At 44.5% G+C, this 232,881-nt stretch overlaps 3 protein-coding genes across 9 annotated transcripts; 1 reads left to right on the top strand and 2 right to left on the bottom strand.

The window, feature by feature from the left end:
• The first annotated feature begins 12,860 nt into the window (after positions 1–12,860).
• MPPE1 (metallophosphoesterase 1) lies at positions 12,861–34,173 on the top strand. Of its 6 annotated transcripts, none has more exons than XM_075529994.1 (12): positions 12,861–13,016; positions 14,158–14,233; positions 17,250–17,374; positions 22,983–23,375; positions 27,434–27,542; positions 28,799–28,902; positions 29,684–29,758; positions 30,619–30,727; positions 30,881–30,949; positions 31,043–31,165; positions 32,332–32,472; positions 32,820–34,173. In XM_075529994.1, exons 4-12 carry the CDS (start codon positions 23,095–23,097, stop codon positions 33,000–33,002), a joined length of 1,194 nt encoding a protein of 397 aa, XP_075386109.1. In that variant the 5' UTR covers positions 12,861–13,016; positions 14,158–14,233; positions 17,250–17,374; positions 22,983–23,094; the 3' UTR covers positions 33,003–34,173. The 6 variants fall into 6 exon arrangements, with proteins under 6 accessions (XP_075386109.1, XP_075386112.1, XP_075386114.1 ...); XM_075529997.1 differs by having other exon boundaries at positions 14,158–14,245; XM_075529995.1 differs by lacking the exon at positions 12,861–13,016 and adding an exon at positions 13,155–13,374.
• A 1,188-nt stretch (positions 34,174–35,361) lies between these two features.
• GNAL (G protein subunit alpha L) lies at positions 35,362–228,853 on the bottom strand. 2 transcript variants are annotated; one of them, XM_075529432.1, is made up of 12 exons: positions 228,535–228,853; positions 173,579–173,651; positions 172,856–172,910; positions 172,596–172,715; positions 96,496–96,593; positions 59,361–59,415; positions 57,304–57,377; positions 54,934–54,992; positions 54,483–54,603; positions 49,576–49,706; positions 46,844–46,911; positions 35,362–35,508 (listed from the first exon to the last, which is right to left on the bottom strand). In XM_075529432.1, exons 1-12 carry the CDS (start codon positions 228,851–228,853, stop codon positions 35,362–35,364), a joined length of 1,320 nt encoding a protein of 439 aa, XP_075385547.1. The 2 variants fall into 2 exon arrangements, with proteins under 2 accessions (XP_075385547.1, XP_075385548.1); XM_075529433.1 differs by lacking the exon at positions 228,535–228,853 and adding an exon at positions 173,928–174,069.
• On the bottom strand, positions 68,288–69,994 carry CHMP1B (charged multivesicular body protein 1B). The gene has a single exon (XM_075529993.1). The coding sequence runs from the start codon at positions 69,860–69,862 to the stop codon at positions 69,263–69,265; it is 600 nt and encodes a 199-aa protein (XP_075386108.1). The 5' UTR covers positions 69,863–69,994; the 3' UTR covers positions 68,288–69,262.
• Positions 228,854–232,881: the final 4,028 nt, after the last annotated feature.

Raw genomic sequence — 232,881 nt, 5'->3', positions numbered from 1 at the left:
ACCACCACCACCAGAAAGCCAATTAGTAGCTGGCGTGTTGGAAACTGCCCGTGAGACACACACACCACCACCACCACCACCAGAAAGCCAATTAGTAGCTGGTGTGTTGGAAACTGCCCCCCAAACACACACACCACCACCACTACCACCACCCCTTTTGGTTAGCAGCCAGATTCTTAACCACATTGCCACACCAAATACCAGAATCTATTACGTCCCATAGAGGCCTTACAGGACAGGGTGGAGCAATGCACTGTAGGACTGCCACAACTCTTCATCTTCCTAGGAGCCACAGCCGCGTCTTTCCTCCTGCAGAAGCGGCTAGTGGGTTTGAACTGCCAACCTTTGGGCCACTCTACCACGAGAGAATGCTGGCACCACATAAACATAGATACAGGAACTTCTGAGAGTGACTTTGAGGAGTTCCATAAGTTTACTCCTCCCTCCCCCGTCCCCTCTAAAAGAGGCCGGCGCACACTACAGAGAGACACTGCCAAGCCTGGGAGAACAGAACAGTGGCAGTGTCCACAAGAGGCGCTTCTACACAGTGAAGCTTTTGATGCTGTTAGACCTTCAGTTACAGCCCTGCTGGCACTTTATGATGGAATAGCCTGTGGAAAAAGGAAGGAACTTGAATGAACATAGACCCAGAGGCAGTTGAAGCCCAGCAAGACCAGGATGGCAAGACTGTCCCTCAGGAGAGACTAGGCCCTGATCTCTACATGTTTTGAAATCAGGAAAAGTGTGCACTAGAGTTGGGCCTTTTCGCCATACTTACTCAATCTGTACGCGGGGCAAATAATCCTGGAAGTTATAGGAAGACGAAAACAGCATCAGCATGGCAAGAGGCTCAGTACCAACCTGGAATACACAGATGACACGATCTTGCTTACTGAAAGCCAAGAGGAGTTGAAGCGCTTTCTGAGGAAGATTGTTAAAAATACAGCTTTCAGTATGGGTTACACTTCAGTATAAAGAAAAGCAGATATTCTCACCACTTAACCAATAAGCACTATTATGATAAACAGAGGAATGAGTGAACTTGTCAATGATTTGATTTGATTTGATTTGATTTGGACCCACAATCAACATTCATGGAAGCAATTAAACAACATCAAGCAATTAAACAACATCTTGGATTGGGGAAAATTTCCTACAAAAGGTCTCTTTAAAATGTTAAAGAGCAAGGATGTCTCTTATGGGACTCAGGTGCACCTGCCCAAGCCATGGTATTTTCCATTTCCTCCTGTGCATGTGAAAGCTGCACAATGAATATGGAAAACTAGGAGGACATTTGATTCTGGCACTGGCGAAGAATATAAAAATTTGAATTATAGCATTGGCAAAGGAATATAGAAAGTACCAGAGGCTGCCGGAAGACCAAACAAATCTACTTTACTTCTTGCAAGTAAAGCCAGAATGCTCCTTAGCCGCAAGGATGGACAGACTGTGAGAATTTGGACATGATATTAGGAGTGACTAGTACTTGGAAAAAGACATCATTCTTAGTGAATTAGTGGGTCAGGAAAAAAGAAGACAACTTTTGAGATGAATTGACACAGTGACTGCATCATTTAAGGGGCTTAGTGGACTTCAAGCAACAACAGTCATGAGGATGGTGCAGGAGAACAACTCCTACCTAACAACAACTCCAGATCACTGTTACTGCAAAATTGTACTGTTGTTAGGTGCCTTTGATTCGGTTGCAACCCTTAGCAACCGTATGCACAACAGAAGGAAGCACTGTACTCTCCTGCAACATACTTACAAATTGTTCATATGTCTAAGCCCATATTGCAACCATGGTGACATCCATCTTGCCGTAGGGCTTCCTCTTTTTTACCCGCACTGCTACTTTACCAAATATGATGTCCTCCGGGACTGGTTTCTCCTAACAACATGTCAAAAGCATGTAAGATGAAGTCTTGCCCTCCCTACCTCTAAGGAGCACTCTGGCTGCACTTCTTCCAAGATAGATTGGTTTGATTTTTCAATGTTCTTCTCCAGCACTACAATTCAAATTGGGTCAGGGCACATTAGTACTCAAAGTAACATCCTTGCTTTGAAACACACTGAAAAGTTCTTACACAGCAGATTTACCTCATGCAGCATGTCTTTTGATCTCTTGACTGCTGCTTCGGTGAGCATTGATTGTACATCCATGCAATACCTTCAGCCTTTTCTCCATTTATCATGATGTTACCTATTGGTCCAATTTTGAGGATCTGGGTCTTCTTTACATTGAGTTGTAATCTTTACTAAAGGCTGCAGTCCTTGATCTTCATCAGCAAGTGCTTCAAGGCCTCTTCACTTTCAGCAAAGTTGTATCATCTGAGTATCACAGGTTGTTGATAAGCCTTCCTGCAATCCTGATGCAGCATTCTTCTTCATATATAATCCAGCTTCTATGAATATTTGCCCAGCATACAGATTGAATAAGTATTATGAAAGGACACAATCCTTACACACACTTTTCCTGATTTTAAACCCTGCGCCTAGATGAGTGGGTGCCTGTAGTGCTTCATCAACTTGCTGAAACATTTCAGTGGGTGTTCCTGCAGCCTGGTTTTGCCTAGTGCATTCAGGGCAACTTGAACTTCTTGCTTCAGCACCATTGGTTCTTGCTTATATGCTACTTCCTGCAATGCGGCACTGTCGACTAGTTTGCAGGACTTTGGATATAACAGTATGTACGTCTGCAGTAGCTTCCACTGCCCCCATGACTCTGATGGTGTTTGCCTTCCCCTCGATCCTAGTTAACACGGGTCGACACTGGAGCCAATAATTGACCGTCCCTTCCCCTTCCATCTCCAGTGACCATGGAAGACTATTCTGCTTAGTGTGAAAACCCTTTTCTAGTGCCCTCCCCTCCCTTTTCCTTCAGTAGCGCTCACAGACAGTATTTGCCCTTTGGAGGTTGGCTGACACCCTCCAGGTTGGCAGATTGATTGCTAGTCTTTGACGGTGTTCCCCAGCAGGTCACTAGGCGCTCTAGTGGTGTCCAGTTACAAGTTGGGCTCGCCTCAAGGCCCCCAAACCCAAGCCCCCGCTGCTCCACGGGAGAGGCATGGGACTTTCTACGCCTGTAAAGAGTTACAGGCTGAGAAACTCACAGGGCAGTTCTACCCTGTCACTATGAGTCAGCATAAATTCATGAATTTTATTTTGGTGATCCGTGCCTTGGTTTTACTGGGTTACTCATATTTTTCTTTAGATTTTAGAGATTAGTTCTTATCCATTGTATGATTGTCAAAAAAAATTTTTCTACTCCTTGATTTCCCTGTTTACTCTTTTGATTAAGTCTTTTGAGGCACATAAGTGACTTACTTTTAATAGCTCCATGTTAACTATTTTGTAATATACTGTGTGTGTGTCCTTTTTTATAGCCCATGGTGAGTACATGCTTGTTATATGGCCATGAAGTTTATTTTTATTTTCTCATCAATGATCTGGATAGCACTGAGATTTGCATTTAGGTCTTGGATCCAGCTTGAGTTCATTTTTGGACAGCGGTTGAGGCATGGGTCCTGTTTCATCCTTCTCAAGATACGAACCTCACTATGCCAGTAGCATTTATTGAAGAGACACTCTCATGTAATATTTGTGGAGCTTCGTTGAACACCAATTGTTTGCAGGTGAGTGAATTTATTTATGGGTTCTTTATTCTGTGTGGTGGCCTATGCATCACAGTAACAGGCTGCTTTAGCTCCTGTGCTAGCTAATCAGTTTTGAGGTTCGGAGTGAGAGGCATCTGTCTTTGTTCTTTTCTTAAGAAGTTCTCTCCTTATCCTGGGTGTCTTCGTTCACCATATGAAGTTATTGATTATTACACTCATTTACACACCTGATCTCTTTTGGATATAGGCGCAATATATCCTTAATAAAACACTAGCAAACAAAATCCAGAAGCACATTCTAAGTCATACACGATGATCAAGTGGTTGTTATTTCAGTAATGCAGTGATAATCAGAAAATCAAACAACAGGATAAACTACATCACTTAAAAAATGAAAATAATTACATGATCATCTCATGGATGCAGAAAAAGCATTTAATAAAATATACTCGTTCCTGAGGAAAACACTAATAAAGATTCAAAGAGAAGGTAAATTCTTTAATATAATTCATCCTGAATATGAAGCAACAGTCAACATATTTCACAAAGAAAGATGCAGGCTTCTCCTTGAAATGAGGAACAAGATAAGACATTCTCACAACTTTAATTCAGTATTGTAATAGAAGTTCTAGAGCCATAAGACAAGAAAAATAAATAGGGGCGGGGAAGGAAAATAAATAAAAGATATCCAGATTGTTAAAGATGTAACAATATCTCTATTCACAGATTGTTTCTATATACTTAAAACCAAAGAGTCCACAAGAAAACTTCTAGAGCTAAAAGAGAAATTTAATAAACTTGTAGGATACAAGGTTAATAAATAAAAATCATTTAAATCCATACACCAGCCATGAAAACTCTAGAAGAGAAATTAGGGGGTGGAGATCCCTTTTACAATAGCATCTAAGAGAACAAAATACCTAGGAATAATTTTAACTGGGACTACAAAGGACTTATGTAATGAAAATATTAAAGATGCTTAAAAAGAGATTAAAGTAGACAAATAAATGGAAAGATGTTCCATGTTTATGAAATGGAAGACAGAATGATTAATATTTCAATATGACCTAAGGAAATCAATAGCTTCATTGCAATCTGGATTTTTAAAAAATCCCAATAGCTTTCTTTATAGAAACAGAAAAGCCAATTTTCAATTATACATGGAATGGCAAGAGGCCCCAAATAGCAAAAGCAGTGTTTGAAATACAAGGACAAACTAAGAGTACTAGCGTACTATACATGCTGTACAGCCACCAGCACCGACATGACAATAGACAGAAAGATGAACGGTGTTGACTAGAGAGTCCAGAAATATACTCACATATATTTGGTCAGCCAGTTTTGGATCAGGGTGCTAAGTCTGTTTGACGAAGAAAGAAGACTCTCTGAAATAAGTGGGGCTGGGAAACATGGATTTCCACATGCAGAAAAATGAATAGGGATCCATTCTTCAAGCCAAAAATATAAACTATTTAGCATGTATAAGATAAGATTATAAAATTCTGAAAAGAGTATCATCAATGCTGAAAGACCTATATTTTAAAAATAGATTATGTAATAAAATAAAAAAGGCACACATGGCTAAAGACAAAACACACTAGTGGCACCTAATAAAAAAATGAAATATTTTTGTCTACCAAAAGACTTTTGCAAGCTCCCTGCACTAGGCACACCTCCAAGGCAGACACAGGCAGCGCACCAGCGCCATCATAGATCCAGCCAAACCTACCCAAACCAGTCTTCTCCTGTGCCACTGCACAGAGCCAATCCTCCCTACATGACTCAGCAGTCTACACACCACCAATAGCTTCACCATGATGCCTTGAAATAGCAGGCAACCACTGTACACACACACCAAGAAACAAACAACCAAAATCAACCAAACCCAACGGAGTACTCTGAAAAAGAGGCTCTGGAATGACCAAAGTGGAATTCAGAAGAATGGTTTTTCGGTGCCTTTAAGAGATGAAGGAAATACTCATGAGAACAACAGAAGGAATTGAAAACCTAGACACTCTCTACCAGAAGATAAACAATAAGATAGCAGAATGAGACAATGTAAAAAAAGATCTCGGTAGCTACATCAGCTTGGGTTCTCTAGAGAAGCAAAACCAGTGATACTTGTGTGTGTTGTCCGTAGAAAGAGATTTACACCAAGAAATGACTTACACAATTGAAGAAATAGCTATGTCCAGTTTAGTTCAAGTCAGAATTCTCCTGACTCATGGAAGCGATGAACAGGAAGCAGATGACAAAGCAGAGACAAGAGAGCACAGGCTGATGGAAGCAGAAGGTTCCCACATGGATTAAGCCACATGGATTAAGCCCTGGGGATGTAAACAGCATTGCCTTCAGTCAGAGTGCATTATAAAGTGGATTAATGATGATGTGATTAGGTTAAATTTTAACACCTTATCATTTTTCTCCTTTCTTTAACCATTAAAAATTTGTTCAAGGTTTTCTTATGGTTTTCTTTAGGATTAATATTTTTCTGTGTTTTATTTTCTCCTTGGTGGTGGTGGCTGTGGGGGGAGTTGTGTGTTTTTCTGTTATACAAAATCCAGAATAGGTAAATCTATAGAGACAGTACCTGGATTCAAATATCTTAGGGCTATGGCAGGGAACGTTGGGGGAGGGGGAATGAGAAGCTAATAATAATGGGCACAGAATGAAGAAGATGTTCTAAAATTGTTTGTGGTAATGATTGCACAATTCTTTTTTAATACGTTTAAACCATTCAATTGTATGTGTGAATAATTATGCTACTTAAGCTGTAAAATAGGACTAACAAAAGGATGAAAAAAAGAAGTTATTGACTGAAAGAATGTCTTCACAAACCAGCATATGTAACCAGAATTTAATAGTCACATTATAAAAAAGACTCTGCTAATAACAAAAAAAAACAACCACCCATATAACACACTTATAAAGTGGCAATGAATTGAATAGACATTTCATTAGAAGACAGTCAAAGAGCCACAAAACTCAGAGAAAGATGCTCTGTGTCATTCATTACCCATCAGAAAAATCAAAACTACAATGAGCTACCATCCACTCTCAAAGTATAGTTAAAAGTGAAAAAGAAAACCAAAAATAAATGTTGGAGACAATGTGGGGAAATTGGAACCCTTGCCCTTTTACCATGCTTATTCAATCTATATAATAAACAGATCATCTGAGAAGCCAAACTATTTTAAGAATAAAATATTGGAAATGCATGCAAGGTTATTAAAAGCTTGCATTATGCAGATGACACAACTTTACTTGCTAAAAGGTAAGAGGAATTGAAGCACTTACTGATTAAGAGAAAATAATACATATGGAAATCAATTTGGCGATATCTAAAACAGATGGAAATCAAGCTACCAGATGACCCAGCAATCCCCCGACTGGACATATACCCAGAAGAGGCAGGAAACAAACCATGGCCAGACATCTGTGCTCCAGTGTTCATCATGGCACAGTTCACAATTGCAAGGAATTGGAAACAACCTAAATTTCCATCAACTGATGAGTGGATTAAAGAGCTGTGGTACATACATACAATAAATAGAGTACTATTCATCGTTAAAAAGCAGTGATGAACGTATGAAGCACATCGCTGCATGGGCAGAACTGGAAAAAATCATGCTAAGCGAAGTAAGCCAAGAACATAAGGACGAGTACAAGATGAGTCCACTGAGGAAAGCGTAAAAGAAAATGGGGCATAGGGGAAAAGGTACTATATACATACATTTCTGGGATGAGGTCCAGTAACTATAGCAGGAGCCAAACCCAATCCAGGGATACATACGGCAGCGGAAGAAAGAAAGAAAGAAAGAAAGAAAGAAAGAAAGAAAGAAAGAAAGAAAGAAAGAAAGAAAGAAAGGAAGGAAGGAAGGAAGGAAGGAAGGAAGGAAGGAAGGAAGGAAGGAAGGAAGGAAGGAAGGAAGGAAGGAAGGAAAGGAAGAGCCATGAGTTGGGGGAAGCAGAGCACTAATCCCCCCAAGGGGAGGGTATTGTTTATATCTCCACAAGAGAGGGAGAAACCAGGCTTCAACCTGATGCGCCAAGACATGAATACAACATACTGATATGTACCAGGAAGCCAATAGAGAGATCTGTGTGGCCGGCCCCAATCCCAAATATGTACCCTCCCAACCCACCCCCATCCCCTAGAAGAATGCACTTCAGAGGACAGCACTGAAGCTACAGCTTGGGGAGAGGGACATGTCTGATTAGAGCATACAGAAGAAATGAAGAGGGATGGAAGGGGGTGGGGGGGAACATCCTGACACACCAAGTCCCCAAAACAGTATTCCTGCTAAGAGCAGATGATGCACAGAGAGGACCATAGGGCTGGCCCCACCACGAGACACAACATCCCTTACTGAACCATAGCGCTACAGGGACAACACTGGAACACAGTGTGAGAATTGTGCCCAATCTAACCCCAATCACACTGGGGTGACACACTAAGGGTAACAGAGCAGCAAGGAGAGCAAAGTGATGAAATCCCCGGGGAATCAGAAAAATAGACTTTGGAGACAGTGTGGCACCCCATGAGACTCGACTGGAAAATACTCAAAAGGACAACAAACAGACCTTGAGCTATTGAAAGGCTTTTCTATTTTTGTCAGTGGCTTTCTTTTGGTTGTTATTTTATTTTTGTTTTGTTGTTGTTGTTACTTCTATTGGTTTTGACTTTGCTATTTTGTTTGGCTTTGCCTGTTTTTTTGCCCTTATTAATGTCTCTGCATGTCTATCAAGATAAGATAGGCAGGATAAACAATTCAGAGATGAAAAGAATGGGACTGATGGTTCTGGGGAGTGGGAGGTATACGGGAGAAGTGGAGGTAGGAGAAAAGAAAGGGGCAGGGGGGGGGCGGGAAACCAACCCAGGGACAAGGGAACAACAAGCGAACTAAAATCAATGGAGAGAAGGGCGTAGGATGCCTAATAGGGCTTAATCAAGGGCAATGTAACTGAGAGGGTTTACTAAACCCGAATGAAGGCTGAACATGATGGTGGGACAAGAGAAAAGTAAAAAGAAATAGAGGCAAAGGACATTTATAGAGGTCGAAATACAGGTATGTACACATGTAAACATATTATATATAAGGAGATGGAATAGATCTATGTACTTATAACTAAAAGTTAAGAATTAAGGTTGCAGATGGACATTGGGCCTCCACTCAAGTACTCCCTCAACACAAGAACAATTTGTTCTAATAATCTGGCACTCTGTGATGCTCACCTTCCCAACACGATTGCTGAAGACAATATGTGTGCATAAGCAAATGTGGTTAAGAAAGCTGATGGTGTCCGGCTATCAAAAGATATAGCATCTGGGGTCTTAAAGGCTTAAAGATAAACAAGTGACCATGTAGCTGAGAAGCAACAAAACCTACATGGAAGAAGTACATCAGCCTGTGTGATCATGAGATGTCGATAGGATCAGGAGACAGGCATCTAAGACCCAGAAAAAAAAATCATACCCAATATGAATGGGGGGAGGGTGCTTGGAGTGGAGACCTAAATCTCATGTGTAGACAATTGGATATCCACTCACAGAAGTGTCACAGAGAAGAGATGAGCCAGTTAGGGTGCAGTATAGCACCAACAAAACACAGAACGTTCCTCTAGTTCTTTGATGCTTCCTCCCCTCCCCCCCACTATCATGACCTCAATTCTACCATACAAATTGGATTAGACCAGAATTTGAACACTGCTACAGATAAGAGCAACACAGGAAGACCAGGATAGATAAACCACTCAGGGCCAACAATGCGAATAGAGATACCAGGAGGATAAGGGGAAGTTGGGGAGATAAAGGGGGAATTGATCAAAAGGATCAACATATAACCCCCTCCCAGGGTGATGAACAACAGAAAAGTGGGTAACAGGTGACAGAGGACAATGTAAGATAAGAAAATAATAATCTATAGCTTATCAAGGGTTCAGAGGGAGTGCTGGCAGGGGAAGGAGAGGGCATAATGAGCTAATCTCAAAGGCTCAAGTAGAAAGAAAATGCTTTGGAAATGATGATGGCAGCATATGTATGGGATGTGCTTGACACAGTGGATGAATGTATGGATTGTGATAAGAGATGTAAGAGCCCAATAAAAGTATTTAATAAGAGAGAGGGAGAGAGAGAGAGAGAATAATATAGCTATCAGGGGGAATTACAATTCAAAGTAAAGAAAATTTTAAAACCTTACAACTGAGTCAAAAGATAACATAATGGTAAATGGAGAAAAGGTAGAAGTTTCAAGGATTTCACTTTACTTGGGCCCGCAATCAATTCTTATGGAAACTGTAGTCAAGAAATCAAACGATGTATTTCATTGAGCAAATCTGGTAAGGCCTACCGTATTTAAAACGTAGATGCGCAAAGATGTCCCTTTGAGAATTACGGTGTACCTGGCCCAAGCTTTGGTGTTCTCAATTGTTTCATATGCGTGTGACTGCTGGACAATGAATAAGAAAGACCAGAGCAAATGAACACATCCTGGAAACGGAGTTGGTGAAGAACATTGACTTTACTCGAACTACCAGAAGAGAAAACAATCTGTCTTTGAAGTACAACCAGGATTCTCAAACGTGAGGATGTCAAGACTTATCTCACATCTTGAGCAAATTATTCGGGGTGAACATTCTCTGGAAAGGGGAAACATGCTTGGTAAACTAGAGGGTGGCAAACAAGAAGACTCCCAATGAGACTGACACAGTGGCTGCAACAATGGGCCCAATGGTCACGACCACGCCCAATGGATGGCCCAGATTGGGCAGCGTTTCATGCTGGTGTCCATAGGGACACTGTGAAGTAGAGCAGACACAAGAGCAACCATGGTGGGTGGGACAGCAACAGTACAAAGTGTGTACGGCCTGAGTGCAAAAGGGTGATGGTCTCTCAGAAACGTTCAGCTAGAACTACCATTTGACCTCGTTATTTCACCCCTAGCTATATCCTCCTGTGGTAATTACATAATCTGGTGTCAATTTGGCATTTGAGAGGATTAAGAGTGAAAGGGTGGAGTCTAGTCTGTCAATTGGGTCATAGCCAATAAGGCCTCAATGTGGGCCTGACCTTCTCCTGAGGATTCTGGGAACTCCTGGATTTCTTCCTTGGAGGTGGAAGATACACTTTTTTGCTCTGCTCACTTCCTTCCATCCCTGAGGAGAAGCCAAAAGGACCTACCCTAATGCAGCCCTGGGTGCTGGAGCAGCCGTGTGGAGACACCTGCCGGTGCTGAGATGCTTCTACTGCCACTGACTTCCCACCCACTGGCCTGTGATCTTCCTGCATTCGGCATCATTGCATGTGTTTCCTGATTCTGAAGAGGACTTTATAGATTGGTATCAGATATATGGGCTAATATTGGATTTATCGACTTGGACTGGACTGGGTTGGGATGCTTTATTACTGTACAATTACCCTTTATATAAAGCTCTCTCTTATGCACATATATGGGTCCATGAATTTGTTTCTCTAGTCTACCCGGACCAAGGCAACCCCCAAATAAAGACTTCAAAACAGAGACTTGTATATCAATATTCACTGTACCACAATTCGCAATAGCCAAAAGGTGAAAACAACGTAAATGTCTATCGGATGACTGGATGAACAACATGTGGTACAAACATACAATGGCATATTACTCCACTGACAGGAGAAATGAATGCTTAATGTATACTTCCACATGGATAAACCTTAAGACATTATGTGAAACAAAATAAGTCAATCACCAAAGGAACCAATAATGTATGACCTTACTTATGTAAAAATATAAGTAAAGCTAAATGTTCAGAGACAAAAGTTGATTGGTGGTTACAGAAGTGGGAGCGAGGGGGAAAGAGAGACTAACAGTGATGAAGATATTGCATTGCTTTAAGGGTAGGGCCCACAGCTATCGTAGTAATTGCTGCCAATCAGTGATACACTTGTTAATTTGAATGGACAAATGGTGTGTGATAGATAAATTCACAACGACAGGAGAAGGATGGATGTGAAAGAGGAGGAGGATGGGCAATCCAGGTAAGCAGGAAGTGAAAGGGGGCAAGAGAGAGAAGTTCTCTCTCTTTAAAAAAAGGCAAAAATAAAATAAAATAAAAAGGTACAGGTTGCACTCTGCCCCTACCTCCACACAGGAACCAGCAAGTTGACATAAAACGCAAGCATCCCAACCTCAAGTAAACATGAACATTCCATGATGTCTTCTTAGAACCAAACAACAGCTTGGCTTCATTAGTAAAGAGTATCTGACTGGAGCAAAGTGCTCTTTTAAAAAAACTACCAATTGGGGATCAAATTGATAAAAAAAACCCTTACCTGCCCAAACCCCAAAGAAACAAACAACAAAAAGAGCCCACTCCACTGCTATCTTACAGGGTTTCTAATCATTTTAGTAGGGGCTCGTACAGCTTTTACCACAATCCATCCATCCACCGTATCAAGCATATCTGTACATATGTTGCCATCATCGTTTTCAAAACATTTTCTTTCTACTTGAGCGCTTGGCATCAGTTCTTCTTCTTCTTCTTTATTTATTTATTTATTATGGGAGCAGACGATGGCATCTTTCTCCATCAGAGTCCCTGGCGGATTTGAAACACTGACACCCTGGTGGCACAGGGGTACCACGTAGGGCTGTGACCCAGAGGACCGCAGTGGGAAGCCACTACATAGCTGCCGGAGAGTTAGAGCCTCGGAACCCACAGGGGCCCTGCTACCCTGTTCTATCGCTCACTAGGAGTCAGCATCGCCCCCATCTACTGTGCACCCACATTAGGGCTGGAAAGATTAGATAGGAACCTTAGTGGGCAGTGAATTTATGATAGCTAAACTCCCTGCCAGTACAGACCGATCCCACTCATAGCAACCATGCAGGAAAGGGCAGAACTGGCCCTGTGAGGCTCTCTCCGATTAAAAGAAAGGTGCTCATCTTTCTTCTGGTTCGCGGCCCAACACGGAACCCAATATATCACCAGAAACCCCACTGCCATCAAGTAGATTCCCAGGGATCTCAGAGTCAGTACACTTGCTATCCCAGCCTTCCCTCCAGGTGGGTTTGAACCAATGACCTCTGCGGCTAGGAGTCAACGATTCACTCACTGTGCCACCCGGTTTCCCTGATTTAGGAATGGAAGTTGAGAGCGGTTACACCCGTGAGGATTCAAGATTTGAGGGTGACAAATTGCACCAGAAGGAGCTGAGAAATGCAAGTGGGCTGAGCCTCACTTTATAGTGTTTGACAGGACGCCTCCTCTCCAAGGGCGGAGGCCAGAGCTCCGCGCCGGGGCGCCCGAGACGCGCGGGCACCGGGGGCGGATGGGCGCCGGGCGGAGCTTGCGGCCGCGCGGCGCAGGCTCCTGAAGTCTCGGGGATGCACTGGAGCGGCGCCCGGGTCCGGGAGCAAGGTCCGAGGGGCGAGTCGCGGGCGGGGATCCGGCCGGGATCTGCGGGGAGTCTAGTCTTTGAGGACGCTGCAGGCCCGCGCGGCGAGCGGGGCGGGGCGGGCGCTGCGGAAGCAGGAAGGGGGGGTGTGACCCGGCCTACTGCAGCCCCGCCGCCGCCAAGTCGCCTCGGACGCCTCCCCTGCCCCCCTCCGCAGAGCCAGCTGTCCTGGGGGGCGCCCAGCGGCGCCGGCGCTGCAGGGCCCGGCCTTCCCGCGGCCCCGCACCGGGCGCACTGCAGAGGCTGGTGGCTTTGAACCTGGGCTTTGGGTTACCGCAGCGCAGCGGGGCTCCTCGGCGAGGGCAGGGTCGCAGCACTCACGTACGTTCGCTTTGCCTTTGTGCTTCTTGTGCCCACTCCTTTGCTGGGGTTGAGGGCTCCAGGCAAACCCGTTTCTTAAAGTTCATTTCAGTTATAACTGCAAAATGGAACCTCATTGCCCTATTCACAACTCAGTATTCCATTTGTTCAAAAACCGTTGAACGATTAAATTGTGAAAAAACAAACCAAATTCCACAATATTATAGGAATTAGATTTTGCTGTGAAATCATGAGTACTTAAAAGCACGTGTATTAAATTGCAGCTACTCCATAATTTACTCATGTAGATTGGGAGGAAATACTTTTTAAGATGGAAAATATCACTTGCAAATAGCTGTTGATGAGATTGTGGAAATATCTTTAACATTATAGACAAGCAAAAGAAAGAACTACAAGTCAATGCATATTAAACATTACTTCTGTTTCATGTTAATTTTAAAAATGATATTTAATGATAGCTTTAAAGTTAAAATACAAAAATAAAACAGTACAGTCTTTTGTTCCCAAATATGAATGATAGCTGTTTTATGTGTTGGAGAATACAGAACAATTTTGTAAATATATTATCAATATAAGTATTTTATGTTATAACTTAAAAGACCTACTCTTGAATAATAGCACAATGCCAGTCACTTTCTTAATGGTTGTTTATCTTCAATGTCAGTCTTCCACATACTGCAGGTAGCAGCCCCAGAACTTTCCATGAAGTGGTGCATTATCTACCCGACTAATAGTTAAACAATTGAAAGAGCATGAAGTCACCCGTTTTCTGTTTTATTTCAGATGAACATACTGTGAATCGGGGGATCAGATGCTGACGTGGACTCTGGTATCGGTTCCACACGCCAACAATGGGAAGGTCAGGAGGCAAGTCAGTGAGAGTCCTTTTTCTGGAGGAAGCTCAGAGCCTAGAGCAGAAGGAAATACAGTTTATCCTATGAGGGATACACGTAGATAAGCGAGAACTTCAAAAGGGTTGCGGGAAAATGGAATTAAAGATACAAATACATAAATTTGATTTCTCAACATATACTCCATCAAATTCAAGGTGCTTGTAAGCCCCATTTAGTCCACCCCTGAAAAACTGAGGGTGCTGGGAATTTGACCATGTAAACCCCATCACTTTCACAGTATCAACTGAAGAAAATTGGGTCGCCTTAAGACTTTTTTAAGATTAGGAATCAAAACAGAAGGTATACGTTTAGGAAGCCATGTCCTAGAACGTGCCTCAACTGCTGTTTTGACCTAGTGTCGACCAAAAATGTGAGTGGAAAGCTTAGAGCGATGGACACACTGCCTTCAGAAGTACAGAGGCCTAGATGGAGGATTGTGAAGAAACATCTGATAGTTTGTTTTACAAACGTGTCTGTGATTTTGTAGCCATACTCTTTGATTTACCTTTGTAGAAAAGGAAACAAATGTTTCATGAAGTAATCCTTGTCTTTGTGGAGTACTGATATTGGGCGTGTGTGTGTGCGTGTGTGTGTGTGTGTGTGTGTGTGTGTGTGTGTGTGTGTTTCTGGTGAAGGTTGCTGCAGCAGTTAGGTTCCCAGTCAACAATTTCTACGCAAGTTGTTGAGTGAGATTGGCTATATTATTTACAACGCACCAACGGTCTTATTTCCATCATGGTTCTGTTTCCATTCATCTAGTTTCCCTGCTTTCTGACAGTCTCATCTTTGTTCTAAATTAATTGTTATAGAAGATCTCCTCTTAGTGATTTTTAAAAGTAGCACAGTACCTATGGGTGATATTGTTTCACTTCTTGGGTGAATTTGCTATTTAGTTACGAAGTGAGCACAGGGATTAGCTTCAGTGCAGGTTTGCAGAGCAGTTCCTCACCAGTGATCTCAGGGAATCCTACAGTCTGTCTTAAAAGTTTGTTTTTTTTTAGAAATCTGAGGTTCTGTGTCACATTTTTCTCTCATTCTATCAGGTTTCATTTATTGGGACCCTGCTGGGGAAAGTTGGTTGGTAACAGAGCATCATCTATGTCTGGTCACAAGGTAGTAGATGAAGCTGTGGTTTATGTAGAGCAGTGGTTCTCAACCTCCCTAATGCCGGGACTCTATAATATAGCTCCTCATGTTGCGGTGACCCCAACCATAAAATTATTTTCATTGCTACTTCATCACTGTCATTTTGCTACTGTTATGAAAGGGTCATTCGGCCCCCAAAAGCGGTGGCGACCCACAGTTTGAGAACCGCTGAGTAGAGTGTTTGTCCTGTAGACTAGTATCTTCTATGAGTCTTAAATCTTTTTCTTTCTCTTTTGTTCCAGATGGGTAGAGACCTACAGTTGTATCTTAGATGGTTGTTCACAAACTTTTAAGACCCCAAATTACCATCGTTTCCTGTTTGACTATGTACATTTAAGGGACATCACTCGCCTTTGTTAAACTTCATGCACTTCACTATCATTTAATGTTATGTTACCTTTCCTATCACGAAAAGGAACAAATGTCTATTATCTAGAGAGGGAATCCCCATCTCCCCTCACCTTCCCAGTCCCAGAAATCACTCGTGAACATTATTAGCTTCTGCATATTCTATTCTGTTTGATTTTTGAACTTCTGATCACATGCACCATTTCATGAGTCAAATTATGAGCCTCTTCTACCTGGTTTAGATATTCTGGGAAAGGAATTTCCTAAGTGGTTTCATTTAGAGTCACTGTCTAGGAAACATAGCTTTCCTGTAGTAGAAATGAGAACACATGGCCAGCCTATTTGTTGTCCTCGGTGTCTTCGTAGGCTGTCCCATCAGCAAGTACCCTTATCTTTTAGCTAAGTCGAGAGGAGTCCTGTCAGCCGGTGGCTCGCTTTGATCCCAGGCATGTGTTGAGATGTCTGCCTTGTTCTCCTGTGACCGTGTTATCTGACAACCTGAAAACTCACACACTGTAACTTGGGGAGCCCAAACTAGACATTTTCAGAACTTGTACAATTTTAATAATTAGTCTCGTTTACCTTAAACCTGCAAATACAAATAAAACTCCCCCTACAGGCAGAATTACTATTTTTTCACAGCAAGGCACACACAGAATAGATTCTGTTTCTATTTGACTTTACAGTTCGGTGTTTCAAGGTGGAGAATCGTTGTCCTGTTTACTGTTCAAGAGGGCAGGACAGTCCGGCTTCACGGAGGCCTGGAGGAGGACCCCCTCCACTCCCATGGAAGCCCAGACCCTCCTGTCATTCGTTCAGGGAATGGCACACGTTTTAGCCGTGTTGGAGCCTGGACTCAGGATAGGAGCCTAGCCTTTCCTTATTCCGGCTCTCTGGCTGTGGATGTTTTCGGTGCTGGACTGTTTATTAGGGCTGAGGTACGTGAGACATGTGCTTTGAGTGAGGAAAGGGAGTGGTGACTTCAACACTGTGATCTGGAAAGTATAAGTAAGTGAACGAGTGGAGAAAACGGGGTGTCAGCCCCAGACGACCATAGCTTTCAGCTGTCCTCCTGGGACTGCTGCTGTCCCGTGTCTGTTCTCCCGAGTCTGCTGATCAACGATTGCTGAGTGAGCCTGTTGGGAGTCATTGGCTACTGAAGTTTACCTGTATTTCCATGAATTCTTTCTGTTAATCCCACCACACCATGGCAGTTGGCTCTATGGCCCATTTTACTAGTGAGGTTCAGAAAGAGTCCGTGTGCTACCCAAGGTCAAAGAGCATGGGTTCTTTCGAATGCAGATGGTGGGTGTCACTGCTGGTATGTCTCCCCATCACATAGGAGGAAGTATTTGAAGCAGAAATGTGGCTAATTCCTTAAAGCTCTTAGGGTGGCTCTTCCTATACAGACATTAGGAGCCCCCCTCCCCACACCCCCCCCATGCCTTGCCTATACCACTAGCACATCTGCATTTCTCCCTCTGGCAGATGGCTGCGCAGCCCGTTGGGCTCCTTCGGCACTTCCAGAATGTGAGCAGTGTGCTCTGCCTCCGGGCTGACTGAGCTTTAATCCAGAGGGGAAGGAGCAACTTTCTTGACACTGTTTCCATCAGGTAGGAGGGTCGCCTTGTTACCTTGTGCCCTGCTTTGTATGCCTTTAGTGGGGTCTCAGAGCTCCTGTCCACCCCGCCCCGCCCCAGGGGCAGGGTGGGCCTCTGAGCATAAATCCTGCAGTCAGCTTGAAGACGACCTCTTCATCAAGGAGAAAGGGGACAGACACTCTTTGGGCACAGTACTGAAAGCAATAGTGTGGATTGGGGTTTAATGCATAACACAAGTTTGGAGTAGAGGAGGAAAGGGTTTTTCCAAGATGGGAATGAAAAGCATTCTGTTTCGGGATTTAGAGTCAGGAGGTGTCCAAATATGATTTTCATTCTGCTGAACGAAATGTGCTTTGTGAAGCTCACGGTTTATCAGCGAGATGATTCGAGACATGCGGGGGCTGACTCAAACTGTGGGACAGCACGAGCTACTTTCTGACCCTGTTCTTCAGCCCCTTCCCTCTTCCCTCCTGTCTGTCTTTTCTTTGGCCACTTCTCTCCCCCTCTTCCTGTTATTCCCAGTCTTCTCCAGCAGAATGGCTCTGTTTGGGATCCTTTTTTGTTTCTTTGTGGACCTGTGTGGAACGGGGCTGGATGCCCGCAGGATAAACTGGTTTATCCACCCCCAGTTCATGGCGTACTCCGCAGTTTTGTGTCTGGAGAAGCTTCTGGTCAGGGGCTCTGAAGGATCACCGGGAGGTTCGGATGAGGGAGAGCCTGTGCCGCCTTACGCACTCTCCGTGCAAATACACGCGCAGTCTCGGCCGTGCATCTCTTTTGTTCCTGGTGGCCAGGGCTGTTGTGAGGACCACACTTTTGTGTCGCCTTCTGTTCCTAGCAGCCCTGGTGCTGGTGTGGTTACACATCAAAACCACCAGCCACTCCCAGGTGGAAAGAGGAGGTTTTCTATCGTGCAAAGAGCTGCCATCTTGGGAACCCACAGGCAGTTCTACCTTGTCTTGGAGGGTCTCCCTGTGTCAGAATTGACTTGGTGGCAGTGACTCGAGTTTGGTTCGGGTTCTCTTCCCATTGTGGGCGGTACTGGGGCTCCCTGTGTCCCCGCCTCCTCACCCTGTCGTGTTTCTTGCCCTTCTTAGTCATAACTGCCCAAGCAAGATTCTCGGTGGTGAAAAAAAAATAGTGGATGCAGCAAAACAGTGATCAAGTTGCAATTCTGGTTATTTCATCTCTTGTGAAACCTGGAGCCCATAAAACAGCAAGGGTTGGTATGCTCCAGGAATCTCAGCCCTGCCCTAGAAGAAGATTCCTCACGAGCTAGGCCTTTACCATCTGAGGAGAAATTAAAGATTTAGAAGCATCAATTGTTTTGTTAGTTTCCAAACAAACCAACCAAAAAAAACAAACAGAAAACTCAAAATGCGTTTGAGTGAATTCTGACTCATGGTGTCCCTATAGAACAGAACAAAGTTCTCTCCACCCTCCACCCCTCCCCCCTGCCCCCACCCAGTGGATTTCCAAAGTGGAAATCTTTAAAGGAGTACAAAGCCTCATCTTTTCCCCACTTGTTAGTTAGTATGTTGGCCGTAAGGAACTCGTAGTCTGTTTGAAAGGAATCAGACCTTAAAATGGTTATTTCTGCTGTGTTTGAATGAATACAGAGGAGACGCGATAGTTTTACAGAATATTTTCTTTCTTCTCGAGGGTTCTCTCTCTGTGGTGAGCATCTCCCAAGTAGGGCGTCCATAACCCTAGCCACACCGGTGAGGTGAGAGGGTCACCTAATATTTGCTTATATCAGTAAAGTGGAGGACAGCCCAAAGCAGCGTAACTTCATCCTTGCTTGTGCCAGCTGGAGCCCGAGAGTGTGCCTAGGACCTTGTGGTCCTAGGACAGGCCTGCTGTTGCCCTGAGTTTATCATTATTCATAGCACCATTCAGTCTCACACCTGCCTCAGTTGGCAGATAAAGTAACATGATGATTCTAGTTTAGGAGTCAACCACGGAGAAGACAGAGGTCCCAGGGAAGTATGTAAAGCAGAGAAGATGAGAAGGTATGTGGTCACTGATGACCCGTGTCTGGTTGATAAAGACCTTGTGGATTTTCTGAGTAGAATTCCACAGAGCCATTGACTCTAGAGAATGTTCACGGCAGCCTTTGACTTCACCATCCGAGAGCACATATTTAGACCCTACCATGTACGGGTTGTTCACTCTTTACTCGAGCGCTTAGCACAAATAATCACTGTCAGGTGAGGAAAGAGGAAGGCTGAGGATTTGAGACTCAGCTGACAGCAGCCATCCATTTCGGTCGCAGGATTTCCTCTTCTGCAGAGTCACACGGTGACTTGCTAGCAGGGCATACAGATTGCTAGTGGTTCATCTGTATGATCATAGAGCAGTGTCCCTGTTGATCAGTTTCTGGAGGGATGTTGAATGCTGGGGTTCCCTTGTAAACATTTTGGAATGACTCTCAATACACCTTTGCCTTTATCTGTTTCTCTTCTTGTGGGTAGGTTTTCAAAACAATTCCCTATATGTTTAAAGACCACCACTGTGCAATAAGCTAGGGAATTTCACCTGGGTTGGGGGCCTCTTAATTTCTGTATGCAAATATGTCCAGTTATGAGGACTGAATTTCACAGAGAATGGAATCTAAGATAGAAATGAGGGTTCCCTATCTGCCAGCCATTTGAATGTTCCCAGACTCATCTTAGAAGTTCACCTCCTCAGAAAAGGATCTTTACAGTTTGGCTCTCTTACTGGAGGAAAGAGAGCCTCCAATTCAAATACACTTCATAGCGACCCTTTCATTAATTCGTACACGGGACAAAGCCAAAGCCACTTAGCGAAGGAAGACCATAGCAGGCGGCAGTGTAGTGTCCCAAGGATTCCCAGTCACATGGATAAATAGAAGTTGTAAGCAAAGGAAACTGCCACCAACTCATGATTGTCAGCAGATCCAAGGTGGGGCTGCAGGAGCTGGACAGGGACCATGATTGAGGTACATAACTATTGCAGGTTAGAAAAGTTTGTGGGATTGGTTCTGAGCCCGTCTGTGATAACTCCCGTGCCCCATTTACCATTGGGGCCCACAAACTTTTTAGAGGGTGATGTTACCCTCCATTGAGCTGTTGAGATACATGGCTGAAAACACAAACTGCCTGAGGGCAGAGCTTTCTATATTGCTGAAGACATTCAGGGAAAAGGAGGGACAAAACAGACAAAAGCCCTGGGCGGGGCTTGGGTGTGGAGACTGAAATTCTGTTGCTTTGTCAGTGTGAATGTGCATGAGTCTGCGCCCTGGGGTGGGTGGGGGTGAGGTCACATGAAGGACCCCTGAGGAGGAGGTAGGGGGAGAGAACTAGAAACGGATTGTATTGTCCTAGAACAGAAAGAAGTGCAAGAACCAAATAAAATAAAGGAAGAAATGAAACTGCCCTGTGGGTGGGGAATTCCTGCTCCATTGGTAGCAGTATTGCAGGAAAGGTGGGATGGTGGGGGTGGTGAGGCATCAGAGAACTAGGAAAGAAAGGAGGGGGAGGGTGGGGCAGGGCGGGAATGGAGAAAAATGAAGCTTAGGAACATACTGTCTGCACTCAGCTGTCCAGGAGATCTGAGATCCATCAGAGCCTCCAGCTGCTTTCTCAAAGGGCTAAGAGGGGCCTCTAGGGTGGAAAGGGGTAGGCTGCCCTACTTTAAGAAAAGTGGGTGTACTTAAAGCTTTTCTGGTGAGTTGCTCACTGCCAGGAAGTGCAGGACACCTCTGCTAGCGGAGCCTCTCCCACAGTTGCTTGTTATCTGGGGACTGTATCCCCGAGACTCCTCTCAAGGCATCTTGAGTGCATGTTTGGTAAATCTCAGACTGAAGACCTATTGCTGGTCTGAAAGAACTCAATGGTAGCTGAATCCACGTGGAGACTCAAAATGGCTTTCCGGCACCCACTTTAATTGGTAACCTTCCACAAACCTTGTGCTCAGAATTCAAGCTTGAATTCAGATCAGTTACAATGGTCAATGTCTTCATGCCCCCTGTCAAGCACCTAGACAACTTTTAGGAGCTTCTTTGACATTCAAGCTCTTCATCAAGATGGGCTCTTGACCAATTAAGGGCACATGAAGCCAAATGCCCCATCTCATCATCTGTCTTAGGCTGTCCCTTGTTAGATGCCATCAAGAGGGCTCCGACCCATAGTGACGGTATGTATGCACAACAGAAGGACACACTGCCCAGCCCTGTGCCTGAGCCCATTGATGCAGCCACCTCCTGAAGGCCGTCCTGTTTACTGGCTCTCCACTTTACCAAACTTGATGTCCTTCTCCAGGGACTGGTCTCTCCTGATAATATGTCCCATGTATCTAAGACAGAAGTCGTTCCATCCTTGCCTCTAAGGAGCATCCTGGCCTCACTTCTTCCAGTACAGATCAGTCTGTCCTTTTAGCAGTCCATGGTACTTTCAATATTCTTCTCTGGCACTATAATTTAATGGTGTCCATTTTTCTACAGTCTTCCTCATTCAGTGTTCTATTGCATGCATATGGTGCAGTGGAGAATACCATGGCTTGGGTCAGCCTCACCTTAGTCCTCAAAATAGCATCCTTGCTCTTCAAAACTCTTTAAGAAGTCTGTGCGGCAGACTTACCTCATGCTATATGTCTTTGGGGCTCTTGACTGCTTCTTCCATGAGCATTGATTGCGGGTCCAAGCAAGACAATTGTTTTGTTCTTTAGATATGAACAAACACGTGCTTTCTTTTCTAGGATAAAGGATTCACCTGAGACCCGGGTTGAATCCATAGCACCTAACTGTATAGAGAGATACAATCCAGAGCTTTGAGGCTGATTTGCAAGCAAAACACCGTTCTTTTTGCTGACGCAGATCTATAGCATCAGAATTCAGCATTCAGCTAGTGCCCAAGATTTCAGAGCCCAGGCCTCGGAAGAGCTTGGATCTCTAAAACACCTTGCCCATGAAAATACAGTTGTTTTGTAGAAAAGCAGAGTTTAAAAAAAGAGTGCATGTTTGCACAAAGGCAGGAAGTGAGTGAGGTGGATGGGCACAGGGGCTACAACAATAGGCTCAAGCAGAACAATTGGGATAATGGTGCAGGATGAGGCAGTGTTTTGTTCTGCTGTACATCTGGAAGTGTAGTGGTTACATGTTGGGCTGCAATCCCCATGGTCGGCAGTTCGAAACCAGCAGCAGTTCGGAGGGAAAAAGACTGGGCTTTCTACTTTCGTATAGTTACAGTCTCAGAAACCTACAGGGAGTTGGTCTGAGTCAGCACAGGCAGGAGTTACATAGGGTTGTTATGAGTTGGAAAATGACTTGGCCCCCCAAAACATGATATATTGATTTCTAAGGTCATTTGGGGGTGGGCTGAATCAAACTACACATATATAATATTTATGGAAGTATTTCCATTTAACAGTTATCAGACCATTAGCAAAGCCTTATATTAGTGGGAAGATTTTTTTTCTGGCATATGGAAGTATAGAGACCTCTTCATTAACAGTGGTTTTCCTTCCCAGTAATAGGGCACATTATTGGTTTAAAAATTAGAGGATGTCAATAAGATATGGTAATCATCCATTTTAAATAAGATACCAATGATGCTATCATTATGAAGACATATGCCTCAGTTCTTCCTTTTTCTTTTAGATCTTCAGCTAAGACTGGAGCCGCCCTTTACCCAAGATTCCACCTTTTCTCCTGGTGACTCCTTGATGAATTAATTGGACTCTTGATTGCTGGCAACTCCTGGACAGAAGTAATGGCAGTCATCAGACTGGAGTTTGGAAGGCTGAATCTTCATCTGTTAAAGAGGAGAAGTTCTTTGCTGTTGAAAATCACAGCTTTTGTCTTTGCTGTGTTCCTTTTTTGCGAATTTTTAATTTATTACTTAGTGATCTTCCAGTGTAACTGGCCTGAGATGAAAACCCCAGCCCATGAGAAGGATCAAGGGACTCCTGAGCCCATGCTGAAGGCCATGTTCTTGGCAGATACCCATTTGCTTGGAGAAGTGAGAGGTCACTGGCTGGACAAGTTACGAAGGTAGGAACTTAAACCAGGAATGCACCCTCAGGTCAATTTGGTGGCTTCAAGCACTCAATTAGTATTCTTATTTTTAATTTAAGTTTTATTGGCATATAATTAATAAATCATACAATGCAACAATTCAATCATCTTAAGGAGAGTTGTACAATCGTCACCACAATCAATTTTAGGATGTTTTTCTTCCTTCTTATACTCATTGCTATTAGCTCTATATCTCCCTGCAACTTAACCTGCTGTACCCTCAGGGAACCATGAATGCAGTTACTGTCTGTGTAAGTCTGGGTACATTAGAGAAACAAATCCACAGAGACTCATTTGTATAAACGTTTTATATAAAGGGTAAGTGTACATTAAGAAAGCATCCCAACCCAGTGCTGGCCAAGCCCATAAGTCCAACATTAGCCCATATGTCCGACACCAATCTCCAAAGTCCTCCTCAATCTCACAAAGTACATACAATGATGCCTACTTCAGGAGGAAAGCTGAATCAGCGAGTGTGTAAGCATCTCAATGCTGGCAGGTGTCTCCACGCGACAGCGTCTTCACCCAGGGCTACATCAGGTTAGGTCCATGTGGCTTCTCCTCAGGGATGTCTCACAGGAAGTGAGCCTTGCCAGCTGAAGCAGGGAACTGGCTAAGGCAGCTGCACCCTGGTTCGACCATCATAGAGCAAGAGACCCGAGAACTAGAAAGGCGAGGCTCACCGAGCCATTTATCGCTCTACCCTTCAGTCAATCCCACATGTATGTGTTTATCGGCCAGGTTGGAATAACAAACCTTAACTGTCTCACTGTCTCTATAGATTTACCTATCCTGAATTTCATATACAGAATCACATTAAACAAATGAGCAAAACTAACAACAATAACAAAGTAAAAACAGAAGCACCTCAATTGGAAAGAAAGTGGAAAATATGAAAAACTAGGTACTCAATTATTTTCTTCTCAGAAGCTATTTGGAGCATTTGATTTTTCCATGTGCTTATAATTTATACTGCTTAGCGTTGTGACTCTGGAGTAGCTCCTAGGGCCCTCTGTGCTTGTGCCTTCTAGCTTGTAACTGGGTTTGTACCACCAGCCCGCCACACAGCTTTCTGTGGGATGAGTGCCCAGCTAAGTGATGTTCAGAGAAGATAGACGCCTCTCCCCTTGGCAGGGCTGATAGTCCTTCTCAGTGTCATTAGGTTGTAGATAGTGTCTCTGCCCACTTGGTTTTGCCTTCTGGGATGGGGAGAGCAGAACAGACAGTGGCTTTCGCATTGGGGAAGAAGACGGTCCTGCTTTTCCTAGCATGTGGTTGCAGTCAAGTTTCTCCATGCCATAGCGACCTGGCTGATAGAGTAGACTGCCTCTTAGGGCCTCCTAGGCTGTGATTTTTTTTTTTGTAAATCATTTTATTGGGGGCTGGTACAACTCTTATCACAATCCATATGTGCATGCACTATGTCAAGCACATTTGTACATTTGTTGCCATCGTCATCCTCAAAATATTTTCTTTGTCTTGAGCCCTTGGTATCAGCTCCTCATTCCCCCCCCCTTCCCTCCGCCATCCTCTCTCCCTCACAAATCCTTAATAATTTATAAATTATTATTATTTTTTTGGACTGATGTTTCCCTTCACCCACTTTTCTGTTGTCTATCCGCCAGGGAGGGGGTTATATGTAGATCATTGTGATCACTTCCCCCTTTCTCCTCCACCTTCTCCTTCCCCTCCTGGTATCACTACTCTCATTATTGGTCCTGAGGGGCCATCTGTCCTGGATTCCGTGTTTCCAGCTCTTATCTGTGCATCCTCTGTCTAGCTGGATTTATAAAGTAGAATTGGGATCATGATAGTGTATAGCGGTGGGTGGGGGAAGTGGGGAGGAAACATGAAAGAACTAGAGGAAAGTTGTATGCTTCATCGGTGCTATACTGCACTCTGACTGTCTCATCTTCTCCCCACAACCCTTCTGTAAGGGGATGTCCAGTTGCTTACAGATGGGCTTTGTGTCTCCACTCCGCACTCCCCCTCATTCACAATTATATGACTTTTTTGTTCTTTGATGCCTGATAACTGATCCTATTGACACCTCATGATCACACAGGCTAGTGTGCTTCCATGTGGGCTTTGTTGCTTCTCAGCTAGATGGCCGCTTGTTTATCTTCAAGCCTAAGACCCAAGATGCTATATCTTTTGATAGCTGGGCACCATCAACTTTCTTCACATTTGCTTATGTACCTGCTTTGTCTTCAGCAACCTTGTCTGGAAGGTGAGCATCATGGAATGCCAGTTTAATAGAACAAAGTGTTCTTCCTTTGAGGGAGTACTTGAGTAGAGGCCCAATGTCCACCTGCTACCTTAATACTAAGCCTATAAATATATGCACATAGATATATTTCCCCATCATCATAAATAATTTACATATGTGCATACCTATATTTAGACCTCTAAAAAGGTCCTTTGCCTCCTACTTCTTTCCTCTATTTCCTTTTACTTTACTCTTGTCCCACTATCATGCTCAGCCTTCATTTGGGCTTCAGTAATTTCTCTCAGTTACATTACCCTTGATCAGGCCCTACCAGGCCTACTACACCCTCCTCCCCATCGATTTTACATTACGTGTTGTTCCCTTATCCCTGGGTTTGCTAACACCCACTTCCTTTCCCTGCCTCCTCCTTTCCCATGCCCCCCCCCCCAGAACAGCTGGTTTCATTGTTTTCTCCTCCAGATTGTTTATCCTGCCTATCTTATCTACATAGACCTGCAGAGATAATAATATGCACAAAAAACAAGATATAGCAAAACAAAGCAACAAAAGAAAACAAAAAATCATGGACAAAAAAAGAAAGAAAAGCATGTAAATAGTTCAAGTTCTGTTTGTTGACTTTCAGGAGTGTTTTCTGGTTGAGTGTGAGGAGTGCCACACCCTGGCCAGTCTACTTTGGGTATTCCCTGGAGGCTCTTTGCTCTGTCCCCTTGCTGCTGTGGTGCACACCTAGGCTGTGATTTTATGAGAGCAGGTCTCCAGGTCTTTCACATTGAAGAGCTGCTGGGTGGGCTGATCTGTTGGTTAACAGACTTATATGCTTCAGGATTTAACATTCCCCTTTGCAGGGGATAAGCAGCCAGGGATGTGCCTTAAAAGGAGGACAATCAGGACCTTGAAAAGGACATGGATCTGGATCAGGCTGGCTTGGGATGGGGGCCAGTGGCATCTTGCACACCTTCTGTTCATGGGTGCTATGCGAGGTACTGTTCTAATATTGTCCGTTGTCCTTGATCTTAAGCCCTCCGTGAATGTAGAGAAGAAGAGCAGTTTCTCAAGGTCCTACAGCTGGCTGTGGCTTTAAGCCTTTGCCAGGCAGTTTCTAGATTCCAAATTCTTTTCATTTGCCGTCCCCTTGGGCTGATGCTATACTAGTGTGTGAAGAATAGAGGATTTACTCTTTGGGTATTGGCTTTCCCCCCCCCATTCTTCAATTCCCCCAACTCTGAATCAAGGAGGCTGCATTTTATAAGTGGACCTTCAGCCAGATTGCCTTCTCCTCTGTGCGAAAGGGAGTCAGTCTTCATTGGGAGTTTTGGGAGATTCCATTATCCTGCTCAGATCACTAGAGGCTTCCTGGTACCCGAGGACTTCAGGGGATTAAAAGGAGGAAGATAAGGGTAGGGGAGGAATGGAGGAAGGACCTCCAACTCCTTTGGGGCCTTTATCCCCACATTTAATCAGGCAATCAGACTCAGACTCCTTGGCCCTCCCAAACAAAAAAGGTGTCGCGGAAAGAGGATGGATTTTTCCCATGGCTCCTCAGACAAATGTAGGAGTCCCTGGTAGTACAAATAATTAGACCGTTGACTGCTAGCTGGAAGGTTTGAACCCACTCCGAAGCGCTCAGAAGAAAGAACCTGGCAGTCTGCTTCTTAAAGCTCACAGGCTTGGGAACCCCATGGAGCACGCCCCGACTCTGTCCATGTGGGTTGCTGGGAGGTGACGTGGTTTGGTTGTGAGCTTGAAGACGCTTAGCGATTCCACCCCAGAAACCAACTGAAACTTATTTTCTATTTGCCACAAGGGAATGGCAAATGGAGAGGGCCTTCCAGACGGCTCTGTGGTTGTTGCAGCCTGAAGTGGTCTTTATTCTGGGGGATATCTTCGATGAAGGAAAGTGGAGCTCCTCCCAGGTATGACCCTGCAGTACCAGCGTAACAGCCTTGCTTTGCGGCCCAGCATAGGCACTTTGGAGAATCCACAAGACAGCATTAGCTCATGCTGGAAGTTTTACTTCTTACTCGTACTCTAAGAGGATGGCATCCACTTTTAAGGCTTTTAGGACCTGTGCGTAATGCTGCTCTTGAATGAGGTTGGGTAACCTTCTCTGTGTGTGAGAGAAATACATTGACCAGCCAGGTATCTCTGGAATCATGGAATGCACTTTCCGGTGAGGCTCCTGGGGATGGGAAAAACAAGCATGATGATTGCAGTTTGTTAAAAGTTAAGCTATAAGTTAATATGAGGTGAAGAAAATCACATAGGTTATCTATATATATGTATAACCTGTGATTATATAGATCTAGATATAAAACACACACACACACACATATAACACACACATACATATCTATAGGTTGTAAAATGAGGTTAGATAATTATTTTGTGCTTGTAAAATAAGGGCTTTTCTGACTATGTTATTATTAGTGTAAATACTATTGGTTAAAACTGAAATATTTGAGAATTCATTGAAGGACTGTGTACTCAGAATATTTTCCTAGGTTGAATTATATCTAAATATCTTAGGCTACATTTATTACTGCCCAGAACAGAGGTTCATTGCCAGTCCCCGGATGTCCATCTAATAGTTATTTTTAGGCTTATGAAAACAATTTTATGTCCATCATTCTCAAACTTTTATAGTGACAGACACTGTCAGAGGCATCTTGAAATAGCGGTTGAATTTTCTTAACTGGCTATCCCTTTCCCCTCCCGTATCTCCCTGGTTCTCGTCCCCACAGTTGGCAAGCAGGGGACCGTGGCACTGAAGGGACGGCCTCGTCTTCGTTTTAGTCTTGCCACAGGTGGACTCCACTTGGCCTGTCCAAAGAGGCTGCTCTTTGGGAATGTCCAAATTCTCTCCTGGGCCCACCTGTGCTCTTCAGGAGGCTCTTGAGATAGTTGTATGAAAAATATTTGGGGGGATTACCAGTTAATATTTGAAGATTCAGGAGATACCATTTCATTAAAATTTGGCATCAAATTAAAGAAGGTATTGTGTTGTCTTAGGGAAAAAAACCATTAGAGTTAAAAATGGTAGGTTCTAATTAGTTGTATGCGCATCTGATTTAACATAGACTAATTAGCTTCTAGCCATCACAGTACGGGTGTTTGGGGCCAAAGGGAGCAGGTTTCCTGGCTCTCAGCAGCGACTCTCTTTTCTCCAAAGGCCTGGGCCAATGACGTCCAGCGGTTTCAGAGGATGTTCCGGCACCCCCAGGACGTGCAGCTGAAGGTGGTCGCTGGAAACCATGATATTGGCTTCCACTATGAGTACGTAGTTCCCTGAAACATTGTACTGTGATCCCGCTGCTGTTGAGTCAATGTGGACTCACAGGAGATGTTGCTATCACAGGGCAGCGTAGAACTGCCCCCCCCCCCCCCCCCGGCGTTTCCAATGGATGCAGGTCGCTGCCTTTGTCTCCTTTGAAGTGCTGACCTTTTAGTTAGTGGCCAAGTGCTTGCCTGCTGTACCACTGGGGCTCCCAGTGCATCCCGAGGGCTCTCGTTAACCATTATTTCAGACATGGCCCAAATTCAGGTGAATGTCTATCTGAGGCTCTATTTTGGCCATACTTCGCCTCAAACGGTGCACATTTTGGAATGCGAGCTCTAAAGGGCAAGGATTTGGTCTCGGTGCTAATATTTGCGTAAAGAATATTGGCCAGGGGAGATAATAACTTGAAGCTTCCATTTCATACCAGTTGTTTTGCTTGGGCGTCAGACTAGAACAAGACCATTTAGCTAACAGTTACATGGTGATGATGAAAGGCCAGCCTGGCTTATGTACTTCACGGTCATAGATTCACTCACACAATCCTTATTACAATCCTGTTATACTCTCTGTGGCACTAGTGGGGAAACTGAGGCCCAGGAGGACTAAGTAACTGGCCTTCATTTTCAGGCTTAGTCGGGAGTAGAGCTAGGAATCAAGTCCTCTGAACTAATAAAGGTGTCGATGTGAGTGTCCTGCAAGTGATTTTCCTTGTTCCTAACACTGAGACGTCCTAAAATTCTTGTTCTGAAAGTGGCTTCTCTTTACAATGACATGTAGGATGGACATAGACAAAATACAGCGTTTTGAGGACGTTTTCACCCCTGAAAGGCTGTTTTCTTGGAGAGGAATTAAGTGAGTATTTGCAAAGTCGTCCAGCGACTTTCTGCCATTGGGAATTCCGTTTTGTTACAGTGGCCACCATCCCGGGCCAGACCCTTCCTCATCTTGGCGTGGCTGACCCTGTCTGGCTGTCCTGGCCTTGGGATCGCCCCAGCAGGTTGTACAGATGGGACACCCCGAGTACCCTGATGCTCAGTCACAACCCATGTGGCTTTCTGTCAAATAACTGAGGCGTTTTAACCTTGCCACTTGTGACTGCTCAGGGGCCGTGCATGCTGTCTGCAAAGCTGTGCAGTCGCCCAAGAGTTGTAAAGGGTAGCCACCATTCACGGTCGGTCCCCTAGTTTGGGATTGGCCACACGCAGGTCTCACACTCCCCACTTCCTCGCTGGTGGGTTGGAGGGCCTCCCGGAACCCTCCCTGCAGCTCGCGACACACACGAATAATGACAGCTGACTGTCGCTGAGCTCTTTCCAGTGGCATGCCATATCCTAGGTGCTCCTGCAGTTTCTTTTTTCCCGTAGAACGTGGCTATGCACAGCGATTATGTCCGTATCCCTATTTGTACAGGTGAGGGACACAGGCGGTGAGCTGTGTGCCCAAGGATGCGTGGTCCTGAGGGTTAAGAATCTGAGCGTAGGTGCAGCGTGACTTTGGAGCACTCTGCCAGCTGGGGTTTCTCCCAAATGTAGGTTTCAAAATCCTATCACCGTGACGCCTCTTGCTGCAAATCCGTCTGAACACCTTGTCCTTAAAGACAATTAGCGGAGATTTATAGCTGTTCTGGGGCTAGGTTTCATTTTCTGGGGAGACTGGGACAAGGGAAACAGGCCACACACAGTGCAGTAGCCACGGCCTTGTGTCTTGCTCAGTTTCGTGATGGTGAACAGCGTCGCTCTGGAGGGGGATGGCTGCAGCATTTGCTCTGAAGCAGAAGCTGAACTCATTGAAATTTCCAACACACTGAATTGCTCCCGAGAGGTAGGAAGCCCCGTAACCAGCCCAGTGCTGCCCGTTCTGGTCGGTCCCGAGGACCCAAAGCACGCGTTTCGCTTGCTCCTCGCCCAGGACACAGAGCCCCTAACTGGAGTACCTGTTGGACTGAGGGGTAACTGACCGCCTTCTCCTCACTAGCTGGTGCCCCCATCCAGCCAGTGTGCAGCCAGGCAGTCACTCCCAGCCTCGGCCCCAGTGCTCCTGCAGGTAAGGGGCTGGGGGTGGGGGGGCGGGGGCTCTGTATACTGGACAAAACAGCCGGGGGGTTCAGGTCAGTGATCCCTGCCTCTCTTTAAACAGCATTATCCACTTTACCGCAGAAGTGATGCAAACTGCGTCGGGGAAGATGCTGCTTCTCCAAAGGACAAGAACATCCCATTCAAAGAGAAGTACGATGTACTCTCTCAGGAGGCTTCACGCAAGGTTTGCCAGCATATTCTGATGCTACCTAATCAACCAGCAATTTAAGAAGAACAGAGTAGAATTTTAATATAAAAAGATCACATTTTAATCAAGAGAGTTATCACCTGGAAGATAGAAGGCAAGACTTTGGGAATATCTGCTTTCCCTTTCATATGTCAAGTCAATAATATGCTCAGCTATCCTTTCTTCAGAGTCTCCCCACCACCACCCAGTTTAAAGATATTTGGAAATATGATTGGCAGAGATAGAAATTTCTAGAGGCTTGTGCAGTTTAGTGCCCGGCTGTCGCCCATGGGGGAAGTAGCAAGTTCCCAACCATGTGGTTTGTTAGGTCCAGAGCTAAAGCTTGCACACGCGCACACACGCACACACGCGCACACATACACACACGTGTGCACACTAGCAGTGGCACCAGCCGCTGTGGCAGAGTTAAGCCACAGCTGTATTAAAGCTCACAGTCACTTCAAAAGAAATGAAGCGGCTCCCTCTGGCAGGTTGAGAAAGACACCTTAGGCACAGATAAGATACCCTTCGCTCTGGAGCGAAGCGGGTCGCCCCTCTCAGGATGAGAAGGGATGGCATCTGTGGGAATGTTTCTAGTTTTCCAATGGCACATTAAAAGGGGCGGGGGTGACCGCTTACAGATGGTCAAGCAATGTTCTAATTCAGGTACTTGGTCCAGCCTTGGGTCTTGTACATCATTTCTTTCAAATGTATCTGGGCTGTGGCTCTGGACCAACTTGTCTGAGGAACTGTACTTGAGTATGGTCCCGGACAGGGTTTCCACTAAGACCTGGCTTCAAGGTGAAGTCTTTACTAAGCCAGAGTCCTTTGCTCACCACTTGTCTCACTGGGTCCTTTGATCATGCGTGTAGCGGGCAGGGCAGGGCAGGGGCTCCACTCCTCTCCGTGTCAGGGCTGAACTTCTTCATGGACACAGGAGCCCCAGGGCTGTAGGGGTTGTGCGTTGGGCTGATATAGATTATGCATATCTATATATCCATCTTATATATATAAGATTTTATTTACAGGTATTAGAAATCTAACCAAATTATTTTAAAGAACGAAAATTGAACTAGTCTATAACAGAACCAGGGAGTGATGGCAAACCCCGGAGGCCCTGGGGCAGTGCCGTCCCCTGAGCAGCTCCTCCCGTGTCCCCGCAGTTACTGTGGTGGCTGCAGCCCCGCCTGGTGCTGAGCGGCCACACGCACAGCGGCTGTGAAGTGACCCATGCTGGGGGCGTGCCTGAGGTCAGCGTCCCCTCGTTCAGTTGGAGGAACAGAAACAATCCCAGTTTCATTCTGGTAACATTTATTTTGTCTGAAAGCTTTTATAAATAACTGTCAACACTAGTAATCAACCACTCAATTGCTGCGAATCTTTAAAAGTATACAAAAGCCATACATAAAGTACACCCTTACGTATATTCAGAGACATTGCTACCTTGCAAAAACACCGCTTTAGGAATACAGAGAACACGATTCCGAGGGTGGCTAACCGCAGAGGGAGGGAAGGGAGGAGGAATTTTTGAGCGGGGTGTTTTTCAGGAAGGGTCCAGTGCCCTTGGATGTTAAACCGGTGTCAGTATGTCTGTGTGGTCCTGTCCTACCTGTGCTCTACCGGCATCCTGACTTTCTTCTCTCTGTTCCAGGGCAGCATCTCGTCCTCGGAGTATTCTCTCTCCAAGTGCTACCTGCCCCAGGAAGACACAGTCCTGGTCACCTACTGTGGAGCATCGGTGCTCCTCCTGGTCCTCATCCTGGCTCACTTCAAACTAATAACCTTGCCTTTCCTCTCTGGCCGGAGCCTTCTTGGGAAGCACAAGGCAGTGTAAAACGCAGGAGCCTTTTGTTTTTCATAATATCAAAGCCAAAGAGAGTGAATGTGGGGGGCAGTTCTCTTGTTAGAATCAAGTAGCGGATGCATCCAAAATGTAGGCCATCTTTGTGCACATCACAGGGATTCTACACCACGGATGTGCACCACTGTAGAATAAATAAATTGATTTAACTTGTCTCATGCTATAAAAATGGAACACGTAATCTACAACAAACCTGTTGTGGTGTTTTATCAAATATGTGTATAATCAAAGACTATTTGTAGAGTATGTAAATGTTATGGTGTTATTATTTGCATGCACTGCACAGTCCTGATGCCCCTCCCCGAAGGGCGGGGGGGGGGGGCGAGTCTTCAGCACCAATCCACGTGGGGATGGTGTGTCTACAGGAATGTTAGGTTTATTCTGTTCTCCTAGGAAGTGGCTCAAACTGCTGTAGTTTATAAGCTGTACACTTAAAAGGTACAGGTGCTATAAGCAGGAACACACTGCTTTTCATAGACATTTGTCCATGCTAAGTCAGGGGAATCAGATTTCTAAGTAGGTGTGAATTTTCTCTCCAGCAGACCAGTTTGTTAAATCTGAATCAAGGGCCTGGAATGAACAAAAGAAATGTGAATCGGAGTAGAAAATGGCCCCTGACATGTAAAAATAAACCCATCTTGTAATTCTAGAGCAGATAAAATGTACTTTTGGTCTAGGTCTGGTTTTTCTTTCACTAAACTTTTAAATGAAAAATTAGTGGGACACTCTAGATTACTAATGGGCATAGCAATATGCAACTTCTGTGTGGGGGGACGGGACGCTCTCCACATGGGAAGGGTAAGGGAAGCGAGCATAATGCCCTCCTTTGTCGTCTCGGTTGCACTGAGAGCTTCATGAACCAGGAAGGAATGAGGGGAGTGGTGACATCAAAACAGAGACAAAACGAAACTAAAGAGTATGTCACTTGTCCTTTCTCTGGATCATACTATTGAAAATAAGAATCTGGACATGATTACAGGCTTACACCTGAGTAAACTCCTTCGAGATTATAGATCTACACAGGCTACGAAGCCTCCCCTGTGAGGTGAGTCGTGCTCGCTCGATCTCCTAACCAGCTAACTAGTGAGACTACATTTGTACAACTTTTTCAAGTGGGACAAATAAACCATGTATTTTTACTTTATATTTCCCAGAAATATTTTCTAATATTTCCTCTTTAAAAGACAGATGATAACGCCATCCTTTAATTCCCTTAAGCAGACACAAATGTTGGTCCCATCTGGCGTCGAGGTGGCGGTTTGGGTGTACAGGACAACCTGTAGTTGCGTGAAGCGGTCGGAAGACGCCTGTTCTTGGGGCACAAGTGTAAACGTCTGTAAATAACAAAATAGTAGCCGGAGAAATCAAAGCAAACTTCTTGGCTTCCTGGAAAACAGATCAAATTACCACCAGTACTCTGATGGCAGGGTTTGAAGCTGAGGCTCAGGGAAGCAGAGGCCAGTGGTTACATACAGCTTCACCTGTATGGGAAAGTGCGGGTCTTAATGAGGGTGAGTTATATATATATTTTACATGTACCAACATGATAAACCATCCTATGTCCTACAGATGCCGTTCATTCCTCTTTTCAAAGCAAGCAGTATTGTTGACATGAAGCTGTTTATCACAATCCAAACATTTACAGCTGTGACCCATAATCAAGGCACAAAGATCTACACGGAGTTTTCTCTAGTAGCTATACAAAAGAATATCACATCTTCTGGTCTGTACAGTATGAGAACCTGGCAACAAAGCAACAATGAAAGACTGGAAGAAGACCCTTGTCCTAGAAAAGTCAATGTGTAGATTCATTTTTAGACAGGATACATTTTGTAGCAATAATGCGGGTAGGTTTTACAGGAGTGCTTGAGGCTGGCGAGGATTCTAAGAGTGAATGGAAAGTTTCCCTTGACTTTGTCTCAGGGTCTATTCTAAGACCAGATGGACAGCTTAACTGGCTCCTCAGGCACACTCTACTGGAAACAGTGCTGTCTCCCCATCTCACGTTCCTGATGAATCCGCAAGTGAAGGAAGGGGTTACTATTGGGAGTCCCAACCCATTTTCCTCGAAGAAGAGAATGTTTGCCATGATACAAATTGATGGAGCTTGAAGATAGTTTGAAAACAAAAGCTACAAAACCCAACCTGAGGGGAACAGAGAGGTAGCCAGAGACTTGGTGGTCGCTGGGTCATACATACGACAGGTCAGACAGGATGAAGCTAGGTGTGTTCTACTTCTACCTGGCATGGGCTAACAGACAAGACACAGTCCTGGAACCATCTCTCGCCAAGAGTGGAGAGAGGAGAGCCAGGTGGAGAAGTACGGGCGTCTTCACAGGAGCTCATACTGCTTGAGGTGCATCCGCTGGATGATGTCCCGGCAGTCGTTGAACACCCGGCGGATGTTCTCCGTGTCCACAGCACAGGTGAAGTGCGGGTAGCAGTAGTGCTTGCCATCACCGGTGGCTGTGCTGATCCTCTGGAAAAAAAAAAAGAGTCTGCATAGGGTCTCGTCGTAATACCACGCTCGCCTGACTCGTGTTTGCAGCAGAATTTAGGCAATGTCTTCCTGATTAGACATACGACGTGTCTAAATAGGGAGCATTGTGCAGGGAGCCCAAAGAACCTTAAGCTTATCTTCAACCCACAAGGAGCAGGGAGTTGATTCCGATCCAACATGACTGTGTCGCTGGGGGCTCTGAAAAACCCTCTCCCAACAAAACTTTTGAAAAAGCTGAGGAGACTCAAGAACCTGATTAAAAAAGAAACACAAAACAACCTGATTTCTGTATATGAAATCCAGGCCAGGTAAATCTGCAGAGACAGTAACAAATGGATTAACAGTTTAAGAGTCACGGCAGGGGAGGTTGGGAGGAAATAGGGAGCTAATTATAATGGGTTCAAGGAAGAAGAAAGTGTTCTAAAATCGATTATGGTGACTGCACAACTCTTTAATAGATTTAAACTACTGAATGATACGGTATGTTTATTATATGCCAATAAAACTTAACCAAAAACCTCTTGGGTTCTGGACCTCCCATGAGGTACAGAAGCCTACCAATCACACCCCGATATTTCAGAGGAATCACCACAAAGTACCCGCTCCTCAAAAGCCAAAGATTGTGTGTCCCGCTGGTGGAACAGCTATGGGGCTGCTCCACCCCTCAGTACTCCGACCATCAGCAGAGAGGAGAGGAAAAGGTGAGCTGATGAATTGTCTCCACGCCCACTCCTAGCTAAGCCCTCAGCTGACGCCAGTACTTCTCCATCAACATACCTGGGAGAGGGGAGGTGTGACTGAACGTGGCTGGGAAAAGTCAAAGGTTCCCGTACTGGAGGGTCGAGAGGGTCATAGCCCACCCAGTGCATTCTGGGCAGATAGACTATGTAGCTGGAGGCTGACTCTCAGCATCTGGTTGTAACTCTTGGGGCTGTACTGTGGGACCACTTTCCCTGAATACCAGGGGAATTCAGCAGCCCAAGGGAGTGCAGAACTAAGATGAGCCGGTGTCAGGGGATAATGAGAACAGGAACGTTTGAACATCGTCGCTCTGTGGCTCCAGGGTTCTTAGTGGTAATGCCTGCCTGCTTGCCAGCCCACACCCAAGGAGACCCTCAACACTGCTCTGATGTACAGTCGGTGAGCACAGCTTGCACTGGTGAGAAGGATATTCTACTCCATGTTGGTTTATGTTGACCACTGGCCTATACTCTTTGAGCACTCCGGAGGCTATCTGAAAACCAGGATCCTGACAAAGGTGGAAGTGAAATGTTTCTGCCATCAGCCCCTGCTTTAAATAGGCGAGTGCCAAACAACCCGACCACCTTTGACTCTTTGGTATCCACAACAGGTGCTATGGGACTGCTGTCGGGGGAACTAATCACAACGATCAACGTACACTACCCCCAACTCCACTGGGGGATGAACAACAGAACCGTGGGTAAAGGGAGACAGAAGATGGTGTAAAATATGAAAATTAAAATAATTTGTATTATTTTAAGGGTGCGAGAGGGAGGGAGAAAAGAGGAGCTGATAGCAAGGGTTCATGTAGAAAGAAAATATTTTGAAATGATGATGGCAACATATGTACAAATGTGCTTGATACAGTTGATGTATGATTGCTATAAGAGTGGAAAGAGCCCCCAATAATGATTTATTAAAAATAAATATATAAATAAAGAAAAACCCAAAACCCCAACAACCTATCTCAGAGGCAGCAACCTCTGTGCAGAGGCTCAAAGAAGTAAATGGCTAAATGGAGTGGTGTGGATGCAAATGTGGACGTGGAAGGAGCTCTTGGAAGAAGGGACAGCTTCAGATCTTCCCATAAGGGAGTGTAGAGGAATGATCTTCAGCTGCTTTTACCAAATCAGAAACAAACAGAAGAGAGAAGAATTCAGGGAAACACTATGAAATAAGTGCACACATCCAAAAGGGAGAAAGAATTAAACCCCTTAACACATTAACTACACAATTAGTACAAGACCAGCAAACAAACTCTCAGGGACTAGAAAAAAAAAAGTAAAAACAAAAAAACATGACAAGAAGCTGCTTCTTTGAAAGGATTAACAAAATCGATAAACCACTGGCAAACCTAAGGAATGGAAACCAGAAGAAAAAGCAATTATAAAAGGGAGATGAAATGGGCAACATGACAACAGAACCGCCACAACCAGCAAGATAACCATATGTGATAGGTTACTTATTGTACCAAATGGGCCAATGAACACATGTGGGAATACGTGGGATTACATGCAGGGCAGGGTGATAAATGGCTCGGTGAGCCTTGCCTTTTTGGTCTCTTGCTCTTTGATGATCAGACCAGTGTGCGCCTGCCTTAGTTGGTTCTCTGCTTTAACTTGTGAGCTACACAACTTGTGGGACACCCAACCCGTGGACTGTGTTGCTGTGATTTGAGGTTCCTTCAAAACTTGCTTCACCATGCTACTGGTGTATACATCGCTTGAGCTGGGGACTGTTGGGCCCTGGCATCTAGCTGACTGATGGTGACCTGCCTTGCTGTTTGCTGTCTGTGGCTGGATTCCTGAATTACTCTACAGAGGACTCAGCTGTCTGCTTCCATGACTTGCACCCGGAAAAATATTATGAAAAATTATATTTCAACAAGTTTGAAAACCTCGAAGAAATGATGAATTCTAGAAACACATCGCCTATATAAATTAACACAAACAAAGAAAATGTCAATAGATTTCTAACACAAGAAGAAATAGATCTGGTGATTAAAAAAAATTCTAACATCAAAAAGTCTGGGGTCAGATGGTTTTACTGGAGAATTCTACCAATCATTTAGAGAAGATTTAGCATCAATAGCTACATAAACTATTTCAGAATATAGAGGATAATATACTGCCGAATTAATTTTATGAAGTAAGTATAAGCCTGATACCTAAGCCATGGAAAGACATCATCAGAATTGAAAATTATATACCAATATCCCTATGAATACAGAGGCCACATTTTCCAACAGAATTCTAGCTCATAGAATTCAAGACAACATTACCCAAAAAAACCACATCTTAATCAAGTGGGGTTAACACCAGATATGCAGGATGGTCCAATATTAGAAAAACACCGTATATACTCATGTATACGCTAACTTTTCCAGCACATTTCAAAGGCAATTTTTGTGGTAATATTAGGTGCCTCGGCTGGTACTTGGGTTGGCTTATACTCAAGTATATATGGTAATCAATGGAATCCACCACATAAATAAAGCAAAGGAAAAGAACCCCATAGTTATGTCAATTGATACAGAAAAGTCATTTTTGATAAACAATGATAGGAATGAAAAGGAAATTCCTAAAAATAATAAACAGGTGCTTGGTTATATTTCTGGACTCTCTTGTTCTAATCCATAGGCTGACATTTCTATTATTTACCAATACCAAGCTGTTTTCATTAGTGTGGTTATACAACAGGTTTTCAAATCAGGGAGTGAAAAGCTCCTACTTTGGGCTGTTGTTCTTAACAGTGTTTTGTTTATCCTGAGTTCTTTTCTTTCCATATAAAGCAGATTAATTTGCATATATGCAAAACCAAAGGCTAGCATCTCACTTAAGGGAGAAAAATGGAAAGACATTTTACCTTCTAACAGAAACCAGCAAGTCTTACCCTGTATCGCTACTCTTATTTAGTATAGTCCAGGAAGTCTTAACCATAGCTAAATGATGTCAAAATGAGACTAGAGATATCCAAATTGGCAACATTCTCTTTATTTGTAGATGGCATATAAAATCATATATAAAGAGAACCCCAAAGATTCAACGTAAAAATGGCTGGAACTAGCTGGAAAAATTTGCAATGGAGCAGGTTTTAAGATCAACATATAAATATCAGCTGGATTCTTGTCCATTAAAGAGGGACCCTGAGAAGGAAATAAAAAGAACAATGTCCTCTAGAATAACTCTCTCAAAAGTAAACGATGCAGGAGTAAGTCTAACTAGAGAAGCAAAAGATTTATACAAACTATAAAGCAGTTCTGCAAGAAACCAAAAGAGACGAACACAAGTAGAAGAAAGCCCCATGCTTAAGCCTAGGAAGACAATATAGGGAAAATGTAAATATTACCAAAAGCATGCCGTAAAATTCTGATCTAAATCCTTGAATGATTCTTCAAAGAAATAGAAAAACTCATCACCAGCTTTGGGCTTTCAATTACATATATTGTGTTTTTCTCTGTATATGTTATATTCCACAAATAATAGGGAAGAAAAGCCTCCTGATTCCTTACCCATCTGACCTAAACACTGGTCTGAGTGGTTGTAAAAAGAAGAAAATGAAATTGAAATGGACTTAAATACTTTCATGATACAGGTGCTGGTTTCAAACAAACAACAAACAAACCAAAAATAAAGGGCTACTGATAATCTTTGGGTCTCCACTCTGCCCTCCCCCTCATTCCCACTGATAAGCTTTTTGTTTGTTTTGTTTTGGGCCTGATACCTGATCCCATTGACACCTCATGGTCACAGAGGCTGGTGTGCTTCTGAGCTAGATGGCCGCTTTTTTACCTTAAAGTCTTTAAGACCCCCAGATGATAAATATTTTGATAGCCGGGCACCATCACCTTTCTTCACATTTGCTTACACACCCATCTTGTCTTCAGCAATCGTGTCATGGAAGGTGAGCATCACAGAGTACCATGTTAGTAGAACAAAGTGTTTGTGCATTGAGGGAATACTTGGGTGGAGGCCCAATGTTCATCTACTATCATAATGCTTTATAAATAGATATATGTACATAGTTCTATTCCCCTGTCATTGTATACAAATGTATATATGTATACACATGCCTGTATTTAGACCTCTCTAACTGTCCTTTGTCTCCCAGTTCTTTCCTCTATTTCCTTTTTTTTTTTAACAATTTATTGGGGCTCATACAATTCTTATCACAGTTCATACATATACATACATCAATTGTATAAAGCACAGCTGTACAGTCTTTGCCCTAATCATTTTTTCCCCTCTTTTCTTTTTTTATATTTTATTAGGGACTCATACAACTCTTATCACAATCCATACATATACATACATCAATTGTATAAAGCACATCCATACATTCCCTGCTCCAATCATTCTCAAGGCATTTGCTCTCCACTTAAGCCCCTTGCATCAGGTCCTCTTTTTTTTTCCCCTCCCTCCCCTTTCCCCCCTCCCTCATGTGCCCTTGGTAATTTATACATCGTTATTTTGTCATATCTTGACCTATCCGGAGTCTCCCTTCCCCCCTTCTCTGCTGTCCCTCTCCCAGGGAAGAGGTCACATGTGGATCCTTGTAATCAGTTCCCCCTTTCCAACCCACTCACCCTCCACTCTCCCAGCATTGTCCCTCACACCCTTGGTCCTGAAGGTATCATCCACCCTGGATTCCCTGTACCTCCAGCCCTCATATGTACCAGTGTACAGCCTCTGTCCTATCCAGCCCTGCAAGGTAGAATTCGGATCATGGTAGTTGGGGGGACCTCTATTTCCTTTTACTTTCCTCCCATCCCACTATCATATTCGGCCTTCATTCGGGTTTTGGTAATTCCTCTTGGCTACACTGCCATTGATCAAGCCCTCCCAAGCATCCATATATACTGGTATAGGTAAGAGCTCGAAACACAGGGACTCCAGACCAGATAAACCTCTCAGGACCAGCAAGGGGAGCAGTGATACTAGGAGGGTAAGGGTGTGCGGGGGGGTAGGGGTAAGGGGGAACTGATCACAATGATCAATGTATGGCCCCCATCCCAGGGGATGGACAGCAGAAAAGTGGGTGGAATGAGGCAGCAATTGGTATAAGACATGAAAAAAAGAAGAAGAAGAATTTATAAATTATCAAGGGGTATGTGGGAGAGAAGGTCGGGAAAGGAGGGTGAAAAATTGAGAACTGATGCCAGGGGCTCAAATAGAAAGAAATGTTTTGGAAAAGATGATAACAACATATGTACAGATGTGTCTGACAAAATGGATATATGTATGGATTGTGAGAAGAGCTGTAAGAGCACCCAATAAAATAAAATTTAAATTAAAAATGTTTTGAGGTCACCTAGTAATAAAGACAATCGCTCTTTCAAAAAAAAAAAGGAAGAAGCAGCTTGGAGTTCAATTGAAGAGACAAGAAATGCATTTTACAGACTACCACTAGAATTCTGGTAAGATTTTCCAGAAATGAGGTCTCCACACCAGCTCTGTCCAAAAGAACGTCCCATGAGAATATAAACGTGATTTGCCTGTCCTATGTGTTCAACACTGTTACTAGTTGATGTCACTGAGAATCTGAATTTTTAATTTTACTTAATTTACATAGAAATAGCCACATGTGCACCATATGGGAAAGCGCATTAGTGGGCACAGTCAGGAGCAGAGTTTCCTCAGAGGTGTCCTTGTGTTTAGCAGTTCCATGTGATGGGTGTCTCGGGAGTTATGGGCACTCTGTTTTCAAATAGCTCTGGGAACAATGGATTAGATGCCCTCAGTCATGACTCCTCAGGACACCTGGAGTGGCAGGTGTGCAGTGTGAAGCTAAGTACCTGCTGGTGCCTCCTGCTGTGGACTTCTTCCTTCTGCCTCCCCCTTCTTCTCCTGAACAGTGCCACTTCTGTCTGCTTGGGTGGGTAGGTTTTCCCAGCAAAACATCCTTTCAGACATGCTTTGAAGAAATGCTGAGACTTCTGAAGGCTTCCATGAACAGCATGTTAGATTATAAAATTTCTCATAGAGAGACAGACTGAGTTTAGGGAATAGTGGAGCTCTGGAGCAAGTTCAATGTTCTCTTCTTGCAATCTCATGACACAAATACAGGTAGGCTTATTTTTATTTTTTTAACCCTGAAGAACCAGGTGAGGCACTTGACTCACACACATTAAGTACTTAGTGAGTGAACGAATGAGTGAGTGAGTTAGTGAGTGAGTGAATGAATGAAAACAGGCCTTCTTCTGTAATAATCTGTCTGGTCAGCCTGGAGCAACAGAATTTTTTTTTGTTTTACATTTTATTAGGGACTCATACAACTCTTACCACAATCCATACATATATATACATCAAAGCAACAGAAATTTAAGGGAGAGATTCATCACCAAGTTTGTCACAACTTGCAGATCTTGGTCTTTAATCACACCTGACTTCCCACTTTATTTTTTCAATGGCAGAAATAAACTTTTGTGAAAAGACTAAGCTGTCCCAGATTCCCTGAGACCCTCTAGTTAGTAGAAGATAGCGTTCAAGTTACAGCACAAGGAATTCGCTTGCAAAATTCTTGGGAGCCGTAATGAAGAGATATTGCTCAACCCAGGTGGGGACGGAGCATGATAGTGGGACAGAAGGAAAATCAAGGGGAATGGAGGAAAGAGCTGAGAGGCAAAGGGCATTTATAGAGGTCTAGATAAAGACATGTACATATGCAAATATATTTATATATTGAGGATGGGGAAATAGATCAATGTGCCTATATTTATAGGTTTAGTATTAAGGTATCAGAAGGACTTTGGGCCTCCACTCAAGTACTCCCTCAATGCAAGCATACTTTCTTTTATTAAATTGGCATTCTATGATGCTCACCTTCCCGACACAACCGCTGAAGACAAAGTGGGTGAATAAGCAAATATGGTGAAGAAAGCTGATGGAGCCCAGCTACCAAAAGATATAGCATCTGGGGTCTTAAACGCTTGAGGGTAAACAAGCAGCTATCTAGCTCAGAAGCAACAAAGCCCGCATGTAACAACACACAAGTCTATGTGATCATGAGGTGCTGAAGGGATCAGTTATCAGGCATCAAAGAAGAAAAAATTATATCATTGGGTGCACACCTCCATGATACGATTGCTGAGGACAAATGGGTGCATAAGCAAATGTGGCAAAGAAAGCTGATGGTGTCTGGCTATCAAAAGGTAAAGCATCTGGTGTCTTAAAGGCTTGAAGGTAAACAAGCAGCCATCTAGCTCAGAAGCAACAAAGCCCACATGGAAGAAGAACACCAGCCTGTGCGATCATGAGGTGTCGAAGGGATCAGGTATAAGGCGTCATCAAAACAAAAAAATCTTACCATAGTGAATGAGGGGGGAATGCAGAGTGGAGACCCAAAGCCCATCTGTCGGCCACTGAAGATCCCCTTGCAGAGGGGTCTAGGGGAGGAGATGAGCTAGTCAAGGTGCGATGTAGCACTGATGAAAAAACACAACTTTCCACTAGTTCCTAAATGCTTCCTGCTCCCCCACCCTACCCCACCCCCACCCCACTATCCTGATCTGAATTCTACCTTGCAAGTCTGGCTAGACCAGAGGATGTACACTGGTGCAGACAGGAGCTGGAGGCACAGGTAATCCAAGGCGGATGATCCCTTCAGGACCAGTGGTGTGAGTGGCAATACTGGAGGGTGGAGGAAGGGTGGGTTGGAAAGGGGACACTGAATGCAAGGATCTACATGTGACCTCCTCCCTATGAGACAGAAAACAGAAAAGTGGGTGAAGGGAGATGTCGGACAGGGCAAGATATGACAAAATAATAATTTATAAATTATCAAGGGCTCATGAGGGAGGGGGGAACAGGAAGGGAGGGGAAAAATGAAGACCTGATGCCCAGGGCATCAGTGGAGAGCAAATGTCTTGAGAATGATGAGGGCAATGAACGTACAGATGTGCTTTACACAATTGATGTATGTATCGATTGTGATCAGAGTTGTATGAGCCCCTAATAAAACGATTAAAAAAATTATTGAGAGACAGCTGGGAATAGGAAGCCCTGTGACGCGTGGTGAGAACTGACAAAGCAATGTTTTCACATCACTACCTTTCTACCTTACAAATCCAGCTGGACCGGAGGATGTACACTGGTGTAGACAGGAACTGGAAACACAGGGAATCCAGGGGGGATGATCCCTTCAGGACCAGTGCTGAGAGTGGGGATACCGGGACGGTGGGGTAAAAAGGGAAAACCGATTACAAGGATCTATATATAACCTCCTCTCTTGGGGGGAGGACAGTGGAGAAGTGGGTGAAGGGAGATGTCAGACAGCATAAGATATGACAAAATAATAATGATTTATAAATTATCAAGGGTTCATGGGGGAGGGGGAGCGGGGAGGGAGGGGAGAATGAGGAGCAGATACCAAGGGTTCAAGTAGAAAGCAAATGTTTGGAGAATGAGAGAAACAAATGCACGAAAGTGCTTGACACAATGGATGCATGTATGGATTGTGATAAGAGTTGTACAAGCCCCCAATAAAATCATTTAATTATTTAAAAAAAAGAAGCTTCCGGATGCTCCCCTTCCGGCTGCAACTGCTTCCCAGTTTGTGGGACATGACTGGGGTCAGTGGTTGGCAGGCTCTGAACTTTGCCTCAGAAATGGTTCATGCCCTCCCTTGAAGTGGGGAGGTGACCTTGTCTGGGACAATCCCTCTCTGGTGGTCAGGGCCTGACCTAGAACCTGGCTGTGGCACCCATGGAAGGATGCCCACCATGGAGAGCGAGACAAGTGGCCCTTTCTCAGAGTGGGCTTCTCACCACACCCTTCCCCCGCAGCACCGGCCTCCCTTCCTCAAGGGAAGCTGTCCTTCATTTAGGGCCTTTATCCCTTCCACTCGAGCCAGCCCCATCTGGGTTACCAAAGCTATTGTTTTACCCAAGACCCGTCCCTGCGCAGACAAAGCACTGATCAAGCAATTCTGCCACATCCTGGCTGCCTCTAAATCCAGCCACCTTCTCAGAACACGTCACGACCCCAAGCAAGTCCCATCACCCAGAATTCCAGTGGATGCCACTTCTCAGATTCTCCGGTTCCACAAAAGCCACATTTATATACTGTTGTCAAGAAGAAAAAGGTTTCTAGGGCATGGCCATTCATTTCTGGAAGTATGTATGGCTCACATCCTACCCTCTTATCTGAATGCCCATCAGTTTTACACCTGGTTAACTTCGCAGTGCTCATTAAAACAATTCTAGGAAAGGCTGTTCTAATGAGATCAGAGAAGTCAACCAGCAGTGTCAATGTCAGGCATTTAGATGTCAGATAAGAATCGGAGCTACACTGCAGATCCTAGAACAAATAAACGGTCCTGTCTCCCAGTCAAGTCCTGGGGAGAAACCGTCCTCTACTAACCTACAGGGTGGCCCTTCCACATTTCTCTGGAGCCACGTGGGACACAGCCTGGCAATCAGGTTCCATGTAGATCACAGAGAAGGAAACCGCACAAAGCAGTTCACCCTGCAACAATAGAGCCACCTCAGGGGCAGCAGGGTTGTGTTTAAATTGTGTGTTTCCTCTGACCAGCTGCTCCTTCAGAAGGGGATACACTGCAGAGCAAACTCCCTCACTGGAGAGAGTGTGGCTGGCGCAGCCGTAGGGAAAGGTGCTTGGAGCTCTCACATCCAGAAACCGGTCTCACTACCCAACAGAGAAACGCCCAGCCTTACCCAACCACAGCCCCCCTTTCCAGTACAACCGGACACTTCCCGGGGAACACACGTTCCTCAGTCAGAACTCACGCAGAGGAAAATCTGCAAGAGACTTGCTAGCTTATCGCTGCTACATGTTAACTCACAGGCGGCGAGAGAAGCAGCCCAGAGGGTAGGCTGGGTCTGGAGACCATCACACTGCAGGAGTCTCTGTTGGAGCCAGGGCCCCTCTGGGCTGGACTCAGAGTTCCTGTTTGGCCAGCCAGCCAGCCAGCCAACAGAGGTTCGGTGGCCAGTGCCGACCGCAGCTTGGGTCTGACGGTGGACATGCTCCTGAGGGTGTATCCTGGCCTTCATCTCAACTCACGGCCAGCCACATGCTCTAGGTGAGTTTGTAAAAGATACGCAAGCACATATGTTTACAGAAATATATCTGCCTAAAGGGAGCAAAGGTGGCAATGTCTGAATAACTGCCTAACTTGAGTAATAAAAAGCCTATGGGAGTTTTATGTACTGTTGTTTTGTCTTTGATGTCAACCTGAAATTATTTCACTGGAACGGAGCAACTGTCTTGAGTCTGAGCCTGTCCACTTTGAAGCAGACTTGTAAGAGTTTCTGCCTGGAGCGAGTGTGGCCGGAAGGTGCAGGGCTCATCCGGCAGGCTGCTGAGAAAACACAGGTGGGCCAGGTCTATTTTGTTGATGGGCCCCACCTGCCGCCTGGCAGTTGTGAGGCACCTGGGGTGAGAAACCTAACCCCTTTGGAGGTGTTTGCTAAGTGGTGGGGTGAAGGTGACACTGCCTTCTCTGGTCTCTGAGAACTTTGGGGGAAGCCCCAATGGGATCCAGTAGCGCTGAGAAACGTGGAGATTGCAAAGAGCTTAGGTTCTGGAAGTCCAAAGCTAACCGAAGCCCTTACCAAAAACAGATCCCGGATGAAGAACTTGGCTCGTGTCACTTTGGGATCCTCTCCTGCGTCTGGTGTTGCTGCAGAAACGAGAAGCGGGCATTTATTTACGCAATGCGAAACAGAGCCACACCTTGCCGGAAAACAGAAAAGGAATTAAAATGGTTGGATTGCTGGATGTAATCCGTAGTGTTAAAATATTTATGTAAGGGATGGTGCGGCAAAAAAAAAATCCTACATCAAAAATGTTAGTTTAATTTTCCCTTCTCACACCCCCCACCCCACCCCCAATCCTTGTTTCTAATATGATGACAATGATTTGGGAGGAATGACTTCCACCCAAAGAACAAGGCAATCTCTTGTTGGAAAGGATATACACCGAGGGCCAGCGCCCTCTTCACCTCTCAGTCTCGCTGGCGTCGTTTCCTCGTGCTCCCTGGAGGCAGCTCCGCTCTGAGTCTGCTCATCTGAGCTGCATTCGCCAACCAATGCCATCAGCTTTTCCTTAGAAAGATATGCCCTTCCAGGTTGTCACAGAGTGCCCACAGTGAACACCGCTGGAGTGGAGCCAGTTCTGACGCCCGGCCCTTCTAGAGACCTTTCTCATCCTCGAGTTCATGGGCTCACTCAGAACTTTCTGTGACTTCATGAAATCTCTTTCTGTTCTCATTGCTCTCTTCTCTAAGGACACCACTGCTCAGGTGAGCCCAGGAAGTGAGGGGCAGAGGGCTGATGGGAAACGTGACACGTGGCCCCCGAGTTGGACTGCTGGTCGGCACGGCACTTGGAAACCTCAGGAGAAAGACTGGCCTTTCTACTCCTGTGAAGTGACTGTCCCAGAAGCCCACAGAAGGATGGCTTTGGGTCCGCACTGACTCCATGGCAGGGAGGCTGTGGGCATGGGGGGAGAGGTAGACACGGAAAGAATTTAAATCAACTCTCTCCTGTGGAGTGGTGGGTGGATTTGAACAGCTGACCTTGCAGTTAGCAGCTCAGTGCTTATCCCATGGAGCCATCAAGGCTCCCCTCCCTCAGGATGTGCATGTCCTTGTACTACTCTCTAGAGCCAGGCACTCTCTTCTCATTCTCGCTAGTACATCGTGGTTGATGCCAGGACCTGGGCATCCTGGCGGCAGGCAGTGCACAAAGCAGGAGGAGCTGGGCTCTGGGTGCAGCCACAGAGTGCAAGCATCATTCCAGTCTGCCGGCCAACCCTAAGCAGCTGCTCAGTCGCTGGGCCTGCCAACAGGGCCAGCAGTGTGGCCCTTCAGCAGCTAAAAGGGCAGAGGGTCCCTTTGGGATGTGGTGAGGGGGTGCCAAGGTGGGCGAGTGTCCAGAAGAACCATGGCTGCCTGTGCGGCAGGAGCAAGGAAAAGGTAGAAGGTGAGCATTCTGAGACGGTGAAAGAATTAGGTAGGTGGCAAAGGTGGAAATGGGGAAAATCTAACAGTGGAGAGGGATGACTTCCCTCAGCTAACAGGAACTTAATTTACTTTCAGGAAACACGCCACCTGGCCAACCCAGCTCACTGCAGATACCCTGATGAATGCTGAGGGACTCAGGATGAGTAGAGACTCTGTGAAAACGTGTTGGCTGACACTGCAGCTCCCTTTGGGATACATTGCAGGTTCTGCTCTGGTAGGTTACGAGTACGAGGGGGTTCCGAGGGAGCCTAGGAGAAGAATTAGCACACTAGCACATTTTCACATTCCTTTTATAGGAAAAAGATGAGCAGCAGGGCTTTTTAAAGATCCCACATGATCTGGAATTGCCCTGTGAATGTACAGAGCCTCTACCCTTATGATGAAAAGGAAATGGTACCTCAGGAACCAGAAATGTCAGAACGCCAGGTTTCCCTCTTGCTCCTCGTTGCTCACTCCCACTGAGTTAATTCCAACTCCCAGGGAATTCTAGGGCAGAGTAGCGCTCCCTATCTTCATAGGAGCAGGCTCCTCTGCCGCTCAAGCAGGGGTTAGCAACCGGATGTGTAATCTACTAACCCGCTAGAGCACCTTTCCCCAGTGCATGAATAGTAATAGTAATAATTTTTAAATCCTATAATCTCTACTGAAGTTTCCAGGGAAGTCCCATGCACTGTGCTTCATCTAGTTCCCAACTCAAATGTTAAGAGGATGGTTTTCCTTGACATTTCACTTCCAGCTGGAAGATCCAGCGGGCACTGAAAACTGGGCGTCACTCGCAAGAGGAGCCCAATTCCATCATGGATTTTCTGGGTTTTCGCAGTAATAACCGTGCCTCCGGCAGGCTGGGTGGATGGTGGGCCCCCTCACTGGGAACCACCGACGCTGCAGCTGAAGAGGGAGTTGCCTGGTGGATAGAAGCCTCAGAGTGGAACAGTGAACTGGCTCAAGTTTGCATTTACCTTCTCTATTCAGGTATCCTTGGAAAAGATACTGTACCTCCCTCAGCCTCAGTTTCTCAGGACAAACAAGCATAATAAAAATGACCCCCATCAGGCAGAGTGAGAATGTCTAATCACGTAAAGCACATGATGCGGTGCCCCGGTCACAAGACACCTTTTGCTGTGGGTTCGGGAGAGGCAGAGAACTGATGCTCGGATTCCAAAGCTGCTCTTTCTTGGCTGGAAACCTAAGCAGGCCTAGTCAATGCTCCCGTCCTCTAGGGTGGGCCAGTGACAGAGAAGATTGAGTTACAGTCTCAAGCCTACTAAAGCACACTGCTTTATTTCCTGAATCTAGCAGAAAGTTGCCTGGCAAACTTACCATCTTCAGGAACAGCATAATTAGCATACTCTGGGAAATAATCTTCGATTTTTGATTTCCCTGCCAAGACTTTTTCGGCCAGCATGTCCTGCTTGTTCAAGAACAAGATGATAGAGATGGTCCGGAGCCACCTGGAAAGGAGAAGGGAAGCACATTTCACGTCACATGCACTATGCTGTGGACGGGAGCCCCAGTGACGCTGTGGCTTAGGCATTGGGCTGCGAAGCGCAGGGTTGGTGGTTCGAACCCCTTCGTTGTTGTGCAGGAGGAAGATGAGGTTTTCTGCCGCGGTCAATCTTAACAGTCTCAGGAACTCTACACAGGTTGCTATGAATCAGAATCAATGCCCTGGCAGCGGGGAGTTTTGTTTGCAATGTGGAAAGTTCCCCTAATACAGAAAGGACGATTCAATTAACAGGAGCACACTGTCATCCTCCTAAAAATGTACAGATGTAGGTAGAACTCTTTGACCAATATCGCGGTTCTCCATTCCACCTGTAAGCAAAGCATTTAAAAAAATAATTTTATTGTGGGCTCGTACAACTCATATCACAATCCATCCATCCATCCATTGTGGCAAGCACATTTGTACATTTGTTGCCATCATCATTCTCAAAACATTTGCTTTCTACTTGAGCCCTTAATATCAGTTCCTCGTTTCCCTCCCTCCCTTCCCCTCCCTCATGAACCCTTCATAATTAATAAATTATTATTTTTGTCATATCTTACACTGTCCAATGGCTCCCTTTACCCACTTTTCTGTTGTCCATCACCTAGGGGGTTATATGTAGGTCCTTGTAATCGGTTCCCCCTTTCCACCCCACCCTCTTCACCCTCCTAGTATCACCATTCTCACCACTGGTCCTGAAGGGATCATCCGTCCTGGATTCCCTGTGTTTCCAGTTGCTATCTGTACCTATGTACATCCTATGGTCTAGCCAGATTGTAAGGTAGAATTGGGATCATGATAGTGGGGGGAGGACGCATTTAAGAATTAGAGGAAAGTTGTAAGTTTCATCGTTGCTGTACTGCACCCTGACCGGCTCATCTCCTCCCTGTGACCCTTCTGCAAGGGGGTGTCCAGTCGCCTACAGATGGGCTTTGAGTCTCTAGTCTGCAAAGCATTCTTATAATGAAATGTAGCTGAATCAATTCTGCAGTTACCAAATCAAACCCACCGCCGCTGAGTGGGTTTGAGCTCATAGCGATCCTATAGCTCAGAGAAGAACCCCCTCTTTGGTTTCTGAGGTGTAGGTCATGGGTTCCCAAACTTATTTGGCCTACCCAGCCCCCTTTACAGAAAAGCAAATTACTCAGTGGTGCTCTCGCAAGTGAAACACATTGATACTGTAATCCATAATCCAGGATAAAATGGATCGTCCCAGCATACCCCTCTGCCCCAATACTGCCCACTTTGGGGAACAGTGCTTTAGATCTTTGTAGGAGCACAGAGTCTCATCCCTAAGAGCAGCTCAGCATGGTCTAATTCAATCTATCCCATCCCAAACTTGTTGGTACACCAAAGCGACGATTGACTTCCGCAGTAAGTATACTGGGATTTTTGTGGTGTGATATGTATGGCTCAGCAAATTTAATCTAAAGGAAATGAAAGAATTAACAAAGTAACTTATTCTTCACCAAACCACACAGAACTTCACTGTGGCTGGGTTGGGTCTTCCTCCCTGTCTCCTCTGTCTCTTCCTTTTTGCTCCAGTCTAAGAGTCATCAAATCTGGAGATGATGTGCATCAGATCCAGTCACTGTGCTCTCCAGGACAAGCAAACTTCACAGTGAAGGTGACACGTGGACAAGTCTCTGGCCTTTCTCTCTGTCCTTGTTACACAGGAGTTAAATAGGGTGGGCTCACAACTTGATCAACTGTGCAAATTTTCAAAGCCTTTGATAGTCAGTTTATTGCTATGAAAATAAGCTGCCTGATGCTATTGCTAGGTTTCCTGGAGTGAGCTGGGCCTCAGAGCGACCCTACTTACAAATGACTGAAACACCCAATGACTGAAACACCATTACTCATTACAATGGTTCTTACGTTGGAGCCCATTGTGGCAGTCAGGGCCTGCCTCTTTTTATTGCCTCTCTACTTCACAAGACAAGATCTCCTTCTCCAGATACGGGTCCAAAGCACATGAGATAAAGTCTCACCACCTTTGTCTCCAACAAGCATTCTGGCTGTACTTGTTCGAGACAGATTTGTTTGTTCAGTTGGTAGTTCATGGTACTTTCAATATTCTTCGCCCCCACCACAATTCAAATGCATTGATTCTTCTTCGGTGTTTTTTATAACCCATGTCTAACTTTCACATGCATATTCAGCAACTGAAAATACTATGGCTTGGGCCAACCACACATTAATACTCAAAGTAACATCCTTGCTTTACATCACTAGAAAGAGTTCATGTTCAGCAGATTTACCCAGTGAAATGTGTTGCTTGATTTCCTGACTGCTGCTTCCATGAGCATTGATTGTAGACCCAAGCAAGGCATAATCCTTAACGACTTCAATCATTTCCCAGTTTAGGATGATGTTACATAGTGCTCCAGTTGCGAGGATTTTTTGCTTTCTTTACCCCAAGTTGTAATTCACACTGAAATCTAAAAACCTTGCTCTTCATCAGTAAGGTCTTTAATTCCTCCTTGCTTTTGGCAAACAGGATTGTGTCACCTGTACATTGCAGATTGCTAATAAGCCTTCCCCTAATCCAGTGGTTCTCAACCTGTGGGTTGCAAACCCTTTGGGGGTTGAACGACCCTTTCAGAGGGGTCGCCCGATTCATAACAGTAGCAAAATTACAGTTATAAAGTAGCAACGAAAATTATTTTGTGGTTGGGGGGTCACCACAATATGAGGATCTGCGTTAAAGGGTCGCAGCATTGGGAAGGTTGAGAACCACTGCCCTAAGCCTAATGCCCCACTTTTCTTCATATCACTGCGCTCAGCATACAGAGTGAATAAGCAAGATGAGAAGCTACAACCCTGATGCCCATCTTTCCTGATGTCACACCATTCCGTATTCCCTTGTTCTGTTCGCAAAACTGCCTCTAGATCAACGTACAGTTTCTGCATGAGCACCATGACACTGTCTGGAGTTCCCGATCTTCTCGAGGCTATCCACAGTCTGTTCTGATCCACACAGTCAAATGCTTTTGCCAAGTCGATAACACACAAGAAAACATCTTTCTGGCATTCTCCACTTTCAGCCAAAATCCAAAACATGGCTTGGAACATATGGCTCTGGTGATGGAGGGCCATGATAGAATTGTTCAAGACCAATAACTTCTTCATTGCAAATAGCTGATTGATAGGAACCAGGAGTTTTAACATAAATTAAAACACAACTCCTTTCCCCCAAAATGGAATACCATCATTGTTTAATTTATGACATATATCTTTGTACAAACTAACCTTAAATTAAATAAATACACACATACACACATACAACCCTAATGTAATTTACCCAGAGAGCACTACTATTAGAATTTTTATGTTTCCACCCCTAGGTTTGTTTTATTTTCTATCCTCACACATATTGATAAAATTAAGTTATTTTAACCTGATGTTTCTTTTAACCTGATTTTTCATTGAACTGTACCAACGTCGTTTCAGATGTGATACTTGTACACATATACACAATCTGCTCGCACAAATACTTAAAGCCGTGCCCTATCTATGAGGCAGTTCCACTCTGTTCTATGGGGTCGGAATTGACTCACTGGTGGTGGGTTTGAGTTTTCATATATATATATATATATATATATATATATATATATATATATATATATATATATATATATATATATATATAGAGAGAGAGAGAGAGAGAGAGAGAGAGAGAGAGAGAGAGAGAGAGATATGAAAATATGTCTCCATAGTTCTTGTATAACCAGCCTTTCTTAATTCCACCTTGTCCCTTTTCTTTCCCAGTCACTGCTTTAATCCTGTAAGATGGAGAGGAGGGGTTGGTGAACGTTGGCAGAGAAGTGCTCTTACTGACGTTCGGCACCTGTCCTCCCTGGTGACACACACTTCCTTCTAAATGTTTCAGGAAGGAAATGATGACCTTAAACTCTCAGCATGGGTGCAGGGTGTGTGTGTTGATTGACATTCCTTTATGAAATAACCACCACCATTGCTCCTTTGCAATGCAGGTAGTTTCAGCCATGGTCACGAGACAATCATGTGAGGGATATCAGCCATGTCTTGTGTTAGCCACTGCCATGCAGTTCAGTCTACTCATCTCCTGTGGAACCACCTCCCACCCACCCTCCCACCCCCCACCAAAGCAAACAAACAAACACATTACAGCCACTGAGTCAGTACTGACTCAGAGTGACCCTAAAGGACTGGGAAGAACTGCCCCTGTGGGTTTCTGAGAATGTGAATCTTTATGGGAGTAGAAAGCTCACGCTTTCTCTGAGGAGCTGAGAGTGGTTTTGAACTGCCAACCTTGAGGATTGCAGTTCAACCTGTAACCACTACACCACTGGGGCTCCTCATCCTATAGGACAGAGTACAATTAGTCCTGTGGACTTTTGAGGCTTGGAATAGTGACAGGAACAGAGAACCCCATCTTTCTCTTGCAGAGTGGCTTCTCAGTCTGAACTACCAACCTTGCAATCCATGGCCCCGTGCTTCATCTACCAGGGCTTCAACTTCCTCAGCCTTTGAGACAGAGATGTAAATGCCCTTGACAAAGCACTGCTGGAGCTTCACCCAGAACACACCCGTTCTAAGTACGCTTATGCATGCGATGGAGGGAGAGACATCTTTCTGAGCTTGGTTTTCACCAGGAAGGACACACTGTGTCTGACGAGGCACCCTGGCAGAGTGGCACTTTGAATTTTGAGCACTGGAAAAGCCCCGGCGGGCCTGGCTTTGCTGTGCTTCTAACCTGTTGTTCCAGATGCTTTCAAAAAGGTCCAGGGACTCTCTCAGCCTATTGGTGTTGTTATCTTCCCGAATGACCATGTTGTAGCTGCTGCAGGCTGCGACATAGATGATGGCCGTGACGTCTAAGGGGACCGAGAGAAAAGAAAGTGCCTTCGTGAGACAGATCAGAAAGGGGGACGGTAGAAGGAAGTGCATGCACAGTAACGGCTACTTTCTTCCGAATGACAAGTCAGCGTGGCATCTCTCATTGGGCTGTCCCAGGACTGCAAGCTGAGGCCACACAGACGACACCAAAGACTAAACGTGAGTCTGAGGTGCCTAACTACGCTGCTTATGACATGCACATTGAAGGCAGGCGCACCCCAACTCTAAGACGAGTTCCAGAACGCACGCGTGTAGTGGTGGGCTCAGCGGGAGGCCTCCGGCCGCCTTCCCGAGAGCATGTGGCTTACCGTTGAAGCACTGGATCCACTTTCTTCTCTCGTCCCTCTGGCCGCCAACATCGAACATGCTGGGGGAGCAATGGGCGAGACTTTAATTTTGGGGAAGCCAGGGGACAAAGCACAACCTTTCACTGTTCTGCTTTTCTGTCTAAAGGCTCCGTCCAGGTGATACGTGGGCCTCGGCGCTGGCTGCAGGCACAATCTCCAGCCTGCCCTGGGGCCTGGGCTCCCAGTACTCAGCTGCTCCCAGTCTGAGCTCCTTCATCCGCCAGCGTGCAGGGTGGGCACAGCAATCAGACACAACGCCGACAACGCAATGCCGGGGTGGCCTGGGTCGAACAGTGGGTGCTTAATCAATGCAGCTGTTGGGTTGAACAGTGGGTGCTAAATCAATGCAGCCATCACTAGTTTAAATGACGCTTTGCTTCTCTGAGCACAGGCTAAGTCCCTGCTTGGGACAGAGCCCTCTTAATGTGTGACCCAGTCCAAGGAGATGACCCCATGCTTGTCTCTCAATGAACTGACAGAAAGGCTGCTAGATGGCCTGTCACTCCCTGTACCTCTGGGAGTTTCCACATAACTCTGCTCAGGGACACACCTGTGGTGAAATAACCTTCCACCCCATGATCTAGGTGGGTACGCCCAGAGATTTACACAGGACCCACAGCCTGGCTCCTGGCCTCTCTTCTCAAGATGTGGGCTCAGGGTACCCCCGGCTGGGAGTCCTCTCTTCTGCACCCACCCAAATGCCGCCTGGCCTTTCTAGCTTTCTCGTGGCTCCGGCACTAAGTATTCTTCTTCTAAACTTACTGCACCTGTTTTAGGACCAAAGAGCTTGTGTTTAATCAGTCAGGGCATACGGTGGTGGCCCTACATGATTTTCATCTGTCTGTTTAATTCTGCGCATGTGGCCCACACAGGAGGGGCCTGGGGAAAACCGAGGAGGTGATGAGGGAGCACTTGGTCTTGACTCATTGCTGTCAAGTACAGTGTGACTCATGCACGGGGAGCAGACTCAACAGAGTAGCAGTGGCCCTTGAGTTTCCGAGAATTCAGAACTTCCCGGGAGCAGCGAGCCCTGGCTTTCTCCCGAGGAGCAGCTGGTGTTTCTGGACTGGTGAGCTTGGGTTGGGCAGTCTAATGGGCAAAACCCTCTGCCACCAGGGCTCCTTAACAAAAGCACCACCGCAGAGTACAGTCTCATAATAGGTCTGCTCTGCCGGGGACTTGTCCGTCATGTGGGTAGAGTTCATCGCCGGGCAAACGCCACAACCCACACCAATGCCGCGACTTGACTGGCCCACTTTCCTGCAGCGCCTTGGTGGTGTCTTCTCCGCAAACCAAGTCACGGTGACTGGCCTGGGCTGTGAGGTGAGGGCTGGGAATGGGGATGTCTCTGAACACGCAGGCCTGGCCGACTCCTGCTGCCCGCGGCCGAGCTGAACGGGCCGGAGGAACTTGGACAGGCAGGGAGCAGCAGGACACAGAGTGCTGAGGGATCTAGCTGGTGCGACAGAAACTACTCTTTGCCGAGATTTGACGGACACCTTGGTGGATGTGTGCAGTTGGATTGCAGCCCTGCGCTGGGACAACAGGATGAGCATGGGCTCCGCTGAGCTGGGAAGACCCCCATGCAGCGCCCAGCCTGGTGAGGTGGAGGCAGGCCTGGAGACGAACGGGCTGAGGACAAGCCCCGGGGTACACCTGTGATGGAAGTCTGGGGCTTGGGGTGCAGGGGCAACGGCTGAGCTATGTTTTGGGAAGGTTCGTGTAGGCAGACAGTCAGGTGGAGCACCAAGTTAGGAAGTGGGGGACCACAATGGGGTGTGGGGGGAAGGGATACGGGGATGCTGGGGGCTGGAGGGGTGGCTGTAGGGGTGAGGAGGTGGCAAGTGGTATGTGAAGAAGTCGTTGTGGAGGGAGTATCAAGCTCCTCATGACTAGGAAGAGAGTGAGGAAGGGAAGCGTATTTCCTGGAGTTCATGCTGGGTCAGCCTCAAACCCCACTGAGGGCAAAAGGAGGTGGTTACTTATCCTTCTGCAACTGGGCCATGAATCCCAAAGACCCAGCATCAGAACAGCACATTTGACAGGGCCCCTGGTTGACTGAAGGGCGAGCAAACTCTATATCTGAGATGTATTCTCATTTCTACTTTCAATCAAGTGGCAGAAATCCACACCTCTACCCTGCCTAGAATTCGAACTGAGCGCAAGCAGCATTTATCACACTGTTAGTGCCACAGATCGTGGGTTTACATGCCAACTCCCAGTAGCTCCGTGGGCATGGGAGCTCTGTGGAGCGGACTTTTACATCAGAGGGGAGAACCCTACCCCCCGCCCTCCTCCACACAGGGCTATACCCTTTAACCACACACTCACTGAAAGTTCACTTTGTCCACTTGGAACCGGGTCTCAAAAATCCCTGATGTCAGAACTCTGCAGCGGAGAAGGTCCTGAAAGCAAGAAATGAGAAGAGTCCAGGTTACGTTTTTATGCTTTAGAAGCAAATCGAAAGTTGGGTGGTTTGAACCCGTCAGGAGCTCCATGCAAGAAAGTGGAGGCACAGTCTTGGACACCCGGCAGAGCCTTCCTTCTCTGTCCTACAGAGTGGCCACGCATTGGAATGCACCTAAGGGTGGCGGGTTTGGCTATAATGAAAACAACAGACTGTTATTTTGAAATAATAATCTCCCCCAACCCTAACAGTAACAATAATACTTTTGATGCACCTGCCTGTTAGGTGCCTCACACCCACATCATAGCCCGAAATGTACTGTAGCTACAATAGCTAGAGCCTCCTGTTCCAAATGGATTCAGAACCATCTGGTGAGAAACCAAAAAAATCTGAGGAAGGGTCGTTGGAGTGAAGGCTGGCTGACACTCTATTCTTTCCAACATGCAGGATGCTGGGCTAGAAAAACGCATCACTACAAAGTCTGACAGTGCAGTCGTTACACGCCGGGCTGCTAACCTATGAGGTCAGCAGTTTGAGACTACTAGCCTGAGAAAGATGGGGCTCTCTAGTTCCGGAAAGAGTTAGTCTCAGAAGCCCACAGGGCAGTTCTTCTCGGCCCTAGTGGGTTGCCGTAAGTCAGAAAGGACAGGCTGGTGGTGGACGAGGCCGGATGAGAGCATCACACATGCTCACAAAGCCGACAAGTTTGCCAAGTTACTGGAGCTGTTTCTGATCATTACAGTGGTGCTTGCCACAGGGAGGGGAGCGGACATGATTAGGGTAGCCTGGAAGGCCTGACTCTAAACTGGGAAGGCTCCACGCTCGTGCAGTCAGACATAGTGTGAGAATGTCTTCCGGAGGAGCCCCAGTCCAGTGTCCTCCCTGCAGGGAAATAAATGCTAGAGAAGTGATGGACGAGCTGGTTTGAATAGACACCTGCCTGATTAGCTCGGGAAGGTCTACAAACCAAACTCACCGCCACCAGTCCAAGCTGACTTACAGCGACCCCCTGTGGGTTTCTGAGACTGTACAGTTTACAGGAGTAGAAAGCCCAGTCTTTCTCCCTTGGAACTGTTGTGGTTTTCAAACTGCTGACCATGTGGATCACAGCCCATAACCACTACACCACCAGGGATCCTCCTAGAGAGGTCTGGGGTCCCCCAAATGAGCAAGTCTCTGCAGATGTTCACAGGTTCCATGATTCCCATAGGCCAGGGCACAGTGTACCTCTCTGCTTTGACACATGCGTAGTGGAATCGCTCATTCTTGGAAATCATCCTGTTCATAGGGCCTGGCTCTTAAAGGGGCCAGCAGAAGTTAGACACATTCCCCAAGCAGGGGTGAAGGTTTGGCTTTTCTACGCACAGCTGTCGGAGCAGCGAGAATTGCATGTTTTTAGTCTGCCGCAAGAGGGCAGCAGTGGGAAGTGGCTCAGACTTGCCAGGTGCTGTGCAGAGGCCTGGGCTTGATTCCTGGCCAGTTGGCTCCACCTGCAGCCAGCCACTGTTCTCCTCTCTCACTGTGTGTTGCTGGAGTGACCAACAGGTTTAGGCAGAGCATCAGTCTAAGACGGGCTAGAAAGCAAAGCCTGGGAGCGAGTGGAGCACACTGGTGAGACCTGTGGGTCATCATGGAGATGGCACGGGGGCAGGTGACATTTCCTTGGGCACGGGGTCGCCAGGAGCCAGATGTTCTGCCAGCACCTACAAATAACGCGCTACAGACAGAACATCTTGATACTGGCAGCTTCACACATTTAAGACGTGTTCACATATAAGAAAGCAAGGCCACAGGATTGTGCAAACATACCACCTTCACACAGGGACAGTATAAAGAATTTGCCAGAAACCATTTTAAGATTTGAGGAAAAGTTTCATTAAATCTTAAAAAACAAAAACCCCCACAAACTTCTGAACAATATTTGAAATGACTGACGTGGAAGCCTGTCAACGGGAGGTGAGAGGCTCTAGGTCCCACCTACCTGGTCTGTGGGTGTGTAGTCAACCAAACTGACGCTGTCGATTCTTTCCAAGAAGCTGAAAAGAAAACCAGCACATGGTGAGACATGGTCCTGGGGTCCGAGTGGGTGTGGTTCGCATACATCCTACTGAATGGGCTCAGGCAGAGCAGCCAAGTCCCTTCCCACTGTCTCTCTAGGAAAGTGGCTCTCAACCTTCCTAATGCCGCGATGCTTTAAAACAGTTTCTCATGTGGTGGTGACCCCAATCATAAAATTATTTTCACTGTTATTTCATCATTGTAATTTTGCTACTGTTATGTATGGGGCGGCCCCTCTGAAAGGGTCGTTCAACCCCCAAAGGGGTCGTGACCCACAGGTTGAGACCGCTGCTCTAGGATATGACCCTGCCTGGATGACATGCTTGCTTCCAAGGACTTTCATCCACAGACTGCACTCCCTGGTCTGTTTGACCTCTGCCGGGACTTCTTCCTTCCTCCCCCAGCCCACGGCTGGTAGGAAGGCTGCACAGATAGTGGGGAGAGGCCTGAGGCCCCCCTTCTAAGATTATGAGAGAAGATGGAAACATTGTAATGGAAGTAAAAAAAGGGAGGGCGAGAATACTCCTTTAGCACGATACATTCCTAATAAGATCCAAACGTTTTGTGGGTGGGTGTGCGTGCGTGCGTGCCTCTGAGTGTTGGTAAACGTCATCTGTGTGCTGTGTGAGAGCAATCCCGGCAGTGTGCGAGGTCAGCTGTTCTGGAGGAGCTCAGGGTAAAGCACAGGAGGGAGAGATCCACTGAAGCAAAGGAAGTCACAGCTTATCTTGGTGTGTTTGATGATCCCAGCATCCCTGCTTTGCTTCAGCATTGCAAGTTCTTCCTATCTCTGCCCTATGCACCAAACACGGCCATGCCTACTTGAGGGCTGGCTCTTTCTTACTTAAAAAAAATCATTTTATTAGGAGCTCGTACAGCTTGTATGTATCACAATCCATACATTCACCTATCCGTCCATCCTTCCATCCATCCATCGATCCATCCATCCACCCACCTATCCTTCCACCCATCCATCCATCCATCCATCCATCCATCCATCCATCCATCCATCCATCCATCCATTGTGTCAAGCACATTTGTTCATTTCTTGTCATCATTTAAAAAATATTTTCTGCTTGAGCCCTTGGTAACAGCTCCTCATTTTCCCCTCCTCCCCCGCCCTCCCTCCCTCATGAACCCTTGATCATTTATAAATGATTATTTTTTCACGTCTTACACATGCCCCACTCTTGGAGGTAACCTCCGCGGAGGGGTCTTCCTTGTCTACCGATCTAGAGCATCCTGCTGCCCACCGCTATGCCGCACTCATTTCATTTCTCTGTGCCGTCAGTGTCTGTCTGTTTATGGCCTTGACTCGTCACTGCAACGTGAGACAGACTGAGAGCTCTGGCTCTGGCAAACCTTCCGAGAACGAATGAAAGAATGAATGCTCCCATCCCCCTCCAGGAACAGAAAGAGGTACGAGAGCAAGTGGCGAGATGTCTGGCCCACAGGGGAGGCTCCAGAGACTTCCATATCCCTGGAGGAGATGGGGAGTTGTTAACTGGTGGCCAGGGACCACTCAATGGAAAAGAAGCATGTGTGGGGGGTGAGGTGGGGGAGGGCGCTCTCTGAGGAAGAGGGAGATGACATGAGGAAGACAGGGGCTGTGTGGGGTTCACTCTCCCCCAGCTGTGAAGTACCCACATGGGGCTGAGCATCGAGGCAGGTGGGCAGCTGCACTGCGAAGCAGATGTGCGGTAAGCAAGGCGGTGCACGGCTGGCTCAGGTGCTGGGAGGCTGGGTTCTGCCGTGAGGTGTGAGAAGTAAGGAACTGCCCGGCGTCTGTGGAGCACAGGGGAAGAGGCCACAGCCCCATCCAGGTGCCTCCACGTCAACCCACACAGGCCCAGTGATGCTTTCACTGTGGGGATGTTTCCATGGGTGCTGCCCTGGAGCAAGGTACGAAGCCCCGGGCTGAGTGTTGGTCGGCAGTTCAAATGCATGAGCCCTTTCGAGAACAGAAGACGAGGCCACTTGCTCCTGGAGAGCCCTGTGCCCCCAGTCACCGGGTCTTCTCTGCTCCCTAGAGTTGCTCTGCATCAGACACGACTCCCTGGCAGTGTGTGGGACCAGAGACGAGAGAAGAGCAGTAGATTCTCTAGGCCACCTGAGTTCCCTCAGCTTAGAAAGTTGCAGCTCAAGATGAGGGGCCCAGCTCTGTGTTAGTTCCATCCGGGCTGCTTTATGACTACAAAGCCAGGGCCCATGGCCAGGCCCACCCATTCCAATATACAACGTGCCTCGGATCCAAAATGTGCGCAGAAGCGAGTGAGGATCTGAGGGTGTGAGGACTGGGGTCCCTTGCTCGGAGGCTGGGGCTCCTGTGGGACATGACCAGATCGGGAACAGCAGCTGGACCCACCATCTGTTGTGAACATACTCGTAAAAGATGGACAGGAGCTGCAGTCTTCGACGCACAGGACTGGGTTTGCTGCATAGCAAAGACAGAGCTGGATGCAGTGACGCCCCAGGGAGTGTGGGCTCAGGAAGCAGGCCCGGGGGAGAGGGCCTGTGTGAGGCCCAGTGGGAACCCAGGCTGCAGTTCCAAGCTCACTGCTATGGATATGGCGTCAAGGGCGACTCACCATGACGCCCTGCGGGTTTCTGAGACTGTCACTCAGTGGTCCTCCATCTTCCTCATGCCGCAACCCTTTCATACAGTTCCTCATGTTGTGGTGACCCCAACCATAAAGTTATTTTCGTGGCTACTTCATAACTGTCATTTTGCTACGGTTATGAATCATCATGTAAATATCTGACATGCAGGATGTCTTTTCATTGTTACAAATTGAACATAAACATAATTAAAGCATAGTGATTAATCACAAAACAATATGTAATTATATATTGATATTTTCTGATGGTCTTAGGTGACCCCTGTGAAATGGTCATTCGACACCCCCCCTCCCACAGGGGTAGTGACGCACAGGTTGAGAACTGCTGCTGTAACTATTTATGGGCATAGAAAGCCCAGTCTTTGGTGGTTCTGACCTGCTGACCATGTGGATCGCAGCCCAGTGTATCACCGAGACGCCACAGGGTTCCTAGACTGCAGTTGGGATGCAGCCGTTGATGCCCTTGACAGTGGTGGGTGAGGATGCCTGGGAGTAGGTGCACACATTCTCAACCTTCCGGCATAAAGGGCCTTCCTGAGCCTGCGACTGGGAGGAAAACAGAGGTCCAAGATGCCCACGGCACCATGGTGGGTGGTGCCAACTGAATTCAGAAATAGCTGTAGGCACTGAGCCCGGCACACAGAGCGGGTGGTGTCCGATGAAAAGGGCTAGAAGGCACTGAAAATAAACAGGACGTGAAGTCTTCGCCTATTGTTAGAAGTTGGGAAGCAAACATTTAAAGACAGGATGCAAACAGGGTGGAGGTGGGCGGGTGAATTTATTCAGGTGATAATAAACACTGTGAGTAGAAAGATTAATACAGTGAGGCAGAAATACCTCTAAAGTTCTCGACAACAGCTGCCTTCCTGTGGAAGCGATGGTAGTGCTTTCCTGTGATCCTATGGGGAACCAGTGGTTCTGAGATGCTGATGACGAGGGTGGAGGAGCCAGGCGCTCAGTACTCTTTCCATCTCCAATCGCCAGGTAGTCCAAGTGCCTCCCAGCGCTGAGCTCTCATGTCTGCGTAAGACCTGAATCACTGAGCACCTGAGGAGCATCTTCTCTGTGGTTACTGATCTTGAGCGGTGCAGACATGAGCCCACGGCTTTCCAGTTTTGGCAATGGACATGAAGCGAAAGATTTGCCCCTGTGGGTGAATGTGCTCCCAGTCTTTGGACACCGGGGAGGGGGTTAAGGACACTGGGGAGGGGGTTAAGCCGAGGGGCTACACTTGTGTCGGCCTCTTGTCTTTATGCGTGTTGCGTAAGCATTTCTTCAAATTGGGGCTCCTAAAATCATGACCTGTTGCCTTCGAGTCAATTCTGCCTTGTGGTGGCCCTGTAGGATGGAGCGCAAAGATTTTCCAAGGCTGTAATCTTTATGGAAGCAGACTGCCTCATCTTTCCCCTGTGGAGTGGCTGGTGGCTTTGAACCACTAACCTCTGGGTTAGCAGCTGAGTGGTTCACCACTGTGAAGAGGTTTCAGGGGAACTTCCATATATGTGAGACATACTAGGAAGAAAGGCCAGGTGACCTACTTCTGAAAATGAATGTCTTCGGGTCCTATGTGCATGGAATCCCTATGAGTCTGAGGCCAAGCTGGCAACTAACAACATTCCACATAGAGATGATCTAGAAGGGTCTTCCAGAGCACACAAGGAACTCTGCGTATGACTGCGTTTTCAAGGAACACCTGAAATATACCGGTGCATGATCAGCAGGGCAATCGAGCAGGTTTAGGGCTCCTCTTCGCAGACTATTCACTCGGATAACCAATACAGAGCTGCACAACAATCCCAGGTTACCAGGAGTAACTCTTCACCTCCATGGAAAGAATTTCAAAAGGGAGTTAAAAAAAGAAACTTACTTAGGAAAAAAAAAGTGTCCTGCTGTCGTTTAAGATATTCACGTTGGCAAAATAGTTTTTATCTCATAACTTAGCTTCCCTGTTTTTGACGTTGGCACGTGCATGGGCAGACACACACACACTTCACTGTAAATTTCTTGTTAAAACTGGATGCCTTATTAACATAATCCGAATGCCAGTATTCTGATGACCGTGCATGATGATGACCCTCCAAAGGAGATGAGGCTATTCATACAGCAATGAAAACCAATTAATGCCTTTATAATTAAACAAATTAATCGGAGAGGCACCCCCCCCAAGTTTAATTAATTTAATTAGCAGGAGAACGTTGGGGCTTTCTGTTCCTGCAAAAAGTTAAGTCTTAGAAACTCCCAGCAGCAGTTCGCTCTGGTCCTACAGGGTCGCTATGAGTCAGCATCAACTCGATGGCAGTAGAATTTCATATATTTTAAATGAGCTTTTGTGGAAAATGTGGCAAGTTGGAACTGGACCAAAACAAGGAAGAAGAAAAGATCTCGGGATGTAATTAACATTTAGAGAGTAATATATACCTACATGGTGTGAAGGTATCTATGGAGAAAACGATGACTTATGAAATGATACAGTGGAGCCAGAGTTTAGTCCCTCAGTACTGAAAAGGTGCCTGCTGGTCAGCAGCAGTCTTGTTCAGACAGAGACTCAACAAAGCCGCCGCGGGCCCCAAAGCATTAGTGATGCACACACATACCCTTCCCCTGCCTTCACAGCCCCTGATCTGGATTCCAATCTGTTTCCCGGGCAACAGCTTCTGATGATTCATGCTCCTTTCTAGGGGTAAAGTCCACTTTCTGAACCGGGCTTCCAGAGCCTTCACAGGTGGCCTCACTTACCTGTTAAAGAACTCCTCCCTCCCTCTTTTAAAGCCAGCTTAAACCCCGCCTTCTCTAAGCAGCTAAATCTGCCGTGGCCTCAGCCATCCCTTCATTGATTGCTTCATGATCGAATGATTCCATCTGTGCTGCCTTTCGCTGTAATATATGAACCCCCCTCCCCCCCAACCCACTGCCATGGAGTGCATGCTGACTCGGAGCGGCCCTACAGGACAGGGAAGAACTGCACCTGTGAGCTCCCGAGACGGTCACTCTTACGAGAGTGGAAGGGGTGCTTTCTCCTACAGATCGGCTGGTGGTTTTGAGCGTGCAGCCCAAGTTATAACCACTACGCCACCAGGGCTCCTCTACTTCTACTGCCGTGCAACCTGTGTCATGTGGGTAACGTGCACTAATCTCAAATGCACAGCTTGGTTGTGGCTTGACCTCTGTATCCACTTCCCTTCCTGGGCATGTCCTACCTGAATTCCATTCAAGGGCACAGCTCACGTTTACCTCCACAGCCAGCCCGCACAGCCAGCCCGCACAGCCAGCCCGCACAGCCAGCCCGCACAGCCAGCCCGCACAGCCAGCCCGCACAGCCAGCCCGCACAGCCAGCCCGCACAGCCAGCCCGCACAGCCAGCCCGCACAGCCAGCCCGCACAGCCAGCCCGCACAGCCAGCGATCCTGGAGTAAACTTTTAGTGTATTTATATTCTGAACAAGCTTATCTCAACCCTATAGGGGCAGAGTAGAGCTGCCCCTTTATATTCTGAACAAGCTCATCTCAACCCTATAGGGCAGAGTAGACCTGCCCCTGTGAGCTTCTGAGACTGTAAGTGTTTATGGGAGTAGAACACCCAGTCGGTCTCCCTCGGGAGTGGCTGGTGGTTTCGAACTGCAGACCTTGCAGATCGCTACCTAACGCACAACCACCACACTACCAGAGTTCCTTTTAACAAGGAGGGAGAGATGATGTATAAACCCTGAAGAGCAAGGAGAAAGACTGGGATAAATCCTAAGGAGAAAGAGGATGTGCTTCTGGGAGTACCCAGGGCTCTGTCACCCCACCATCCAACTCCTGTGCGTGTTGCTATTAAATTGCTCTAGGCAAGCACTCACGCCACAGAGACCGTACCATGCATGGACTTTGTACTGGGCATCACACCAGCCCGAGGGACATAATGGTGACCAAGACAGATGCCCACTGATACTGATCTGCATGGAATTTGCAATCTTTTTTTTTTTTTAATTTGCAATCTATCTGTAAAAAAACAAAAAAAAAACCCAATTTGGTAAACCGGGCAGACATTTTCTAATTCTACTTCATTTGGCTAAAAAGAGAAGGTATAGTAACTTACTTTGCCAATTTACCCAAGGCTTTGAGCTTTGGATTTTTGGCTACAGTGCCACCAAGTGGGCGTCCTGGTGATTGCAGCGGAGTTATCTTTGGAATCCAAACTCCCTGTCATCGGGTTAATCCTGACTCATACAGAATTGAGTCAGAATTGACCAGCTATGGCAGGGGAGAAGTGCCTCTGTGAGTTCCTGAAGCCCTAACTCTACCGGTCGGCCAGAAAGCCCCATCTTCCTTCCATGGAGCGGCTGGCGGTTTCAATGTGCTGACCTGTGGGCAGCAGCCCAGCTGTAACCACTACGCCACCAGGATGACTCTCAGAACACCAGGTTCCTCCAATTTAGAGTTTGAGGTTCAGGCAAGCAAATTACCAGGCTGGTGCTTATTTGAGGGGATATTTTCCAAATCAAAGATGGCAAGGTAGCATACAATAGGGTCTATGTCTCATGGGACTCATGTATAACGCTATGCGCCTGCACTAAACACTCTTCCACAAAGATGTTGTTGACACACCCAAAAAGGTTTCAAATAGTTCAAGTAGTATCACCTTCATTCCTGAACTGAAATAAACCAAAATTGGGGAGGGGAATGTTAGTTTAATTATCAATCCACACTTTTTCATTAGTTCTATCTTCCTGTTAGAAACTGCATTATAAAAGCAGAGGGGTACAGGAATGGATTAATAATGAGACTACAAGGGGTTATAAGGGAATGCAGGGATGGTGGGGTGGATAATGGGAAGAGTCAGAGGATCTCCAGAGTAAAGGTGGAGACAGGAGGGGGGAGGCAGCATTGAAATGGACTGTGATAACATAACTCATCTTGGAGGTGATTTAACAATGGGAGGGAGAATGTTCTAAAATTTATGTGGGGGTGATTTTATAATTCTCGATATGATTGAACTATTGAATTATATGATATGTAAATTACATGCCAATAAAACTTAAAAAATAAAATGATGACATTTTATAAGCCCCCATCCAAAAAAAGCAGGGGGGGTGGGGACAATAAAAGTAGTGAAATAACTATAAAAGTAGTACTACAGCTCTAAGGAAAATTAAATAACTATGTGGTATATTTCAGTGGAATCCTTTGTAGATATATCTGTATCGATTCTAGAGAAGTAACAGTATGAATAATCTTGCTGACATGAAGCAACAAATAACCAGGATTTCTAGAAAGATGCATTTGAGTATCAAGGTAACCAAACAAAAAATCTGGCGGTACAGCTGAGGATGTTTGAATAAAAAAGCAAAACAAACCACCATGCTTTCTGAATTCTTTCTGAAATAGCTTTTAAATAGGGTGCACATTCATGGCTTAACATGTAGTTAGAAGGATTTGGAATATTTTTGTAATTTACATTTTACCACCTGCAAATTGAGGAATAATTAACGATAAGGTGCTATTTTGAAAATACATGGTTCATAAAAATGTATATTCAGATGACTTTAAAAAACATGTTTTAGGAGTTTATGCATATACAAACATTGCTTAATCTCATAAAATATATTCATTTTGTTGGGAATTTTTGCACTTGAAGGCTCTTCAATTTGCCAAAGGATTAACTATCAAGTTGCAGTTACTTTTTTCCCCAGTCTAAAGTGGGGTTAAGACTGTTGTAACTATACAAGGCTGGTTCTGATGCAACCACATAGACAAGAGGAGAGGGAGTGGTGACAATAAGCTGGTGCACCTTATAGAAGACTTGGCCGAATGACAGTTAAATGTATATAAATAGGATGCTCATTCCTAATCTGCATGCAAAGGTTAATTATCTTTTTCTTAAGCATACTAATTCACACATGAAAACAATGTTGACTACTTGGTTAAGGATCTTTCCAAGGACTTGGAAGAGTCCTTATGATTATTTTTCTGAGACAGACTCTCTTATTGAGTATGGGAAAATAAGTAGTTAAAATACTTTTTAAGTATTTAACTTAAATACAAGGGGGTGTCAGTTTCTTGGAGAAATTCTATTATCATTTAATTCCATTGTCTCACAAGTTTGTGGTCCTTTCTTATCTCTTTCTTTACTTCCCAGACTTCCAGCTGGCTGGATGTACACGGAAGTTATTTGCATAGAATATATCAATCTTTATTTCTAAGGTTCCTTAAGAGTTATTGCTAAAAGATAAAATACTTAATTCAAAAAATGAGAAGTTAGATAGTTTTAATTTTATTTCTATTTTTGGTTGTTAGAAACAAAACAAAAAACAAACACAGTCCAGGATTTTCCCCAACCAATCAACAGTTCTTTGGCAATATTAGAGCAAGTCACATGACTGAACATGGTAATTATAAGAAATCTAATTTAGCCAGATTGAAATAGGTAAATAACTCAAAATATGTAGCTCATTTGAAATAACAAACGTTAAGCTCATTTGAAAGAAATATCAAGTATATTTCAAAATCACAATTTGGTAAACCGATAATATAAGACAGCAAAAATGCACTGAGGCTATGGGGCATTTTTATTTCCAGGTCCGTACAACTAACCCACGTAGCTTTTTATTGCATGGAAACAAATTTACAGAATGTAAACAGTAGTGTGCAAAAACGTGTTAAGGTCATTTTAGTAAAAATGTGAGAGGCCAAATTGTAGTCTCACTTTGGGGGCAAAACAAACAAAACACACAGAAAAACAGAATAATCTACTAAGGACGAGGCGGGAAGAGTTCATAGGCATGTCATCAAAATAAGTAATCTCCCTCCCTCTACACTTTTATGCACCGCCGGTTAATCTTTTAATTATCAATTAACATGAAAAAAGAAACAGACCTTCGATTGGATAATTCTGGGCATACAACGGGGGACACGGAAACGAGTTCTGACCAATTGCGTAGATCTGGAGACCCCCAAACTAAGTCGTAATTTTCTGTCAAAGGCAGCTATAAAAATACACATCATCACAAGCGATACGGAACTATAAAATTCAGTCGAGAGCAAAGAAAGCCTGGAATTTTAGAGGTGGCTGTGAGCCCAAAGATCGACGCGTGTAGACAACTAGCATCTCCGCACTCCGGTGGGATTCCGAATCTCCGGTTGGCAAGCGTCTCTCACAAGAGAGCTTCGCAGGCGGCGGCGCCGGCGGCAGCGGCCCTGAACCAGGCGCGGGCCGAGCGGCTCCGGATTCACACCTGGTCCCGCAGGCGGGCCAGCCGCTGGGAGAGCTCGTCCTGCTCGGCCGAGGCCACGCTCGTGCCCACGGAGCCTGTCTGGCCCTGAGGCAGCTCCATGTTGAGGTCGAGGCCGGCCTCGTCGGCCATCTCCTGCAGCAGCATGTCCACTTGGTTCTGGGGAGTGGTCAGCGTCGTCGTGCTGCTCATCGTGTCCTCCATTTGCTGCGTCTGGACGTCCAGCGTCTCAAACTGGTGCTCGAACTTGTCCATCAAGGCAGAGATCTTCTCCAGGTTCATGGTTTTCAACGTCGCGTCCATCGACTTCACCACGCCCGCCATCGACTTGGTCACCTTGCCCATCGTCACCGCCGTCTGGACGCGGGCGGCCACCGCGTCCACCCGCGCACTCATCCTCAGGAAATTCACGGCCTGGTTCTTCTGGCGGATAGCATTCTCCGCGTGTATCCTCGCCACTTCCATGTTGCCCTTCTGAATGGCCTTCTTGATCTTGGCCTTCTCGGCCTTCTCCTCCTTGTCGCATTTCTTGGCACTCCGGCTCAGTTCTTTGGCCGCGAACTTGAGGTTGAACAGGTGTTTCTCCATGGTCGACATGGTCTGGCGGCTCCGGGCGGTCCGAAGCCGGGGTCGAGAGCGGCGCGTCCGGGGAGGAGAAGGAGGAGGAAAGTCCGCTCCCGGCCGCCGTTCCTTTGTTTTGATTCCACTTCCTGCTTCTGCCGCGCGGCGCAGGCGGTGACGTCAGAATCGGGCGCGGGGGCGGGGCTAGTTCGCTGACCCGGCGCCCGTCGGTTTCCTGCGCCGTCGCCTTCCGCCCGAAACTCACAGGAGCAAACTGGGCGCCACCGGCAGTCCTGACTCCGAGTCACCGGAGAGGGCAGAGCGGAGCCGTCCGGGCGGTTCCGAAGCTGCGACTCTTCACGGGAGCCGCGCAACGGCGACAGGTTTCAAACTGCTGTCCTGCTGGTTAGCAGCCTAACGCTCACCCACCTTTTCAAAACGAGCCTCCCCTGCCATGTGCAAAGCATTATTACATTCTCAAAAATCAATGTCTACGCACTCTCTTAGGGGGACACTAAAGTCAACAGGACATTTTTTTTTGGTGCATGTAACGAAGCATTCGAACTCCAAAATTAGCCGGATTAAGGGTGTCTTGGCCAGGAGAATGAAAATACAGCTTTCCAGAGTCTGGGCATTTAACTGTCCTTTAGTTGTGGAGTGCGCCCGCCAGAACTCTCGTGGTTAATGCATTAAGACACCCAACAAAACAAAAATTATCCTCTAACTTAATTTACTTAATGCAGTCTAATTGACACCATCTTTTCCTTGCAACCCTAAATCCCTTTGAACCGTTCAAATGTAACTTTTTATAACTTGCTACATTGTATTGCCTGACTTGTTAAATTTAATAAGAGTTTAACAAAATGTATCCAGAAAGGACTAGATTACTGAGAAACCCCTCTCATTTACCTGATTGTTACCAAAAGGCTACTCAACAGAGATATCCTAATAAAGCTAAAAGAACTTGATTGTCTTCTGGCTCTCAGTCAACAACTGCAACTCTGTAACTATCTTGAAACTGAATCAATGTAAAACATCTGTATGAGACTTCCTGAGAGTGTCTTCCAAGGTAAAATGTACATGATCTGGGTGTATTCTGATTTCAGACAGAATGCCATCAAGACCCTGGCTTCAATGTTGGTCTCCCCAAGGGGATCACCTTTGAATAAAAGTCTCTTTTTCTAACTTGGAGTTGGTGATTTGGCTCTGTTGCTCCAGAGTACGAAACCACACACGAGGCACGGTGATCTGACTTTCTCCATCTTGGACTACAATCTCTGCTGCTGTTGTCATACCCTTTCATTGGGGCGCCAGCAAGTTTATCAGAAGGTGAGAGTTCAGCTCACAGATGAGTTGTCCCATACAGTCCTGTGGCTTAGTAAAGTAAAACACACAAACCTCACTGTTTGCTGGCACAACACTGCTTGCTGTTTTATAAATATTCGGGGAACTTCATTCACATTTAAACCTGACGGGCTACATTGTCATTTTAAGTTGTGCAGGTAGAGGACAGTGAAATATAGGGACCCATCTGCCTCAGCCATGAAGCTATCAGTATATATCATTACATCCTTGAGAGACAGACTTTCAAGCCATAACCATGAGCACTGGAACTTATTTTTAGACTCATTAGTCCTCAAATACAGACCAATACAGCTCTGTGTGTGTGTGTGTGTGTGTGTGTGTGTCTATTGATCATTTACACTAAGAGACTCCCCCTATCTCTGGACCTCTTAGGATAGCTTGCAGACTGTTCTCACACCACATATGTTTGAGAACACAGGAATTTGGAAGAAAGATGAGACTTTTTTCCATGTATTTTTTTTTATTTGTGGCAAAACTACATAGCGTCACGCAGCTTCCTCAAACCCAGTTGTGACTATTTCACACCTGTGCTCAACATCTGGGCATCAAACTTAATTCATCCCCATGCAGCCCAGCTGCTCAAACAGTGTCCTCAGTCCCCTTTCCCTCTCTCTCACCTAGGGTCAGTCAAACTAGGCTGATGCATGAAAGTCGGGCATCATTTAGGCACTAGGTGTGGGAAACAGAACTGGGAAGTGATTCCCCAGGTTGTCCCCCATCATAATCCCAAACCTAAGGTGCTGTTTGGGAACACATGGTCCCTGACAATACACTTGGAGGCCAACTGCTTAAAGGTGATCTGCCTGAAGGTTATGAGCCATCTAAAGCAATCAGGCCCTATTTTCTGTCCCACCCTAAGGAGGGACCACTTCCTTCTGATAAAAAAAACCCCCAAAACATTATCAAAGGAGGCTTTGGTGTTATGAGCAATCCTGTCAGCACGTGAGAACTTTCTGCACTCCATACACAATGTGACTAGAGACCAGGCAGCTTATTACAGTCACGGAAGTAGAACTTCTGCTAAAACCTTACTACCCCAGAGTCTGCATAGTCAAAGTAGAAAGTTTTCTTAGAAATGGAGCGAAAAGTTTGGTGAAAGGAAAAAAAACTTCTAGAAAGCCTTCAGTCAAAATAGGAAAAAAAAATTTTACATAATAAAATAGGAAAAGAATAAGCTATACTTTTTGGCACATCTCTTTTCTTACTTTAGACCACCAAGCGTTTCAACTGGAGGCATTCCAGTAAGAGTTTACTACATTTAGACACCCTGAAAGGGGATGGGGAATAAGAGATATGACAAATATTCTAAAACACTATTGGGTTCTTATAGGGATCTTTGGTACTGATATACTTCAAATTCTCTTTTAGAGCTATTATTCCTTTTCATTTGAATTTACACATTTTTTTGGTGTTGTTTCATGAATTAGCAACCTGTCCTATTAGATAAGCCTCATGTGGTGATATTTTGGCTTATGACTTTATACCTAGTAATGCTATTGGAGCAAACTGAAAGCTTAATAAAATCCAGTTAGATGTATGAGTGTGCAAAGAAAACAGCATGAACTACATATAAGTATATGTGTACTTAGATATAGTTAATATAGATATATTATTTTTCTTTAAATCATGTTTTAAGAACAGAAACTGCAAGGTCATTGTCTCTCAAATCACACTAACATGATATCAAGGTTTTAAAATGAAAATGAGAAAGAGAAGGAAACAGAAAAGTAGCCTATGAACAGTTAAATGTATGGTTTCAATATCCTTGTGCACAGTGTAGTAGCTTTCATATGTATGTCCTGATATTTTTTTTGCATTTAATATTGTATACATAGGGATCCCTGTGGTAGTTACATAATTTCATGTCAACTTGAAGATAACACAAAAATGTAGGGGTGGTGTTGGGATTGTCACTCAGGTCACAGCATGATGATGTGTCCTTGTGGGTGTGGCCTTCTCATAAAGAAGGCCCTGGGAAACAACCCTCCCTCCCCCCCCACTCCCCCCAGCCCCCCCCCCCGGCATTGAACTTCCTGCTGACTGACCCTGGTTGCTGCCAGAGTCACCGCCATTGGATCCACAGGATCCACCAGCCTGTGATCTTCCTGCATTCTGCATCACTGCATCTGCATGTGAATGTGTGAGTCTGAAGAGGGACTTATGGATTTGTATCCACGGACTTATGGAATGGGCTGGGATCTTTTCTTGATCTATAATTACTTCTCGATTGAGAACTTTCTCTTACACATATATGAGTGTCACTAGAATCATTTCTCTCGTGCACCTGTCCCCTTTCTCCTTTTCTGCACTGAATGACTTAATAATTTCTTTACAAGCTGAACATTAAATACTCCTGTCTCTAGAACCTAAGACAATAAGCTACCTAGAAATAAATTTAACTAGAGAAGTGATGAATTTATACAATGAAAATGATACAATACTGCTAAAAACACTTAAATAGTAATTGATTGAAAACCTTAATGCTGTTAAACTACCAATACTACCCAAAGCAATCCCTGGATTCAATGCAACCCAATTAAAATTCTTGCACCCGACTTTACAGAAATGGAAAGCCCTTCTTTAAAATCATAAAAAAAGACTTTTTAAAATCATAAAGCAAGACTTTTTAAAAATCATAAAACAAATCATTGCTCAACTCTATATGGAATCACAAGGCAAAGCAATGTTGAAAGAGAAAGCTCGTGTGGGAGGGCTCACACTTCCTCACTTGAAAACACTTGGTGCATCAGCAGAAGCAATCAAAAGAACCTGCTAAAACAATACACACACAGATCAATGGAATAGAATTGAAAGTCCAAAACTGATCCCATATATCCACAGTCGACGGATTTTTGACAAGAGTGCTAAGTTCATTTGAAGGTCAAGAAGGATCTCTTCAATAAACGGTGCTAAGAAAATTGGATTTCCACATGCAGAAAAATGAAACAGGATCCATACCTCATATAATATCAAAGAAGTCAAAGTTCAATTAATGTTTTGAGAATGATGATGACAACAAATGTACAAATGTGGTTGACACAATGGATGGATGTGTGGATTGTGATAAGAGTTGTATGAGCCACCAATAAAATGATTTTAAAAAGAAAAAAAATTCAAAGTGCAAAAGGACCTTAGTGTGCCAACTACAACCAATTTCCATATATCCAGAAATGGCACCACCTAAAAACTAAAAACTTTTATCAAAAGACCTTCCAAAAACAAGCGAAAAGACAAGCTATCAAATGGGAGAATACTTCCAGAAATCACGTATCTACTCAGACTCTAATAGAAAACATGTATATGTATATATATCTCTTTTCAGAAAGCTTTGAATCAAGCCAAATATTTTTAATGATAAAATGAGGAGACTATGCACACAAAAAAGATAAATCACAAAATAATGAAATGGGAAAAACCATGAATATGAATTTCACCAAAGAGGACATTTAATATCCACCAAACACATGAAAAGATCATCATCATCACCCTTTTGTTAGTTGCAAATCAAACCCACAATGAAATAGCAGTTCACTCCCATTAGGGTGACTAAAATAGTAGAAACTAATAAATGTTAGTGAAGGTAAGGGAAACCGGAGCCCTTATCCACTGACAACTGGAATGTAAAATGTTGTGGAAAACGTGTGGTGGATATAAAAATGAAATGGAACAGAGAACTATATTACCCAGAAATTTCACTGCTAGTCCCTAAATATTTAAAAGCAGAGACTCAGACACTCATGTAGCAGTTCCTTGCATTACTATTTCCAATAGTCGAAAGGTGGGGAAAACCAAAATTCCCATCAATGGATGAATGGTTAAATCCAATTAGCTACACAGCATATAATAAAATATGCTCAACCAGTAGGAAAAATTAAGTCTTGATACATGTTATACTATAGTACTGGAAGACATTATGGTAAGTGAAGTAAACCACAAAAGGACAAATATTGTATAACTTCATTGATAGAGAAAGACCAAAAAAAAAAAAAGATGAAAAAGGTAAGCTACTGACCAGGAGAATATTTCTGGAGGTATGTAACCTATATATAGACCAGGTTCTCAGTGATTACCAGGGAGTGATGGGAGATTGGGGAGATGGGGATGACAATAACTTATAGAGTGCTGAATTTTGGTTTGTGGTGATGTATAAATTATATTGATTAAGGTAGGGATACATTATAAATGCCATCAATAAGTTGTACACCTGTAAAAAGTTGTACTGGCAAAAGATGTGTAACACGATCACTGAAGACAAATGGGTGCTTAAGCAAATACAGTGAAAAAACTGATGGTACTCGGCTATCAGAAGATATAGCTTCTGAGGTCTTAAAGGCTTAAAGATAAACAAGCAGCCACCTAGCTGAGAAGCAACAAAGCCCACATGGAAGAAGCACACCAGTCTGTGTGATAATGAGATGTCAAAGGGATCAGGGATCAGGAATCAAAGACCCCAAACAAAATATGATGTCAATGTGAATGGGGGTCGGGGGAGAGTGCTGAGTGGAGACCCAATGCCAATCTGTAGGCAATTGGACATCCTCTTACAGAAGGGTCTTGGGGAGAAGACAGTGCAGTATAGCACTGATGAAACATACAACTTTCCTCTGGTTCTTTAATGCTTCCTTACCCCACTATCATGACCCTAATTCTACCTTACAAATCTGGCTAGACCAGAGCATGTACATGGGTACAGATAAGAGCTGGAAACACACAGGGAATCCAGGACAGATAAACTGCTCAGGACCAATATTACGAGTAGCCATACCAGGAGGTTAAGGGTAAGGTGGGGGGAGAAAGGAGGAACCAAGCACAGTGACCTACCTATAACCCCCTCCTAGGGAGATGGACAACAGATAAGGGGGTAAAGGGAGACATCGGATAGTGAAAGACATGGAAAAATAATCATAATTTATAAATTATCAAGAGTTTATGGGGGAGGGATGGAAGAATAAAATGAGAAGCTGATACCCAGGGCTCAAGTAGAAAGAAAATGTTTTGAAAATGATAATGGCAACATATGTACAAATGTGCTTGACACAATGGATGTATGTATAGATTGTGATAAGAGTTGTATGAGCCCCCAATAAAATAATAATTAAAAAAAGATGTGATAGATACACACAACAATGACTAGAAAAGGAAAGAAAAAAGGACTAGTGGCCAAAGGCTGCTGAAGTCAACCTAACTCTCATGGGACTGGGCTCCCTGGTTTGGAGGTACAGTGCCTTGATTTTACAGCCCCTATCGGGTGAGTGGCCTCAGAACATGTCGGGTGCTTCTGTCCTGGCTCACAGGTTGTTTTGTATCGCCAGGGCACTTAGACACTCCGGAGCAACCAGCAATTAATTGGTCTCTATGCACCTGTAGCAGCAGAAACGGTTGCATCAGGGATACAGGGGAAGAGTTGGACATCACAGGAGACTGTGTGACAGCAGTGTGTAAAGCCAACAACTTATTTCTTCCAAATACCTTATTTTTTATCCACACAGACGCTGACGGTATACTTGGAGCTTGTCAGGTGGACTACACAGAAATCACATGGATGGCATTTGTGGAGAGAGCATGGAGGGGATCACTATCCTCAGTCCAAGCAAGGGCGGGTGGGTTGCGGGGGGTAGGGCGGGCTATGGAAGCTGAGGATAATTGACATACATTCGTGAGAGCCAAAATACGACCCGGAGTCTGTCCCACCTGAATTTTGAGACCATCGCGAGAAGAGATTGGATGCATGGAACAAAAAGAACCTGGTGTTGGCGAATTGTGGAATGACATCAAGAACACCCCACACAAGCAAGGCATTAAAAAGAGACGGTCGACAGAAAAGATCAACACGGACGTTGGAAGAAACTGAGACGTGCCTTAGGACGGAGAGTGTAACCAGGCACCTCTTCGTTCCTACGCTAGAACACTTCTCTGGGATGGTTAAAATTTTTGCTTAAAGGAGGACAAAGAAATATTTAACACTTAAAAAAATTAAATGTTTTTAAAACGATGTGCATAATAATGACACGTAATGATGACACTGAGGTGTCTTAATTGTTAACTTTAAACTGATTCTGAATAAAATCGGCAGACATGAGCTAACTGAACTAAAATATAATGGATTTATTTTCTTGCTCTGTTATTGGTGGGAGTTGGACTGGTACTCTCTCCCGTCCACACGTGTACTCCACAACTATTTCCTGAATTTAAGGTGAGGGGATGGGCAGTGTAAGAACCCAGGTAGGTAACGGGTACACCTTGTGTATCATACGATGATCTATAAAGCCAGAAGCCATTTGCTCCTCGCCCCCAGTTTCTTTTCATGGAAGCTTCTCTGCAATTGAGCCACAGAAGCATCTGGAAGGAATTTCTTTTCCTGGAGCCACTAGGGTGACTTTTCACAATTATTAATCCTACCCTCAGTACAATAATTCCTCGCCCAGATTAAAATCTGGGAAAGAACACTTAATAGTACATCTTAGCATATTCAGCTGACATCAATGTGAAAACCTTTTGCAAATTCCTTGACGTCATTTAAATGAAATAAGGCAAAGAAACAAGAACAACTGCTCTTAGAAGAATTTTCTTTTCTATCCCCGCCATGTTTATAGGATCTGTCCTAGTGACAATTTCCCGGGGAGGGAGGGGGGCAGGGATCCCCAAAGGTCCTTAAAAGCAGCATGTTGCTTGTACAGGTGGAGAAGGGAGCCCGAGGACTTCCAGGCCAAGTGGGCTGCTTTCCTCTATCCTAAGCTTCAGACCCATGGCTTGTTGGGACCGCACGCTGCGTCCGGGGGTTCGGCAAGGAGAAACTGACCTCCCGCTGTAGGTTCACCTGACGCAGAGTTCTTGATTTTTAAAGAGATGAGAAGCGTCATCAAGCACGTTCAATGGAGGGTAATGACATTTTTCCTTTTTTGGAAAAAACGATGGAGTCTTGTCTATTTTAGAAGAAGATATATTTAGTCAGTGCGTGTGTCTTCACAGAACGTCAAAGCGGAACCTTTTCCTTATTAGCTATCGTGGTACAGCTCCAGTGGCCTGCATCTAGGGGCTTCCCCCAGAAACAATGCAGAATGGATTCCATGCATGGATTTGAACACTTGGTTTACACCAGTGCCCGAGGAAATGATAAGACACAGGTATGCCATCACTTAATTGCTTTTATATGAATCAAGTGTTTGTACACAAAAATAAATTTACACTTACATGGTCTTAAGTAAGTAAACATAGCACTACATCTCACAGTTCAAAGGTAGCGTGCTTGCTCTCATGGATCTCATCTATTATGTGATCAATGGAACGTGGTCTAATAATGATACTGATTCCAGACACTGATGTGTGCACTATTTGAAGCGAGATTGTTCTTCTCTCTTTTTTTTTTGTTGAATTTTTTCTTTGATAGGAAGCTATCCAGGAGCAGCCCCCTGATGCCCTAAATCCAATTTTATTTCAAACATATTTAGCTACATTTCTTGAAGTTTTGAACACCTATTCTCATCGTTCACTAGGAGAAGGGAATCAGTGGTTCAGGTAGCGTGTACTTTCTGAAAAACTGAATCTGTATACATGAGAATGGTTTTCTGTGAGTAGTAGAGAAAGTTGAAAAGAAACAGTTATAATATAAAAAGATTCACTCGCTTAACTTATGTTTACTGAGCACACACTATGAGCCAGGCATTACGCATTCCAGGTGCAGTGGTTAGCAACATTCCACTCAGCAAGGGCACACCAAGCCATCCAGTGCCCAGTTTTACAAGTTTGACTAATTGAATTGTTTAGTCAACAACCCTGAGGGGTTACTCTGCATCAAGTCAATTCTGATTCAGCGCAAACCTGTAGGACAGGCTCTGCAGGTTCCCTAGGCCTTCTCTTATTTCTCCCACAGTCATCCTTAGAGAGGATAATTTGGCCTTTGCCCTTGGTTCCTGACATGTAATCCTACCCGGGGAATGCCCTAATTGTTTGTTGCCTAGATCTAAGAAGACTTATGCTACTAAGTGGGGGATTCGTTAAACCAAAAGGACTATCTCATGATACAGTAGCAGCTGACATCAGTGGGAGGGCACATGATTTAAATGCAACTGTGCAAGGAGATCCAGGAGGGCTCAGGGCTGGGAAGCTCCAGGAACTTCCTGCTTTGTGAGAGATACTGATCGAACAGGGCAGAGGACCACACTCTAGGAAAGAAGCTCTGGGCTTGGAGTTCTCCTAGACCCTGCTCCTAGCCGACCTTCTTTATGTTCATCCTGATCTGTATCTTTTTCTATAGCAGCTCCTTAAGTGTAAATACACCATGTTGCCTGTGATTATTCCCATGTTTGTTTGTTTTGTTTTTAATTGAACCCAAGGGTACTGGGAAAGAGAGAGTAGAAGTGAGGGATGGATCATAAGGCAGGCCCACCGAGCTCAGGGCTTGAACGTTCAAGTGGCAGAGCGAACCCCCTGAATGTATGGGCAACAGGTCAGCTAGGCGGCTTTCAGATCAGCTTCTGAGCTTGGGCCGCCCGGCAGGCTGTGTTTTTCACCTGTGAGAGCGGACCTAGCGACAGAGAGAAATGCTATCTGAGGAGCTGATATCAGAGACGAATGAAAAATGGGAAAGTGGAGATTTTGAGTAATCTTCACTTTTGGAGGATTAGAATCATGTGTAGTTTTAGCTACAAAATATTAGAACAAAAGTCCCTGAAATCAGACAGCCTCAAACAACAGCAGCCTTAAATGAACCGTAACGATGTGTCCAAGTTAAAATGATAACAACCAGTAACAATGGGTGGGGGACTGGGGGCTCCCCATGGGTCTGGAATCATTCATTTAAAAACATAAATAGGCAAACCAACCCAGGTTTATAGAGATGTAACTCAGATGCCACACAAGTTAAAACCATTTAGAGGTGCAGTTACATTGTTCTTTGTACACTCACAGAGCTGTGCAGCCGTTCCCGCCAGTACTTTGAGCACCTCCAAAAGAAATGCCAACCCCACGAAGCAGTTGCTCCGGAGGGCAGCTGGGCCCTGGCTAGTCGCAGACAACACTCATCCACTTGCTCTCTCTGTGGATCTGCCTACTCTGGGGATTTCATATCGATGGGATGAATCATGTAATATTTGTCCTTTTGCATCTGACTTTGTTTTTAAGCTCATCCATGTTACAGCATGAATCAGAGCACAGCTTCTTATTATCACTACTCCTTTTTATTCCTTTTGCTGGGCAAATAATACTCCACTATAGATGAACTACATCCTACTTTGCCTATCTGTTCCTCTCTTGATGGACATTTATGGGTCATTCCACCCATAGGCTATTTTGCATAATGATGCAATGAACATTGGTGTATAAGTTTTGTGTGGCTGTATGTTTTCAGTTGTTTTGGGTATGTACCTACGAATAGAACTATTGGGTAATAATACTAATTTTACATTTTAACCATTTTTAAAAAGCATTTTATTAGGGGCTCATACAACTCTTATCACAATCCATATATACATCAATTGTGTAAAACACATCTGTGCATTCTCTGCCTTCATCATTTTCAAAGCATTTGTTCTCCATTTAAGCCCTTGGCATCAGGTCCTCTCTTTCTCCCCTCCCTCCCCGCTACCCCTTCCCTCCTGAGCCCTTGATAATTTATAAATTATTATTTTGTCATATCTTGACGTGTCTGACATCTTCCTTCACCCCCTTTTCTGTTGTCCGTCCCCCAGGGAGGAGGTCACATGTAGATCCTTGTAATTGGTTCCCTCTTTCCAACCCCCTCTCCCTCTACTCTCCCAGTATCGCCAGTCACACCCCTGGTCCTGAAGGTATCATCTATCCTGGATTCCTTGTGCCTCCAGCTCCTATCTGCACCAGTGTACATCCTCTGCTCTATCCACACTTGCAAGGTAGATTTCAGATCATGATAGTTGGGGGAGAGCAAGCATTTAGGAACTGGAAGAAAGCTGTATTCTTCATCAGTGCTACATGGCACCCTGACGGACTCATCTCCTTCCCTAGACCCCTCTGCAAGGGGATCTCCAGTGGCCGACTCAAATGGGCTTTGCGTCTCCACTCTGTTGCTTCTGAGCTAGATGGCCACTTGTTTAGCTTCAAGCCTTTAAGACCCCAGACGTTATCTCTTTTGATAGCCGGGCACCATCAGCTTTCTTCGTCACATTTGCTTGTTCACCTGATTTGTCTTCAGCAGTTGAGTAGGGAGGGTGAGCATTGTAGAGTGCCAATTTAATAGAAGAAAGTATTCTTGCATTGAGGGAGTACTTGAGTGGAGGCCCAGTGTCATTCTGTTACCTTAATACTAAATCTATAAATATAAGCACATAGATCTACTTCCCCAACCATATATATATATATATACATATATCTCTCTCTATATATATATTTGCATATGTACATGTCTTTGTCTAGACCTCTATAAATACCCTTTGCCTCCCAGCTCTTTCCTCTATTTCCCTTGACTTTCCTCCTGTCCCATTATCATGCTCCATCCCCACCTGGGTTTCAGCTATACCTCTTCTTTACATTACCCTTGATCATGCCCTACCAGGCCTGCCACACCCACCTCACCACCAATATGGATCACTTGTTGTTCCCTTGTTCCTGGGTTTGTTAACACCACTTCCTTTCCCCCCACCTCCCTCTCTCCCATGTTCCCTCGCAACTTTGAGGAGTCCTCGTAACTGTTTTCCACAGTGGAAGGGCAATTTTTTATCTCTATTCAAATTTCTCCATATCCTTTCTAACTCTTGTTTTTATCTGTATTTGTGATTATAGCCACCTGATCAACTGTGGAGTGGTATTTGACTGTGACTTGGAGGTGCATTTTCCTAATAGTCTGCCAATTTCCCAGTTCGAGTGGTTTGCAATGACTTGCTATGTGTGGTGGTGGAAGCTATGCATTCGTTAGTATTTCACACACCACAAGTGTCACCCATAGGGAATAAGTTTTGGCGGAGCTTCTAGATTCAGAGAGACAAAAAAAAAAACAACAAAAAAAACCCAACAACCAGGCCATCTATTTTCAAATATCAGCCAAGGATCACCTGATGAATGACATGAATGAATGAACACCACAGATCATGAAGATGGCACAGGGCAGGGAAAGTGTTTAATTATTGTATGTGGGTTCACCATGAGCTGGACCCAACTTGACCGCAACCAGTAACAGCAATGACGAAAGGGATTGCTTTAGGTATCTGGTGCAGCCCAACAGAAAGAGCACAAGTGGGTAGCTTTAACAACTAGAAATTAGGCTAGAAGTCCAAATGCAGGGTCCAAGCACTGGGGAGAGGCTTTCTCTCTGTGTTGGCTCATGAGAAAAGTCCTTGGCGCCTTCCTGTTGGCAGCCCTTCAAGACCGTCGTGTGTCACAGGTGTGACATTGGTCTAAGAGGTTCTCAGTATAGGTACCCCAGTTCCAGAGGGCATGCTCCACTCTCTGCTCTCTGTTCCTGGTAGCACGGAGGCCCCACTCATCTCTGCTTGCTTGTTAAATCTCTTTTGAAAAAAAATGAGATTGACTCAAAATAGAACCTCACTCTGCAGATTGTGGCCTGCCTCAGTCACACAACTGCCAGGAACCCCGGCTCTTTAACAGACTGGCAGTGAATCCATTGTGATTCATAGTGGCCTTATAGGACAGGGTAGAACTGACCTCTCTGGGTTTCTGAGGCGATATACCTTTATAGGAGCAGACAGTGTTATTTTTCTACCTTGGAGCCAGCAGCCAGCGGATTCAAACTGTTGACCTTCTGAATAACAGACCAATGCATAATCCACTATGCCACCAAGGCTCCTTCAGGCTAGGCTTCATTGTACATAGAGTAACTACATCAGATCACAAAGTGGAAAATTATTACTAAGACTCATGCCCTGGCCAAGATGACACACATTTGGAAGGGGGTGGGGAGTGGGCGGTCACAATTCAAGCTATAATAGATGTAATGCATCTTCTCATGTGTGTATTTCTTGATTTCTAGCTCTTCTTGCTTGGTGATAGTAGATCCCTTCCTCTTTGTTCATTTTTCTCTCCCCGGAGGCACAGTGGTTATGCGTTGGGCTTCGATCTGCATGGTTGGCAGTTTGAAACCACCAGCAACTCCATAGGAGAAAGATTGAGCTTTCTACTCCCGTCAACAGTTACAGTCTCAGAAACACAGAGGAGGTCCCTATGAGTCAGCAATGGCTCAATGGCAGTGAGTTCTGTCTTATCTCTTGTAAGATAATAGATGTGACTCAAGCAAAGGTAAGACTTCCGGCAATGAAGGATTCTCACGCAATACTCACTGCCACTGAGTCGATGCCAACTCATAGTGGCCCTACAGGTCAGGCCAAAACTGCCCTGTGGGTTTCCAAAACTCTATTTATGGCAGTAGAAAGTCCAGTCTCTAAATGAATATAGTGATTTAAATAAGGCAGTGCTTAAAGGGTGAGACACTAACAAACTCCACCCTAATCTTGCTTTATAGGGTTTACAATGCAGAATAACTGCATCATTACATAACTGACAATCATGGCCTAGCCAAGCTGACACATATTGGGGTTCCCGTCAGTACATGCTGGTTCATTGCCAGCTAAGTGCATTTAAACATGTCTCCATGACCAGTGAGTAGCTGCAGGCACCATCTCTCAGTAGTATACTTGCATGCCTTCAACATAAGGTCTAATCAAAACAAGGGCACCTCAGGGTGTCTGCGGGGCCAACTCAATTCAAGGCACAGAAGTCAGCTCCAACGGCTATGATGACTGTTTCTTAAGGGATCCCAAAGGGGTAATCATAATGGATTTTCTGAAATGTCATCAGACAACCTCAGGAGCGTATCAGAAAGACACTTTAAGAAAATGCACATCTGCATTCCTAAGGAAAAGGCCAGGAGAGCCGGGCCAGTGCCCGGACTCCGTGTTCAATGGAAGCTACACCTATCCTCTGAGGCGCTTACTTCCCTCTGCCTTACAGCCCGGATCCTCCAGTTGAGAGCAAGAAGTTGAAAGAACTCCACTCCCCACCCCGCCCCAAAGTTGAAAGACCTTTCACACGGCACATGATTTGAGGCTCTCAAGGATGCCCAAACCGTCACATTGATGCAGTATAAATTGAAGAGCACAGGACAGGTTAGTGAGTGGGAAACCCTTGCCTTCAGCTGGGTGTAGACCTAGATGGAGAATATACCAAGAAGCAATCACTTCACATTTTGATATTTATTTAATAAGGTTTCTTTGCTTTAGTAGAAATATATATATATATTACCTACCCTCATACCTGTTATAAATGTGATAAATTTTATTATAATGAAATGTTAATTTGGTTTGTATATTTATTCTAAAAATAATACTTTGAGTTGATATTTGATGTAAAAGTCATTTAGATAAATTATTCTGCTGCTAAAAACTTTTAAAGGTTTTAACTAGGTTTTGTAGCACCCAGAGCCCCTGTGGGCACGGAGAGGTAATGGGCCACGCCCCTTTCAGGAGAGAGGCCAAGTGTCATCTTTCTGTGTACTGTCCTACATGTAACTCTGTGACCTAGTATTCCACCTCTTGAAAGAGTCCTAAAGCATTAAAAATGTGGGAGCTTCTCTTTTTAACATAAATCCAAGGAGCCTATTTTTGCACAGTTCAGAATGAACCTAAGGTAGGCAATGAAAGGTGACATGCAAAAAAAATAATAATAAAAGAAAAAAAGAAAGGTGAAGTGCATCCGAAACTAGTGTCCGACGCTGGGTCAGCCACAGGTACTCCCACAGGAAGACTGAGGATGAAGTCCAAGCAGGCCCACTGGAGGTCTCTTACGTACAACGAGGAAGCATTTCCACTCAAGGATGCACGTACTGCGAGACGTTAAAACCGTTTTCTTGCAGAAACCCTGTCGGTGTGAAACCCTCTTCAAAGCAATGTCACACTGAGCACCCAGGGCTGATGGGGTCACTCCGAGTTGCCTGTTCTCTTACTGTGCCTCACCGCTACATTTATGCTTCATATATGAAAAAATAAGCACTGCACTGCCCATACACAGGGCCATCTCTGCAGATTAGGAAAAGACAAACCTGCCAGTAGATCTGTCTGGAAGTGAAGGGCAAACTGAGATAGGGACAACTGCACACGGTGCACCAACGTGGCGGGCACATGTTATCACATGGACATGACAATGTAGTAATATGCACGTCTAATCCAGTTTAATTAATTACAAAACGACTTTGAAGTTGACCATTTATTTCTATGAATTATTTCCAGGTGTTTTAGGACAGGAGAGTGAGCTATAGCGCTAACGGGAGACTCCGCAGCCAGGGGCATGGCTACCGGGTACAGAAAGCAGATGAAGGAACTTAAGCTGAAAATCAGTTTCCTTTCTCCATGGCTTTTTCCTTCTGTTTCTGGGACACTCTCTCTTCCAGAGTGTTCTCGAACCAAGTCTTGAATGAAGGCACTCCTACGGGAGTCGGTCGGGGCACAGAGTGCAAGACTCTACATTCTCTGAGCAGTGGAGCTGAAAGTTGCGTGAAGCAAAATTTGATTTGATAAAGCTGTTCTAAAGATCTACTTTCTCTGGTTTTCTTTCTCCCCAAATAGCTATTTCCATGGTTACAAAATCACTTATCATTAGGACTTAAAAAGAAATGTATTTTGGGGGATAAGCCAGTAGAGACATTTGTTGAGTTTTCAGAGCGGGAACTGGTTGATTCTGGATGAAACACGTTCCCGTTGCTTTAGGTGTTAGAGAGTCAGTTTCAACCCATAGCAACCTTACACACAGCAGCATGAAACACTCCACGGTCCTGTGCCATTCTTGAAAGCCCTGCTATCTTTGAGTCCATTGTTGCAGCCCCTGGTTCAGCCCATTTTGTGGAGAGGCCTCCTCTTTGTCGCTGGTCCTCTATTTCACAGGCACGATGCTCTTTGCAGACACGGATCCCTTCTACGCATAAGCATCCCCCAGGCAGACTTGGCCAAGGTCTATTCAATCTTCTCTGCCGACATCACCATACAACAGGAACGAGTCTTCCTTATCTATTGCTCAGCTTTTGCATGTGAGGTTTGCTTTCTAGACTTCACACAGATCTTGTGCAGAAGATGACTTGTCCGATGCGATACACTCTTGGTTTCTTGAGTGCTGCTCCCATGGGTGTCGACGGTGGATCCAAGTGAAATGAAACCCTTGACAACTCCGTCTGTTGCTCCAGGGTAAGGATTTTTGTTTTCCTCATAGTAGGTGTAACCCACAAGGAGGGCTGTCGGATGCATGGCCTTCATCAGTAAGTGCTTCAAACGCTTTGTTTCCAAGGAGAAGTGTTGTGTCCGTCGTCTGCACACAGCAAGCTGCTAAAGAGCCTTGCTCCAATTCTGATGCCCCTTTCTTCTTTACTCAGTCCAACTGCTCCGGTCATTTGCTCAGCGTATGAACAGCATCAGAAAAATGATGCGACACAGACACTCCTTGTCACCAAGGGTCCGAAATATTTAAAGTCTGGTTATAATGATTACTCTCCTACTTTAAAAAAAAATTGTTTTCAGAGATTTCATTTCAAAATCGACTATCAATGCGCATGGAAGCAGCAGCCAAGACACCAGAAGACATATTACATTGGGAAAATACGCGGCAGAAGACTTCTTGAAACTAGTAAAGGGAAAATATGTCACTTCGAGGACTAAGCTGTATTTTCAACCACCTTAGGACCCAGGCCTTGGTATTTGCAGTCATTTCATCAGCAATGTGACAACTGAACAACAAACAAGGAAGACCACAGAAGACTGATGCATCTGAATTATGGTGTTCATGGAGAATGTGGAAAGTACCACCGACTGTCAGAAGGAGAACCAAATCTGTCTTGCAAGAAGTCGAGCCAGGGTTCCGCCTTAGACGTGAGGATGGTGAGACTTCACCCCACGTACCTTGGGCATGTCATCGGGAAGACCAATTCCTGGGAAAGGACCTCATGCTTGGGAAGTCCAAGATCAGAGAAGAAGAGGAAGTCCCTCACATGATGGAATCAAATACTAGCTGCAACAACACGATTGGGTACCCCCAAAACTGGAATTTTCCCCCCAAAGCTATGTGTTTTATTTTATTTTTTTACAAAACACCCTTATTGCCTTAAAGTACTCTCCATTACACTCAATACGTCTGTCAAATTTGTGATTCCGTTCTCAGAAACAGTTTTTAAACTCATCTGTTTGGATGGCTGACAGCACCTCCTCCTTTTTTCTTCACCTCTTCTATGTCCTCAAGTCACTATCTTTTTATGTCCCTCTGCATTTGCGGAAACAAAAGGAAGTCACGTAGAGCGAGGTCAGGTGTGGTGTGTGGGGCAAGAGAGGCATCTTTGTTGTTTGCCAAACACTGGCATGCTGAGATGGCTGTGTGAGCAGGTGCATTGCCGTGGTGGCAAAACCAGTCTCCGGTCCGCCACAGATCAGGCCTTTTTTGTCACACACTGTTAAGCGCAATATTTTCAGAACTCTAAATAGAAAGCTTGATTAACAGTCTGACCTGGTGATTGAACCCCAAATGCACTATCCTCACATCAAAAAATCAAATGGGCATCGGGTTGGGTTGTTTTTTTTTTTTTGGGGGGGGGCGCTACTACCTTCTCATAGCACCTGTGAAGATGGGCAGTGTTTCATTCTCTTGTAAATGGTCAGAAACACCTTGATCGCACCTTATAACAACACTCCTTTGATCAGAGTCCCCGGGAAGTGCAAACAGATAACCAAGGGGTTGGCAGAGTTTTACTCTCACACACATCGTTGCCCTGACCAGGAAGTGACTTAACGGAAACTAGGATTTACCTCTTTGATCACATCAGTTTGGGGAGGGAGTGGGGGGCTGGCACTGCCTTGCTTTGCCTTACCTACAGTCTCTGCTGAGCTGAGGACTAAACACTGCACCTTCTAACTTACAGCCAAGTCAATTCTGACTCATAAAGGCCCTCCTATCCCGGCAGGCTTCTGAGACTGTAACTCTGTGGGGGTAGGAAGGCTCATCTCTCTCCTGAGCATCACCTGGTGGGTTCCAACCTTATGGCTAGCAGCCCGACTCATAACCCAGTATGCCAACGGGGCTCCTACACCTGGTCAACAGCACTAGGAGGTGGATGTGCCCTGGTGGGATATTGACCACTTTGGGAAACACTAGAGGAATGAAAATATTCTGTGTTCACCCCAAAACTTTAAACAAGTGCGCAGAAGAACATTATTCACAGCAGCCAATAAGTAGCAACAACCTGAGCGTGTACCCAATGATAATCAAAATGTAATGCCAAAGGAACTGTCCAGGGAACTTACCTTCCTAGTTCCCTCTGGAATCTAACATCTAGGTTCTGGAGCAGACTTGCTAGTCCATCAAGAGCAGAGTAGGTCTGGTAGAAGAAACGTCAAGAGCAAGACCCAGCAGACGTGGTCTCCCTTAGCTTCTGCGTGCATCAGACCTCCCAGGTTCCTCATAAACTCCCCTTTCTTAGGAAGAGTTCATCCCTCGCCCATCAAATAGCACAACACAGACCTTAGTGGCCTTTCTACTTGGATACCAGGTGTGCATGTCACTGTGGAGGTCCCCAGGCATACTGTGAGTTTTCAGGAGAGGCTGCGTGGCTTGGGGCTGGTTACGAGGGAGGCCTGCTATATGCCTTAGATCCTGGTCTGGCTGAGAAGGGGGTCTGGTGTGTTCAGCAAGGAGGCCCGAGAAGTGGTACTTTCTCCCTCTTTTCAGAGGCCTCACTAAGGAGCCCTCACGCCCCATGGCGACTACAACTTCTACTGCTTCCCTTGCCTAGAATCTTTGCCCTCCCGCTATCTCTATTGCTTTTTAAATTTGAAATGCACTCTAATTCACCTAATATTCATTTCAAAGTATAAACTTCAGTGCTTTTTAGGATATTCATAAGGTTCTATAACCATCTCCACTCGCCGATTCCAGATCATTTCCATTATCCCAATGAGAAACCTAGTACCCATTAACTGTCAGTTCCTCATGATTTCTTCCTTCCTCCAGCTGTGGAAGTCACTACATCTCCTTCCTATATTTATGGATTTCTCTCTTCTGGATATGTCATAGAAATAGAATCATATGGTGCGTGCTCTTCAATGTCTGGTGTCTTTCACTAAGCATAATATTTTCAAGGTTCATGCATATCATAGCATGCTTGAGAACTTCATTTCTATTTAAGGCTGAAAAGTATTCCACCATGCGGATCTAGTACATTTGGATGATCTGTCATTTGAAACACAGTTGGGTTGTTTATACTTATTGGCTGTTATGAACAATGCTGCTCTGAGCATTTGTTTGTAAGTGTTGGCATGAACATGTATTTTCATTTCTCTTGGGTATATACTAGTGTTTCCCAAAGTGGGAAATACCACCCCACAGGGATGTTTAAAAAGTCCCTGGGGGAGGGGGGGAAGGGGTAGAAGAGAATGATGCAAAAACAGACATCTACATTTTATCCTGAATTATGGGCTATAGTACAACATTTTTAATTTCTAGGAGTACGTTGAGTTTTTTGTTTTGTTTTTTCGCTGAAAAGGGGGCAGTAGGTCAAATACATTTGGACCCCTGTGCTGGATACCCACGAGATGAGTTGCTGAGTCATATGGCAACTCTCTGTTTAACTTCTAGAGGACCTGCCAAACTGTCCCTAGATCCTTAAAGGGTAGCCAGAATTTCATTACCATTGCGAAGTTCCTTCTCTCCAAAACACGACTTTGATTTCTGCCATGGGAAAAAACACACTCTCACTGAGTTTGGAATCACGCCTTTGTGAAAAGCACCTGGGCTTCACAATGCAATGCTCTCGAGAAGGGTCACCTCCTGACAGGGACACCAACGTGTGACTCAGATCCTTTACTCCAGGGAATGACGATGGGGGCAGTGAAGGAAACCTGTGGCCATAGTGGGCCTCTGCAAGGGGCAAGAAGAGCGGTGCCCCAGAGTGACAGCCTCTCAGTATGGATTTACAGAAAGGAGGGTCAACTGTCCTTTGTTCAAGTAACACCTACTGAGCACCAGTACATGCAAGACCACCAACCCCAGAGCTTGGCATTTAGGTCTCCTGCCTTCTCCGGATTTAAAAGCTCCCGGGCTGAACAAGACAAGCTCAAATCTGAATACTAGCTTCTGGGATGATGTCCCCCACTTGGGTGGTATGGAATGTCCTTTCTTTTCAGCGAGGAGCCCTGGTGTCTCAGTGGTTATGCCTGGGGCTGCAATCCCTGCACGATCGGCAGTTCAAAACCACCAGAAAGACTGGGCTTTCTACTCCAGTAAACGTATAGTCCCAGAAACCCAGAGGGCTGGACTGAGAGTCCACAATGACTCGATGGCAGAGAGTTTGATTTTGTTTTCTCTTCGGTGATGATAATGAGACACGGTAACAGCTTGTTCTTCTTAAACCTCTTATTTGGTAATGGTCCCCTGACCACTCTTTTGTGATATGATGTAATTATGCTCTATTTCTAATTGTATGTTGTAAATCCCAATTTCTACACGCTAATGAGGTAGCATTAGGGTGAGTTGTAGCTTGAATTTTAACCTTACAAGAAATCCCAACCTTAGTCGTCGTTAATCTAACTCATGTACCCAAGTCCTGACCTGAGGCGGGGGTAGAGGATAACCTTGGCACCAGGGCTGACAACCTCATAGACCCGGGAAGAGTGGGGACAAATCACAGGAAGATCGCCAAGGCCTGGTTGGCCCACAGATGCTCAAAGGAGACAAGAAGGTGCCCCAGCCAGCCAGGCAGGCTTTCCCTGGAGCTGCTCTTCTGACTTTTTGAAGCCACTCATGTTGTGGTCTTTCTCCTACTGCAGTTCTACATAACTAAAACATATGACAACCGTATGTTGTCCAAACAGCTTTTATTGACCTGTTACTTGTTTTTGAAATCCCTCATGCCCAAATTCAAGAATCTGCCAAGGGTTGCTAAGAGAAAGGCTAGTCCCGATTTCATAGGATTCTCCTTTATTCTAAAATGGATAATATAAGCAAGCTGGATATGTTTAACTTATGTAGAACAGTGAGGTGTAGAAGCTAAATTGGCTTCACTCATGTTACCAAGTTCAGCACTAAGAAAGTCTTAACAGCAGCTTTCAAATTTTTATTCCCAACACATCTGAGAGGGCAGTGTTGACAATATGCCTCAGAGCCTCACTTACAAAGTGTGGCAGTTACATAATCTCATGTCAGCTTGAAGATCTATAAAAGTGTGGGTGTAAAGTCTAGCCTGTCAATCAGGTCACAAGGAGGGTCCTGGGAACCTCTCCCTGCCTCCTTTTCCTTCGCCTTCCTGCTTGCTGACTCTGATTGCTGCCAGAGCAACCGTCATGGGATCCACACGACTTTGCACCCACCAACCTGTGCATTCCTGCATTCCATGTCATTGCATGTGGCTCTGTGAGTCTGAAGAAGGACTTAAGGACATGCTTTGGACTTAAGGACTTGAGTTGGACTGGGCTGGGATGTTTTCTCCATAAATAATTACTTCGTGGTATAAAACACTTATATATATATATGAATGTCTCTGGATTTGTTTCTCTGGTCAACACGGTCTAACACTAAAAGCATCCTTTATCAGTGATTCTTTGTGATTTGAAATGTAAACTGCAGATCTCAGCTTTTGGAAATGATGTTGTGGTAGGCATGTCATTTTGCCTCTTGGGGTTCAACTTCTGTATTGGTGAAATAAGGAAGCACACCAGCCTGCATGATCATGAGGTGCTGAAGGGATCAGTTATCAGGCATCAAAGAACAAAAAATCATATCATTGTGTGCTCACCTCCCTGATACGATCGCTGAAGACAAATGGGTACATAAGCAAATGTGGCAAAGAAAGCTGATGATGCCTGGCTATCAAAAGGTATAGTGTCTGGGGTCTTAAAGGCTTGAAGGTAAACGAGCAGCCATCTAGCTTAGAAGCAACAAAGCCCACATGAAAGAAACACACCGGCCTGTGCGATCACAAGCTGTTGAAAGGATCAGGTATAAGGCATCATCAGAACAAAAATCATATCATTGTGAATGAGGGGGGGAATGAGGAGTGGAGACCCACAGCCCATTTGCCGGCCACTGGACATTCCCTTACAGAAGGGTCTCAGGGAGGAGATGGCCAGTCAGGGTGCGATGTAGCAACGATGGAACATAGTTCCTCTAGTTCCTAAATGCTTCCTCCCCACCCAATATTATGATCCCAATTCTACCTTGCAAGTCTGGCTAGACCAGAGGATGTACACTGGTACAGATAGGAACTGGAAACACAGGGAATCCAGGATAGATGATCCCTTCAGGACCAGTGGTGTGAGTGGCGATACTGGGAGGGTGGGTTGGAAAGGGGGAACTGATTACAAGGATCTACATGTGACCTCCTCCCTTGGGGATGGCCAACAGAAGAGTGGGTGAGGGAAGACGTCAGACAGGGCAAGATATGACAAAATAATAATTTATAAATTATCAAGCATTCATAAGAGGCAAAAATGAGGATCTGATGCCAGGGGTTTTGGTGGAGAGCAAATGTTTTGAGAATATTGAGGGCAAAGAATGTACAAATGTGCTTTACACAATTGATGTTATGTATGGACTGTGATAAGAGTTGTATGAGCCCCTAATAAAAATGATTTTAAAAGAAACAAGCAAACGATGATGGCAACATATGTACAAATGTACTTGGGACAATGTATGTATGTATGAATTGTGCTAAGAGTTGTACGAGCCCCAATAAAATGATTTAAAAAAGAAAGAAGGACAGCTGGCCCTTCTCTAGTGATCACTATGGGACAGGCACTATTGTTTGGATGTCTGTTTCAACCATGTAAGAATAGATCCTTTTATCTTTTTACCACGAAAATAATTTGACTGAAGTCTCACCCACCGTCAGTGCAGAGCTAGGAGCCGAACCCTGATCTTACTTAGCTACTCTGGTATTTATTTACTTTGCAACTCCTTCTTCTTTTATATTTATTACTGCATATCCTATTCTAAGTTAAGTCTCTCATTTTAATCACTTGGCAATATGACAATAAGTCCGCTTCTGTCTCCACCCCGAACCCCTTAAAAAGGAGAAGGCCCCAATATGACATTGAACACCACTGGTTTCCCCAAGGTTGACTTTTGCTTTTGTTCAATGTCATACAAAGGAGTGATAGCGCATGTACTCCACATCAACTTCAAATGCAGACCTATGCTTTAATGCGAGCCCAGACTGTGCCACACCCCCATCACCAGGATGGCTCCGGTGTACCTCTCCCCTCCTGCAAACATCGTGATTTTTTAAAAACATGGAGGTAAAAGTTATCTAACGTGAAACTAGTTCACAATGAATGAGCCCAGGGCAGTTAGTCCACTCATGGTGTGCAACCGTCATGTCTACCTAATTCCAAACTATTTCCATGGCTCCAAAACCTGGGTTCCTGACAGTGAGGCGGGCTTGAAGCACTTGCTGATAAACATCAACGGCTGCAGCCTTCAGGATGGGCTCTCAATAGCTTCATGCAACGAAGACCCCAATGCTCACAACCGGACCAACAAGTAACATCATGATACACACAGGAAAGACTGAAGTTGCCAAGGAGCTTGTTTTTCTTATCCACAATCAAGGCTCATGGCACCAGCAGTCACAAGATCAAATGAAGCACTTCATCGGGTAAACCTGCACAGGACCTCGTCCGAGTATTGACAAGCCAGCAGGTTGCTTGCTGTAACTCAATATTCTCACTGTAAATGTGCGCAGACATCTTTGTGACCAGTCTTTCTATGTAAGAGCGCTCCTGTTCCTACCATGAGTTGACTAGCTTGCTGAGAGCAAGACCTACCGTATATGCTCTTGTATAAGCCGAGGTTTTCAGCACAAAAAATGTGCGGAAAAACTGGGGTTCGGCTTATACCCGGGTCAGTGGTACCCCAGTGAGTTGTAACATCTCACTGCCCCCTCCCCCAAGTTAACGGGACGAGTGCCTGTTATTTCACGGTGACTGCCATTTTTCCAATCAGAGCTGTCCTATGACATGTATCTTTGAATAAGCCTTTTAAAGACCAGGTGAGAAGGATGTAGCATGAATGGATGTCATCTGGTCAAGCCTGACTAACAAAAGGAGGAAATCTCATGAAGCCTGACATAGAGTTAATAGCAAAGTGGGTTCGATATGCATGGGAAGACATTCCAGAAGACATGGTGCAACGTGCCTTCCAGAAACGTAGTATTAGTAATGCTATGGATGGCAGTGAAGACTGCGCTTTGTATGAAAATGACAGCAGTGATGGTGATGACAGCAATCTCAGTGAGGGCAGCATCTATGATGACCTCACACCAGCTGAAGCTCTGAATTGGGATACGGATGATGATGATGATGAATCCAGTTTTGAAGGATTTTACCTCTTTACATTTTAGCTTGGTTGCTGATGGAGCTCAGGGAATAGTACTCTTATTGTTTTTGCTGAACCTATTTTCCACTTCCTGTGCTGGCTTACTAATGGTAAATGACTTGCTGTCCTTTTATTTATGTTTTTTATTTAAAATAAATATTTAAATACATGACCTCACTGATGTCTCAATTTTTAGTAATTTCATTTGTTTTAATTATTGAAACTCACCAATAGCTTCTGCATTTTCCACCCTAGGCTTATACTCGAGTCAATCAGTTTTTCTGGTTTCCCAGGTAATAATTAGGTACCTCGGCTTATACTCGGGTTGGCTTATATTTGAGTATATACGGTACTTAGATTTGGTGAGTGGTGCTACTGACTGCATCAAAGAGCCCTTTATTTTCTCTCTTACTCTCATTAGCTCCTTCTTGAATATTTCACTTCACAGTCATTTGAGTCATGATAAAATTGGGGTTTATGTCACCATGTTGTGTGTTTGTGGGGGGGCGGGATGAAGAGAAACTTCTTACTGGGATGTTTTTGCTGCTGCTGGTGCTGCTGCTGTCAGGGACCACTGAGTGAGCTCGGACCCACGGCCACCCTATACGCTACAGAAGGAGCCACGCCCTGCCCTCTGCCATCCGTACCACTGTTCTTAGGTTTGAGTGCCTCGATGTGGCCATGCTGCCAATCCACTGTGTTGAAGGCTTTCTCTTTTTCACTGCGCCGCTTCTCTGTCGAGCGTGATGTCCTTCTTCACAATGGGTCAAGCTATAGGGTGGGGGTGTGGTCTATAGGGTGGGGGTGTGAATAGGGTGGGGGTGTGAATAGGGTGGGGTGTGGTCTATAGGGTGGGGTTGTGGTCTATAGGGTGGGGTGTGGTCTATAGGGTGGGGGTGTGATCTATAGGATGGGGGTGTGGATAGGGTGGGGGTGTGGTGGCCACATAACCTCCTCCTCATAGGAGAATCATCACACAGCCCTTATAGTCTCAAATATGTAACTTTCTCTCTGTGAATTTCCTGATTTTCTGCTTATGGAATCTTTCCCCAAAGTATTAATTTTTAGGATTTACAAACTTAAAAATGTAAAGCCACTCATTTCTGCTACCCAAAGAATTCATTAAAACTTGTTAAACTCACTTTCTGTTACCAAAATGGTAAACATATTGGTCAAGTCTTTCTTTCTTTCTGAACATTTTTCTGGGCACCTTCCTTCCTATTCGTAGTAGAATGAACTAAAATACAGAAGGAAATAGAAAAAGAGGCACTTCGTGGAAAAATACTGAGCCAACTCAGGCTCTTTTCTTTATATTTAACTTTTGAACCAGATATTGACTTATTAATTACCTCCTACTTTCAAGGATCCTGCTTTTTTCCGTTGTGGATGGGAGAATCCAATTACCTTAAGAGCCAGCGGTGGATCGCAGATGCTAATATTGTAAACTTTTAATTTGGGAGGCCCTGTGCAATGGTTAAACACTTGGCTGCAAGCAGACAGAAGTTGGTGGTTCAAACGCATCCATTAGCTCCCCAAAGGGAAGACTTGACAGTCGGTTCTTGTGACCATGGCAGCCGAGAGCCTGCTATGGGGCAGTGCTCCTCGACCCAGGGACCCACTCTGAGCCCACATGGACACTGCAGCACTGAAGAACAAGCCGAAACATGACAATGTAACAGGGAAGATTCGTGCACACTGTAAATTACAACCACGCCTGTGACTCTATGGAAAAGAAAATTAACAGAACTAAAATCAGTAATCAAGGAGAGATGGGTAACATCACACGTTCCGTGCCCCCGATTCCTACTGGATTGTCTGTCAGTCGCTAAACATGTGCCGTTTTTTAAAAGCTGATGTCTATAGTAATGTGTTAACAATCTGCTCCTTGCATTCAAGGTTCCATAGCCACAGTATGAGGAGTCAGCCACGGTAAGTACAGTGACACTCTCCACCGGGAGGTGGAGTACGTACACGAACAGACTTACTATTGTGCACAGTCAATCAGTTGGTACTCATTTGATCTCTCAAAGCACGCCTTCACACCATCGTCGTCCCACAGCTTTTTCACATGATCAAAGAATTCCTAAAATAAAATAAAAATTACAAATGAGAAAGCACATATACACTAATATTCAAGGAGTTAAAAGTTTAAAAAACCTGGAAAAATTTGTAAATAGTAAGGCTTCCCCCCCTCCCTTTAGAGAGCTATAGTTCGTTCACAGAAAATTCAGATTTTATGTTCAGTCTGATAAAACGTAAATGTATTGTCATCACTCTAACAGAAGTCTAAAAGGAGGCTTGCCAGTGTAGTGTGCTGCAAGTTGCGCTGCTACCTTGAGGTCAGCAGTTCAACTCCATGAGATGCTCTGAGGGAGAAAGAGGAGGCTTTCTGCTCCTGTAAAACTATACTGTCTAGGAAACCCAAAGGGGAAGACTATCTATCTTACAGGGGTCTGTTGACTCTACAGCAGTGGGGCCAGTAACAAGAGTATAAAGCACTTTTATCACTCAAGAAAGTTAGCCAAACTAAATATTGTAAGTCAAAAATTAACGCCATTCAGTCACTATAAATGCAACTAACATTATGCTTTATCAAAGCAGTCTTATTGGCATAAAATGCCCATATTACAATTCAATAGTTCAGTCACATCAAGAGTTGCACAACCATGAACACGGTCAGTTAGAGCATTTTCTTCTTTGATTTGTGTGTGTGTGTGCACTCAGTAACTTAGCTAGCTGAATTACCACCTTAGCAATTTAAAAAATGCACATTATAACGGTCAGTTGTCTTAGCTGCTAGCTCTTATATTTTCTATATGAGCCATGATTATAAATAGATGGCTGAAAGTATTTAATTAGAAAAGAAACTAGAATTTTGTGCTTTTGTAAAAATTTATTATTTACTGGAATTTTACAAATCTTGGGTAAGTGTGAACTGTACTTGGTAGCTCATGACTCTAGAGGTGAGAGACTGGAGTGCTTGATTCCATTCTAAACAAGAATTTTTCTAATCTCAAAGCAGAAGGAAACTCTGTCTGGTCCTGAAGGGTTTATCTGACCTGGACTATGCGTGTCGTAAGCTTTTATCTGTACCCATGTACATGCTCTAGTTTAGCCAGAACTAAAAGGCAGGACTGGGGTAATGATAGGGTGTGTGTGTGAGGAAACCTCAGAGAACTAGAAGAATATTGTGTTTCATTGGTGCTATACCGTGCCCTGGTTGACTCATCCCTTCCTTGTGACCCTTCTATGAGGGGACATCCTATTGTCTACACGTGGGTTTTGGGTCTGCACTCTGACCTCCCACCCCAATTCTCATCAATATGTTGCTTGTTTTGCAGATCAATCTTTTTTTGGAGTGATTTAAAAATAATAAATCACTTTATTGGGGGTTTGTGCAACTTTTATCACAATCCATATATACATCAATTGTGTAAAGCACAACTTCCAAATGAGGAGAAGTCAAAAGAATTTCAAAATGTACAACATACTGTTTTAAATTTGGGAAGAATAAGTTACAGGATAACCTCAAAGAAAGTTAGGACACCTCATCCAAATAAAATAATCCTAAATATGTAGTAAACATAAAAGCAACAGCAACAAAAGAAATAATAAGAAAACCCACAAACAAAATGAACTCAGCTCAGAAAATTATGTGGAACAAAGATGTCAGCAACAACCCCCCACCCACCCATAAACCATACATAGCAAAATGACAGGTATATTAACACCTATCAATAATTACATTGGATATAAATTATTAAATGCATTAGTCAAGAAACAAAATATCACAATGGATAAGAAAAGAGGACCCAAGAGGCTTACTTTATACACAAAACCAAAAGTAAACTAAAAATAAAATAATTTATAAAATCAAGTTTATGACAGTTTTAAAAAAGCAAGAGTGGCAATATTAATTTCTGATAAAGTATATTTTAAGGCAACAACCATCATAAAAGACAAGGAAGGGCATTATACAATAAAGAGTTAATTGAATAAGAAGACATGACCAAAATAAATACCTATACACCCAATGAAAGAGTTTCAAAATACATAAATCATACTGTGAGAGAATTAAAGAGAGCAATGGACAACTCCATAATTTTAATTGGGGACTTTAATACATTACTTTTTCTTTGAAGGACAGAACTGGAAAGAAGCTCAATAAAGAAAGAGAAGAGCTAAACATCACCCACCATCTTGACCTCAGAGACCTACACAACCTGTCACTCAACAACGACACACTAAGCATTCTTTTACAGAACACATGGACCATTCTCCAGAACAGGCCATACGTTAGGGCACACATCAAGTCTCAATAAATATAAAAGCCAAACATATAATGCCAAACTGATAATATAAAAACTAAAATATAATGTCAGACATCTTTGCAGATCACAATGCCAGAATTTAGAAATTAACAAAAGGAACATTAAGGGAAATAAATAAATCCACAAATAACATAGGACTAAAGAATTACTGGGCAATAGAATAAAAATAAAAATTTATTGAATCTCAACATGAAAACAACACATGTGGGATGTAGCAAAATAGTGCTCAGAGAGCAATTTATAACAATGCACACATCAAAAAAGAAAAACCAGAATTAACACCTTCATTAACATCTCCTACAAGAAAAAGAGCAGCCTAATAAAATTTAAGTCACCAGAAATAAAGGAAGAAGAAAAGATCTGAGGAGACAGACACATGGGAGCAAACTAAGAAGGAAGGGGAGAGAAAGAGAGAGTGGACCACATCCTGGCCCACCAAGCCCCAAGTATGATATTCCTGTTTGGGGCAGTCAATGCACAGAGAGGACCATAGGGCCACCAGCCCCACCACGACACACAGCATCCCTCACTGACCCATAGTGCTACAGGGGGACAATATTGCAGACAGCGTGGAGATTGTGCCCCATCTGACCCCACCACACCGGGTCAAACACTAAGGGCATGCAGCAGAGCAGCGAGGGGAACAGAGCAATGAAGTGTCCGGGGAATCCCCAAACGAGACTTCAGTGGGGGCAGGGTGTGACACCTCATCAGACTTGATGGGAAAACATTGTTAAAGGTCAACAGGCAAACCTGGAACTATTTACAGGCTTTTCTTTTTTGTTGTTTTATGTTTTGTTTTGGTTCTGTTTTTGTGTTTTCATGTCTACCCAGAATCTAGATAGGCAGGATAAACAATCCCAAAGAGAAAACAACAGAACTGGGGGACATGACCCCAACTCTACCTTACAAATCTGGCTAGACTGGAGCATGCACACTGGTACAGATAAGAGCTCTCAACATAAGGAATCCAGGACATAAAAACCCTTCAGGAATAATAATGGGAGTAGTGATCCCATGAGGGTATGGGGAAGAAGGGGGAGAAACAGGTAACCAATCACAATGATCGACGTATAACCACCACCCCCCTCCAAGGAGGAAGGACAACAGAAACATGGGTGAAGGGAGACAGCAGTCCGTGTAAGATATGAAAATAATAATAATTTATAAATCATCAAGGGTTTATGAGAGAGGGGGAAGGGAGGAAAAAATGAGGAGCTGATACCAAGGGCTCAAGTACAAAGAAAATGTTTTGAAAAGGATGATGGCAACATATGTAGAAATGTGCTTGACACCATGGATGTACGGATTGTTTTAAGAGATGTAAGAGTCCCCAACAAAATTACTTTTTTTAAAAAAGAGCTTTGAATAATATACAAGATAAAGACTTTTCACCAAAATATAGATAAATTTAAGGGAAAAAAAGTTTTGAGCAGAAATAAATAAAATAGAAACAGGAAAATAACATGATCAATAAGACTAGAAGTTGCTTCTTTGCATAATAGATGAATACAATCGATAAACCACTGGCAAATCTAACAAATGAAAAGATGCAAATAGCACAGATAAGAAAAGTACGACTTCAGAACAGAAGCAAATGAAATAGACAAGTCATTAAAAACTTTCCACAAAATCAGTCCTGGCCTGGATGACTTTACTGCTAAATTCTATCATACATTTAAAGGAGACATGAAATAAAATCTATGCACACTGTTTCAGAATGTAGAAAAGGTGCATTGCTCCTGAATCCAATACATGGAGAAAGCATAATCTTGAACCCAAATTAAGCCAATATATCTATATCTGTATCTATCTATCTATCTATCTATCTATCTATCTATCTATCTATCTATCTAATCTACCTACCAAAACTACTCATGAGCATAGACAAATATATACAACAAAATCCTAGCCAACAGAATTCAACAATATTAAAAAAAATACATCATGATGTGGGATTCATACCAGGTATATAAGGATGGGTTGGCATATGGCAAAGAAGCAGAACTCTTCCTGTTGGCAGATAATATTATCCTGGACATGAGAGGAGCTACAGTGTTGGAAACTACAGGGTAGATCTACCTTGTCCTGCATGGCTGCTGTAAGTTGACATTGACTCAATGACAGTTTGAGTTTTTTTATACATTAAAAAAACCCCAAAGACTCAACTTATTAGAACTAATTGAATGATTCAGAAAAATTGCAAGGCACAAGATCAATACAAAACCAACATTGGTACAGATAAGAACTATCCGACACCCGCAATCCAGGACAGATAAGCCCCTCAGGAGCAGTAGTGGGAGTAGCAACGCCATGCAGGGAGTGGGGGAAGGGGAAAAAGGGGAACAGATGGATATATCCCCACCCCCACCCCTAGGGAGATGAACAACAGAAATGTGGGTGAAGGGAGACAGCACACAGTATAAGATAAAAAAATAACAATAATATATAATTGATCAAGGATTTATGAGGGTGGGAGGGTGGTGGAGGAAGGGGAAAAAAGAGGAGCTGATATCAATGGGTCAAGTAGAAAGAAAACGTTTTGAAAAGGATAATGGCAACATACGTACAAGTGTGCATGATACAATTAATTCATGGATTGTTATAAGATCTGTAAGAGCCCTCAATAAAATAATTAATAATAAATAGATAAATAAATAAACCAATTGGATTTCTTCACACCAACAAAGAGAACTCTAAAATGGAAACCAGAAAAATTACTTAAATTACAATAGGGACTCAAAGGACCAAATACTTAGTAATAAATATAACCAGAGCTATGAAAGGCCTATATAAAGAAGGCAACAAAACACTACTATAAGAAACCAAAAACCCCCATGTAAATTGGAAGACTATACCATGCTCATGGATAGAAAAAGACTTAACATTGTGAAAATGTCAATACTAGCCAAATCAATCTATACATATAATGTCATCCTGATCCAGGTTCCATAATCATTCTTTAAAGAACTGGGAAGGATTATCACCAATCTTATATGGAAAGGAAAGAGACCCCCACATAAACAAAGCACCATGAAAGAAGAACAAAGTCAGAGAGCACACACTTCCCCATCTCAAAATCGACACCATCGAGAGCCACAGTAGTCAAAACAGCCTGCTCCTGGTGCAATGACAGACACATAGCTCAATGGAACCAAACTGAGCGCCCAGAAGTAAATCCACCCATATGTGAACAACTGATCCTTGACAAAGGGCCCAAATGCATGAAATGGGGAGGAGATCATCTCTTCAACAAATGGCCCTAGGAAAACTAGATCTACATGTGCAGAAGAATAAAAGAGGATCTCCGTGTCTCACACCGTATAACATATGAATACGGTATTGATGGATCCAAGGTCTAAATGTAAATTTTACAACACTGAAGAGCATCAAAGAAAAAAGAGAAGGAACTTAAAGGCTGTGTAACTGAAAATACAGAAACGACAGAAGACAAACTGCATGATTGATACCGCCTAAAAATTAGACATCTGTGTATCAAAAAGATTTCACTAAAAGAGTGAAAAGAGAACCCACTGACTGTAAAAAAATTTTCAGCAATGAGATTGGACAAGGAACTAATTTCTAAAATTGATAGAAACTATGAGATCTCAACAATAAAATGGGCAGGGGACCTGAACTGCTACTTCCCCAGGAGGACTGGATAGGCAGTCACAAACACATGAATGCTCGAGAACATTAGTGATTCGAAAGAACCAAATGCAAGCAACAATGAGATATCATCTCTGCCCAACATTAATGCATTCAAAATACAAACCAAAAAATGCTGGTGAGAATGGGACCTCACGCACTACTAGAGGAATTGTAAAATGATACAGCCACTGGAAAGCAGCACGGCCCTTCTTTAGAAAATTGGATCGAAGGATCAACAACCCCACACGCAGGCGTATGTAACAGAGGAAATAAGAGCCGTGACACGAATCGATATATGCACACACTTGCTCATCACAGCGCTGCCCACAACAGTAAAAAGATGTCAGGTTCTATGTGTCACTTGGTATGAGTTGTTGGCAGATTGTTTTCTGGGTTTGGGAACACTAATTTTTCGCCATATGAATGAATGGTAATGGCTTCTTTGTTTTACACCAGTGTGAAATATTTTGTAAGAACTCTCTACTTTGGGATAGCATTGCAAACCTATATTTTCTATAAAGAGCCAGAGCGTGGAAGACACACATAGACACACAGACATTGATACTAACATTGTCTCCACAGCTCTGTCCACGACCTCCCACCATTGCGTTGCTCTTTCTGGGGCACATGGTTTCTCTATATATGATAGGATTATTACGTAGAACAATAAATTCTACTGTTTTCCTCGGCACGGGAACTGTTCCTGTTGTCTTGAGGGGGCATCGCATCTGTTCCGACTCGTAGCGACCCCAGTACAAGAGAAAGGTCACAGCCCGCCCTCATACTTGCTCTTAGGTTGGAGCCACTGCTGTGGCGCTGAGTCCATCCATCTTGAGGATCTTCCTCTTTTTCTTTTTCACTTTTTAATGACACTGCATTTTACTGTTGGCAAAGAATATTGAAAGTACAGAGGACTGCCAGAAGAACAGACAAATCAATCTTGGAAGAAGTTGTGGGAAGCCGCAGCTCTTGCCACCATTACAAGATGGCGCCGGGCAGTCAGGGCGGTGGCCCAGTTAAGTGGTAAACAACCACTTAGAGCATGCGCACTGCTTAGATGACGTAGTCATAACTCCACCCTGGAGTATGCTAATAAGGGTTCTGGCGAACGCACCAATCAATGCACAGCACGTCCCCACAGAGCGCATATAAGCAGCAGTAGTTTGGGGCTTCGGGGTCTTTTTCCGCATCTGCAAATCGAACCCGCATTAAACGCCTGTGGAAGAATCCTGTTGTGGCGCGTCCTTCTTGCTGGCGAGACTGAGCGCGCGACAAGAAGTACAGCCAGAATGCTCTTCAGTATGTGGACATGGTGTCAGGACAGAGCAGCTCCTGGAAAAGGGCAGCATGCTTGGTGAAGCACAGGTCAGCACAAAAAAAGGAAGGCGGATGGATTGACCCAGGGGTTCAGCAGCTGGCTCAGCCATAGATTGTGCAGATGGTGCATGATCAGGTTGAGTTTCTTTTGATGTGCTCAGGGTTGCTATGAGTCAGAGTCAACATTACAGAACCGAAAAACAAGGACTTTACCACGCATGTCGTCCTTTGCCAGACACTAAATCGTCTTGTCCAGACTAGTGTCTGGATGACTCACTTTAAAGACATCATTGGCAGCATTTTCACTCAATGCAACATGCCATTTGATTTCCTTATCGCTGCTTCCATGGGCATTGATTGTGAATCCACGAAAAGACACCTTACGATTTTAAAGACACCCTAGATTTGTATAGGAATTCCACCTGTGACTTCCGAACTCCAATTTCACAGAACAACTGTGCAAAGTCAGAGTAGAGAACTCCGTGACTCTATTCCATAGGAATGGGAACATGTCATTTTCATGTTTTGTTTTCTTCACAAAACCAGTTGTCAGCTTTTGATTTCTCTCTTCACAATACTCCTACTCCTATTCCTCACAGTTGCTCTGTAAAACCCGATTCTCTGAGGAAGTTGTCCACGAGGCTGCATACCAGAGACTTACAAGACAAAGTTGTCTGTGTGGGAACAGGAGTAAAATAATTAGGGATTTTCATTAGTGAAGAAAGATTCAAAGAATCACGACTTTAGCCTTTGCTTCCAGACAGGGTTTTAAGTTATTTGACAAACATTCTCCTTGGAAAAGGGAGAATTATATAACAGTTTTAGGTATTGTTCTCACTCGTGGTGTTTTCAATTCTGTCGAATCCTTTGTAGTCTATGTGCTTGCAGGCAAAAAGAAGACCGGAGAGCTCTTCTTTGTTCTTTGAAGGGACATCTGTCTGTCAAAGTGTGTCCACTATATTCCTATCGATGACTACTAGAGAATTATCATTCCACTTCTTTGGGAATTTTACTGTAAAATACATTTAAAGTGTGTCATGAAGAATAACAAAACACAGTGCCTTGAACACAGGTTTTGGTATTTGAGTAACAGGTTCAAATCCCAGTGGTCTGGCTTCCCACACAGGATTCCAATGACTGTTAAGCACAGTTCCTTCACTGTTATAAGAGGTCATATCTGCCCATCAGGGCAGAGGGTAGAGCCATTGATGGGGCTTATCCACAGTGTAGAGAAGTAGCAAGGGGCAGTGAAGGGGACAATGAGAGGGTGTGAGTGATGTGGTGGGAGACAGTCAGAACCACCAGCACGATGTGCAGGAGCAGGCTCATGGAGAGCAGCCCAGAAAAGAATCCCCGAGCTTTTGAAAATGGCAGGGACATGGACAGGCCACTGGACTGTGGGCAAAACTATAGCCAAGTCGGCCACATCCACAGGGTAAGAAGAAAACACGTGGTGTGCAAAAGTCACTGTGGGGCTTAGCAGTGAAGTTTTAGAAACATTTATAGGCATACAACTGGGGCTCTGATGTGGGAGGCACAGGCTGCTGAAGGGCGGGATGCAGGAAAGCAGGAAGGGGAGGGACTATGCTGCAGTGCACAGCACAAGGCAGAACAGGGCCTGCAAATGAATGCCTTGCAGGGCAAGCAGACACCCGTTAGAAGGGCCGTGTCTGTTTGTCACACACCGCTCCCTTTACTGATCTCTAATCACATCCTTCAATTCCTGGCTCTGCCACAGGCCTTCGGACCTCCCAAGAAAGTCCCCCACATCCTGCTCCCATGCTCATATCGAGAGTTAAGTACTTAGTTGCTGGTGTGGCAAACCCGGCTGTCCAGGACTGAGGTCCACAGTACAGGGGCAGCAGAGGCAGCAGGGACAGGTCCAGCGACACAAACTACAGGACACTTTCCTGGCAAGGGGTAATGGGAAGGTGTGTTCTGGGAGGGCCCCCTTTTTGACAGTAGGACAGTGACCCAGTCTCATCTGCCCCAGCCATGGTGACCACAGCGCCCTCTTGCACTGCAACCCCACCTGAGCTAGCTGGAGTCCCAGACACCCATGCCCTAAAAACTCTGCAGCAGGAGCCCTCAGCGGGTACCAATGAAACCAGCTGCTACTGCGAAAGCACAGTCCCCTCGGCGGTTCAGTTAGCCTGCGTAGGTGACAGTCACAGGAAACCCAAGACGTAGCCCTAAATTAGAGGGATAAGACGATTCTAGTTTCTGTACGGCATAGAAGAGACTCCCAACCACGGAACTCCAGCACAATTCGGCAGCTGCTGTTCTCGTGGGGTAAAGATTAAACAAAATGTGGAAAAACAAATTCCCCACAATGCAAAAGTACAAAGAGCCAACCTTCCTTTTTTTTTTTTTAAAGAGCATGTACAGGGAGTCCTTAACATTTGCGACCTTTGGTTTTGTGTTTCTGTATATCTTACAATGCATATGTTGCACAGTGTAGTTTTGCTGATATTGTTCTCTGATGTACACTCTCGGATGTTCAATGTTATGCTTACTGCTCAAATCACTGCCATGGAGATTTAGTTCCCTAAGCTAAAGCAGGGGTTTTCTTTTCTTGAAACAAAGTAACAGCTTTTGGAAGGCCAAGAGGCAGATTCAGGAAGCAGTAAGATGTTACAGTGGGAAGAGAAAAAGCAAAGAATCATACAGAGAACTCACTGATTTTATGCCTAGAAATGGCCTTCCCATTCCCAGGCATAATCCAGAAATTTCCACAAGTGAAATTATTAGTGCAACTAACAACACTTCCTTGTGTCAAGAATAAGTTATGATTAATGAATTTTCTACATACTTATGCATGTATCAATATGTATCTATTCATTTATATATAATGTTTCAATCTCTAAAAGACAAATAAAGACCAGAATTATAAAGATACTGATAATAATGTCAATAATGAAAACTGAAAAAAAAATAAGGTACTTGTCTTGCAACTGAGTCAATGTCCTAAATTGCAAACTACCTGTACTTCAAATAATTTGTTAACTCTTTGCTTCTTTAAAAATGTACATAAGTCCTTTTGAAAGCCCAAACCAGAGTTTTGCTAGTTTACAATCCAGGAGTGTCTTTCACAAAGACCCAGAGCCAACTTTTGACAATGGAATTCTCTGAAAAGATGTCATCCCCATTTCCCAGTCTCTGTGGGAGTACAGACACTGAACTTCAGCAGGTGTGTTGGTCCAAAGTTGCCAAAATATTTCATATCATGAAGAAAAGAGTTTATGTTTTCTTGGGATAACGGCACTTAAGAAACACAGGTAGTTCCCCCAATTGCTAGATAAATTTAGGATGCAGTATGCGTGCAAAATGCTGTGGTTAATGCCTCTTACTCAAGTGCTACTTACTGTTTATCTTTGGAACATGTATGAAACAGGTCCTTGTCTGCCTGGGTAGAGAGAGGGTGAGTCCTCTCTCTTTCTCTGCAGTCTCTCTAGTGAACTGCCTGTGATGCATCACATTCCAGTTTGAATAATCAAACTGCTCCCAAATGACACTCTTTTCTTTCTTTCCCCTCTTTGGGGAGACATTTTCTTGGCTGAAGGCTGAGTTTTGCCTTTAATTGGCAATAGATAACCGACATGAAAAGAAAAAGAAATTCTTGAAAAAACAAACAAACGACCCTTAAATAGTTGGCAGTGCCCTCCTTGTGGAATTGTTCTCCACAACTCTTTAAGACTTCTTTCAGTTTGGGGATACTCTCATTTTCAGGTCAATACTTTTCTTCTTTTTTACTAACAGATTTAACAAGATATCATTCATATGCCATACAATACCCCTAATTATAATGCAATGTTTTGTAGTATACGTGGAGTTGGGCAACCACAACCAACAATCAATTTTAGAATGCTTTCATCAGGCCCCCCCCTCCCCCAAAATCTTAAACCCTGTTGTTGTTAAAGGACATGAGTCACTTCTGACTCAGCAACTCCATGCCCAGAGGAGCGGGGCATGCCTGGCCTGGTGCCATCCTCACAATGGTTGCTATGCTTGGACCACTTGCTACAGCCATGACATTGATCCATGTCATTAAGCGTCTTCCTCATTTTCACGACCCTGTGCCTTCCTATGGAACGTGATGTCTTTCTGCAGAGACCAGTGATTCCAGAAAATGTGAGCAAAGCATCTGAGATGAAATCTTTCCCTCCTCACTGGAGAGGAGCATTCTGGCTTGGCTTCTTCAAACAGAGATTTGTTTAGTTTCCTGATATTCCATAAGCTTCACCAACATTGCAATTCCAACACCTCAACTCTTCTTTGGTATTCTTGAATCATTTTAAAACATTCCAGTACGTAGGAGGGAATTGAAAATGGGGCGACGGTCAGGCACATTAGTCTTTAAGTGACATCTTTGTTGGTTAACCCTTGAAAGAGACATTTTGCCCAATGCAGTGCATTATTTATTGCCTAATGCTACCATAAACATTTATCATAGATAAATTCCATGATTGTAAAATAGAATCCGAAAAACTTCCATCTTTTCTCCATTTTTAACGATGTTTTCTTCATGTTCCAATTGTGAGGATTTTTATTTTGTTTTGTTTTTTAAAATACATTTATTAGCATAGGCTTCATGTGTCATAAAACATAATTGTTTAATCATATTAAGAAGATATGTGCGATCATCGCACAGAGACTTTCAGAATACTTTCTTCTTTCACACACTGTTAGTCGTCCATTTCCCCCTATCCTCCCTGCCATGCCCCTAGGAAATTATCCATCCAGGTATGGTCTCTTTGGATCTTGGATTTCTTACCTATCTAGGATTTCATAGACAAAAAAAAAAAAATCACACAAAACACAATCAGGAATCAAACAAACCCAAAACAATAACAACGACTAGCTAAAACATAGAACAAGATCAATCAAAAGAAAGCAGAAAAGATTAAAAATGGAAACACCTTTAAAATGGGTCAAAAGGAAGATCAAATGACGAGATGTAGCATTTTAAACTAACTACACCTGAAAGAAGAGACTTTACAATGCTCTCTGTCTGATAGCAAGGTTCTTCACAGAGGAAATGCTGGTCAGAGGAGATGCTGGAGGCTGAGTCAAGGGACAGACCCTGGAAATGGGTCTAGACGTGCATGAGCCCTTCCCCTCATCTGGAATTGAATTTCTATTAGTTTCCCTTATCAGTGGTCTAGGAGTGTCTGCTGATTTGGGGTGTCCTTAGAGTAATGTTGTATGGCAGGAACTGAAGGGTCTTCTTCAAACCCCCTCCTCCACCCCAGCCCAACCTTGGGAAATTGACCCCAACTGAGGAGAGGTCTCTTATGTTGAAGTGGTTTTTAAGATATACATACAAAGGGGGTGATACAAGGTTCATGAGCACCAGGAAGGCTCCCTACCTTCTTGCTTTGGAGACCAGATTAGAAGATTATGTGACCTGAAAGCAGAATCCTACCTTCATCTTCGTGTTTATCCTTATAGCAGTGAACTCATACAATAGTTGTCCTTTTGATCAACTTCACTCAGCATAATGGTTTCCAGGTCCATCCATGACAGGAGGTGTTTCATCGCTGTTTGTGTGTGTGTGTGTGTGTGTTTTATTTTAGGGATACACAGTATTCCATAGTGTGTAGGTACCAGAGTTTTTAATTCATTTTTCAATTTATGGGTAATTTGGCTGTTTTCAGCTTCTTGCTCTTCTGAACTGTGCTGCAGTGAACATGGGAAAGATTCATCTGTTTGTGTTCTATCTCTTATTTACTAGGTTTACTTAGGGTAGATGCTCAGCAAAGGTATTGCCATGTCATATGGTATTTCTATTCTCAGTTGTTTTGTTGTTAGGGGCTATTGAGTCAGTTCTGATCCACATGGACCCCGAGCACAAGAGCCCAGTCCTAGGCCATCCTCATAATTGTTCCTGTGCTTGAACCCATTGTTCGAGCACCATGTCAATCCATCTGGTTGAGGGCATTCTTGTTTCTCTCCACCCCTCTACTTTACCAAACATGATGTAACTTCTTCAGGGATTGGTTTCTCTTGACAACATGTCTAAACCATATGAGACCAAGTCTTTCCATTCTTGCCTCTAATGAGCACTCTGGCAGCACTTTTTCCACGAAAGATTCGTTTTTCCTTTTGGCAGGCCATGGTACTTTGACTTTTCTTCACCAGCACACACACTCCAAATACATGGATTCTTCTATGATCTTCTTCATTCGAGGTACAACTTTCACATGCATCCAAGGCAAAAGAAAACATCATGGCTTGGGAGAGGCACACCTTAGTCCTCACAGTAACATCCTTGCTTTAAAGAGGTCTTTTGCAGCACATCGACCCAATGCAGCTAGTCTTTTGAATTCTTGACTACTGCTTCCAGGAGCATTGATGGTGCATCCAAACAAGACAAACTCCTTGACAACTTCAATCGTTTCCCTTATCATGATGCTACCTATTGGTCCAGTTGTGAGGATTTGGGTCTGCTTTACCTTGAGTTGTAATCCATAATGGAGGCTGCAACCTTTGATATAAATCAGTAAATATTCAAGTGCCCCTCATTTTCAGCAAGCAAGGTTGTGTCACCTGCATGTCACAGGTTGTTAATAAGCCCTCATCAAATTCTGAGGCTGTATTATTTTTCATACAATCCATACAGCTCTCTACAATGGTTGTACATAGTCACAAGCCCACCAGGAGCGTATAAGAGGTTCCCATCTCCCTGTACCCTCACCAGTACACTATTGTTCTCAGGTATTTTTTTTAATTAGGGTATCATTGTGAGTATTATTATGGGTGTATCTCATTATTGTCTTGGTTAGCATCTCCAAGAAAGCTAGTGATCATTAGCATTCCTCATGGGTTTGCTGGTACTTTGAGTGGTGTCCATTGTGAATGGTTTGCTCCTGTCCTTTGTCACATTTTAACTGGATTATTTCCTTTTTCTTATTTTTAAATCATTTTATTAGGGGTTCACAATTCTTATCACTATTTCCTTTTTCTTATTGAGGTGTTGCAGAATTTTCAAGATTTTATTAATTAGTCCCTTGCCCCTGTGTCATTGCTAAAGACTTTTTCCCCAGTCCATGGGCTCTCGTCTTATTCTTTTGATGAGGTCTTTTGATATGCAAAGGCTTTTTATTCTTAATCGGGCCAAGTTATCTATTTTTGTCTTATATTGTGTGTGCATCTTTAATTATATTTGGTAATCCATGTATGCCCTGCAACGGGGCTTTTAAGTTTGCCCCAATTTTCTCATTCATGATCCTTATAGCTCTGAGGTTTGCATTTAGGTCTCTAAAACATCTTGAGTTCATTTTTGTGCCTGGGCAAGGTACAGCTCCTATTTTGTTCTTCTGCTGATGGAATTCCAATTTTTCCAGCACCATTTTTGAAGAGGGTGTCTTTTTAACATGTAATGTTTGGGATTTTTTTTTTTGTTGTTGTTGAAAATCAGTTGCTTGTAGGTGGATAATTTTATTTTTGGGTTTTTTATCCTGTCCCATTGATCTATGTATCCACCATTGTACCAGTATCAGGCTGTTCTGACTACTGTGGTTGAAACAAATGGGAACAATAACACATCATACCAAAACCTTTAGGACACAGCAAAAGTAGTTATCAGAGGGCAATATATAATAATTAATGCATGTATGAAAAAGGGAGAAATTAAAATTCAGCACTTTAACACATCTCAAACAATAGAACAAGGGCAACAATATAAACCCTCTGACAACAAAAGAAAATAAATCATAAATATTTATTTTAAACAAACAAACTGGAATTAAACAAAGCTAAAAAGCAAAAGCAATGGAAAAATTAATAAGACACAAAGTTGGTTTTTTGAAAAGGATAAATAAAATTGACACACCACTGCCAAATTTAACAGAGAAAAAGAAAAGGATGATGTAAATATCTAGCATAAGAGATGAAAAGGGTGACATAACAGATCCAAACGAAGTAAAAAGAATAACAGTACAAATGACTGTACTCCAACAAGTTTGATAATCTAGAAGAAATGGGCAAATACCTAGATGTACACACCTACCCAAATTAACACAGACAGATGTAGAAAATCCTGCATATACACTTAACAAATGAAGAAACAGAGGTCTTCAAGAGACCTCCAACTAAGAAAATACTGGGACCAGATGGCTCCATTGGTGAATTCTACCAAGTATTCAGGGAGAGTTGTCATTATTCCTACATAGATCATTCCAGAACATAGAAAGGGACAACAAACTCCAATATACAAAGTGTGCGTAACTCTTATAAACTAGGCAAAGATCCACAAAGAGAAAGCTACAAACCAATATCCCTCATATACATAGATGCAAAAACTCTCAACAAAATTCTGGCCAATAGAATCCAAAACAAATTCATCATGACTAAGTGGGATTCACACTAGGGACGCAAGGCTGACTCAACAACAACAACAAACAATATCATCTACCACACAAACAAGATAAAGAACAAGATCTGCATGATCACAACAAGAGGTGACAGAGCTTGGCTAAGATGGCGATCAGATGGGCAGCTCACGCCTGGAGCTTCATGGAGGTTGGTGAGTGGGGAGATTTGGGGTCCAAGTAGGGGTATCAAGTCTGTCTGTCAATTCCTGAGACCACTCAGAGCACTTCTCTGAACCAGAAACTGACTTCTACCCGATCGCCAGTGCTCCCTGCGAACTCCATGGCCTTGTGTGGCACTCAGGGGTCCTGCTCTGCCTTGACTGTGCCTCAGGCATGCCAGGTGCACAGCAGAGGCTGTTGCCCTGCCTTGGTGTTCCATGCAGACCCTCCAACCAGTACCCACCCCTCTCCAGGGAGTCCGTCCCATCTGGGCACTTCATGCAGACCCACTGGCCAGCCCCCTTACCCTCCCCACCAAGAGGTCCATGCCTTGACACCACAGGGCAGCCAGCTGTATGGAGGAGGCTTCTGTCCTACTTCGGCGCTCCCCACATACCCACTAGCCAAACCCTCCATACCCACAGGATCCCACCCCATTTCAGTGCTCCCCATAAACCTGCCAGCCAGCCCCCTACTCCTCTACCCCTCACACACAGAGGTTCCCATCCTGCTGTGACACTCTGGATCTGTCAGGTGCCAGACACAAGTAAGTCCAGCAGAAGCATCTGCAGCGGTGGCGTAGGGACCCAAGCCTTTGGGGTTGCCTACTACATTCTCCCTTCTCCCTACTAAATGCTTCCCACCCTCTGTGCTCCAAGCACTGGATCTTCACATTAACAGAAATAGCAGGCCCTCCCTCCCATCCACCTACCTGTGGGAAGTGCCCCTAACCAAGGAACAAATCACCCGATCCCCAACCCATCCCCTAAATATGATCCCGGCACTCGGGTAAACACTTTCTAACAGACCGCAGCTTGCATAGCTGCAAACAGCCTCTCAGGAGACCCGAGGGTGGCTGGAGCAAAGCATAAGCCGAGGCAAGATACCTGAGCAGGACAAAGGTGAATCACAACCCCTCAAGGCAGTTGGCTATAGGGAGCCTACAGAAACACAAACACCAACCTTTCAAAGAGACCACCCAGGGCTCTGAGACACTCAGGAAAACGGCACTTAGTTCCAATAAATTGACCAAAAAAGAGCAAGCTGCTTCCACAGCTTGAACAAGAGAAACAAAATCCAATGCCCGAGGACCACTTGGACCTAAGGGCAGTTTTAGAAAAGGCAGAGGGTGACGTCCCTCAGAAAGAAATCAGAAGGCTGTTTGGAGCCATATAGGACATAAGGGAAGTATTACAGAAAAAGGATGAAATTATAGAGGAGATAAAGGCCATGCACCAAAGGGAAATACAAGCTAAGGAGGAAGATAACAAAAACTAATAGCAAACTCACGGACTTCGCCCACTGAGGAGGAGGCAGATAACTACACCAGTGACCTAGAGGACTCACAAGCAGACGTTAATAAATGTGAGAAAAAGTCTAACAAGTCCATCAGAGAAGCTGAAGAAAACCTCAGAGCTATGTCTGATGCTATGAGAAGGAACATGAAAATTATTGGATTACCAGAGGAATGCACATCAAGGAAATCAAAGTCCAAAATAGTGATGGAATGTTTGAAGGAAAATGTCCCAGGCTTAACGAATGAAAACCAGGAAACCATCCAGGAGGCCAAAGGAACGCCAGCTAGATTGAATCCCAAGAAGTCACCAAGACTGTTGGATAGCTGTTAAACTATCCAACTACAAGGAAAAGGGGAAAATTATGAGAGCAGCTAAGGAAAAAGCAGGCAATGGCAGATAAAGGCAAGCAGAGAAGAATATGCTCAGACATCTCAGTGGCCACTATGAAGAAGAGAGAGTGGAGCCACATATTCCGAAAATTGCAGGAAAATATCGCAAACCCAAGAATATATATACTCTATCCAGCCAAATTATCTATCAAAGTTGATGGAGAAATGAGTCTTCCTGGACAAGGAAAGTCTCAAAGAAATACACTAAAAGGAACCCAGCACTACAAAAGATCCTCACTGACACAGTATGGGCAGAAGAACAACACTCACCAAGCACGTACAAGAGACCGCCACACAGAACAACTCCACTGAGAGACCATCAAAGGGAAAACAGCTCCCAAGATAACACTGGCTCAACGATGGAAAGACAATTGGACATTCCCTTACTGAAGGGTCGTGAGGAGAAGACGGGCCAATCAGGGTGCAGTGTAGCAATGAAGAAAAATGCAACTTTCCTCTGGTTATTTAATGCGTCCTCACCCCGACTATCATGGCCCTATTTCTACCTTACAAATCTGGCTAGACCAGAGCATGTACATGGGTACAGATAAGAGCTGGAAACACACAGGGAATTCAGGAGAGATAAACTCCTAAGAATCAAAAATGAGAGTAGTGATACCAGGAAGGGAAGGGGGAGGTGGGAGGAGAAAGGGGGAACTGATCACAATGATCTATCTATAACCCCCACCCAGGGGGAAGGACAAGAGACAAGGGGGTAAAGGGAGACATCAGATAGTTCAAGAAATAAAAAAATAATAACTTATAAATTATCAAGGGTTCATGAGGGAGAGAGGGAGGAAAGGGAGGGAGGAAATGAGGAGCTGACACCAACGGCTCAAGTAGAAAGAAAATGCTTTGAAAATGATGATGACAACATATGTACAAATGTGTTTGACACAATGTATGTATGTATGGATTCTGATAAGAGTTGGAAGAGCCCCCGATGAAATGATTTTTTAAAAAAGGAAAAGCAGAGGAAAAGAACAAAACAAAAACAATAGATGACAATATCCCATCCTCATTTCTAATATAAACATTTTGAAAAGTTTTTTAAAAAGAGAAATTTCTCAACATAATAAAGGCTATATATGAATATGCATTAGCCAATATAACATTCAATGGGGAAATAACTGAAAATCTTTTCCTATAGAAAGGGAACTAGACAAAGGTGGCTCCTGGCACCACTCTGATTCAACATCCTGCTGGAAATCTTAGTTGGAACCATGAGACAACCAAAGAGAAATCAAAGGAATACAATGGAGCGAAGTAGAAGAAGGCGCTTGTCTTGGAGAAGGAAATTACATTTCAGTTGGTGGGTAAAAGGGGAGGAGCAACCTTCCTTTGAGAAAAAAGACTTAAACTTATAAAGAACCCAAGGGAAGAATATGTCTGGTACTATGCTCCTAATCAGACATTTTGATCTAGTTGCTATCTAGCCCTTGATGATACATGTATCAACTATGTACTCTGTTCTTTTGAGGTGCACATGGTCCTCCATCAGCCACACTGGAAGGACTTGATGTGGACACTCCGCTAAGTAAACAGGACGTCCCCTCCAACTCACTCATAGCCCTTGGTCTTAAGGCTGAGGCTACCTAGTGTTTCAGACCAGATGACAGCTATCCCAAAGCTGCAGAACTGGTAATTGTTGGGTTTCGGTGTGGCTTTGTTGCCTGGGGGGGCGGGGATGGCGGTTACCCAATGAATGGTGTGCTAGGTCTGTCATATACTTACCATATTAATGTTCTCCTTGCTTTATTTTGGTATGTATTAATTTGGTAGGCATGGTTCTGCTGTTGTGAATTAATGCTATTGAAAATTTCACTCTATCACCAACTTCCACTGTTTGTGTAAATAGTGTGCAGTTACTTCAGAGTTTAATCTATATCAATAATTCATGTATTGGAGTTTATAGTCAACCTACTATTATATAATATCCTTTTCCCAAAAGTGTTTTAAATTCTATATCATTAGGGGATTTGGTAAAGTATCGGATATAATGAATAACAGAAATCTACCAGATACCTATATACCAACAAATGGAGCTCCAAAAAAGACCTCAGGAAAACAATCACTTTTACAATAGCCATACAAAAGATGAAATACCTAGGAATAAACCTACCCAAAGAGACAAAAGCGCTGCTCAAAGAAAATTACAGAAACTAAGAGACATACACAAATGGGAGAGGAACATGCGTTCATGGATCCCAAAAAACCCAAACAACCAAATTCAATACCGTCAAATTGATTCCACCTCATCGCAACCCTGTGGGATCAGGATCGGAGGAAGGCTTACTAAAAACCATCAATATACAGATGGCACAACTTGTCCTACTGAAAGTGAAGAGGACTTGAAGCATTTGCTCATGACGATCAAAGACTGCAGTCTTCTGTATTGACGACAACTCAATGTAAAGAAGACGAATATCCTCACCACTGGGTCAATAGGTAAAATGAAGGGAGAAAAGGTTGAAATTGCCAAGGATTCTGTCTTGTTCATATCCACAATCAATGCTCATGGAAGCAGCAGTCGAGAGATTAAAATATGTGCTGCATTAGGCAAATCTGCTGCCCAAGATGTCTTAAAGATGGAAAGCAAGGATGTTAGTTGGAAGACTAAGGTAAGCTTGACTCAAGCCATGGTATTCCCCATTGCCTCATATTCATGTAAAAATTGGACAATGAATAAGGAAGGCTGAAGAAAAATCGATGCATTTGAATTGTGGTGCTGGAGAAGAATATTGAAAGTACCATGGACTGTTAAGAGGGCAAGCTTGTATTCCTTGGAAGAAGTGTGGCCAGAGTGCTCCTTAGAGGCAAGGATGGGAAGAGCATGTCTTACATACTTTGGGCATGTTGTCAAGAAAGACCAGTCCTGGAGAAGGGTATCCTGCTTGGTAAAGTGGAAGGGTAGAAAAAGAGGAAGGCCCTCAATGGAATGGATTGACACAGTGGCGGCAACAATGGGCTCTGGCATAGGAGCAACTGTGAGGATGGCACAGGACAGAGCAGTGTTTCTTCCTGTTGTGCACAGGATTGCTAATGGTTCAGAGCTGACTCAATGGCAACTAATAACAAGAAGACAGGGTAATACTACCCCTGTAAGTTTTCAAGCCTTTAACTCTTTATGAGAAGACAAAGCTTTGTCTTTCTCCCTCAGAGCAGCTGGTGGTTTTGAAATGCTGACTCTGCTGTTATCAGCCCAGTGGGTAATCACTAGGGTTACTGTGTTCATGAACAGGAAGACAATATTGTGAAAATGCCAATACTATCTAAAGCAACCTACAAAAATGGAAAAAACAAATGATCAACTTCATATGGAGAGAGAAGAGGCCCAGGATAAGCAAGGATTTCCCAAAACTCAAAAAAGGGGGGTGGTGTTTTCTTTATGCTTGTGTATAATTCATACACAAGCAAACAAGACCGTGTTATCTGGATATTAAGGATCGTTAATGAGACTTCTCCAATCCTGATGCTGCCTTCTTTACATAATCCAGTTTCTTGGCTGCACACAGATTGAATAAATTTTTGATCCACACATACTCAATAAAACACAGGCAAGAGTTTGTCTGATAATCTCAGTTTTCAGCCAAGATCCATCTAATATAAACAATGATATCTTTTTAGTCCATGTCTTTTTCTGAATCTGGCTTGAATTTCTGACATTGCTCGGTTGATAAAAAGCTGCAATCATGTTTGAATTATATTCAGCAACACTTTACTTGAATGTGGTTGTAATAATATTGTTTAATAATGTCTGCATTTTGTTGGATCAACTTTCTTGGGGATAGGCACGAATACAGATCTATCTCTCCCAGTCAGTTGGCCAGGTAGCTTTCTCCCAAATTCTTGCATGGAAGATGCATCTGTTGGTTGAAATATTTCCATTGGTATTCTGTCGATTCCTTGATTACCAATGGCTTCAGCAGAGCTTGCACTTCTTCATCTAGTGCCATTTGTTCTTGACCGTATGTTGTCTTCTGAAATAGCTGAAAATCAACCACTGCTTTCTGGCACAGTAACTGTGTATTCCTCCCATCTTCTTTTGGTAAAATTTCCCACATCTTTCAATATTTTGCCCATAGAATCCTTCAGTGTTGCAACTCCAGGTGCTAATGTTTTCTTCCGTTCTTTCAGCTCAAGAGAGGCTGGCCTGTTGTTCCTTCTAGGGCTTCTCCCTCCACGACTTTGCACATTTCATTATAATATTTTGCCTGGGATTCTCAAGCTACACTTTGAAAAATTATGCTAAGCTTTTTTACGTCATCATTTCTCCTGGTAGCTTTGGTCATTGTACTTCTTAGAGCAAGCTTCAGACTCTTCTGACTTCCATTAGTCTTTTCTTTCCGTCCTCCGCACGCTGTTCAAAGGGCTGTCTGCTTTCTTCATATATTATGTCCTTGACATCAGTCCACAATATGTCTGGTCTTTGGTCATTAGTGTTTAATGCATCAAATCTATTCTTAAAGATGATCCCTACCCCCAATAAAATGATTTTAAAAAAAGATGATCTCTAAATTCATGTAGGATATGCTCAAGGTCATGTTTTCGTTCTCGTGGATATACTTTAATTTTATGCAGCTTCAACTTGAACTTGCATATGAGCAAATTGATGTCCTGTTCCCACAGTCAGCCCAACCTTTTCCTGACAGGCGATATTGAGCTTCTCCATCGTCTCTTCTCATAGATACAGTCAGTTTCATTCTGTTGCAACACTTTTCTTGGGAATGGTCATAAATTTCATATAGTGAGGTCCACATGTATTGTTGCCACTTATGCTGTGGCAAAGGGGTATTCATAATGAAAAAATCATCAATCTTCGCAAAATTCTGCCATGGATCTCTGGTGTAATTTCTATCACTAAGGCCATATTTTCCAATGACCAATTCTTTTTGTTTCCAACATCACATCCTAATCACCAGTAATAACAAATCAGATTGATCAATTTCAAACTATAGAAGTTGGTAAAAATATTTAATTTTTCCTTTGTGGACTTTAGTAGTGGGTGTATAAATCTGAATAATAGTCATATCAAATGGTCTTCCTTATAGGTGTATAGATAGTATCCTAGCAGTGACAGTATTGTACTTTAAGATAGATCTTTACAATATTCTTTTTAATGCTTGGTGCAATACTAGTCCCTTTCAATTTAGCATTCCTAGTGTCTTAGGTTGGGCTCTCCAGAGAAGCAAAATATGTGAAGCTAATATATGTATATCTACTGTGGGGGGGACAAACCCCAAAGACATAAAAACAAAAATAAAACCCCACTTCTGCCAAGTTGATTCCAACTCAGAGTGAATCTATATAGTGTTTCTGAGAATATACATCTTTATAGGAGCAGACAGCCTTATCTTTCTCCCTATGGGAGGTTAGTGGGGTTTAAAATGCTGATCTTGCAGTTAGCAGGCCAATGTTTAACTCAAAGCACCAGCAAGACTCCTCATCTGTTTATAATCCAGAAAGGTTTATCTCAAGGAAATGGCCCATGCAGTTGCAGAGGCTGGCAAATTGCACGTTCGTGGGCCAAATGTCACATTGGGGGTTTTCTCTGGATTCACATAGCTGAAGGAGTGGATGAACGCCAGCCCAGCAGGTCAGAGAGCAAGCTACTGGCTGCAGAGCTGAATGACACAAGGTTGGAAGGTTGGATGACAGACTGCTGACTGGCAGGCTGCTGACTCAGATGAAGAGTCCAACAACTCCTGGGATCAGCAGGCACGATGGCAGGGCACTCACTGGCTCAAGTCCAAAGACCTGGAAGGCAGGTAGGTATAGGATCTGAAACCAGCAGCTGGAAGCAGGCCCACCTCCTGAGGAGCCTTCTTTTCAGTTGGTTGGTTGCTCACAGCAATCTCATCATGGAAGTGAAATGAGCAGTTTTCTCCATGGGGGATGGCCACATCCTAACTCCTAAAGCATCAAGAATCATGGCCCAGTCAAGTTGACACACCATCCCAACCATTATTCTTGGTGAAGTAACCATGTTGTTAAATGTCGGGAGGCTGGTTCCGACTCACTGCAATCGTACGTTCAAAAGAATGAAACACTGATTGGCCCTGTGCCGTCCTCACAATTGTTCTTACGGTTCAGCTCTGTGCGGCAGTCACGATGTCAATCAGTCTTGTGGAGAGTCTTCCCCTTTGTCACTGCCCCTCCACTTTACCAAGCAGGATGCCCTTTTCTAGAAATTGACAGCATGTCTGAAGTAAGTGAGACAAAGTTTGGCACTCCGTATATCTAAGGAGCACTTTGGCTTTACATCTTCCCAGGCAGATTTGTATGTTTTACTGGAAGCCCATGGTTTTTGCAATATTATTGGCTAGGATCACGTTTCAAATGCGGTTTGTTCTTCTTTATTCAATGTCACATTGCTCATGGGCGACAAAGAATGCCATGCTTGGCTCAGTGGTACTTTAGTCATCACAGTGACATCCTTGCTCTTCTGCACTTTGAAGAGATCTTGCTTTAATAAATTTGTCCAATACAATGCGTCTTTTGATCTCTTGACTGCTGCTTTCATGAGCATTGACTGTGGATTCATGTAAGACAAAATCCTTCACAACTCCAACCTTTCCTCCGTTGATCCTGCTGTTACCTCTTGGTTCAGCTGTGAGGATTCTGGTCATCCTGACGCTGAGCTGTCATCCGTATCGAAGGCTACAGTCTTTGATCTTCTTCAACAAGTGTGCCACCGCATATTAAAAGTTGTTAATAAGCCTTCCTCCAATCCTGATGCTGCATTCTCCTTCATGTACTCCAACTTCTCTTGATTTACTCAGCATACAGTTTGAGTAAGTTTGGTGAAAGGACACACCCTGATGTACACTTTGCCTGATTTTAAGCCATGCATAGAAAACTTTATTAAACACAATAATCAAAATGTGAAGCTATTGCTGCTCAATATATATCCTCCATCTAGGTCAGCGGTTCTTAACCTTCCTAATGCTGCGACCCTTTAATACAGTTCCTCATGTTGTGGAGACCCCCAACCATAAAATTATTTTCATTGCTACTTCATCACTGTAATTTTGCTACTGTTATGAATCGTCATGTAAATATCTGATATGCAGGGTGTATTTTCATTGTTACAAATTGGACATCATTAACGCATAGTGACTCATCACAAAAACATTATGTCATTATATATATTGTGAAATATTTATTTCTAATGACAAATAAATGCCATTTTGTCTTGAAGCATGGTGTAGCCTGGATAACAATATTCACAAACGGGTATTCATCTGTGAGTATATCTGCATGTGGGTGGACCCGCCTGGAGATGATAGAGGAGCGGTGTCTCGGTTCCTGACACCATCGGAAATGTGTTTTCTGATGCTCTTAGGCAACCCCTGTGAAAGGATCGGTTGACCCCAAAGGGGTCGAGACCCACAGCTTGAGAACCGCTGGAAGGACTTCACTACACATTTCTCCACAGAGGACATGCAAATGGATACCGGCCACACAGATGAAAAATACTCTGCATCATTAGCTATCACAGAGATGCCCGTCACCACTGTGAGGCTGGTCCGAAAGCAAAGAGTTTTGTGGGTCCTGACCCAGCCCCGGGGGTATGGCTGATATGCGTTTGTGAAGGGTGCACAGGGGTGAGTTCCCAGCTTATTAACAGGAACCCTTGGACCGAGGCTGTTTGGCAGCTGGGACGGAGTGGAGCAGAACCCGACTGGATAAACAGAAACATGGTGAGCCTGTGAACTGGTGTAAACTGCTACATTCTGATGTCTTTTCTGGATTTTACTTTGCTTATGGATGCAGATGTTCCAGTTCCCAACTGGAATGAAGATTGTTCATATCAAGGAACTCCCGCTCCCCTCGGCATACTGGGCTGAAAGAATAGGCAATTTAGAAATTGTACATTGAAAACAGAGTACAAAGGGCACTGAGTAACTGCCTATCATTTTCAAAAGCAATTTTATTCTCAAATGAGTGGGACGAGGGACAATTCCCATGGAATAATTTTCTCTTCCTGATGGGTCAGGGGAAGAGAGGTAGGGAAGGATGTTGATTAGATCATGTGACTCAGGTCTGAGTGTCAACAGAGTTAATGGTGATTGTACAATTGGAATTGGCTAAGATTTAGCTGAAAAGGGTGGGCCAGTTAATTTTTCATGTATGAAAGAATTAGTGGTAAAGTGAAATTTCTGAATGTGGCTCTTCTACCCAGGTCTGCCACCACTCGTTTGCCTTGTGTGTTGCTGATGCTGGAAGCTTTGTCAGTGGTATTCTAAATACCAACAGCCACTCAAAAGTGAAGAGGTTTTGGCAGTTTCCCAACTACAAACAGACTATGCAGAAGGAATATGCGGTCTGTTTCGGAAGAATCAGCCATTGAAAACCTTCTGAATAGCATCCGAACACTGTCAGACATTCCTAAAAGATGAGCCCTCAGATTGGAAGACACATAAAATGTGCTGCCTTTTAAAAGTCGAGAGGGCCTTATATGATTTGGTTTCTCGCACTGGAAGTTTGGGGTCATGGCTTCATGAGGCATCCCAGTAAATTGGCCTAATAACACATTTAATGCTGTTTTTTTAATTTATAGTTTGATGCATAGTATGTGGAGTTTTAAAAGCAGGCAAGAGCTGTCCAAGGCACAACAGTTGGTGTCTGAAACCACAGAGGAGGGGGGAGAAGGAGGACGTGGAATGTGGGGTTCATTGCCCGCTTCTATATTGAGACCAGAACTGGATGGTACTCGGCCACCACTACCGAATATTATGATCAACTATCCCACGAAGAGTCTTGATTCCAAGGGGGAAAATGAGGACAGAATTTCAAATCCTCATGGGCTCCAGGCTTTCTGTAGCCATGAAGGTTGGATGAAGCTTTGAAACTATTGCCCTTGAAGCCATAAACCAAAAATATTCCCTGAAGTAATCTTAAAACCAAACAAAAGCACTAGGAAGGTCTGACGTGAGGACTTTGTTCCTTATACACCACTTATAGTGGATTACATTGGGAGCAGCAACTTGAAAGGCTAGACAGGAAGCTAGTGGGCAGTGGATTTATGTTAATGAGGGAGGAACAACTTAGAAAGGAGGGCGAGCTTCTACAACTGATTATACACCTTAATTCTACAGCTGGAAGAATGTAATCATTACCAGGAAAGGCTACATGTGGAACTGTCGAGTTGGTGTATGTTTTACTGGGCACCTTCTCCACAAAAACAACAAAGTAAATGAAATTATCCATGAAAACATTTTAATGCAGTTAGACTTAGTATTATTGGGATTCCTGACAATTCCAAACAAATCAGAAAGCTTCACGATGCTCCAACTACTTAGCTTCTGCCCTGTCCCTCCTGTTTGTTCTCCGGTCCAAGCAACTGCCTCACCCTGAGCTGACTTCATTGGAACAGGAAACCATGTAATTAGCACGCAGCAAGCTCGTTCCTCCCAGCTTATGGACACAGCTCACGGAAACTTCATCCGAGCTGTTACCTGAATAAGGAGGTTGCATTCCACCCTACATTTACAGCTGACTGGCTGCTGACAGCATACCTCATTCTGGGGTTGAAGACACTGGCTACGTGTCTCATCATGGGAGATTTCTAGACCTTAATTTCTAAACCACTGATAGTCTTGGCCAAGCCAGTTGACACAAGCTTGATACTCATACTACCATTTAAAAAATGCAAGAAATATAGATAACAAGTCACAGTAGACGTATAAAAATTAAATTCTAAATGTTCAATCAACCCCTAAATTAGGAAAAGAACAAAATAGCATATGGAACAAAACACATAGCAAAATGGTAAATGTAGATAAAATCTTATTTTATAAACTATAAATCTTATAGTTTATAAATAAATATAAACTATAAATATAGTTTATAAAAATATTATAGTTTATAAAAATAAATCTTTTATAAACTATAAATCTTATAAACTATAAACAGCCCATAAAAATAAACATAAAAGGGTCTTTTCTGTATCTCTCCCTTCTCTTCCCATCCTCTGCCCCTGCCCTCCCTTCCCGCTCAATAAACATTCTGCACTCCAATAAATAAATAAATAAACAGAAAAGGAATTACAAAAATCAAAACCCATTTATGTGTTGTTCAAAGTAAAAGAATGGGGAAAGATAGACCACACAAACTATAGGAACCGGTATATCTAGAAAAGAGATATATTTTTCAAGGTTTGGCTTTTTATTACAAATTTCTTTTTGATATGCTACTTTAAACTTTTAAAGAATGTTAATTTTATTGAAATATAATTCACACACCATATAAGGCAGTGGTTTAAACATATTAAAAAGATTTGTGCAATCTGTTGGATTGGCATATATTCTGCTGTGTATATTCTCAAAAACACCAATAAATTAAAGACGGAGACCGTGTTCCTTTGGAACTTACACTCCTTAACTGAGGAGTATTTTAGGTGCTTCTAACGGGCTGGATGCCATCCCTTAGTGGGCTGAACCAAAGCATGGCATGTCATTCATTTATTCATTCAGCAAAATCTTTATGGAGGATCTGGACGGTGTAACATTCGTGAGGACAGAGTGCATGGGGTAACATAAGCAACAACAACAACAACAAGAGGCTGGGCCAGCAAAGATGTGTGGACTTCCTTCTGTAGGTAATGCTTAGCTTTAAACGACTTTACATGACTTTGCACTTGGATTTACACAACTTTCGGGGCTGGCAGTAACACAGGAGACTCCACAAACAGGTCGGTTTCAGTTCCTACCTCTCATCAGTCCTCTAGAGCCAAGCAATAAAATTAGCAGACAGCGACAGAAAAGTGGGAGGAGGGGCAACAGTGTACAAGAAACATGCTCTGTATTTCTGCCAACTTGTCTAACTATCAGGAAAATGGGCAGCGTGTGCCAGGAGGAAATGAATTAGGGCAGCTGACTATTCACAAGAAAAAGTGTTTTCTTTGTAATGGTCCCAAAACCCACCTTTCTTCCTGCCGAAGAAAAATATCTCTAGTCTTTCAGGAAACAGCTAACTGAGCTCACCTTTGAAAAAGTTTTGGAGACATAAAAGCCAGATAGGATAGTTATGTGTTAACACAGGTTTTTACGATTGTTCTAATGACCCACCTAGGATCATTTTGGCATTCACTATTTGTTATCTGAGAAAACCTCCATGTTCTCTGCCGACAATGTCACATACAGGTATGGAAGAATAATACATAACTTAAGGCAGTGAAGTAGTAAGTAAATGTTAGTCCACTTGCCAACAGATCTATACTCTTGGTATAGGTGTCCTCTGCTTCTTCACACTCCTTAGCTCCTTCGGCTACAGGTGTGTTTGAGGTAGAGCCCGCATTCTTTTGGGATGGCCTTTCCAGTATGTTGTGCACTTCAAAGATCCAGGGTTCAATGTCTCAGGAGCCTATGGCCCATGGCCTAGTTCCCCAGACTCAATGCTGTTTTGGCATAGTGGTTAATTCCTTCAGGTACTTAGACTCCCACAATATCTATTAGGAACGATTTATTTCAAACTTGTAAAATTATTAATTATGACTGATGATAATAAAAATACTAAGAAACATATTCAACTATTCTTCAATTTATAGTTTTATCTAATCTGTAAACTTACATCCACATAACCCAGAGGTCCTCAAACTTTTTAAACAGGGGGCCAGTTCACTGTCGCTCAGACGCATTGGAGGGCCAGCCTATTGTTTTTTTTTTAACTATAAACAAATTCCTATGCACACTGCATATATCTTATTTTGAAGTGAAAAACAAAACGGGGCAAAAACACCTGGAGAGCCATATAAATGTCCTCAGTGGGTCGCATTTTGCCCGTGGGATGTAATTTGAGGACCCCTGACTTAACCCTTAAATAATTGGTTTAACTGCAGGGATTAATTGAACACAAGGTGTCTGTCATTTAATCTATCACTCAATCACGTATACCTGGGGTGGGAACCTTTTTATGCCAAAGGCCTTGTGAAGATCATATCATTCACAGGCCATCCTAGTCCAATATTGAATGAACTCACCCTTCCCAGGCAAGGTTTCGTTCTGTTGCACATAAAATGGCCATGAGTCGGGACTAAACACAATGTGATGGCTGGAACTGCTTCTCTTTACTAACACGTGTGATGTTAGGTGGCACTGAGGAGTTTGAGGGCCTTATATGGCCTAAAGGCCATGCTATCCACCTCTGATGTATACACACGAAACACAGACATACATGTTTTTAGGCGCTCGGGTGGCACAGTGGTTATGCCTCAAGGTGCTAACCACCGGGTCAGCAACTTGAAATCACCAGCTGCTCCACAGCAGAGAGATGAGGCTCCCTCGTCTCATAAAGAGCCACCGTTTTGGAAACCCACAGGGACAATTCTACCCTGTCCTGTAGGGCCACGGTGAGTCATCGCCTCGATGACAGTGACACACACACACACACACGCTGTCACTATATAGTTGTCAAGGGCACTGATTGACAAGAAAACAAGTCAGAATACAGGCTATTCAAGATTCAATGTCATCAATACAGCTAATAATAATGACAATGCCACTTTAGTGTCATGGCCTGTGAAGAGCATGCATCTATGCACATACATACATCTACACACATATGGCAAGTAGATGTACATTTATACATATGCACACATACATGGCAGGAGAACAGAGGAAAGCAGAGGCACGCATAGGGAGAGAAACATGTCAATTGAAGAGGAAGGGAGGAAAAGGGAGGGATGAAGAGGTTCTGAGAAAACCATCGAAACAGTGATGGATTTAATCTGGTGCCTGTGAACGTGAAATGTTTGGAACTAGGGTCTTTGGAGATGGGGTCACTTCAGCCAATTGTTGAGATGGTGGCTGGCTGTTACCAGTTACCAAAGTTGCTGGCTGTTACCAGAAGCCAGGAGAGAGACACGGAAGGGATTTGCTCTCAGAGACCTAAGTCAGAAGAGCTAATATACTGAATCTACAAACAGGTGTGAGAATACATTTCTGCTCTCAGAAGCCATTCAGCTTGTGATACTATGCTATAGCAGCCCTGGGGCTAATAATAGAGGGGGGAGAGAGAGGGGGAGGGAAGAAGAGAAAGAGAGAGCGATGCACAAAAGGATGAAGTATGTCCATGTAAAATAGCACTGTAAGTGGTTCCTTTCTTCCGTCTTTCCTCCTTTTCTCCCCCCCCCCCCTCCCTTTCAGAGTTGCATGTGAAAGTAGTAATGACTCTGGGTGATTGTGGATAATGAGCCAGGGCTGCAGTGTGTCCCGCGCAGGCTGCCGGGCCCATCATATCACTGTGTCACGGTCTAAGACCAGGGAAATCACGCATCATTTCTCACTGCGGACGTAAAAGAATCATCTTTATGTAAGTGTTCTGTCTAACCAAAGAATCCTGGGTAGCCCAAGGAGTTAAGCGCTCTACTACTAGCCAAAAGGCTGGTGGTTCAAATCCACGCGGCTCCAGTATGGAAGACAGGCCTAGTAATAACCACTTTGTTAACGCCCGGGGAGAGTTTGACTCTGCACACGTGGGCTGCCCTGAGTCAGAATCAGCAACTAACAACATGTTTAACAAGAACCCATTTCCATTAGAACCCTGAGCCCTGGTGCCATCATGGTTATGAGGTGGGCAGTTCTAAACCACCAACTGCTCTGCAGGAGGAAGAGGCAGCTTTCTAGTCCTGGAGAGAGTTACCGGCTCGGAACTCCACAAAGGAAGCACTACCTGTCCTGTAGGGTTCCTATGAGGGATTGACTCAACAGCCGGGAGTGGTTTGGGGTTCTTTTGGAATTGCCACGAGTCAACCTCATCCATGGGTGACCCCGAGTGTGTAAGCTGTGCTTTACAGTTTTTAGTAGCTGTGTTTTCCTGAAGTAGGTCACCCGGACTTTCTTCCAAGGCTTCTCCGGGTGGACTTGACTCTCCAAACTTTGGTCTGTACGTTAAATGTGTTCACCACCCAGGATCTTGCTATGTCTAAGACAGAGCAATTCAGAGACGTCACCCAGGCAGTTAAAATGGTGTTGCTATAAGAGCATGTATCTAGGCTAAGGGTATCATTTTATTAAACAACAACAATAACCCTCAAAACACAAGTTGATGGGCACAGACCCCCAAAGAGACGCCAGATGCTTTTGGAGCTGGGCCCCAGGTATGGAATCTTGGGCCGTTCAGCAGTAGGTATTTTCCTGCGGCAGGAACCAACGTGAGCTTGGTGGGAAGACGACTCAGTCTACTCCCTCTACATGTCTGGTCCTCATGAAGCTGAATGTTTGTCCAGTTTGTCTAGAGAGCCAGACAGGGAGTGTTTCTTCTGAGCCCGTGGACAAGTGTTTCACAAGTGGTGGGGAAGACTGCTCATTATAGTTGTATTACAGAAAAACTTTTGTTGGAGTACTTTTTGTTGTTGAAAAGTTAATTTACTATTTAATTAAAATGTGCAACTTAGCATTGTGTGATAAATGCATTCATTCTTTCTCCTTTCTCCATCCCTAAACTCTATGTCTTGTCATGAGTTCACTAGCTCATCAGAAAATGCTCATCTTTTTTTGTGCTGTTTCTAAAATACGTATCTGATTCTGACTGATTAATTTCTGAACTGAACACGAACCTTGTTTTTATAAATAATATTTCTTAAAAGAGTTTTAAAAAAGAGAATACTAAATAACTGTGTAATCAAGAGATGAAACAAACATTTCATCTGACCATGAAGAGGAAATAAATTAGGTAAGACCAAGAAAAGCAACTTAACGTTTTCAAGCAAAAGTCCTAAAAAGGATTTCCTTTGTGAATAAGAGATAAAACTCAGAGATATATAAAGCTATATCCATATGCAGGATTTTTTCTAGTAGCAAAACAAACTGTCTAAATAGGAAATGAATAATCGGATTCTGACAGGATAAAATACTATGTAGCCACCGAAACTCGGGTGTAAAGGCATTTTTTATTGATGTGAAAAATGTTTAGTAAGTTTAGAAAGCACGTACATGTGCTAAGATCTCAATTTAATGAAAAATGGGCACGCCCATCTAAGAGATACTGGAAATTACTAATGGGCTATAGAGGGATTTATTTTTCTTCATTGTACTTTTGGATAATTAAAAAACAAAACAAAATAAACATGCAATACTACCTCATGGTGAGGCATCGGTGGTTCTACAGTAGAACTCTCCCCTCCGTGAGAGAGACCAGATTTGGTTCTGGACCAATGGCGCGCACGTGCAATTCCCACTCATGTGCGTCTGTGGAGAAGCCTTTGAATGGCTACGATGCTGACCAGGTTCAGAAAAAATTCCAGACTAAGGCAGACTGGAAAGAAAGGCCTGGCAATGAACTCTGGAAAAAGAGCCAACAAACCCTAGGGAACACAAAAGAATGAACCACAACTGATTATGGAGATAGTGCAGCCCGGAGGATTATGTACTGTCACTGTCCACGAGTCTGCCCGGGGCTGACCTGACAGCAGCTAATGTGGCCCCAGCTGTCCCAAGGTTACCCTTCTCTGCCCTCATGTTATTGTACTCGTCTCTAAATATAGGGCATAGCTTAATAAGATAAAATGGAATGGATGAGAGCTTTGGTGACTTTAGGTAAGCCCAACCTTATGAATTTTGAAACTAGGAACTCCGTTCTTGCCGTCTACCAGAGTTCTATCCCTGGTCACTTGAGCTGATGAAATGGGAATTTTTAACCCTGAAGCCATGGGAAGTCTAGTCCTCACTTACTCCCTGCCGTCGAACGAATCCTAATTTACTGTGCTCCTTTAGAATGTACATCTTTACAGGAGCAAAAGCCGCCCGAGGGATGGCTGAAAGTGAACTTGAACTACTGATTTTGTGGGTGGCAGTCCGGTGCATAACTCACTAGGCCATGATGGATCTCTCCTTTCTCCCTAGAGAAGACAATTCTCCTTAAGGACATTTGAAGAGATCCAAGAAGCCAGAGGAAATCCAGCCACAACCAAATACACAAATCCAGGGCGCCAGAGACCTAAATAGCAGTGGGGGAGCCTATAATCATCCTATTGTGATACAAGAGAAGCCACACATGTGAAAGAGGCCGAAGACAACACACCACCTAAATTTCAGAGACGTATCTGCCGTGAAAAGGTCTCAGCTAAATATTTCTCATAAAGGGGCCTTTAATTATCATAAGTAACAAAACCCTTTCCTTTCGCGACATCTGCTCATATGTCATTGTTCACCATTGACTAAGGAAGGCCGTAAAGAAGCAGTGCTTTTGAATGGTGGTGCTAGAGAAGGGTATTGGAAGGACCACAGACTCTTAGAAGAGCAAATTAAGCTGTTGTGGAAGAAGTACTGCCCGAAGGCTCCTTAGAGACAAGGATGGAAAGACTGCATTTTACAGACTCTGGACATATTGCCAGCAGATGGGGGATGAAGAATTTCCTTGATGGTAATTTTCCAAAGACATTTTTTCAAAGCTATCTTTTCTCTTTTGAGCAGGAGAAAGATGGGGTTTTCTACTCCTGTAAGCAGTTACAGGCTTGGAAACGCATAGGGGCAATTCTACTGTGTTATCGACCAGATAGCAATGAAGGTTTTTTGAGTTCTCTCTCTCAAAACATATCATCAATACCCATATATTCCATAAGTTCGAACAATATCAGTCACTCAGCATATATTTATCACTCTCCATCTCTGTGCCTGGCACTGTTGGAATGCAAAATGGATATACATAAACGTGTTGGACTACATGTAAGACGTGGACATTCACACCGAGTGGGAAAGACGTGGTCCCTGAACTCACACAATTTGTGATACTGCAGAGCATGTGTCCAACACAAGGTGGGTGCCTTGGGCATAGAACACACAGTAAGCTGCAATTCCTGTTCTGCTGGGATGAACACATTAGCTCCAGGGGTTGTGGCATGAGCATGATTAAGGTGTGTAAGTAATGCCAGTAAAAGAAACAATGAATATAACATGGTTACTGAAGGTACAGCGTCAGTTAAGAAAGTCACAGGAAGTCCAGGAATGGAGAAACCATTCAATTTCATTAAGATCTCAAACGAAGAGGGACTTGAACTCAAAGAAGGAACAGAAAATGAAAAATTACAAGAGCCTTTGAAGAGACTAGGCTATGTGGGCCAAAAAGTACAGACCAGGGGGCTATGGACATGAGATGATGGTGCTGACAATTGGGACTTGGGGGAACATGTGAGTTTCTACACACATGAATGACTGCAGAGATATGCATGGGGAACCAACTGGAGCAGTGGTTCTCAACTTTCCTCATGCCACGACCCTTTCATACAGTTCCTCATGTTGTGGTGACCCCCCCCCCCCAACCATAAAATTATTTTCGTTGCTACTTCATAACTGTGATTTTGCTACTGTTATGAACTGGGCAACCCCTGTGAAAGGGTCGTTCGACTCCCAAAGGGGTTGCGACCCACCGGTTGGGAACCGCGGAACTGGAATAAAAGTTCTTGGGCTCGTACTTCTTCACGTCCTTGTTACCTAACCCAATGGATTCACTGCATCACACAATTCTGCTCTATTATGTAGTTGACCATTCCAAGTGATTGCACTCACAAGGCAACCTCTTTATTCTCTAATAAAAATGTCTACCCCAAGTACACTGGAAGCACCAGTAGATATGTGTGTGATGGGTGGGTGTAGGCCCCTGTGTCTTTGTTATATGAGCTTAGAATCTTTAGATAGTGCAAAGTTGGCTGTAGGTTTTTTTTCTTTTTTTTAAAAAAGTTTTATTGGCACTTCATCCACATTTCATTAAATCCAATCATATCGAGAAGAGTCGTACAATCATTACCATCATCAATTTTAGAATATGTTCTTCTTCCTTGTACTTTTTGCTATTTGTGCTTGTTTTCCAATTGTGGGCAAAAATATAGACAAGACATTCTACCATTTGCAACTTCTACATGTATAATGTAGTGCCAAGGATTTTACTACTCATAATATACAACCTTTATTGATATCCCTCTCCAAATTGTTCCACTACCATTTAGTTTTTCTTCTTTGCCATCTCTCGTTATAAGCTTTCAAAATCTTTTACCCAAGAGAAGCACCCAGGAGAGAAATCAACTCATTTATTTCAAACAAACAAGCAGGATCTCTGGATAATCAGTCTTCTGTTTAGAAGGCAAATAAAGCCCCTGTGGCTTCTCTGCCCTCCGTCCTCCCGCCTCGGTGTCTCTCTGTGACTCAGCAAGGGAGCCTGCTCTGCTATGGCGACTGAAAAACACTTGTCCCCACATCTGTGGCTGGCAACAAAGGTACAAACAGGCAGAGAATCTCAACAGGAATTGTGGTCATTAGGTCTCTTCAGAGGTTCAGTGTCACTTTCATAAAAACCCCGCGCTAAAGTCCTCATAATTGAACAGGAAGCCACGCACGCCTTTCCGTCATGACAACAGTCATGTCCAGTGCACGCTCCCTGCTGCTAGTGACCCCTCCTCCGCCCAAAGATGGGTATTTTCCTGTCAATTCTAGGGGAGGGAAGAGTTCTGATGGAAAAATCTGTACTCAAGCTGCAAAGCACAGGCTTTTATGTTACATTAAGTGTTGGTAAAGATACCTCCGAGATGCAAATCAAACATGGAAACAGACTCCTTTCCAGTCCCCTACCCCCTACGCCCCCCCCCCCATCAGTCATCCTCAGCCCCAATTTAGTGTTAAGAATCACTAAATAAAACAAGTATTGGAAAAAGCCTTTATGATTCTTCATTAAAAATGAAGTCTATCTTTCTGGTGTGACTGTCACATTTTTTGTAAACAACATATCCCCTAAGGACACAATGATGTCACAGAGCTCCAAGTCAGGCAAGCTAATCAGAGCCCTTGAGAACCTCTTAGTCCCCGCAATCGTTCTGTAACATCCCGATGAAATAGTGGCACAATCGGAGAGTGAGCGCGTGCCCAGGATTGCCTGTCCCTCACAATACTGGGCTCTGGGCACACTTTTGCACCCTCTACCCCACACATGTAGACTGTGGCGTTTTGAGCATCCCCCAGGAAACGTACGCCTCACAAGAGCAACAGTAGGCTCTAAATGCCCCCTAGCACCCCTAAGAGTAAATATTTCTCCAAAGAAGATATACAAATGGTCAATCAACATATTAAAATATTCTTGATATCTTTATTCATTTGATAAATATAAATCAAAAGCTGAAGAGATACACTTCACCCCCCACTAGAATACTTATGATCAAAAAATGGAAAACAACAGTGTTGCTGAGGATATGGAGAAATTTGAATTTGGATACTATTTCTGGAGGGAATGTAAAATGGTACAGCTATTATGGAAAACTGTTTAGTGGTTCCTGAAAAAGTTTGACATTGAATTATCATATGATCCAATCCCAATTCTAAATACATGAAAAACAAAAACTAAACTCACAGGCATTAAGTCAATGCCGACTCACAGCTACCTGCTAGGACAGGGTAGAACTGCCCCTGTGAGTGTCCAAAGCTGTAATTGTTTACAGGAGTGGAGAGCCCCATCTTTCTTCCATGGAGCCACTGGTGGTTTCAAACTGCTGACCCTGCGGTTAACAGCCCACTGCATAACCACTATGCCATCAGGGCTCCTCTGGGAAGGAGTGTTTCTAAAATTTCATTGGAAAATGAAATGGAAGATAATTGGATTTCCCCACAAACTTTCTGCAGGCCCTCATATAACCTCAAGTATTGAAACTAGAAATGCAAACACATACATGTGTGCCAATGTTCATGGAACATTATTCACAATAGTCAAGAGGTGGAAGCAACTCAAATATACATGAATAAAATGTGGTATATCATTCAATAAAATATAGTGATAGAAAGACAAATGACATAGTGATACCTGCTATAACATGGATGAACCTCAAAAACATTATGCTTAGTACAATAATTCTGACCCAAATGGAGACTATTGTATAGCAACATTCATACAAAACATTTAAAATAGACAAGCTTACAGTTAGTTTATTAGAGGCTGGGGAAATTAAAGGATGAAGAGTTATCGTTTAATGTGTCCAGAGTTTCGGTTTGGATCGATGGAAAAAGTTTTGAAAATGGATTAGGGGTGGTTGACCACTGTTTAAAATTAATGCAAATGAATACCAATGAATTACAATTAAAATGGATAAAGTGATACATTTCAGGTCAAATATATTTTTACATCACACGGACACAAGTAGGACTACAATTCCATCTTCATCACACAATGCTGTCTAGGTGTGATTCTATCACTTTAGTCTCTAAGACTGGGAAAAGGTGATAGGGGCCAGAATTGTATGTCATTTGAAACTTCTATTTCCGCTTATTGACTGGGGCTTAGATACTTGATTATTAACCAGGAAGAAAGAGAGGTTGGGCCATTTTTCCTGGGCTCCACAGATGTCCCTGGGCTAGTGTAACGAATTTTTGGCAATCCAAAACAAGGCCTCATTGCTTGCGTCCATGACTTAGCGCTCCACAGAACACCTTGGTTCGTCAAGCCTATGAACCCCATAGGGGTGGCTGAGTTGCTAGGAAGGAAGGCGGACTGGTGTGGCTCACTTCCAAGGCAGAAGGGTCAAGGAGAGGAACCTAAACCAAGAAATAGATGACATGTGTGGTAGCTCAACCAACACATGTATTGACATACACTGTTTTTTAAGCAAAAATCCGTCAATAACTTTTAACCGACAAAGATTCATTCTGAGCGATAAATATCCCCAACTGTCGGTGAAGCACAATGATTATGATGGGTGTGCACGGGAACTGTGGAGAAAGTAGGAGCGCATGGTTATCACAAGCCCTCACTCGCTGTGACTGTCCTTTTAAAAACAAGTGTCAGGCTAGGTGCACAAGTCTCACGGCCAAACTGGGGCGTCCATTCGAAACCCTTGGGGGGGGGGGGGCGTTGAAAGTAGACAAATTTCTCAAACCTTCATCCAAGAATTCCTGAACCAAAATCTCCGAGGATACTGCTGAGAGATGTTATTTGTACCATTCCCCAGTGACGCGGAGATGCAACCCCAGGGGGAATCAAGCAGTTACCCATGGCTGTGGCGTTCTCAGAGCTACACTGGTATAGTCAAAGCCTGGCCAGGGATTCATCTACTTGACAAGCAACAGGAAACAGAAAACCAATGTTGGAAACCAAGCAAAAACCAAACCCACTGCCATCGAGTCAATGCCGACTCACAGCGATCCTGGAGGACAGAGTGGAACGGCTCTTTCTCCTGTGGAGAAAGCGGTTGCTGGTTTCCACCTGCTTGCTTTACCTATCGTAGTCCACTGCACAAGCACGAGGCCAGCAGAGTGCCTCGGGGATTGAAGCCGGAGATGATGGGACACTGGCAACGTGGATGGAACCAGGTGAGGAACTGCACGGTTATCAGGTGCCATCGAGTCGACTCTGACCCACAGCAAGAATCAAACACGGCGTGACGCAGCACCGTCCTCGCAGTCTTTCCCGCCCGGCCACCGTGCCGATCACCCAAGTCAGTGCACTGTGCCCCTGGCCCCATGAACGTGTTTCCTAAATGGACATTACAACTTCATTACATAAAACTCAGGGAGGCAGGGAGACCACACATCTAGACAATCATCCAATTAGGCTAAACTCATTAGTGCAGGATGATGCCAAGGGAGGCCACACACAATGCTGCCTAAAGCTACTGATGATGAAATGACAACCCAGTAGCTGGAGAAATGCCAGAGCCCACGCTCAACTATGCCCCTGCCCGATCGCTCGCTGCCTCCAGCTGCAATCACTGTGCCACAGAAAGGAACCCAACTAGCCGTTGGGTCTCAGACCCGCCTGTCTTACAAAGATGTAAGCATGCACTGTTGTGAACCTGCACCGAAGAGGCTTTTTTTTCAGTCAGGTTCCTGTTTTCCTTTATATTTACTCATTATACTTTATGTGTACCTGTTCCTTAGTTAAGTCCTATGATCTCTTGGTGCTTAGCTTTTCATGAGGGCTGTCCCTTATCATCCTAATTAGGCTAAGCCCTAGGCGGGGATTCTTTTTAAAGACCTTGCTAATGGTCTGCCCAGAGCTGGAGCCCAGTGAGTGTTGTTATGCAAATAGTTTTATTAGTGCGGAATATACCAAGAGGAACTGAGTTAACAGAGAAATTATGAAATTAGGTTCCTGACAGATAAAATGGCAACCCTCCAACCCTTTGGCCATGTGGCCATTCTCAGCAAATCCTCCTGCTCGTGCACATCTGACTCGCGCTCAAAGAGGTGGAAACAGTGAGCGTGGTGTACAGTCCCCTCTCACACTCTTCTCCATATTTTCATTATTTTGCAACTCTGAGTGCACTGTCCGCGAGGACATAATCTTATCCATCGTTGTCAGATCCGACAGTGCCAGAGTACACTTTATATTGGACAGTGTAGTCCATTTCAGGACACGGAATCAGACGCTGAAATAAGCATCTAAAAGGCAGCCAGGACAAAGGTCTATTTATGTGTCCCTGCAGTTGGAATCCTCAACCTTAGTTCTGACAGCGCTCCTTCGCAGGTAAGGGATGGCGAGGGAGGGGCAGCTGCACCAGTCTCTCTCCTCGTTTTAGAACAGGGAACAGTGATTTTCCTTCACTTCAGTAAATTCCCCTGGAGAAAGAATTCATGTGTCTTTCATTTACCAGGAGAGTGGGAAGATGGTGGGTGGAAATCTTTAAAGACCTTCAATAACAGCTTGACACTGAATTCAGCTGGAAGAGCTTGTGATGTAACTCATTAAGAGCCGAACTACTTTCTGCGATTTTTGTTGCAGAAGAAGGCGAAGGCGAAGTCTCGGGACACAATGATCCCTTCCGGCCTTACACACATAAACCAGGACTCGATTTAGGAACGGCACACAAAAGGACAAAAATGCAATGGCCAGGCCCTTTAAAATTCGCCAGCCCTGATTTAAAAAAAAAATCTAAAATAATGAACAATATGCTAGAGACAGGAAAAACCGAAACCCTTAGAAAGGCTGAGAGAACGAAGCAGCTCCTACCCCACGACCAGCAGCCAGTCAGTCCTCCTTAGCAGGCTCTCTGCCCAGCAGTGGAGGACGCGGCCAGCTGGGCACGTTGACACAGCCAGGCCGGGCGCAGGCAGCAGGCTGCTTCCTCTACGTGTGCTGCTGCAGATTTGGGAAATTTCTATTTCCAAGTTGTTCTACTTGTGGCTCGAACAGTTAAGGGGCTTGGTGGCTAAATTCAAGGTAAGTGTCTTGAGAAGAACACCTTGGAAGGAAGGCGCGGTGATCTATTCCTGAAAAATAAGCTGACGTCAGAGTCCAGCTGATGACCATTCGTTCTCTTTTTTCCGTGCACCCCAGCAGGCTCAGAAGAGTCACGCCAGCTTACTAACCAGTCTACAGAGTACCCACACTGGCACGGACATAAATAGTCCAGGTTCCAGAGCATCGAATATTGTGGAAAACAGCGAAGACTTCAGATCTGCCTGCCTGCGCTTTGTATTTCATGAACCCTCTCAATGCACAGCTTTCCAAGTTCATTTCCAAGCATCGGTGGGGCAAAGCCTGTGTAACTCAGTGGTCTGGACTTGGGGGAGAGCTCGTGATCTCGGGCTAGGAGGAAGGGATGGAGCCCTGTGGTGGGCCTGAGAAGTATGAATCACAAGAAATCAGACTTGGGAGAAATGATCATGTTAGTATAGTATCTGGAATTTTCTCTCTTAAAACCCTGTTGTGTTAATTGTCTTCTGATTTCCAGCTTGAAACAGCAGTGACTAAGTAATTTCTCTTGTTTATTGCCCTTTTCTAAACTTGACTTCTCTGTACACCGTGACTCACATGCTTCCTCCCACTTTTCTGCACAGGATGACTGGCCCACACAGCTCGCGTTAATCCAGCAGAGCATACACAGCGAGTCCCTTCCTCTAAAGCTCAGGAAATCAGGGCTTTGCTTGGTTAACCCCTCCAAGGCTGAGAGAGAATACTGCTTCATGAATCTGACTCAAGGCCAGTGATGTGGTTCTTTTAAATGCATAAAGGCTGGTGGCATTTTTTTTTTCACTCAGAAGTAAAAATGCTAATTTGTATGCTTTCTGTGAACTGTAAAATCCTGTAAAAAAGTGAAGTCATAAAACAAAAAGAACAAGAAACATGGGTGAAGGGAGCGAGCGGATGGTGTACAACATGAAAACAAAAATAATTTATAAATTATCAAGGGATCACGAGGTTGGGAGGAGGGGGAGGGAGGGACAAAAAGAGGAGCCGTTACCAACAGCTCAAATAGAAAGAAAATGTATGGGAAATAACGATGGCGTCATATGTACAAATGTGCTTGAAAAAATGGGTGTACAGATTGTTATAAGAGCTGTAAGAACCCCCCCAATACAATGATTTATAAAAAAGAAAAAAATGTGCATCACTCATGCCTTCCCTCGAGCAATACGCAATCATCTAGCTGGAGCCCAAGGCACCAAGGAGAGAATGGGTGAAGAAACACAGCTCCAAGAGCACTAGGTCAACACAGGTCTGGACATGGCTGGGGGTGTCTTTAGGAAGGTGTGGTGTCATGTGCTGCTCACACCCAAGACATGGCTGTTGGAGCCTAAGATCAAGTGGGTGAAGACTCAGGTCTCATAGTCGGGAGCAATCGATTGGACTAGGTGTCAGGGCGCCTCCTTCGCTGACATAAAGACAGAAAAGAGTAACAGAGAGGGCTCTAGAAGAGCAAGTGGTTCTCATCAACATGCCAGAGAGCCTGGTTTCCCTGAGGAGGAGCCATAATTCTCTGTCTCAGCCGTGTCCACTGTGGGCTGGTACCATGAGCCCCCACAAAGCAAGCTCCTCTGAGGCTCTGTGAGGCCCGCCATTGTCCTCATCTCTGGTCAGTGCTAGTCGAGAGAATTGTTCTCATTACACAGCCCTGGTCATATTTACATGAATGATCACAGTTACTTTCAGATCAGTAGAACACCTTGGCTTTCCAAACATAACCGGAACGTTTGATTTATGCATATTTTTCTTCCATAGCTAGTATTCACTACGTGCAAGCCTTAGGTCTAGCGTGTTACATATGTTGTTTTGTTCTTGTTGTTAGGTACCACTAAATTGATTTCAACTTGTAGTGTCTAGAGAGACAGACCAGCACAGCCCCCATAGAGTTTCCTATGCTGGAATCTTGATAAGATTAAATTGTCGGGTCATGCTCCTGTGAAGCTGCAGGGCGTATTTGAACCACCAATCTTAAATCTAGCAGCCACATGCTTCACCATTGCACTGCCAGGGCTCCTGAGCTTATGTAGAGTAGTTCATTTAACCATTACAGCAAATCTATCATCATCATGCCCATTTTACACGGAAACAAAACGAGGCACACTGCAGTGCCCCCGCTCACGAGGGCAGACCTACAATCCAAACTGCAGGGAGCGGCCTTCCTTCCACTCCCGCTAAATGCCAGCAAACACGTTCAGTATAGCCTCGATGATATTCACAATGCTAAGGCATTCGAGACACTCTCCATTACAGTTTGATTACTTGCAAGCAGACCCGCTAGCGTGTGACATGAAGTGTATAAAATACTATCGCTAGGTGTGTCCACGTCAGGTCCATTCCGCTGTACAAGCAAGCCCTGAAACAGGGGAACGCAACCGCCCATCCAGCACTATCCTCATAACTGCTTTGTGTTTGAGTCCACCGTTACAGCTACTGTGTCATCCCATTCCTTCAACGTTACAGAAACAAACAACAATTCTTTTAAAATATATTTAAACTATTTAATAGTATGACATGTGGATTGCAGGCCAATGAAAGTTTTAAAATAATAAAGCAAAACCCAAACTCACTGCTGCTCAATTCAGACTCAGAGTTGCCCTCAAAGGACAGTGGAACCGCCCCTGTGGGTCCCCAAGGCAGCAAATCCTTGCAGGAGCCGAGAGCCTTATCAGTCTCCCTCAGAGCAGGGGGTGGTTTTGAACCGCTGACTTTGTGGGCAGCAGCCCAATGGATAACCCACTACACTATCACGGGTCCTCTTAATCTCACAAATGTTCATTGATTTCTACCATTAGGTTCTTTGCATTATCAGTCTATGTTCAAATAGGTAATAAACTTAGTAATTTTCTGACAGCAAATTTAAAGTTATCCACTATCACAATAAATACAAAATCTTAAATCAATTCTTGAGATTTATCTTCTATAAAACCCCACCCCACCCGCTGCCATCAAGTTGATTGAGACTCTGAGACATGGTAAAAGACCCTGCTCCATAGGATATTCCCAACTGTAAGTCTTCCTAGAAGCAGACTGACTCGTCTTTCCCTTGATAACAAGCTGCTTGGCTTGAAACCAATCTGTCTGAGAGCATCCCAGCGCTGATCCCACAGTGCCATCCCAGACTCTTCTATGGCTTAGCATCTACGCCATTGCTTTCTTTAAAAGAGAGTATGACCACGAGGTGTCGAAGAGATGAGGTATCAGGCACCAAAGCCCCCCAAAAATCATATCATTGTGAATGAGGGGGAATGCAGACTGGGGACCCAAAGCCCACCTGTAGGCAACTGGACATCCCCTTATGGAAGGGTCGCAGGGAGGAGACGAGCCAGTCAGGGTGCAGTGTAGCAATGATGAAACATACAACTTGCCTCTAGTTCCTAAATGCTTCCTCCCCCACTATCATGATCCCAATTCTACCTACAAATCTGGCTAGACCAGAGGAGGTACACTGGTACAGATAGGAACAGGAAACACAGGGAATCCAGGACAGATGATCCCTTCCGGACCAGTGGTGTGAGTGGTGATACCTGGGAGGCGGGGGAGAGAAGGAGGGGGGAATGGAAAGGGGGAACCGATTACAAGGATCTACATGTGACCTCCTCCTTGGGGGATGGATAACAGAAAAGTGGCTGAAGGGAGACATTGGGCAGTGTAAAATATGACAAAATAATAATAAATTATCAAAGGTTTATAAGGGGGGAGTGAGGAGGGAGGGAGAAAAATGAGGAGATGATGCCAAGGGCTTAGGTGGAGAGCAAATGTTTTGAGAATGATGAGGGCAACGAATGTACAAATGTGCTTTACACAATGGATGGATGTATGGATTGTGATAAGAGGTGTATGAGTCCCCCAATAAAATGATTTTTAAAAAGAGAGAGAGAATATGACACAAAGAAGCTCTGTGTTTATGTTAATAAATTAGAAAACACTAATTTCTCTATTACGTCAACAGAGTGGCCCTCTTCAGGATCTCACTGTCATTTATTATTTGTTTGCCTAGTACTATAGCAATCTCCTATTGTTGCTCCTCTCTTCCCCACAACTGGACATTACTTAAAATTGACCTTTGTGCTCTTCCATATCCCATACCAGTTTGAATATTGTGATTATCATATTGTCCTCTTAAATATTTTTATATTATGAATGTTAATGATAAACATATCAATGATTAAATAATATAGTATTTAATTTTGCTTTTTTGGATATCATAAAGAAGTATTCTACTGTATATAATCTTTCAACACTTGAGTCCTTCATTCAACCTTCAGACCTGAAATCCATCCATGTTGTTGCGTGTGGCTAAGACTTACCAGTGTTATTAGGTGACTAAGTTCACGTATCAAGTGTTCATTTTCTTGTTCAAGGGCACTTGCAGTTTTGTGGATAAGTTTTTAAAAGAATGCCTCCATCAATATTCTGGGAGGCCTGGTGGTATAGTGGTTACACATCGGCTGTGACCCGAAAGGTCTGCAGTCTGAAACTGCCGGCCACTCTGGGGGAAAACAAACAAAGGGACCTTTCTACTTCCTTAAGCCACTACAGTCTGAGAAACCTACAGGGGGCTGCTGCTGACTCCAGGGCAGCAAGTGAGTAATCAATACTGTTGAGCCCATAGAGTTACGTGGACAATTGCCCCTCACCACAGAGGAATTTACTTGAGAGGACAGCACTGAGGCTGCAGCTAGGGGAGAGGGGCATGTCTGATCAGAGCAAATGGGAGCAAATGAAGGGGGAGGAAGAGAGTGGAGCACATCCTGACCCATCAGGCCTGGAGGACGATATCTCTGCTCGGAACATCCAATGCACAGAGTGGACAATATGGCTGATCCCACTACGAGACACACTGTCCCTTGATGGCCCAGGGCCCTAAGGGGGTCAACACTGAAGACTCACTGTTGGGACTGGCCCAGACTGACCCTGTGACACTGAGGCAAACCACTAAAAGCGTGGGAGCAGAGCTGGGAGTCCCTGAGGGAGTACAAAGGACAGACTCTGGGGCCAAAGCATGGTACCCCATTGGACCCGACTGAAGGACATGCCTAGACATCAAAAATCAGACCTTGATCTATTTACCGTTTTTTCTTTCTTTTAAATTTTTTTTCTTTTAATTAATTTATTCTTCTATGGGTAATTGGTTTCCTTTTTTGTTGTCATTGCTGTGTTCTCACTCATCACCTATCTTGATAGGGCTTGATTTTTTGGTGCATATTATTATCTCTACAGATCTATCTAGATAAGATAGGCTGGATGAATAGTCTGGAGGAGAGAACAATGGGACCAATGGTTCCAGGGGGGCATGGGAGAGGGGGAGGAGGGGGTAAGGAGGTGGTGCTGACCAACCCAGGGACAGGGGAGCAACAAGTGATCCAAAATCAGTGGCAAGGAGGGTGTGAGTGGCCTGGTAGGGATTCAGCAAGGGCAAGGTAACCAAGAGAAATTACTGAAACCCAAATGAAGGCTGAGCATGATAGTGGGACAAGAGGAACGTAAAAGGAAATAGAGGAAAGAACTAGGTGACAAAGGGTATTTATAGAGGTCTAAAGACTGGAATGTACATATGCAAATATATTTATATAAGAATGTGGGGAAACAGATCTATGTGCATATATTCATAGGTTTAGTATTAAGGCAGCAGATGGACATTGGGCCTCCACTCAAGCACTTACTCAATGCAAGAACACGTTGTTCTATGAAATTGGCATTCCATGATGCACACCTTCCCGACATGATTACTGAAGAAAAATGTGTGCATAAGCAAATGTAGTGAAGAAAGCTGATGGTGCCAACTATCAAAAGATATAGCATCTGAGGTCTTAAAGACTTGAAGAAAAACAAGTGGCCATGTAGCTGAAAAGCATCAAAGCCCACATGGAAGAAGCACACCAGCCTGTCTGACCATGAGGTGTAGAAGGTACCAGTTATCAGACATCAAAGAACTACAAATCATATCAGTGGGTGCCCACCTTCCTGATACGATAAATGAAGACAAACGTGTGCATAAGCAAATGTGGTGAAGAAAGCTAATGGTGTCCAGCTATCAAAAGATATAATATCTTGGGTCTTAAAGGCTTAAAGATGAACATGTGGCCATCTAGCTGAGAAGCAACAAAGCCCACATGGAAGAAGTACACCAGTAAGGACACCCCTTAACTGAAGAGTTGAGGGGATGAGATGAGACAGTCAGGGTGCAGGGTAGCAACGATGAAACATACAACTTTCCTCTAGTTCTTAAATGCTTCCTTCCCCCTCACTATCACGATCCCAATTCTATCTTACAAATCTGGCTAGACCAGAGGATCTACATTGGTACAGATAGCAACAAGAAACACAGGGAATCCAGGGCAGATGTCTCCTTCAGGACCAGTGGTGAGAGTGGCGATGCCTGGAGGATGGAGGGAATGTGGGGTAGAAAGGGGGAACTGATTACAAAAATCTAAGTATAGCCTCCTCCCTGGGGGATGGACAGCAGACAAGAGGGCGGCGGCGGGGGGGTGGTGTTGGACAATGTAAAATATGACAAAATAATAATAATTTATGAATTATGAAGGGTTCATGAGCTAGGGGGGAGTGGAGAGGGATGGGGAAAATGAGCAGCAGATATTAAGGGCTCAAGTAGAAGGCAACTGTTTTGAGACTGTTGATGGCAACAAATGTACATATGTTCTTGACACAATGGATGTATGTATGGATTGCAATAAGAATTGTACGAGCCCCCAATAAAATGATTAAAAAATATTGTTACACATTTTCTTGTTTTACATTCCTAATGACATTTACTTTATTTACTTAAACAAAATTAGTTTTGAAATTCACTATAACCCTTCTGCCACTAACATCTCCTGAATTTTCTCCAAATGTGGTGGAATAAACAGACCTGGTACCTTAATGATCCCACTACATGCAATTTCCTCTTCATGGGATACCTTATCAAATATACAGCTTTTGATTCCTTTTAACTATTACTCTTCAAACATGTAGAAAATAATTAAATTCCCCTAGAATTGTATAATTCCCACAAAGATGAAGCTTATTTTTTAAGGACTCAGTAATTTGTTCATTGTGTAAAATGCTGTTTCCTAAGAAATCTGCAATTAGTTGAGGAAATACGAACAATTGTTCTCTCCTCTTTCTGTTGCAAAAGGTGTTTAAGTTCCTACAAAACTCTGCATTCCCTTCATTCGAAACGGTTACAGATTATAGATGTAGCATCACTTTAATAATAGATTTTTGAAGGTGTGGAGGTGTATGGGAAGCGAAACGCTATTTCATTAAATGTGCATATCTATTTTAAGCGAAGTTCCAATGACAGAGGTTCCAAGTGTTTTAAAGGTGCACACTGGAAGCAGTGTCCCCTCAACGCAAGGGTCAGGGAGCCGCTTGGGAATCTTGAGGATTATTCAGAGCTGCAGATCAATGGTTAGGGATCTTTAGTTCAGTTTTCTGTTTATAAGCTGGGGGGGGTGCTCTTTTTTCTGCTATTGGAGGTATGGCTTCATGCAAAGCCACCTATGCAAAAGTGTAAATGTAAAAAAGGATAGTAAAACATTTTCCCTGTATTGAAAGTCTCAATATAAATCTGTTATAAAAGCCACAGTACGTTTCATGTTTTAACTGTCCTCATTCACTGCTAAATATGTAAATGTTAACGAGTTGAATATCCATCCTTTCAACAAAGGCTTTGAGTCTGGGAGAATTCCAGTTCCCCTGGTAAGGTGACAGTAGTTTATACCTTAATGTAACTTAGATTTTTTTAAAACTATTCCCTTAGTTTATTTATTTTATCTTTTAATCATTCTATTTGGGGCTCATACAACGCTTCTCACAATCCATACCTACATCCACTGTGTTCAGCACATTCACACATTTGTTGCCATCATCATTCTCAAAATATTTGCTTTGTACTTGAGCCCTTGGCATCAGCTCATTTTTCCCCTCCCTCCCTGCTCCTCCCTCCCTCATGAACCCTCGATAATTTACAAATTATTATTATTTTGTCATATCTAACACTGCCCGATGTCTCCCTTCACCCACTTTTCTGTTGTCTATGTGACTTAGACTTTGATGGGACTAATTAAAAAACAAACAACACAACAACCTCAGAATCACTGCCAATGAGTTGATTCCAACTCAGAGTGACCCTACAGGCCAGGTGGAACTATGCTCTTTGTGGAAGTAGAAAGCCCCATCTTCTTCCCACTGATTGGCTGCTGGTTTCGAACTGCTGAAGTTAGGGATACAGTTATCAGGAGTATGTACATGAAAGTCTCCAGTGCTTCACTGTACTCCAAGCCCCTTTCTAGTATTAATGTTTGAATCTGACCACTAGCAAGAGCAATAATAATTCAAAAGAGACTTTTTTAACTTACCAAGTCTTTTCATACATGTGATCTAATTAGTTCCTCATAACAGCTCCAGAAAGTCTCATGTTACAGATTGGAAAACTGAAAGGCAGCTTGGCTAAGAGACTGTGTCCCCCCAGGTCATTCCATTGCATCACACTTCACCGGGGCTCAATGAAATACTCTGTAAGAAGTGCTGAGACAGAGGACCCACCTTTAAATCCATAGCTGTCATGTTTCTACTTTAATGAACCAAAGATATGACCACAGCAAAATTACACGTGTTCACTGTTTGAAGATTTTAAAATATTTAAAGATCCAGAATTCGCAAGTTCTAAATTGGATTTAAAACAGCCGTATAAATGAACACGCGCGCACACACACGTAATCCACCGTGAGACAGACGGACACAGCGGCTGCCACAATGGCAATAACACAACAGGAACTGTGAGGGTGGCGGAGGAGTAGGCGGGGCTTCTTTGTTGGGTTGTACAGGGGGTCCTTATGAGCTGGAACCTATTCGATGGCACCTAACAACACACACGTATGTACGTACATATATATATATACACACATACACGTATATGACAGCATTAAACATTTCAGATATTTTCTCTGAAAGAAAGACCTACAAATCAGGAACTGAGTATATACAACTGAGTATATAAACAGTACACAATTCTTGCCCAGAATTCCTGGACAACATTCTAACACCACCACCACTACGAATGAGCCCCTTCCTGACTCAGTAAGCTGAACGACTCTCCTTGAGGTCAGTGGAAAGATAACCCCAGATTAATACTCCCCATGTTGATTTCTGTTAATGCCTGCATCGTTACATTTTTATAGTGCAATGCAAGGAAGCTCATAAAACTGCAAGAGTTTCCAAGTGAAACTGGCTGACTTCCATCACAAGTCTGGGCTATAAATGGTGTCGGCCCGGCAGGCCCATGCCTTGCTCCCCTGTTGTACTTGTTTCTAGACAACTCCTAGAATCCAGGAGGTGTTAGGAAATTCGACTTGTGAACGATCCAATTAACTCCCACACTTGCATTTTAGCTCCTAAAAGAACTGATTCCTTAGAGAACTGTCAAGGATGTTCTGGGGAATCATCACAGCGGATTGAAACAACATCCTCCAAGTCTAGGTCAGGGGCAGCCCCCTTTCAGCGCTGCTCTGTAAAGGTGAACCACTACCACAAAAGTTCCCGTCAGCACGCTCCTGTCGTCTATAAAAGAGTCTATCCACCAGTTTGACAGCAACTAATCAAACAACTGATTTCATCCTGGCTCAACAGTTACGATCAAATAGACAATTACGAGATATCCTTTCCATATAACTCCTATGTGGAAGCAACAATGTAATCTGTGAGAAGAAATCTGATAATGCAGACTTTAGGTACAGTGACAAACTGAAAAGAAGGGACAGATACGGAGCACAAGGCAGTGCTTCTACACCACGGTTGCTTGTAAATCTCCTGCCTTCCATTTGCATCACTAATCATGTCACTGTGGCAGAGAAGCAGGGGTGGGTTTCTGGTCCTTTCTGCAGTTTCCATCTGTACCCCCACCCCCACCCCAACCACCACCACCACCATGAACACTGACAGCCAAACTGGTTCATGAGAAGAGACATTTTTGCTTTATATACAAAGTTTCCCAAGCCATGACATTTTCAATAACCCCATATATATGTGAAAACTAGACAATAAATAAAGAAGACTGGAGAATTCATGTACTTAGATTATGATCTTGGTAAAAGAAACAGTTCCATTTAAAATAACATCTAAGTGATAAAATACCTAGGAACAAATTTAACGAGAACGTGAAAGGCTTGTATATTGAACTGTATAAAATATTACTAAAAGAAATTAAAGACTTAAAAACTAAAGATATTTTGTGCTTATGAATTGGAAGACTTATTGTTCAAATGTTATGATTTTATTGTTAAAATTTTTATTAAACCTTTACACAAGGCAGTCTATAGATTAAATCCCAGTCAAAATCCAACAGACTTTTGTTTTGTTTTTGAAAAAATGGGAACGTTCACCCTCAAATTCATATGGAATTGCAAGTGGCCCACGCAGCTAAAGTAATCATAGAAAATAAGAAAGCAGAACTCACACGTCTCAATTTCAACACACACTATGCTGTTGCTGTAAGGTGTCACTAAGTCATTTCCGACTGAAGCACAGCAGAATGAAACAGTCTCCTACTGGGCCGCCCTCACAACTGTTATGTTTGAGTCCGGTGTTGCAGCCACTGTGTCAGTCCATCATCTCCTTGGCAGTCTTCCTCTATTTTGCTGACTCTCCTTTCCCAACTATGCTGTCCTGTTCCAAGGACTGGTCTTTCCTGATGAGACCAAGTCTCATCATCCTCGCTTCTAAGGAGCATTCAGGATGTAGTTCTTTTTTTAAAAATCATTTTATTAGGGGCTCATACAACTCTTATCACAATCCATGCATATACATACATCAATTGTGTAAAGCACATCCGTACATCTTTGCCCTCATCATTTTCAAAGCATTTGCTCTCCACTTAAGCCCTTTGCATCAGGTCCTCTTTTTTCCCCTCCCTCCCCGGCCCCCCTCCTTCCTAAGTCCTTGGTAATTTATAAATTATTATTTTGTCATATCTTGCCCTGTCCGACGTCTCCCTTCACCCCCTTCTCTGTTGTCCATCCCCGAGAGAGGAGGTCACATGTAGATCCTTGTAATCGGTTCCCTCTTTCCAATCAACTCACCCTCTACCCTCCCAGTATCGCCCCTCACACCCCTGGTCCTGAAGGTATCACCCGCCCAGGATCCCCTGTGCCTCCAGTTCCTATCTGCACCAGTATACACAGGATGTACTACTAAGGAGCATTCTGGCTGACAGATTTGTTTATTCTTTTGGCAAGCCGTGGTACTTTCAATATTCATCAACAGCATCGTAATTCAAAGGCATCAATTCTTCCATGGTTTTCCTTGTTCAACGCCCAACTTTCACATACCTGAAGATATTGAAAGTACCATGGTGTGGGTCAGGTCCCTACCCTGGCCCTACCCTAGTCCTAACTCAATATAAGGTGGTGCTGTTGGCTGATCCCTCCTGATAACATGCCCAGAGTGTGTGAGACAAAGTCTCACCATCTTCGCTTCTAACAGGTATTCTGACTGTACATCATTTAAGACATACTTGTTTGCTCTTCTGGTAGTCCATAGGACTTCCGATATTCTTTACAAATGCCAAATCGAAATGCACAACTTCTCCAGGTTTCCTTATTTATTGCCCAGCTTCCACATGAATATAAGGGGGATGAAAACATCATGGGTTGGGTCAGGCACTCTTCAGTTCTTAAAGTGAGCCCCTTACCCTTCAGGATTTTAAAGAGGGCAGCAGATTTACCCCACTGCAAGGAGGGTTGCTTGATCTCCTGACTGCTGCTTCCATGAACATTGATTGCAGATTCAAGCAAGATAAAATCTTGACAACCTCAATTTTTTCTCCGTTCATCATGATCTCATGGTCACGTTGAGGATTTTGGTTTTCTTTGAGGTGTCATCCACACTGAAGGCTGCGATCCTTAGTCTTCATCTGCAAGTGCTTCACATCCTCCTCATCTTTAGCACGCAAGGTTGCGTCATCTGCATATTGCAGACTGGTAGTAAGTCTTCGTCCAATCCCCATGTCAAGCTCTACTTCATATAATTTGGCTTCTCTGATTATTTGCTCAGCTTACAGCTAGAGGATACAAACTACAATCACAATTTTCCTGAATTTAAGCTATAGAGTATTCCCTAACTCTGTCTGAGCAACTGCCTCTTGATCTAGGTACAGGTTTGGCATGAGCGCAATGAAGTCTTCTGCAATTCCTATTCTTCCCAATACTGTGAAGCTACAATAATCAAAAGGGCTTGGTTCTGGTCCAATAACAGAACTGAGAGACTGGGAATAAAGCAATATGTCTCTGGTCAATGGATTTCCTAACGGGTGTCCTTAGCAAATGGCACAAAGGGATGAACATGGAGAATGAGGACAGATCCATTCCTCGCACCCTATAAAAAACTGACTCACAACGGATCAAGTTTTACTTGTGAGATCTAAAACCAAAAGTCTCAGGAAAACAAATAAAAAACAGGGATAATATTCTGGGAGTTAGTTTTTAACAATGGATTCTTATATATGACATCAAACACAAACAGCAAAAGATAAAAATAGATCAATTTGCCTTCATCAACATAAAAAATAGTTTGGTAATCAAAGGACTACATCAAAAAAGTAAAGAGACAGCCTACAGATGAAACAAAAAATGGGGAGGGGGCATATGAGGGTCTTAATGTCCAGAACATAAAGAATATCCACGTATTAACATGTTTATGTAAATAGTGTCCAGTCACTTAAGAGTTTAATCTGTACAAGTCAATAATTTGTGAATTGCAGCTTGCAGCCAACCTATCTGTGTATTATCTCCTTTTCTCAACTGGGCTTTAAATTCTACACCATTGTCTATATTAATGACCTTTGTTCTCCAGGGAGATGATTAATAATATTTACATTTTGAACACCTGGTTTGCAGGAGGCAATGGACAACAGTGGAAGTGCAAAACCCATGTGCAGGGTCCACACGCAGTGTAAGCTTCTGGTTACGTCCCTCTGACCAGTTGGATTGAATGTGCATCGCCTTGTTATCAGGCAGCATTGTAGAGATGATTATAGTAGATATAGTTAGGTTAAAATATAACATCTCATTTGATTCCCCTTTTAACCCATTTAAAATTGTATCAGTTAAAAAAACAAGTGAAGAGGAAATTCGTGTAGATCAAATCCCTGGTGAGTCCCCTCTGAACAGAGAGCAGGAATGTGAATTGCCTTGCTACCACACAGAAAGCATGGGAAAGGGGATCATGGTAAAATTTGACACCTTACCTTTGCTCCTATCTTAAAGTTGGACCTATCTTAAAGTTGTTTTAGTTTTTAATATTTTCTGCTTTCTTTTTCATTGAGGATTTTTCTCCAGTTTGCTATTATTGTTAGATATTTTTGTTGTTTTATTTTGGAGTTTTGTTTTTAGGTATATGAAATCCAGGCTGGGTCAATCTATATAGACAGAAGCTGGATGAATGGTTTCTTGGTACTATGCCAGGGGAGGTTGGGAGGGAAATGAGTTAATAACAAGGAATACAAAAAAGCAGAATATGTTCTAAAACAGATTTTTGTAATGATTGTACAATTCTTTTTGATATAAAACGATTGATTATATGTGGGTTATGTCACAATGAAGCTGTTTAGAAATCTTAAAAATATGATGAGTATATAAAATGAAACAATCATTGTATGTATTTATCACATCTATAATATTCATAAAGAGAAATGAAGTCATGCCACATGCTATGACATGAGTTTTGAAAACCTATGTTGAGTGAAATAAGTCAACCACAAAAGAACATACTATTATCCCACTCAATGTAACTTTTCTCACTGCCATCAAGGTGATGGTGACTCCTAGGAGTCCTACAGGGCAGGGGGGACCACCTCCTGTCGGTTTCTGAGACTGCAATTCTTTTTTCTTTCCTTTTAAAAGTCATTTTATTGGGGGCTCATACAATTCTTATCACAATCCATATATACATCCATTTTGTCAAGCATATTTGTACATTTGTTGCCCTCATCATTCTTAAAATATTTTCTTTCTACTTGAGCCCTTGTATCAGCTCTTTTTTCCCTCCCTCCCCGCCCCCCAACCCTTGATAATTTATAAATTATTATTATTTTGTCATGTCTTACACTGTCTGACGTCCCCTTCACCCACTTTTCTATTGTCCATCCCCCAGGGAGGGGGTTATATGTAGATTCTTCTGATCAGTTACACCTTTCTACCCCACCTTCCCCTTACCCTCCTGGTAACACTACTCTCATTACTGGTCCTTACGAGTTTATCTGTCCTGGATTCCCCGTGTTTCCAGTTCTTATCTGCACCAGTGTATAACCCCTAGTCTAGCTGGATTTGTAAAGTAGAGCTGGGATCATGATAGTGGTGGGGAGGAAGCATTAAAGAACTAGAGGAAAGTTATATGCTTCATTGTGCTATTCTGCACCCTGACTGGCTTGTCTCCTCCCCACGACCCTCTGTAAGGAGATGCCCAGTTGCCTACAGATGGTCATTGTGTTGCCACTCCACACACACCCTCATTCACAATGATATGATTTTTTTGTTCTTTGATGCCTGATACTTGATTCCAATGGCACCTCATGATCACACAGGCTGGTGTGCTTCTTCCATGTGGGCTTTGCTGCTTCTCAGCTAGATTGTTTATCTTCAAGCCGTTGTTTCCCGCGCGGCTCTGTGCCCCCGGCCAGAAGCAAAATATTTTTTAACTTAATATTATACTATTTATGCTTTTGTTTTTCAAGTATAATTTTCTTTCATATTTGGGGTGCTCTGCTTACACACAAATTACTATCTGCCTGAAGAGTAGATAAGTTTGCTGAATGGAAAAGGGGGTTCGTAGCACACAGCCACTAACAATTCCTATCAATAACTAGGAAGTATAATCTCAATTTTATAATTAGGAAGTTTCCATCAAAAGGTGAAGACTATAGTATTTCTAACTTTTAATTTTATTGTATACATATTTACATGATGAAGTGTTATATTCTCATAAGATTTGAATCCTCTTTTCACAAGCAAAGCTATATAACTTTTCTCAAGAGTATAGTTTTTTTAATCAACAAGTTGAAATGGTTGCTATCTAAAAAGCATTTTGTGTAGTCGAGAAATCAAAAGAGCAACCTACATAGGCAAATGTAAGACTGTCAAAGGTGGTTTAAGAGCCAAGTAGTAGCAAAATGTGATTCCCCCGATTTATATTGGGAAACTTTCAAGATGCTAGTAAACAAAGAACACCTAGAGTTTCCAAAGCTGGTAACTTGTTAAACATGGGGGTTGGCAGCACTGGGTAATGGCAATGAGTGTAAGCTCATTACAGGTCACTTCTCTCCAGAGATCTCTCCTACTACATGTAAGCTCTAGGCAAGTCGACAACTTATGAGACCCTAGAGGGCCTATTGAACCAAAGCAAATATTTCTAGATCGTTGTGGTTTATTCTTTAACCAACAAGACTTTTAAAACTATCAATGACTCTTGAATGGGAATAAAATTTTTTCTTTTAATTTTTATATGTTTTCCATACTTCTTATAATTATTTCTTCTTGTTGGCTCCTCTTAATTTGTCATCTGATCCATGTGTAAAGTAATAGTTTCAGATGGAGATAGGCCCTTTTACTGCACAGTATAGAGCCTGAGTCTCTGTGGGTAGGCACTAGGGCCCGTTCATCTGCAGTTACGTACTCCTAAGGCAGTACTTGTATTGGAGCTTCTGAACCCATGTCCTGTGGATTACAACAGTGGATATTTCGTACATGTGTGTTTTTATTACATGGAATAATCAATGCCAATATCAGGATAGTGTGGTTGAATATGCATTACCCAAATCAGTTGTTTAGAATGCATTTCCATAAATGAAAGTGGATTTGTGAACAGATAAGTAATGGAGGCTCTCACCAGACTAGCCTAGCCATGTTTTCATCATCACTCAGGTTGTATCAGCAAATGGATATTAGTTCCCTGGAATCTTTCACTCCAGAGTTGGTAAGTATCACAGAGTAACTCCCTCAAGGCCACCTTTGGTGAATAAAAAACTAAGCAGAAGCCATTCATCAGTAGAAGATTTCGGTCGAGTGTTCTCCTGAGTTCCCCTGCCGCTGCTGGAAGATTCACTGCCCCTCCATTCCTGAACTAGAAGGTGGCCCCATCTTTAGTAGTCAGACAGATGACTACACTCACACATCTCAATCATGGCAGTAGGATTTTATCCATTCTTACTTAAAGTATGTAAACGAACCAGCGATTTCTATAGACCTGAACTCTGAAAACAAAAGTGAGAATGAGGAATGATGAAAGAGTCTGACCACATCAACTGAGAACAAATGCCAACGTGAAGCTAAGAAAGCATGGGCCCAGGACTCCAGCCCCAGGAAGGTCATTGAGAAAGCATGGACCCAGGACTCCAGCCCCAGGAAGGTCATTGAGAAAGCATGGACCCAGGACTCCAGCCCCAGGAAGGTCATTGAGAAAGCATGGACCCAGGATTCCAGAACCAGGAAGGTCATGCCAGTGTGCAGTGGGGAGGCTCAGCATTCAGACTGTCTGGACTAGATCTGCTCCTACACTAACCTGATTCACGACTGCCTATCTCAACGGCCTTCTTTGCGCTCTGCGCTTCATCTGTGAGACAAGGTTCACAGAAGTGCCTGCCTCCTAGGAATCTCTAACCTGGGAGAGCCCTTGGTGGGAAGTAAACGCTATGCAAGTCAGTTGTTATATCACGACTTGCCAGTTGACTAACACTAACCACCAAGAAGGCAAAAAGTGAACAGACACTTCTCTGTGATAGGGTTTCATGCATGTTAAAATCCAAATTTTATCTTATTTCCTATTATTCATCTAAGTAACAGAATTGAATCCAAATGGAACAGTACTTCTGACCCTTCCATGCAACCACAAGCCTTGAAAAGCCACAGATGGTGCAGCAAGTTGCTCTGAAAAGTCATTGAAACTGGGCCTGCTTCTAGCTCAAGCAGGACTGCTGAGTCAGGTGAGATTTTAGGAGATCACAGAGAAGCAGGCAAACAGATGAAAGGATGTGAGGGCTCCCAAAACACCTCTTTCATTTCCTCTATGGCTTAATTAGCTCTCCCCATCAGCTGATAACCAGAGGGCGGGAATGCAGCCACTTCAGCATCTCTTCCTGCATGAAACCCACTGCCATCAAGTCAATTCTGTGTCAGAGCGACCCCCCAGGGTTTCCCAGACTGTCACTGTTTGTGGGAGTAGAAAGCCCACTTTCTCCGGAGGGTTTCCAACTCCCATCTAGGAGGATGGCAGCCCCACACGTAAGTAACCCCTCCACCCTCTGGCAAGAGGGCAGCTCCTCCTGGCTCCTTGGGCCCAAAGTAAGAACTGCTGAAGCGAGGAATTCTTTGTCTTCTGACAGCCTAAACCCAGACAAAAGGGCTTCTCCTCCTGGTACTAGATACTTCTGAACCCTGAGCTGCTCATTTACTTCTGACACCTAAGTTGTTCCTTTGGAACAGAGGCCTCCGGATGACTGCCCCGATGCTCCACTTCTCAGCATGCTTCTTGACTGCGAGCAAGCAGCCCAAGCAGCCCGCCGGGATGGCCACCACAGCGTAGGCAGCCCACCGGGAGAGGCAGGCAGGTGACACGCAGCGCTTAGCTTCAGGTTGCTTTTAATCATCAAAGCAATAAACCTCTGCTTACAGTGAGCATTCACAGAAGAGGACATTGCCTGACTATGTCTGGCTTGGCTTGGTATCTCCCTTGACATGTGAATCAGATGAGGGAATCAGACATGGTTTCCTTTGTCTAAATAAACATTTGTTATTACTGGTAGAAAGGAAGGAAGAAGGAAGGGAGGGAGGAAGGAAGGAAGGAAGGAAGGAAAGGAGGGAGGGAGGGAGGGAGGGAGGGAGGAAGGAAGGAAGGAAGGAAGGAAGGAAGGAAGGAAGGAAGGAAGGAAGGGAGGGAGGGAGGAGGTGGCAGCCGCGAAGTAAGGAGGCAAGGTGGCACGACTGGTGCAGAGGTAATGACGACATCGTCCCCACCAACACCTCACACAGGAACGGGATGGAGTGGCTGTCTGAATGGGTTGCCAACAGACACGCAATTCTAAAGCAAACCACATGGAACAACAATCTTATAAGTCAAATATAGTCAAATGTTGACACATTCTTACAGTTCAACCTCAAAGATAGTAAAATCCAGCTCCTGGCTCCTGTGCCCTCTGTGGGTGAAAATGAGCAACAAGGAATTCAGTGAGGAAGGAGGAGACTCGGGTTCTAGCTGAGGAGCAGTGAATAAACTAAAGAGGTGGTGGGCTGAACCCCCCAGAGGCTCCACAGGAAAAAGGTCGAGCAGTCTCAGAATCCCATGGAGCCACGCCTCTCCTTCCAACAGGGGGCTGGGAGTCAGAAGCAATTTGAAGGGCGCGGGGATGCGCGGAGATTCTGGTCTTAACTTGCAGTTCCTAGACAGCCTGGGACCAGGCTCTCCCCCTTCTGGTGGTCCAGGTTGCTCCTCTGTAAAGCCTGTCAGGGTCCTAGCACACTGAGTCCATTCTCAGCGGAAATACTGGGGCTCGAAAAGGCACCTCAAGACTGCCCAAAAGAGAATCACAACCACTAGAAGGAAGAGAAATCCTGCCCTATTGGACCCCGGGATCCAAAGGCGTAAGGGCAGCCGGCACAAGCAGATGAGTGAAGAGGGGGTACTTGAAGCAGAAACCTTGCAAGATTTAGCTTTCCCCAGTTTGTTGGGGGGGAAAGGCACAAGCAAAGTGCAGGTAGTCATGTGATCTAACTGCTCTCACTGCCACTGAGTCAGTGCTGACTCACAGCGACCCCCTACGGGTTTCCAAGAGTGCAAGTGTTTTTATGGGAATAGAAAGCCCAGTCTTCCTCTTGCAGAACTGCTCGTGGTTTCGAACTGCTGACCAAAAGGATCGCAGCCCAACTCATAACCACTGCATCATAAGTGCCTCAAATATACCATCAATAAAATAAATTCGGACAATTTAGAGCAGTGTTTTTACTGAAGCCCGAAATTCCCTTGAATGTATTCTAACTTTTTTGCTGTAATCTGCACTGGTGCTTTGTCTTATTATTATTATTATTATTATTTTTGTTTTGTGAAGATTTATTTGTGTTAGACTTATTATTACCACAGAATCCACACTTCATTCACCCAATAAACTGCCATGCTGCACCAAGGGCAGAGACTTTAGGGGAATTACCCGACTATGCACTCCGTGGCTTTCCGCAGGACAAGGCTCCTTTCTAACATTCCCCATAGGATGCAGGGTTCCTCTGAAGTTTCACCATTCTGCACCTTGTGGTCCTCAGCGGGGCCCCTCGGTGGTGCAGAGAGTCTATTCTTGACGATTCACCAGGAGGAAACCCATGGAAACCTGCTGCCATGGGGATGACAGCGGCACAAGCCAGGTGAGGCTCAGGTCTACTCGCTAACACATTCAGGTGAAACCTGTAACCGAATCAGCTGAACAGCAATGGGCTTAGTGTTTGGGTTTTAATCCTCTGGCTGTGTCCCTCCACTCCTGCTCTATCTACTGAATGCACCCAATCCTCAAAGGGCAGGTCAAGCTCACTTTCTCTGGCACAGCGTGACTACCTGCTCTCAGAGGCTGTGCTACCTTACCTCTTGTGGGTCAAGCCCATGCAAAGTCAAACCCCCTGCTATCAAGTCGAGCTGGACTCCGATTGGCCAGCTGGGGCAGAGTAGAAGTGCCCCTTAGGGTCTCTGAGGCTGAACATTCGGACAGGGGTAGAAAGCTTCATCCTACTCCCGCAGAGAAAACCTCAGCTGGTGGGCTGAAACTTCTGATCTTGTAGCTCAAAGCTAACCCACTATGCAAGGTCCACAAAATCACCCCCATATTTCCGATGCCTAACACATGTTGGGTAATTTTTTAAAATGAAATTGAATGCCTATTCAGATAAAAGTGAGAGTGGCTCGTTTGAAATGTAGGGAATCCCTTGGACTATGATCAGCCAAGTTACAGACCACTCCTATTTTCCTTCCGATGTAGGGCTCAGACTGGTGCTGTCATGACTGATGAAGTGAACAAGGGACACAACAGATTTTTTATAGTTTGGGTGATTCATCACGATATCCCGAACAGGAAAACATATGGGTCAAAGTCCTGGGATGGCAGACTCAGCAGCAGCATAGTGAGACTGGAAGATGGGCAGGACTGAGGAATTACAAATATTCCAGGTGGTGTGGTGGGCCTCCATTCATCTCTGAGTGGACCGCCTCCATCGTTCGATCCTGCTGTCACATCCTGCACATCTGCCCTCTTTTTGAAACGACTGGACCAATCCCTACTCACAGCAATTCTTCATCACAATCACCTTCCCCTGCGGCACATACACCCTCTACACCACTGAAACAAATGGCTCTGAGCCTTTTCTTACACAAAGCAGAAACCAAAATCAAACTCACTGCCCTCAAGTCTACTCTGTCTCACAGTGAGTGACCTTACAGGAAGGAGAAGAACTGCCCCACAGGGCTTCGGAGCCTATAAAGATGGATAGAGCAAGTGGACTGGTCAGCTGGAACTGCCAACCGCTTCAGGTAGCAGCCCGGTGCTGAACACACTGCACCACATGGCTTCTCTCTAAGTAAGGACCCTATGCATCTGATCCAACTGAACTACACATTCTTAAAGACACAGGAAAGGACCTGGTTTGTAACCTGGTGACTGCCTGTTAATCAACTGCCAATGCATTATGGAAACTGACATAGTGATATGATGTAATCTTTATTAGCTATAACCTTTTAACAGAACTAATAAGAAACACTGATGGTAATCTTTATTGGCTTAACTCTTAAACCAGGCAATTAAAGATATCAGTTGCTGACATTTTCATTTCTTTGTTAGTATATATATATACACACCCCCACACACACACATACACACGTTTCAAATGTTTTGGAAATGATGGTGGCAACATATGTACAAATGTGCTTGATACAATGGATGTATGGATTGTTTGAAGAGCTGTAAGCCAATAAAATGATTAAAATAAAAACAAATGAACAATTTAAGATCTATTAAAAATCTTTAAAGATTTCAACCCAAATAAGTCACCCCTGAATATGTAGAGCAGTAGAACAATTTGATAAAGTATAAATCATGACAAATTCGTGTTCAGAACAGAAGCTTTGGGGGAGAAAAAGGAGAGTGGACTCCCTACAGTACCTGAAATCAATTGATTCATAGTTTCATTGTAAGAGGTATTGCTCATGGTAATGAAATAAAATGTGATAATTCCATTAATTACCGTGAAAATAACTGCCATTACCCTAGAAATATGTTAGTTAAAAATTATTCATATGTGATTGTATATAAAATTATAGAATCCAATCAAGAATATGAGTGATTACACTCAGTTTAGAAATTGAATACCATAATTATTACTGGTGGGTGGTGGTGGTATGAGAGAAAGAGTTAAAGAAAATATATGTCTTGGAGAAGTGACCACAATGATCTACATATAATCCCCTCCCTGGGGGGCAGACAACAGAAAAGTGGGTGAAGGGAGACATCGGACAGTGTAAGACATGACAAAATAATGATAATGTATAAATTATCAAGGGTTTGGGAGGGAGTGAGGGTGGGAGAGAAAGGGTAAAAAATGAAGAGCTGATACCAAGGGCTCAAGTAGAAAGAAAATGTTTGAGAATGATGATGGCAACCAATGTGCAGATGTGCTTAACTCAATAGATGGATGGATGGATTATGCTAAGAGTTGTATGAGCCCCAATGAAATGATTTTTTAAAGAAAGAAGCTATCTTTCTTTCCAGTTTTCTTCCGTAGAGATGACTCTGCTTTTCTTTTTTACAGTGACTCTATAAATACACTTTCTTACACAAAAAATAGTTTCACTCATTTTAGATATGCGGGGCTAAGTAAATAAATATTGCTACTGAGGTTCCAGTTCAAACACGAACAGGTTTATCCTAAATAAAAGGTAGTTAAGCACGTCTCTCTGATCAGTGGATAGCTGCAGACAAGGTCTCTCAGTAATATATTTGCATAGTATAGAAGGTTTCCCCCCCCCCCCCAGCCCTCAAACAAAGGTCTATGTTTTGTGTCATGGGCAAATTTTTTTCCCCAAAGTTAGTGCTAATATCAACTTTTAAACAAACTCTGGCAGACACCTTCCGAAATCATTGAAGTCTTACAAGTCTCTACGAAGGCTAATCCCCATAAAGCAATGACTTCTAAGGATCAAGTGCTTTATGGAGCGTTGAAAACCCCCAAATTCAAGAAAAAAGGTCATTTCAAAAGGCTATGGTGTTTAGGGAACTTCAAAAGGATCATCTCAATAGATTTTCTTCAAAGGACACAGAATAATTAAGAGCATTAGTTCTGAAGAAGTTTAAAGAAAATGGAAAACTGCCTTGGTGAATAAAAAGCCAGGGAAGTTGCAGTACGACATTTCCCCCATCACAACAAGGCATCTGCTCCTTTGGCAAGGGTAGCAGATTCTGTCTTCTACAAGAACTTCACAGGGAAACCTTACCCTATCACACTACAACCCTATCACGCTACAACCCTATCACACTACAACCCTATCACACTACAACCCTATCACACTACAACCCTATCACGCTACAACTCTATCACACTACAACCCTATCACACTACAACCCTATCACACTACAACCCTATCACACAACAACCTATCACACTACAACCCTATCACACTACAGCCTATCACACTACAACTCTATCACGCTACAGCCTATCACACTACAACTCTATCACCCTACAGCCTATCACACTACAACCCTATCACACTACAACCTATCACACTACAACCCTATCACACTACAGCCTATCACACTACAACCCTATCTCACTACAGCCTATCACACTACAACCCTATCTCACTACAGCCTATCACGCTACAACCCTATCACGCTACAACCTATCACGCTACAAACCTGATCTTGTCCCTCCAGGCTTCCATTTTGTTCCTCAAGCTCAGAGAACATTTCAAAGGAACACAATTTGAGCTCCTTGAACCTGTCAAAGCTGTTGTTTTGATGCGGTATAGTACACGGAAGAGTGCCGCATCTGGGGGAAAAGGTTACAGAGATGTAAAACCCTGCATTCAGAAGTGCAGAGACCTAGAGAGAGGCTATGTCAAGATAAAAGAGCTTCACACTCGGATATTGCTAACAAAAGCTTCCATGATTTTGTTTTGTAGTAATGTTTTTTGGCTTATCCTCCTGTTGAAGACTCATCATTGAGATAAGTCGGAATGGACTTCATTGTAGTGAGTTTGCTATTTGGAGAAGTACAGCATTTGGGTAATTTGTAAAGACCATTGCAAATGGTTCAGCCTTCATCTGTAGTGTGTGTGTGTGCTTTATAAATGCATAATGATAAATAAATGGGAAAAACAAAATTTTGTTAAAGTTTTTTTAACCTCCACTTGGGGTGAGAGGTCAAACGGGAATGGATGAAGCAACAAGTATCTATCTATCTTTTGACATCAAATTTAATCATTTCAAAAGGGAAAAATAAGAAAACACAATTAACCTAAACATATTCTCATAACAAACAATGAATTCAACACTAAGTAAATACATGTGTGCTGTAAATGAACTGCAACAACTAACTGAGTTCACAGTTGACACTGAAGAAGACGGTCGGTCTTTCTAAGACTATGCACCTGTGTTTGTGCAATAGGAATTCCTCTTGACTTCAAGGTGAAGCTTACTGACTACAGATCTGCTGTGCATGGAGGCGCTGTGCCGGAGCGCAGACCTGGACTTTAAGGGGAGGGTACTGTGTGACAGGAGAGTCAGGGTGATTCAGACCTGCCAGTGTTTCTTTCCCAGGTCTGTGTTTTCCTTTTCAATCCTCCCTCAGCCACATTCCAAGCTGGCAGTGTGCTCCCCCTCCCCTCACGTCTCTACTTCCCAACACCCATCTTCTTCTCCTTGAGTGAAGCCGGTTTCTCCCCACATGGTCCTTAGTTCTTGGGGCGTAGCTTATGAGAATGGTACACTCCCAGGAAGACTCACCACATCAATTGTTAGCTTCTCTCTAAGTAGCTACTGATTTCTAGTCTACAGCACATTGAGTGAAAACCCAGCCCACGCCTGGGGTCAATTCTGACTCATAACAGCACTAGGAGACAGAGTAGAACTGTCCCAACAGGTTTCTGAAGATGGAAATCTTTACAGAAAACAGGTCTCTCCTTCTTTCTCCTATGATAGAGCTGATGATAACCTATCCAGCACTGAACTGACTGTGGTACCAGGGATCCTCCGGTACCAAATGCTGTGCCGCGCAAAAGGGCACACATAAAACACAAGCACTTCAAATCACGACATATAAATCCTGTACCTGAAGTCAGTCTAGTCTGGTTCATCAGAGGACTTAAAAGTGGGCAAACACCATGCTTCCTTGGTCGTTTTAGTCAGTCAACATTCATTCAGTACTTAAAAAGAGGTTTGGAGTAACAGTTTTCAAGTATTTCAATAAGGACAATATTTGAAGACAGCATACACAGGATTTTACTGGGATTTGGTCTTTCAGGTAGAGAGAAAAGAAGGAGGGGGCAGGGTTTTGAAGGAAGTAAAATACAGGCTGGAAGAAAGGAGGGACAAAGGTATGGATGGTGTAACGGTAAGCAGGTCACCAAAGAGGGAAACCATGAGTCTCGTCTTAGCAGAATTCAAAGTGAATCTCTGAAATAGAAATATGAGGGGGTACCGAAAAAATATTGGAGAAAAGTTCCACTGCGAAAAGCTTTTTTTCAGAGAAGAGCTTTTGTAGTACGCATTTTGTGCACCCAGTGGCATCTCCTGGGAAGGTTCTCTCTGGTCACAATGAATTTTTTCATAAAAGAAGTTTCTCTTGAATATCGTTTTCTTTTTTTGGGGGGGGGGGATGGTCAATTTAAGAGAACAGCGTGCGGCTATGAAAGTTGGTTTCCTGCTCAGGAAAAATGCTGCAGAAACGATTGTGCTGTTGAACATAGCTTACAAGGAGAGTGCTATGGGAAAAACTCAAGGGTAAGAGTGGTTTCTCATCTCAAAAGAGCTGAAATGTTGATTGATGACAAATCTAATTTTGGACATCTGTCAACTTCCCAAATGAACTGAAATGTTGACAAAGTTTGTGCAGTTGCGTTTGAAGACTGACGATGGACCACTGAAGAGATGGGGAAGTTATCTGGACTATTGTGGGGCTTGGTCCAGCGAATTGTAATGGAAGATGTGGGAATGAGAAGGGTCGCTGCAAAATCTGTGCCTTGGGTTCAGAATGTCCAGGAAGAGAGCGTTGCGTGGAAACATGTCCTACTTTGAAAGAAGGACTTGGAAGCAACCCCGGCTTTTCCCCAGAGTCATTACTGGTGACGAGACATGGTGCTATCCTAAGACCCCGAACGCTGCATCAACCGAGCCAGGGGAAGACACCATCATCACCTCACCCCCCAAAAACTCTTTAAGTGAAATCAAAGGTCAAGATGCTACTCCCTTGATTTTTTGAAGTGAGGGGGTAGTGCATTTGGAGTTTGTTCCCCCAGGTCAGACTGTTATTCAAGCTTTCTATTTAGAGGTTCTCAAAGATTGCACAACAAAAGACTGTGGCCAAAAAGGCCTGATTTGTAGCAGATGGGGGACTGGATTTGTCACCACAATACACCTGCTCAAGCAGCCATCTCAGTGCACCAGTTTTTGGCCAAAAAACCGCTTGTCTCTCTTGCCCCACACACTTACTCACCAAACCTTGCTCTGTACAACTTTTTGCTTTACACGAATGAAGAGGGACATGAAAGGACAGCAATTTGATGATGTAGAAGCAGTGAAGAAATAAACGAGGGAGGTGCTGTCAGCCATCTAAACAGATGAGTTTGAAAACTGTTTATAAGAATGAACTCACAGATTTGACAAATATATTGAGTCTAATGGGGAACACAGTAAGGGAGATGATGAAGTTGTTTTGTAAAACAATCTAAATACAGAGCTTTGAAAAATAAAACCCAGTTTTCTTTGGGTACCGCCTCATAGTAATAGGAGGGACAGAGTGGCTTAATGCCGCAAAGGAAGAATATACAGAGAGTACGAGTCAACAGGAATCCCTCGTGAGCTCGCAGATGACCACACAAAGGGGAGGGATGGCAGGTAGCATGAACCGAGAAGGGAGAGGACCTGCCAGGCCTAACTTGAGGGTTAAAGCGCTCTCCAGCTCATGTTCCGGTCATCAGCACCCTGGTGATCCTCCTGAGTGACAAGGTCTGCAGGCTCCACACTGGAAAGCAGCCCTACTTGATGGATGGATGGTACAAGCATTCCTTATTTCCATGATCACGTCTGCTGGCAGTTTTTCTCAGTGATAAAACCGTTTCCGTGCAATTTAATGTTGGACTTTATCGGAAAAAAAATTTACTTGGCTAGATAATGTCACTGCGTTAACAAGATTACTTGCAATTCGAGTCCGTACCTGAGTCCTATTCACAATGCGATACAAATGTTTGGAATATTGCTTCGAAGCCCTGTGCTAGCTGTCCTGCTACATGGCTTGCCTCCAGGGCTGAGAAGTATGAGAGAGACTCCCCATTGCATTCTTTCATTTGGGTAGGCTCTACCGCACACACAGATCATTCCTACTGGAACAAATACAAACAGAACCGAGAAATGAAATCGCTGTGTGGTGAGAAACTGATGTGTACAGTGGACTGAATTCAATCTTGATACCATAATAAGTGACAGGATGAAAGAAGTACAGACTTATTTTAAGGCATGAAGTATTAAACACATTCGTGGATGACATTCTCATGCAAAACTTACAACAAAAGAAAGAAGGCAGTGTTTCCAAGGGACCTCCTCGGCGGGTGGGGGGCCTTCATTATTCTGTCTCAGAAGCCTTGGTGACTTCTCTCACCAGCCACACGTGTTGACTCATTGAAGTGTTAATTTGGGATAAAAATAGCCTACTCACACCGCTCCTTCTACCTCTTCCCAAGAGAGAGCTGGAAAGTTTAAAATGTTTTCTCTCCGAGTTACATAAAACTAGAAAAAATAAGAAACTTGTTCTCGTGCACAGGGATTTCTAAGGCTACAGTGTTCAGCAGGGAGGACACAAGCTGAGCAGTGAGCGTTTCTCCAAGCAACGGATGTGCACAACCCCCAAAGGCAAGCGACGCCAGGACGACAACAGTCATGTGCGTCGAGCCTTCTACTTTTAAAGAATCTGGAGTTTGCATGGCATCTCACTCGAGGAAATAAAAGAGCATTTTTATAGTTACTTGTGGTCCTTAAAATGTATTTCCTACCAGGTAACGCTATTTTTATAGTTAACTTGTGTTCCTTAAAATGTATTTCCTACCAGGTAACGCACCTTAGGAAAAAAAAATGGTTGTGTAGTCCACGTTCAGATTTCTTGGTATGTAGGTGAAGATAAGAGACGGTTATCCTGCTAATCCTCCACAGGCATTGTAATGATCGAGTATGGACTGACAAGAGTTTTTATTCCATGTAATGTAGAATCATGACACACGTTCTAGTTTATTTTCACTCTACTACCGTCAAAAGAATTAGGCTGCAGCTTTCCACCATTCGTATCTACTGTTGTTATAATGCATTCGTGTGTAAAACTGCAGTGTGAATCTCTGAGAAGTACAGGGAATCTGTAGCCTGAAAGTATATTCCTAAAGTTTACGTATGAACCCCAAAGGGAACAGGGGCGCCTTTCCAGTGGAGAAGCCTCGCAGACCCGTAAGGCCTTCCCTATGTGATCAGCATTAATCTAGCAGAAACCTCACTTGAAGCTCTTTCTGCCAAAGTTTGTAAACTGAACTATTCACCAGGATGGTCTCCACAAGAGGTGTCCAGTCACTGCCGTGAAGGAGAAAGGCAGGCCGCGGAGCCGGAATGGAGTCCCTGGCCACAAACATCACTATTCTTTTTATTGTGATTCTTCCACTGCGAGAGTATCAGGGAGACAATTGGTAAAATCTCTGGTTTGTAGATTACCCAGTAGTACTGTATTAACATCAGTGAGTCTGGAAACTGTAGCATAACTGTATCAGTAAGCCTCCTTGTTCTTGGAAATACATACCCAGGTATTGAGATGGTAACCAGGAATGAGAGGGCACGGGACGGTGGGAGAAGTTATAGACTTGAGGGTAGGAAAGTGCTGACTTGGGTGAAGACGAAGACAATATCCGGTAAGAGGGAGGTGGACATTAAAAACTGTAATACAGCATAGACAGAATGGGAAAGCAAACGTGCCAGCGTTAGCTATGGGTGAGTCTGGGTGCAGGAGACCTGGGAGTTCTTTTTATTCTTCTTGTTTACATTTGGTAAGTTAATAAGATACAAAGTTACCATTATTAGGAATGCAATTATAATGTCTCAAAGGAAAAAATTAGAATTTAAAGTGAAGTATTTTGTTGACACTCTTGGGTGGTTGATGCACCTTAAAACATTTGATTACGATGACGAAGATTCCTACTAGTCTACCTGATGTGTAGAATGATATATGTAGCAATAATTCTCAATGAGCTTTCACTTGTCCTTAACTGTCTGGCGTTAGCTGAGGAGCCCTGGTGGCAGGGTGACTGCCCGCCGGACTGCTCACCCCAAGGTCAGCAGCTTGCCACCCTCAGCCATTCTCCTGGAAAGAGTAAGTCCCAGAAACCCACAGAGGCGGCTGTATCCTGGCCTGCAGGGTTGGTCGCAGGTGGGATTGCCTAGATAACCATGAGTGCGGTTTCCTTTTTCGTTTACTTTTTTTTATAGTGTGAGGCTTTATTGTGGCAGAGGAAAGAAACATGCTTCATCCAAAGAGGAAAAAGCCAAATTCTCAGCGCGCCCGGCCAAGGGCAGTTGGTAAGAGCAGCCTGCTTAAGAACGCAAGAGCTAACTTTCTAAGAAACACTGCCTATCGATGTCACTCCCTGGATAAGATGCTTGAGCTTCTCTTCATTGCTTGAGCAGAGGGCCCCATTCCTGGCCCAAGCACAGTGGTCCATCTCTACCGGCTCTGGGCCCTCATAGGACATGCTTGCAACATGCCGCATGCCTCAGGGCCTGTGCACAGATCTACGGTCAAGTCTACTCTTCGCCAAAGGAAGACTCGGCTCAGGGTGAACTGGCTTGATGGAGCCCTTCCCTGGGTTCCTTTCCTACAGCTCCTGAACATCCTTCCAACGGAGTGGCTTACAACGGCATCGTCTCGATTTGCAGAAGTATTTTCCTCTGTGAACAATAAGCTCTTTGAGGGAAACAAGGAGATCTATGTCATATCTACAAACAAAGTCGGTGCGTGGTCTATCAAAGCAGCAAAAACATGAGATGGGCCCGCTCCCAAACCAGGTCTCTTACTTTCTTACTTCATCCTCAGGTATAGGCATCGAAGGCTTGAGAACCATCAACATCATTCAGACTAACTTAGAGACTACAGTTAAATTGCTAAAAGACATATCCAGATGATCCATTTTACATCGTCATCCAGTGCCTTGAAGGCAAACAGATTCTCTGTTTCTTCCCTCAGCCTCCCAGTCACTCCTGGAGCGGCCTTCCCTCGGTGACACTCAGACGAAATGGTCTCCAGGGCATCACTCGCGGTCTGTTTCCAGTACACACCGATGTTCAGTGCCCCGTAGACCCACATGGCCATCCTGATTCTAACTGCAGGCATCCTCCATGGACCCAAGGCCACCCTGAGTCTAACTGCAGGCATCCTCCATGGACCCACATGGCCATCCCGAGTCTAACTGCAGGCATCCTCTGTGGACCCGCATGGCCATCCTGAGTCTAACTGCAGGCATCCTCCATGGACCCACATGGCCACAGTGAGTCTAAATGCGGGCATCCTCCATGGACCCACATGGCCATCCTGAGTCTAACTGCAGGCATCCTCCATGGACCCACATGGCCACAGTGAGTCTAAATGCGGGCATCCTCCATGGACCCACATGGCCATCCTGAGTCTAACTGCAGGCATCCTCCATGGACCCACATGGCCACAGTGAGTCTAAATGCGGGCATCCTCCATGGACCCACATGGCCATCCTGAGTCTAACTGCAGGCATCCTCCATGGACCCACATGGCCACAGTGAGTCTAAATGCGGGCATCCTCCATGGACCCACATAGCCACCCTGAGTCTAAATGCAGGCATCCTCCATGGACCCACATGGCCACCCTGAGTCTAACTGCGGGCATCCTCAATGGACCCACGTGGCCATCCTGAGTCTAACTGCAGGCATCCTCCGTGGACCCACATGGCCATCCTGAGTCTAACTGCAGGCATCCCCCATGGACCCACATGGCCATCCTGAGTCTAACTGCGGGCATCCTCCATGGACCCACATGGCCACAGTGAGTCTAAATGCGGGCATCCTCTATGGACCCACATGGCCATCCTGAGTCTAACTGCAGGCATCCTCTGTGGACCCGCATGGCCATCCTGAGTCTAACTGCAGGCATCCTCCATGGACCCACATGGCCACAGTGAGTCTAAATGCGGGCATCCTCCATGGACCCACATGGCCATCCTGAGTCTAACTGCAGGCATCCTCCATGGACCCACATGGCCACAGTGAGTCTAAATGCGGGCATCCTCCATGGACCCACATGGCCATCCTGAGTCTAACTGCAGGCATCCTCCATGGACCCACATGGCCACAGTGAGTCTAAATGCGGGCATCCTCCATGGACCCACATGGCCATCCTGAGTCTAACTGCAGGCATCCTCCATGGACCCACATGGCCACAGTGAGTCTAAATGCGGGCATCCTCCATGGACCCACATAGCCACCCTGAGTCTAAATGCAGGCATCCTCCATGGACCCACATGGCCACCCTGAGTCTAACTGCGGGCATCCTCAATGGACCCACGTGGCCATCCTGAGTCTAACTGCAGGCATCCTCCGTGGACCCACATGGCCATCCTGAGTCTAACTGCAGGCATCCCCCATGGACCCACATGGCCATCCTGAGTCTAACTGCGGGCATCCTCCATGGACCCACATGGCCACAGTGAGTCTAAATGCGGGCATCCTCTATGGACCCACATGGCCATCCTTTGTCTAAATGCAGGCATCCTCCGTGGACCCGCATAGCCATCCTGAGTCTAACTGCAGGCATTCCCCGTGGACCCACATGGCCATCCCAAGTCTAACTATTGTCTAACTGTGGGCATCCTCCATAGACTCACATGCCCATCCTGAGTCTAACTGCAGGCATCCTCCTTGGACCCACATGGCCACCCTGAATCTAACTGCGGGCATCCTCCACTTTCAGCAACCCTCATAACGGAAAGCAGTCATCACGGCAAGAAACCAGATGTGCACATTAGAGAAGAATACATGCTGTTCATGTCTAAAGGGATTATTTGTCTAGGATTAAAAATAATTAAGTGTTCTATAATACTTCCTCGGACACTTAAAATGTTTTATATCCCCAAATTTAAAATGCTGCTAATCTTCCTGAAAAGACTCCTATTGCTGTGTTCCAGTAAAAATCCCCTTTGGGGAGGGTGCTTTAGGGTATAGCTCACCTTTCTATCGTTAGATGGCATGAAGTAAGAGTATGTCGGGGTGAGTCCTGGGTTGAAAGAATTAGCAAGAAATGTGTTGGAACTTGTGGCAAAAGTGGGGCAGAAACTAGCCCCAGGGAGAAAGCCAGAAAAAAAAAAAAATCCACCCAAACATCTAGCAGGTCCAGGTTAGCTCTCTGCAGCTTTGGATCACCTGTGGTTGGTAGACCATCATGCCATAGGGTGAGACAAGGATTGGAAAGATGAGGGAAGTGAGGATGACCAGGATCACTGAAAGGAAATAAGGGAGGAAGAGGGAGAAGGCCCACTATGGAGCCTGTGGCTGACGGACACCAGTTCCATGTCAGCCAGCCTGAATGGCGGACAGAGTTCTCACCTGGGCCTTGTGCTTAGAGAGGCAAAAAACCCACAAGATTCCCAGCTGGGGCCGGTAATGACATCATGTGTGCCAGGTCACCTGTCAAACAAGGGCAGCACTAGCACTGGGTTCCCGCCGCAACTCTGCTCCATGCAGACAGGAAGTCCCAGGAAAGAGAGCCTCTGGCCCAGAGAATGCCACGTGTCGTCCTTTTAGACTCTTAAAATGAATTTAGACCTCTTAAAATTATGAGCTCTCTTATTCTCTAAATAGTCTTCTAATTTTCCTTCTTAAACTCAAAGACTCTGAAATTTAATATTAGGATTAAATGGATTCAAAGTTATTTTAATGTATAAACAAATAAACTTAAGACCCTCAAAGAATGGTACTGTGACACTAAGGCATTTTTGTAAGGATTTAATCTTAATCGTACACATATCAGTACACTAATTTACTAAATTATACAATGCTAACTTACTAAGTACTTCATTTGGCTTTACTTTTAAGATAGTAACAAAAACTTCTATTTCTTTTTGATGAAACTTTGAATTTTTTCCAAATGTACTAATTTTACTAGTATATAAAGTCAGATTTTTTTCTTGATAGCATTCTTAGTGAAGGTAATAAAAATATAAGTCCAATAGTGCATAATGTTATTATGCTATATAATTTTATTATTTTTACATCTGAGTGACACAAACAGTAAAGTCCTTGACCATTAGCCCAAAGGCTGATCGTTCTAATCAGCCCATCTACAAATTTCTATTTTCCTAAGATGTATGTATATACGTATGTACGTATGTACGTGTGTTTATATGTAAGCATGTACCTAAAAATTTCGGGTGTTTCAAATGGTTAAGTGATAGACTAATCAAGTGGAAAGGTGTTCAAGCCCACCCAAAGCTGCTCAGAAGACACGTCCGGTCATGTGCTTCCAATGATCACAGCCTTGAAAGCCACAGGGTATCTCGTTCTGCTCTGAATACCTGGGGTCACCACGAGTCAGAAGTGTGAGACTGACGCTAACAACAACAACACCAGTTTTGCCCTATGACATAATCATATCATTGAGATGATAATAGCATCATCTAGGAGGTAACCAACGATTTCAGTGCACCGTAGGATAAATGCCACTGACACTTGCATGCCTCTGAAAACAAGAACGAGCATTCAGATGGAAGGTTACACTTCGATATTAATTTTCTTATTTAGAGAACTCCAGGCTGTTGGGCTGCTAGCTGAAAGGCCAGCAGTTCACACGCACCAGCCACTCTTCAGGAGGAAGATGAGGCAGTCCGCCTGCATGCAGGTCAATGGCCTGGGAAACACCGGGGAACAGCTCAACCTGTGCTACAGGGGCCGCTATGAAACCTACTCTAATGTGATGCATAACAGAGGATGAAGCTGGGAAAATAAAAATAAAACCACACAAAAGTATCGCCTCTGGGAAAGCATATCTGCTGGTCCCCAATTTTCTTTCATTTTACAGATAAATCATCATAGCTTCTGATCAATTTAAAGTAGCTTTTAACATATCTATTAAAATGTGTATATAAATGGTTATTAAGAGAGGTCATTATTTTCCTTTTAAAGTTCATGACTAAGCTGAAGAATCACTTTCACAAAGAAGGTGTTTTAGATTCTTCAGGTACGGTACCCTTTATTACCTGTAAATCTATCATGAACAGAACATGATTCAGAGCCCACTTTAAAAAATTACCTCTGAGTAGGTTCTGACTCATAGCCTGCCTACAGGACCGTGAACTTGCCCATCGTCGTTGCCACGCTGCCATCGTTACAGAAGCAGGCTGCTACCTCTTTCTCCTACTGAGTGGTTAGTGGGTTTGAGTCACCAAACTTTCACATTAGCAGTGAAGGGCTTCACCACTGCACTCCCCGGGCTGCTGTGAGACGAATTAGCACCTTTTAATACTAATTTCTCATTGCAGAAGATTAACCTTTCCTAAATTAGAACCATACATGAGATGTTTTATGACAATTTGGGGCAAACCGACTAGGGCATATTCAAGAGCTGAAACGCATACTGTGCAAATGCCTATATGTGAAGGTGAAGGGGACAGCCAGGAGTGGTTTCCAATTGGATTTCGTGGTTTTGGATGACTTCTCCAGTTTGCAAAATGCTACCTATCTACTGCCATCCGAGATCGCAAATTATTTTCAAAAACAGAAAGCTTGATCTTTCTTCGAAGGGGCAGCTTGTGTGTTTAAACTCTCCACCTTGCAGTTAGTAGTCCAATGCCTAACCCACAGTGCCATTCAAAGCCCACAAACTGCCAAAATATTGTAAGACGTTAGTGAAGAACACCACACAACTCTACTGTGGAGCCCCTCCCTTCCCTGGTCTCCATTCCGAGTCCCTCTAGGTTAACACGCTCAGTCCACACAGTTCACCTACTGGGCCAGCATTTTGTCAAGCCAGATGTCTGGGCCCCTCTTACAGCCAACGTGCTACTCTGACCCCTCCCTTTCAGATATTCTGGAAATTAGACATTTTAGCTGCACGGAAATGTGAAAGAGAAGTAACACCACATGAGAGGATGCAAGTGGAATCTTTTTGTAAAGTAGTAATTTTTTTATCTGGGAGCCCTGGTGGTATAGTGGTTATGCGGTGGACAACTGTGCGCTACTACAGAGAAGGTGCACAGGTAGTTACAGCCTTGAGCTCAGAGCAAGACAGTGGATTTACCTGTTTACACGTAAGCTTTCCTTGAAAGTGAGGTGTCTAATGGACGGAAAATGTTTAGAAACCACTGTGGCAAGCAATAGCAGCTTCAAAATAAGTTTACTGATAGGGGCACACATGTAGGCACACAAATATGCCCTTTTAGCCCCACTGTGACAAAATATGTAAAATATATTTTATGTATAACAAAAATATTTTAAAATTTTCCTTTGAAACGTGATTTTATCAAGTGGATTTATCAACAATATTTTTAAAGAAATATATATCTACCACACAAAATAAAACAATACATGTCCTTTCTGCATAACATTATTGGCAACCAAGTGATCAGGAAAATGGTCCTAAACAATGCAGATCTAGACAAAATTACATTACATAACAGACATTAAAAAAGCTGCATGCCACAGCATGAGCACCCATTCTCTTCTAATTTGACTGAGGGTGTGCATGGTGAGCCAACGGGATTCTGTTGTTCCCATTATCCCACGGAGGTAACTACACAGAGTATTTTTCTCTACTCGTGCAATTCCTACTCTATCGGTTCATTTAAAAATTGCCTAGAAAAAAAGCAATCTCATTATGTTTTCAAAGTTCTGCTGTCTTCTTGATTATCAACCCTACCAATAAACGCATAAAAGAATTTCTTAACGACTCTCTCACTTTAAGTATTTTTAACCAGTGACAACAGTATGGCATAGAAGCACTGCTCTTTAGCTGGACTTCAAAGAAAATGAATACACAAGTATCAGCACGGATTCTCAGCAAGCAACTTCACTGGAAAAGCTCCCATCTCCCACCATTTAAAATATTTCAAGGAGGCATTTGCTTACCTGGGAATATTCAAAGTCAGTGATTGGGGCTATGCTCTTGATATAGTCTGATCGAAACTGGTTCTCTGGGTTGGCCAGCGGGACAGGGGGAATTATAGTACTCATGGCTGAAACAATTGTCTAAAATGCAATGAAAACCACATGTAGTCAGATAAACATAGTCTATGATCTCCTAAACTGTGTAAATTTCCCCTGAATAGTGTAGCGCACACACCACTTAATTATTCTAGGAAACAAACATTTTTTTTAAAAGTCCTTACCACAATAGCATCTTTAACATTTTTCCGGATGTCCAGAATCTTCTGCTTCTTTTCCCTGCGTTAAAAGATAGCGTGTATTAATTTACCTTTAGCATGCAATAGGATCAATCTTACAGTCCCAGCAGCAGGAAAGAACCCCGCTGGCTTCTCTGGAAATCCATAGTAACCCCCATGTCAACACCTGCGGAGATTTTATCCAGGAGAGGGAAACCTCATCTTTTCTGACTTGGAGTCATACGTTTCTACAGCATATCTCCACAGGCTTCGAGTATATAGCTTAAAACGGCTGAATGTACACGTTATAATCGATAGTTTAAAAACGATGTAGCTTGCAGAGAAACAGGATGAAACTGTTGTGATAACATGTGCTCATATATTTCAATTTACCCATATTTGAGTGTTACGAATTCAAATAGAGGTGAACAAATGCTACTAATTTATAATGATATAGGGAAAGTATGTTCAGAGCAGAAAGAAAATCCCATCTAATATGGCCTATCTTGTTAAACCATGGTTGGTGTGTTCAGAGAGTGGAGTGGGAGGGGGTAGTATTAGACAATACCAGAAAGAGATCTGTGTAACTATATCAAATTCAACAGTATATATGTATTTTCCCTTAAAGGATTATTCAGTTGTGAAATCTGGGCCTTCTGGATAAGGGCCAAAGAGAAATCACAAAGTTTGTAAGCCATATGGGAGCAAAGCCAACATAGCGTTCCTTACTCGGGATTAAATCCGTTGACGTGCAGGATCCTCATTTGCTTGACAATAGTGCTTTTCCCGGACTCACCAGCCCCTGCAAATAAACAAACAAACAAACCCTGCTGCATTCGGTATCTCCATACCTTCGCCATCTCTTTCTGCCAACCCGAGCCTTCAGCAATTACCCTCCCGCGATCGGGGGCTGCTCCCACACCGTGCCCGCACCGTGAGCGGTCTGGGAACTTGTCCCGTCCCAGCGACCCGCTCCGGCCCTGCCCGGCCCGCCAGGTGCGGGTCAGCTCGGGCCCCGAGCATCCTCCTGGAGCCGCCGCGCACCCTCCGCACGGGACGGGCCTCGCGCCCGCCTTACCCAGCAGCAGCAGCCGGTGGGTCGCTTTGTAAGCGAGTCGCTCTTTCTGCAGCTGCTTCTCGATCTTCTTGTTGGCCTCGCGTCGCTCCTTTTCATCGACACCCTGGTCTTCGGTCGTCTTGCTGTTGCCCAGACACCCCATATCTGCCCGCTCGATCGGACGGGTCCCCGGAGCACCGGATCAGGCGAGATCCGCTGGCTTCTCCAGCGGCTCCAAGAGATGCTCGGGTCCCCGGGCGCTGGAGGACCGCCGCCGCCGTCCCCTGCGCGCCGTCAACTCGCAGCCGCCGACTGGCAGGTGGCAGGCAGCCGCCCCGGGAAAGCAGACTCAACCTGCGGGGCTCGCGCACACCCTGGCACCGCGAGCAAGCCGCGAGCGCGCGCGCCGAGCTCTGCGGACCGAGCGGGGGGGCGGCTCTCTCCGAGCGGACGCGCCCCCGCCCGCCCCGCCCCCGCCCCGCCCCCGGCTCCGCGGCGCCGCCTCCTCGGGCTGCGAACCGGGCCGCTCCGGGAGCCCGCGGCGTCCTCGCCGGCGGGGTGCAGGCGCTGACCCGGTGCCAGGGGCGTCCGCCGCGTGCCCGGCGCTGCGGAGCCAGCCCGTCCAGGCCGCCGCAGCACCGGCAGGTGAGGGCGCGCGCGTGCGCGGGCCGGGCGCCCCGCGCATTCTAGGGGGGGCGGATCTGGGAGAGGTTCGCCAGGCACTCAGCCTTTGTTCTGGCAATTTTCTTGTCGATTCCTGCCCGCCCACGCGGCCGCCTTCCGGAGCTTCCCACCTTCGTCGCCTGCTCCCGAGTTCCCTTTGCAGCGCTCCGAGCCGGGGCACGTTTATCTACTAGGCCGGGGGGCCTTGAACTTGGCGCTTGACTGGAAGGTCGCGGGCGGCACAGCAGGTTGGCGTCTGTCGCCATTCCTTCGCCAGGCACTGTCCTTTCCTGCCGCTGGACTCCGGAGGAGGAGGACAAAGAGAATGACACCGAAGTCGCCCGTGTTGGCGAGCGGCAATGGAAAAACTCTTCCTCTTGTGGGTGGATTGCTGACGCAAAACTGAGTGGTCTCTGTGTCCCGTACATCTTCAGCTGCCCACCATTCCGCTCAGGCCTTCCACCCTGCATTGCCTTCTTCACATGTCGCCACTGTGCTTGTGCTCAGCTTGGGACCCAGTTGGGGCCTTCCCAAAGACCGCGCAGCCCCGGACCACGCTTCCTCCCCACACCTCTCCTTGACCTTCCAAGTGCAGACAAGGAGAGTTATCCCTGGAACGCCCAAGGCTGCGCCTCTCCTCTCGCCACTCTTAGTTACCTTTTGTCATAGAACCCTACTTGTCCAAGTGCCGTGTTTTCCTCTTGTGAACAAGCAAATCAGCTCAGCGCTGACGCATCAGCGGATGCCATCGAAAGTACGAGTTTACCTGGAATGGTCTGTTATTTCTTAGCTTCTTGTTCCCACCTCCACCCGGCAAGCTGACTCGGATCCACACTGGTCACCGCAGTCGCTGCCCAGTGGCTAGGTCTGTCAGCTCACCGTGGTCTTCACCTGACCACACTGTATCGCTAGGCACTGACCACCTGCTGAGGTTCTGTTCTTTGGCTCCCTTAGCCTTCCACAATTGCCCTGCTCCCTCTGTGATTAGATCATAGGTTCTCATTTGGCTTACCATTCATTAGGGGGGTGAAATTAACTCAACACCCGTTGTGAGAAACTTTTGTACTATAGCGCAAATCCAGGATACAGTGTAGGCATTTGCTTTTACAGCACCCCCCCCCCATGTTTCCAGCACCACGGGGTGTGGGGGGTGTGTGTTTGTAGGTGGGGTAGTATCACCCACTTTGAGAAACATTGGGTTAGATGATCTCCACTTCATCCACAGGCTGCCTTCCCAGCACTGGAGAAGAATATTCTAAGTACCATGGACTGCGAAAAGTACAAGCCAATCTGTATGGGAAGAAGAAAGACCAGAGAGCGCCTTAGAGGCAAGGATGGCAAGACTTCGTCTTTCATAGGTTGTCAGAAGAGACCCGTCCCTGGAGAAGGGCATCCTGCTTGGTAAAGTGGAGGAGCAGCTCAAAAGAGGAAGGCCCTCCATGAGATGGATGGACACTGGTCACATCAGTGGGCTCAGGTGTGGGAGCAATTGTGTTTCCTTCTGTTGTACATAGGGTCGCCATGGGTTGGAGACTACTCGATGGCACTTACCCACAACAACTGTATATTCCCACTCCTGTACTCACAGATGTGTATCCTCTCACTTTGGGCCTCCATCCCAGTCCCCCCTCCTGTCTACCCTACCATCTATCACCATATCTTGCGCAGATCTCAAATTCAACCTACCAAAGACTAAGCTTCTCCTGCCACACTCCACACCTTGCCTGCGCTCTGTGTTCTCGCTATCAACAAGATCTCCAGTTTTCATACTAAAGCCACGGAGTTATCCTATTGTTGCTCAGTGACTTAGAATTGGTTCCAACTCAAAGCAACCCTGTGTACAAAAGAATGAAACGTTGCCCGATCCTGGGCCATCCTCACAATTGTTCTTAGATTTGAACCTATTGTTGCAGCCACAGTGTCAATCCATCACATGAAGTTCCTTCTTCCTCTTTTTTGCTGCCCTTCCACATGATGCCCCTTTCAGGGGACTGCTCTCTCCAGATAACATCTCCGAAGTATGTGAGATAAAGTCTCATCACTCTTGCTCCTGAAGAACATGCTGGCTGTCTTCTTCCAAGACAGAATATTGCCTTTGGGTAGTCTATGGATGTTCAATATTTTCCCACCAGTGTCATAATGCAAATGCATTGATTCTTCTTCCTTATTTAATGTCCAACTTTCACATGCATGTGAGGCAATTACAAATACCATGCCTTAGGTCATCCTATATAGACTGTTACCTTTCGTAAACCCAATTATTGTGCCTAAACATCTGTCCTTTGCTTTCTGCCACAGTCTGACCAATGTCCAAACTAGGGTGAAATACTGACTGCTCTTCCCTCTAGGACACACTGGGGCTCTTCTTCATTTGGTTAGCTCCCAGTGATGTTTCCAGCCCCAAACTGATCCCCATTCTCTCTATAGCTGGGACGGGTCACCCTTCCAAGTGCCCCAAAGAGCCTCAGTAAACCTTGCCACCTCACCCATCAGCTCATGCAGTACGTCTGTTTACTACCCTGTGAAAACATCAGTTGATTGTGGGTTCCTTGAAAGCAGAGTCAGGGATGCCCAGCAGTTCGCAGGATAAGGGAAGGTACTGTGTGAATATTTGCTGAATGCCTGAATGAACTGAAGAAGGCCAAAGATATGTCCTGCTCAAAATGTGTCACCTCCTGACAAGAATTTCATAATCGAGTTTGAGAGTCGTATTTGCTCTTTTGAAAATTCAAACACTTTGATGCAAACGTACATTGCAATACTCTGTGCCGAGCTAGGTTAAAAGCTGCAGCTCTGTGGAAGAAGTCTATCACTTAGCATTGTTATCACACCTCACAGCTCACAAATGACACCAGCTAGCACACATTTTAGCGAATAGGGAAGTCAGAATGTGAGGAAAGGGTATATAAAAAGGCAGTGTTGTGGGATGTTGATACCAATTAGTCAAAGCGTTTTTATGCTAAGGTTCCTATAAACTGTTAGGAGGATGACAATAAGGTAAAGCAAATATCATGAAAATTGATAAGGGACAATTAAATTAGACCACATAACTCAGACTGATATTCAGTTATTAGAAAAATATAGCCAATATTTCCACTTGATAAGATCTTGCAACTTAGGTTAAAAGTAATTGTTTACATTGGAATTTATGAACAGTTACATAAACTGATATGACGAAAAGTACACCATAGCAAAGCCAGGCAATTAACATATCAATGAGATCATTGCATGTAGAATAGCTTATAGTTCTTGAGCGGTGACTGGCATGGTGCTCAATCCTTAGCATGACATCATTCCTCCTGTAGTTACAATGTTCCTACTATGAATGCGTGGCCAGTGATTTTACAGAAGCTTTACGGGTGTGGGCATGGGGTGTGGCAGTCTGGCTCCAGTACTTGTAGTGTGTATGCAGAGGATCCTCTTACACCGCTGCGCACCACTGGGAAACACAACAGTGCTTCTATCAGGAAAAATGCAAGGCTGGTATTATTAATGAGAGAGAAAGGAAAGGGTAAAAGGGGGGCAGGAAAGTGGGGAGATAACTCTGGGAGAGCAGGGCGCTCATTGAATGGGGGTGGTGCCCAGGCTTACCATGGTGGGGTCCCCGCTGCCTGGCCTCTGTGTTGCTTGGAGTCAGGGCACTGATTCTGAAGTGGCTTGTGCCTCCTCAGAGAGTGGCTGAGCTCAGGGTCTTGTTCTCAGAATGCATTAGTTCAGGCCTGGAAGGGATGGAGTGGCAGGTTATGGAAGGAGATCTTGCCTGTTCAGGGGTGGCCAGGGTCCCAGCAATGCATGGTCCGCTTGTCTGATGAAGTGGTGTTCACTGTACATCCAGGTGAGGAGCTGGTGCACCTACTAACAATAACCACCATTGGACGTGGCTCCAACCTCGGGCTTACCAGGACAAGAGAGACACCAGCCACTGGGTGGATGATGATGGGAACTGGCCATCGCTCTGGGTAGTAGGAGGGTGTGGGGAACAAAGAAGGATCCCGATTTTCCCATCACCTATCACTGGTGTGAATTTGGGAAAGTTGAGCCACTGTTTCGAAGGCTGCTTGCAAAAGTTTAAGATGGCAGGGCTGTGTCAGACAATTCACATGTCGGTCTCTTTGTGGCCATTTTTGTTCTGTTTCTTCTCTTCATTAGTATTTAATCCACTTCCTTTTCTTTAACTACAAGTACCCTTTTACATAATACTCATCAATAAAAGTGGGTCCAAATGGACTCTGAAACTCAGAGGATCACAGTGAGCCAGGATCACCAGGAATTTGGTCGGTAACGTATCAGGAAAAACAGAGAGAGAGATAGATAGATAGATAGAGAGAGAGAGAGAGAGAGAGAGAGAGAGAGAGAGAGAGAGAGAGAGAGAGAGAGAGAAAGTTGTTTCAACCTCCTAAGGACACTCCAGTCTCCTACAGTGGAAGTGAGAATTCTACCACTGAACCACTAAGACTCCCCCTTTAACCTCAGAGAGCCTAGCAAAATACTGGATGGCAGCAGATGTTCTATGAAGTCAGGTCCGGCTCCTAATGACCCTATGCCCAACAGAACAAAGCATCTCCCTGTCCTGCGCCATCCTCACCATTTTCGTACGGTTGGGTTCATTGTTGCAGCTACTGTGTCCAACCATCTTGTGGAGGGCTGCCCCTCCTCTTTACCAAGCATGATGTCCTTCTCCAGGGAACGGTCTCTCCTGACAACATGCCCAACATATATGAGCTAAAGCATTGCCATTCTTGTTTCTAAGGAGCATTCTGGCTGTACTTCCTCCACGACAGAGTTGTTCTTCTTTTGACAGTCCATGTTACTTTCAATATGCTTTGCTGCAGATGACATTCTGCCTTTTCAACGCCACAGAGCTCTCGGGCAGCTGGTTTACCTGACGGCAATAGAGCATTTGATCTCTTGACTGCTGTTTCCAGGAGAACTGATTGCGGAGCCAAGTAAGATGAAATCCTTGTCAACTTCAATCTTTTCTCCGTCTAGCTTCGGTCCAGTTGTGAGGATTTTGGTTTTCTTTACATTGACTCATAACCCTGAAGACTGCATTCCTGCAAGACATGTTGTTCAATTGACTTACAATCCACTCTGCAGGCTGCAGTCCTACAGATACAGGCTGTTCAATTGGTAGGTTTCAATGTTGACGTGAAGCTTCCACAACTGCCAACCTGTTTCAAGGAAGTCTCTTTACTAATGATCAAACCTCAAGGGATACACAATGTATAAATTGCCAATCACATTATCAGATATGATTCTTTGAATAGTGAGACATACATAATGGAAAAGTAAAGTTTCAGCACTGATAGGTGGTTCTAGATGTACAGTCTTCCAGCGCCCAAATCACTAGAGTCACTAGCACGTTCTTTTATAACGTGAGTTGGGCCTCATAACGTGTTTTGATTTATGGCAGAAAGACAAGAAACGCGCTCTGCATTGTAAATGCTTAAGAATGTTTCCTGGCATCAGCCAGGCACTCCAGGGAGATGCTCGAGCCGCAGGAGGCATGGGAGTAGGCAGTCTTCCTCTCTCTCTCTCTCTCTCTCTCTCTCTCTCTCTCTCTCTCTCTCTCTCTCTCTCTCTCTCTCTCTCCCCAAACCATTTTATTAGTAGCTAATCCAGACATAACACCGCTCCATAGTTCCCAGCAATACTGTACAATGGCTATCAAAGTCAGTTTCAAATATGTTCTTCCTTCTTGAACTCAGCTCTCTTTTACCCCTCAACCTCCCACGCCCTCCAGGGACCCTTGTTCTAGTTTCTCTCTCGAGGTTCATCTGTCCTGGGTTTCAGATACAGGAAAACATAGAAAAACACCTAACAAAGATGAATCCTATTCTTCTAAAAGGGAATCCATGTTGGACAGAAGTAATTCCTGCTTGCTTCATATTTCTTTAACTTATTTTTTAAGCAAATGATGTAAATTATGCTATAAGGAAAGATGGTTAATATAATGTGATGCTTGTATAGCACTTAATTTTGTCAGTTGCCTTTGAGTGGTCCCCTTGCTCCTCCTTGATTCCATTCACAACAGAAAAAATGATATCTGGTCCTGTCATCCACCCACAGGATCAATTGTGGGTCAAACCGTGGTTTTCATTGACTGACTTTCAGAATTGGATTCCCCAGGCCTTTCTTCATAGCCTACAAGGGGGTGCCCAAAAAAACCCAGAATTACGCTGGGCAGAGTGGAGCTTTTATAGTCTGCATTTTCCCCACTAGGTGAATGTTGAACAATCCACTCTGAGTTAGTGCACCCAGTGGCATCGCTTGGGAAGGTTCTCTATGGTCATCGTCAATTTTTTCACCAAAGCAGTTCCTCTTGAACCTCATTTTTTTTTGGTGATGGCGGATTTAAGAGAACAGCATGAGGCTGTAAAATTTTGTTTCCTGTTCTGGAAAAATGCCACAGAAACTGTTGTGAAGTTGAACACAGCTTACAAGGACAGTGCTATAGCAAAAACTAAAGTGTAAGAGTGGTTTTCTCATTTCATAAAGGTGAAATATCTATTGATGACATCTATAAACTTCCAAAACAGATGAAAATGTTGACTCATAAAACATTTGGAGTTCATTCCACCAGGTCAGACTGTTAATCAAGCTTTCTATTTAGAGGTCCTGAAAAGATTGCCTAGCAGTGTATGACAAAGGGAGGCCTGATTTGTGGCAGATGGGGGACTGGTTTTGCCACGACAATACACCTGCTCTCTCAGCCATCTCAGTGCACCAGTTTTGGGCAAAAAACCAAGCATGTCTCTCTTGCCCCACGCACCTGACTCACCTGACGTCACTCTGGGGGCAACTTCTGTTTCTTTCCTCAAATCTAGAGGGACATAAAAGTACAGCAATTTGGCGATGTAGAAGAAATGGGGGGGGGGGGGGATGGACGTGCTGTCAGTCATCCAAACAAGATGTTTTAAAAATTGTTTCCAAGAATGAAATCACAGATTTGACAAATATATTCCGTGTAATGGAGAGTACTTTGAAGGTGATAAGGCTTTTGTGTAGAAATTTTAAAATATATAGCACTGAAAAAAAATCTGGTTTTCTTTTGGGTACCTCCTTATATCTTAATGTGAACCTGCTCAACAACCTATGAACACCCCAGGCTCTACTGGCAGGTGAGGGGTGGTGCACACAGAGTGTGCAGACTAGGAATGGAAAATGAGAATTCTACTACTGACCCCTGAATACCCTATCTGCAGAGCATAGCTTCAGAGCATTGAACACGTGTCCATTTCAGCCTGAGGACCGCTCTATCAAGCTATATTACCAAAAAAAGTCAACCGGAATCGTGTCACACTCTGCCATTCTTGGGCAGCTGGACTAGGAGAACCCTATGCTGCAATCACCCCAGGGCAGCGCACCGTGCTGTGCACGTGAGCAGGCACTTCACGGTGTGATGGAGCTCTGAGGAATCGGGGGTGGGGAGTGGGGTGGTCACAGGACCAAGGAAGGCTCCATAACAGAGGGGAGCCTGAGGTCGGTCTTGAAGAATGATGGGTCAGGGTAGGTGGGGGAAGTAGGACATCTCAGTTGAGGAAGGACCACACTAAAGTAAACGCACAAAAAGGGAGTTGGAAGCCCAAAGAAGATACACTCAAGAGGTACAGGCATGGTGAGCCAGTGGTTTGTCCCAGGAAATATATCCTGGGGAAGGAAATCTTTCTTAAGGCAGATACTCTTTTTTTGTTATTGTTTTTAAATCATTTTATTAGGGGCACATACAACTCTTATCACAATCCATACATGCATAAATTGTCACATTTATACTTTCATTGCCCTCATCATTCTCAAAACATTTGCTCTCCACTTAAGCCCCTGGCATCAGCTCCTCATTTTTCCTTCTCCCTCTCTGCTCCCCGCTCACTCATGAACCCTTGACAATTTATAAATTATTATTATGTCATATCTTACACTGTATAATGTCTCCCTTCACCCACTTTTCTGTTGTCCGTCCCCCAGGGAGGAGGTTATATGTAGATCCTTGTGATTGGTTCCCGCTTTCCAACTCACCCTCCCTCCACCCTCCCCGTATGGCCACGCATACCACTGGTCCTGAACAGATCATCAGTCCTGGATTCCCTGTGTTTCCAGTTCCTATCTGTACCAGTGTACATCCTCTGGTCTAGCCAGATTTGTAAGGTAGAATTGGGATCATGATATTTGGGGTGGAGGGGTGGCGGGAGGAAGCATTTAGGAACTAGAGTAAAGTTGTATGTTTCATCGTTGATCCACTGCACTGACTGGTTCATCTCCTCCCCACAACCCTTCCATAAGGGGATGTCCAATTGCAAACAGATGGGCTTTGGGTCTCCACTCCTCCCTCCCTCTCATTCACAATGATATGATTTTTTGTACTAATGATGCCTGATACCTGATCCCTTCGACACCTCGTGATCACACAGGCTGGTGTGCTTTTTCCATGTGGGCTCTGTTGCTTCTCAGCTAGATGGCCACTTGTTTACCTTCAAGACTTTAAGACCCCAGATACTAAGTCTATTGATAGCCGGGCACCATCAGCTTTCTTCACCACATTTGCTTATGCACCCGCTTTGTCTTCAGTGACTATGTCGGGAAGCTGAGCATCATGGAACAAGGCAGAGACTCTTACATGAAGTTTAGAGTATGGTGACTAAAAGTATGGGCTACTGAGTACAAATTTCTGTTTGTTTGTTTTTAAATTTCTGTGTTTTTATCCCTCTTCAATGATGTTATTCTCAAGTATCCTTGCTCAGAGGCTGATGAGGATAACGGTATTCACATTATAGAGTGACACCGAGAATTAGAGTAATTCTTGTCATAGGTCCTGGCCAGTCGTAAGCTCCTAAAAATGAAGTAATTATTCTTATATTACTAATTTTAGGGATTCATGTTCATGGATCCTTGAGAACCTCTAAATGATTTTTTTCCATTAAATAGACCCAGACGATGAACTGTACGATACAAAGATGCACTGAGCATTTACCCACAGGAGGCCGAGCTAAGTCCTGGCTGCTGGCTGGAAACATAAAAGCAAAGACACACGATCACTGGTTGCTGTCAGATTGGTGCTGACTCATCATGCCATGTGTATCAGAGAGGACGTTGCCTGCCGAGTCATGTACCAGCTCCACAGGGCTTGCTGTGTTTGAGGCCATCACTGGAGGTCAGTGCCAGCCCCTCTCTGAGGCTTTGCCTGATTTTCCCTGTTGTACTTCACCAAGCATGCTGTCCTTTCCTGCCATTTGGGGGTTCTTTGGGTTTTTGTTTTTCCTGATAATATATCCAAAATAAGTGAGCTGTAGTCTTACCATCCTTGCTTCTAAGGAGCATCCTGGTTATTTCCTCTAACAAAACAATTTCAAAATATACAAACTAACTCTTCCAGAAGACAGAAGACTTTCGAAGTGGGTGGTTGACAGCACACATTTCTGGCTCCGGGATGTTTGTTCTGACTCATGATTACCAGTATACAGGTAAATGACTTTGGTCATTTTTCTGAGAAATAATTATTGCAAGTACAGCGTGTGTCCAGCAGGTGGCACTGTAGACTGTGAGGGAAACGATGCTCTAAGGATGCTTTCCAACAATAACCAAAAATCAACTCAGTGCCATTTCGTTGATTCTTAACCCAGCACGGGAGGAAGATGGGACTATCTACACCCATAGAGAGGTTATTTTCGGAAACACAGAGGCAGACCCTCTGTGAGTTCGCATCGACTCAATGGCAGTGAGTGTGGTTTTGGGAGTACCCACAGCAACTCATTTTCCATGTATCATCATTGTCAGGTCCCAGTGAGTCCGTTCCAACCCATAGCGACCTATGGACAACCAAACAATACCCTACCCAGCTCTGTGCTGTCAGCACGGTTGTTCCCTTCCTCGAGCCCGTCAGTGAAGCCAGGAATTTTAGAAATTCATATTGATTTGTCCTTGAGAACTTCTCTTTTTTTTCTCTCTCTATTAGACAGACACAAAGACAATGGATTATAGGATGCAAAGGTTCATTGAGTCCTTGCCTCCAGGAGGCTGAGCAAAGTCCTGCAGCCACTGTGTCAGGCCATCTCCTGCGGGTCTTCCTCTCTCTCCCTGCCCTCCACTCCTCCAAACATGATGTCCTTCTGCGGGCACTGGGCTCTCCTGAAGACGTGTCCAAAGTTTGTGAGATGAAGTCTCTCCACCCTTGCCTCTGAGCAGCAGAGACTCTGGCTGTATTTCTTCCAAGACCTTTTAGCAGTTCATGATTCGTTTTCTTTTTTTCTTCTCTTTCTCTCTTTTATAAACAGCTTCGTTGGGACATGACGCATATATCATGCAACTCAACAGTTAAATCGTATCAAGAAAACATCAGTCCAGTTACTGTCTCCAAAGATTCATGCATCCTAGATCTCAAATACCATAAAAACATATGGAAACAAAAAACCAAGCAAGAAAAGCACTTACAACAATAACAAACTAAGATGAAGAAAAATCTCAATAAAAACAAAAGCAGAAAATATTAAAAAACTCGAACAACTTTAAAATGGGTCAACAGGGAGATCAAATGATAAACTTTTCAATTTTAATCGACTAACATCTGCCATAATCAACTTTCCAATGCACTCTGCATGGTAGTGAGGCTGTTCATCCCTGGTCTGTGTTCAGAGGGGATTCACACGAGACTTACTCCACCTTCATTTCTTAAAAAACAAAGCACATTTAAATCGTTTAAAGGAGGAATCAAATCAGATGTTCTATTTTAACCTCACCTGATCTATAATTGTCTCTACAACAATGTCTGCTGATAACAAGGCATTCAGCTCCCTTGACTCTAGTCAGAGGGAATTCATCAGACGCTTGAGCTGCACATGGATTTTGGCCTTCCACTCTCATCCACGGCCCTCTGAAAACCAGTGTTCAGAATTTAAGCTCTGATACCATTCCCTCCTGCAGATTTGGATTCTATTATTTTTGATCCTTGGTCCAACCGGCTGGTGTGCTTTTTCCATTCGGACTTAGTTGATGCCTCATTGGGATGGCTGTTTGTTTGAAGACAAGCCTTTAAGACCGCAGACACTATTCTTTCTGACAGCCAGGCACCATTTAGATTCTTCATCACACTTTGCTCTCGCTCTTCAGTAATCTCTTCATGAGGTCAAGTATCAAGCAGGGCCATGTCATGAAAATGAATTGTTCTTAGACTGGGGTGAGAATGAAATGAAAGCCCAAGATCTATTCGCATCTCCAAGGTTTATATGTGTCTCTGGTTTACCTAAGAGACATTACTGTCACTGTATGGCAGAGAGCAGTAGCATCATCTCCCTAAGGCACAGGATGATTCTATTGATAGTGTCATTAATTTAGTCAATGGTTTAGAATGTAAAGCACTCTTGAGCAGAGGAGATTATACAATTATAAGCTAGCTACAACAGCAATATGTGAATTATTAACTTACAGGTTAAACTTGTAAACGATTGGGCATTATTTACACAACAATGGAAGTTGGCAATAAGGCAACATTTTCAATAATAATTGACGGTGGCAGAACCAGGCTTACCACATTAATATTTATCTCAATAGGGAAAGGAGGGCATTAAAATGGCAAGTATATTAGTCCCTGGCCACCATTCATGGGGTACCCTCACGGCAAGAGATTTGAGTCAAAGTCTGGCCACCACTGGATTCCACACCCTGGTACAGCAGCCATCTGCTTCTTCGCACAATGTGAAGTTTGGGCCTTAAGCCCAAGGGCTACAGGTGAGTTTGGGGTAGAGTCCAGTTCACTTAGTGGGGTTTCTACATTGAGTCTTCCTGGGGTGCCCTATGAAGGGTGCTGTGTGCCTTAAAAACAGGGTCTGAAGTCCCAGTAGTCTTTAGGACATGCCCGGGGTCCCAAGGCTGAATAGAAACTAGGTCAAAGGTGTCTAATGAGGAATCACGGTCCTGTCGATATTTTTCTCCAACACCACAATTCTGATCCATCCATTCTTCAGTCTTCCTTAGTCCATGTCCAACATTCACCGGCATAATTTCAGGACAGACTAGGACAGATTTTGAGACAGAATGGGTACTTAAAGAGGACAAGAAATTTGCAGATGGCTTACATGTAATGACTGAGAAATACTCAGTAGGAGAAACAGCTGGGCCTCCAACTGACCCCCACTGGTATTATAACAATTCCACCGAAAAGTGGGCACGGGAGCACTTTCTTGTGTTTATCAAGTCCTGCCAATTTCTCAGGATGGTTGACAGAAGCCCTAGCTAAACATGCCGTTTAAAATGTAGACTCCTGTGTGGGGCAAAAGCCCCACACACAGGGCACTAAGTGGCTGTCTGCTGACATTGGGGTCACTGGGCAAAGATGTAGCCCAATAAAAATAGACTTCCATGAGGGCTGTGCTACCGTTATATGCAAAATGTCCACTGGGTGGCACTCTGGACGACAGGAAACCCCAAGTTCAGAGCACTCCACCAGAGTCTCCAACTGTTGGCCCAAGAATGAGGCCGGCTGGCGGGCCCAACACCAAGAAATTGCTGATACTGCTCTGGAGGCCCAGGTGAGCAACAATAGGCCAGGGAGGTTCCTCCTGGACTCTGGCATCACCTGTTCTGTCCTGATTTCTTTCCCTGGACGCGGTGCTCAAAACATATGCCCCGTACCACCATGGGAATAGTAGGCACTGCTTTTGCCCAGCGCTTGTAGCTGTGGAACAATCTTTATTTCTCCAACAAATTTCTAATAGTCTCTGAATGACCAGCAGTTTTCCTAGGCCAAGACATATCGTCAAAATTACAAACACACAGAGTCACAGGGCCTCCTCCTAGCGCTGGCACAGCTTTCCAAATGCTCCCCACTTCACAGGATATGCTAAACCCACTGAAGGACAGTGGGAAAGTGCCATAAACCCTGAAGTCAGAGTCCTTGGCTGAGCTATGCAACCCCTGTAAATATCTGCATTGAAGACTCCTACCCAGTTTCCCTGACAGCATTAATAATCCTTAAAACTCAAAGCCCTCAAAGGATTACAACTTCTTATTAATAAGTCCCTCTAGCATGGACACCTAGTCCCTGTTAATTCACTGTGTAACAGCCAATCTTACTGGCTTGCTCAGACCATAGGATAATACCATAAATGAAACAGTGGTCACACTGCACACCGCCTAACCCTTATATGCTCCTAGGACAAAAGCCAAACCACACTGCGGGGTATTAGCATCCTAGACTTAAAAACGCCTTCTTCTGCATTCTCCTAGACCAGGAGTTCTCAACCTTCCTAATGCCGTGGACCTTTAATACAGTTCCTCGTGTTGTGGTGACCCCCCAACCATAAAATTATTTTCATTTGTGGTGACCCCCCAACCATAAAATTATTTTCATTACTACTTCATAACTGTAATTTTGTTCCTGTTATGAATCGAGCAACACCTGTGAATGGGTTATTTGACCCCCTAAGGGGTCACGACCCACAGCTTGAGAACCACTGTCCTAGACTCTCAAAGCCAGTTTCTGGAACAGAAATTAGACCAAAGCAATCATGCTTACTAGGACAGTTTTTCCTCAATGTTTCTGAGATAGCCCCCATATTTTTGGACCACCCCTAAATCGGGAGTTGGCTGATTGGAGGCTAGAAGGAGGCATGATTTTACAACACGTAGGTGCCGTCCTCATCTGTTCCACCACTTGAGAACAGTCTGCTAGCCTCACTACACAGTTTCTTCCAGAGAAAGATGAGGCTCTGTCCTTCCATAAAGAGCTACTGTCTTGGAAACCCACAAGGGTAGTTCTACCCTCTCCTAAAGATTTTCTATGAGTTGGAATCAACTCAATGGCAATGAATTTCGGGGGGTGGGGGGCTTGGCACAAATTCTAAACTTCTTAACTGAAAATGGGTTATAGACTGTCTAGGGCCACGACCCACGTAATACAAGAAGTAATCTTATCCAACAGGAAAAGAAGCCTGCCATTAGATTGAGTAAGGACACTTGTACAGCTACCTGAGCCCATGACTTTGAGACAGCTACCAGGCTTCCTAGGGCTCACCAGCTTTTGTCCAATTTGGATCCCCAACAATGGGCCCCTAGTGAGACCACTATGTGAACGCCAAAAGGGGGGTGTGACCTAGAACCCCTCCTGTGGGGTCTGGAGCCAAAGAATGGAGTTGACCAAGTTCGGGCTTTTCTGCTTCAAGAGCCTCGATCTCCCTAACCCTTCAAAAATGTTTTTCCCTTGAATGCTCATGAAAAATAGTAGCTCGCTGGGTGTTAATTCAAACACACGATGCCCCAATATCAACCAGTAACTTGTTTATCAGAAAGAGTAGATCATCCTTCAGCCAGCAAGAGGAAAAGTGCCCAATAACCGCTGTGGCAATGCTGGTCCACGCAGCAGTCCGGGGCGCCATGAGGAGAGCCTAGCAGTAGAGGTGTAGAGCAGTAGAAGTCCTAACCAGCCACAAGGTATCCGAGGTCCTACAGGCCAAAGGTTACAACTGGCTGCCTGAGAGTTACCTGCTAAAATGCCAAATTCTTCTTATAGAACACCTGATGCCACAGTTCAATCTTTCAGCAACCTTAACCGAAGGCTGTGTCTGAGCCCCTTCATTCTTGTTCTGAACTGCTTTCTATTAACAACCTGCCTTGGCCGGACTGAAAGACCACGCGCTCTCTCTAACAGATTGCATATGGTTCTTAAGTGGCAGCAGCTCTGTAATCAAAGGAGTGCTTGGAACTGGGTCTGCCTTAGTGCTCCTCCATCAGGTCACTGAGAACAACCCTCTGCCCCCAGGGACTTCAGCCAAACTAGCTGGACTCCCAGCATTGACCCGGTGCCTTGAACTGGCCGAGGGAAAACAAGTAACCTCACCTCAGCCGAAGAAGAGAAGGAGTATTTAATTACTCCAGAAGCCTCATTAAGTATGGGAGTCCAATCAAGTTGTTCCTAGAGGCTCCCCCCAAATCCCAGCTCCAACCAGTCTGGAAGAGTCCTTTCCCAGTAATACTATCTTCACCTGATGCCATCAAAGACCAAGGACAAAGGGCATGGATCCAACATTCCCAAGTAAAGTTGTGCAAAGCATCAGTGCCAGCCCCTCCATCCTCAGACCAAAGAAACCAAGATGAATACACGTGTGAACCAGTAGGTCTTAGGATGATGTTTCTTCAACATCCTGACACAGGTAAATGCTCCGCAAAGGACCAACTCTCGATCCCCCAATGGTCTTTGAGCTTATGAATGCCACCAACCAGCTCTTATGTTTCAAGCAGGCTTGCTAACGGTGCCGGTCAACCCAAAGTTAGGGCCAGGTACAATTCATACGCCCTGACCAATGGGGAAATCTCTCCGATAGCTTTTCTCAACAAGCTTTTTATCTCATTCTAGCTTGAAAAGATTAGAGGCCCCTCTCCCTAAATCTATCTTCCCTTTCCCAGTAGTGGCCATCTCCCCCTGCTGGGCCCACATTCTCTTACTTGACTAATTGCTTCTAAGAAAAGCCTCCTTTATTCACAATGAGCAACACTTCGAACCAAGAACTCAGAGTAGGAAAACTCCCTTGCTCCCTAAGTCATCCTTTCTTTACAGGACCAAATTTTCCCCTGAAGAATATTTCCAGAGGGAATTTCCTTTGGGACCTCACATATGAGCTGATGTGTTTGATGTAAAAAAAAAAATCATTTTAACCAATTTCTCCAAACTGTTAAGGCACATTTCATTAACCTGAGCCTATCTCTGAGAGAAATAAATACCTACCGTGATAGGTAGGTTTGTTTTGCCAACACGGCCAATGAACACATGTGAGATTAATTGAAGGGCGGAGAGCTAAATGTCTCAGCCAGCCTCTCCTCCTCTTTCTCTTTGATCATCAGACCCGTGTGTGGTGGCCTTGCTGGTTCTGTGGCTCCATTTGCAAGCTACACTACCTGTGGGACACCTAACCCGTGTCCTGTGTCACTGTAACTTGAGGTTCCTTCAAGACCTGCTTCACCACACTACTGGAAGGAACATCTCTTGAGCTGGGGACTGTCAGACCCTGTCATCTGACTGACTGTTGGTGACCTGCTTGCTGTTTGCTGCTTGTGCCCAGATAGCCTGAATTGCTCTACAGAGGACTACTTGGTGGCCCTCAAGGCTCGAAGGACTGCCAGTGTATTAGCTGTCTCATGGAAGTGAGTTGCACTGAGCCATTTGTACTGCTCTATAGATTAACTGTTTATTTCATATATATATATATATATATATATATATAATTACAAGTGTCCTGGTTTTGTTTCCCTAGAGAACTCTGTCTAACATACTTACCAATCAGCAAGGTCTCCAGGACTTTCAGGTGTCCCTATGGTCATATGATCAGGATACCTCAATGGGCATCACCATTCTCATCCCTCTGGGCCCAACCCTATTTACATTGTTCATCCACCTTGTCACTTCCAGAACTGAACCTATCAAATTACCAATGATATAAAGCCACGGTTATCATTCTCAAGAATAACAGTATCTGGGTCCTACCCCAACTTCCATTACAACCTGGACAGACAACCCCTTCCAGAAAAGCAGAAAGAAATGGACCTAAACCCCCTCTTTATTTACATTCAGCAGGAAGTAGCCAGAACAACCAACATCCTGCCCCCAGTGATTTGGGTCCATACTCCTTGAGTGGAGTGGGTGATAGGCAGGAAGCTTAGAGAAAATTAGTTGTCCCCCAAAAGCCTACCAATCAACAAGGAAGAGCTAGCTCAGTCCACAAGGAAAAGGGACCTTCCTAATAGATCAGGCATGCACTGACGCTATGGGAAAAGACATGCACACTAATGGCCAGTTATATCGCGTGCGTGCGCACACACACACTCAAAGTGTGGATATCCATGGTAAGGACCAGTTCATGTCACATGCCATACACACACACTTAAGCACATCCACTAGTAACCCAGCAAACCCTCCAACTCACACGCCCACGCCCCCTGAGCGGCTAGGGAAGCAGACAGCTGGGAAGGAAGGCTAGGTAAGCTGAAGGCACAGCCCATGCATTCCTTTTTTCTACCACACCGCCCCCCTCTGGAGAGGTTTGTGAGAACACACTATTGATATCTTTGCTTTAACTCATAAAAGCTTACTTTAACTTACTATCCTGCTTCTGCTGTGTGAATGTTTTCCATGCAGAGACTCAAGAACAGCGGAAAAGCATCCCATATGGTGACCTGCTATCTAGGACACCCGGAGACTGGCCTAAGATGTAAGGAACCCTACCATACTGCTTGTTTGCTCACGGCCGGTTATTGTTTCCTGCAGCTACTCTGAAACCTGAGTTAATGGGAAACATCTATATGTGACTCCCAAGTGTAAATTTCAAAGCCAAAGGGATATTTTCTGATGTCAAACAGAGCACCCCAACGACAGGGTTTGCACTGCTGTGGTCTCCTCTCTGGTAGGTCTTTTAAATAAAAACATCTCTTCCTTCCACTGACTTGAAGTGGGTAAACTGGCTGCACAGTTTTGTGGAGAAATACTTGCATGTCAGGTGACATCTCTATTATTCACTAACATTCCACAGGGAAAAATCAAACGAGCTTATCTCCATTCTAACTCCACCCCATAGATTAATCTGCGTACAGTGACTGATGTCTCCATTAGCTCTTACAGCTTAGGGACTGATTTCTTTTAGCGCTTAGCTTAGTTATTACAGACATCAATGCTTCAGAAGACCTTCGCACGTACACGGTGGATTAAACAGAGCATAAGCAAGTGTTATCACGAGTGGGATGCACATTTCCCACCCAAGTTTGGCTGGATGATTCTAAAACTGTCCGTGCTGCTAAGAAGGAATATGGTTTTAAGAAAATGAAGTTTTAATTTATTTATATTTGTCACTAAGGTACAGTTTATATTTATCATGAATTAAGAACCATTTGGTGGGGTTAATTACAATAAGGACTGATTTTAAAAGAGATTCTCTAAGAACACACAAATCCCAAATGATTTAAAATGTATTACAAGATTAAGAGATGGGGGAAATGTGTTGATGATCTTAATGCAAGTCAGGATTTTCCTAAAGGAATAAGGAACAAACAGTATTGAATGAAGGAAGGCAAGCAAATCCCCTGTGAGGGCAGACAGGGATCGTAAAAATACAAATAAAAATTCATGATTTCTAACTACTAAGGAACTTCAAAAATCAGAAGACTAATCCCATTATCTCTTCACTCCATTTTCCATGAACTTTTTTGAAGCCCCCCCCCCCCACATTGTAATGTGCAGTGAGTTACTTGATGTGGCTGCTAGTCTTTGTAACTCCCCCCAAAGTTGGTGTGGGACTAAGCAAACTGAGGTGCTAGTGGCCCACCAACAGGATTGGATAGCTTGCCAATGAGATAAATAAGGGTCCTTGGACCTGGAAATCTCTGCTCAACATCCTCCATCAGGTAGACAAAGCTCTGACACCAGAGATCCGGCAGCTGAAACAAAAGCACAAGACAGCACAGGGCTGTCCCAGCCCACGGAGTCTGAAAACCGAGAGCCTTTCAGCAGGAGGCTGGATAGTGGCATGGATGGCCTCTTAGTGTTTAATGTGGGGGAAGTGGGCAACCTAGATTCTGGCCAACAGAGCTGGACCTGAGCACCTCTGTCCAAGGCCCACTGGCGGAGTTGCAGCTGGCAAAAAAGTGACGAAGGGCAGAGGAAGACCTTGTAAGGTTTGCAAGAGTCAAAGACAAAGGAGGCAAATACTGTTGGACATACAATCCGGCACTGGTGGGTTCTCCCAGGAGATAGCTGGGTAGACAAGCAAGCTGAGCAGGTGTGGGAGGGGAAGTAGAACTATTCCCACGGATCTATATAAATTTGACGGAAGACATTTGCATGTGTGTATCTACCTTTGCTGCAAATATATCCATGAATGTGGTACGGCTTACAGGGGGCAACGTTGTGAAAACTGTTTAGACATAACCTTGAAGGAATGCATTGCTGGGCCCATAGTCTCAGGGGACACCTAGGTCAGCTGGTGTAACAGAATTCACAAAGACAATGCTCTATGGTCCACTTGAGTGGGTGGTAACTGGGTTCCTAAAAGCCCATGAGCAACTCTCTAAGGTGCAACTATGGATCTCCAGAGGAAAAGAAGGGTGATAAAACCCAAAACATATATGGATACAATGAATTCAATGGGCTAATGAAAACATCAGTCTCCACAACTGACCAGTGGTGCCCAGCTACCACGACCAACTGCTCTGAAAAGGATCACATTAGAAGGTTCTGGATAAAATGGAGTTCTGGTGTCACTGCTGGGTAAACCTTTGACTACAGGGTCAGAAGTTCGAACCCACTAGCTGCTCTGTCTGAGAAAGATGAGGTTATCTACTTCTATAAAGATGTACAGCTTTGGACCCCTATCTAGGTTCTTTGTGAATCGAAATCGACTTCTTGGCAGAGCCAGAGTAGTGGGGGGAGAAAACTGTGAACTAAACCCTAAGCCATAAAAAATTAACTAATCCAATAGAGATGTGTGGGACCCGCAAAACTGCCAGTCGTTGTCTCTTATCAGGCCCGGAATAGAACTAACACTATGGTTAGAGGGACAGACCAGTCAAGATCACAGGGGCAGCTTTAGCCATGAACAAAGTTCACAAGGTTAGGAGAGAAGGGATGGACACCGGGAACATAGGTTAAGAGGCGAGGATGGTGAGGCTCTCTTTCACATGCTTTGGACATGTCAGGAGAGACCCGTCCCCAGAGAAGGACACCAAGCCTGGCAAGATAGGAGGACAGCATAACAGAGGAAGACCTTGGACAAGATGGATCGGCAGTGTCTCGATTGGCTCAAGCCTAAGATCAATTGCGAGCATGACACAGGCCTGGGCCTTGTTCCTCTGTTGTACATAGGGCCACTCTCAGTAACAGCTGGCCCAGTGGCACCTAAGCACTACAGCAAATAGACTGTATTGATGGGCTGCCTCATCCAGATGATTTGCTTTAGTCTTGGTCTTTGTGCTGTTTAAGACATACTCGGGATATTTGAATTTGAGGTCTCTTTCAAAAAGCTCGTGGAAAAAATTTTCATTATCTTTCAATTCCATTTTTCCATATGACCTTTTTGAAGCACCTGTGTATGAATATTTTTCAAACACTTGGTGAGGACAATATGATGGAAGAGATCAATGGAAAAACTATCCATATGCTAGGAATACTGAATTTTTAAAAAGATTGTAAATTATGTGAAGGCTAACAGAGCAGATGATCAGTTTTACATGAAAAAATTCTAATACAGTTGTGTCAACCAATCCATTGCCATGCCCTAACTGTACTGTCACCGTCATCAAGTGCTTCAAGTCCTCCTCCCTTGACCGGTAGCTTTCTTCCTGATTTCCTGGCACAGAGGAGTGAGTGCTACCAGTGTGTCACCAGCCTATTGAAACATTTCAACCAGGGGTTCTCAAACTATGGCCCGCGGGCCACATGTGGCCCGCAGAGGACATTTATCTGGCCCACCGGGTATTTTTGCCCCGTTTGATTTTTTTACTTCAAAACAACATATGTGCAGTGCATAGGAATTTGTTCATAGTTTTTTTTAAACTATAGTTTGGCCCACCAATGGGTCTGAGGGAAAGTGAACTGGCCCCCTGTTAAAAAGTTTGAGGACCCCTGCTGATTTCAACATTTCAATATCCTGTCAGTTCCTGTTGCCTTATTTGGGGCTCAAGCTTTCAGTATATCTTGGAGGTCTTCCTGCAGCACCATTGGTTCTTGGCCCTAAACTACATTTTCAGACAGTGGACTACAGACCCTTTTTTTAGGGGGCGGGGACAATGACTCTGTGGTTTCTTTCCAAAATCTATTCAATATTTTGCCCATAGAATCTTCCAATATTTCCTTTTGTACCTGGAATATTTTCTTCAAGTACAAGGGGGTACCCCAGCCCCAATTTGGATTTTTTTCAAAGCTATGTATTCAATCTTTTTTTAATTAAACAACTTTATCACCTTCAAAGTGGGAAAAATAAGTACTACGAAAGTACTGCCCAGTGGAGCTATTTTCCATTTTGGGTGGGTGGGGGTACCCCCTCGTATTTCACCTTAAAATATGTTAAGTATGTTCTTTGTGTTTGACTTGGCAACTCCAAATCTCTGCACATTTCATTGTAATAATCCGCTTGCTCTTTTCAAGCTGCCCTTTGAAATTGTTACGCTCTTTCCTTCATCATTTCTTCTGTTTGCTCTAGTACTCTATGGTCAAAAGCAAGTTTCAGAATCTCTTCCGACTTCCTGTTTTTAAATGACCTTTTGCTTTCTTCATATAGAATGTTCTTGGGGTCATAACTCATCAGGCCTTCTGTCATTGGTGTCAAATCTGTCCAGAGATGCTGTCTAAATTCAGATGAGATATTCTCAAAATTATATTTTTAGCTCTTGTGAACTTGTTTAATTTCCCTTACCTTCAACCTGAATTTACATGTAGGCAATTAATGTTGTGATCCACAGTCAGCCCTTCACCAGGTTTCGCCTGTTGATATTGAGTTTTCCATAGTTTCTTCTCACACATGTCATCAATTTGATTCATATCTATTTCATGCTACAAAGTCGCTGTTTGTTTTTTCAGGAAAACATATTTATGAGGAAATTGTTGATCTTATGAAAATTTATCATGCAACTTCCTCATTTCTATCACCAAGGCCGTATTGTCCAAGCACTGCTTTCTTCCCCTTTTTTGTTTCCAACTTTCCCATGCCAATCTCCAATGATTAACAATGCCTCTTGAGGGCAGGCTCGATAAGTTTCAGACTGAAGAAGTTGGTAGACTAGTTTGTGCGTATCTTTGAATAGCAGTTGGACTCGCGGGATGTTCTTGTGCTGTTGTTAGGTGCTGTCGAGTCAGTTGCAGAGCATAGCAACCCTACAACGGCATCAAACAGTGCCCGGGCCTGGGCCACTCTCACAATTCCTTGTAGGTTTGAGCCCATCAATGCAGGCACTGTGTGGATCCATCTTGGTGCAGGTCTTCTCTTTTTTGATGCCCTACTACTTTACCAAGTATGATGTCCTTCTCCAGGGACTGATCCCCTCTGACCTCATGCCAAGTACATGAAGCAAAGCCTCACCATCGCTGCCTCTAAGGACTGTTCTGACTGGACTTCTTCCAAGACAGATTTGTTTCTTCTTTTGGAAGTTCATGATACTTTCAATATGTTTTTGCCAATACCATAATTCAAATGTATCGATTCTTCTTCTGTCTTCCTTATTCAATATCCCTTTTCCACATGCCCGAGGCAACTGAAAATACTATGACTGGGGTCAGGCACACCTGAGTCCTCAAAGTAACATCCTCGCTTTTCAACATTTTAAAGAGGTTGTTTGCAGCAGAACTACCCAATGCAAAGCATCATTTCTTCCCTCGATTCTGCTTCCATGAACGCTGATTGTGGATCCAAGCAGTGTGAAGTGTGGTTTGTTTTGGTTTGTGATCTCCAGGTCTCTAAATGACCTCTGAGAGTTTATGGTAATTCTCTGACTTAGGTGGGGGCTGGCCAGGCCACAAAGACCTGGGGAAAGCGATGGTTCAATCAATCATGGCTACATGCTGAGGTCCTGAAGAAATGGTATACTCCCTACATGGCCTCCTCTGGCTACACTAGCTCAAGGTCAATTGCCACAAGGTAGAGATCAGACTTGCCTGCACCCTCCATCCTTCTGATACCAACCATCCCTCCCTCCCTCCCTGCCATGGCACTCTACTTTTCTACTGGTTGGATAATTTCTTACAATGGTCACACAAAATTCACAGACATATTCATGATGGTGGGGTTTATTAAGGTTACAAAATGTTAAGGTACCATTCTTTGGTCTGCAATGCCTCTTCTCCGCTATGCTAGCAGGCAGGTCTCTCTCTGACTTTGACCTGAGTTGTATGATCCCTTGGCCCATGCCTTGTTCTGTGGGTTGAGAATTCTGCCACTCTGCCTCCTGCTCTTGGTGACGCTCTTCCGGTCTGTCTCTTTATCTCAGTGTTTTGGCCTGTGGCACCTCTACTGCCTCCACGACTCCCTTTCACTTGCGCCCCACTGGTGGCTCTTCTTTCCCAATGGTTGTGGGTTTCTCTCTCTCCCTGCTTCTGAAATGGCTCACATATATTCATTTGTCATACACCCTAGTTGCACAGTGGAGCTCTGGTGGTGGTGTGGGTTACATGCTGGGGTGCTAGCCACAAGGCCAGCAGTTCAAAATTACCAACTGCTCCAAGGGAGTAAGATGAGGCTTCTCCTCTGTAAGATTTCCAGCTTTAAGAGCCCACAGAGGCATTCTATCCTACCCTATAAGGTCCCTCTGAGTTAGAATGGACTCCATGTCAGTACATTGAGGTTTTATTTGCCTGGTACCCCGCAATAATTTGTAGGAGTTGGAAAGGTATGACTATGAGAGTCATAGCAAGTAATTTCACTCAGCACTGTTGACCCTCTGATTCTTCTAGCCATTACCCCGTTTATACATAAAAATTACTGCCTTTCTCCTTCAGTTAATTTTCTAAAATTGTAGCTTTACAATCACTCGTGAACCTGCTGGAGCCCTGGTAGAACAGTGGTTATACTGCAGGCTTCTCAAGGTCAGTAGTTCAAACATCACCAGCTGCTTGCTCCACAGGAGAACGACGGGCTTTCTACGCTGGGAATGAGTTCCAGTCTCGGGAACCCACAGGGGCAGTTCTGCCTTGTCCTACAAGGTCACTGTGAGTCAGCATTGACTCGATGGCCATGAGTTTGAATTTTTCAAATTAGCCCTGCTAATATTCACTTGCACTTGACTCATATAACTCTATCAACAATGTCCCCCACCCTCTTTTCCTCAGACCCACACGGTAAAAGGCAAATTATTAAATGTTGATCTTCCTTTGCTCTACTCATTTTGAGCCCAAACATACTCATAACAGCTTGTAAGCCAGCAGCTGCATACTTTAATCACGCCTCGTTCCAGGCATCCGATTTTTAAATTGCCCAGCCCTACCAACTCAACATTCTGAGGAGAAAAGCATGCTCTTGAATGTGAAGACTCTTCAGACCAATTAGAGCGTTGAGAATCTGCATCAAATACAAAGAATAGTCGAGGGAAAAGCCATCAGAATTGCACGAATCTTCACCAGCTCCCAGTGTCCAGAATTTCTCAATTGTTGAGTTCTGGTCAACTCAGTCCTAGCCATCCAAACTAGGTCAAAAGGGTTCCAGTAACAAGGTTGGAAGTTCACGCACTTTCTGGTACTTCAGACTAGCTAGCCCCTTACACACTCTCACCAGCCTAGCAATTCAAGGTAGGTCATTGGCCATAGGCTCAGGATCCTCACAACTTCTTCAACTTCAGACTTTCCTTTCTCATCTCTAGCCGTGTGGAACGGCTTAATGGTTAAAATGCAACATTTCTGAATTCATCTCATCTCTGCATTGCTGTTCTTCCCGCACTTCCCTCAACAAGCAGGTGGTCACCACAGCAAGTTCACGGGGCACCCAAAACGACCCGGAATTGTTCTGGGCAGGGTGGCCCGTGGTCCACATTTTTCCCGCTTGGCAAGTATTGAACAACTCACTCTGGATTAGTGCACCCGGTGGTTTGGCCTGGGAAGGTTCTTTCTGGTCCCACTTTTTCATAAAAGCAGTTCTGCTCAAACCTCGTTTTTTGTAATGGCCACTTGAATAGAAAAGCATGCAGCTGTGAAACATTGTTACCTGCTTGCGTCAAATGCAGCAGAAACTGTTGTGCTGTTGAACACAGCTTACAAGGGCAGTGCTCTGGGAAAAACTCAAGTGGAGGAGTGGTTTTCTCCTTTCAAAAAAGGTGAAATGTTGATCGATGACAAACCTCATTCTGGGCGTCCGTCACCTTCCAGAATGGACGAAACTGTCAACAAAATGTGTGCACTTGTGCTCAAATTCCGACGCTGGACCATGAAGAGGTGGGGACGTTAGCTGGACTGTCTTGGAGCCTGGTTCAGCAAACTGTAATGGACGATTTGGAAAGGAGAAGGGTAGCTGGGAAATTTGTGCCTCAGGTTCTGACTGACCAGCAAAAAGAGCATCTGCTGGAAATGCCATCCTGTGAAGAACAGCTCTGAAGTGACCCAGATTTTTCCCCACAGTCATTACTGGGGACAAGATATGGAGCTATTCTTATGACTCCCAAAACAAACGTCAATCAAGCCAGTGGAAGACACCATCGTCACCTCAACCCAAAAAAAGCTCATCAAGTGAAATCAAAGATCAAGATGATGCTCATTTGTTTTCTTGATCTGAGGGGAATAGTGCATTTGGAGTTCATTCCACCAGGTCAGACTGTTATTCAAGCTTTTTTTTTAGAGGTTCCCAAAAGAGTGCTAACAGTGTGCAACAAAGAAGGCCTGATTGGTGGCAGACTGGGGACTGGTTTTGCCACCATGACAGCGCACTTGTTCACGCGGCCATCTCAGTGCACCAGGTTTTGGCAAAAAAACAGCATGCCTTTCTTGCTCCATGCACCTGGCTCAGCTGACCGTGCTCCATGTGACTTCTTTTTGTTTCCGTGAATGAAGAGGGACATGAAAGGACAGCAATTTGACCATGTAGAAGAAATGAAGAACAAAACGAGAGTGATGTTATCAGCCATTCGAACAGATGAGTTTGAAAAATGTTTCCAAGAATGGAATCACAGATTTGACAAATGTATTAAGTGTAATGGAAAGGTGATTAGGTTATAATGTAAAGGTGATAAGGTTGTTTTGTAAAATAAATTTAAAGACATAGCTTTGAAAAACAAATTAAGTGTTGTTGTTTTCTGGTGGTGGTGGTGGGGTAACCCCTGGTATACCAGGCTGCTTGCTAGTTCTTTTTAACATTCAGTACTGGAAGGGGGTTTTCTCTGATAAGCACCAACTTTTTCCTGCTGAGATGTATGCAAAGGCAAATCCCTGCTCAAAATTTAAAACATCAAAGAATCTTTTTTTCCTCACTCTTATCTTTCCTTTAAATACAAATCTCCTATTCTCTCAGCAGTTCCAAGTAGGTTGGCATGTCTTTTCAAATGCAAATGTTCTGATGCTGAATGTTCTGGGCTCAGAAAGGGCTCAGATTTTCTACCCAAGGACACAGACTCTACAATGATTTAAAATAAAAAAGCCTGTTTCTTCATGGCAATTTCCAAATCCTCTTTTATCAAACCCAATAAGTATAAATAAAGATGGGCTTACAAACTATAATCCCTAATTTTCATTTTTATCACACATTTATGCCTATTTTGTAATACTAAGAACAAGAAATCAATAGTTAAGTCAGCTAACATATAACCCTTGCCTTAGACTGGGTTCACTAGAGAAGCAAAACTATATATATATATGACAGAGACAGAGAGACAGAAAGATTTCCATCAAAAACATGGCTCCCAAAGCTGTAGAAGCGTCCAAGCTCAAGCAGGTTCTAAAACAGTGGTTCAGATGCTGGAAGCTTCTAATTTGTGCAGCTTCAGGGTTAATGAACCCAAGATCAGCAGGAAGAGCACAAGCTTGTGGCTGAACAGACAACTGAAACCAAGGTCAGTAGATCAGACTGACTGTAGAGGCAAATGATCCACAGTTCGCAGATCAGATGGCAGACTCCTAGGATCAGCAGGCAATATGGCAGGCTGCTGACCCAAGTCCAAATACTGAAAGCTGATGGACCAGATGCAAGATCCAGACCCAGAAATAAGCAACAAGCTTTTCCAAAGCGCCCAGTTATAGAAGAAGCAGGCCACACCTCAAGAAAACTTCTTTTCAATTGCCTCAGGGTGTGATCATTAACCAGCAATATAACATGCTTTGCCTTCAGTGAGTGAGAGTGTTTGAAAGGAGAGTACACTTCTTGAGCTGAACCAAAGGGGTAATCTTGCCCTCAGAGAATTGTCAGGGTGGATCCTTAATGCAAATGGGTGCACCAGGGCTGTTTGGTCATAAAGTGAACCCCACCATCATGTAAACAAGTGGCTGGAGGGCCGCAGGTCAACCCTGTAAGCATTTCTACTCTGCAATAATATACATTGTGGTCTCTTTCCAGCTCCTGCAGTCACACAGTAACAGTGATGAATTGACCTGCCACCAGCATGACTTTGTGATGATTTTCTTTATCATGCTTTCTAATCATGTGGCTACACATCCTCTGAACACCACTGAGGCCTTATGCTGACAGTCTCCCTCTCCAGATAGTATGTCTTTTTATTCTTCCTGTTTAAGAATAATAAAGTGGTCTCTATAAAATATAGTTGAATTTTAATCCTTCTCCCATCACACACACATATCAAAGGAAGACATAAAAGTTTCACATTGGAGACTCTCCCAGACTCACCTTCTGTTGTACTGTTTTTGTTTGTTTGTTTTTCCATAACACAGCTCTGATCTCTGATCATAAGCACAGTGTCTCTTGAGTTCTTTGAGGCACTCTAGTGAAATATCAAACCTGAATGAATGGTGGGTATCAGTCAGCACTGAGGAAGGCCTGTGAACCCACACTTTGTGCCTGGCATCCTGAGAAGTCAGTGGGAACCCCTGCGTTCACAGAGAGCAGGGCAGAAGTCTTCGTATTGTGAACATTGGAGGCTTTTCATCGGGGTCTGGAATCTTGGTGAGACCTGGAAGGGCAGAGGATTTGCCCTTTAATGCGTGCAGCCGGAGCCAGTGTTGGATGGTTAGAGCCGGAGGCAGATGTGCTGTGTCAAGTGGGTGTCAGAACAGCAGGTGGAAACTGAAATGAATTGATCGGTTTGATTCTTACCGTTTTCTATGACAAATGAAATTGAATCTATCCCTCTTTCGGTTTCCCATGATTCAGATGAAGAACAATATAGGCTACATGTATTTATCTTTGCATTGCACCTGTAAACACCAATTATAATTAAAAAAACAATTTAATAGACAATGATGGCCTTGGGCATGGTACACTTTTAAAAAGTCTTAATAGGATATGTAAGGACAACAATAACTGTAAATCAGATGAGAACCTTAAGGCACAAAGAATCTAAGTTCAGGGTGTAAAAGCAACACACAGAACAGAAAGGACGACACACTGTGAAATGGATAACCATCGTCAGTGAGCCATACATGGAAAAATTGCCAAATGAATACATTATGCTGCTTATATTTTCACCAAAAATAAAATTTTAAGCATAAGCTAAAAGCCCTGAATTAAAGTATTAGGCGGGGTTGTCTAGAGAAAAAAACAAAACAAGTGACACTCAAATATGTAGAAGAAGGAGCTTCATATCAAGAAGTGATTTTATACCAAGAAGGTGTCCCAGCCCAATGCAACTCAAGTCCATAAATCCGATGCTAGCTGGGGCCCTCCTTAGACTCACTTAGCTGCAGACCAATGGAGGAAGATCACAGGCCAGTGGGTGCAGAACTGAATGGATCAAAGTTTGGGGGGTAAATGGCAAGGCTCCAGGAAGTCCACATGCACTGCCCCTGGAGGCAGTCACACAGTCCCAGCAAGCAGGAGGTGAAAGGTAGAGAGAATAAGAGAGACAGTTCTCCGTTTCTTCCTTATACGAAGCCTCCTCCCTCCCAACACCACCACCACCACCACCACCACCAAAGGAGGCATCATCAGGGTGTAACCTGATTGACAGATTGGGTTCCACCTCTACACTTTCATACAAATTCAATAATAAACTCCTAACTACCACCATTGAGTTTTTTGTGTCTTTGTTTTTTTTTGTTGCTGTTGAATCATTTTTATTATAGTTACTCTACAATGCTTATCCGACCATTCTAGCCTTTGATTTATTTCGGTGTTGATTGTCTTTCCTTTTCTAAGTTGTGTTTTTCCTGCTTCTTGGTATCGCAAGTGATGGTACCTTGTATCCTGTAGTTTTATTTTATTTATTTATTTTAAATTTTATTTTTAATCATTTTATTAGAGGCTCATACAACTCTTATCACAATCCATAAATACATCAATTGTGTAAAACACATTTGTGCGTTCATTTCCCTGATCATTCTCAAAACATTTGCTCTCCACTTAAGCCCCTGGCATCAGGTCCTCATTTTCCCCCTCCTTCCCTGCTCCCCCCTCCCTCATAAACCCTTGATAATTTATAAATTATTATTTTGTCATAGCTTGCCCTGTCCAACATCTCCCTTCACCCACTTTTCTGTTGTCCATCCCACAGGGAGGAGGTCACATGTAGATCCTTGTAATTGGTTCCCCCTTTCCAACCCACTCTCCCTCTACTCTCCCAGCATCGCCACTCACACCACTGGTCCTGAAGGTATCATCTGCCCTGGATTCCCTGTGCCTCCAGCTCCTATCTGCACCAGTGTACATCCTCTGCTCTATCCAGACTTGCAAGGTAGAATTAGGATCATGGTAGTGTGTCTGTGTGGGGGGTCGGGGGTGGTGGTGGAGGAAGCATTTAGGAACTGGAGGAAAGCTGTATTCTTCATCAGTGCTACATCGCGCCCTGACTGGCTCGTCTCCTCCCCAAAACCCTTCTGTAAGGAGATGTCCAGAGGCCTACAAATGGGCTCTGGTTTCCCGCCATAATACCCACCCCCCCATTCACTATGGTAACATTTTTTGTTTTGATGATGCCTGACGCCTGATCTCTTCGACACCTCGTGATCGCACAGGCTGGTGTGCTTCTTCCATGTGGGCTTTGTTGCTTCTCAGCTAGATGGCCACTTGTTTACTTTAAAGCCTTTAAGAACCCAGACACTGTATCTTTTGATAGTCGGGCACCATCAGCTTTCTTCACCATATTTGCTTTATTCACCCGCTTTGTCTTCAGCGGTTATGTTGGGAAGGTGAGCATCACAGAATGCCAATTTAATAGAAGAAAGTATTCTTGCATTGAGAGAATACTTGAATGGAGGCCCAATTTCCTTCTGCTACCTTAATACTAAACCTATAAATATATGCAAATAGATCTATTTCCCCATCCTCATATTTAAATATATTTGCATAATTGCAGGCCTTTATTTAGACCTCTATGAATGCCCTTTGCCTCCTAGCTCTTTCCTCTATTTCCTTTGACTTTCCTCTTGTCCCACTATCATGCTCAGTCTTCATTTGGGTTTCAGTAATTCCTCTTGGTTACATTACCCTTGATCATGCCCTACTAGGCCTCCTACACCCTCCTCACCACCGATTTGGATCATTGTTCCCTTGTCTTTGGGTTTGTTAACATCACTACCTTTCCCCCCACCTCCCCTTCTCCCATGGCCCCCCAGAATTTTTGGTCCTGTTGTTTTCTCCTCCAGATTGTTCATGCAGCCTATTTTATTTAGACAGACCTGCAGAGATAATAACATGTACAAAAACAAGACAGAGCAAAACCAAGCAACAATGTGCAACAAAACCACAATAACAATAAACCAATGACAACAAACAAACAAACAACCCAAAACACAAGAAGAAAGGAAAGATTTTAATTAGTTCAAGGGCTGTTTGTTGGCCTTTAGGAGTGTTTTCCAGTCGAGTCTGATTGGGTGCCAAGCCCTGGCCCCAAAGTCTATTTTTGGTATTCCCTGGTGATTTCATTGTTCTGTTCCCCTTGCTATTCTGTTCCATGCCCTTTGTGTTTTGCCTCAGTGGGGTGTGATCAGATCAGGCAGAATTCCCACACTGTATCTCCCGTGTTGTCGCCTGTAGGGCTATGGGTTAGTAAGGGATCTCATGTCTCCTAGTGGGACCGGCCATATTGTCTTCTCTGTGCATTGGCTGCTCTGAGCAGGAATATCATTCTCAAGGCTTGGTGACCCAGGATGTGCCCGGAGCTGCAGATTCAGTGCTGTCCTTTGAAATAAATTCTTCTGGGGCGAGGGGCAGGTGTCAATGTAGTTGGGATTGTGGCTGGCCCCTCAGACCTCTCCACATAAAAGTTATTTTAAGACACTGTACATGACATTAACTTTTTGTCTATTTGAAATATTTCAGTTGTGCTATAACACAAATCCGATCATCAAGTGTAACCATGTCCACGTAGATGAACTCCTTCCTGGATCAAGAACCTCTAAATTGATCTCCATCCTATACATGGCCTGGGGTCTCTGCCTCCTCACCCACACCCCGCCTCCACTGCAACAGCCTTGCAGCTTAGGGTGGCTTATTAGACTAGATGTGAAAACTTCAGGTGGCAGCCTATGGGACTACTGCTGGGTGTGCGGGGTGCTCATATCTTAAGTGATGCCCCCCCATTCCAAGCCATCCTCCCCCCAATTCTCCTCCACTACCACCCTTGGCCCAAACATTGACTGTAAATCCCCCTCCCTCCCATCCCCCTGTACCCCTCTGAAATTGGCCTTTGGTGAGGAGATCAGGGCTTCCCCCTAACTTCTCTCCACCCCGCAAATGTGCTCTTTCCCTTCTTCCTCCCAGAGTCCCTCTGTGCTAGTTACATAATCTGGTGTTAACTTATGAAGGGGTGGAGTCTCACCTGTCAATCAGGTCACAGCTTGATGGACCACCATGGAGATAAATAGCCGAGTGGAGGCCAGATGCACTCACTCCCTGGGAGACATTACTGATGAAGACCCAGATCGAGCTACAGGGATGCAGACAGAGCCCTGCAGTTGGAGGAGTCCCGTGGAGACTCCTTCTGGCACTGAGATGCTTCCACTGCCACTGGATCCACAAGACTTTCCACCCACTGGCCTGTGATCTTCCTGCATTTGATGTCATTGCATGTTTTTCTTGAGAATGAAGAGGAATTTGTAGATCAGTATTGGACATGTGGGTTAATATCGGATTTATGGACTTGATCTGGACTGAGCTGGGCTGTTTTCGTAACATACAATTACTCTATGTAAAGTTCTTATCCATATATGAGTGTCTATGAATTTGTTTCTCCAGTCTACCAGGACTAACACACCCTCCCTGCACTGAGCACCTCCCCGTCCCTTCCTTACTTTGGCCGGAAACTATCAGGTAAGGTCGGATAATCTCTGACCTCCCTCCCTTAGCTTCCTGGTGTCCTCCCCACCAGCCTGGGACGTGACTACGGACTCCTGGGCCCTGCCACCCCCTGCTGTCCTCATTGTGTTCGCTCAGGTTGTGGGGTGGTGGCAAGAACACGCCCCAGAGTCGCTCAGACCTGTCCCTCTGCAAAGTCCTTGGTGGTTTCAATCGGAGAAAGGCCACACGGAGACCAGTGTAAGCACACAGGGGCCCTCCGAATGTTTTCGTTTCTTGTAATTGTTTTGCTTTTCAAAACGGCAGACGTTGTAAACCTACAGGGCTTTCATTTGATCATCCTTGCAATCCAGAGGGGTCTAATCTGGAGTCCGGCAACTGGAACCAATAGAATCTTGCCTCGGGGAAGGCTGTGGTTTCCGTGCCGCAGTCACTCCCGGTCCCCAGCAGGACGAAAAGAACCCGGAGTGTGTGGCAGGTCCCGGAAAATTGTCTGCCCTGACTGGTCACCTGGCATCCTGCTGCATCTCCACATTTCTGTTCAGGACCTGAGTGCTGCTGCCGTGTGCCCCCATGCATGCAAGCAGGCGAGTGGGCGCACCCTGAGAATCCCGAGGTGCCATGTGCTCTGCAGGGCCTGGTGAGATTTTTCCCTTGTTCACTTTAGTCTCCGCAACAGAGCCCCTGTTGAGGCAGGAACTAACATGTTTGAAAAGCAATTGATGTTTCCATTCATCATGTTGTGAGGAAAATCATAGTTCTAAGGATTGAAAATTTCTTGAGTACTTCTTTATTATAAGTATTCATTCCCTAACCAGTCTTTTTGTCAGACCACTGCCTGATTTTAATACAATAATTTTTAAAGCTGTACATTAACAACAACAACAGGAGCAGCAGAAAAATACAATCACAACCTCTTTATTGCACCTGAAGTAATGAACAACTGCAAGAAGGCTTAGGACACTTGGTCTTTGCACCAGCTCACGGTTGCACACATGGTTGGTTCCCAAACTCTAGTTCTAAAGCAAGGTTCCAAGATCCATGAGGTAGTTAGTTTATTGTGCCAACCTGGCTGATAATCACATGTGGGGTTAATTGAAGGGCGGAGGGGTAAATGGCTCGGTGAGCCTCGCCTTTCAAGTTCTTGGGTCTCTTGCTTTGTGATGGTCAGACCAGGGTGCAGCTGCCTTAGCCAGTTCCCTGCTTCAGCTGGCAAGGTTCACTTCCTGCAAGACATCCCTGAGGAGATGCTGCATGGACCTACTCCGATGCAGCTGTGGGTGCTGGAGCAGCCGTGTCGAGACCCCTGCCAGCACTGAGATGCTTACACATTCACTGATTCTGCTTGTCTCCTGCAGTCAGCGTCACAGTGTGTGTTTTGTGTGATGGAGGAGGACTTTGTGGATTGGTGTCAGACATATGAGTTAATGTTGGATTTGTGGGTTTGAGGAGCACTTGGTTGGGATGTTTTCTTGATGTGCACTTACCCTTTATATAAAACTCTCTCTTATACATGAGTTTCTGTGGATTTGTTTCTCTAAAGTACCCAGACTAACACAATCCAGATGTTTCAGGGACCTGTAAATTCTGATCCTCTCACTGTCCCAGCTAGGACATTCTATTGTATGATATACTGGTGAAGTATCAGTGATAGAATGAAAGTGACCTTCCTGGCCTCTGCTGATGGGTATTTTGGAACGGAAATTACAAATACATCTTATATTTGATGGACACCAAATATAAATGTATAATAGGGTAGGAAACAGGTCAGAATATTGATCCCACACTTTAGAAGATGCTAGGAACTTAGTAATTTCTTTGTCACTCCCCCTTTTCAAAGTATGCAATTAAAAAAAGAAAGTTTGATTATTTTGACTGGCAATAATCGTAACAGGTCCCTAGATGGCTCGAGGTGTTTATAATCAATTGTTAACCCAAAGGTTGATGGTTTGAATCCACCCAGCGGCTCTGTGGATGAAAGGCTTGGTGACAAGCTTCCATTAAAATTGAAACCACAGAACCAAATCCAATGCTATTGAGGGAGACTGGCTTTTGGTGACGCTCAGAGCCTTGGTAATGTCGTGGCTTACACAATGGGCTGCTTACCCAAAGGTCTGCAGCTTGAAGCCATCAGCCACTCCTCAGGAGGAAGGTGAGACTTCCTTCTGGTACAAGTTACAGTATCGAAAACCCATAGGGAGCAGTTCGACTCTGTCCTAGAGGGTTATTCTGAGTTGAAATCCACCCACTGGCAGTGGATATTTAGTATTTTTCAGGCTGTATGTAAAGCTTTGTGGATGCAGACAAGCTTTTCCTCTGGAGGGGCTGGTGGGTTTCATAACTTATCTTTTGTTAGCAGCCAGTGGCTGACCACTGCACCACCCAGCTCCTCTCCATAGAGAGACTAGCCACCCGCCATGTGCCATTGTACTTTCTGTATTCTTCACCAGCACCCTAGCTCACATGCAGGGATGCTTTCTCAGTCTTCCTTATTTAAGGTCCCACTTTCAGATGCTTCCAAAATGATTAAGAATCCCATGGTTGGGGTCACGCACACCACAGTCCTTCAAGTGACATATTTTTTTCCCCTGTAGTACTTTAAAGAGGTCTTGTACAGCTGATTTGATTAAAGCAACACATCATTTGATTTCTTGATTGCTGCTTTCTTGAGTATTGGCTGATGGATCCAAACTCTGGACAACTTCAACATTCCCTCCATTTATCATGATGTTGTCTATTGATATAGTTGTGAGGATTTTCGCTCTTTTTTTTTTCTAACTTTGGCTTGTAAGTCATACAGAAGGCTGCAATCTATCATTTTTATCATCAAATGTTTTAAGTCCTCTTCGATTTCAGCAAGCAGGGTTGTGTCATCTGCATATCACAGGTTGTTCATAAAACTTCCTAATTCTGATCCTGTGTTCTTCACATAGTCCAGCTCCTGACATTTTCTCAGAATACGGATTGAGTAAATATGGTGTAAGACTACAACCCTGACACACACACCTTGACTACTTCTGGAGCCTTCATGATCCCCTTATTCTGTTCAAGGACTGCTTCTCGGTCTGTGTCCAGGTTCTGTATGAGCACAGCGAAGTGGTCTGGAATTGTCATCCTTTGCACCGTTAGTCAAAGTTTGTTAAGATCCACACAGTTGCATGCTTCTGTATAGTCAATAAACCACACGTGAACATCTTTCTGGTATTTTCTTTCAGCCAAGATTAGTCAGTGCTTTCAGTCACTATTCACTAGAGAAAGATGAACCAAACCCCTACTGAATACCATTTACTATTCTGGAAATGGCTACAATGGAACAAGTGCTAGCAAGGATGTGGAGAAATGGGAACCCTCACATAAAGTGCTACTTTGGAAAGTCATTAGTCTCTGCCATTCCACTCATTAGGTTTCTAAAACTGGTGCCATCCTGCTGAGAAGTGTATGCAGGGGTATATCGTGGTACATACATATATGTACCCATACATACAACATTTGGCCTAGACTTACCATATGACCCAGCAATTTCACTCCTACGAGGTACTGCTATGCTGTTGCTAGTTCCTGTTGAGTCAGTTCTGACTCATGGCAGCCCCATGTACAGGGTCTAGAACTTCTCCATAGGGTTTACAATCTGACCCTTCAGAAGTCAGGCTTGTCTTTCAATGAAGCCCTGAGTGGGTGTGAACCACCCACCTTTTCATAATGAACCTAATACTTAATCAGTGGAGCCACTCGGGGACTCTTATGTATGTGTGTGTGTGCGTGTGCGTGTGTGTGTATATATATATATATATATACATATATATATATATATATATATATATATAGAGAGAGAGAGAGAGAGAGAGAGAGAGAGACTTTGAACACATCCACATACAAGGGAATACACACATGGGATCTTACAAAAATTTGTGAGAAAAAATTAAATCAAAAGGCAGTGGAATTTCCCCACAAACTCTTTGAAGTCCATAGAGACATCTAGATATCCAAGATAATTGAAACTATATGTTCCTATAAAATCCTGTCAATGAATGTTTATAGCAGCATTTTTCAAAGTATCCCCAAAGTGGAAACCATCCCAGTGCTGTCACCAGACAGATGCATGCACAGATGTGGCAGATCCCTAAGATGGAAAGACTATGACAGGAGGAAGTGCTGTGACATGCTGCGACATGGATGAAAACACTACAGTGAACTAAACAATCCAGACACAAACGACACCTAGACTCCATTTATGTGAAATGTCCAGAGTGGATAGAGGAGCCCCTAGCTGGTACACCATGTTTGCCTGCATACCAAAAGCCTCAAGTTTCAAAGGTCAGCCAGAGACACCTTGGAAGACAGGACTGATGATCTACTTCCCCGCAAAGTAGACCCTAACTACTCTATGGAGCACAGGCTCTACTATGCCACACTTGGGGTTGCCATGACTTGGACTTGACTCAATAGCAACTGAGGGTCATCCTGTTTGCCTACCCAGACCTGTTCACCTTGCCTATCTGCAATGTATCCACTCGTGGATTGATCTTTATAACTAATATTACAGGAGGGCATAATAATGTATATCCTTGATATAATTTGTTTTATTTTGCCTTACTGACATTGTGCTGCTCACTTCTCATTGTGTTTCCTTTTGCTTTATCCAAATTCATATAAACCTGTTATCATATTTGTCATTCTCCCCACCCCACCCCTTCCCCTAATGCGTTAGGCTGGATCCTCTAGAGGAGCAAAACTAGTGACACTTGTATGTGTATGTATATATCAAAGATGTGTATGTGAAAAATTAATAATAATAAAAGGATGTGTATCTTAAAGATCCCGAGTCAGAGCAACCTTACAGGTCAGGGTAGAAGTGTCCCTAATTGTTCACAGGAGGAGAAAGTGCCATCTTTCTTGTGCAGAGCAGCCGGTGGTTTCAAGCTTGCAGTTAGCAGCCCATCGTGTACCTACTAAACCACCACGACTCCGCCTATGAATATACAAAGATTTACATCAAGAAATGGCTTACATAATTGTTGTTGTCATTAGGGACCATCGAGTCTGTTCTAACCCACAATAACCCCGTGCACAGCCGAAGGAAACACTGCCCCGTCCTGCACTATCTTCACAATGGTGCCCATGCCTGAGCCCAGCATTATGGCCAACGCAACTCTCGAGAGCCTTCCTCTTGTTAACTGTCGCTACACCTTACCAAGCACTGTGTCCTTCCAACCACAGGTCCAAAATATTTAAGACAAAGCCTGGTCATCATTGCCTCTAAGGAGCAGCACTCTGGTTGTACTTCTTCCAAGACTGATCGCTTTGTTCTCTTAGCAATCTGTGGTGCTTTCAATAATCTTCTCCAGCACCCCAATTCAAATACATCGATTCTTCTTCAGTCTTCCTTCGTCAATGTTCAACTTTTACATGGATATAAGGCGATGGAAAATAACATGGCTGGGTCAGGCACGCCTTCATTCTCAAAGTAACAGCCTGTCTTTCCAAGACTCTAAAGAGGTCTTGTGCAGCAGATGGACTTTATGTAGCATGTCTTTTGCTCTATTGACTTATGCACCCATGAGAATTGGTTGTCAATCCAAGCAACACAAAATCCTTGACAACTTCAACCTTTTCTCCATTTGTCATAATGGTAACTGTTGATCGGGTTGTGAGAATTTAGGTATTCTTTACCTTGAGTTGTAATCTACAGTGAAGGCTGCAATCCTTCAAAGACTGCTGGCCTCTGCAATGCCAGTGACCTCGCTCCTAGCATCACAGCAACACACAAGCCACTATAGTACGACAAACGGGCAGACAAGCGGTGGAAGACAGGGGGGAGAAGGGATGAAGTTGGGGCTGAGGCTCTGAGACAGACAAAGGGGAGTGAGATTGAGGAGGAGCAGCAGTTGAGGAGAGTGTCCAGAGGAAGCTGAGAAAATGGAGAGGTTGGGAGCATAGAACTGGGGTTAAAGCAGCACAACGACATGGGGAAGGGGCTTCTAAGGGAAAAGAGCAAGTGGGTGGCGAGTCCCGATGGGCACTGGGACTAAGGTGGTGGTGGGCACATAGGGCGAGAGCACACAGACAGAGGGGCTTGACACAGGCGCAGCCAACGAGTAAGGGCCAGTGTACCGTTGCCTAGAAGCAGGAGGGCTGCCTGCCGCTGGCTAGTCTTTTAGGTGCTGTTGGCAGGCTCCGCTCCACAAGGATGAAACTAACTGCCCCAGCACAGGAAGACCACCTCGTCCCTTGTGGAGTCACAGGAAAGATTTACCACTGGAACTCAAAAGCTTTCTGCCCTTTTTTTTTTTTTTTTGAGACAGTTTTCCAATTTTGATGGATGGCTACATTAACTTTTAATACCAAAGAAGCAAAATGTTATCCCTCAAAGGCCATTCCGTTCTTCTTGTTAGCAGGCTTTCATTACCAAAACCGTGTACTCGGTTGTTACGGTTGCTGTTGGGCGCTCTCCCGTTAGTTGAGACTCAGAGCAACAGATCGTAACACTGTGCGGTCCTGTCCATCCTCACAAGTGTTGTCTGACGTCACTGTTAAAGCTACTGTGTCAATCCACTTGGGGTTCTTCCTTTATTTTGCAGAGTCTCTACTTTCCAAGGCATGTTGGTCTTTTCCAGGGACTGGCGTGGACATGGAAGAGCCCACGTGGAAGCAGCACACCTCATCTATAACCTGAGGATTGTAGATGATGTGATCCACATCTGCAGGGGAGAATGCGTCAGAGCTTGCATTGTGAACATCTGGTTTGCAGAAGACGGTGGATGACAGTGAAAGCCCAAGTGGCTCCTCCTGATAATGTGTTCAACGTATGTGACTGTCCTGCCTTTGAAGAGATTTGCTTCGGGGGCTTGTCTGGGTGTTGCATTCATTGTCTTATTTAGGCTTGGGTGAATACTGTCTCCCATAGAAGCCTAGCAGGTTATCAGTGTCAGCAAGGCTACATTCGAGTACACATATAGCTATAATTCATGCATAAACAAAAGAACCCTCATGATCCTTAGAATGAATTTCAGGGCAAAAGGTGAGCTTTCTCCTATGCACTGGTGTGTTACGCTAGGTTTTCCAGAGAAACAAAACCAGTGACATTCATATATATATATGAAAGAAGAAGTTTATATCAAGAAAGATATTTATATCAAGGAAGTGGTCTATCCTAGTCCAACTAAATTTGATGGGGCATATGTTAGCTATAGCCCCCTCCAGACTCACACAGCTGCAGGTTGGTGAACCAGGAATCCGGGAAATCACAGGCTGGTGGGTGCATGACTTTTCTTCTCTTCCTACCTGGAGGTGGGACATACTCCCTGCTACACATTCCAGATGACAAGCCACATGGAGCCATGCTGATGGCAGCCAGAGCCCTGGAGATGCTTCCACCGCCACTGGACCCACAGGAATTCCCACCCACTAGCCTGTTATCTTCCTACACTTGGAATCATTGCAAGTACTACATGAGTCTTAAGAGAAATTCATGGGCTAATATCGGACTTATGGACTAATAGCAAATTTATGAACTTGATCTGGACTGGGAAGTTTTGTTGATGCACACTTCTTTTATTTTTTAATCATGTTATTGGGGTTCATACAACTCATTACAATCTATACATCCATCCATTGTGTCAAGCACATTTGTACATTTGTTTTGCCCATCATTCTCAAAACATTTTCATTCTACTTGATCTGTTGCTATCAGCTTCTCATTTTCTCCCTTCCCCCCCACCCTCCCTCCTTCATGAACCATTGATAATTTAAAAATTATTACTTTTTCATGACTTATACTGACCGATATCTCCTTTACCCACTTTTCTGTTGTCCATCGCACTGGGAGGGGGTTACATGTAGATCATTGTGATCGGTTCCTCCTTTCTCTCCCCATCTTCCCCTAACCCTCCTGGTATGGCTACTCTCAATATTGGTCCTGAGGGGCTTATCTGTCCTGGATTCCCTGTGTTTCCACCTCTTATCTGTACATGCTCTGGTCTAGCCAGATTTCTAAGGTAGAATTGGGATCATGATAATTGGGGGGGGGGCATCAAAGAACTAGAGGAAAGTTGTATGTTTCATCAGTGCTATACTGCACTCTGACTAGCTCATCTCCTCCCCGTGACCCTTCCATAAGGGATGTCCAATTGCCTACAGATGGGCTTTGGTTCCCCACTCCACACACACACCCCCCTCTCCATTCACAATGTTATGATTTTTTGTTCTGGATCTTTTGTTCTGGTACCTTTTCCTGTCAACACATCATGATTACACAGGCTGGTGTGCTTCTTCGATATGGGATTTGTTGATTCCAAGCAAGATGGCCGTTTGTTTATCTTCAAGCCTTTAAGACTCCAGACACTATCTCTTTTGATAGCCAGGCACAAGAGCTTTCTTCACCACATTTGCTTATGCTCCCACTTTGTAGAAGCACTCATTTTTGTTTGCTCTGTGGATTGCTCTATTCCATGCTCTGGCTCCTGGTTCTGCTGCTGCTCCTCTGATGGTATAGCTGTCCTCTGGGATCAGGACACTGCCCAGGGACCCGGGGAGAGGATGTACTCCACTCCTGGCTCTTGCTGGTAAGGAGATTTCTCCTGCTTCTCAGAAGGCTATTTTATACACTGCAGTGTGGATGGCATTCCAGGATATGTTAGTCTGGGTAGACTAGAGAAACAAATCCATGGACACAGATATATGTACAAGAAAGAGATTTATCTACAAGAGGAATTGCACATTGAGAAAGCATTTCAACCCAGCCCAGTCCAATTCCATAAGCCCGACATTAGCCCATATGTCCGATACCAACCTATAAAGTTCTCTTCAGACTCACGAAACACATGCAATGATGCCAAATGTAGAAGATCACAGGCCAGTGGGTAGAAAGTCTTTGGATCCAGTGTCACTGTAAACATCTCAGCTCTGGCAGGGGTCTTTTCATCAGGGTGGCTCTATGTGTCCTGTCAGCTGCTATGTCTCCCAGGGTGTGTGCAGAGAGTCTCCCACCTCCAAGGAGGAAAATGCCAGATTTCCCAGAATTCTCAGAAGGCCATGCCCACACAGAAGCCTCATTGGCTATGATCCAAGTGACACTAGTAGACTCCACCCCTTCACACATAATCCTCTCGAATTGACAATTATATAACTACGACACAGGGAATCAAACTTACAATTACTCATAGGAGAATACTATCAGTATCTTCCCCCACCTTCTTACCAGCCCCATGCAGGAAAGGTCGTTTGGGGTCAGTTCAAGACTTTAGTTAGAAGAGCCATATTAATTACTGACCCTGCAGTTTCCAGTGGCTTTATATGAACTGAAATATATTGTCTGACAGCTCTGAAGGAGGGGAGTCTGAGAGCAAGGAGTTGGCCTAGTTCGTCTGAGGCTCCATGGAAGAGCTCAGCCCTTGCACGTCTTGCCTGTTGCTTCTTTAACTTACCCTTCAAGTACACAATTGCTTCTTATTACCCATTCGGTGGGCCATACTTGGTTTGGGGTGGTCCCCCACAAACAAATCCAGTGGCACTCATATATGTGTAGGAGAACTTTATATCAAGAAGTTATTATATATCAAAAAATGAGGAGCTGGTACCAAGGGCTCAAGTAGAAAGCAAATGTTTTGAGACTAATGACAGCAGCAAATGTACAAATGTGCTGGACACAATGGATGTATTGTGATAAGAGTTGTAGGAGCCCCCAATAAAATGATTTAAAAAACATAAAAAGAAAGAAAATATCCTAGCCCAGTCCAACTCAAGTCCACCAGTTCGATAATCATTCATAAGTTCCTCTTCAGGAAAGCTGATGGGCTGGCTATCAAGAGATAGCGTCTGGGGTCTTAAAGGCTTGAAGGTAAACAAGCAGCCATCTAGCTCAGAAGCAACAAAGCCCACATGGAAGAAGCACACCAGCCGGTGCGATCACGAGGTGTCAAAGGGATCAGGTATAAGGCATCATCATAAAAAAAAAATCTTACCATAGTGAATGAAGGGGGAAGTGCAGAGTGGAGACCCAAAGCCCATTTGTGGGCCACTGGAGATTCCCTCACAGAGGGGTCTAGAGGAGGAGATGAGTCAGTCAGGGTGCAACATAGCACCAATGAAGAATACAGCTTTTCTCTAGTTCCTAAATGCTTCCTCCCCACCGCCCCCCACTACTATGATCTGAATTCTACCTTGCAAGTCTGGATAGAGCAGAGGTTGTACACTGGTGCAGATAGGAGCTGGAGGCACAGGGAATCCAGGGTGGATGATCCCTTCAGGACCAGGGGTGTGAGGGGCAATACTGGGAGAGTGGAGGGTGAGTGGGTTGGAAAGGGGGAACCTATTACAAGGATCTACATGTGACCCCCTCCCTGGGGGATGGACAACAGAGAAGGGGTGAAGGGAGATGCCGGATAGGGCAAGATATGACAAGATAACAATTTATAAATTATCAAAGGCTCATGAGGGGGGGGGGTGGGGAGGGAGGGGAAAAAAAGAGGACTTGATACAAAGGGTTTAAGTGGAGAGCAAATGCTTTGAAAATGATTAGGGCAAAGAATGTACAGATGTGCTTTGTACAATTGATGTATGTATATGTATGGATTGTGATAAGAGTTGTATGAATCCCTAATAAAATTTTTTTTTTTTTAAAGTTCCTCTTCAGACACACGCGGCCACTTGCAGTGATGCAGAAGGCAGGAAGTGCATAGGTTGGTAGGTGCAAGGTCGTGTGGATCCAATGGCGGCGGTGGCATCACAGCAACCAGGGTCAGCCATCAGAAAGGAGCAGGCAGAGCGAGAGACAGAGAGAGGAGAGGTCCCCAGGACCCTCCTTATAGGAAGTCCACAGAAGGAGGTATCATTAGGCTGCGACCTGATTGACAGGCTAGACTCCAATCCTATGCTTTTATAAATCTGTAACTGCCACAGATAACTAAGAACACTTTCACACATCCTACTTCCAAGCAGGGTCACATGCAGAGGTACCGGGCATTAGGATGTCATCACATCTTGTGGGATACAATTCAGCCTATGGCATTCTGTAAGAGGCTATGTCTGCATGTCTGGAATGGCATGGAACTGGATCAAAGGAGAGTTCAATCAAGATGGTCTTTTTCTAATCCACCCCCACCCCTGAGCAATCCACATGACAAGAGTTTCACTCCTTATAAATAAAATGTAACTTCTACCAAAACAATTGTTTCTCAATTCAAGGTACTAAACACTTGACTGTAAATCAGCGATTATCTTAGTGCTTTATTTCTTTGATCACTATGTTTCTAAGCTGTCTCCACAATTAGTAGTCCTTTGATTTCTTAAAAAATGACACTATTCGTGATAGCTTGCATTTGGGAAGGGCATATCTATCTCAGCTTCCTTAGAGTACACATAAGAGGAAAGGTGAGACGTCAGTGTTCACAGAGTTAAGGGCTATGCCTGTTCTGACTCCTTGCAAGCTGGGGCCCTGATAACACAGTAATAATCGAGAAGTTCCTTAAATTCATACATGTTTAGTCCTTTTGAGTTTATTAAAAGGGAACACGTTATGATACATTTTTAATCACCTTTCCCTCATTACTACTTCCAAGAAGAGTTCTCCTTATTCCTATTGCAAACCTCTCAGCTTCTGTTAAGCCAGGTCACTGCAGAGCCGTGTGAATGGCTCTGAGTTTCCTAAGACAGTGCCCGTCCACTCTCCAGAGGGCAGGGCTGCCAGTCCAGGCTGGAGGAACAGCAGTTGTGCTAGATTTGTTTGCAGGAGTTATGTCCATCTGTGCACTAGAGGCTTGCAGTTAACAATAGTAAATATAGATTTTTTTTCTATATCCATGAAACAACGACACTAACATGAATATATGAGCACTTCCATTAAGTAGCTTTTAATGACTGGCTGGGTACAGTCTGTTTCCTACAGACCTACCATCCTGCTGTCACCAGAGGGACCGAGGGGTGGCCTGTGATCCCAGCCACTCAACACAGCTTTCTGGTAACCCCCACTCCTTGTGTTTTGCCTAAATCTCTGTGCTGTCTGGCTTCTTTGAATTGTGCAAACAAGTAATTTTAAAAACACATTCAAAAAATCGAAATCAAATCCTTCCTTCTTTCAACCTCCCAAACAAATTGCTGCTCTCTCTAAATAGGGGAAATACATCTTCCGGTAATTATACAATTCAGATATAACTACCTCACATAACCCACGGCTGCCCCATCGATTCGGACTCAAAGAGATCCGGAGGGCAGTGTAGAACTGTTCCTTTGAGTTTTGAAGGTGATACATCTTGACGGGGGTAAGACAGATTCGTCTTTTCTGCACAGAACAACTGGAGAGTTTGGAGAGCCTGCCCCACTGGCTAGCAGCCCGAAGCCTACCCCACAGCATGTCAGGGGTCGACCTCGCAACTGGCTATATTGAATGTTTTGCTTTGAAGATGCAAAGCACAAATTGGAGATCCTCAGTAAATGTGAGCGCCCCTCCTCCTGGACAATGGCTTCCCTTCCTACCTACATTCAATTGAATAGCAAAGTATGTTCATTTACCTTCAAAATTCATCTAAAAACAAACTGCTCACCGCTTCCATCGCTCCTGCCCTATTCCAGGCCATCACTAGTTAAATAACCAAACCAAACTCACTGCCAGTCAGGGGAAGTCCATTCATACTGACCCTGAGGACAGGAGAGAATTGCCCCCGGGAGTTTCAGAGACTGTAAGTCTTTATGGGGCTAGTTAAAATTCAAAATAGCAATGATAAAACATCTTGTGGTGCCTTATAAGTGCCTCTGTTGCTTGAACACACTAGCTTCAAACAGACCTCAGGGCATTTGCACTTTCCCCTCCCTTTGCTGGAAATGCCGGTATTTGTTTACCTGGTACTCTTTCATCTTCTTTCTCCTCTGCTCAAGTGCCCTCTCCCCAACAAGGTCATGTTGTCAGGACACCCGCGATGTTTAAAGTCACACCGCTGAGCAGGTATCCTAGAAACTCATAATCGACTTTTCCCCAATTACTTTTTTTCCATTGCAATTAATATAAAAACAGGACTGTTCGCACTTAGGTACAAACACAAAAGCGAGCCGGGGGCTTAAGTTAAACAGAAGTGCGACGCTTTCCTTTGGGCAGGGGGAAGCCCAGTAGATGTGGGAAGAGTTCCTCCTCACTCCTCATGGGCCATTCCCATGTGACCTTGCCCAACCAGGGAGCTTGGCAGCTTCCTCACTGCATGGCAGTCCACACGCCCAGCTCCCTCACGCGGGGACAGTCGTTTCTCCTGTTGGAGTGCGGGGTTGTTCAGTGCACTTGCAAACCACAAGGTGACTGACCAGCTCTGCGGGGAAAGACGAGGCTTTCCACTCCGACAAACAACGGCAGTCTCAGAAGCCCACAGGACCAGTCCTATTGAGTCCTACGAGTGTGAGACACATCGTTGACATCCTGGATAATACTTCATTGGTTCCTCTTGACAACTGGCTGACCAGCACAAACCCCTTACCGTACCCCAATGGGTCTTTCTCAAGAGAGAACTGGGATGGACTGCTTTATCCCCTGAGTTTCCCAAAGCATTATCTCGGGAATTTAACCAACAGATGCTCAAGAAATCCAGTCTGTACTCACGTTAGTGAGGGAGAGGCCTGTATTATTCTATTTTGCAAAAGCAGGCAAATTGAAGACAAATTGGGCAAAAAAAGGGGGGCGCACCTCACAGATCGTCTAAAAGCATTTTAACCCCTAGTTCGCAAGCCCTCTCCTCCAGTTTCTCATTGGCTGAGTTCTATGGGGTTAACCATCTGTGTTAGTCTGGGTACTTTAGAGAAACAAACCCACAGAAACTCTTGTACAAGACGGAGTTTTATATAAAGGTTAAGTGCACATCAAGAAAACATCCCAACCCGGTGCTGCCCAAACCCACAAGTCCAACATTGACCCATATGTCTGATACCAATGCACAAAATAAGTTCTCCTCCATCTCACAAAACACACACTATGATGCCAACTGCACGAGGAAAGCAGAATCAGTGAACGTGTAAGCATCTCAGCGCTGGCAAGGGTCTCCACACGGCTGCTCCAGCACCCAGGGCTGCATCGGGGTAGGTCCATGCAGCTTCTCCTTGGGGATGTCTTGCAGGAAGTGAGCCTTGCCAGCTGGAGTAGAGAACTGGTTAAGGCAGCTGCACCCTGGTCCGACCATCACAAAGCAAGAGACCTAAGAACTAGAAAGGTGAGATTCCCTGAGCCATTTATCTCTCCGCCCTTCAATTAGCCCCATATGTGTTTATCGGCCAGGTTGGCACAATGAACCCTAACTATCTCACCACCTTTGCGGACTGTCTATGCAGTTAACAATCTTTCCCGAGGAGTGTGGCCTAAGTCTCCCCACACAAACACTCTCTTAATCCCTCCGGTTCCCACAGTGCGTACCCCAGGCACCTGAGATCTCCTGCTTGTCCTTTGAGTTACCACCTGTGCCCTGGGTATTCAGTAACGGCCTGACTCCCTGCCCTCTGTTTGCTGAAGGACCACCAGCCTGCTGACTCATTTCTCACATAGGGTCTCTGAGGATCAGAACTGACTCGATGGAAGTGAGCTTGATTTTGGTTTGAGTCCAAAGGAAGAAAGTGGATCTAAATAGTACACAGATGCTCTCAGTGAGTTAGGCTGAGGTCAATGTTTAATCTCTGCCTTTTAGTTCTATGTCACATCTATCGAAGAGTTGATGTTCAGTATGTTGCCAAATTGCAAAATAAATCTAGAGTGATTTCAGTTAAAACCATCTCAGAAATGTGAATCATGCAATCAATCTTCTAATGGTGCAGGAAGGGGAAAAGGACATTAACCGCTCTTCTCCCCCTGGTACTGTATTGCTCCTATTCCATACATACACTGAATTTCTTTGCATACTACAACACTTTTTTCTCTGTATTCCCTCCCCCTGCCCCCAAAAGGGGAAGACTCTCTCACAATTCCAGGAGTAATGCACACCAACATGAGCAGATCCAAATGTGGGGATATGAACCAACCGTCTCTGAGTGGAGCAGGCTTCTGACTTGCAGAGCTTTCTAGATGTTTGTGCCTACTGCGCTAATCCACTCTCTTTTTTTTTCTTCTAACCCTCTACTTCCCTGTTTCTGAGACTTTAAATCTTTATGGAAGCAGACAGCCTCATCTCTCTCCCCTGGAGGGACTGATGGTTTCCAACCGCTGACCTTACTGTTAGTGGTTCAATACCCAGCACACTATATCACCAGGGCTCCCCATGAGTCACAGTTAACTCGACGGCAGTGAGTTTGGCTGGGAGGATGGCTACGTTCCAGTTATCGCCTCAACATGGATGGACACCCTATCAAAAGTTGTCAAATTTTAAAACAAACACATTCAGAAAATTTATATTGCTGTTTCGTGAGGACAATTTCTTCAAGAGCTGGATCTCTGAGGAGAGGCCGGCCACCACGGGAGGCTGCCTGGTCCTGCTTCCCTTCTTTTCCAGGCACGTGCTGACTTCTCACCTGTGCCATCCACCGCGGGATGCTGGATCTTGACTTCAAGTTCATTTATTTTTAGTTGATTGATACCTGGGAGCATCAGGGAAATATGACTTCCATTGTTGACCACTGTGTCTCCACCATTAAGCACACAGTGTCTGACACAGCTGTTTATTTGCAGGAGGGAGAAAAGGGAAGAAACACATTGAATCCATCTTTTCCTGGCATCCAGATGGTTATGAGTTATACTTGTTTCTGCTTAGACTCCTCTGTGCCCACTCCTTCTGTCTCTGAGTCATTCCAGGTTCTGACTTGTCTTTTCCTTGTCTAACTCTCCATGTTCTGGGACTTCCCCTTTATTCTCAGTGTTTTACCTAACACCAATTGGTGGTAATTCTCCAATCTCTGGCCCTAAAACCCTTCTCAGAGCACCAGGCTTATCAAATCGACTTCCTGCTGGTCAGAGCAACATGGGGAGCTCCAAGGAGCCCTGGTGATGTGCACAGTGAGTGGGTTGCTAACCTCAAGGTCAGGGGTTTGAAGCCACCAGCTCCCCCATGGGTAGATGAGGCCTTCTACTCCCATCATCTCCAAAACCCATAGGGGCAGTTTTACTTTGCCCTATAGGATCGCTGTGAGTCTGAACCGACTCAATGGCAGTTTGTTTTTCTTTTAATCTTTCAGGATTTGGTGTCCTGAGCTCCTTTCTGTGTGCCCAGTCCCTGACTCCTGCTCAGCCTGCTCTCCCCTTCTCTCAAAGTCACGTCCCCACCGAGACAGGGCTGTAGTCGTTGTCAGGTGCAATTGAATCTCTTGTATATGCCAGAATGAAACACTGCCTGGTCCTGCGCCATCCTCACAATTGTGATGTTTGCGTCCATCACTGCAGCTACGATGCCAATCCATCTTGTCTTCTCTTTCACTGTCACTACTTCTCCAGAGAGCTGCTGCTGCTGACAATATGGCCAAAGTACATGAGACCAAGTCTCACCATCCTCGCTTCCATCATACATTCTATCTGTTCGGCTTTTTTGGTGGGGGTGGGGGGGTGGGGAGGGAACCAGGCATAACTTAGTCTTCAAGGTGGCATCTTTGCTTGTTGACACTTTCAAACGATCTCTGGCAACCGATTTGCTTAGTTCAACCTTTTGTGAGTTTTTTCCTTTAATTTATTATTGATGGGGAGTTAGTACATAGATCATAGCATTTCATAGTTCCGTCATGTCAAGCAGTATTGTACAATTGCTACCATAATCCGTTTCCAAACATTGTTTTCCTTCCAGGACTCGCTGACATCATCTCCTTTTTCCCTTCCCCCAACACCTCCACTGTACCCCACTCCTCCAAAACCATTATTCTACTTGCTGTCCCTAAAGGTTCATCAATCCTGGGTGTCATATACTGAAAACCAGAAAAAAAATATATAACACAACTTCAAGAGGGTGACCCCCAATGACATAACACCTCTGAGATAAAGCCTAATATAAACAAACAAAAGCAAAACAAAAATACAGAAAATGTTGAAAACCAGATCAGGTATAGCCTGAATCAGAGGAGGGGATCAACTGACCAAGTCTTAGCTGTTCAAGTCAGGCTTGTCCCTTCAATCTTCACTCCCATCTCTCCACTGCACAGTGCTTGGTAGCACAGTGGACAGAGGGCGATCGCTGGAGGCTTATTTCCTATGTAGCTCCCACAGAGGTCGCCTCCATCCAAAGCCTTCTGCAAAGTGTCATCCATGGCCTTCTACAAACTAGATTCTCACAATTGAGGCTCTGATATTAACCCCTCCTTTGCCTTCGGATTATATGAGTTACAATCTCGTGGTGACTGATGATGGTGTGCTTCTTCCATGTGGCCCTAATTGGCATCTCACTTAGAAGGCTGCTTGTTTGGAGACAAGCCTTTCAGATCCCAGATGCTATTTTATCTGATAGCTGGGCACCATCTAATCTCTTCACCACATTTGGCTATAGCACCCATATCTTCTGTGTTCCCTTCCTGAGGGCTAGTATCGAACAAGGCCACGATGTAAGAACTGCCTGTTCTTAAATTGGAGTTAGGATTTAGTGTAAGCTCCAACCCCCTTCCTGGATCTATGTTTTTGCTTTCCTGAATCTGCCTTTGGCTCCCTCTCAACCCCCCACCCTATCTCCCGCCCCGTTAATTTATGGTAGAAAGCCTTATGGACCATCCCCCGAGAGCATAAAGATCTTCCGGTTTTATTGTCTTTGATTAGCCCCTGCTACTAATTTTCTAAAGCCCCGATAAGAGAGGAATATTGGGCCAATGTAGGCCAACTCCATATCACAGTACCTTCTTCCAAGACAAGTGCATGTGCTCTTATGGCAATCTGTTCAAACAAGGACATAATGCCTGGTTTAAAATCAGGAAGAGGTGTGTCAATATTGCATCCTTTCACCACACTTACTCAATCTGTATGCTGACCAGACAATAGGAGAAGTTGGACGAGATGAAGAAGAACACATCATCGGGGTTGAAGAAAGGCTTATTCACAACCTTCTCTATGCAGATGACACACCTTGCTCTAGGTGCAGGTTCCCCAGGAACCCAATCAAGTGTTCTGGGTTCCTCAGTCTTCTCAATGCTATCCATAATTTATTACGATCCAGACAGTCAAATGCTTTTGCATCGTCAATAAAGCATAAGTAAACATCTTTCTGGTATTCTCTGGTTTCAGCCAAGAGCCACCGGACACCAGCCTCTTCTGAATCTGGCTTGAAGACAAGTGGTGTATTATCAGCTATACTTAAAATCCCTCCCCTGCACCTCAAACCCCAGCCAGCCCTGGCCTGAGAGAGCACTCTCCTATGTCCAGACCGCATCACTCTTTCTACTGTCCTCCTTTTCATAGGGCTTCCCAGGCTCTGGTGCTGTTGCCTAGGAATCACTGCACTGAGTGCAGCAGGAGAATCAATTGCTAAAGGAAAGCAAGAGCCCATACAGGTGCCTATGAAGTAATACAGACTGTGGCAAAGGGCTACGAGTCAGGCGCCTGTAACAGTTGATATGAATATGAAAGAGTTAAGGGTTTATTCCTCGCCTGGGGGACTCAGAGACAGAATCATGGGAGATGGGACTAGCCCCCGGGCTTGGGGGAATGGACAAAGCAAAGGTACTGAAATGACTGTTCTTCAGAAGCCCGCGAACTCATGTCCCCTGCTCCTGTGCTCTCAATGTTATTTCCATTAGAAGAAAAACAAAAGCTAATGACATCAGTGAGGGATGGGGGCGGTAGTTGTGGTGTTATTAAACACAATAACAACAAAGGCAAGCAATAGGAGAGACCAGCCCTTTGAGATGGACGTCGTGTTTGATAAGATAGAGGGGTCGGCAAAAAAGAGGAGGCACTGGAGAAGGATTTTTGATGCGACGGATTGGCACAGTGGCTGCACCAATGGATTCAAGCCTAACAGTTGTATGGATAGTGCCGGTCCTGGCAGTGTTTCGGTCCACGAACACAGGCTCGCTATCAGTTGGAGCTGATTCAACAAAACCCAACAACAATGCTTGTGATTTTAAATTTTCCAGTTAAATCTAACTTCCAATTTTAGCAAAACCAAGAATTTTTTTCTAGGATTAATTCCAATCTATATAAAATCTGGTTGGCAATGTTCATTTAATATAGCAGAGGGTTCTCCCACTGATGTTACTGAGCAGGAGCGGGGCTCTGTTTCAGTATCACTTAAGATATGGCACTGATACGCAAGCCATACGATGTTATGAGACTCTCTCTCATAACGTAAGGATCACCCACCCCCAAACAAGCCCACTGCTGTCCAGTCAAGTCTGACTCACAGCGAGCCCGTCTAGGGTTGCAGAAGCCAAAACTTTACCATAGCAGATCACTGCAGCTTTCTTCCAGAGTGGCTCGTGGATTTAAACCACTGACTTCAAAACGAGCAGGTCAACACTTACCAGCCAGTGCCAGTCATTCAAAATGACTTCCCAGAAGCTCGATCATTGGCATCCCAACCTCAACCCCCACCTGCCCCTCCACTGCATATGGACCCCAGAACCTTACATTGACTCACATTTTATTATACATCAATTATCTTCTGCTTCGTGGGTCCAGTTCTGCTCAACATTAAAACACCACCCAGCTAGGTCTTTTATTGTATTTTTCTCTGCTTTCTCTTGACAAAATCCTTCCCTTTTTAATGTTTTTTTAAACTTTGTGTTTCATGTGACTAAGTTCTTACTTAATTACTTTCCAGAGAAATACATTGGTAGGTCTACTTTGAACACCGATATTTCAAAAGCTTTATTTCCCCTACATGCAAACAATGGTTCATGTAGGTGGGACAGTCCAGGCTACAATCCAGACCTCAGTACTCTGGAAAGGCTGTTCTGCCCAGTAGTTCATTGCCATCAAGTGGTGGCATCAAGAGGTGGCTCATGGTGTGTGAAGAGCACAGCTGCATGGCAGAGTTTTCAGGACTCTGGCTTTTGGAAAGCAGATCCCCAGGCCTGCCTTCCCAAGTGCCTCTGAGCAGAATCAAACCGCCAACCTTTCACAGACTAGGATCTAGTACTACCAGTTAAAACTCTGTTGCTATCTGTTCCTCTCTCCTTTGTAGGTAACCCACTTACTTACCTTTTGTTGTTTTGTTTCTCTAAAAAATGCCTCTTTGGCTTAGAATTTAGGTATTTTGCCCTGATATAACAGCTAGATTTGTGTTGTTTTACTTACTCAGTTTTTCAGTAGGTGAGTCACTTTAATCCAAAAGCTCAATTGTACTCTGGATCTCAATAAACCAAAATCTAAACCAAACCCCAACATCACTGCCTTCAATTCCAACTCACAGCTATCCTATAGGACAGAGGAGAACGGCCCCTGTAGGGATAAGACTGTAAATCTCTATGGGAAGAGATAGCCTCATCTTTCTCCTATGGAGCATCTGGTAGGTTGGAATGGTTCACCTGGCAATTAGCAGCCCAACATGTAACCAACCTCACCACCAGATCTCCTCTATCTCGGTAAAACAAACCAAAACAAAATCACTGCCATCACGTCAATGCTGACTCATAGCGACCCCCTCTGGGTTTCCCAGACTCTAACCGTTCACGGGAGTAAAAAGCCTAATCTTTCTCCAGAGGAGCTGAAGGTGGTTTTGAACTGGCGACCATGCAGCTAGTAAGTAGCCCAAAGTGTAACCTCTACACCACCAGGAAGCCTCTCACCACCAGGGCTCCACTTGATCTCAGTACATCCCATTAATTACTCACGTCTTTCCGCACACACGTAGCAGACAGCACTGGGCTTCTTAGTAACTTACAGAATTTGGGTCACAAGCCCACATCATACATCTGTTTGTTTTGCTTTTAAATTTAAAACATGCCAAGTACCAACACTCACCTGCACTCACTGTCATCAATTCCAATTCAACTCATAGCGACCCCCTACAATTCCAATTCAACTCATAGCGACCCCCTACAATTCCAATTCAACTCATAGCGACCCCCTACAATTCCAATTCAACTTATAGCGACCCCCTAGGACAAGGTGGAACTGCCCCTGTAGGTGTCTGAGACTTCCTCTCATCGCTGGTTAGCAGCCCAACTTGAAAGGTAAAAGATACCAAGCAGCACCAGAAACTCATTCAGTTTGCTTCCTTTGATTTGACGGCCCAGTCTATCTCTCATTGTTAACTGGCGGGAACAGTTTGAAGAAGGTACTGGCAAACCAGCTATGCCTTTAAAAGGCTAGTGATTTTTTTACTAGCTTTTGTGTGTGCAATCAACTCTGGAATCGTTCTCAGAAGCCTGTCACCACTCTTCTCTTAGTCCTGAAAGAGGAACAGTTATTCCCACAGCGCCAGGTTGAATGCACGCCGTCGTCTATTCAGCTGCTGAAATGATGTCTCAAAAGGCAAGAAGACACGCCCACGGCAACGGTATTATACTGTTGGAAAAGTTTCAAGCTAAAAGGATCTGTAAGCCTGGTCTCATTTATATCTTATAACAAATTACCGAATGCTGCTCAAATCAGAGTATGAAAGGCATCCCTATGGGTCACACCATGAACTTGAGCGAACGTAGGTGGGGGATGGCTCATTCATTAGTAATAAGTAAGCATGGGCGGGCCATCCATCACCCAATAGAAATGTTCTTAATGGAATCACAAAGAATTTGCAGGTTCCAAGATGGACCAACAAGCTGCCCAGGATCACTTGTCATCCTGATCGAGGGATCTTTGAGTGCAGCAAGCGACTCAATGGCAGTGAATTGGAGTGCTCTAGCATAGTGGATTACAAGGTCCGCAGTTCGATCCCACCACCCGCCACTATGGGGATGTGGGAGGAGATAAGAACTTTTGCTTCCATAAAGATTTACAGCCTTGGAAACCCCTATGGGCAGTTCCCTCTGCCCTTAGGGTCGCTGTGGTCAATGACTCCTGCTAGTACGTTGGTTGGTTAGTGGGTTGGTGGGTGGGTGGGTTGGTTGGTGGGTGGGTGGGTGGGTGGGTTTTCTCCCTCCTGCAGTCTCAAGCCCTATGCGTGCGCTTCTCTGGCGCTGGCCGACCCTCCCTCCAGGCCCCCTCTCCGCCCTAGAGATGTACTTTGCGCAGCCTCAGGGACCCCAGGGAGCCGGGCGGCGCCCTCGCAGACCGATCTGTCGCCGGCCCCGAGGCCAGCCCTGCGGCCCGCGCGCCCCGCACCTACCGAGCAGCAGCAGCCGGTGCGTGTGCCGGAAGTCGCGCTGGTGCGCGCGGAGCATGCGGTCGATGCCCTGGCTCACTTTCCGCGCCTCTCTCTCCGCCTCGCGCTTCTCGGTGCGCAGCCGGCCGGCGGGGCCGGGCTCCTCCCGCGACCCGCCGGGCCCGGGCCGCAGCTGCGGCGGCCGCCCGGACGCCGGCAGCCCACCCCGAGGACCGCCGGCCGCCGCCGGGGCGCAGGCCGGGGGCTCCGGGAGCTCCGGGGAGGGCGCCGGGTCGCCGGAGCCCCCGAAGAGCAGGGGCCGCAGACTGTAGCACAGCCCCATCCGCGCGCGCGCCGCGTCCAGGCCGCGGGGACCCCCCTTCTCCAGAGCGCGGCGCGGCTGCCCGGCCGCGGGCGCGGGGCGGGGCGGGATCTGGGCCACTGCCCGCACCCCTCAGCGATCCCAGGGCTCAGCTCGCATTTTGCGCCCCGGGCAGAGGGTGGCCGCTTCTCGCCCGCGGGGCGCCCGGTGCCGCTGGCCTTCCGAGCCCGGCGTCCTTACGGTAAAGGTAGCGGCCCAACCGGCTCCGCTACCTTAAAGAGCACCGCCTGCGGCTCCAGGTACCGTAAATATCGGCCGAGGCCCTTTGTTTACCGTCAATACGGCTCCCCCTGGCCGGTGGCGCTACCTTAAATTCCATCAGGAGGCCGGCGGCAGGTGCGACTGTGTGGACTTGGCTTGGGTTGTCTTCGCCCTGAGCTGCAGCTGCCTCCCTGAAAATATTCCCGAGATGTTGATCATGGACCGCGGCGGAATGCACATAAAGCTGATGCAGGGATAGAGGCGCTCAGGTCTCGAATTTCCTAAAGAATTTCCGGCAGCGATATTGCTGCTCCTTTTTCTGCATTCTTAGATCGTACAGCATGTGTGCGTTCACACTTTTGATCGTTACCTTAATGCTAAATAAACTTTAATCTCGAGGAAATCTCTGATTCAGGCCCAAACTCCACTTTCCGCAATCTCTACATTTACTAAAAACTTAAGAACCCCACCCTGTGGACGTGAAGTCTGTTCTGAGCAATCCTGAAGCACAGAGTGAAATCGCCCGAGAGAGGGGGTCTAAGGCTGTAAACCTGACTCACGTCCCGCAGCAGCAGCTGGTTGGTTGCAAACAGTGACCTCTTGGGTAGAGCATGACCGTTGTGAAACCAGAACTCTTTAAACTTAAGAAGCACGTAGAATTGTCATCTATGACTTGTATTTGCTAAAACAGTCCACAAAAAATGCTACATTTGATACTTTCCTGGAATCCCTGCTTGGTGCAAAGGTTAACTCTCCATCCAGTTTGAAACTTGAAGCCCATCCAGGGCTATCTGGGAAGAGAAACCTGCTGGCAGTCCAGTTCAGAAATACTTGTTTTATATTATCTTGATTCTCTTTCCGAACTAGCAATCTAGCGCAGATGCTCCCTCAGGTAGAATACAATGTAGTGATAGAATACAATATAGAATCCGTACTCTAATAGAAGGCAAATCCACTCCGAAGTTTCTAGGCTCTTGGTTATTTCTCACTTAATTTCCATCATTTTAAAGAGCTCCTGGAATGGGTGAACAATAGAACATAGATTTTTTTTAAAAAGGAAACTGCTATAACATGTTCCTTTATTTCAAAGAAAATGACATATATAATTGATAATTAAACATGCTGTTGATGATCGGTGCCATCGAGTTGGCCCTGACCCATAGCACCATCGAAGGAAACGCTGCCTGGTCCAACACCATCCTCACGATGGGTCCTACTCTTGAGCCCATTGTTGCACCCATTGTGTTTTTACAGCTCCTTGAGGACCTTCCTCTCTTTTGCTGCCCCTCTACCAAGCACGATGTCCTTCTCCAGGGACATGTTGCTCCTGACCACATGTCCAAAGTATGCAAGTGGACATTTCTCTATCTTTGCGTCTAAGACGCAGTCTGCCTATTGCTTCTTCCAAGACAGCTTTGCTTGTCCTCTTAGAAGCCCATGGCACTTTCACTATTCTTTTCCAATGACAAGCTCTGTCCACGGGGCTGTGGTGCTCCCGGGTCAAGAATTGCAAGCAGGGCTGGGAAGATGGAGGCGGAGGTGGAGAAATCACCACAAAAGACTTAGTGTCAGGTGGTGTGGGGAACAGGGGAGAAGTTTCCTTGCAAACACAGATGAGTGAGTTCAATTTCCATTTCATTCTGTACAAGCCTGGGTCCTTGAAATACCATGGAGAGTGAGTGTTCTCTTCTTTCTACCAGCCTGCCATTTTCCACATCCAGACCTGGAAGACAGTATGTTATGCCCCAAATGTGTCCAGAGGAACAGGGTGTTGATGAAAAATTTCCATTGCTACTAGAATACCTGGGGAAAGGGCACTTCCAAGATGACAATTGGAAGGTTATCCTAAGGGGCTCCATGCTACCACTGACAGCTGGGCTTCAGCCCATGCCCTCTAGGGCTCCTGCTTGCAGTGGGCAAGGACTGGCGGGTGCAGGTGTCTCCCTTTGCAATCTGGACTGTGGAGTCCACCACTATTTTGCTTCCTGGCTTGAGGTAGAGAGGACACTGAGGTTTAAAATTGGTACAATTTCACACATTACCATTCATCCCAGCTAATAAAACAAAAATGAAAAAGTTCATAAAACCAACATTTTCTTACCCTTCTGAAGTATAAATGAAGTGCTTCATCAGGCTAGTGCTTTCAGTGAAGCTTCAACCTCTTCCTTCAGTACCATTGATTCTTGCTCATGTTTGTGGTACAATGACTGTGAATTTCATGCTTCCTATATTGTTCAATATTTTGTCCATAAAACTTTTAGTATTGCAACTCACGGCCTAGATTTTTTTCTTTAGTTCTTATAATTTAAGAGGTACTGAATGTGTTCTTTCTTTTTTGGTTTTCTAACTGTGGGTCTTTTGAAATTTCATGATAATATATTTGATTTTGTCTTCTCTAGCTACCCTTTTAAATTTTCTAGTCAGCTCTTTGACATCATCATTTCTTCCACTTGCCGTAGCTACTCTGCACTTAAGAGCAAGTTTCAGAGTCTCTTTTGACATCCACTGTGACCTTTTCTTCGCCGTCTCCTTACTGACTTTTTGCTTTCTTCGTGTATGGTGTTCTTGATGTCCTCCCACAGATCATCAGACCGTCTGCCACTGGTGTTCAATGTGTCAGATCTACTCTTGAGATGTTCTTGGAATTCAATGGCATGGAGGGGCGTACTCAACGGTGTATTTTGGTTCTTATTGGGTTGATTTAATTTTCTTCCACTTAAACCTGAACTTACATAGGAGAAATTGCTGGTCTTCTCTGCAGTTGCCTCCTAGCTTTGATTAGGTGTTGAAATCGAACATCTCCATCGTCTCATCTCACAGATGTAGTCAATTTGATTTCTGCCTCTATCTGGAGAAGTGTGTGTTGTTGAAAAACGGTATTTGAAGAACTCTATCATGTGATCTCCCGTGGTTTCTATCACCAAGACCATAGTTTCCAACTATTCCTTCCTCTTTGTTTCCAGATTCTGCATCCTAATCGACAATAATTACCAATGTGTTTTGATTGCATGCTTGATCAATTTCAGACTGAAGATATTGGCAAAACTCTTCAATTTCTTGATTGCTGCCTGAGGTAGGTAGTTTATTGTGCCAACCTGGCCGATAAACACATGTGGAGTTAATTGAAGGGCAGAGAGATAAATGGCTTGGTGAGCCTCCTCTTTCTAGTTCTCGGGTCTCTTGCTTTGTGGTGGCTGGACCAGGTGCAGCTGCCTTAGCCAGTTCCCTGCTTCCACTGACAAGGGTCACTTCCTGCAAGACATCCCTGAGGAGATGCCACATGGACCTACTCCGATGCAGCCCTGGGTACTGGAGCAGCCGTGTGGAGACACCTGCCAGCGCTGAGATGCTTACACGTTCACGGTTTCGGCTTTTCTCCTGCAGTTGTCCTCACTGTGTGTGTTTTGTGAGCTGAAGGAGGACTTTGTGCATTGGTGTTGGACATATGGGTTGATGTTGGACTTAGTGGGCTTGGGCAGCACTGGGTGGGGATGTTTTCTTGATGTGTATCTATATAACTTTATATAAAACTCTCTTATACATGAGTTTCTGTGGATATGTTTCTCTAGAGTACCCAGACTAACACACTAGCTTTTGTGGTTGGTGCATACATTTGAATAACAGTTGTATTGATTGGATTTGCTTGCATGAGGGTTAATATTAACCTCTCACAGAGAGCAATGTACTTCAAGATGTATCTTATAATGTGCTTCTTAACTATGAATGCTACATCATTCCTCTTGAACCAAGTGTTTTGGGCATATAATAGCGTATGCCTGCTTGATTCA

Source organism: Tenrec ecaudatus, chromosome 13 (assembly GCF_050624435.1).
Source record: "Tenrec ecaudatus isolate mTenEca1 chromosome 13, mTenEca1.hap1, whole genome shotgun sequence".
NCBI lineage: Eukaryota > Metazoa > Chordata > Mammalia > Afrosoricida > Tenrecidae > Tenrec > Tenrec ecaudatus.
Note: the sequence above shows the minus strand (reverse complement) of the source record. Positions and strands in the feature narration are given on the sequence as shown.

Bases quoted from the DNA above. Each gene is read 5' to 3' on its own strand.
- CHMP1B (XM_075529993.1), bottom strand. From the start codon at position 69,862: ATGTCGACCATGGAGAAACACCTGTTCAACCTCAAGTTCGCGGCCAAA.
- GNAL (XM_075529432.1), bottom strand. From the start codon at position 228,853: ATGGGGCTGTGCTACAGTCTGCGGCCCCTGCTCTTCGGGGGCTCCGGC. The intron at 173,652-228,534 runs GTAGGTGCGGGG...GTTTATTTGCAG, and splicing joins GCACCGGCTGCTGCTGCTCG to GGGCTGGTGAGTCCGGGAAA. The intron at 35,509-46,843 runs GTAAGGGCTTCG...TTTTTTTTCCAG, and splicing joins TCATCCGGGATCTGTTTTTG to AGGATCAGCACAGCCACCGG.
- MPPE1 (XM_075529999.1), top strand. From the start codon at position 23,095: ATGGCAGTCATCAGACTGGAGTTTGGAAGGCTGAATCTTCATCTGTTA. The intron at 30,950-31,042 runs GTAAGGGGCTGG...CTCTTTAAACAG, and splicing joins CGGCCCCAGTGCTCCTGCAG to CATTATCCACTTTACCGCAG. The intron at 31,166-32,331 runs GTTTGCCAGCAT...GTGTCCCCGCAG, and splicing joins CTCAGGAGGCTTCACGCAAG to TTACTGTGGTGGCTGCAGCC.